Source organism: Salarias fasciatus, chromosome 2 (genome assembly GCF_902148845.1).
Source record: "Salarias fasciatus chromosome 2, fSalaFa1.1, whole genome shotgun sequence".
In the NCBI taxonomy this organism is placed as follows: Eukaryota; Metazoa; Chordata; class Actinopteri; order Blenniiformes; family Blenniidae; genus Salarias; species Salarias fasciatus.
The window spans coordinates 29,434,348-29,722,705 of record NC_043746.1 but is presented as its reverse complement, the minus strand read 5'-3'; the positions used below and the strand labels follow the sequence as shown (position 1 = coordinate 29,722,705).

The 288,358-nt window shown below is 46.5% G+C and overlaps 5 protein-coding genes across 12 annotated transcripts; 2 read left to right on the top strand and 3 right to left on the bottom strand.

The window, feature by feature from the left end:
* Positions 1 to 117,335: 117,335 nt before the first annotated feature.
* Positions 117,336 to 193,772, bottom strand: rapgef2b (Rap guanine nucleotide exchange factor 2b). 8 transcript variants are annotated; one of them, XM_030117019.1, is made up of 30 exons: positions 193,159 to 193,772; positions 172,292 to 172,362; positions 168,715 to 168,771; positions 160,206 to 160,289; positions 152,560 to 152,635; positions 150,379 to 150,546; positions 145,577 to 145,594; positions 130,995 to 131,126; positions 128,060 to 128,237; positions 126,582 to 126,718; positions 125,923 to 126,081; positions 125,688 to 125,840; positions 125,446 to 125,610; positions 125,213 to 125,320; positions 124,797 to 125,000; positions 123,385 to 123,493; positions 123,028 to 123,304; positions 122,739 to 122,896; positions 122,418 to 122,658; positions 121,955 to 122,338; positions 121,671 to 121,882; positions 121,352 to 121,475; positions 121,028 to 121,051; positions 119,949 to 120,172; positions 119,701 to 119,868; positions 119,457 to 119,606; positions 119,095 to 119,293; positions 118,475 to 119,001; positions 118,106 to 118,381; positions 117,336 to 117,553 (listed from the first exon to the last, which is right to left on the bottom strand). In XM_030117019.1, exons 1-30 carry the CDS (start codon positions 193,225 to 193,227, stop codon positions 117,528 to 117,530), a joined length of 4,878 nt encoding a protein of 1,625 aa, XP_029972879.1. In that variant the 5' UTR covers positions 193,228 to 193,772; the 3' UTR covers positions 117,336 to 117,527. The 8 variants fall into 8 exon arrangements, with proteins under 8 accessions (XP_029972879.1, XP_029972821.1, XP_029972830.1 ...); XM_030116961.1 differs by lacking the exon at positions 117,336 to 117,553 and having other exon boundaries at positions 117,580 to 118,381; positions 125,201 to 125,320; XM_030116970.1 differs by lacking the exon at positions 117,336 to 117,553 and having other exon boundaries at positions 118,029 to 118,381.
* On the top strand, positions 193,769 to 197,420 carry spmip2 (sperm microtubule inner protein 2). The gene is made up of 4 exons (XM_030102967.1): positions 193,769 to 193,832; positions 195,672 to 195,740; positions 196,907 to 197,136; positions 197,358 to 197,420. The coding sequence occupies exons 1-4, from the start codon at positions 193,769 to 193,771 to the stop codon at positions 197,418 to 197,420; spliced, it is 426 nt and encodes a 141-aa protein (XP_029958827.1).
* A 3,459-nt stretch (positions 197,421 to 200,879) lies between these two features.
* Positions 200,880 to 205,268, top strand: ppid (peptidylprolyl isomerase D). The gene is made up of 10 exons (XM_030117050.1): positions 200,880 to 201,012; positions 201,916 to 202,056; positions 202,293 to 202,399; positions 202,602 to 202,790; positions 203,666 to 203,788; positions 203,956 to 204,062; positions 204,135 to 204,279; positions 204,382 to 204,468; positions 204,704 to 204,746; positions 204,927 to 205,268. The coding sequence occupies exons 1-10, from the start codon at positions 200,928 to 200,930 to the stop codon at positions 205,013 to 205,015; spliced, it is 1,116 nt and encodes a 371-aa protein (XP_029972910.1). The 5' UTR covers positions 200,880 to 200,927; the 3' UTR covers positions 205,016 to 205,268.
* On the bottom strand, positions 205,206 to 215,414 carry etfdh (electron transfer flavoprotein dehydrogenase). The gene is made up of 13 exons (XM_030117044.1): positions 215,193 to 215,414; positions 213,523 to 213,681; positions 211,618 to 211,847; positions 211,454 to 211,535; positions 210,812 to 210,930; positions 210,319 to 210,396; positions 210,068 to 210,214; positions 209,670 to 209,810; positions 208,142 to 208,285; positions 207,352 to 207,520; positions 207,082 to 207,264; positions 206,726 to 206,947; positions 205,206 to 205,755 (listed from the first exon to the last, which is right to left on the bottom strand). Exons 1-13 carry the CDS (start codon positions 215,221 to 215,223, stop codon positions 205,592 to 205,594), a joined length of 1,869 nt encoding a protein of 622 aa, XP_029972904.1. The 5' UTR covers positions 215,224 to 215,414; the 3' UTR covers positions 205,206 to 205,591.
* Positions 215,415 to 222,831: 7,417 nt separating this feature from the next.
* On the bottom strand, positions 222,832 to 268,925 carry rxfp1 (relaxin family peptide receptor 1). The gene is made up of 17 exons (XM_030117030.1): positions 268,790 to 268,925; positions 238,568 to 238,651; positions 235,837 to 235,942; positions 233,703 to 233,774; positions 232,720 to 232,791; positions 231,962 to 232,033; positions 231,754 to 231,825; positions 231,569 to 231,637; positions 231,418 to 231,489; positions 231,154 to 231,225; positions 230,662 to 230,733; positions 229,390 to 229,461; positions 229,033 to 229,104; positions 227,852 to 228,081; positions 225,186 to 225,596; positions 224,885 to 225,103; positions 222,832 to 223,232 (listed from the first exon to the last, which is right to left on the bottom strand). Exons 1-17 carry the CDS (start codon positions 268,917 to 268,919, stop codon positions 222,832 to 222,834), a joined length of 2,298 nt encoding a protein of 765 aa, XP_029972890.1. The 5' UTR covers positions 268,920 to 268,925.
* Between the last annotated feature and the right edge of the window lie 19,433 nt (positions 268,926 to 288,358).

Below are 288,358 nucleotides of genomic sequence, written 5' to 3'. Positions count from 1 at the left end.
CACTTCTCCTGGAGTCACATCTTGAGTTTCTCTGAATCTGAACCCTGAATTTTAAATCAAACAGTCAATGAGGCGCTGACTCTGAGCTTTAGGGTAAAATTCATGTCGACACTTTTTACGAATGCTAATAAAATGGTAAGTTAGCACTTTGAATTCATGGCGTTTGAGAGGTTTGAGACGAATAAAAAGCAAATGCTCACTCAGAAAAATTCAATTTTCGGTTGAAATCACTTATGCAAACAAAAAGCCAACGCTGGCCGGCCCCGGGTTTTCAAGGCTGGGAATTTCATGTTGTTCTTAGTTTTGTATCATTAAACCTTTTGTGCCTTGAATAAATACTAACTGCGAAAAGTAGCCTGAAGGTTTTTGGGACGTGTGCAGTACATTCTTCACTGCTTCTATCACTTAAAAAGATCCAAGGATAAAATTAAGCAATTTCTAGTTCAGGATGTCTCCTAATCATTCAAATCATGTTAAAAGTATTGAGTATTATGCAGAATCTCTTGCCGTTTCTCATGCTGTAGGTGGGTGAAAAGGCAAGAATCAGATAAAATATGTGTAACCATATAGTAAAAAAAAAAAAAAAAAAGGAGAAATGGGGAAAGAACATTTAACTGATGGGTTGGCTGGTCTCGTCTCAGTGGGAGTTACCTGCCATCAGATCAGCTGCTGCTGGCCCTTCAGCTCACTCTGCGTCCAGACAGTCATGGCGGGTTTTACTCTGATCACTCAGATGATCAGGATCAGCCTGGGTAAAACTCCAGGCTGCGTCAGCATCACTCATAAACCCTGGACGTGTTTATAACAGAGAAGAAACTTCCATTTGGAATGTTCTCCAGAGAGAACATAAAACCGTGGCACTCCATTTCTCCACGCATTCGATCGTATAAAATAAAAACATATGCTTCTTATAGTTTTATACATTCTTCAATCATGTCTTTACAGCCATTTATCGCGTCGCTGAATTGTACATCAGAGAAAAGGCAAACAGTAAAAGGCTGGGCTTGTAAATAGACTGACTGTGGTGTGCACACACATTTTAATGAAGCTCTCAGTTTGACGTTTAGCTTTTTTCATGCTATACGACAGAGTTGGAGTGTTTGTGTCGTACATGAGAGGCTCTTGTGTATTTCATAGTCGGTATTTTGCTGCCCGTGGTTTGAGTTATTTGAGCTTTATGTCACAGAATATTGACTTCACCCGGCTGTATCACGTTCAAAAGTAATTCTCTGCAACACAGAACAAAAGCATCGCCTGAGCCGAAGGTTTCACTGCAGGACCTGGTGCAGCACAGCACACCTTCGACGGGTCGAAGCGGTCTGACAGAAAGCATCACCAAAGTTTATCGAACATTTGAGTTTGTGAAGGAGTTTGTGCATATTACAGACGTGACAAAGAGAAAAAGCAACAAGGAGAATTTTGCTCTCAAACTCTTTGTTATGAGGCCTTTCAGCCTTGAAATGAACTGAAGCGGAATACTGTGAACAAAAACAACTTCGAACAATGAGTTTCCACGGCGCCGTCAGGGTCGAAGCAGCCGAGATCTCAGCGCTTTGCATTACCAACCTTCAGCTTTCTCAGTTCTGGCCGTGGCGTCTCTCAGGCTGCCTCTGCTGAAGGAAGTGGTCGTCTGTAGTGCATCGTGCATTTCATGTGCCACAGCGAACACGAGTGGTCCCCACTCTGCCTTTTCCCCATGATCCTTCTCTTCATTAGCCCACTATTTCCAGAGGAGCCAGCAGAGGCTGCTGATCTGTGGCATTTATGTGGGCAAACAGCCAATTAGAGCGTTCATCTCGTCACACATCCAGATGAGGAATAAGGATTCAGCAGCACAGTTAACTTTAACAGTCGACTGAATGAATTTGAATTTCTAATATTCAGTATAAATATATATGCAGTTCGACGTTTCCTGTGCAGGAGCCACGGGAGCTGAAGCAACAGCAGCTGATCAGGTGGAGCTCTGCACCGTGTTCTGATATTCTGAGAGTAAATGTGAGCCACTGCGGCGCCACAAGGGGAAAAGAACATCATGAGTACATCACCGCTTTTTCCTCACGACACAACCTGAAATTTTACACCGATACTGAGTCTGAATGTGAGAAAACTTGTCCTGTCACAGTAACACCAGTGGCTATAAATACCTCCTCTGTTATATACGCTCCACTCGCTGGAAACAGCTCCAGGCTCTGCGTTTGATGTGTTTTAATAAAGGGATCATTACGGCGGCGTGTCATGAACGTGTGTGTGTGTGTGTGTGTGTGTGGCACAACATCAAACTGCTGAACTACAAAGTGGAGCATTATGCTCATGTACAAGTTGAACCTCATCTCACAATTCTTTTTTTTTAAACTCAGTTTGAACAGCTTCACCAGGACGGTGCTGAACATGTCTGTGGCCTCAGGCTCGAAGCTTGTTGTTTGAAATGAAGATGTAAGAAAATGAAGAATAATGAGTTTATTCCACTGCAGTAAAAAACCACATGTGGTTTGAAACAATGAGAGGAAGAGACGTTTCACTCATCCAGCTGCTCACGTTCCAGGTTAGTTCATTAAAAACACAGGATGAGCTAGACGATCAAGTATTAAGGCTTCGATTCAAATCCAAAGGTTGTTTCTACGTCCGTTCATGTTCTTCAAGCAAATGTGTAAAAACTTAATTCACTTCTTCATATTTTTTCAGTTCTAGTATTCTTGAGAAATTTCAGAACGTTTTTATTCTAAACATATCGGAGGAACAAAACCATAAAACCTCAGGTGGTTTATTAAAGGAAAGATCCAGAGAACAAATCGACGAGGCCTTCCCAGAGGAACCGACTCAGCCGTGCCCCAGGTTGGATAACGGAACATTTAACAGCTACATGTTTAACGAGGGACACCAACAAAATGAATTTAAAGTAACCTTCTGGAGCTGAAGACAGTCTCTTCTGCTCTGCAGACATGCAGCTTTTAAAGAGCCAAAGAATCAATCCAGTCATCTGCATAGAGCAGCAGTCAGGTAATTCAGACCAACGTCACAATACCTGCTAATGACAGGCATAACACAATGAAGAACTGAAATAACATCGCATGCATGAAACCGTTCAGTCTAAAGCTGGGGCTGAAAGTGCTCAGTTGTTTGGAGACACATTCTTCAGGAAGCCAGCTTTCAGGTGAACTTTAGTTTATTTGGGATTAAATCGTGCTGGTTGTACATTTTGGATGCCATGGCTCTACAGAAATTTGTTTATAAATCTAATAATTTATTAATTTAACAAAAAGAAACTAGACATTTCACACACTCAAAGTGCAAAAAAAAAAAAAACTGGAAAAAAATCCCAAATGTGCTGAAAGAAAGTACATCTTCAAAAAAAAAAAAAAGAAAAAAAAAACAGAAACAGACATTGGGAAGTAAAGGAGGAAATGACTTCTGTCTCTGGTACTGAATTTTCCATGACTATCTCCTGAGGAAATGTTTCCAGACACCTTTAACTCTCTAAGGCTCCACCTGTAGAGGAGAAACAAGGTGGAGCTAAAACACTGGAATTAACAGAGCAACTCAAGATCAGGGTGACAGAAAATAAACCAGATAAAGAAGATGACGGGACCAAGCAGTGAGCCTTGAAGAACACCATGGAACAGTGGAGCAGTGGATTGACGAGGCAGGATTTGAACCAGGTGAAGGTGGGTGGTGTTGGTGATGCAGATGAAGGGAGGGGAAGTCTGGAGGATGGAGATGTTGAGGTTATTGATCACTTGAACGAGTTGGTTTGTAACCCAGATTAAAGCGTTTGAGGCTGTTGGAGATGTGATGCTTTTCAACACCTTTCACATATGAAGAGGAGGGTGGAGACGGGCGGAGGCGGGCTGGAAGGCACTGAGGGAGTTTCATCTTTGAGCCAATACAAAATGAGTTTTGGAAACAGTTAAATAAGTTAATATATCGCTGACTACTGATGCAGTGTCAACACATCCCTGACGTGTGCGACCTGCAGCTCAGCACCGAGCCTGAATAACTGACGGAAAACACAGCCGGAGCTGCAGATCTGCTGCTGCTCCACACTCCAGAGGGTGGCCAACATCTCCTCACTCCTAATTAGTTGATTTTCCTCTTGTAAATGTTTTTTTTTTTTCTTTTTAGCGGCAGACGCCATGTAATTTCTGGGCATTCCTGCGATAATAAGAGCGACTGGGGAATTCAAGTCATTGGCAAACAGAGGAGCATGTCAACAACAAAAAAAAGGAAAAAAATCCCTCTGTCAACATTATTATGAAGCCTCCATTTCAGCACAAACATGATTTATTTGCTGGTTTAGCATTCATCTCACTGAAGCATGTGAGCTTTCTTGACATCTGTCTCTGGGAGGTTTGCAGCCCGAAGTGGCCACAGGGCCCAAATAAAACGAATCCATCCATCAGTCATCCACAGCCCATCAGACAGTCCTGATCACATTTTAACTAAACTATTTAAACACTAGATTGTGTTTAATTGATCCCTTCTGGCAATATTGAATCTTAAAATCTCGCAAAGCAAAGAGCAATAAAACGGGTTTGTACATAGAGAAGCTCCTATTTGTGTGTTTTTGGATGATTGGCATTTGTGTATCCACATTTGATTTAATATGCAAATATTTAATAATGATGGTTTAGCTGTAAAAAAAATAAATTAAAAAAATCTGTCTTTAATTTTGTTGAACCTCCTTTTCCATGTGACTTTGGTGTGTAATTATGTCAGTTGAGCTGATTAATCATCCAAAAAGCCTCTTGCTTCATCACACATCTTTCCAGCTTGTTAGGATTGAAAACATTAAAAATCTCATTTATAGGAGCAACACTGCATTCGTTTGAGGATTTGTTCTGTCTGTAGGCAGATCGTGAGTTTGATAGTCAGCCACTAATCAGTTATTGGAACAATTAGTCAACTGAACAGATCATAACATAATAATTTCATAAAATACATATAATAGAAAACTGTCCACAACTTCTGAGCCGTTAAGGCCTCCACTCACAAAATATCATGTTATACGCATTAGGTATCAGGCCCAGGCCCAAACTCTACAGAGAACTCAGGAGGGATCCTGTCGGGTCTCACATCAAGTCATCCGTCAGCTACGTCACCTGCAGGTGTGCCGGAGGACGAGTCTCCTCCGCCGTTTGGAGATTCTTTAATATTAATGAGAGTGACAAAAGAAAGAGTGAATTCTGTTCTGACGAAATGTTCAGAGGAGGAGAGAGACAGCTGGCAGAACACCAGCAACGTCACCAGCAAGACTGGGGTTCATTTGTCTCTGTGAGGTGGAGCTACTGCGTCCAGCTCTGCTCTCCTGAGTTTTCGTCCTCCTTCTCCCCTTTGACCTTCTGAGAGCCATCGTTTAAGTCGGGATCCAGTCTCATCATCCGGCCCGGACGCGGGTTCAACACCCAAAACCTTTCAGCACACAGACCAACAAACAGAATCTGAGCTCAGATCTGAGGAGGAAGAGCAGCTGAGTCAGGAGATCACCAGACGGACCGCCCGTCACCGGAGAGACGCCGAGTCCCCGAGTGATCGGCCGGCTCAGTCTCACGTCTGATTACTGGAACATCTGGGGGGATTGGCAGCTGCTGCTGTGCTGCAGGAGAGCTGCCAACACACACACACACACACACACACACACACACACACACAGTCTTGTATTTCTATCCTTGTGGGGACCGTCCATTGACTCCCATTCATGTCTAGCCCCTAACCCTGACCCTTACCCTAACCCTAACCCACACCACAACAAAGCCTAACCCTAAAGAAATGTTTTTGCACTTTTACTTTTTTCAGTAACAACAACATGGTCAAGAAACACTGTTTCTCCTACTTAGGACCGGAAAAAGGTCCCCACAAGGCACGTCGTTCCACGTTTTGCTATCCTTGTGGGGACATTTGGCCCCAACAAGGATAGAAATACAAGAACACACACACACACACACAGTTTGTTTTAAGTGGATTACGAGGGGGGTCAATAGATGGTAATGGATATAAAACACACGTCTGTGTGTTCATACAAACCATTTGTTCGATTTTGATGTGAGCAGATTAAAACAATGAGTCTTGTCGAGATAAATTCCCCCAGAAAAAAATAAAAAGGAGCCAACATGCTGTGAGCTTAATGTTTCGATTATGTAAAGGTCAGTTTTCATTCCTCCCGGTGTGTGTGGACGTCGGAGTGATTATATAAGCCAGATGTGGGGGAGGGGATTTCAACCGGCGCTACATTTGTGGCGCTTTGGTGAATGTTAAGCAAATCTCATGGAAAAACACTTAAAAACAGATAAGAAAATACATCTTGTGTCAACATGTTTACCTCTTTCCGTCTGCCAAACGCTTCCCTGCTGCTGAGAATCAACGGAGCTGAACGGAGCTTTTTAAAGGAAGGTAAAGCAGACGGACTGCTCCGCTGAATGAAATCAGGAATAGATGGCCTCAAAAATCCTTCAATGGACCCGAGACCAGGGGTTGAAGCAACAAATGCTCATTTACATTTTTTTCCTGCTCAAATCACTGCAGATCTTTATTTTAATGCACTGGGGTCGGCTCAGAAACTGTTTATTTGTTAGCCAAATATTTCTATTACACTTTTACGTCTTTTGCTCTTTAGTGCTGAAATCAAAAGCATCAAGCATTCGCTGTAATTTGACACAATTTGCCAGTTGAACTGTTTGAATGTAGGCGACTTATGAAAGGTGCACTTTTTTCATCAATACAAGAAGACAGCATTTTACTTCACTACTGAAACCTAGATCAACTGGTCTTATTTCAGATTTTTTCAGTTGGTCTGCGTGCGATGTAATGATCACAGATTAATTAGATTCAATTCAGCTTTATTTATACAGCGCCAAGTACAACACAGTCATTTCTTGTGACGGTGCAGGTCTGAAGCTCAGGACTCAGATTAAATGTCATTTGAACATTATTCTCTTGCTAATCTAAGTCTTTAAAAACTGCTACATTGGATTCAGTTTTGTTTTCAGTTTATCCTCCAGTGCAGGATCAGCATAACATACACACTACATACGCTTTGGAATGGATTGTTTATTTACTGAAACTGCAAGTTATGAAGTACACTTATTAACGTCAGTCTCTCTGCTGCTCGACTCTTCAGCTGCTTGTTCTTCTTTGTCCTGATCTTCAAGGCTTTTCTTTGTTCCTCCCGACATCAGGACCAGACTCTCACATGTACCTGCTGGACTCTGCTGACAATCAGAACATGAACACATGAACACAAAGAACACAGCGATGAGCTCCGTTCCCGTGCTCCAAGTATTTTGCACATGTTCATAAGATGAAATGTGGACATTTTGTGCAGATCTCAGAAAAATGGAGCCAGTATAAATAAAGAGAGAATCTGAGCGACAAGCTGAAGACAAAAGAATATGAAATTCATCAGGAAATCCATTACTCTTCTCTGAATTTTAACCGCAGTTGTTTCAGCAAGTTGACAAGTCAGATGTATGGGATCAGATTTAGCAGAGAAACTGCTGGAGCACACAGCTCAACATGAATATATTTAAAATTATATAAAGCAATACAAATCCATTTTAATAATATAGCAGGGACACAGGGTGTGACAGAAATAAATATGTCCTATCTCAGCCTGTGTCCCTGCGGCCACATGGGGGCGCTTGGGTCCTGTTTGGTGTTCGTCTGCCCTCATGTTCTCCTGCCTTGTTACCGCCCTAACGTGTGGCACCTGTGTCCTCCCGTATTTAAGTCTGGCTCTCCTGGTGTGTCGTGTTGGTTCCTTGTGGGTCTGTCTGCGTGCTTCCGTGTCCCTGCATGTCTGCTCAGCTCAGCCTTCCTGAGTCCTGCGTTCCCGTTACCCGCAATAAAGAACCGTTTGAACGCCGCCTGGCTGCCTGTGCGTGGGTCCTTCCACCTCGCACTGCGACGATTTCCTACAGTTCTGAAGAGAAGCAAACAGGATCAGGTTTTAAACTTAAGCTGATGGTGTAATAAATGGTAATTAAAGCAAAGTTTCCTTCACTTAACTGTGTCCGAGCAGGCAGACTGTCAGGTCTGCTTACTGGAGCTGACACCTGGACCAAACCCAACTCAATTACTCTGGACTCATTTGGACCGGGCTCCGTTCTCCTCTGACCTGGGCAGCCCGGGCTGAACACTGGCGGAGTGCAGCTAGCGGCGATGAACCGATGTGAAAGAGACGGGCAGGACAAGCAGAACAAACGAGGAGGAATCTTGATTTCATCACGAAGCGTTTCCGGGCGGAGAAACACAGGCCGGCCGAGGATCAGGTCCCTGTTCAGGATCGGGTCCGGTCAGAGGCTCCCCAACGTCTCCAAGCTGCGATCGCTCCAGTTAGACACTGGAATGAGTTCCAGCTTCAGCTGACCAGAAAACACACCGAAAACAACCACAACTTCAACTGGACTGTCTCTTTATGACGACAACCATCCAAAACCTTCCATCAGACACACACACACACACCCCCTCACACACTCTCCTCGCCTCTGGCTGTTCAGGCAGCGGGGCAGCAGGTCCAGAATCTCATTACCTGAGAGGAGGACAGAGCGGCCGCAGCCTCTTGAATTCATGAAATCTCAATATCTGCTGTTTGTTCAGTGCGACTCAGATCAGAACGGACGGCAGTGTCTCAGAACTGGTCCCACACATTCACACAAAGCTTAAACAGAAGGCATTTTTACCTGCAGTTCAATTGTTAACCATCATCATTCAGACTGCACATTAAAAAATATCTATGTTCATTCAGTTCCTTCTTCTCGAGCTGTGAAATGGTGAGAAAATACAACCAACGTGAGATTCAGCTCACAATCACAGGTCTACAAATAACAGTTCAGATTTTTTGCATTATTAAAACTGACACGGAAATGAACATTTAAAGTAAGAGTTTAACTACTGCTCACATTTGAATATTTTCCACCAACACTGAAATCTGCGTCTTGAATGGCTCCAGCCGGCTCTTCGTTTGAATGTGATGGTCGTGAACTCTTTGCCTGGTAAACCAGACCCGCCCACTCCTCATCCTGTTTGGATTTTGGAGCTGGTCTCAGTCTGGGTAGGAGCTCATAGAAGGGGATTTCACGCGGTCCTGAAACGGCCGAGCCAATCAGCGTTGCTGCTTTTTGTTTTCAAATTTTTTTGGCAAATTCCGGTGGCTAAACCGGAAGTGACGCTATCGCTGTGCGTAGAGGAGATGACGGACTTTAACCGTCGTCTGAAAGCTGCAATCAGTAAAGTTAGAGCCAAAATACCAACAATTACAACAGTCAAGCAAGAGCAAGAGTCTGCGCCTGGTGAGTTTCTAATGGGAAAAGGTGTTTTCACGTGTCTTTGCGTGTAGAGAAGCTAGAGCTAATGAGCTAATGCTAACCCTTAGAGAAGCGAACGCATTTTGATGACGTATTTGTTTTGAAGCGCTGATTGGCTGAAGTGCGCTGTCAGTCAAAGGAGTAACCGACGCCCCCTGCAAGAAGTTTCAATGGGCTCCTATCCAGACTGAGCTTAACTCCAACTCCAAATGAGGATGAGGAGTGGGCGGGTCTGGTTTACGAGGCTAGTAAACTCTGGGTCCAGACTGAAAGATGACATCAGGGATAAAAACAGCTGAAAAGGCTTTTCTGAGTCCAGGTCTGGATGAGGAGGTCCAGGAGGCGGAGGTGGAGATCTGGACGGTCTCTGGTCCTCTGCACAGGACGGACGATGGAGGATCTCAATACAAAATGGCTTCCAGAAGCAAACTCTTGTTTTCTGAATGTACCTCTTCAGCTTGTACTCATAGTCAGATATGAGATTAATTAGAGCTTCTGACTCAACTCGCTCAACATAAGCTGTAATAATAACTACAGATGAACTGCATGGCTGTGGACTGCTGGTTGCTCGGCGCTGCTGAACAGGGTCCAGCTCTACGCCGCTTTGGTCGGAAATATCAGGACTGGACTGCGATGAAACATCGGTCCTGGAATGAAGACTTGAAAGAAAAGGCTCCATATTCATAATCTACCTGAACCTTACAACCTGACCTCAGAGACAGCAGAGTGTTTCTGGACGACTGCGGTGAGGTCCGAGTGTCCTTGAGCGAGTCCTGCAGTCACACTGGCTCCAGGGCGGCGAGCGGCGCCGCATCCGAGGGTTTAACATGCAGAACGGCTCCAGTGTGAAGAAAACAGGTCAGGATCACAGCGCCTGCATGAAAACACACGGAGGTTTCTACACACACTCCTGTTTTTCTCTGAATCAAACCGGAGGTGGAATGTGACGAGGATCCGTTCACATGTTTCTTTTGAACAGACACTTTCAACACGACTACAGAAGTTTGAATGCAAAAAATGTACCACAAATCAGAGAAGACATCATATAATACAATGAATCAATGGATTTTTCATTTTGTCTGGAGCCACAACACATTAAGGTTCAATTTGTAAAAGCTGTTTCAGTGTTCGAGGCATGAAGCTTCTTTAATTTGACAAAAATCTAATGTCTGATTTGCAATTCTGGAACCTGGAAGAAAAATCTCAAACATAGCAAAAGAACATGAAAATACAAAGAAGATAATCCGAAGTAGCTTTGATGGAAGCAGCCCTGAAATACGCCGCCGTCCTCAGTGAGCAGGACACGGTGACATGTTCCTCTTCAGCATCTCCGTCTCAGATCTCTGCTGAGGAAACGAGGTTTAAAGGTCAGCGCTCGTCTTTAAACGACGACTCTTCTCCCTCTGGCTCGTCTCCACATGTGAAGAGTTCTGACTTTATCTGGAGTCTGGCGGGTCGTTTTAATAATCCTCCCCAGAGCAGCAAACCCAGTGTCACACTAATAAAGCAGAATCTGTTTCATTTAGATGTTTTCCAGTGATTAACAGACCAGTTAAAATATATTTAACAACCTGTCGTTGCAGATGTTCGACCGGTGGGCATTTAATCAGATCTTCAAACTTATAATAAAAATAACTATTATGAGGCGTCTTGGAATTAACGTCTTTCCATAAATCCCAAACACACGACAGGAAACGTCCAGGAATGAGGCCGACTTCACATTAACATTGTGTTGAAATATGAAAATAAAAGCACGACTGAGGTTGGCACACTGAACCCATGATCAGCCGTCTCTGGTGGTCACTGCCATGTCTGAATCTCAGACGGCCGGTCAGAAGCACTGCAGGAAGGTAGGAAAACACATCAGGAGAGTGTTTTCTTGGAAGCCTCCCTGCCAGTTTAATGGCTCTCTCTACTCTTCCTGCACCGTATCTGGAGCGTCTCCCTGTAAGTGCTTTCAAAGTGAACATTTCCAAAGCTCACATTTTGCACCGACGATGTGAATCAGCATGCAAACTTGTCCCAAGCTGTCAAACTCCATTCTGAAACGATGAACCTGAAATCCAGCAAGTCGGTGCTTGTAGAGGGGAAAGCTTGGTGGAATCAGGACTCAGTAAAAGGACAGTTTAACCGCTTTAAACTGCCCTTACATCTTGATTTGGTACCAAAATGCAGAATCTATCCTCGTGGTGAAGACTGAGAAAGGCATTTATCACCAACATGGATTCATCCCGTTGTGCTTTTCAGCAAGGCACATCCACAGACTGGAAGTTGATATTCAAACTGTAAAGTTTCCTCATCATTTAGAATTATTTTCATAATTAAAACCAGCAACGTGGCTCATTAACTCCAGAAGGAGTTTTGCATCTGGCAGCTTTTCCTTTCTTCCTGCTGAGAGCCGCCACGCCGCCTGGACTTCTACCCGAGTGCAGGACAGGACGGACGCTGAGAAATAATTCACGTGTTAAGTTTGATCGACACCCAGAACATCCGAGGCTGCGCTGGGATAAGGCAGAGATCATTCATGTTACATTTCCCCGGGATGACTGAGTGGGTGATGCTGCCTGCACAGCGATCCAATGAGATCCGATGAAAAGCATCAGAGATCATTACAGCCTGTTGATGTCGTCCTGACTGAAGTCATGAATAATGTCCTGCAGAGACCGTCAGCTCTGCTGAGGTGATTCCAGTCTGTAACTGTAACTAATCATGGTGCCAGACTCTGGAGCTCCGTGCATTTTGAATTTCAGGATTTCAACAGAACATCTCATTTAGTTTACAGCTCTGGACTCACCAATGCCACTTTTAAAGGATGAGGACTAACATTTAGCTACTTGTTGATACGAGTGTTTAAATGCCACAAAGTCTGACTCATACACCAAACTCTAACAATACCCTGTCAGGAACCACCTCCACTGGCTCAAAGTCTCTGGTCTACGATCAGAGATCTGCTCATCAATATCAGACCCGGTACCGGTATCGGTATCGGAGCATTCCTACTTGGTTTAACAACAGACTCAACATCCCATCACATGTTCAGGGATCAGGGCTGGCGACTCATCCCACGCTTTCAGGTTACCTGGAAATAAAATAAAACATAATTATTATTTCAAACTGAATATAAATCATTAAAATTAACATTTTCACTTAAAGACAGAAGGTTCAGTTTTAAACAGATAGACGGTGTCGTTTTCAGCTCAATGTAATCAACACGACTGAAACTGTCTGCAGGTTTTTTGTTGTGTTTTGGAGGAATGCGCGTGTGTGTGTGTGTGTGTGTGTGTGTGTGTGTGTGTGTGTGTGTGTGTGTGCGCGTGTGTGTGTGTCAGCAGGAGCATTAGCACAGTATCTGCTCATGACAGAGAAACTGAACATTAACACCATTCCTCTTGTATTCTTGTATTTGCAGTGAGGAAAGAAAAACCAAACAGGACAAACTCACACGGAGAAGCAGCGGATATTCAGCTCCACCCAGACGTGGCGTCGGCTGATGAGACCTCCACCCTGCTGCCCGCTCTGCTGTGTCCATACAGTACAGTCCACACAAACAGCAGTACTGCCATGTCTGGTGCTCACATGCTGATATGAACAAAAGATAAATGAATCAACCTCCTCAGGGCGCTGGGTCTGAAACCTTTACCATTAGACGTTTGAAAATTTACCTGAAGGCAAAAGACTTTCAAAAAGTTGTTCTCAGTGCTGCTGAGCTTCATTGTCACATCAACAAATCGACAAAGGTCCGATGTGAATTTCTGTCGACTTTTTAACATCTACCAGCAACAACAGACAGCAGGTCGGTCAGCCGTTAGCGTACCTCACATCTCTACAGTGCATGTGAAGACACACACACGCACACCACATCTGTTATCTCCTCGGTGTTCCATTCTTCCACCTTCTTTCGGATTCAGTTCAGGGTAGCGACGCTCCGGTCGGCCTCCAGAACCTACATGAATTAAAGTGTGACGAAGTTTTGCAGCCGTTCACACAATGAGACACAATAACAGCGTCCCTGACCTCAAGCAGCCTGGAGCTGCGCTGGATTCTCTCTGCTGACAAAGACTCCGAATGACACAGAACATGGCAGCATTTAAAGGACACTGCATCAGCACTCCAGACGCACGTCTTCATTTTCCCTCCCAAAGGGATTTTTATCAATTCTTAATCCAGTTAATGACAGGAGCGAAGAGGCTGCATCTTCCACAGAATGAGATTAAATGTAAGCACTACAGGAAGGAGATGCAAAAAGAAAAGAAACTGATGAGAACAAAGACACAAAGGTTTGATGGAGTGGTCTGCAGTGAGGGTTATTGTAAATCCTCAGTGCTTCCCGAGATTAGGACTGAATGGGAAGAGCTAAAGACAGCCTATCTTAATCTGCAAAGACGGCGTGTAACTTCAGCCAGAGAGGAAGAATCGAGTTCTGTCCCGCCGCAAAACCACGATGAAAGGCAGGAAAACTGAATGCAAAAGACACGAGATAAGTCCTTCTGAACTCTGCCTCACTTCTGACTTTGAGACTTTCAGAGGGAATAAATGCTGAGGATCACGTGGAAATAAGACTTTCAGCAGGTGGTTCAAACCAGAATCTTTCACAAACAGCATCGGGGATCACTTCAAACTCAAGCTTTCACTAAACACACCAGTCTGAACTTCTTTAATGAAAATATTTTCCAGCAGAGCCACACAACACGTGGCGTATTGATCAATATCGACATGAGAAACCAGGGATGAAGGGGTGAGACGACCAGCTGGTGTGATTCAGCTGAAATGATAGAATAGGAGTCCATTCTCACGCTTCCTCAGACTGAGCCGAGGTGCCGTGCACGGTGTATTCACACTATGCAAATCGTGCAATCATTCAAAATTAATTCACAAAAGCAGAGCTGCTAGCTCATTAAAACCCTGAGTGACAGACAGATGGCTGCCGTGCGGAAGGAGGAATCTCACGGCGCCAAGACGTTGGCGTCATCTGCTCGAGTGTTTGCGTTTATTACAAGATGTATGATTACAGCGACACTCGACGCTGCTGCCCTGCATCTCTCCGGTGGAAACACTCGGAGGCCAACAGAGCAGAGAAATCACAATTTCATGGTCCTTTCTATGAAGACGTTTAATGCAATTTAAAGTACTGAGAGCATAAAACGTTGAATTTACTTTAAAAGAAATGCATTTTAATATAGTTGATTCATTACAATATTATTCTTCAGCCTCATCAGATGAAATTTCATTAATTGTCAAATATTTTCCTTTTCAGACGGACTTTATTGGTCGGTCCATGACAGCAGAGCAGCAAACCATTCATCCATTCATCGCTCAGCGTGCCGTTCTGCTGTCATCAGGATTCATTCTGCTGTGCATCGAACCGCCTGATCCATCATGTTTGCTGCGTCGAACATCGGACCTCAGACACATGACGAAGTTGACAGTAACTGAGAAAAGGCATTTCTGAGATTACAGGAGTTCAGAATAAAACTTAATGAAAAATGGAAACCGTGCAAAAAATGATTTTCTCTCAGAGCTTTATGGAAATCGCTCTGCTTTTTCTGGAGTTAACATATGTAAATAAATCTGACTGTGTAACAGAAGTAAATGTATTCTGCCCTCAGAGCTGAAAAGCTCCAAAACACACTAAAAAAACTCTTTTCCTCCTGTAACTTTGACTGAATCCTCATGTTGTGTACACGATAGTTTCCAACTCACAAGAACTCGACTTATTTCAACTGGTCTGCCAGCGGAGGGAGAATAAAACCCCAGAGGATCTCATTCATGGAGTCATTCTCACTCTGTCACCGACTCTTCGCTGATACTCAAAGTGGGCGGGGTCTGTGATGTGATCAGACACGTCTCGTATCAGTCATAGGAAAATGTCACGCTGGTGTCGCCGCTGAGCTGCAGACGGGTTCAACAACTCGCTGGTGAATCTGACGTTTGAAGGTCGCCTTCTGTTTGGGTGTTTGTGAAACCTTGATTGGAACAACGGTCACGTGTTCCGACCCTGAAGTGTCTGGAAGAGAAAACAGGGAACATTTACACTGCGGGTGAAAACGCAACACTTTCATGACGCTTTGTTATTTGGAGACACTGGAAAATGCAACTTTTTGAAAATGCTCCGACTCCGTCGTCAAACGGGCAAAAACGACACTTCCTGGAAACACTGGAGCTCGGTCCCAAGGTGAAAAGCTGCTCCTGGTCCTGCTGCCGTTGCCGTTGATGACTCCCAGTCCAGGTCCTCCTGGCCCAGGGTCCCAGTCCATACTCCCCTGGTCCAGGGCCATATTCTCCTGGTCCATGTCCATATTCCCCTGGTCCAGGGCCATATTCTCCTGGTTCAGGGCCATATTCTGGTCCCAGTCCACATTACTCCTGGTCTCAGTCTATATTCTAATAGTCCATATTCTCCTGGTCCCAGTCCATAGAGTCCCGATCCTGATTCTGGTCCCTGTAAAACACTTTGGTTGTTAATTCAGTAGAGAACAGCTGTATAAAGCTGTTGAAGTCAGCTCCACTTCCATCCAGTCTGAAGTAAATATGACTTCTTCTTCTCTTTAAAATGGGGTTCTGGTGCACTGAAGTGATCCGACCGCGGCGGGCCAGCTGAGGTGTGTGGCGTTCATCATGGGAATGTAAACGCAGTAACCCTGAGAGCAGATGGCGACTTAACGACTTGATGATTATATTCTCACGGTGCGCGGCGCTGCCCACACGGGGACGTCTTCCTGGAGATCCTCATGCTCTCCTGTTTAATGCACCGTCGGACGGTCGGGGATTGAAGGCCCAGCCTCAGATCAGAGCGCTGTGGCGCCCATCGCTCTCGCGCTGCCCGGCAGGTGCCGGTTCTGAAAGGCCGTCAGACGAATAAAGCCTGTTACACGACTGTGAGCGCCGCCGCTGAGAGAAAATTGAATTGAACTGAAGTGAGTCTTCAGCGCAGAGTGGCCTCACGCTGCTCCAGAGTTGAAGAGGCGACTCCAGCACTCCAACATGAAAAGCTCGAGTGCCAACGAACACAAACCACATTATATATACGGCAAATGAATGCCGGCGTGTGTGATATTTCCCTTATGAAGCAGCTGTATTTAAAAGCCTTGAGGGTCGTCGGAGGTTAACAGCTTGTTTCCATCTGACTTTGATGTTCGGGTGGTTTTATCCTCAGGAAGAAAAACGCTAGTTGCTTTGTTGGCCCGAAACGTGGGCTGGTCAGACCTTTCTGGTGCCAGGAAATATTCAATCTGTGCAGGAAACGAATCCACGGTACAGTTCTGACCTGCATGAAAGACATGAAGACGCATTTTTCCCACTGATTGTAAATCTGCGGTCTTCTGTACGGTGCACAATCGACAGTCGTGATGGAAAAGACAGCAGCACCAAAGGGAAGCTGAATTATTCACAAACAGGGAAATTTCTTATTTCATGTTCATTCTTGAACTTTGTTCACTGACCCCCTGAAGCACGGATTCGTACTTAAGACCTGATTCCACCAGCTTTCAAATGAAAATGCATTTTTTAAGCATGTGCAGAACATCTACTTTACTTTCGCAGTAGTCGTGTTTCAGAAAAGTTGCATTTTTACATGAAACGTTGCCGTGGAAACAGGGCCTCAGAGCCATCGACGAAACTCAAAATCATGTATTTGGACTTACAGTGAAAACCTCTGAGCAGCTCTTTTACTTAGCATTTTTCTAATTCTGTGAAATTTGCTCTCAGAGCTGCAACAACAGTGCAAAAAAAGAAAAAAAGCAGCAGTGTTTCGATCAAGGGTTCATGCACTAAACCAGAAACACACCTGAATAGTTCATCAATTCTACCGAGATAAAATGTCATAAATTCCACTTTGCGATCACTTTTTATCAATTCATTACGCCACACAGGCTCACAGCAGCACACATTACCGGGCTTTATCTTGTAGCTTGGAGAGGAAAACACTCACAGCGTAAGATAAAAAAGAAGCAAAGCATCCACATTTATCAGATTCTACATCTTTTGTGTCTGCGGCAGCAGGTTTCCTTTAAACCAAGATGTTTCTGTTTCCCACACATCAGATCTGGTGTAATTATCCTCGTGTACTCTGACAAGTTTTCTCTTTTAGAAAGTGAATTCATGAAGCATTTAGCTGAAGTAGTGTGTCTATTCCTTACAGCAGCATGAATACACACATTACCCACGAAGTGTCCAGCGGTCAGTATCGTCCGAGTCGCCCAGACCGAACTGAACACGACTCAGGCTATCCTGCTAAATTACTGAAAACATGGCAGAGAGCACTTATAACGAGCAGTGAAGCCTCATTTCATCCACATGGACTAAGTAGATCCTACTCGGAAGCTACATCAAGCCGTATGGTTGCCCCAGTGTGGGGAAGCTTCCGAGCTTCACACTTACGGTGCGGCGTAAATCAGTCATCTCATCAATCGGATCGCCGATCAGAATGATCCTGCTCAGCGTCGCCGCAGTTCGAGGTGAAGCTGTCTGGAACTCACTTCCTGATTGTGGCAGTGGCATCAATGCAACCAATGATGTGTTAACGCTGACAAAACTAGTGTACACAAATTCATTTTGACATTGCCTGCATGACATTTCTTCAACCACATTCATACATTCAGTCCGTATGATGAGTCTCAGAATAAAGACTGATGAGTGGATCAATGACTTTGCAGCTAAGAAAGCAAGAAGGGAAAATTCTTAATTTATCACAGTCAAACGATTGTGCTGCAGCGACCAGCTTTATGTGCAATATTCTGTAAATTCCTATTTGCTTCTAAATTGTGTCTACGCATACTTCAAAGTACAAATAAACATTTTAGGATGGGGGATTCAGCACACTTGTGCAGGAGATGCAGGCCATCGATGAGAAGCACCACCGGTATTTCCGGATGACGGCGTCGAAGTTCAGCGAACTGGCGCATCGCATCACGCCTCACATCCACCACCAAAGAACGCACAGATCTCCGGCTGGTGTAGCGGAGTGGCTCGCTGTGACTTTACGCTTCCTGGCTTCAGGGTCCTCACAGCAGAGCATCGCTGCTAGCTACAGGCTGGGCTGTAGCACGGTGTCCGCCGTCGTCCTTAAGGTGTGCCAGGCCTTGTGGAATGTGCTGCAGCCGGAGTTTCCAGCTTTCCCGTCGCCCGCACAGACAGCAGAAATTGCATGGGATTTCTGGAGGGTCCTGAACCTCCCAATGGCCCTCATTTATCAAACGGATGTATATCTGAGCGGTGAGCTCATCGTACGACGGGGCTCGCCTGGCATTACAGAAATTTCCGTACCTCGCCGATCTCGGCGCTTCAATGATCTTGTGTTGATAAATGCCGCGGCTGAAATCTATCGTCATTAACATGTCACGTCGTTAAATATTTGTGGATGGGAAGCCTCGCCCACTGAGGTCAAACATGGAGAAGAGACGTTCTGGCAAGGAAAGAAACTTTTCCGAGGTGGAAATAAACACCCTCACCTCTGAGGTGGAAGGAAACAGGCGCGTGCTTTTTAGAAGCTTAAAAACGGGAATAAAAGGAGCCCAGAAAAACGCCGTATGGAAGAAATTTACAGCAGCAGTGAACAGCGTCGCCGCGAAAGAACGGACACCGGCTGAGGTTTGAATAAATTATAGGTCAATAAGTAAATGATTATTTCCTGCATTCATAGCCTCATGGCGTCCTTTACGTGAAGGCAAAGAAAAAATGGTCTGATTTGAAACTGGCCAGGAAGAAGCGTGTTGCTGCCCTTAGGCGCAGCAGCACACTGACTGGAGGAGGTCCACCAGACCCCAGCCTGACCCTGACAGCCACAGAGGAGAAGATCTCCCACTCATCGGTTCAGAGTCGATCACAGGTGTGTGTGGTGGTGGAGGAGGCACCAACGCTCTTGCATCGGAACGGGATCACAATGGTAACCAACAGCACCTCATTTTGCTTGCACTGTAAAGTCTCTGTCAATGTAATCAGTGGTGCTGTCAGTCACGAATAATGACGCTTACATGCAGGTTTTAATTAACGCCGTCTTCAGAGCCAGGCACCAGTGGCACAGCGGCCAGGTCTCCTCCCCACAGAGGCGACGGTCCCACTGAGCCAGACCCGGTACAGAACCAGGACCGAGTCAAGCCCACGGCTGAGCAGGACCCGGGACCGAGTCGGACCACCGAGGGTGAGCATGTGCCACCCGCTCCCCGTGCTGCAGGACCGAGACCAGCCATCATCACGGCGGAGGTCCTGGAAAGGCAGACAGGAATGTGCCGTTTATTGGCCAGAGTGGCGACCTCGCCTGAGGCAATCAATGAAACACTGAATAAAATAAATGACAATTTGAAGAAATCTGAATAAAAACATTTCACTAGACGTGGTCGATTGCCCATTTAATCTGCCTACAGACAATAGGATATCCCTGTGTTACTTGATTACATCGGTGATCGAATAGATAATTGGTTCAACTTTAACATACATCACATTTCAGAAGCGGTAAATCAGGGCCTGTCTCCTCCGCACAGCCCCCAATGAAGGCTTCGCTGGCCACGGGTCTCTGGGCACCGGGTCCTCTGGTGGCGCCGGCACATCAAAAGGCACTCCATTGACCAGTGCAATATAATGCAGGACTACACAGGCCAAAATGACGTTGCACACTTTCTCGGGGGAGTAGAGCAGCGTTCCCCCAGCTGTGTTAAGACAGCCACCTGCCTTTGAGCAATCAATTGCGCCAATTACATTCGGCAGCTCTACAATCTCATAAAACTGCCTTTTAATCACAGATTGCAGTGCGTCATCGTAGGGAAACTGAATGTACTTGCGTGACAGGGATTTAATTGCTGCCAGCACTCCTGGCATCCTCCTGCTCATTGTTGGCTGGGAGACCCCAGCCCTGTCCCCGATCTCCCGCTGGAAGGTCCCGGTGGCCAAAAACCCCAATGTGGCGAGCACCTGCACCGGCACAGGTACGGCGTTGGACCGCCTGGTTTCTCTTTTGAACGGGGTTTCTAAATTGCGGCACAAATCAAGCAGAACGTGCCTCGGTGGCCGAAAGCGACTGATGAGCCACTCATCGCTTTCCATGAGAAGATCCCTGCGGTCCCTGAAGACGCGCTCACGTCTCAAACACGCGTAATGCCGTTCCAACAGCAGCAAATCAGCCATTGTCGAGATTTGGGAAATGACAAAGCTCTCGTTTAAATAGGGGAGTGGACGCACATCTGACCAACCACAGCGCTCATCAGAAATTGATGCATCACATCCATTGAAAACACCCGAAAAGACAAATTATTTTTTTTAATTTTCTGAAATTATTTCTCTCTTTAATCTGTCCTGAACATGTGCTGTTTGTGCTTTATCGCGTGCTTGAGATGTGCTTTGTAATTACTTTCACGCTCTGCCAGGTTTTTCTGTGCTGCACCGGAAATCCACACCGACTCAAACTTGCATACCTGATGTCAGACCTGTCGTGAGATTTCATCTTTACGAACGATCACGATCAAATCGATAAATGCTGAACCCGTCTTTCACATGGACGTACGCCAGACCTGCCAACCTTGGTGAAATTTTTTGAGTACCACTTGCCGGGACAGTTGTCGATCGGGGGGGGGGGGGGGGGGGTTGTTTATTAAAAAAGATTTAACACATGTTTCTGTTAAGCTTCAAAATGAAGCCTCTAAATGCTGCTACGTGTCCTTTAACTGAGCATTTTATGCTGTGTGTGCATGCACACGTGTGTGTGCATGCACACGTGTGTGTGCGCGTGCGTTCCATTACTAAAACCTTTATAAAGCTGTCAATATTGTGTTTCAAATTAACTGGTTTCCTTGTTACCTGGTGACTGACTTCCTTTAGCACTTCCTGCTGCTGCTGCTAGTAGCAGCAGATGTTGAAATCAGGCTCATAAAAGGTCTGACACGGCTTTTTGTCTGGTTTTTAACATCTATCAGCAACAAGGGACGTGAAAGAAACCCAGTCGGCAGTTAATAGGGAATCAGTTCTTCCAAAACACCGGCTTCTCTCTGGTTTCTGGACACTCCTCCTCCGCTAGTTAGCTTCTGCGTTCAGGTGACTGGAGCTGCTGCGGAAAAGTGAAACTCGGTTGTTCACGTGAAGGCAGCTGGACTGAGGAGACACTCAGGAGACACTAAGGAGACATGTGAAGGAAGCGTGGACAGTTTGCACAAAGGAACGGCTCTCAGACAGCTGAGAACCGGCTCTCGTCGTTCACTTGAAAGAGCCGTTCAAACGTACAACTCGTTCAATTGAACGTCGCAGCTCTACGAGGGCAGCACATGTGTTTCCTCTCGGTTCCAGAGCTGCGGCGCACCAGACTAATTTACCGGTATTTTTTTCAGCGTGACAAATACAATGTGTGCCGTGACTGCGTGACAACACACCGAAATGCGTGACACTTCAGAGCCCTGCGGCTGCATCGTGTTGTCAGACATGAGCACGTCCACGGTCCACATTTATAACAGCGCTCACAGACGTCTGCAGCTTTTTGCGTAGTTTAATGAGGCGGAGCGTACCAGCGTATTTTGATGTCAAATTGCGTACCTGCTACGCAAAATGCGTACAGGTTGGCAGGTCTGACGTACGCCCATATACCGCCGTACGAGCGTTTGATAAAAGAGGGCCATTGTGTTATATAGATGGGAAATGTGCAGATCAAAGCAACACGGAATGCCGGCAGCGACTTCTTCAATTACAAGAGGACGCACTTCATTGTGCTGATGGCGGTTTGTGACGCACATTACTCACAATGGTGGACATCGGGATGTGCGGTTGTGAAAGCGACAGCGGCATCCTTCAGGAGAGTGGTTTCGGCTCGGCTCTGCTTGGCGGGAAACAGATCCCACCTCCAACGAACCTGCCAGGCACTAACGTCCCCCACCCATATGCTTCTGTGGGTGATGCAGCATTCCCACTGCATCAAAATCTGATGCAGCCCCAACCAGGTAATCAAAATCCCCCGTCAGTGCGAACAATGTAACTGTACATTGTTGTACACTGTATTGCAGTGTGTTTCCAGAACATTTATCTTACTGTGAACTCCTCTGTCATATATGGAGTAACTGAGCGTGTGAACTGTGCTGCTTCACAGGATCCAACCTCACCACAGAGCAGCAGACCTACAAGTACCGCCACAGCCGGGCTGGGAGGCTCACTGAGAACACCTCTGGCATCCTGGCGTCAAGATGGAGGGTGTTTGGTCGGCCCATTGACTGCAGTCCTGAGAACACCGTCCACATTGTGAAGGCTTCACAATTTCCTGACATGGACAGACACAGCAAATAGTGTGGCGACCCGGTACACCCCTGCCAACTGCACCGACGCCACAACTCCAGAAGGGGACCACCAGCCAGGGGAACGGAGGCGGCATGTGGAGGGAGACAACCTCCGCGATGCTCGGCAGCTTTCCACAGCCAGGGCCCCACGCGCTGCGCTGACGGCCCGAAACAACCTCACGTCATACTTTCAGACACCCGTGGGTCGTGTGCCGTGGCAGGACGCGGTGGTGCGTCGAGGCTTGCTCCACTAGGGGAGGTCATCAGCCTGTAAATAGCTGGGTTCATCTACAAATCACTATAATGAAACCTGAAACTGCTAAAGGTGCATGTGTCTTCCTTGCTGGGCTGTAGCTTTGGGGAGAGTGGAAACTTGGCCTAAAGTAGGACATGGGCTGATGTAACAATTGCAAATTGCACAGTTTAGTGCAGGGGTCTCCAACTCCAGTCCTTGAGGGCTGCAGACCTGTATGTTTTCCACGTCTCCCTGCTTCAACACAGCTGATTGCAATGAGGCTCGTTATCTGGCTTCCTGCTGGACTTGGTGACGAACCTTGATGAGATTCAGGTGTGTTGAAGCAGGGAGACATGGAAAACATGCAGGTCTGCAGCCCTCCAGGACTGGAGTTTGAGACCCCTGGTTTAGTGTCTTTAGAAACACACACCTCGGTTACCGCCCTCCATGGTGCCTGTGGATTTTTTGCTCAAAGTTAAAAGCAGGAAAACACACCTGGTATTTGTGTTCAGGGTATTGTCATTTAAGTAAATATGCATGTATAAAAGTTGTGAAATTGGGGATTTCAGATGCTTTTATTAGGTTTGGGTAGTTATACACACGACACACGAAAAGTCAACATGAAAGAAAAGATGGAACATTTCGATTCTTGCTTTCCGTTATGTCTTAATATCTCTTTAGGGGCTTAGCGTTAAAGACTGAAAAGCACAAACCTGTGCGTGCCATGTGTAACCTATGTTCTTTTCAATTGAAAAATTCCATAAAAGTAAGTGACTCGCCTCTCGTCTTGACATTTCTTAAAATGTTTGTACCCTGTGGTTGGATGCAGGACATTCTGAGCTAATGTTGTGGAGTACTGAGCAGACTGAAACACACCAGGGACTTTTACTGTTTTATCAACACAGCAGTGTTTCAAGCTTCATCCACCTGGTTAAATACTGAACCACCTCAGCAGGGAAACTCGGCAGTACTAGATTACTTAAAAAAATGTTTTGAATGTATATAATTGAACTCTTATTAGAGATGTACGGACTAAGTCCTGGTGTAGTTGGACTATTCATGTTCATCATGAAGCTTAAGCAATACTTGGCTTGTAGTTTGAGGTTAAATTAAAAAGTGTATTTCAAATATGAATCATTCAAAGTAGCATTAAATACAACTTTAAAAAACAGAAGAGTATAACTAAACATGAGATTAAGTTTACTTGTAAAACAGCTTGATTTGCGTTATATACCTTAAACTGATAAAGCAGTTTCTAGCACACTCAAGTTACTTTAATACACCGACAAAATAAAAGTGTTTGTTGAGCCGAGCCTGGCATGTGAGTAAAAGACTGCATTTCCCAGAGTGCACTAGCAGCAGCAGGTCATCACTGACCAAGAGCACCTGGGAAGGACTGGCAGGAGCTCAGTGATGACTGATTCAAAGCACCTGGGGAGGACGGGAAGCTCAGTCAGTCGTTCAGTCTCAGAGGAGAAGAACAGAGAGAGGCCCGCTCATGGTTTCAAGCCAAAGATGCCAATGGTGTGTGGAAATATTTGCTTTCTTGATGGTTTGTGTCGGCTGGTGTGATTGGTTGGTTTCACTGCAGCATTTATTTGGGAATTTTGAATTAAGAAATTTCATTTAAGTTTAAAGTAAAAGGCTCTGCAGCATTTGTTAGACATTGGAGGCTGAATTAAGAAATTTCATTTGAGCTTCTAGTGAAGTAAGATTTCAGGTTAAAGTAAAAAATATAAAATACGCTTGTACTGCTGAACTTTCTTTGACTGGTGACTCATTGTTCAGTTTGACAGCTTAAGAACTTCATTCAGATGTTCACTTATTGTTCAGTTTGAAAGTTTAAATTGTTATTAACGGATCAAATTTTGGTTCTGTGTTTAGTGATGTAAACAAGTGTTTAATTTGTTTTTTTCTGTCTTTAAAGGTTTACAACCTATTGCTAATACTACTACTACTATTCCTACTCCCGTTCTTAATAAAATCTGGAGTTGGAAATTAAATGGAGTTGTCCTCACGTCCTTTGGGCTGAAACGGAGGTGGACTTGACAGTGCTAAACTCGTTTTTCATTTTGGAAACATTTACAATTCATTGATTTGCTTCTTTCTTTATTTATGTGAACACTGATGAAGGTACACGTCTGTGGCTCGTCTGTCTTCTGTACAGTTTAAATGTTCTATATATTCCTGTCATTCTGCTGACATTACACATTTCTTCATGTATAAAGAAGAAATAATCATATATAAATAACTACTTTTGTTCATCACAAACTTCAGCACATAAGCACATATTTATTTTACATCTACAGTAGATAAGAGTTCACGTGAGGTACTTTAATGTGACTTCTAAAACGCTTTTAACAGAGTTCATTTAGTCCCTGTAAATACTGAGATAACACACAAGAATACAACTGCAAGACCCATATCAGTCTCCCTATTTTGTGAAGTATATTTGAATTTTGTGCTTTTTTATTCCTCGCTTGATAAACACATTTGATCTGGAGGTGAATAGAAAACGGAATGGGGCGTTTCAACTTAGATGCAAGTGACAGCAAGCTGAGTTCCACTAACTGTGTGAATCTGCTGTGTCTCCCAGATGATCCAGGCAGTGCTGCAACCTCGCCGCCGCAGGCCCACCAGTGGGGCTTTCAGTCGAAGCAGTGACTGGTGGGAGGTGATTGCGCCTGGCTTCACAGCCACTCAGTGGGTCCTCAATTTCCGGATGTCGGAAGAAACTTTTCATCACTTATGTTAAAAAGTGCGTCCGGTGATGGAGAAGCACAACACCAGCCTCCGTGCATGTGTCCCACTGAGGAAAAGAGTTGCTGTCGTGGTGTGGAAGCTGGCTACCGAAGCATCCGACACCTTTTCGGTGTCGGCAAAACCACCGTGTGTGGCTGGGTGCCGGACTTCTGCGATGCTGATGAACCCGTCCTGGACACCGGGCGGCTGACAGCAGGTCAGCAGCTGTTCAACCGGAAGATCTCCAGGGCTCGGGTGGTGGTGGAGAATGCTTTTGGAAAGCCGAAGGACAGGTGGCGCTGCCTTTTGAAGCGCAGTGACAGCGACATCAGTCTGGTGAAGTCGATGGTGCCGGCATGTTGAGCTCTGCACCACCTGTGTGAGAGCCACGGCGAGGACTGCAGCAACGAGTGGAGCCACACTGTGCAGGCTGGCGCTGCAGCAGAGGTGAGGTGGCGCTGGGCCAGACAGAGATGTGAGAGAGGGACTGATGCCACACCTCAGCCCTTAAAGTGTTTGTAAATAGTGATTTGTGTTTGTGGAGCCTTTCAGCTGTTATTCCAAAGACGTGTTTTGTTTTTACATTGTAATAAATCTGACACACTGATCTTTTTGTCTCCTCGTTGTCCCTCTGAAAGACATAAAATGAACGAGTCGCACTGCTCACAACCCCAGCTCCACCCACCACGCATAAATGGTTATGTGTTGGTAGGGCTGGGCAAAAAATCAATTCATCGAATTTGTAGATAAAGATTTTTATTTTGCAAACTCGAGTTTTCCGGCTTTCCGTCCCTCCATTCCTCGTGGGTTTCCGTAGCGCGGTGTGAGACAGCGCCCTTCCCCGGGAAGCACAAAAACAAACAAGATGGCAGCAGCGGCAGCATGTAGCGGAGAACTCATTCCAAAGAAAGGCACAGTTAATTCAGCCATTTGGAACTGGTTCGGTTTTCATGCTTCAGCCCAACAACAGGCGAAGCCTCGCTGCAAAGTATGTTTAAAGGCCGTTGCTACCGGAAGCAGCAGTACAACAAATCTGTTCCAGCACCTGAAGAATAAACACTCCGCAGAGTGGGAGACGTGTACCAGGCTCCGACACCATGACGGCAGCTCCAGCACCGCTGCTCAAAGGCAAACAACACTCGCCGAGAGCAGTGCCAACTGTGTGCCGTATGATAAGAATGGGGCGCGTTGGAAAGCAATTACAGAGGCTATCACGTCTTACATTGCCACAGACATGCTGCCAATTTACTGTCGAAAAGCGAGGCTTTAATCACCTGTTGAAAGTCTTAGATGCGAGGTACGTTGTACCCAGTCGCAAGTATTTCGCCGATGTGGCGCTGCCTCACCTGTGCAGCACCACTCGGCAAAAGATCCACAACGAGCTGCAGGAGGCGGCGTTTTACGCTGCCGCGACGGACATGTGGTCCAGCCGGACAACGCAGCCGTACACGAGTCTCACAGCCCATTACATCAACGACAGCTGGACCATGTGCAGCATCTGCCTCCAGACAGCGTATTTCTCCGAAGACCACACCGGTGAAATAACCGGCCATGGATTAAAAGACGCTCTCAGTTCCTGGGACAGTGGCACCAACATCATTAAAGCTCTGATGGAGAACAACTGGCCCGGCCTTCAGTGCTTTAGACACAAACTCCCCAACACTATAGGTAAGAGCTGGTGTAAGAATAAATAGGTGCACATATTTACACATTTTAAAGTATCGTTTGCTTATTATTTTAACAGAACATGGTACACAGTACAGGTCAAAAGTTTGGACCCACCTTTTCATTTAGAGAGTGTGTGTGTGTGTGTGTGTGTGTGTGTGTGTGTGTGTGTGTGTGTGTGCGTGCATGTGTTTGTGTGAGTGTGTGATCTTATTTTCTGCAACATAGATTAATATGTAAGACATCCAAACTATGAAGAGGCAAGTTATGAAGTGATGCAGTAAACAGAAAGTGTTTAACAAGCCAGAAAATTATGAACATTTAATCCTTCTTAAAGTTCCACGTTTGTTTTTGATAACAGCTTCATATATTTTCATTTAATTAAATTATTTAATAATTATAAATCTGATTCAAAGAATGGTAAAAGGTGCACAAAGCTGTAATCATGGCTAAATGTCACTATTTTAGGAAATCAAACATAAAACTGGTCACAACACTTGTTTACAACAAAATTCCACGTGTGCTTTTTTAATTCTGATGTTTTCAGTTTGAATCCACAATGCAGAAAGTAGGGCTGAACGATATATCGTTATCATATCGATATCGCGATATGAACATTCAGGACATTAGTTTCTCAAAATCAATGATATCAAGATTTCCCCTGCTTGCCCTGCATGTAAGTTTGCCCATGCACAGGTAAGGTCAGCCAACCACAAACCTCGTTTACTGGTTGACAGCTGATGGCAGAGGGCGGCTGCAGAATCTGCACAAACGAGTTTTGTGGTAGTGGCAGTGAGCTCTCATAAATAAAACTGCATTTTTTTTTTTACATCCTTTTGTATTGTGATGTTTTTATTTTTCTGAAAAACGCTTAACTTTCACTGAATCCATTGTAATACATCGTATCGATATCGAAATATCTGGCATGGATATCGAGATATGAAATTTTGCCCATATCGTTCAGCCCTAGCAGAAAGTAATCAATTAGTTAGACAAAGAACTAAAAAAGACAACAGGTGTGTGCAAACCTTTGACCTGTCGTGTATGTTTCAGCTGATTAACACATACAAGTCAGGCTAATAAAATAGTGATAAAAACAGACATTTTGTCAGAACACATTTACAGAAACACTACTTACACTTTAAGCTTGGAGAGGAAAAAATAATGTACTAAACTACTGTTCACGTTTATTACAGAGAACGGCGTGAAGGACCCAAGGACTGATCGGGCCATCGGGGTTTGCAAAAAAGCTGTATCAGCCTTCTCTTACAGCTGGAAAAAAAAGGCGAGACATGACTGAGGTGCAGGCTGAGCTCGGTCTACCCCAGCATCTTTTCATCTCAGAATCTCCAACACGTTGGTCTCGTCAAAAGATGATTGAGTGCTTTCTTGAGCAAGAGAAGGCAATAACTCGTGTCCTAGGTGCGGACAAGAAAACGCGTCACCTTGTTCCCACAGTATCAGAGGCCACCAACAAAGCCGTGAAACCTCTCCAGGCTTCACAGATGCACCGTCAGCAGAATCATATGTCAGTGTGTCATGCATCAAACCAGTCCTGCATTTGTTCAAAACAAAGCTCCTCCTGCCAGAAGAGGAGGATTTGGAGCCAACAAAAACAATCAAAACCAACATCATGCGTTACATTGAACAAAAATACTGTGACTCGGAGAAAGAGGAACTTTTGGACATGGCCACATTTACTGACCCGAGGTTCCGAACAACCTACACTGATGCAGGCAACCTGGAAGCTGTCAAAAAAAAGAGCCGTCTCTGAGATCTCTACACCTCTACCACAGAGGAAGCTGGCCCCGCTGATGTTCAAGAGAACACCCCACCGACACAGAAAATGACTCTGGGGGCCGTCTTTAAGAACAGTGCACCATCCACCCCACACCCAGAAACAGAGAAAAGAAAAATAGAGACCGAGCTCGCAACATATTTGCTCATTCCAGACATCGAGCCAGACACAGATCCACTTCAATGGCGGAAGCAGCATCAGCCCAACGTTCCGAGGCTGAGCTTACTGGCTAAAAAATATCTGTCTATTCCAGCCACTAGTGCCCCCTCAGAGAGGGTATTTAGTGTGCGGGGGTTGGGTGGGGGGACAGTTACCTGTAACCGGGCCTGCCTCAAGCCAGAGGTTGTGGACAGACTCGTCTTTCTTGCAAAAAATGCTGAGAATGAGCAGACATGGACGGTGTGCTAGACATCTGACAAGTGCATATTTTGTTGATAAACATAAGTTTATTTACACTTGTTCAACAAAGCAGACTACAGTATATGTCTACCAAAGCTTTGTAAACATGTTTCATTTTTTATTTGCACTATGCTGAGATGTATTTAGATATTCATTTTTCTTTAGGTATCTAATTTCATCTGATTGAATCAGAAAATTTAAGCTGCTGTTGCTCTTTAAAGACTTAAACCTGGTTTAAAGCTTGAAATTGTTGAACTGCAGAGCCTCATTAACTTGTGTCATTAACTTGTTCATTAAGTTGTTTACATGCACTTTTACTCTGAGGACAATAAACGACCAAAGAAGCGACCCTTCAGCGAAATCGAAACCCTCCTTGGTGAGGTGGAGAGCCGGTCTTCTGTCCTTTTTGGAGGACACAGCAGTGGAGTCACCAACAAACGGAAACAGGCTGAGTGGGAGCAGGTGACCACAAACGTGAACGTGGTCAGCGCCATCGGGCGCACCACGGCGGAGGTGGAAAAACAGTGGTCCGACTTGAAGGTGGACGCCAAGAAATGGATTTCCCACTTCAAAAAGCGGTTGGAGAAGACTGGAGGAGGGCCAGGGGGGACAGATTCATCAGACACCGACAAAAAAATTGCGGCCATAATTGGGGAAGACAGTGTCTCTGGGATCCCAGGGGATGAAGGAGACACCGACAAGGTAGAAGAAGCATCTAAGGCTGCAGATGGGCTTGCAACAGGGGAGGATGATGCGGGTGCGTTAGTGGACATTCTCGTGGACCAGATAAAAATGGAAAGGCTGGACGGCAGGAAAACCCGCAACAGCGAACTATTCCGACGGGTCCACGATGCGCTGTTGGTGGCTGGAGTGGACCGGACAATTAAACAAGTGAAAACCTGCTGGAAGGCGCTCAAAACCAGCTACTACAAGCCAAAACGCACAACAAGCAGAGCGGTAGCGGCCCGTTCACTTTTCAATTCTTTGAAAAAATGGAGGAGGTGATGAGAGACCGGCCCTCGGCGAACTTGGAGAGCAGTGTTATGGACGTCCTGTTTGCATCTGCTCCTGCATCCTCTTCACATGATGGAACCTTTCGAGGTGGGTCTCATGTGTCACTCATTCTTTCCTGAGGTTAGGACATGTTTCCATATTGCACTCAATGTAGATGACCATGATTGTGCGATTAAACTCTGACCAACCTCCACCAGTAGACAGAGAGAGAGAGACTTCACTCTGTCAGAGAGACTGAAGGCCTGCAAGCATTGGTTAGGATTGTTACAGCGGAGGTAACTCAAGATCAATGAGCTTTTCAAGAATTTTCCTTTTGTCCTTATTTGTTTTGTAAATAGTGTAAATATTTTTGAGCGCCTCATTTTGTTTCTGCACTGTGGGATTACGTTTTTGGGAAAATAAAAGAACTCAACACCATCGACCGTCGGCTGTGCCATCATTACAACAACAAACGAGGACCCACATCACACAGAGGGTTGCAGATTGTCAAACTACAGCAGCACAATGCATTCTTTGTTACTAGTGGTAGATTTCCATGTCCCTCAGGATCAAGGCAACGCCAGTCCTCATCTGCCTATGCGAAGGCGATGCGGACTTGGTCCATGGAGCAAACAGAGACCCTTCAGACTATGCAGGAGTCTCAGCGTGTGTGGAAAGAGGACAAGGACAGTCGGTTTTTAGACCGGTTTATGGGGCTGTCGTCCCGTGCGAATGAGCAGCTCTTGGGCCAGTTCTTTGCTGGTCTGAGCAGCCTCTTCCCTCCACATCCCACCCCGCCTCCACATCAAGCTCCATCACCTCATCCGCCTCCATTTCCACACCCAGTTCCACCTCTTCATGTGCCTCCATCCCAGCATCCAGGCTCATTCCTGCATCCAGCACCACCTCTTCAACAGCCTCCATCTCCACATCCAGATCCATTCCCATACTCACCTTTGCAGTTGCCCAGCCATGTCCAGATGCCCCGCCACCAGTACTCAGGCTGCATGAGTACAACACAGTGCTCACAGGACTGTGATAATGACAGTGATTATAGGCTGCAGGACCTGGGGAAACAGGCCTGTTACAAAGTCAGTGGAGCACTCTGGCACAATTCCTTTTTTTGTGTTTGAACGGGTCACTTATATGGGTTTTGTCATGCCCGCTCCGTGGACTCGGACTCGGCCCTCGGACTGGATCTGTTAATCAACCTGATAAACCCTGACTTCCTGTTCTGATTTGCCTCGGTCCCGCTTAGTCTTCATCATTTCTCACCTGATCAGGAGAGCTGAGAACTGGACCACGGCAGAGTGGGATCGTCGCTCCCCAGTATGTGAGAGTCTGGAGAGTTTCACCTCGGCCTTTTCTCAGGCCTGTCGGGACTTTTTCGCCGGTGGAGAGGACGCCGCTTCAGGGGCGTCGCTGTCGGAATGCCGGGAAGCGCGCCAGCATCTCCGCAGTTCGCAGGAGCCATGCGACACCATCCGTCGTCAGTACTAGTGGAGGGATCACAGTCAAGTCGGCCCAAATCCAAGTCGGCACAGAGCCAAGTTGGCGACACGCAAACTCGTGAAAAAATACCCATGTAACCTGGGCCACTGCCTGTGTTTGTAAGGGGCTCAGGTAAATCACAAAATACAAGCCGAGAGCACCCAAAGCCTGCTTTGCCAGCCTGCTTTACCACAACCCGGGCAGGTTTTTCGGCCCTGCTCCACAGCAGGGTCGAGTCGGGCTGAGTCAGGCTGGAAGCGAGACGTCAAACACATACTGGTCGCTGATTGGTCAAAATCGCTGACCAATAAGCGTCCAGCTCTGGTTCGAGCGAAACCTGAAGCACTGCCATTTTTTGAGAGCGCTGCAGACGCTGGAAGACGTTTACACGACCAGGAAAATACATAAACATGTCTGCAAAGCGGTCCGTCATCCCGTGGTCGGTGAGTGAGGTGCAGACCTTCATTAGCCTGGTCGGAGATGAGAGGATACAGCGTGAGCTGGACGGTGCCACGAGAAACGAAAAAGCTTTTCAAGAGCTGGCTGAGGCCATGTTGGAACACGGCTACCCACGCACCTCAACTCAGTGCCGTGAGAAATTGAAAAAACTGAAAAGCGAATACAGGGAAAACAAGGACCACAACTCCAGAAGCAGGGCAATCAAAACAACATGGAGATGGTTCACACAGAGGGACGCCATCTACGGTCACCGGTCCGCAAACACCAGAGGGGACGGCAGGAGCGGCACGATGGCGCCGTGCGACTCACAGACAGAGGACAATGGTGAGATTTTGGTAAACAGATGTAGTAATATGGTTTTCTGAAGGAGAATGGAAAATATTAAGTTTTTCTGTTATGTTTAAAAGATTTAATAAAGAAACACGTATGTGTTTTCTTTATTTCATTAAAGAACGATAAGAATTATATTATTTCATTAGTTGTGGTTAAAAACCCAGTTTAAATATGAAGAAGTCTCTAATTCTGTTGGAAGCCTATTTAAGGGCGTAATGTTTGACGCTGCGGGGAGATCAGACCGGAAGTGCGACGCTCAGTGAGAAGGAGAAAGTGAGCGCCTCTGCAGTGTTTCAGGCGGCACACGGACGTGTGCAGGACCGCTCAAGGCTAGCGTGAGCCGAGCTCGGTTTCTGTTTGACCTCCTGGCCAGTGACTCCTGTTCTCCCGCGGGCTGCTGAGGAGGATTGACCACAGACCGCGCCACAGGGAGAGACAGTAGAGCCGACAGGACCGAATCAGTGTGGCTAAACTAGCGTGAGGCTAACCCCACCGGACAGCCTTGTTAAGCCAGAGCGGAGATGAGGGACGCGCTGCTCACCGACTGCCTGGACTGCCTGCGTCAGAGATCGCCGAGAGGAGGGATCCCCTGCACATCGTGGCTTCAATCCGGACCGGAGCTGGTTTTCCTGATCCACTGGTAGGATTACACAATTCACAAATTCACTGGATCAGAGCTCCAACGGGCGCCACCGATCATAACATGCAAGCTTGTGTCAATTAACATCCAGAAGCACTCTAAAACTCCAGAACTGAACTTAGTAAACCTGATTAATATTTTGTTTGGAACTTTATATTGTGTGTTTATCTGAATATTGCTTTAATACAAAGAGTAATCTGCACTTAGCATTTATGTTGGGAAGGAAGTAATGCTCACTACCCTATAGCGAGCCGTATGGTAAAAGGGTTTTTTTTGGGGGCTCGTCCGGGAACCTCTCACAAATTCTTCGTGCAGTTTACCTTTTGACCCCCGCCATGACAGAAGCACGAGTCTCTCAGCCCACCAGAGCGTCAACACCGGTGCCATCTTCTCTCCCAGCACAGGGACCATCTTCTGCGCCAGCAACGTAGGTTCCCTTCAAGCAGTTTCCACACCCGGCTTCATCGATACATGGATATGTATATTTGGCGCACATCATAATACATCTATAACTGAATGACCAGCACAGGCGTGTAGGCTTTCTTGGATTTTTTTTAAGGAAAGAGAAAAAAAGGACTCCATCCCAGCCAGACGTCTCTGCTGTCCTGCAGAACATCCACGCCAAAGATCTGGAGCAGCAGAGGCTGAACCAGCTCCAATGCGATGAGCCCCTCCAACTGCTCTTCCGGGACGCCCGTGAAGCCGGGGAGCACGAGGCCTCATCACAGAGAGAGGAGGCTGCTTTAATCAGGCCTTTCTGAGGGCCCTGCTTGGGATTGCTGAAGCCCTGAGGGGTCGCAACAACGGAGGAGGCCCGGCAACATGAACCCCACCAAACACCATTGTTGATGCGTGTGACTACTCAGGCCGTTGTTTTTGTCTTTTAATGTATTTAAACTGAGTGTTGTTTTGAATAAAGTTCTTGTCAAAGCTCAGTTTATTCTTCAATTCACCACAACATTTTGAACCAGAAGATCTTCAAAAACAAAACATTTACTTCAAGCCGGGAATTAAACATACAAAGGGCAATATCTTTTGAATGTCAAACATCTGCCGCCATTAATTTCCTAACACTTTGATGACGACTCTAACAACTCCTTTTACATCAGTTATTAGAGTAGTTATTCATCAGATGGCTCATGAGGCCATCTTGCCCGGACTCATCGCTGATGGAGACGAGTACGTCTACAGGAGGGAGAGGGACCACCTGGTGTCCTGGTGCAGGCTGAACAACCTGGAGCTCAACGCTCGAAAGACAGTGGAGATGATGGTGGACTTTAGGGGGAACACAGCCCCACTCAGCCCCATCAGCCTGAGAGACTCCCCAGTGGACACTGTGGAGTCCTTCTGCTTCCTGGGCACCATCATCACCCAGGACCTCAAGCTGAACATCAGCTGAATGAATGAAGGCGGCCTCAGCCCCCCACTGATAATCTACTACTGGGCTACTGGCTAACCAGTCCTCACTCATCTCAACACAAACGCAACCAGCAACACAAGGAAAAATGGAAGCTCCAGAGGCAACTTTTGACTTATCAAAGGTGAGTCTAGTCATCAGGCCTGACATTAAACAGCTCCCTCGTTCCGTGGTGATGGCAAAGACACACAGTGCAGGAGTGGATGGATGCAGAAGAGAAATATACCAGTTCATGGACAGAAAGATGAGATCTAAGGTAATCTTCCTGGCAATTGTGAAAGCTGGTCTAAAAAACAGTTCCACATCAGAAAGTTGACACTCTTGTAGTTGCTGCATGCATCCTGCACAACTATTTGCTTGCCCCAAAATGAAAACCAGAGGATACTGGATGATTCATGGCACCAGTGCAGAACATGGGAGGAAACCGAGCATCAAGAGAGGCTATTACAGTGAGGGATCATTTCTGCACCTTTTTCAGCTCCCCTGAAGGCAGCGTCTCTCGGCAGGACAGGATTAAAATGAACTAGGGCTGCCACGATTGGTCGATTAATCACGATTACGTCGACTATTAAAATCATCGACGACTAATTTAACAGTCGACGCATCTTTTTTTTTTTTGTTTGTTTTTTGTTTTGTCTCAAAACTTCGTTCCACTGCCGCGTCTGCCTTTCTCTATTTCACAAACATGCGCAGTCGTGTTCAGCCGCGACGCGTCATGGCTACCCGGCGGCAGCGGAGCTCAATAGTGTGGGAACATTACAAGAAAACATCAGATAAGACGGTGCAATGCAGTATCTGCAGGACAGAGCTGGCCTTCCACGGCAGCACAACAGCTATGCGTGAACACCTGAAACGGAAGCACGTCGTGGCTCGTGACAACGATGAAGAGGGACCGTCGTCTCGGTAAGCTAATAATATTAGCATAGAGGGCTAACGTGCTATTTACTCATAGCTGTCAACGTTAACAATAGCGGTGACGATTTGATTCATTAGCTGCCTTTAGCACACATATTTCATGTGTTTCCTGTAACGTTATAACAGTGATGTGTTTTAATAAGAAGTGATGTCACGCTAATGTTTTCTAACGTTATGTTTCAGTGCCAAAAAAGTACGTTCTTCTTCAATGGACGACTTTGTTACAAAGCCAACTACCTGCACCCCTCAGCAAGCAAATGTCCTGACTGAATCCATTCTGAACATGTTGGTGACGGACATGAGACCCCTGTCCATGGTGGATGGTGAAGGGTTTAAACAGATGATCAGACAGTTTAACCCGGATTATCATGACAACTACCTACCAGGCAGATCCCACTTCACCACACTGATGGAGCAGAAATATCATTCAACCTTGGAGAAGGTCAGTCTCTCTTTCACTCTATTTTCAATTTAATTCATTGACATTAATCTGTTAAAAAATGTTGCAAAAGCAACAACACAATAAATATGATTTAATAAGCAAGGAACATTAAAACATAAGAATTAAAAAAGATCACAGCTCTCTCTCTCTCTCACACACACACACACACACACACACACACACACACACACACACACACACACACACACACACACACACACACACACACACACACACACACACACACACACACACACACACACACACACACACACACACACACACACACACACACACACTAGTGACTTAAGAATTCATCATGGTTAAGGCAAGCAATGTAATTTGTTTTTTTTTTATTTAAATGTTGATTGTTTATTATTTAACCCACTTGATGCATAAACTGACAAATGGTTAATAATGAAAAAAATACTGTATCTAATTTTCTTCGTATTGCTTACTATTCTTCCAAATCATGTCTTTCAGGTAAAGGAGACTCTCAGGGGCATCAACAGTTTGCTTGCACTGACTACTGATGTGTGGACCAGTCGTGCAACAGAGGCCTACCTTGGTGTGTCATGCCATTTCCTGAGTAAAGATTGGAAGATGAAGACCTTCAACCTTTCCACCTTGCCTCTTGAGGAGAGGCATACTGGTGCAAATATAATGACATGGATGGAAGAGGTTTTAGCAAAGTTTGACATCTTGCCCACCAAGATAAAAGCAGTCGTTCACGACAGTGGTTCCAATATGGTGGCAGCAATGCGACTGCTTGAAGAAAAACATGGATGGGCCTCTATCCGCTGTGCTGGACACACACTCCAGCTCATAATCAACACTGCTCTCAAAGAAACCAACATCAGCAGAGCATTAGGTGCTGCTAGGCAGCTTGTGGAGCACTTTAAGCGAAGTGAGGTGGCCAGTACAAAGTTAAAGATGAAACAGGAGCAAATGAATGTGAAGCAAAATGCCCTGATCCAGGATGTCAGTACAAGATGGAACAGCACATTCCACTTGATAGAAAGACTCCTTGAACAGCGCTGGCCTGTCACTGCCACTCTGTCAGATCCCGAGGTAACTCCAAGGGGGAAACACTACTTTGACCTGAAGCAAGAGCAGTGGGAGCTGCTTGAAGAATTGAAGCAAGGGTTGGCACCTTTTGAGATTGCTACTGTTTACCTTAGTGGACAACTATTTCAGATCTTCCACAGGTGGTCAAAGGGCTGACACGGGCTGTACACCGAAGCCAATTTGAGACAAGCTCAGGAAAATACTTCATTTCCAGTGCAGGAAAAGGGATAACACAGAGATGGGGGAGTATTTGCACTATCTCAGGAGACAAAGAAAATCTGGTTCTTCTTGTTGCTGCCTTGGACCCGAGATACAGAAAGCTGAAGTTTTTGACTTCCGAAGATGGCATCAGACTGCAGGGGAGTAGTGAACTGCTTGCTGTCAAAGAAGCAAAAACAACTGAGACACAGGATGCAAAGCAGAGGGCCAATGGTTCAGGTACAAAGAGTGCTCTGGAAACCCTTCTTCAGTCGGACACAGACAGTCTGAGTGAAAATGAGGATGGAGAATCTGAGAACGACAGAAACATCCAAGTTGTGATAACTGAAGTTCGGCTGTACTTTGGAGAGGACTCACTTCTGAAAACGGTAGACCCACTGAAATGGTGGAGTGAAAATGAGGGGCGTTTCCCCACACTATCAAAACTCGCCAAGTCGTTTCTGTGCATCCCTGCAACCTCCACCCCATCGGAGCGGATTTTCTCTGCAGCAGGGAACATCTGCTCCCAAAAGCGAGCAAGCTTGTCTCCAGCGCATGTAGAGATGCTGACTTTCCTGGCCATGAACAAGAGCCTTGTATAGATTGGCATGATGTAGAGTCGGAGTATAAAGTTGAAAACAGTTGATGAGCACTGAACACAAAATGCACTTTTGTGTGGTCTGAGTAAGTGAGATGGAAACTTGAATAATTCCTTTGTTACAGGTTACCTCATTGTTGCTGCTGCATTTGATACCAAACACAAATTAAGGAAAAAAATTAACTTGAAGGATTTATTTTTGTATTGTTTGGGAAAATGCCTTTTCTTTATTTTTATGGTACACAGTTAAGTGTTTTTTGCATGTTTCAATAAAGGTTTAATAAACTATCATCTGAATTGTCTACTTTTATATATGTATGTATAAAGAGCAGCTTCATGGTGGTGCGATAAACTATGTTTTACACTTAATTTACATATTATGCGATTAGTCAACTAATCGAAAAAATAATCGGTGATTAGTCGACTACCAAAATAATCGTTTGTGGCAGCCCTAAAATGAACACACTTCTTCGAGGTCTTCTGTCAGTTTGTACTGCTTCTTTGAGAAAGTGTTGCTTTGTACATATATTTTTTTTTTTTTTTCGTGAAGCGAGGTGCTTGCATGTTTTCAAAGATGTCGGATGAACAGCAATTTTAAGTGTATTGCGTGACAGATTAATCCAGTTGTTGTACATATGTTTTATATTCTGCCAAAATCTTGCAGTAGCATGTTCAGTCAGTTCAGAAAGGTTATTTTGAGTGTTTTCTCATGTGCGCCGCCATGTTGTTCACTTCTGCAACTGTGTCCCGCCGTACGTGTCAGACTGAAAGAGGGTCTGCAGGTAGATGTATTAACCAAGATTGATTATTTTATGATGAAATATGTTTTTGAGCCATGATTTTAAATTTATTTGAGATTAACTGATCGGAAATCAGGCCCGATCGCGTGGTTTCAGACTCGATCGGTTACCTCCTGATCAGGACTCCAATATGATTATTCTCATTACTTGTTCTGTCAAAACTGGCTGTGAGCTGGCTCCGCCTCCCATCCCCCATCAGGAAGGAGAAAGACCAGGTGAACTCAGTCACCTGATTGATGCCCCTGGCCAGCTGGGGGGAGGGAGACCTGACTTGCAGCCTTCCTGCATAGAGCAGGACACAGCTCACAGTCTGGTAAAAATCAGAAAAGTGTTCTTGTCTGGATTTAACTTGTGCAAAAGAACTCTTCGACCTGGATGGACAGCCGGTTTTTTACCCGAGAACCTGAGAACCTTCCAACAACTATGAGCTAAACTAACAACCTAAAGAAGAGCCCAAAGAAACTAAGAACCCGCTTAAGGGTTAAGGAGTTAAAAGAAAACTAAAGGAATCTGAAGGAATCAAAAAATTGTTGGCAATCAAAGAATTGAAAGAAAACCGGGCCTGTTTCTTTGAGTGAAATCCTGCACAACATCCATAAAGAACGCTCTGTTCACGTCCGGAGCAGCACAGAAACTCAGACGACTTGACACTACTTTATCAGGTCTGCAGTCATGCGGTCGTACAGAGTGAGACTTCTGAACTCCACGCAGTAACAGCAGCGTGTGCGTCATGACATCGCGTCTTTCATGCTCTGCATCTGGTTGCCAACAGACGTCGGCCGGTGAAGCTGAAGGTCTGCCTGACACGGCGTTTGTCCATCTCCCGGACAGGACATGGATTACCCCGCTCCTTCGTCGTGGCCCAGCACTTCCTGAACCCTGCTTGGTCCCTGTTGCTGGCCTGGATGGCGGACTCCAGCCCCGCCGCCCCTCCTCTCCCCGGCTCCGCCGGCGCGAAGTGAATCTCGGGCACCTGAGGACGCTGCACTGGGCTCCCGCCGGACCACAGGCGCCGTCTCCGGCCAGGATCAGCCTGGTGAACGCCAGATCCCTGAGCAACAAAACCTTCATCCTGAGGGATTTCTTTAGCGCCCATGCTCTGGATTTCCTCTGCCCGACAGAGACCTGGATCGGCGCGGGTGAGCGTGGAGCGTTTAACGAACTCGTACCAGCTGGCTGCTCCTGCTTCAGCTCCCCCAGGACATCGGGCCATGGAGGTGGGACGGCGACTGTAAACTGTAAATCTGCTTCATCATCTACTGCTTCTACATGTATGAGTATGGACAACATAATTTTTGTCTTAATGTCTTTAATCAAGTCAAATTTTACTTAAGCCCTAAATCCTCACTATGTCTCCTTGTTTAAACAGGTGGAGATCCATCCTGGGACTGGAGTCATGGTAGAGAAACTGGCGTGGGCCTTTGCAGTTAATGCAAATTCAGCTACAGGATTTGTGAGGCATCTGCTGACTGCAGTCTTCCCAATGGAGATACTGCTGGTGAGCAGTCTTTGTGTAGAGGAGACGCTCGTCTACCTCTGGACAAAACTAAACTGGATGTCATCTACAGTAAGTAGTCCATGCTTAAATTTAATGATTTAATTCACCATACCAGCATTCTGCAGTGTCAGACATTAGTGTCAGTTGTGTTAAATTCAGAGACACATGGAGAACATACAAAATCTACCCAACATTACATTAATATAATGTAATGATGCTTTTTTTTTTATTGGTCACTTTTAGATTAATAATTATACTGTTATTGTTTTCCATTTCCCCTCTTGTGTTCATAGGTGCAACGCTTGAGAGGTGGCCTGGGACCCGGCCCTCCAGCATTGGCAGCACAATCAATGCCAAGATCACAGAGCTCCGTGCCAAAAATAAGTGTTTGTCACGACAAAACGTTAAAATACAGTTCACAACGTGATCCACCTGGTAGTAACTGTTACTGTTAGAGTGTCACATTTTTAGCCAGGTTTTACCTGTTATAGAGAGAAATTGTGGCAGGTTTTTATTTGATCCCTTACTAGTTTTGCCCATGCTGTTGTTCATTGTAATATCAGTTCACTGCAAATAAAGTCCGTCAAGTTAAAAGTTAGTCTACAGCCATTTTTTTCAGCATGTTCTCCCCGTGTGTGTGTGGGTTCCCTCCGGTTACTCCAGCTTCCTCCCACGGTCCAAAAACATGCATGTCAGGTTAACTGGCGACCCTACATCGCCCCGAGGTGTAAATGTGAGCGTGAATGTTTGTCTGTCCCTCTGTGTTAGCCCTGCGACAGACCATTAAATGGCCACTTTCAGGAATAAATCATATACTATGCATGAAACATACAATACATGGAACATAAACTGAAGGCGATGGATTTTTTTTGAGTTTCTTCTATTTCTTTTCCGTATGGGGATGGACAGAACAGCTGATGTGCTGTCCTGCTCTGAAGAGCTGATGTGAGCAGGGAGGCTGCACCTGCAGCGGATGTAATCCCTGCCATTACAGGTAATGTGTAATTGTGGTGCACCCAATTGTGCAACCACATCATGATAATGTTTTATTGGTAACGTTATGACCAAACGTCATGGTGTCATTATTTATAGTTTAAAAATCCAGTGTTATGGAACACAAGCATTTTATGTTTATAAAAGGTGGTCTTGTGAAATTGGGGTTGAGGAATTGAGAGATTGAATGAGGAACCTTTGCCACTGTGCCCGCCCCAGTGCGCTCTGGGGATGGACTTCCTGTCTCAGCACGAGTGGATCTGTGTTCTTTGTCTCGTGCTCTTCCTCCGTTTCACAGGTCAGTAATGTGATAAACTTTCTTTAAATGGAAGCTCTAGGCTTCGTGTGACTTCTACATGTAATGGAAAGTGGTTTTGTGTTGTTTTATGGAAGTTTAATGCGACTTTTTGTGTGAGTTTATGGAGCCACGCTGCGCCGGTAGTCTCGCAGGAGTTGGTTGTGTTGTCGCGAGAGTTTGTAGGCTTCATGCCAGATGTGTTTTTTTTCTACAGAAATGTATTTTTTTGCACTTTAAAGCTCCAAATTGACACAATGGTACTCTTGACTTGCATTTATTTGTTTGATAGAATCAGAATCATCTTTATTGTCATTGTAACAAGTTACCGAAGTTACAAGTTACAACGAAAACCCTGAATGCTTTGCTTTGTTTAGATATAAAGATTTATAATGTTTATTGATATATTGGGTATGTTTTGTCTTATGTGAATATTCTGTTGCATATAGTCATGTTTATTTAATTTAAATGTTTATATTCCAAGGTGCTAAGTCAAAATGTATGTGTTGATACAGCAACTGAAGCCATAAGAAGAGTTTGTGATAATTGTTATTGTACATTCATTTAAGATTACTTTATGGATATTGTATAAAACAAACTATAATCCCATGCATTTCTTAAATTCATTCATTCATTAGTCCTCAAATGTGTCCTGTCCTGGGAGGGGGATGCTGTTTTTAGCTTCCTCACAAAATCAACCAACCTGTTGCTTGCAAAGGAACACTTCATCAAGGAGGCGGCAAAGACAGAGGGGAGGAGGGCCGCAAGTGCAATGCCAGAGGAAACTGGAGCTGTAGCAGAGCCAGTGAGCAAGACACCACGGCATGAAGCATGCAGCAGCCTGGACAGCGCCTTTGAGGAAATCCTACAAGAGAGGCAGTCACAGGCCGGGGCAGGGCTCGCTCCTTAAGCAGCGCATCATGGAGATGTTGGATTATTTGAGCAGATATTAGCAGACAAAAACACTCTGCTCGGCGCTGAGGACTGCTGCTGCAGAGATAAAGACCTCAAAGTTTGTGAGAGACTTGGTACGCATGTCACAGAATGCTGCATAATCCGCTTCACCCAGGGTCCTTGTAAACGAGGATTCATCGTGGATCACTTGTATGCCATCCATGTATACATGTGTGTTTAACACGATTGTTTTCAATCGGATTGAAGAAACACCCATGTAAACTGGGCCAGTGAGAGATTTCAGTGCCGTTGCAAACATTCTGAATGAAAATAGGAACAGGCTCAAACCTGACAGAGAAAAACACATTTCTTCTGTGAAACTAAAGAAGGACGATTAGCGAGAAACAGGAGTGCAGTTCCTGAAAGCACATTACTGGCACTACTGTATGACGCTGTGGCACTTTAGTTTTCTTATTTGTTTACATTGCTGCCAGGTGTTTTGAGGTGCTGCTCATTTTTATATTAGACATTTTTATTACTTACAGTTGCACCAAAGGTAATATTTTATCTATTACCTGATTGTTACACTTGTTTTGTTAACACAGACGTGCTCAAATTAAGTTGAAACCTGATCGGGACATCCCTAATGACGTTGTTGCACTTTCCGGTCAAATACTTTATTTTGCCTTATTTTACTGGAGAAAGCTGTTATTTCTGTTGTTTAAAGTAATTTGACAATGAATGTGGATGATGGTTGCATATGTTTCTCAAAATAAACGAGCTGTGGCCTGGAAAACACACTAATAGTCGTCTTCTCTCTGTGATCCACAGTCCAGTCCGTACACTGGCTGCACAGTGCTCTCTAGCCTGTGTGCCGCCTGCTATCGGTGTTCTGTTGAAATGTGCCTCCATTACGTAATCCGATGTGAAGGCGCATGGTACGGTGCTTAACACTAGCCTAACGTCACGGTGCAGTACTAAGCTAACACACGAGTCAAAGTTCTTAATAGATTTCTAGCATTTTTTTCAAGAACATTATTGTGATATATGTTTAGTCAATCTTTATTAGCAGTAAAACGGTATAAAATATTGACAATAACCAACAAAAAACACTAAATCCTGCTCTATTTAGTGGGGAAAAGGGCACTCGCATGAGGCAGGGAGGCACAGGCCGATGGCTGGGAGATTTAACTCGGCAGTCCTTCATGTGCACGCGCGCAGTAGCGCAAGGGTTACGTAATGCATGCACGTCTCAACGAGGATTATGTAATGGAGGCACATTTCGACGGGGGGGCACATTACGACAGAACACCGGTCCAGATTCCCCCTCGGTCTGGCGCCGGTAACACGTGCACGGTAGGTGTCGCACAGCACACGCCGGCTGCACAGACATTAAACAAGGAAAGCTGCTCTGCTTGTTTGGTAACCTCAGGAACTCACATGTGATTGGCTCTGGAACGCGGAAGTAGTGACCGCCACCGAAGTTGCCTCAGTTTGAAAGGAAAAAAACTTGACCAAGGACATTGATGAGACTACGGATTGATTAAAGAAAATGTTTCTTCAATTACAGGTGACAAATGGCAATGCTTTTCATTATATTTATCATAAAAATGGTATTATAGCACCTTTACAGGACCATCCCAGTGGTTTATGATATGCTTCATTTTCTTCCATACATTTTACGTTTTGGACTCTGACAGCAGTTAATCAGGCTAATCACTTCCGGGTGTGGCGCTCTCGGTGGTGCCTGAACTCCAGGGCACACCTGTGCAGGATAAGAGCTGCTAGCTGCCAGTTGGCGCTCTGCAGGAACAAACAGGGAAACATCGGCTCCTCTCTGCTGCACTGTTCTGAAGTAGGGCTGAACGATATATCGCATTTGCGATAATCTCGCGATATTACAAAATGTGATTTGCACATCGCAAGTGGCGCGATACTACAGTCACGTGACGCAAATTTACATCGGAGGGCGCCGTGCAGACTGCGCGTTTAACAAAGTGCCGCTGACTGGAGCAGCGTGACCACCGAGCCTCGTTTTGCACAATGGCAGTGGATTTATAAAAGACGTGGAACAGCAACACGTCCTCTGCAAGGAATGCCCTGCTCCGTGCACGCGTGTGAGAGAGAGAGAGAGCGAGGGAGACAGAGAGGAATATCGCGGTCGAAAGGGACATTAAATACTGTTCTGCGCATGTTCTATCTGCAAGGAATCTTGGTCTTTTGAGTACATGAACTACTTGTGATACAGTTTAGCTGCTACTAAGTAAATAAAATGTGCGGAAACGATCGTTCAGTTCTTCTCGTTTATTGAAAAAATGCTGCATCGCATCATTGAACATATTACCACGTCTTGTCGGCTCACACTTTTTTTTTCAAACATGCAGAGAGAGCCTGCACAGCGCCTGCAGCCCTTCTTCTTCTGTGGTGTCTGTAAAATAAGGTTGAACATGCAAACAGCACACCTAGTGGCATGAAGTGCAAATGCAGTCATGGCGTCGTCTGTGGCCGTGGTTTGAATGGGGACATCCTGATCATGTAAACAGGAATAATGGACTATATGCACAGCTCCATTACTTCCTGAAGTTCAGACAGCACCTTTATTTCCTGTGTTTCATGATAGGATGAATTGATTAATCCAGATGTGTCTGACCATTTACTAAGGTCAGACACCTGGATTAATCACTCCATCCAATCATAAAACACAGGAAATAAAGGTGCTGTCTGAACTTCAGGAAGTAATGGAGCTGTGCATATAGCCCGTCGTCTGTTTCAGCAGGTAGATGGGTTATTCCAAATGTTTCAGAAACCGGAATATTGGCCTTGATCCGAATACTGACTGTATGTTAACGTAGTCAGTTGTGTGTTTTATGTTGATGTAGCCTCCTATTACAAAAATGTGATTATTCGTATTTAGATTTTAGAAAATGTACTTAAAGATGAAAGCGTCTCAGCAACAGGATGTGCAGGAAGCTGGTGGGACACTTTGTCAGCTGTGACTGAGGCGCATCCCTGAGCAGAACCTCGTTACAAAGTGCCCAACAAGATGGGGATCAAAAGAGAAAACGGTCTCTAGAGTGCTGGAACAGGCCAAAGCCATTTCGCAGGTGCTTCATTCCACGTGTCTTAAGTTGTTTCTTTAGTGACTTTTAAATTTTGAATCTACAGATTTTGTTCTATTTTTTTAATGAGTGTTCTAATAAAGTTCAGTTTGTTACAAGCCATAAATCTTTTTATTTAATTCTAACAAATAGAACTAACCTATGGGAAAGAAATGCTTAAACTTTGAAATAATAAAAAAAAAAAATAGACTAAATTAAATATCGCATTCTATATCGCAATCGCAATATTGAGGGGAAATATCGCAATTCAATATTTTCCCCATATCGTTCAGCCCTATTCTGAAGTGAGACGTAAATCCTCACATTTCAGACGAAACCCCCAAACTGCTCTCATCTCCTCTCAGGGAGCGCTGCTTTAATTAATAACTTCACCGGTAAAGCAGAACCGTGCTCACTCTCTCGCCTCTCTCCTCTCAGCACTCCACCTCCAGACCGGTTTTGGAGCACAGCTCTGACTGTCTGTCGGACAGCAAAAAATAAATTACACTGAATAGTACTGAAATAGTACTGCATCAATGGGCTGAGGTGCTTTGAGTTAAACTGTTCCTGGGTGAACTATTTTTTTTTTCTCTTCTCACTAGAATTTTTTTTCCCCTATATGTTGACTGAACAAATGAATTGAACTTAAAGCTAGGGTTGGCGATCTGAATGAGATACATATTTTTAAATACTGGTTAAAATGATCTTTATGACCCGATGGGAAGCAATTCATAGTGTGTTTTTAAAGTAGTTTGGAAAATATCCGCTATCTACAGCAGGAGTAAAACGGGAAAAACAGCAGCCAATAGTCTTGAGGGGACACCTTTTTTTAAACCAATCAAATCCCTTCTCCGTTCGACCTGCCCCCTGTGCGTACATGTACGCGTGCACTGACTCTGGTTCAGTGCGCGTAGAAGGACGGAGCGTCGTTGCAGAATGGCAGAGAAGAATGTTTGGGAGTTTACTGACCGTTGAGTGCGCCATAACTTGGCATAGTGCAAATCAAGAAAAACGAAGAAACGAAGCGCTGAGGACAGGTTACACCAGGGACACACTGGACGTGGAAGCGCCGTGCGCGCCGCGAACGTCTCCGCGTCTCCACTCCCAACGGGAGCTCCTCCAATGGGGTGGGAGCTGGGCGGAGCTAGGTGGAGCCTTGGGGAGATGCTACATTCGTGCTACATGCTAGTTTTCCAAGTTTTTGTCTTTGAGACAAAAACTAGTTGCTAGTTTTTGTCTTTAAGACAAAATTGCGTTGGACTCTTACCTTCAAAGAGTAACATTTTCTTGAGCTGAAAACTCCTTCACTGTTTGATGGTTATTTAAGTTTGCTCTCATTTAAGATGTGTGAAAGTTATGTCTTTAGTGGACAAACAGAACAAGTGTTTGGTTGCAGAGCATTTAAACTGAAAAAGAAAAATCCCTGGCTGAAACCAAAAGACTGACATAACACAAAAATTATATGTCAGGAGAGAGACCTGGCTGGGACCCCCAAAAATTAAAATCAAAAGTTCTTCTATCTACTCCACCCAAAAGCGTCACAACTCAAATATGTAAACCCACCAGTGAGCCAATCATTACTGTATGATTTCATTGTTTTATGGGATTGAACCAGTGAAGTGTCCTCAACTCACTCAGTAGCTTTAAGTTCACTGACTCACAGGATGAATATGTAACAAAGGTTTCTGCCCAATAATAAGAATGAAGCTACCAAACGGTGAGGAGAAAATGTATGTCACCATCACAGGTCAAGGAGAACTCTAAAGCTGCTGCTGGATTTGATGAAACAAAGGGCTTCTACAAAACCACTACTCTCGCCCTTAAATTAGGTCACAGCCTGAAGAAACTAGCATTGTCGAATGCAAAGCCATATTATCTGGGGGATGAGGACACTGCTCATGATGCATAGTTGTTTAAAGGGGACATATTATGCTATTTTTCAGTCACGTCATATAGGTCTCAGAAGCCCAAAAGCATCATATTTAAGTTCGTTAGCTAGTAATTCATCCTTTGTTTCGAGTTTCAGCCGTCTAAAAAGTCTCTCGAATGAGCCCTCCTCAGAACAGGCTGTTTCTGAGCCTGCTTCCCGGTATGCACTTGAACGCGTCTGGCCACACACACACATGGTGGGAGCACAGTCAGGGGGAGGGGTTAAATCCTTTTATTTCAGGATAAGCGGACCCAACTCAAACTCGACAGTTTCAGCAGGTATTTTCACAAAATGTGGTGTAGCAAGACAGGGAGGAAACAGACAGTTTTCAAATTTGAACGTCACAATGAGGCTACGGCAACACGTACTACTATAAGAAGCTCTTCACAAATTGAAAAAAAGCATAATATGTCCCCTTTAAGCAAATTTTTGACACAAACTGGAATGAATGCGTATCAGCCCAGGCACTCAGGACTCTTACTAAGGCAAAGTGCAATGCTGAACTTGCTGATGAAGTGAAGAAACATGATGGCAATGGAGCTGCCAAAGATGTCCAAATATGAAAGCAGGGATCAGATCAACACTGATCCAAATGGAAGTGTCAGGAAAATATCTGACAGGAAATGTTTTATTGAATAAAACGTTTCCTGTCAGATATTTGACCATTTAGATCATTTTTGATCTGATCCTTGTCCCTACCTTTACATTCGGACAGCTTTGCTTGCGCCATGACCATCATTGTCCTTTTCAGGGTCACGGAGGGCTGGAGTCAATCCCAGCTTCATAATGGTGAGGACGGGGTACACCCGGGACAGTTCGCCAGACTGTCACAGGGCCAACACATATGGACAGACAACCATTCACTCTTACATTCACACCTAGTGGCAATTTAGGGTCATGAATTAACCTGATGCACGTTTTTGGTTCATGGGAGGAAGCCTGGGTACCTGGAGGGAAACCACACACATGTGGGGAGAACATGTAAACTCTACATAGAAAGGCCCTTGGCCACGGCAGGTGTTTGAACCCAGGACCTTCTTGCTGTGAGTGTATATACACACACATATTTAACTACTGTGTTCTCACCCTTTCTGGGTGGTGTCTCCTTCCAGCTGGGTTCCTCTACCAGAGGCCTGGGAGCTTTAGGGTTCTGCAGGATCTTAGCTGTTCCTAGCACTGTGTTCTTCTGGACAGAGATCTCAGATGTTGTTCCCAGTATTTCCTGGAGCCATACATCCAGTTTAGGAATTACTGTTCGTAGTGCCCCAATCACAACTGGCACCACTGTTGCCTTCACACTCCACATCTTCTTTAGGCTGCTCTTTCAGCCCTTGGTGTTTCTCCAGCTTTTCGTGTTCCTTCTTTCTGATGTTACTGTCACTGGGGATTGCTACATCAATCACTACTGCTCTCTTCTCATGTTTCTCCACCACCACTATGTCAGGCTGATAGGCCATCCCCAGTTTGTTGGTCTGAATCTTGAAGTCCCACAGGATCTTGGCTTGGTTGTTCACCACTTTTGGGGGTGTGCTCCATCTAGACCCTGGGGTGTCCAGCCCATACTCAGCACAGATGTTTCTGTATACTATGCCTCAGCCTGGTTATGGCATTCTGTGTCTGCCTTTCTTGCCAGCATCTTGCACCCTGCTGTGATGTGCTGCACTGTTTCAGGGGCTTCCTTCCACAGTGTGCACCTGGGGTCTTGTCTAGCGTGGTCCACCCCGACCTCTATTGATCTTGTGTTTAGGGCCTGTTCTTGTGCAGCCATGACCAGTGCCTCTGTGTTCTTTCAGTCCTGCCTTTTCCAGCGTCTGGTACCTTCTTTCTATGTCAGTTACTTCAATTTGTCGTTGGTACAATCCGTGTGGGGTTTTGTCTTTCCATGATCCCACCTCTGGCCCCTCTTTCTCACAGGGTTGCTCTTGTCTGAGGCATTCACTTAGTAGTTGTCATTGGGGGGCATATTCTGGATGTATTCTTGGAGGAATGACGTTTCCTCCTGGATGGTGGCTTTGACACTCACTAGTCCTCAGCCTCCCTCACTTCACTTCGTGTGCAGCCTCAAGACGTTGGACTTGATGAAACCCTCCATGTATTGTGAGGAGTTTTGTTGTCTTGATATCAGTAGTTCGCATCTCTTCCAGTGGCCAGGATATTATACCAGCTGGGTATCCTATCACTGGTAGGACATACACGTTAATGGCTTGGATTTTATTCTTGCCATTCAGCAGATTGTTCAGGACCTGTCTCATCCTCTGTAGGCATTTGGCTGTGGCCGAACTTTGGGCTGCTTCATCGTTGTTGCCATTTCCCTGTGGTATCCACAGGTATTTGCAGCTGTCTTCCACATCTCTTATGTTGCCTTCAGGTCGTTCAGCCCCTTCAGTAGTGATCATCTTCCCTTTCCTTGATACCATCTGCCCACACTTATCAAATCCAAATGACAGCCCGATGTCACTGCTGTATATCCTGGTGAGGTGAATCAGGGAGTTGATGTCTGGTTCACTCTTGGCATACAGCTTGATGTCATCCATGTAAAGGAGTGGCTGATAATTCTTCCTGAGTCATAGCTTTCTTGGAATCAATCCAGGCAGTGCACAGGTTGGTGTTTCTGGTCTTAAAGTCTTATGCAATTGCCCTGTCGACCTGGTGCTGGGCTCTTCTGTTGTTATTGCCAATTCCTTTCTGGGCTCTGCTCATCGATTGCTCCATGTGCCCATTCATCTTAGCCACTATGATGCCAGATAGGAGCTTCCATGTAATGCTGAAGCAGGTTATACACTGGCAGTCGGATGGTATTGATTGTTGTTCTGCTTGCAGGTCTGCCAGCCACTGTGCATTAGTGTTGTGTGGTGCCTCTTTCTGACAGATAGTCTTTCATCTCAGTCTCTGCCCTTAGTTGGTCTGCTGTGGTCTTACTGCCCTGCTATTGAGAGTATACCTTTGCTGGGTTGTTGGAGAATGTTGTGTTTATTCTCTTGGCTTCCACTTCTCTTGTATATCTCTTCAGTCGGGTAGCTAGGGCTGTGAGTCTTTGCGTAGCAGTCTCCAGTGCCTCGGCTGTGGACAGCTTGCTGTATTTCTTGGACACTTCCTTCTTTAGCTTCACACCTATGTTCAGTTCTAGTAGGAGGATATCTTCTTTCTGTGTTGTCTTGATTTGTGCCTCCTGCCTTCTTTTCCATGGAGGCTCTGTCTTCATGGTTTCTGGCATTTTAGGATGACTGATGCCATAGTGTGGATCAGCTGGTTGGTCGTGGTGATGTTGTGGGTAATACTTAGTGGGTTTGGTATGTTGTCGGTGGATCCTTAGCAGTGCTTTGTTTAGATCATCTAGTGGATATCGTGCTGGGATTTTGTTCTTTAGCCTTGGTAAGCAGGTTGCCATGTTCACCCAGGACTTCATGATCTTCTCTTTGAGGTCAGCAGCTCTCCTCTTGAGCAGTTCTTCTATTTGGGCTTGGAATCCAATCTGACTGTTCGGGGGAGATGCTGGAATCACCCCCTGGAATCAGCCCCATACTGACCTGGCATCCTGACTCTATAGATATGGGGTTTCTACGCAGTCCATTAGTTCTCTGCATGTCCCCCTTTTCACTGGGTTTGCTCAGGCAGTAACAATCCATCAATGCCATGTTTTCTGATCTGGGCCATACTCGTCTTTTTGTTCCAGTAACCAACCTCTCAACAGGATGCCCTGGTTCCACAACAACTGCCGTCAACCTTGTTAACCTGGGCAACGTTCAAGCCGCGATGACTATCGGTCTGTGTATCACTCATTGTTGAGGCATTCAGTTCAAAGAGCCTTGCCCAAAGACTTTGCACTGAATTGGCCTTCCCTGACCAGGGATTGAAACTAGGGCTGTCATGATTAGGAATTTTTGGAGACAATAAAATTTCGGACAAATAATCACAATTGAAGAATATATTGCTTGTTTTTTTCTTTTTTTTCCTTCTTTATATTCTACTACTATAATATAATTTGCTTTAGCGTGTTAGCATTTTTACGGCAAAGTTTACACATCGCTTCCTCCATGTCACTGGACTCTCCTTTATCTTTTGGCTGAAACACCAAAGTGCATCCACAGCGGTGAAATATGTATGAAAAATACTCGCGATTTGCGAATATTGTAATAATTGTGACTGCCCTAATTGAAACTACAAACTTCTGATACCAAAGTCAATGCTGAGTTAACCCGTCACACACACACACACACACACACACACACACACACACACACACACACAGCAGAGCAGCATCTACCCCGGGCTTTGACCTCCTCGCCAGAGGCTCCTCAGGGAGGATGTTTGGAGGTGCTCCGGGAGCCCCTATCGCCCCAGACTGACGCAGGACCCCCGCCCTGGAGATGAGGCAACAACCAGGGGGGGCTGCTGCCCCGGCAGAGCACTCCCCGGCCCCGAACATCAACGACACTGACCCACCCCCACCTCATTCTGTCTTCAACCCCACATCGCTCCTCATTGGGGATAGTATCATCAGGAACTTGTTTTTTTAACACCATAACAGTGTTGTCCTGGTGCTACTGTCCCCATGATGATCTTGGAAAAACTCCAGTAGCTTCTGCAGATCGTCCCCTCTACTGTTCACCAGGGGATTGTTCATGTCGTTAGAACCGACGTGAACAAGCGATCCTTTACAATCGTTTACAAGCACCCTGGGTGAAGCTGATTATACGGCGTCCTGTGACGTGTGCAGAAAGTCTCTCACGGAACTTCCAGGTCTTTAGCTTTGCAGCCAGCAGTCCTTAGCACCGGGCAATGTGTTTTTATCTGCTGGATATCTGCTCAAATAATGTTCCAACATCTCCATGAGATGCTGCTCCCCCAGCCGGAGTCCCACCCCGCCCGGTGGCACAGGGCATGATTAACAGCCATCTCGCCTCTCTCGTGTTTGTTCGGGGCTTTTATTAAAAAGTGTTTCTAAACCACCGTTGAGGTCTTCTGCTTGTTTTTGACTGTCCTGCTTCCCGTTTACTGCGCACGTCAACACGTCACTACGTACGAGGGAACGCATGCGTGGAGCAAATAATCCCCAGCTTAATCCGCTCAGCTGTCAAACAGCGCATACATGAGACACGGAGTGGATTATCGATCAGCGTACACCACATCGCACAACCGGTTCCGAAATACAATCCGCTCCGAGTGAAGCGGATGCACTCGGGCGCTTATGACACATTTGCAATCCGCTTCGCATTACAATCCGATTATACGGGGCACATGTAAACCTAACTATTCAGCACACACCCCACACACACACACACTCCCACTGTGTGTGTGTGCAATTATGGTGAAGGTGTGGCTTTGTGTTATATTACACTGATTTTGTTTTTAATACTGTAATGCACATTGTGTTTATTAATGTGAAAAGTGTGTTATAAAAAAACACGGTTTGATTTGATATATATATATACACACACACACACGCATATATATATATATATATATATATATATATATATATATATATATATATATATATATATATACACACACATACGCATATATATATTGTAGCGACCGTGGGGGGTCCCTAGGGGGCGGTAGAGGACCGCTGCCCTGTTGACTGAGTTGGAGTCGCAAAGGCTCATGGGAAGTGGGACTATTTGAGCCGTTTGAGCCAGTTTGTGTGTGCGTTTTGGGTTCATTTACGTTTCCTTTTATTATGGGGGTGTTGTGTTCATTGTTGTTATGTGTTTGCCACCATTTTGTGTTGTTTTACTTTCATTTGTGTGCGCACCGTGGGTCAGGGAGACCTCAAACCTGGCCTGCGCGCCTCCAGGGAGGGTGCCAGTGCGCTCAAGGTTGGTTGTTGTAACAATAAATCTTGATGCTTGTGAAAACTAAAGAGCAAACTGAGTTTCCTTCGCTGTCTCCGCCGCTCGTCGAGATCGCCACGATATATATATATATATATACATATATATATGCACACGCACACATACACAGATACACATGTGTATAAACTCTTCACATTGTGATGGTAGAGAAACTACCGACTCATTCTGGAACGCTCTCACCAAACGGCTGTAAGCTGCTGTCCGGTGGCGGCTGCTGCCGTGACCTGGTTTTCAGTCTGATGTTTCTTTGCCTTGTGTCGCTGGTCACGCACCAGTCATTACTGAAGATATTTCAAGTTGTGATTCCATGTAACATTCTTCATCAGGATGGGCTGCTGCTATTCAGCCAGTCCTTCTGTAAGGGATGTTTCTGCATGGTGGCTCAGATTTGTGCTTCATGTGCCCCTTTAGACTTGGAGCACCTGCTCCTCCAGAGGGCTCTGCACGACCCTGTTCTTCTGCTTTCTTTTCCTTTCCCGTGTGTGTAACCTGCTGAACAATACTGAATGAGTCGAAAGACTACAAACATAATCCCAAGTAAAACCAGTCCTGAGCTGCAGGCTGGCTTATCTCTGGCTTCTTCCTCAATAAATTTCATGCTATGCCATTTTGTGCTGAAAGTTCTTTCACTTTCAGAGTGCGACTGCTAATTAGGCCTCTAATTGGATTATTCGCTTACATTTGTTCGGGTGCAGAGAGGCAGAAGAGGTGCATGCAGTGCCTCGTGAAAGGTGGCAGGTGGTGAACAACAGCTGGTTTCCCATGCTGCTCCTCTCTGGTCCGACCTGTCCTGATGTGAAAACTCCCAGAAGCCCCTTCGGTGCGCCTGGCCCCTGGCCTGCCCGCCTGTCCACCATTCACACCAGGAGTTTATTAAATGCTGTAAACACTAAAACTTTGCCATCAGCCCCTCTTACTGGAGTTAAAATATCAGTGCCCGGAGAGGGTGAGGTCGATGGATTCAAGTCCCTGGTCTCAAATCAAACCTCCAACTGGACACGGCTGCCTCCGAGGCAAACCGAGTAGCAGCAGAATTAAAAAGTCTAATAGGATCCAGGAATTGTCGTAAAGCCTCCATACAGCCTGGCTTTTCGGACCTCATTAAACTGCTTTCTGTTGGCTTGCTTCGTTGGTATTCCACACATCGCGGCGCAGCGCAATGAGCCCGGGACAGGATGTGTAGGAGCCTGAGTGCATTGATCAGGCGCTCATTACAGAGATGTAGGTGTGAGTGTTTCCCTCAGCGGCCGTCCCGGAGTTTCCCGCTCCGCAGGCAGCCTCACATGAAGACATCCCTTCAAGCCATCCTGCCAGGCAATTTAAAAGCGCATCTAATTCGCACCTTATTACCGTCACACACACACACAGCATCGCTAAACATCTGACTGGAGGTGCAGCCGCCAGCTGGAAAGCCTCAGCGGTGCGATGGACCTCCTCCACGATGGACATCTGTGAGATTACCCCCCCAACCTCAGGAGTCCCTACTTGATGCCCTGACGTGTCCATCTGTACCGAGGAGCTGAGCTGCAGCCATCTGAGCCTCCAGTCGTCTCTGACTGGAATTAAAATCAAGACATCTTATTTATCCAGCCATTAATTACAGAAGCGTATTGAATTCACATAGCAGAATAAACTTTTCTTCATCTGTCTGATTGAAAAACCTCTTCCTGCCTTTATCTAAACTAAACGTGTGAATGGGTCTCCTCATGAAGTGGCAGTGACTCTGGGCCAAACGGCATCATTTTCACCCAGAAACAATCTTTCAATGATTGCTATCAGCTGCTCGCCACGCCCTCCTCCTGGAGGCAAGGAATCCCGTCTCCATGGCAACCAGTGAGTTTCAGAAAGAGAAGGACGCAGGACGACAGACGACGAGCAGCCCTGCAGCCTCGTAGCGCCACGCCTCACTTTCAGTCGTTACAATACAAACTGCTGTTCATCAAATAAACCGGGAAGCTCCACGTCAGGCAGAGGTTCACTGGAGGTTGAGCAAGAGGAACAGTTTCAAACTCTCTAGAAACACCGGACATTCCTCCTTCAGACATTCAACATGTGATATCGCAGCTACATCAGTGGCTCTCTGTTCAGCCATGTTCTTTCAGTCTGATTTTGTTGGCATTATGTGTCCGTCCACAGGTTTGTCTTTCATACGTCATTGACTGGATGAACACTACCTTGCTTCAGCTCTGTGTCTGAGTGTCTGATTTGTTCCTTCTTAGATGTACATGGTTCTTTTCAGCTAAAAAAATTAATCCCATTCTGCTTTGCTTTTCCACAAAGAGGATTTTTTTTTCCCATGAGAATTTACATTCAGACAGAGACCAGACACTTTTGGACACACTCCACTGGCTCCGAACTGGACCGAGCTGTAAAGATGGATGGAGAAAACCCGCAAACTCACAGGAATTGAAGCAAAATCTTCCCTCTGTGAGGCCAAAGTCCTCTCAGTGCAGCCTAATCTGGATGATGACCAGACCGATGACTCCACTAATACATCGATAGTATCACTAACAGAAGATTTAAACTACTTTCTCTGCCTTAAATGAGGTGGTAATACACTGAGTCATATCACTTTGAAGCTTGTTAAGAAAAATGAGTGTTCTTATTAAGGACAATGAAAAAGCCTCCAAGGTGATTTTCATCATCTGAGAATAAAGATGTAAGATATCTTTGATCAATGCTTAATCTGTGGTCCCAGATGGATGACGTCAAGGTCATGTGTCCTCAAACAACCTGAGATGATCTAAAAGTGTCCGTTTAACAATGTAGTATTACTGGTACAGGCCAAAGCTGTGAAGAACCAGCCGAAAAGAAATCACAGAACCATCAAAATCTCATCAGGTTTCAGGTGAAATGCTGACCGGAGCCACGTCCTCCATCTACCGTCATACTGGGCTTTGTCCACACAAAAACTACAAGAATTTCTTGATTTCTGTATTCGTTCTCAAAGCTGGTGATGAAGGACAGGATGAAGATTTCTTCTGGACTGTCACCTCCGATTCATTGAAGAGCGACATTCTGCAGTTAAACTGAGCGTCTGAGCCAAGCTCATCAGGTCCACATCGCACAGTGGAGAAAGTCAGAAATGAAGCGGACTGCCAAGACGGGACAGTCTGCAGAAGTCCGACATGAGGTCTGAGGAGAGCTGAGGGTAATTACAGCAGATCCGCCGAGCGGGACACTGCACGAAGGGGGAGAGAATACACACTCACACACACACACTCACACAGACACACTGGAAGAATCAACCATCAACCGATTAGTTTTTGGGATTAAAAAGAAACAATGTGTCTTTCAGAAACATCAGAGGACCGCAGCGTGCAGTCATTCCAGAGTGAATAGTTTATCCAGGAAATAGGAAAAAAAAAAATGAGACGAGCACTGAGCCAAGGATTTGTCTGAAGGGCAGTCAGTGCATTCACTGGAGAATTCACTGGACTGCAGCTGGTTTTACAAAGCAGAAAGAAGCCGCCACTGTGTAAACCAGGGATGCCAAATACATTTGAGTTCCAGAGCCACAAACAGCATTTTCATCTCGAGTGGGATGAACCCATAAAATACAGCTTAACAATCAATACACTGGAACTTTGTAGGTTTTTCATGTTGTGGCCCAAAGTATACATGATCAATATGTTGATATTTTCATAAAAGCAAACAATTACTCTAGAAAATTATTCCAACATCAACATAAGCCAATTTTTATGAAACCTGGTGCATAATATAGTAAAACGTCCAAAGATCTTCCGTTGCATTGTGGGTATTTTTACAAACTCACCCTGAAAGCATGGCCGATGACCAATGTCTCAGCTTGGCGCTCAGTGCCTCAGTTCAAAACTCTTAATCAAGGTGTTTCCTTGACTGATGTGCCAGTTTTTGGCCCGCAGGCCAGATGTTGGACACCCCTGATGTGAGGATGAACGACAGGCCCTGGTGTTCGTCCTGAGACGTGCAGCAGCGTTCAGACAGAATGCATGAAACCGACACACCGAGCCCGATTATCTCTCTGGAAATTATTTCCCAGCAGACCGACGGTTTGGATCCGTCCTCTGCCGTTTCTCGACAGACTGCCGTTCGCTTTAAAGCCTCCCTCAATCACACTGCTGAGTCTCACTGCAAAGTCCCGGGCTAGCGGCTGCGTCCTGAAAGGATTCTGATGCTGAACCGTCCTGCAACTCCATTTCATATTTGATCAATTTTAAAATAAAGGAGACATTTTTGATGTAAACTCTTAAACTTTGTCATCTTGTGACATAAATTAATGAAATGCTGACTTCTCCTTATTCTAAAACCTGGAAAAAGTTCCATCTTTTAACATCAAGAAGGTTTGGTGAACGTTTGCTCTTCTGGGCAGATGAAAGTTAAGAAACTCATCACGCTGAACTGGAGCATCAATAAAACCTGTCCAGGCCTCTGTCCATGACTCCGTCCCTTTATTCCCTAAAGCATGCCAGATGAATCGCCAGCGGTGCTCTGTGGTGACGTGAGGAGTCGATCTGGGACTGAATTGATATTCATGCTTTGCTCCATTCAACCCACTAAAACAACATCGTCGCCGTGGCGAACGGCCTGAAGAGGATGTTTAATAATGAATGAGCTGTTTGTCGGTTCTTCAGGGGCCGAGTTAATGTGGGCCAGAGAGTTTCTCTCTCTGTCATCCTGAAATGCGACGTTCAAATGGATGTTGAATTGTTTAAAAATACAAAGTGTAAAACATCCACAATGACACTTTGTGCTTGTCGCATCTCATTAACGGAAGGCGTCCACATGTTTACAAATGAAATGTTAAACATGATGGTAAACTTTCACTTTTCTCTTAAAAGCTTCTTTTGAATCAATGTGATGTGCTGCGGGCACATCGTGTTTTTTTATGGATAGTTTCTTTTGTTTTTTTTCCCTTCAGATATTTAGTGAATATTTATTCTGTCTTTCCAGGATCTTGTGTTTCGTTATTTTTTTTTTAAAGTAATTCTCTTTCTGTTTTTTTGGGTTTTCATTGGATCGAGTCGCGCCGCCACGCTATAAATAGCAGCGTGGAGGCGGCGCTCTTGGTCGGTCTCTCTCTCCGGGTCTGCCTCTCTCACCTCGTTACACCTGCCACGCCAGGTACGCTCGCCGGCGCGCCTTGGATAGGCACCACTTGCCGGCTTCGTGTTTTTTTTTCTTTTTCTTTTCCCCTTTTTGATTGCTGTCGTTTTCTGTCCAGGTGTGACCAGCCGTCCCGTTCTCGTCTTTCTTTTGACCGGGTTTAGTTGGGGTTTTGTCTTTAGTTTGGACGAGGGATCAGCCTCCACGGCTGCATAGCAGCTGGGCTGCGAACTCGTCTTTTTCCGAAGTTTGGCTGGTGCATCTGGGCCTTCCTTTGTTTGATAGTCCGTTTCTTTTGATGTAATCTTCGGGACACGGGCGATGAGGGTTCTCTTTCCTCCAGAGCCTCGTCGATTTCCAGCTCGAAGACGGCGTCTCTGTGGAGAGTGCTGAATAAATGTTTGAACCCTCATCCTGTGTCTGTCCTGTGTCCTTGAACAATATGTGTGACTCTCTGGGTCATAACATATTTTTATTAGAGATTATATTAGAAATTAATGTGATCAAACTCTGATCAGCATCTTGACATATCAAAGTAATTAAAGTATCTTATAATCTTGAAATTGCCAGGTCCTCTGGGTCTGCAGACAGCCGGTCGTAATCCTCGCCGCTGCTAGCTGTTAGCTTAGCGCCTGATTGTGAACTGCTTCGCCTAATGAAGCCACGCTGTGGTTATCTAATTATTCAATAAAGGAGGTAAGAGAGAGGAGGACCAGGGAGTCCTGGACAGAGCAGGACTTCTTGGCACTGATTGTTAATAACTTTATGAAATAAACTCAACAGCAGTTAAACCGTCAGAGTAATTAAACCTTGAGGAAGTCCGGCCCAGAGGCTCCTGGGTGGCCTCAGGGAGAACCGGGCCGGTCAGCCGGGTGTTCTGCACCGCTCATCCACGATGGAAGGCGGCGTCTGAAATGAGCCAAGGTCGGCGCTCCTCTTCATCAATCACTGTCCTCCTCGGCCGTCCCTCCCCGTGTCCGGCGCGCTGCAGCAGAATGTAGCGCCGGAGGAGGGCGGGTCAACGCTATCAGCATGCAGCAGGCGGCGGCTCTGAGGGAGACCGTGACTTTCAGCCCCCCCCCCCCCCCCCCCCCCCGCCGCCTCGTCACCGGGTGGCCCGCTGCTCGCCACGTGGCCAAACAGACCGGCCAGCACATCGGAGTCGACGTCTGCCTCCACTGCAGTTAAGAGACTCTGAGGTTTGGACGAAACTGGAGCCGAGAAGTCGATTAGAAAAGGTTCACAGGGGACCAGCGGAGTCAAACTGCTCTGCTGGTCTGTAAATAAAATGCTTGCTGGAGGTTTCTGCTCCACTGGGCTGGGGAACTTCACTTAAGCAAACTATTTCCTGACAGTGCTCAACTGGCACCAGATCATCTTCATCCAGCCTGTGGAGTGGTTCTAAATCCCGTCTGAAGCCACAAGGTCGTCCATTTGACCCCGTCTGAAAAAAGTCTTTATTCTGAGCTCTTAAAGCTATTTATTCTCAACAAAACTTTCATTAATTAAACTAAATGATTCATACTTGTTCCGCATTTAATTAAATTCTTCAAAAACTGAAAGTAAGCACCTTTTCACTGTTACCTATTAAAACTTTGATTCAGCAAATATAAAGGCGAAAAGCGTTCTGCATATTTTGCTGAGTGCATTCATATATTTGAAGAACTCTGACCGCAGGCTGAAAGAAAAGACAAATTCAGCTCAAAATGTGTTAAAAAATATTACGGCTCAAGGTTGAGCTGCAGTGAAGTTATTAAAAAAATTGTAATTAAAGATTCAGGAATTTAGCAAATCCTGCAGGGATTCAACTGATAAATCCTTTTCCAACATGTAGCGATTCTTTCTATTCCTATCAGTAATTTTTTGCTTGATTAATTTTCAATATCAAGTTTAGTAGTTTTAAGATTTTCAGTGGACACAAAATATGATCGAACTCTGAGAAATGACCTAAAACAGAAAACTGTCAAGAATATTGCCGGACCAGGCATGATTAATGTCAGTAATCTGAATTCACATGCATCAGCCAATGTCACACATTTGTTGTGTGAATGTCTTCACTGTATATTTTATTGTTTTCTGCTTTAACATAAAATACATTCTTCCATTAATTGTTCTATTTTTTTTTTAGATTAGACCAAAAGAGCAGTAAACATTCAAATTTAGGAAACAGAAACCTTGAAAAACTTGAACTAAGCATAAAAAGGCAGAATTAATTGGATTATATTTTGAAAAAGTTAGATTACTGCACCGGGGTACAGATGAATATAATCCTCTGAGAGCTGCTGATCAATACCAATAACTCACTTCACCAGGTGTGATATCCCCCCCCCCCCCCCCCCGCCACATCGATAACCACCCTGACGTCCTGTAATGAGAGCCGCTCACAGGGCCTGGACTCAAACCGGTGAGCAGAGGGACGCTTCGTCAATGTTCTGATGTCTTGTTGGAAAAGAAGTTCATTCTGACCGACGACTCGGCGCTCTTCGGTGTGGCTTCATGAATTCAAGCTCGTGTCCGGAGTTTTGAAAGAATGAGAGTTTTTTTTTTAAACCCAACGTCTCGAGGTCCCGCCCTCCCTCTGCTTCATGAGCGACCAAGCCACGCCCCTTTAATTGTGCACGCGCATTACCCGTGGAGTGAAAACCAGAGCCTCCGAGTCCTACAGCATCCTCCATGTTTAGCTGTTTACGGTGGATGTTCAGCAGACAGTGGATATATCCGAGGTAAGCGGGGCGGCTGCTGCGGAGCTAACTCACCTCTGCCTGGGCGAGCGGCCGTGCTCTCTGGCTGCGTGCACACTTTGACAGCGCTACAAGGCGGAAGCTCGAAGTCTATTGGCTGACGCTGACCGGCACTTTTTCGGATAACACGGGGGTCTATGAGACGAAGGCGGGGCTCATAAATACATTTTTATATTGCTTTATGCTAATGTTATATTGTAGTATCGAACCAGACTGACACATTTAAGCTCTGTTGAAAAATGATACATACGTTGGAAACGAACGGAAACTCCGGACACGAGCTTTAACAGAAAAATTAAACAACTGCTGAAATTCAACTCCAAGGACACTCATTGTGGGGACGAACCCTTCACACTGATCGTCGTATCTGATCCACCGGTTCAGATAGATGTCATCGATTCAGATCCATTCACAGGCCGAAACCCGATCAATCGATTCCCAGACACACACCAACGCCAGCCGGAGCTCCTTACAGATATCGCTGCGGTCATTTGAAGCAGCTGCTTTGTAAAATGGAAGAAAGAGCCTGGATCGATGGTGCTTTAATCAATAGTGTGAGTGACGGCAACTGACCGGCTGCAGAATGAATGCAGCCGGGAAGTTTTGACCTCTTGGTCGGCGCTTCGGGCGACATGCGAATCATTTTGACCTGTGATTAGCAAAAGATTTTCCAGTGAGGCTGACAGAGCGAATAACCACAACCACACAACTGCTTGTTGTCACAAACCAAGCAGTGGTGAAGTGAAAACTGTCTCAAACTAAATTCAGGAAAAGAGACCCTCATCATTGCCCACTATTAAGCAGCACCTCGGTGATCTCAGCCTCTCGGCCAAAGCCGAACAGAGGATCCCTGGGGTGATCTTTGACAGTGCCGTGTCACTAGACCTCCACTCGAGACAGCTTGTTAGCCATGTTGCACAGCTGGAAGAAGCAGTTTCTAAGCTCAGACCCATGGCATCAAAGAACGAGCTTGAAATGATCATTCATGCATTCATCCCTCGCGGCTGGACGACTGCTGCAGCCTGTTCACTGCCTCAACCAGAAAGAGCTGCGAGGCTTCAGTACGTCCAAAACTCAGCTGCGAGGCTGCTGACCAGCACCAACAGGACGTCCCACATGTCCCCTCTGGCTCCCCGGTGTGTTTCGTGTCCAGTTTAAAATCCTGGTGCCGACCTTCCGACCCCTACATTGTCCCTTGCTGGTCTCTGCACGTCTTGGTGGTCTGCGCTGGTTTAAGATGGTCCATGCTGATGTGAGCCTGAACAAACCGATTTATTCTGGTTTGGCGAGACGACGGGAATCCTGATGTTTTGATTATGCTCCACACGGCACTGTGTGCTCGCTCGCTAATTCATTCCTCTGTTCTTTTTTTGTTTTTCCTTTTGTTCAGATGATAACGCAGAAATCAATTCAGGCTCGGTACTTGTAAAAGATAATAAATCCAGTCTGTTGTTCTACTTTGACAAAATATCCTTCAAAAAAAGTGATTCTAATAAAAGGTTGACTTCCATTCCAGCAGTGGCTGCAGCTGAGCTATTCTGAGTGTTTGTAGCTGAAAAAGAGCCGCAAGCAGCAGCTGAATGCACTTTTCATGTCATCTCCTCATTTATATTCGAGGTCTCACTGATTGCACGATTGTGTTTTATCTCTGCTGTGTTCTTCCAGAGCAGCTATGGCCAATACCGAAGACAAAGTCTGCCTGCGATGAGATCAATATGAAGAAAACATAACTTTGAGCACCTTTATTTCTATCATTAGTGCACTGTCAGAGGCAATAGGAAATGTTCTTTTTGAGACTTCACCTTTAAAAACAACCTAAAAAGGGAAACTACATGAGGCAGGAACGAGTGAATGAAGCTCGGTACAAACCAGACACGATGCTCCATGTTTGTATCAACAGCAGCCAGACTAATGGGCAGTTAGGAGAGAAAGAAACGTGGAGCACAAGAGAGGATAGCAAGACGCCTTCATATAGATTCAACTGAATTATGTTGTTCAGCAAGAAAAGAAAGTTCAGACTGATGTGAAACAGACAAATTCCTGAACACACTCCGGCTCCGTCTCCTTGTAAATGGGGGAAAAGGCAACTTCTGTGAGACTCTGCTCCTGGTTCTGTGCTGGGGTAAATAAATCTTATGAAATCATGAAAATTATAAAAGCTGGAGCAAAAGTTCAGCTGGTGCTATCCAGTTATCCAGTTCTTTTGTTGAGAGGTTGAGCAAAACAAAGTTTTAGGAATGAATATTAATGAACATTACACTTCGCCCAGGCTTATAAGAAAGGCGTCAGACCAGCGTTGAGCATCCGGCTGAAAACACAGCATCACACGCTTTTATTCAGCTGCCAGACCCTGAGCTCACACTTCACCGGTGTGTGTGTCCTCACGGGAGGGTTTGTAACGGAGGTCTCTGGCGGTTGAATGCTTCACACTGACACTTTCCATCCACAAGCTTTAAAAATAACGGTGAGATTTCATATTCTTATGCTTTTTCTTTTCCAGAGATTTTGAAGAAAATAACCTGGAAGTCTTCTTAAACCATGTCTTTTAATTTGAAATACAGGTTGATGAGGAATATATAGAAAAATGATTTGCACAGTCCACCTCATTTGAATGTTTTCAATACATCTTTTCAAATTGAATTCTCTTTATAAAACATGTTGGCTTTAAAAATATTTCGTTTTATTTTCACTTCCAGGTGTATCACAAAAAATGGAGAAGACAAAATGCACAACTGCAAGCATTGGTGGAGTCCAGTGACCCAGAAGAGAGTCCAGGTCCCTCTTTTGTTGACAGTCCAGCAGCCACACAGCTGGAGGAGCAGTCTGATACCGGAGAACACCAGTGTGGAGACCATCACCACGCCGCGATAATGAAAGTGATCCAGAAACTGGACCTCTGTCCGAAAAGGAATCAAGTGAGTACTTTGTGGCACTGCAAAGCCAAACCGATTAATTACATGTCCAGTTCTCTTTTGAAGGGACTGAGTTCTAATATGGAACATTAAATGTTAAAGTGAATGTTTTCATTTGTGCAACAAAGCAGCGGGGAGTGACTGATGAGAAGGCTGCACAGCTCTGCAGTACACTGCTGTGGCTGATGAGTGACAGGCTAAGTCATTATCAACTGACCAGTCACAACTCTCCGGCCACTCGTCTGCATCCCAGATTCTAAACAGTGGAGTTTTGCAGTTCCACAAATGCACAGAATGCTGTGAAGAGATTAACTGCAGAATGTGCCTCAGCAGTGAGAGGAAACACCACCTGAACCAGCAGCGCCACAGTCTGCTGAACCTGCAGCTCCAGAATCGTCAAGTCTGACTTTAGATCTGTTTGGTACTGTTGTACTGTATTGCACCTATTTAATGTATTTTATTTTGTGTGATTCAGGGACTGGCCTGTGGGAACTTTTGGACCACCAAGTGTCAGACTCCAGAAAAGTGAAGAGGTTCAACGGTACCTCAGCAAACCAAATGTTCCACCAACAGAGGATCGCCTGCAGTTTTGGGCACAGCAAAAATACATGTACCTGAATTTGTATGAGCTATAATACCCATAAATACCTCTGCATCCCTGCTTCCTCAGTGCCCTGTGACTAGGCATGTGCCGATATGAAAATTTCATATCACGATATTGGTGGTCCAAAATATCACGATTCACGATATTATCACGGTATTGGCGCGTTGATTTTAATACTACTGAAAATGCCCAAAAACACTGTGAAATCTATCAACAACATCTGTCAACAACACTGCATTTTAACATGCCTGAGCAAATGTTGATAAAGTGAAGGGAAAAAATGAAACTTTTACTCTTGCCTATTTTTTTTTTTCCAGATTCCATATTGAAAAACACCATAACAATGAAGCAGCCATAAAGCTGCCACTCAGCAACTCCTGGACTACAACTGGACCAGGTTTTATGAGAACAGCATAAAGCACACAGATTTTATAGTGTTTAGTTTGGATAGAACCAGGACAACCCCTTCATTTGGCCATTTGGAGACCATATACTTTTAATTTCCACTACAGGAATCTGTATATATGCAATGCAGCCTTTGGCTCTGATATTTAGCCACTATATTATACATTTCTGCACAGTTTTCGCGCAGACACTTATAATTGTGACAGTATTGTGCACAGTATAAAATACTTTTGAATAAATGATTGAGCCATAACATTTAGTTTCCAACTGAAATATATTTATAATAAAATCAATACAAAAATAGCCAATTATATGACAGGGAAAAAAAAAAAAAAAAATCCCCTTCGCAATCTGTAAACACATCAAGAAAAAAACAAAGACAATGTGCAGTGAGCTGTAGAAACGCACAATGAAGATAAATGTGCACGTTTCAGAATAAAAAATTGCCAAATATCACAGAAACGATCACTGATTGCCATTCGCGTGTGTCTCGCTCTGCAGTGCGCACTGCTGCGTCTTTTAGAACCAAGATGGCAGCAGCGCTCGCGCTGTTACGCTCAAAGACTTCTCCCAGCTGGATGATGCCTCAGTCACGAGTAACGTTCGAAGGCTCGCCAGACGGAGAACGTCAACAAACTTTATTTTAACTCCCAAGATTAACGACAAGCCCACAAGATGGCGACAATAACATTCAAGCGCATGACACTCTTTCACTACTGCAGACGATTATGTTTGTGATTAAGTTAATTTTGGTCAGAGGAGAGCGTGGATAGATGGAAAATGACCACAAAACGGTAAGGAAATAAAATATGTTGTGTTTGGTGTGAACAGCTTTGAGATTTGGTGAAGAAGTGTGTGAGAAACGTGCGATCTCAGGTGCTGGCTGTGAAATGTAAAGATTGGTTTTGGGTTTGTTTTGCTGCTGACGGGAGGCGGTCGGCTCAGAGAAGATTCTGCCTGGTGTCATCTTAAAGTGCAGCTTTTCTAGTTTCTTACAAGGCCCAATATGTTGGGCTGCAGCAGACAGATCTCTGGTTCTGTTGCGTTTTGTGTCGGGAGGTGCGCTGAGGGGGTCGGTGCAGTGTCCGTCGGGCCGAACGCGTTAATGCCTCGTTTTTATCATCCTGGCATAAAATTACTTACTTTAGGGGTTTTCTATGCATGTGGGACTGTTGTGGTGGTTTGTAGAACATTTTGCTGCAGAGGCTTTGACACCTTAGGTAAGACCAATAGCTGTTTGTTTCAGTAGGGCTTGTCTCCAAATGAAACAGACGATATGTTGTAAATGACGTGATATGATAATCTCGGCTGTGCAATATCGTAAATCGCGATTATATCGTAAATTGGCACATCCCTACCTGTGACAGAGTGTTCTCTGAAGCTGGAGAAGTTGTGAACAAAAAAAGAAACAGGCTCAAGCATAGCGCTGAGGAAAAAATCTGTTCTTGAATAGAAATCTAATGTAAACACACCAAGCACTCACATCACCATGCACAGTATTCACAATGATCAGTCCACAAGCACCACCACTGTCCACAAGCCCTTACAGTACATTGTCCCAGAGTTGCCGCTGTCAATACACTTCCACCATCTCTCATGATACCTAAATATTTGCTGTGTCTCAAATGATAAGTCAGCGGCTCGTTTGTCTTTTACTGATATGGATGAAGAGTCACTAGAAACTAAGTGACAGAGACTACCACAGACATCAAAAATCTCAAAATCTCTCAATCTTGCATGTCGTCTGCCTCGGGGATTGTGAGACGATTACTGAACTCTCTAGAAAGGGGACCCAGAGAGAGGAGGCTGGTCCCAGGGCAAGTTGAAGAGCGTTCAGGAAAACCGTTGTTGCTCGGTAGAAGCTGCCAAGAGATTTAATCGACAGCCACCAAGTCTAACAGATAAGCACATATAAAAAGCAACAGAACTAAAGCCATTTCACTCTATATGGCCCTGATGTTCTCTGAGGCATTCTGCAGGACAGTGTTTGAAACTGCCTGTGAGCTGGCTCCGCCTCCCATCCCCCATCAATGAGGAGAAAGACCAGGTGGAATCAATCACCTGAAATATTGAAATGGGGAAGAGGTGGAGAACATCTGATTAGCTTCCTAAAAGAAACGGCTTTGATGGGGAAATATAATATTATAAGATGCAGGTGTAACGACCAGCAGACGGCGGTAATGGAACCGATGGGATGTAAGCTGCCGTAAAACATCACGGAAGAAGAAGAACCAACCACCTGGTTAAATGTCCCTGGCTGAACAGCGTAAAGCCTTCAGCCCGGCCACTGTGGGACAGTCGTGAGCTGTGCTACCGAGACCCGGCAGCAACAGACCTGGTCTGCAGAACCATTGATGTGGGAGGAACATGGCTGCAAGAGAAGAGCTAGCTTTCATTGGGGGAGGGGGGGGGGGGGGGGGGGGGGGGGGGGGGGGGGGTCTCCAGCCTGCAGAGCAACCCAGAGGCCAATTGCTCATGAGCTCTGGAGCTCTGCAGATACAGAGGCTCGGAAAATGGCACAGGTTTTGTGATTTTGGCTAAAAAAACTTCACAATCATAATTTAAACACTCCTGAGAACGTTTTGAAATATATACAGAGGGGATTGGAGTGGGACTTTAAGCCCGACGGACCCGGTTCTGCAACTGTTCAACGTGTGTAAAAAGCTTCTGAAGTGCTGTGGGGATGTTTTCTTTCAACTGTCTCAAACAGGACGACTTGATCCATTAACTAAAAACTCCAAGTGCACTTTGCAAGTTCTCCAAGTTAATAAGATGAGAGAGGCCTGTCATTGTCATCATAGGTATACCTATGAGAGACAGAATGAGAAAAAAATATATAGAAAATCACATTGTCTGATTTTTAAAGAATTTATTTGCAAATTATGGTGGAAATAAGTATTTGGTCGCCTACAAACAAGCAACATTTCTGGCTCTCACAGAGCTGTAACTTCTTTCAGAGGCTCCTCTGTCCTCCACTCGTTAGCTGTTTTAACGGCACCTGTTTGAACTCATTATCAGTATAAAGACTCCTGTCCACAGCCTCAAACACTCACACTCCAAACTCCACTCTGGCCAAGACCAAAGAGCTGTCAAAGGACACCAGAAACTAAACTGTAGCCCTGCAGCAGGCTGGGAAGGCTGGATCTGCAACACTTAAGCAGCTTGGTGTGAAGAAATCAACTGTGGGAGCAATTATTAGAAAATGGAAAACATACAAGACCACTGAATGTTTGAACGAGAGAATTCTTTCATTTCCATACCAGCACACAGACAAGCTTGACAAACCTCATAAAATACCACAGACCTTCGCCGTAAAGAAAAGCATTGGTGGTGACGGCCATGAAAACGCCACATTGCTTAGACTGTTCCTTTTGATTGATTACTGGGAACGCAGTTCTGAAGAGGATGGAGCATGGACTGTGCTAAAGGACTTAAGAGATGGAGTTATCGCTGTGCTCAGAATTCACAGAGGAGTCCATCCAGTATTTACAGTCCAAGACACAGGATCATAGAGATACTGAGAGAAACCTTTCCAGATTTAAAACTTCGTCCTAATCATCATTACATTGAACACTATCCTGACCTTGTACACCGTTTTGGGGCCCTTGTACACTTGTGGAGAATGAGGTTTGAGGGGAAACACTGTCACTGTCTATTAAAATTTGTGTATTTTTGTCTTTTGGAACCAAAACATGGCTGCTGCCTGGCAGCATATGCTGCGGGTGTATGTTACAAGAGACACCGCCGTTAAACTTGTTTTATATGAGCAGCCAAACTCGGTGGAAGACCTAAGACAAATAATGCGGGAGAGGTTCCATCCGAGACTAGCCGGGGACTTCAGCCTGCACTATGAGGATCCAGACTTCGATGGTGAACTCTGTCTTCTTGTCGGTATCCAGGAGTTACCAGAGAAGGACACATTGAGAGTCGTCAGACCAGAGGGTGACGCCTCTTACTGCATCTTCTGTCACAGACATACTCGATACAGCCCCAGAGGGGTTGGCCTGATCACTTTGTTGTTCCTAGTTTTGCTTTTCAAATGGAGCGTACACTAGAAGAAGGAAATGGTGTTTATGAAGAATCAGGAAAGTTGCTGAAGTTGGAGAGGTTACAGGAGTGAAATCCTTAAAAAAATGTCAGAAACTATCTATGGTTTCAAACCATACCCTCATGACAAGGAAGTGGCTGCTCAAGCTTTGATCACAGCTCATCCATGTCTCAGAGTGACATTTTTTTTTCCCTCTTTACAAAATGCTACCATTTGACTCTTTTACCTCAAATTGAAGATGTGCCGACTGATCAATTCATGCACTATGCATGTTATGTTCTGTTGGCTAATGCCTCCGTGATGCATTACATGATGCTGCCAGTTGAAGTACAGCTCAGTAGATATCAGCACATTATTTGAATGTCTTTTTGTTTGCTTTTTTTTTTTAAGTGAGTTGCAGCCTTCAAGGCACAGTACGACGAATGTTTTTATTTTCATTGAGTGAATCACTCAGAGTGGACTGTTTGTTAAACTGAGTATTGAAGTGTTTTTTCCCCTTTTTACTGGGAGTGGGTCACTTTCCCCGAGCCCATAGTGCTGCTAATATTGCTACTGTAAAGGCTTCCCTCATGGAGGAATGGGGCATTAAAACAAAAATGACATGTCTTGTTACTGATGGTGCACAAAACATGACAGCATGTGGGAATGCACTGCAAGTGAGACACAGTGTGTGTATTGCTCATGCACTGAATTTAGTAGCAAAAAATGCTATTGAGCAAACACCAGGGCTGGATGACATCAGGGGAAAGGCAAGGAAGATTGTGGCATATTTCAGGAGTAGCACTTTGGCCAAGGAGCGATTAGTTGCCTTTCAGTAGCAAATGGCAAAACCAGTTCTGAAGGCGGTACAAGAAGTTGAGACGCGCTGGAATAACACATTCAACATGATGTCCAGGCTCCACGAGCAGCGGGAACCAGTTGGCGCCTCACTGGTGTCTCTGCACACCGATGTGCCTCCACTGTCATCTTCAGACTACCACACCATGGCAGAATGTCTGTCAGTGCTGTCACCACGCAAAGATGCAACAGAGGAGCTCGCTTCAGAAAAACATGTATCTGGATACAAAGTCATTCCTCTCACACGCATGCTGAGGCGGGGAGTGACTGATGAGAAGGCTGCACAGCTCTGCAGCACACTGCTGCGGCGGATGAGTGACAGGCTGAGTCATTATCAACTGACCAGTCAGAACTCTCCGGCCACTCGTCTGCATCCCCGATTCTAAACAGTGGAGTTTTGCAGTTCCACAAATGCACAGAATGCTGTGAAGAGATTACCTGCAGAATGTGCCTCAGCAGTGAGAGGAAACACCACCTGAACCAGCAGCGCCACAGTCTGCTGAACCTGCAGCTCCAGAATCGTCAGGTCTAACTTTATGGTACTGTTGTACCATATTGCACCTATTTAATGTATTTTATTTTGAGTGATTCAGGGACCGGCCTGTGGGAACTTTTGGACCACCAAGTGTCAGAGTCCAGAAAAGTGAAGAGTGTCAGTGCAACAGTAGAGGTTCAACGGTACCTCAGCAAACCAAATGTTCCGCCAACAGAGGATCCCCTGCAGTTTTGGGCACAGCAAAAATACATGTACCCGAATTTGTATGAGCTATAATACCCATAAATACCTCTGCATCCCTGCTTCCTCAGTGCCCTGTGAGAGAGTGTTCTCCAAACAGCAACAGATCTGGTCCGCAGAACCACTGACTGATGTGGGAGGAACATGGCTGCAAGACAAGAGCTAGAACATTTGGTTCATTGAGAGCGGGGGGGGGGGGGGGGTCTCCAGCCTGCAGACCAACCCAGAGGCCAATTGCTCATGAGCTCTGGAGCTCTGCAGATACACAGTTTAATTTCTTTATACTCGTTTGCAATGCACACTGTTATATTCCGCCCCCCCCGCTTCAAACAACCACAATTTTCTGCAGCGTCACTGCCCTCTTCTTCTTCAGCACCGTTTTATCATCAGCCCTGATTTAGTAAGTAACGTTTATTTTCTTTAATTGAATTGCGATAAACAATCTTAAATTTGTAATGGAGAGCACGTTTTCACAACATGCACAGTGACTATTTGTAATTGGTTTCCAAACCCAAGTGATTGTAACTTTAGAAGTTGTTGAGTGTCACGTTACTTCATTTTGCAACCATGTAAGGTTATCAACGGGTCACATCGTCAGATTTTTAAAGAATTTATTTGCAAATTATGGTGGAAAGTAAGTATTTGGTCAACTACAAACAAGCAACATTTCTGGCTCTCACAGAGCTGTAACTTTTTTAAGATACTCCTCTGTCCTCCACTCGTTAGCTGTATTAACGGCACCCGTTTGAACTCATCAGTATAAAAGACTCCTGTCCACAGCCTCAAACACTCACACTCCAAACTCCACTCTGGCCAAGACCAAAGAGCTGTCGAGCTGTGGTGTTGGAAGTACACACATGCCAGGTAAGCATTTCTACTGAGCAATTTGTTGAAGCAATGGAGACATAATTTACGGATTGGTAAAATATGCTCTTTTTATAAACTCCACCATTACAGGAGAAAGAGCCATGCAACTCAAAGAGCGGCTGAGGAACGATGCAAAGCCTCTCAACCAGGGGGAGGAAGTCATGCTCCACACAGCAGTGTCCAGGTCAGGAGAACACTGAGGACACTGGCTGCACCAATCATCCCATGTCATTTGCATGTGCCTAATGTACTACTGTTATCAGCAGAGTCAGTAAAATCTGAACGACACACCTCTCAAAACAACCGACTAAACCTTTGGTCATTATGCTACGATTATTGCAACTTATTTGCCCCTTTATATACAATTATCCAAACAGGAGATCTGTGCCGAGTTGCCCCATCTCACCACTCCAGGTATGGTTTGTTGGGTAGGAGTATACATTAACAAAAGAGAATGCATTGTTTATAACAGTCTTTATCAGTATGTCAACTGCTGCCACACTGAATTTTTCTTTCCTTTATTTTCTTAGATTACACAAGACTTCATGGTTTTTACATGAGGAGGCTGCGCCGAAGCTTTTCGGGACCCGGCTGCCTGTTTTCACAGAATAGACACCGTACCTGGCAAGACGGGAAGGGAAACTGAGCTCTTCGGTGGATGGATCATCACCCGGTGATACATTTCAGTTGTTGTCCAGCAGACTCTGCAAATGGTGTTTTATTTTGTTATTAATTGACCAAGTCACATGGGACTATTTTTTTCCAGATGTTCTGCTCTGGTGGCCAGGGTTATATACCTAAACCTAACTCTAACCCCTGACCTGACCCTTGGTAAAGCTAGGCCTATTTCGAGCTCTGACAGAAATTTCCAATGTCTGCGCTTCAGTGTGGCAGTTCTTTCAGAACGCAGTGTACCCGATGGGCGGAGATGAGTCAAAGCCTGAAAGGTTTCTGCGTGGAGCAACACTTGCTTGTAAGTAAACTGACATGTGTAGACTTTATTAAATTCTAAAATATTCCCATTTTTACAGTTCTATATTGTTTATGTATAGTTGTTATGCTGCTGTCATTCTTGAGACTGTTGGACCAGTTCTCGATAACATCTTCACTGTAAATTATTGTTGAAGGTTTTGTACTGTACAATTTTAGAAATTCAAAATAAAAACTTTAAACATTGTTTACAAGTGTGTCATTGCATAGTATATTATTTGAATAACCAAGTATAGATTGAATTTTAAAAGGGTTTGAAAATTAGCCGTTTACAAGATGTGCATATTGTATTAATTCAATTTATCTATGAATCAACATTTTTTGGAAGATTAAACCAATGTGTGTATTTGAATCAACACAGAATTGTAGTTATTGACAAAATTTGGACACATTCAACCAGTGTATATGGTTGAATCGACCCAGGGCTGAAATTAACTTGATGCAACATTTGGTTTAAAATGAGTTTAAAGGTGCCTTAAGGAGTTTGCACATTTTATGCAAAACAGCGCCCCCTGCAGGCCTTGGGCGTAATGCAGCTTAGTGAGAAACTCGTGCCTGTGGCTTGCGTGCACGGAAGAGGGGAACTCCTTCTTCGCTCTTTTAGTAGCACTCGAGTAAAATGTAAGTTTCTTTTACCTGGTGGAGTCTGTGCCAGAGTCCTGCACTGGGTCGGGTACCCGCGGGTACCCGCAAAAACAGCTGATTTGCAGGTGGTTTTTAAAAGCTTTTTTTTCTCGGGTTCGGATCTGGGTGGGAAAAATAGCTTGCGGGTCGGGTCGCGGGTTGCAGATTGACTCATGAGAATCAATATAAAATAATAATAAATAAAATAAAAACGTTGTGACGTGATCCATCTGCTGCGACTGTCTGCAGCTGCACCGCGTCTCTTCTGCATCCATTTCCGGGCTTTTCAGTTAGTTGAGCAAACTACAGAAAACCATCTTGGTCATTATTTACTCTCTGAGGGTCGCTTCCGCTATTTTGTGACAGTCACTGGCTCAGCTGTTTAATCGCGTTTCGCCATCTAATAACAATTTGTGATTGGACGAGAGCATCAAACGGTCTGCCGCCGTCTGACAAGCGCCACTTCCATAACTATTTAGACATTTGAGAAATAAATGGATAAAACGTACAACTATCACTTTGTAATGTTCCTGAAGTGTCCAAACATTACAGTGTTTCCCTGATGGATTACTTTTCTCCTCGATGGATTCTAAAACATCACGGCTCGTAACTGCTGAACGCCGCTCAAGTCTGGACAGAAAGTAAGTCTATTACACACGTAAAGTTACCTTTAAGAGATTGAAAGTTTAAAAGCATTAAACGTAACAAACGAGTGTTTTTACAGTTGTATGGGAGAAGAACACGCAGGGCTGATGATTCATGACTGAAGTCAGGCTTTTATTGGAAGAGCTGCTTCATTCAGGTGCGTTATTTAGTCACTGGCACCTGAACTGTGGCGATATGCTGCATGCATGCAGACACTGTGACCCAAAATGATTACTTTAAATACGGGTTACGGGTCGGGCTGCGGGTCGTGTTCCAACGGGTCGGATCGGGTCGCGGTACTCATCGGGCTGATGCGCGGGTTTGCGGTTCGGTTGCGGGTTTGTACGTCCCCGGGTCGGGCTGGGGCGGGTCTTGAAAATTGGACCCGTGCAGGACTCTGGTCTGTGCTGGAGCTGTGGCAGTGCTAGAAGCCAGTCTTTTCTTACTTTCTGGAAGATCCTGCTCAGTTGTTGCTCGCTGAGCATCTGGCGGAGTAATGGCGGACAAAACGAAACTCAACTCAATCAGGCCAGCCGGAGCACGCATTACATCATTTCTTTCAAATTCTCCCCCCAAAAACTCTGGTGCCGGACCGGCACTGCAACTTTCAAGTGACAATTTAGCGCTGATAGCGGTACTTGTAATGAATATGTCAGGGCACATTGTACACATCATTGAATATTTGTAACATATTTATGGTGGAAAATAAGTATTTTTAAAGTTGAAAAACTCCTTAATGCACCTTTAATATTCAACCCAATTATATGGCAGAATCAACCCGGGACTGAAACTGGTTTGACCCAATGATTGGATTAAATTTGTGAACCCATCTGTTGTGTTAAAATACCTACTGTTGGGCTGGTCCAATATTGATTAACTGTTGGGCCAAAAAAATAAACCAATATGGATTTGTTTGTTTTGTTTAACCATTCATTAGTTATTAGGGTGTATTTTTGGCAATAATGACTTTTTCTGGTATGAACTGTGGCACAGACAGCGGCCAATGGCCATGCAACTTTGTCTTTCCTCGCAGCAATATGACCAGGGACAGGTTTGAGGCTATTGTTTGATCTCTTCATCTGTGTCGCATCGAAGAAGATGAAGACGATTAAAAGAAGAAAAGGAACGCAAACTCCTGACCGGCTTGTCCCCCCCAAAAAAAAAAAGCCATTGTACAATCAAATCATTCCTGCGAGCAATTCACTGCACCAACCAGGAGGGAAATCAGGACTGATGACAGGATGGTGGCGAGTAAAGCCAGAAGTGGTTTCAGGCAGGACATGAAGGACAAGCAGACCAGGTCTGGGTACAAACTTCACACACTGGGTATACTCTGAACTTTTTCATTTATCAAGGCAAAACAGCAAATCCTCAGGGTGAGAGTCTCTGGCTGTGTTCGAAACCGCATACTGTCTACTACATCCTTCCACTATACTATCCATCCTGCATCCTGCTTACTCAGTCCATCAAACAGTATGCAAAGCGTTTACACTACAGCATACTACATAATAACCCACAATGCATTGCACTCCTCCTTGTGCAGAAATCGATCTGCTACAGCTGATTTCACTTTAGCTCTAAACTCTTCAAATGCAGAACTTCGAGATTTTTTTTGAAAATTAGGCGACCAAGTGGTGGTTTAGAGCCGAGTGTGTCGTTTATTTGTCCGAATATCAGCCGTTTATGATTTTGTTCGGACGAATTCGGCGAAATTCAAGCCAACCGCAGTGAGCAATGCACTTCCGGTTATTTTCACCAAAATAAACCCCCCTTTTTCATGCAAAAAACCCTGAGTGATAAATCTGTGCTTTTACTTTGAAAACAAGAAGGCAATCTTTCAGCAATATATCTCGCTTAACATCGCCGTTTGGACCGGTGTCCCATTAACGGACCAGTTATGATGCCAATTATGATGCTTTACCGACGGAGAGTTTTTTCGGCTCTTCAACAAACATCGGCTCGCCGTCTTCGGTACATCATGGTCGCTTTCAACATGGACTTGTTGTCAGATGTGTTTTTTTTTTATAATCAATGTAAATCCAATCATAAATCTCGTAACATAACATACCTACGAGCACAAAAATTGGAGGGAAAATGATATCTAGAACCATACTCAGCTTGCTAAATGTACATCATTAAGAAACAGTCATTTTTGTGAACTGAATAAAGTTTATTCAAATGTCCGTCGTGTTGCATCTTGGGTAATTTCAGTATGAGTAGTGAACTCACGATGTCTACTCAACATTTCTGGCGAATGCAGTATGCATCCGGGAACTTCTCGCCTACTCAAAATCGCATACTGCCAGTGTAAACACACTGCATCCTCAATAAGTTAGTATGAGTAGTAGGTAAGTACGCGGTTTCGAACACAGCCTCTGTCTCTTGTTGTTGTTGCTCATTACCGATTCCTTACGCTAATTATGCTCATTTTTATACGAATGCATTTTGACTAAGAAATATTCCACACTTTATATTTTCTTTAAAACTTTTTTTTTTTTTTTTATAATTTTATTTGAGTAACATGATAAAACAAAAACAAATCAGAGTCACATCAACAAACAGAAATACAATGGTGGTACTCAAAGGGAGCAGGTAGAAGTTATAACTTTTAACAGTCCCACCCCCCCGTCCTGCACAATCAACAATCCAAAGTAGAAGAAAACAAAAACAATGTGCACAAATAGCGTGCTCATTCAATTTAAGGATAGCGACAAAAAAATGCAAGCCACAGAGGCGTATCTGGGGGTAACTTGCCACTACTTGGATGACTGGAAGGTGAAGCCTCTCTCCCTAACTACAATGCCTCTTGAGGAGAGGCATACAACTGCAGATATTGCAGATTGGCTGGAGGAAGTCACGACTAAATTTAACATTTCTTTTGATGAGGTGAAGGCACTTGTGCATGACAATGTAGTGGCAGCTGCCAGAATTCTGAAAGAGAGACATGGATGGGCCTCGGTTCGATGTGCAGGACACACCTTGAATTTAGTTGTGCAAAATACACTAAAAGAGGAAAAAAACCATTTCAAGCTGTGTGGCCTCTGCAAGATGTTTGGTGGAACGCTTTATGAAAAGTGAATTGGCCTGCACAAAACTTAAAGAAAAGCAACAGCAAATGGGCCTGCAACAGCACATGTTGACACAAGACATCAGTACTCGGAACAGTCCTCTTCTATCCAGGCCCCGTGAGCAGAGATGGCCGGTGTCTGCAGCCCTTTCCGATCCTGCAGTCAATCCACGTGGAAAGCACCACTACTTGGATCTGAAGCCGGAGCAGTGGCTCATGACTGAAGAGCCGACTCAGATTCTTGAACCATTTGATAGAGCAACAGTGTTCCTGCGCGGGGAACAATATGTGACCCTGTCTGCGCTTCCTCAGCTGGTTCAGACGCTCCAGAAATCCACTCTGAGTTCGGCTTGTGAAATTGCACCAGTAAAGGCGTTTCAAAATCGTGCAGCTGAGCAGATCACTGGCAGGTGGGAAGACTTGTTTGTTTTCCTGGCTGAGGACCCCAACCCCGTCCTCCTCGCTGCGGCCTTGGACCCCCGTCCCTCTGACAATTTTTTGGAGAGCATCCTCTCTCCAAAAAAAGAGCATCCCCTGGTGTGGTCTATTGTTATCTATTGATTATGTCTGTCTGTACACTGTTATGTATGATTGCATGCAGCTGCCACTATGGGCCCAAGACAAATTTCCCCTCGTGGGACAATAAAGTTTATCTTATCTTATCTTAAACCAATGCAGCAGGATATCCAAGCTTGAAAAAGCTGACAAAATCTTTTTTCTGTATTCCAGCCACGTCAACTCCTTCAGAGCGCCTGTTCTCTGCTGCTGGGAACATTGTCTCAAAGCGTAGAGCAAGCCTTACTTCTGAGCATGTCAACATGCTGACCTCTTTGCATACTAACCACCATTTGTTATTGTAAAGGCTGTTTTTGTAAAAAGTATAACTTAGGGCTGGTCCCGAATATCCGGTCGCTATGATGACATTCGGCGAGTAATTTTGCGATCCGAACATTTGCTGCAGCCCCCCGCCCCCCCCAACACACACACACCGAAACTTCAGTGTTTAAAGGTGCAGTACGTCACATTTTCAGTCAAAAAAAAAAACAACTTTAAAACAATCATGTTAATCATTAATCTACAGGAATAGACCAGCAGAGGCCCAGTGTTGTAATACCACCTTCTGCCACAAGATGGTGCAGCAACTCACTTGCTGGGTTAATTTTTAGGAAAATTGATTAAGTTTTTGGGATCTGTTAACAGAACACTACTGAAACTGTACATGGGTTTATCTCAGCGTCCTCCACAGATGGAGACTTTACATCTTCATTACAAATTATTTACAGCAAATGCGGCACATACACTGTTAGTCTGTTATCATTTAGTATCAGAGTTTATTTAGCCTTTTTTTTTTCTGTTTCTGAATCGCGGGTTGCGGCACCCGAGCGATTAGTTACTTTGACTTCTGTCGGCAGACTCTAGACAGAGTGTGCTCTCTCCGTCCTCCAGTTTTTCACTGTCTTTGTAGACGGAGTTTCAGCGTGATGGCTCCACACAGTCACTTTTCAAAGTAGCGTCCGACGTGTTTCGTTTGCTTTGGCGCTCTGGCGCATGCGTATACCGGTGGCTCGCATTATTGCCACCCGTGGGATAACTTCAGATGCTCAACAGGAACTAGCTGCAGATGCTACATCTTTCATTTCCAGTGACTATAAACACAATTTAATACAATTTTAATGGATTATGTTTAGTTGGCTCGCCCACGTCCACATCGTGACGCATCCTGGAAACGATTATATTCAACACTCCTACAAAATAGGGAACAGGAAGGAGGAAAAAAAAAAGCTCATTTCACCCCAACACTGCCTCACAAAATCATTTAAAAGAAAGAAAATGATATTCAACAGCCTCAGTTTATTGTTGAGTGTTTCAACTGAGCAGTCAACGTCCATAGACGTCCAGAACAAGTTGATATCAGGTCCGTCCATCCTGGACGTCCATATGACATCCAGAAGTAGTTGATAAGTGACATAAATGAATGACGTTAAGCTTTCCCCAATACTGGAGGCGTACAGACAGCCAGAACTAGTTCATAAATGATGTTAAGAATTTTACATCAAGAAAGAAAAAAAAAAAAAAAAAAGACCTCTGGACCAATTCTTGTTGCCTACAGACAACCAGAACTACTCAAAAATATAAAGTTCAAGGAATCTGGATGTCAATTACAAAGTCAGTGTGAGTTGACAAAAAAAAATTAAAAATGGACGGATCAGTTCAGTGTCGGCATTCGGACCGGTCACATGCTGGATGTAAAGACATGAAGTCTGCTGTGCTATTTGCGCAGATTACAGACACGCTCCAGTGAGCATTGTGCGACATGCAGAGGCATCGAGAAGGGAGGAAAGTACGTTACTTTCTGCAGATACACAAAATGTGCTGGATAGCCAACAACAAGACAGGTGTTGTTCACTCCTGAGGACTTGAAAAACAATTTTGCTTTTGCAGCACTAGGCTAATCGAGATTGTTATTTTAACATATAAACGGTATCATGAAATGCAATGCAACATGCCAAACTTGCAAAGAATAACTATATGTCTGGTTTAGGTTTGATAAAGTTTGAGGAGACATATTTGTGTCCACGTTACATGTTACCATTTAGTATCAGTTTCGATTGTACATTGAGAGCACAGCATTTCCCTAAATGTTTTGCGCTCCGCGTCATATTGTTACTTTTCTGTGTTCAGGACTTTTTTTGGTGATTTTAGATATATTTTTGAAGAATCTTCATCGGTTTTGCTTGTCAGCAGCTGGAAAGGTATGCGTGACCCACGACAGAATCACAAGCACATTTACAGAGAACAGGCCGACAGTCGCGTCAACGAATGTTACTGCAGAAAATGTATTAATCTTGGAGTCCTTCACTTTTCCATCACCCCAAGCTCATTTAACAACTGACCAAAACCGAATTATGTAAAGGTTTCTTTAGTAAATCATATCAAAGTTACAGTATTAGTTCAAATAGCAATTCATATTTTTTTCAAAATCATGTGGCTCATATTGACAATGTTCTTGCTCACCCCATTTTTAGTATCTTATGTGAATTGAGGCATTGTACTGAATATTAGTTTCCAACTTTAAATTGGTTTTCGGTTACAGATGGCTTACTCTAGAACATGGAGAAAGAGGAATGCTGATACCAATGAGCTTCTCCAATCAGACACTGAAGACAACACGAAGATGATGCGCAGTGACCTTCTGTTTCAGCCAGCGCTGCCAACGCTGAATGCAGTGCTGCTAACAGTATCAGTAGCAGTGTTGACTTTGACAGAGACACTGGAATGTCAGACTTGGACGTGGAAATTTTAAACCTCGAAGCAGATCAACAAGTTGATAGTCTGGGAGATGACATGAGAGAGTGGGCCACCAGACATCACATCACTCAGGTTGCTGAGTTGCAGCATATTCTTTGGGAACATGGAAATGTACTCCCCGAAGATGCATGCACATTACTAGCCACTCCATAAACCACTGACAGTCAGTCCAAGTATAACGGAATTATGTCTTCTATGGCTTGGAAAGAGGAATTTCCAGTGTACTCAGGCAAGATGCTGCATTCAGACATCAACATACTAATGTCAGTCTGGATGTAAACATGGATGGACTACCCATCTTTAAGAGCAGTAAGCTCCAGTTCTGGCCAATACTGGTCAAATTCCGCAATTTCAGCCATCATTGTGGCACCGTACTGAGGACTTTTTGGATGAGTTAAAGGCTCTGCAACAGAATGCATTGGTGTGTTGCGGTAAAAAGTTTGCTGTAAAACTCCACACCTTTGTATGTAATGCTCCTGCAAGAGCATATCTGAAATGCATTAAAGGTCACACTGCATGTGACAGTTGTGAGAGGTGCCTATTGACTGGCCAGTATGTTGACAGAAAGGTTGCTTTCAATGAATTGGCATCCACATTGCACACAGATGAAGCCTTTAGCCCAGCAGCGTACTCCTCCCATCAAACTGCTGGCTTTCCCTGTATGAGCGCCTTTGTTCTGGACGACAGGCATACGGTTCGCTTTGGGTGTTGTGAGGCGCATGTTGGCTTGTCTGACAAGAGGCCCAGAATTGGGTTGACTGAGACAGAAACCTGAAATATCACAAAAACTGCAAAGCCTGACCGGCAAAATGCCCAGTGAGTTTGTGCGATTGCCCCGTGGTCTTGATGAGTTGGACAAGTGGAAGGCCACAGAATTTCACCAATTACTTCTGTACACGAGACCCATAATACTTAAAAACACTTTGTCCCCACAGTCGTACGCTCATTTTCTGACACTGACTGTGGCAGTATCAATCATGTTGGTCTCTGATGATAGAAGATGAGCCGCTTATCTAGATTATTCCAAAGAGTTGAGGCACTTTGTGTCTAGCTGCCCTACACTCGATGGCAAGACGTTCAGTGTCTACAATGTTCATGTTCCGCCACATCTCCAAGAGGATGACACTCGCTTCCAGTGCTTTCTAAATTACATGTCTTGCTCTCCATTCGAGAACCACTTGCAGTAGATAAAAAGACTTGTCAAGATGTGCCAAAACGCCCTGGCACAAGCGTCCAGGTGTGTTTGAACTTGAACATTCTCAGAGGAACCCTGTTCACAGCCTGATGCACGGCCAAAAATGTGCATCTCTACAAAACGGAGGGACGGCTGCTTCCTGATGGAAGATGAAACATTTGCCTTTGTTCGAGAGAGAAGAGGAGATGGAACGATCCTCTGCAATGTGGTAAAACTGAGCCACACTGCTGACTTGTTCTATACGCCATGTCAGTTAAAGCTCTTGAACACTGTATACCTAAGTGGAGGACGAGTGCTCAAACAAAAGGAAATCCAAGAAAAACACTTCATTCAAAAAGTGGCCTGCGTACCCTTCTGGTAATGGATCGGTCCGGAATTCGCTTCAACATGGCATAGAACATCGAAACTGAGCGTTACCACTGTGTCCTCAGTGACATGTTTTTATTTAATCAATTTGAGATTTATTTAAAATTATTGTGTCAGTGAATGAACTTTGACATTTCATGTTTCTACAGAAACATGACTGATCCAGACATAAGCATTTCAGGTCATGCTTTAAGCCAGGGCCATTTGGAAGGAAGGGAATAAAGAAATGGAGGGAACCGTCCCCGATATATGGATTGACCGAACAGCCAAAATTGTAAGGTGGCCCAAGACCCGAGCAAAGTATTGCCATGAAAATCAGGTGCACCCACAAAAGGGAGAAGATCAGGGCTAAAATCGGCGTGACTATCCTGAAATCTGTACCTGCCTTAAGTTTTTGGGTTTTTTTTTTTTTTTTTTAAAAAAGGAGGGCTCACACTCCTTTTTTTTTTTAAATAACTTTATTTAAACAGGTTTTCAGTTATATAAACAAGTAAGCAAACAGACATACAAAATGGCAAAGAAGAACATAATCCCATAACCCTCCCCATATACCCTCCCGTGGGACCAAAAGTACACTAAAGGAAGAGAGAGAGAAGAGAAAAAAAAAAAAAAAAAAAAAAAAGAAGAGACCCATTGATATCTGGTGAAATTTCAGACGTGCAAGGCCATAATGATCTTGGAAGAGTGATAATGACGATCAATAAGGCATGGGCAGAGCATGGCATAATTTAAGAGAAGGGGTGACTAGCATCACTGTTAAAGCTGTCAGTGTCGAACTATAATCTCGGTGGACCATTCAAACAGGTCAGCTAAGCCTGTCGTTCGGATGACATAATCTAGGAAAAATGTGACTTCTTCACAAACTCAATAAATGGAGACCACACTCTCACAAATTTGTCATCTGACCCATTTAATGTATGCCTGATTTTTTCTAGTTGGAGTAAAGACAGCACCTCCTGAATCCATCTCCTAAAGGGTGGACATTTGTCGGATTTCCAGTTAATTAAGATCAACCTGCGTGCTATAAGGCTACCAAACGCTATTGCTCTCTTTTGAGAGTTTGTAGTATGTGTTACCGTAGGTACGACTCCAAAGATAGCCGTTAATGGATTAGGATTGAGAGATGTATTGCATAGAGCTGATAGACAATGGAATACAGAGCACCAGAAATTTGTGAGGCGGGGGCAGGACCAAAACATATGACCTAGTGATACTAAGTTGGCACACCTGGGACAGATGGGCTGAATGGATGGATATATTTTTGCTAGTCTGTCGTTAGAGTAATGAATTCTATTAAGGACCTTAAATTGTAGTAACCCATGCCTAACACATATAGAAGAGGAGTGTATGTTAGTAATGCATTGAGCCCAAACATTATCTGTAACTGCGGTACCGAGATCCCGTTCCCAAGCTTCTCGTGTTTTAGTTTGCAATGGAGGGGGGCTCACACTCCTCTTAAAAAAAAAATAAACAGCCATGTAAACTGGGCAAATGTGTCTCCTGTGTCTCCCAATCAGAATGTTAACTAGAGTTGGGCGGTATCCAAATTTTGATACCGTCATACTGTCTCCACATTTTGCCCCGGTATACAGTATTACCGTGACTAATTAAAAAAAAAAAAACTCAAGGCTCAGACTGCATCACCAAACTGTTGGCTTGTCCCTACACCGTTCAGAAACTGAAAACCAACCACGGATAATGAAAGAACAACAACATAATGTGCAAAATATTAGCAACTTTTATTAGCAACAGCTTAAAAATTGCAAATACAACAAACAATTAACATAACCATTCAGAACAGTTTTTGCGCAGAATGCGCCGCGCTCACATCAATTAAATTAAAATCACAACCTGAACAACTTTTAATAACAAAAAAGAGCAGCTTTTAAAAAGCTTTAAATACAACAGTCAAACAATTAAACTAACCTGACATCCAGAACAGTTTCTGCGCAGGATGCACTGCGCACACACATCAATTAAATTCAATCAGCTTCGTATTGCACAATTTACAAACTGCCTCGTCAGTATACCGGCCCTCCCTTCTCGTTAGCTCGGAACCAGAAATACTACCAGTCCGCTGCAGTCCTGGTCTTCTTTGGGACCAGGTCACTCGGTGCTTGACACGCCATCTTTCTCCCGCTCTCTCTCTCTCTCTCTGTCTCTCGCTCTCGCACTGTCACGTGATGACGTCATGTTCATAAACTTAATCAAAAGTCTCCAAAATTAAACTACTGTGAAAGTAAAACTGAAAATTCAACCACATAAGTGCTGCTGGACAAAGAATCCTTTTTAGGCATTGAATAAATTATTTTATATTTAATCCTTATCTTCTGTATAAGTGCATTGCCATTTTTATCAATGACGGTATTGAAACTGATACCGTTGCTTTTGAAAGACACCGCCGGTATACCTTATTACCGCCCAACCCTAACGTTAACTGACTTCAATTTATAATGACTTTAACTCTTCGCCAACCAACTGATGACCAGCTTCAATATGAAGGGAAAAGGGAAAAAAGAAAATGCTGTGTTTTGAGTGTTTTCTGTTATAAAAGGTCAGTTTGGGAGATCCTTTTGCCATTGAGTGTTTTGCATGAAACGGACTACTAGTTTGACTTTCCTGGATTTATATCTTAAAGGTCCCATATTATGCTAAGTTTCAGCAAGTTCCAATGGGTCTCAGAGGTCCAATACCGGTCTACTTGATGTTTGTTGCCTAAAAATCTAGTTTTTTCCTGGACTTCAGCCAGCCTGAAGTCCCCTCTCCTGAGCTCTGCTGAGAACAGGCTGTTTCTGGTCTGTAGCTTTACATTCTAATGAGCTTCTCTGACCACGCCTCCTCCACACCATATATGGGAGAGGGCGTGGCTCTCGCTCTGGTATCACGCTGTAATGTTGACACACGCAGAACCGGCATGTCTGCTCCGAACTCTGTGGTTCAGCCGTACCAATTTGAGCCAGAGTCTGACCCAGAAGGAGAGGTCCCTGAAGAAATTCAAACTCTGCGGCTGCAGCAGGACGTTTCTGACTGGTAAGTTCTCGATAGTATGTGTCCCTGATATTTTTCTTTTTACTTTGTGTGTGTTGTTGCACAGTAACTTATGCAGCTAGGTTATGTTAGCTCCTGCTAACGGTTACATCTCCGCTGTCGTCTCGTTACTTGGAGCTCTTTTGTCGAATGCGCACAATTGTGAAAAGCTGATAGTTGTCTCTCATGACTGTATTCTTGCAGTCTACGGAGAAAAGGTATGTCGTCAGGGGACTGTTACAAGCCTCCGCTGTCTGTTGACAAAGTGGGCCAGAAAAAAATCTTGTTTTGTGATGTTTTGAGCAGAGTCGTTTGTCGTAACAGCTCCCTGCCATTTCTTTTTCACATTATGCACTAATTTAGCGTAAATATGCCTGTATCAATAATCTTTGTCAGTTTTCATAATTGGAGTCAGTGCAGTGTTGTGTAAGCTACACTGTTCTCCATGTCCACATTAGTCACATGCTATAAATTAGATATTTCTTGCACCTGAAGTGGCTATTAGGCTCAGGTTACTTCTGATCCACCTTTGCTTGTCCACTCATTTTTTGTTGAAATGTTCACTTTTCTCATTGGATAGGTGCACCTGTGGAAACTGTGCTACCATGCCCACAGAAGCTGAGAATATCTGCCGTTTGGAGATACCACAGGTAGCTTCATCTATACCCAAACTGAAATAATTTGTCTCGATTAGGCTACACGTTACATTTACAGTACAAAATACAGTACATGCATTTACCTTCTGTAATTCCCTGTAGGTTACCAGGCGGCTGCGGGAGGTGGAGGAGCAGCCGTCCTGTATGGTGGACCATCCTGGGTTGGAGCCTGTTTGCCTCCAATGTGTACTCTCTGCAGAAAGCCTGCCAAATATATCGTGCCGACTATGGTCCTTTACAGCTGAGAGGAATACACCAGTATGTTATGCTGTGTATCTAAATCAAAAATGTAGTCTTACTTTGCTTCAGTGAGCATAATCTTACATTTGTAACAAAACGTGATGAATGTGAATTAATTTAGCTTTTTTTAAAACTACATATTTCTTCCAAAAGCCGTTGGTCTGTACATCATTCATGTAATCAGAGTCACTTCTGTAGACAAGCATTTATTGACATCACACAGTTTACATCCAACCCGTTACACGGGGCCAGCCGAGCAGGCAGTGCATGAAAGAAAAAAAAAAAAAGTAATACACACCATACAAAAGTATTTCGAAGACTAAATACCCTCTCCAATTGTTTGTAGTCGTTTCAGGTATTTGGCATGTCGCAGCTTTGTGAGCTGGTGCTGGGGTTTCCTGGGACGCAGAATCCGGGTCGTCATTCCAGCCTGTGTAGTCCTTCGCATCCGCTCACAGTTTCCTGATGCTGAAGGTCACGACGTGGGATTTAAACTTGGCCTTGACTGAACCGGGACACATGACTGGCAACAACCTCCTCTGTGTCAGGCCGCTCGAACTGTGCAGTCAGGTCCGCTGGAATGGGGATGGCCAGGTGGAGTCAGGGATTTTCGTGAGGCTTACTTGTTGACGCGTTCTGCCTCCTCTCATCGTGGATCCTTAGCATTGGGATCGTTTTTACTGTCTGAATAAATAAAATCTGTTTCTTCACAACCGTGCCTTTGGAAATAGGGAATAAATAAAGTTGCTCAGATTGAGTTACAAAACACTATTAAACCCAGGATTTAGGCTTGAGTTGGAATATTAGCAGTATTTCTCCAGAATTACTGTCTTTAAAACAAAGCTGAGTTCCCAAAGCACAGCAAGAGATTCAATTAGATAAACTGTTAAAAGCAACAGAATCAATCCAATTTGAACATAATAGATTAAAAAACTCAATAATGGATATTACTGCAAGGTGGCGAATGAGTGTAGCAACCAACGCTCTCTGTAAAGTGACCTGGCAAAACACTCGTCAACGCTCTTCAAACAGGTGTTTCTTTGCTACAGGGGTTATTAGTTTGATCACTCTGTATGATACACTCATAAACCTGCTTTGAACTCTTGATTTCGTTTGAGCAGGACACATTGGAATTACTCCTCGTCAGGTTTGACTGGCCTCTATTCCTAAAACCAAGAACTTGGGATGTAACGATTACCGGTAAAAATGAAACTGTGGTAAAATGACGGTTAGTAAAACTGTTTCAAACTGTAATTATCATTAAACCGTGTTTGATTGCCACAATCCTTAAAATCTCACTACTGTTGTGAGAAGTGCAGCAGCAGGCAGCCGATCGGACACAGGCGCACTGCACAGTAAACAACCCTTAAATATGGGGGAGGGCAGTGCAGACATTTTTTCGCCCTCCAAACTGACCAAGCCCGAAGTCTGGGCGTACTTCAGCTTTTATAAATTCGTGAAAGGGAGGCTGGTCGAAGACAGCAGCCCAGTCTGCCAAAACAGCCACAAGAAAATATCGGCAAAGGGTGGAAACACGTCCAACATGTGGCTCACCGACGAGACCACCGCCCGCAACTGTGCAGCGAGTTAAAGGGAAGTTAGCTTGAAATGAATGCGTGCGGGGCTTAGGGAACCGTGAGCACTGTGCGTGTTCGTCTCGTTTCTGCTCCGGCACAATGCTAGCTCCGTGGCTAAAGCTAAATGCACCGTTGTTGCCGACAGAAAGTCTGACATAGGATCACACATCTGAAAACATCAAAGTTTTTCGAGAACATGCTGGAGGAGTGGGGGGTCAAGAAGGACGACAACACAACCAACATGGTGAAGGCTTTTGAAGAGTTCACAGATCTGTGGCTTGGGTGCTTTTGTTGGGCACAACCTAAACCTGACCATCTCCGGGGCTCTGACAGTCCAGAGGGTAGAACACAGCAGTCAGGGCCTGCCGTCATCTCGCCCAAGGCTTTTCACAGAGCTGGAAGAGAAAAGAGCTCTGAAAGAAAAGCAAAACACCCTTAACGCTCCACAGAAAGGCCTGGCTGGATCGTTGAAAGAGTTCCTCAGCAAAGAAGCAGAGAAGAGAGGAGCATCAGTTTCAGACCACTGCAGAGAGAGTGAAGGAAGAGATAAAGCTCTACTCGTCTACTCGAGGAGGATCCACCTGTGTGGCGGAGGGGCCATGCATCAGAGCCGCCTCATCTTGCCAGGGCTTCCAGGAAGCTTTTGTGCATCCCAGCGTGCCATCTGAGAAGGTATTCAGTGCCAGCAGGCACGTCGTCTCCCCTCCAAGATCACTTCTCAAGCCAGACAAAGTACATATGATGACGTTTTTACATTTCAGTCTCAACTAGTGATTAAAGTCAGCAGCAAGCGACACCTTATGGTGGGACTACAGACAGTGTGGCTCATTTGATTTGTTTACATATTTTTTTGTTATTTTAACCACATGCTGCACTACACATTGGTTTACATGGGCTTGTATTGTTCTTAGATCCACTTTACTTTGTTTCATATAGTAGTGTTATTGTATTCTATTATATTTGTAAGACTAGATGTTTCCGAACACAGAACACTGAAAGTGAAGTTTCTTACAATTTGCACGATATAAAGAATGTCATTTTATTTAAATTTTATTTGTTAATGTTTATGAGGCAGTGGCACTGTTATTTACTGAACGCACTTTATTTCTCAATGTTTATTTGTTGTTTTACAGTGAATGCAATGTACGTTAGGATTCTAGCACTTACGCTGCTCAGACAGGATTTTATTTTCGCTTATAATTTTCCTAAAAGGTAAAGGAATAAAGTTACTTTAGTTAAATAAACTATTGACTGTCTTTATTACTGTTTTGGAATCAAAATAAGGAATCGTTAGGAACCGGAATCGATAAGCAGAATCAGAATTTGATTCAGTAAAATCCTAACGATACCCATCCCTACGTTCAGGTCGCGCCGGTATACGCATGTGCCAGAGCGCCACAGCAGATAAAACACAACAGACTGACTGTGTGAAGCCATCAGGCTGCAGCTTCGTCTACAAAGACATCTGGAGAGTGAGAAACTCCAGAACGGAGAGAGCAGACTGAGTCTGGAGGGATGAAAAGGTCTGCTGACAGAAGTGAAAGTATGTAATCGCTCGGGCGCCGCCCCCGCGATTCAGAAACAGACAAAAAAAAAAGGAGAAATAAACTAATAAATGAAAAAGTGACAATGTATGTGCTTCATTTTCTATAATGAAGCTGTAATAAAAGAGCAGATGAACACCCTGGAGTGCCAGAAAAGCTCAGAGGATGCATGGATCACTGCGCCTGCATGACCGCGCACAGGGTGAGCCCGAAATGTAGCAGGAGAGAAAGCGCATGTGCATCGGCGGTGCGCGGATCGTCCAAAGCGGACGCAGAAACGCAGACATGTGAAGCATGGACGAGCCTTCACTGTGTTAAACTGAAGCGGCCGAATCAGCATCGTTATTGTATCAGGTACAAAGCAGTCGGACTTCCTGTCGGATTGTTGTTGAAGTTCTACCAGATGAAACTTGGACGACTGGTTCATCCATTTTCCTCTGTGCCTGCTTCATTTGTTCTGTTCACTGGAGGGTTTCTGCTGCCGCCACAGGGGCAAAAAGCAGTGCACGAGCACACACACACAAACACACAAACACACACAAATTGAGATGAGATCTATCCTGAATGAACATTTCATTTATTTCTATTTTCATTGACAACATGTGTGAAGTCTCCCTGACATCTGAACCGCTCTCTGATCAGCTGATCGTAATACGACTCAAAGTGATTCCGGCGTGTCGAGGATTCGGCGGACGTTGACGGACGACCTCCGCTCTCCACCCGCCCCCCCTCCTCCTGCAGCATTCCTTTGATTGGGCTGAGAAATACGGAAGGAAAGAAACCTGCCGGGCTTTTTTTCTCTGCCTCCTGCTAATGAAGCACAATCCTTCATCCGGAAAACCAAACAGGAGGAGGAGGAAACGTCCCCGCTGCAGCGGCGGGCGCCGTCAGCCGGTCAACCGCAGGTAAACCCACACAAAACAATAAGAACTAACGGGCTCCGTCACACACTGTTTAATTTACTTCTGTTCTAACGGCCTCAGCCGACGGCGGCGGTGAGGATCAGGTGTGTTTTCTTCACCCTCGCTGGCAGGATGAGCGTTTCTGAACATCTTTAGTCTCAGTGAGACCGACGGCGTCACGCTGCCGCCGCTGGACAGGAACCCAGTCACATTACGGAAGGTCTGTCTGGAGGCAGGATTACATGCCGGCTCCCGCTCTCTGCTGCCGCGGTCCAACAGGACCGGCCCCCTGCTGCTGCCGCCAAACCCACCACAGGCTCGGCTGCAGCCGCATTTCTGGAACGAGCGCGGGTCCAGGCCACGTTCACACTGACAGCTTCCAGCACAGCTCAGAAACAGACACACACACACACACACACACACAAAACGGGCACTTTATGAACCTCTAGTGAACTGTGGTGCAGTGGCTCGCTCTCACACCTCACGGCAGGGAAATCCTCAGTTTGAGTCCAACATTTCAGGCTTCTCTGTGTGGATTTAGCATGTTTTTTCCACAAATTTCATCCAAAAACATGAATTTGAGGTTATTTTGGTGAAACTGCCCACAGGCGTGAATGTCAGTGTCTGTGTGAGACTCTGAGTCCGTCTGTCCTGTGAGGGACTGGTGACCTGACCAGTCTGTGCCCTGCTCACATCCAGGAGCCCTCAGACCCCCCTATACCCGCCCTCAGACCCCCTCAGCTGCTGCTGGAGTTCAAAACTCACTGACGCACTGAGGAAGTTGGAAATCTTGAATCAAACAGGAATACTGCGCCAGTGTGAAACAGTAAATACGCCGTCACCGACTTCCTGATTGAAGCAACAGGAAACACTATTTAAAACTGTTCTTTTCAGAATTCAATCTGCTGCTCTAAAGTGAAACAAAATTAGCAAGAAAAAGTTTTTGAAAGGAAAATTAAGAAAAGACAAGCGTGAGAAAAATAGTTCTTTCAGATGAATTAATCAGGGTTTTGCAACTCAGCAGTTAATCTTTCATTTAACACCAAAGCATTTTTGATTTTTTAAATATCTGAGTTGATCTTTGAAAGAATCCATTGATTTACAGTTTAATTTCTCGTGACACTGTCAGTGTGTCCTCACACAATCAAACTCACAGCAGAACTTTTCACACGAAAAACACTGAACAATTTCACAGACATTTCCTCAGATATGCTTGATTTGATTCCAGCGTTTGAAGAAAAGATCATGACTGCTGCTGCAGCCTGAGTTAAGAGCTGCGTCCGTCTGACCGCTGAGGAGGAAAAGCCTTCCTCCAATAGATTTATTGATCCAATAAAGAGGCATCTGACAACATTGTGAGGAGCCATTTGCTTTCCTTTTAGCTGCATCTGAAGTAATTACCGGCTGCTCGGCTGTTAGAGCTCCACAGGTTGTCGGCGGTGTCTCTGCTAGCCTTTCCAAAATGTCAGCCCAGCAATTAGCTTTGGCCTTCACACATTCAGAGGATCTTCATCATGTGAAATTTAAGTTCAGCGCACCTGGAGGCCACACGTGTCGTCCCTCATTTGGAGATGAAACAGTAAGAAAATGTGTCAAACGAGACGTGGAGGGCTTTAATCCAGCAGCCAGAGGAAGCAGGGCTCCGCTAATGAGCCAGTCACGCTGGAGTCACGTCAAAGCCGATAATTCAGTATCAGAGCCTCCGACAGCAGACTCACAGGCACCCAAACACAATCTGCTTCCCACTCAACACCCAAGCACCAGCCTGATTTTATCTGCATGGAAAAGCTCTTTCAGTGATTTGTCCTTTTTCACTAAACGATTCTGACTGAAAGCAAAAATTCTGACAACTTCCACCTCCTCCTCGAAAATGAGTTATTCTTATGCTGCATAAATTAATTTGGGATTTTACAGTCTGAGTCGAAAGCTTTTGCAATGCATGTTGGTATTTTCTAGACAAAACATTTCATAAATTACAAGCAACAAGCATATTTGGCTCTTTTAATCCAGTCGATTGTAGCTGCCGACAGTTATCTGAAGTATTATCTTCTTTAGCATCTTTGTCCCAGTTAGAGAAAATAATTAGAGCTGCGAACCTTCAACCAGCCAGCAGAAACCGTGTGGCAGTGTCCAGCCACTTTATTTGTAATTCACGCTTTGCATTTCAAAGTTCTGATGCCTACATCCCCCTTCTTTCTGGAAAACGAGGCTGTAGTGATGTGGATTCAACAAAGAAACCACGTGAAAACCAGAAACAAAAACAATCGGGGCCTCGCTGCATGCAGGCCTCCATTACGCCAGGAACGCACTGGACGCGGACACGTAGCGGAAGCGCCGCGCGCGCCGTGAACGTCTCCGCGCCGGCGCTTGGCTGTTCATATTGGAGGCGTATCCGCTGCCTGCGCTCTCCACGCTGGTCACACATCGACTGTACTCAGCTGGATCCGTCTGCTCTCGGTTTTCACATTTAAAGAGCATTTTAAACATGGATAAGTCAATATTTAGAATCGTTTTTATAACGTCCTAACATAATGACCCTTTTTGAAGCATGTACATGCATTGCGCGTGTTTTTAATGATTTTATAGGGGTGAATGAATTGGGGGGACTGTTTACACCACTGTTTTTGTGTAACTTTAGCTCGAGGCTATTGGCTCTATCCTAAATAAGATTATAAATGGACTAATTTGTCCGGTTTTGTAAGCTACAACTGTGTAAAAATAGGTAAAAACGTGGTATTTTCTCCTCATGTTCCCTCGTGCGTGCTGTTGTGGAGAGAAGGACAGTTCTGGCTCTCTACTTGTTGCTGCACAGGCTCCGACGACAAAGAAGGAGATTGTGGGTTCATCCTATAAATCCAAAAAGGAAGCAGCATGGTTTTTCATCATCTTGTTGCTGAACTGCGCCTGGACAGTGCCCGCCATCTCCAGTATTTAAGGATGAACGCTGCAAAGCTGGAAGAACTGCTGTCAATTATTGGAGCTGATATTACAACAATGACCACAAACTACCGAGAGGCCATCAATCCACCGACCATCCTCCTGTCCTCTTTATTTCTGCATAATGTAAATCTCTGTCTCCGAGTGTGTGTGTGTGTGTGTGTGTTTTTTTTGTCTGTTTAATTGGGTGCGTACGAGAGTATGTCTGGGTGTGTGTCCATCTCTCTTGTGATTACACCCAAGTGACAAATTACAGATGAACGAGAAACACTGTAACTAATCGTCATTTAATTCATTTTATTTTGAAAATTGACCGGATTCTCTTGCCTTTTCTGTTTCCGACTTCCTGTCTGGTCCGATCTGCTTGACCCAGCTTGACAAATGGCGTTCGCGGCTCACGTGGAAAATAGAACGAAGCGGAGCGAGCGCGCTGCAGAGCGCGAGCCGCGGCGCCCCCCTGCGCGTTGTGTGTGGGCAGTCAGGTTAACATGGGAGGCGATCAGAAACTCCGTGAACGGCACTTCCGCGTCCAGTGCGTTCCCACCGTTGGAGGCATTCACTTGGTCCCCAAGAAGGTTAGGATCAGAGGAAAAGGACATTTATTTCTTTTATTATTTCACGACATGTGGAATTGGTGCAGCGATGCTTGTGTTAATGATTTCTTCATGAAGCAGTTTGCAAATCATTTTCACACACAAAACCGTTCTTCCCAGATTTTATGATTAAAGGTGCATTAAGGAGTTTGCATGTTTAATGCGAAACAACGGCCCCTGCCGGCCTTGGGCGTAAGTGAAACACTCGCACCTGTGGCTTGCGTCCATGTACGTGCACGGAAGAGGGGATCTCCTTCCTCGCTCTTTTAGTAGCGCTCGAGTAAAATGTAAGTTTCTTCTGCCTGGTGGGGTCTGTGCTGGAGCTGTGGCAGTGCTAGAAGCCGGTCTTTTCTAATACTGCTTAGTTGTTGCTTGGTAAGCATCTGGCGGAGTAATGGCGGACAAAATGAAACTCAAGGAAATCAAATGCTGGCAATTGGAAGACCATTCGAACCAAAGAAGAAGATTGGACGACCGTTCTGACTGACACACGACACACTCACCACAGACCGATCCACATCAAGCCACGGTGTGACGGAGCTTATGTGCGCCGCTGCTGAGAAGCAGTAGACATCGTTTCCTGACAAAAAGGCTTGAAGTGATGTTCTCTGCTCCTCTTTAAAATAAGAAATTGAGTCGCTTTCTTATAAAACTACAGATATTGCCGTGTCCACGGAGATCGCTTCACATGCCGCCGTTGTTTTCGAACTTTCATGCGCTTCCCGCCGTTGTCACGTCTTTTCGTCACTTCCGCTCCTCCCGCAGCTCCCGCCTCTTTCCCCTGATTGGGCCGGTAAAATTTTAACCGAGTGAAACCATTGGTCAACGGAGCGCTACAAGATGGGATCTGCAGGATGTCAGGAACTGAATCAGGCCGGCCCATCTGCTATGCAAGGTTATCATTTGGTGACTGCAGAAAATAAATGACTGAAGCAGATCCAACAGCAAAAACAGAAAGACAGCAGTGAATCATCGTTACCGTCTGGATTTTCCAACATTTTATACCAAAGGAGTCAATTTGTTAAAATAAATAACTATTTTCTATTCTTCATTGTCAATAAGTGCTGGTTGCAGCAGTGAGATCATTCTAAACGGCGACTGCAGCAGGCAATAGAGTGGCGTGACGAACGTGACTCACTGGTTAGTGTTAATAAACGTCATGTTGGGCATTAGCGACGGCGTGCTGCGAACAGACTTCCTGAAAGACGTCCAACACGAGGCGCAGCGCAGAAACTGCTCAAGTAAACTCCAGGCAATTACACCCGCATGAATTATGTGTGCAGTATTTAACTGTGTTATTTGTGTGGTTACTGTGTGTGCGCAGTGTGTTAAAATGTGGTTTCAGCTGTGTCCATGTTTAATACTGTTTTTCTCATTATGCTGAGAGCTGCAGGCCGTTTTAATCCAGTCCTACCAGGACGTGGGAAGCTCTTCAAACTGCCTGTTATAATTCACACTGAAAGAATTAAAGTGGCTGTCTGCTTAAAAAAAGAAAGTTAAATCAACTACGCATCAATGCAACAACTTCCTGAAACATGTTGGTTTTAGTCGTTTCATTTTAGATTCAAGTCTCATCCCGACTTTCGTCTTACTGAATGATTCAACGTCAGTCTCTACTAGAAAAAAAATCCTGTTACAATATTAGTTTATGTAAAGCAAAATACTTTTTGTATCAAGAAAGTTGAAATTAAATGTTGAGTAGATTTCAGAACCTGTGCTTTATGTTCACCTCTAACTTTTACTTAGGTAAATACACTGCATTAGGACTTTGATACTCGAGTATCAGAATCAGATTAAACGGGTGTTGGCTGTGCTAAAAGCTGAAGGTAGAACTGAATAGTTGAATAATTGACTAGTTTTTATATGTTTTGAAATCTGAGTGAAAAAGTCTTGAATCGTTCAGCTTCTCTCCCTACAGAGGTAAAAACTACAAGACCAGTCGGCGTCGAAGCCTTTGAGTGTCCCGTCACAGCTGGACTGATCATAACAGCTGGAAACGGACGGATGGAAGGACGACCACACGATCAATGCTGCAGGAGGAAGGAAGCTCATCATGAAAAAGACAGAAGGTGGGTGGAAAACTGCATAAATGTGGAGAAGTGGACTCTCTGGAGGAACGTCCAGACTGTGTCCTGTCCTAGCGGGGATCGGCTCCTGCACTCCGTGACCCTGGATGGATGGATGGATGGATGGATGGACGGATGGATGGATGGACGGATGCTCATGACTGCAGGAGGCCAACGCTTTCACTCTTCTATGAGGATAAACTGAGGTTCTCTCTGCCTGTGTGTGTGTGTGTGTGTGTGTGTGTGTGTGTGTGTATATAAATACTCAGCACCGCCTGATCATGTTTTCCTTCATCACTAAATTAGTTCCAGCAGATGCTGAGAGCAGAAAACAAAGCTGTGCTCCATGCCGATTAGCGCTACAGACTGGAGTCTCTCAGCTCCAGTAGAATTCTTTACTTCAGATCCATTCGTCAGACTCTCAGCCACCCCGGGCTTTTATTACACTCCGATATAGAGATAAATGATAAGTGAATGTATGTGCATACTGTACTTATTTCATTTCTGCTGGAGGACACAGAATGTATTGTAGATGATACTTCCTGCTTCCTGCTCTGCTTTATTTAATGACGTATAACAGAGCTAATGAGATTCTCCACATCGCAAGTTAAACTTTCAGCATTTAGCACACTGGCGTCAGAAAATCAGGTGTAATCAGTTCTGACGATCAGCATTTGAGCGTGCTGGTTTCTCCTGCGGCTTAATGTTGTGGAAAAGCAGCCGTCTAGATGCTAATGGCTGAAGATAACTCAAGCGGACACCGTTTAAATGCACACGTCCTCTCAGACTGGGAGGGCAGCTGGCCAAAGCAGCACCAGGCGGGTTACAGGAATACCAATATCAGCCTACAGATTTCCTTTTAACGGAGACTACAAGCTGCAGGTGCAGCCCCAGCTTCACCAGAGGTCACATGACGTCAGCCATCGACGTACGACACCAACGGTCAGGCCTCATCCTGTCATCCTGTCACACACACCACAACCAGCAGAGCCGGTAATGGAAAAATTGTGAAAATTATTATACAAGCATGAAATTTTGCCTGATTGTTCTTTGTGGCTTAGAAATCAGATCTGCCCGACTGGCCATCTAAAACTCCAAGATGGCAGCCATCTTGAAATTTCCCCTGCCTAAGTAAACTGTTCAGAAATGTAAGTATTTAGACAATTTGAGTGATCTTGGTGTCCATTGTTCAAAAATAAAACATGCTAAAAACATTTATTAATAGTTTAAACAATGATTTCATGATCATATGCATGAGATATGCTCAATTTGATGGAAAATGAACCAAGAACACCACTGATACTGTCAGTCTATCAATTTTTTCACTTTCAACAATGTCTAAACATCACTACAAGGCGAGTCATTGGTTCAAAAACCCAACTTAGTACAGCATTAGAATTCAAACTTCATATACAATAGCAATAATAATATTGCAATAATGAAGATAAAGTAGAAAAAAAATGCCATACAAGTGTCAAAAGGAATACAAATTCTATCTATAAACTGCAGTCTTTGTAAAAACATCCACAACATTAATTCTCAAGGTAACACTTCAAAAATGACTGAACCACTGGCATTCACAAATTGGATGTCTATGAAAGCAACAATTAGACTTTGGCTGGAACCAAAGCTGGAGTCAGCATGAAAGTGTACATTCGGGACAAACTGTCACGGCCGCTCCTCAGCCACTATGGACCGGGTCTGCTTTGCTGTTTTCCTCTCCCCTTCCGTCTGCAGGTGAGCAGGCTGTGGTGTGGGCGGTTCAATCAGCTAATTGCAGTCACCTGTTGGGCGAGTGGCCTCGTCTGTTCCACCTGCTCCTCTGTCTGTTGAAGCTGGCTGCAGTCCAGTCTCCGATGCCGGACCGCTGAACTCCCGGACCTGGACCACCTCTGTCTATTCTCTCACCTGGCTGCTCTGGAGCTCGGTAGCCCCCGGACTCGTTTCCCGGACCGCATCTCCGCCTCTCGGCTGCTGAGGAAGCAGCACCTGCACCCGTGAAACAAACCACCGAAGTGGGGATACAAACTGTTTCTGCTAGCTGTTTCAACAACAGGCTACACCTGGATTTTTCTTTTTGATATACAGGTAAAAGCGAGTCCCTCACATCTCACGGTCTGTCCTGCTCAGCAGTAATGGAGCTTTTGCCTTTTCCTCTCCTTGGTAGTAGCTACCCTGTTCTCTTCACCGATCTGTCCACTAAGAACATTGGCTGTTGTGGCACCATGAGAAAAAACCGAACTGGCTTCCCTCAAACACACTAATGACCTACCCACAACGGCTGAAAGCGGGGACATTCGTTGGATCAGGAATGGAAAATTATTTGTGAAATGGATGGACACAAGAGAGGTGACAATGGTCTCCACAGTCCATCAGGCCTACAGTGGACAGGAGGTGAAAGAGGCTGGGGTGTGGACAAACAAGGTCTTTTCAGTTCCCGACAGCATCAAGGACTACAACAGCTACATGGGTGGTGTGGATTTATCTGATGCACTAATAACATTTTATAGTGTCCACCACAAAACCATGGAGTGGTATAAAACTTCGTGTTTCCACTTTGTGGACACTGCAGCAGCGAACAGTTCCCTGCTGTATAAGGAGCTGTTCAAGCTGAGACAGGACCGCCAGGAAGCAGGACCAGGAGGCATTGCAAGAGGTGCCTTGGTGCTGGAAGGCCCAGAGTAAAAACAGCTGTGGTGTGCAGGAAACATCCGGTTCCTCTCTGCCTCGCCTCAAAGAGGAACTGCTTCCAGCTGTGGCACCATGGACAGTAAGGTACATACGCGTTACTGTCCAGGACAATGTATAATAGTGTAAATAGCTGTTGGGTTTTGTGTGTATAATTTAATTTTTTTTTGATAGAAATATTTAGTTTGCACTGAACATCAGTAGTGATATACAAGTGAAATATTATTTGGTACATTAGAAAATTCAGATGGCCCTATAGTGTGCCAAAGCGCGCCGTCGCCTGACCTGTCCGTACTAAAACCTACCAAATTTTGCTCTGCTTCACCTTCACAGAGTCAACCTTGGCAGAGAGTGTCCACGTATTTGGCTCTGATCTGGTGGAGGTTTAGAGCTGCAGCTGGATTCCTCGACAGTTAACGGGTACTGAGCAAGACTCAATGTATACCAATATAGCTGCCAAGCTGAGCCAACGAGGCACTGTCAACACGCCGAGGCAAGGCATTAAACTGAAGGCGCTGAAGAAAAGAATCAATAACAGACCAGAGAAACAGAAGCGGGACGGGTAGACTATTCTACAACCTCTGCCAGAACATATGTGGAAATTCAGCTGTGTGTGTGTGTGTGTGTGTGTTCTTGTATTTCTATCCCTGTCGGGGCCAAATGTCCCCACAAGGATAGCAAAACGTGGAACGACGTGCCTTGTGGGGACCTTTTTCCGGTCCTACGTAGGAGAAACAGTGTTTTCTTGACCATGTTGTTGTTACTGAAAAAAGTAAAAGTGCAAAAACATTTCTTTAGGGTTAGGCTTTGTTGTGGTGTGGGTTAGGGTCAGGGTCAGAGTTAGGGTTAGGGGCTAGACATGAATGGGAGTCAATGGACGGTCCCCACAAGGATAGAAATACAAGACACTGTGTGTGTGTGTGTGTGTGTGTGTGTGTGTGTGTGTGTGTGTGTGTGTGTGTGTGTGTGCATATATGTGTTGTTTGTGCCTTGTGATTTGTGCCATCCTATACATGTCTTTTACAGTTTTTATTTTCAGGCTTGTGTGTCCCATTTGAGGACCAGAATGGATCAAACGTCCACCATCCCACGTTGAGGGCATGATCAGCGCAGGAAACCGAAACCACACAGCTGGCCTGCAGACGATGAGACCCGGGTCTGCAGGCTGTGGGAAAGGAGTCAATTGCCGATTCTTAGCGGGTCACGACCCGCTAGTTTCAGTGGGAAAGAGGTACTACATGCATAACAATGAATGAAATCAGTTTCACAAGGCTTAGTTGGCAGCCATCTTGAAAAATGGCCACCATCTTGAATTTTCAAACGGCCAATCGGGCAGATTTGATCAGTAACCTCTTTAGAACCACCATGCCCAATTTCATGCTTGAGTCATAATTTACACGAATCCTCACAAATATTGCTCTCATCTGCTCTACTGAGCACGGCACGGTGGAGCAGTGGTCAGCACTCACGCCACACCCAGAGATGTGTCAATGTGTGTGTGATCTATCAGACCGACGATGCTCAGCAGTCGCTCCACGACACAAAACATCAGAAAACTTCAGCAATCATCACGGGAGACAGAAAATAGAAGTCTGCTGAGATCAGAGTTTCTCTACGACCGTCTCAAACAGCAGGACTCCTCTTCTACACCACAGCGTCAAACATTCCAGTTTATTACCACGGAAAAAAAAGCAAAATCTGTGTTCTTTCAAATTTACTTTGGGCCAGATTGGAGCTGTCTGCGGCCGATTATGTGCAGCAGGCCTTATGTTTGACAGCCCTGGTCTGGAGTCGGAGGAACAGGTTCAATCCAGAATCCTCTTTCAGTTTGTGTGAATGGTCACAGAAAATCCCCACTATGGTTTCTGAGTTCATTCCGTCTTTGCTCATTGTAGTTTGATGATATGAACATAAATAAAGTAAAAACTATATTTGGAGAGTCCGCGGAAGCTGCAGCCTTCAGAGAAAATCAATGCATGTTCTCCCTGAGCCTGCAAGCAGAATACATCTTTCTTTAAAAAGATCAAGTTCAGCGTCTTCAGAAAAGGACTGCAAATGTTAATATCATAATTAAATTTAACACAGCAATTAAACGAAAAACCAGTGATAGCTTATTGACACTAAAAACTTCTATTGTCAAAATGACAAAGTACGATACAAACTCAAGTTTTATCTCAAACAAGTCTGGGTTAAAGTCATTAAAACAGACACTCAGGCACTTTAATTAACCAACAGCTGCACAAAATGAAGGTGATTTGAAAAAGATTTATCACAATGAGGCTTTACCTGCTTTAATAACTTTCTCCAGCAAAATAATGGAAAAAGCAGCAAGCAAAAAAGCACGTGTGCAGAGTTTTAGCAGCTGTGTCAAACTCCTTCACACACTCTCAAACCTTCAAACACACACCTGTCACCTTCTACGATCACTACAAGCCCCACAGATCGGTCCAAACGGTCAGAGAACAGACTCCTTCAGAGCCTTCAGGGTTCTGTGTCTGACATGCTTCCACACTGTGACCATGTGCTGTGTGGGGAGACTAACTTTAACAGTTTAACCAGCAGTTAGCTCCAACCCGACCAGTCTGAAAGTCATATTTAGCCCCCACAGGAGCATCATGGTCCAGCCCGGTAACCTGCCCGTTCGGTCATGTTCACACCGACTTGGGTCGAGCCAGGACCCCTTTTTGGAAGTGTGAATTTGTAAATCAGCCTCCTCATTAATAATTGAATCGTTTTCTCACCGTCGCGGGATGCGCTATGACTTAAACGACGCGGTGGGGTGCGTCACGGCGTCTCGCTGACGTAATGGTCATGTGCTCACTCACCGGAAAAGGAAACAGATCAGCTAGTTCAGCCCGAGACAGAGACAAGATGGACGCTTACATTCGTGCTGCAGTTGTTCTGTTGAACATGATTTTCCTGCAGGCCGTACAAATCGCTGACTTTCAGAAGGAAGCACAGGCTCGACTGGAACTCGCAGTGATGCACTACAGACGGAAACGGCAATTTACGGAGACGGTTCAGGAAGAGGCGCCAAGTGCTGATTCTTTATCGGCGTCTTGCACTCCTCAGACACATCAGAGCCCGACAAAAATCAAGGCAAATCATGCGAGTGGCCAACAATATTCAATTGCCAGTTAAATATTGTGATGTCTGAGGTTGTAGTCTTTGTTATTATTATTGTTCTTTTTCAATCATTACTTTAACTAGGTAGTGCCAATCGATCGCCACAGATCATGACCGCTGATTATTGTGAAAAAGAGCACGATCGGCGGTTTAAACCTTGACAAAAATACCACTAAGGAGCAGATGGAAATATTAATTTTCTATTTGAATTTATATCCATCCATCCTCTCAGAACATTATGATTCTACCTTAGCGACTTTGATCTATGAGATTGGTGATTTCCAAGCAGAGGCCTTTGATAAAGCCGTCCATTGAGGAAGGAAAAGGTACAAACACACACTAAAAGACAGTACAATCACATACTTGAGATCTATGCTGTCTAGAGGTGATACCTCTCCGGTTCTCCCCTCAAGCAGCGCAACGGAGACTAATCCAGCATTAGCGATGACCACTGAAAACTTTCCTCCTCTGCGAGCCCCCGATTCCAGTAGCAACGGTACAAGCTTAACACAGATGTCCAAACTTTCACGTCCCCAGCGAAGAGGTGCGCGGAGAGGAAAAACAATCATGAACGGGAGGAAGTTGGACGATGGTGACAACAAAAACTCGGCTTTCCCCACTGGGCCTAGTACCATTACTGTAACAGCCCAGACTCATGACCACAATAACGAATCTTTCTCATCTTACACACAGAGAGCTCCGACACTAACTACAATTATGGAATCTTGTTCTCCTTCACCAGCTCCCTCTCCAGAGGAATTGCAGGGGCCTAACAGCCAAGTACCTGTCAAAAGACCCCCTCCTCCTCCGGGAACTTTCGACTCCCCTCCCGGGAATGCCGAGCCCCCGACTGAGGTCGTCCCACTGGACGATGAGGGTAACCAGACTTCCTTGTCCCCATTCTTTCTCACTATGTTGGAGGATATAATAGCATCTCCCTCCTCCACCCTGACGGAGAAAGGAAAAGAGCCACAGATTCAAGGGCGAGTCACTGCAGCCAACCCCAAAGTGATGCCTAGCCCATCCCCTTGTGACCTTCGATCCCAACTTAGGACTCCTGTAGGTCAACAGGTGGAACCGAACCAATGTGGTGGTATCAGAATCACTTATACAGATTACCAATGCAGAAAACTTGGTTACTAATCCTGATGCTGCCTCTTGGCCCTCAGGTCCCTCAGAATCATCAAAACAGAGACCGGTGATGGAGAGCTGTGGGGAGCCAGGCACAGCAAACCCTGCATTAAACAATCAGGGTCAGGGGGGTATGATATATAAATATTGGAGAAAGCGGGAGAGTTGGGTACCCAGCGGGAACAAGCCGGGGTGAGACCCGCCGCCCGCGCATTTAGTGTTCCGGTTCCAAAGCCAGGGGTACCGGACAGAAATGATCTGCTTGTTAACAGGCTTCAACAGAGCCTGGTAACGAGCAGATCATTTCTGTCAGGTTTGGCTGGACAGGGGCCGTAGTGTTCATAACAAAGTGGAGCACTTAAAGCCAATCCATGTGATCGGTATCGGTGATTGGCAGCATAAAATCTGATCGAAGCATCCATAATATTAACACTAACATCTGTGGAGGGCCTCATTGGTGTTCTCTTAAACAGTGATGGATATATGTAGATGGTCTGTGGAGCTCCTTTAAAGTTATTTTCTACAAAGATATCAGTACAGTTATACACTGCCATATGTCTGTTGTCTGATTACAGAGGAGACTACGGACCTTCCCACGCAGCAGTGACTGGTGGCAGCTCATCAACTCTACCTGGACGGATGTGGAGTGGTACAAACACTTCCGCATGAAGAGAACGTCCTTCAATGCGTTGTGTGGAGGTTGGCGACTAGCCTCGAGTACAGGTCTCTTGGACAGCTGTTTGGTGTGGGGGTTTCCACCTGTTGCCGGGTTACCCAAGAGGTTGTAACTGCAATTAACGTTGTCCTAAAGCCTCAATACGTTAAGCATCCCTGTGCAGCAGAGTTTCAAGAGACATGCAGGGTTTCCGGGGTAAATGGGGTTTCCCGCAAGTTGTGGGATGTATTGATGTGAAGAGCTCCATTCCAAAACTCTTTAGATTATTTCAATCGAAAAGCAGACCACTCAATCATTTTACAGGCTGTTGTCGACCACAAAATGAAATTCTGGGACATAAATGTTGGACAGCCGGGGAAAGCGCACGATGCTCCTGTTTTTGCCCCGTTGTCATTACATCAACTAGCCAGCGAAGGAAAACTATTTCCCAACTGCACAGAGGATACTCAAAGGGTTCACAGCGTACCCTCTGTCCAGCTGGCTCATGAAGCCGCATCCTGAAGGGCCTGGAGCAACACCGGCACAGCTCAACTTCAACCACAGACTCAGTCAAACACGAATGACAGTGGAGCGCAGTTTTGGCTGTTTGAAGGGACGCTGGCGTTGCAACTAAATGAAAGCCACATAACTTATGAGTCGAATTGTCTCCGCTTGTTGTGTACTGCACAACTGTTGTGGGGTACACATCGATGTTCTGGTGGACCCAACTCTGTGTGTGTGTGTGTGATGGTGTGTGTGAGGGGCCACCGTAAGAGCCGCAGCATCCCAGACCACAACCACCACATGAAATCAGGGATGCAGTGTGCCGTTACTTTGTGACAGTGTCAGCATTTCTTTTGTGTTTGCATCCAGTGAGCTGTCCTTGTTGGTAAATAATGTGCTCATGTTGTTAGTTTGGTTGTTTGCAATAAAATGTCTGAAACACTAAAAGTTTGTGGTCAAACTGAGCACTTTCATTGACTGACAAGACATTCCTTACATCAGGTCCATTTACCTGTAAAGTAATGCAATCACAAAGCTTTTCACCTGCGGGTACAACTAAGTTTACCTAAGGAGTTAATAATACAGCCTACATTTTTTTTTTTTTAATAATATAGAGCATGGGGATAAAATGGTAATATTTAGCGTTTACTGCAGCATCCTTAACTTTTTGGCCTTCGCCCGGCACTGCTCGACCATCCTGTGGAAGCCTCACTCTGCTAAGCCCTTCCTGAAACCCCCGTAAACGTCCTTGTTTTTGTGTTTCGTTGACAGTTGTGCTCCGATAAAATTTTCGGCCCAGATGTCCAGAAAAACGCTTGTGCCGCTGGAACTCCAGGTCTGCCCACGGTTGCTCTCCGCCACGCTCGATGTGCGCGCTCAGAATAACAGGAAACGACGTCCCCACGGACGTGTCGTAACGGAAGCCTCACACGGACAAAAGTGCGGCAAACGAGGAAAGTTGGCTCAAGCCAGGGAGCGACCGGGTTCTCACCGCATCTAGATGGAGCCGGGCTCGACCTCGGACTCCTCCTCGAAGCGGCGCCGGCTCAACCAAGAGGAGGTCGACCCAACGTGAAAAACATGCTCACACTGTTCACACTCCCGGCTCGACCACAGATGTGCTTGGTCATAATTTGACTCCTTTGGCGAGGAGTATAGTTCTGTGTTGGTATGTAGACATGCCAGAAACTCTCAAAATCAAACACTGTCAGACGCGTCAGCACAGTAAAGAGTCCAAAGATATCACGATGGCTGAATCCAAGAAATGGAAGATCACAGAAACATCAGCAGCGACCAGGAATCCCGATCCAACAGGAGAACTAGACCACGATCAAGCAAATAAAGACGGTTCCATTCCTGACTCACATTGATATTCCTCCAACACAGCCTCTCAATTATTACAACCACTGCAGCCTGATCACTGCTGTTTAACAAGTCTAATGACAAAACCCAAAGAAAGAGATCCGCAGTTAATCAGAGGAAATGAGGAGCAGCGAGTGGGACGAAGCCCAAAACACACTCACAAACTGTTTGCCTCCAACGCCAGTGTGTGCACACTGTTCTACCGGACGCACAAACAACAGTACACAAACACTGAAAGTACCAGCTGCAGCTCCAGGCGGGGAGCAGGAACACAACCCAGCAGGAGAACAACACAGGAACAAGGAGATCATTAATAATCAGTACTACTGCTTACACCCATACAGCTGACTGATCCAGTACTTTAATATTCATCTTTAATATTTTCAAAGATCCATAATGCAATATTTTTAACAAATCACCTCGACTGATTACACTGAACATCCAGCACTGGGCCACAGAGATTAAAAAAAAAATACATCTTTTATTTTGAAAGTTCATTTACATTTTCGTTAACCTGCTTCGAGTTTTATTTTGAAAAACTCTTCTTAACTCTGTCAGTTTAATTTGAACGGTCCTAGGCCCACTTGTTGAAGTTATGCAGCGACTCTGATTTAGTCCACCTGGTCCAACACCACACGTGCACACTCAAGCACGTGCACAAAGAAGCAATAGTGTGCAAACAGTGAAGCACCTCAAGGCTGGGCGCGTTAACAGCAGCAAGCATGAGAAGAGAAAATAACCAAGTCCTCACTTCAGTAGATTTCATCCAGCGCTGCATTGCCTTCCTGCGGCTCTTCATCCAGTCGGCCCTTGAACACACCACGAGAGACTAATTAATCTTCCAAATTTGCACAAAAAAAAATCCAACATATGGAACAATAATACAGAGAGTTTATCATTTGGTGTCCTTGTGTTTTCCCGTCAGCTCACCTACTGGTTGAAGAAACTCTTGTTTCCGCCTCAGTCTGAAATAAGAAGCTTCCATTCTGTCCTCGTGTCTTCAGACAGCGGAGCTTTCCTCTTCCTCTGTTTGTTTGCATTGCTGGACTCCAGTGAGGATTGATCCAGAGGAACTAGTTCTCAATAGTTCCCAGGTTTGATGTTACAGGATCCATTCTAAAGATTAAATCAAATTTTACAGGCAAGAAGAGGAAACAAACTCCAGGAGTTCCCACGCTGCTCTGTGGTGGAACTACTTCTCCCTCCGCCGGTGCGCTCAGGTGTTCTTCTCCCTCCGCCGGTGCGCTCAGGTGTTCTTCTCCCTCCGCCGGTGCGCTCAGGTGTTCTCAGGTGTTCTCAGGCTGATCAGCCACCGGTGCCTCGTTAAGGCCGTGGTGCATTCAGGGACAGCTGGGGAAAAGGAAAACTTTACATTTCTGAGGATTGGAGAGAAAAAAAAATCTGACATCTGTCAACAAAACGGATTTTTTCAAAGATTTCACTCTGATTTAAACTTGAAAATGAAACAGAAGAGCTGAGTTTGTTTTGTCTGAATCTCCGAAAGACCCGGTGGTTTACACTGTTCAGTCACTGTTATAAAAATGTTTTTTATTGTATTTTATTGTATTCTATTTCACCACAGTGCTGTTTGTTTTTAATGCATTGTAATAAAAAAAAAAAACAGTTTTTCATTTGCTTTTTCATAATTTTCTTTTAAAATTAGGGTTGACTTTGTTACCAAAGACAAACTATGTGGATATTCTCGATAAATGGCAGATATTTGTTCATTGTGTTAACAGGTGACACTCATGAAGCGCAGCTTGTTTCTCAGTAACCAGCCACAGCGAGTTGATTTTAATGAACATCAGATCTGCGTGGCAGCGGTCCTGATCGACCCTGACAGCGTGTGTGTCTGAGTGGAGACGCTGAGTTTCCCACAAGCCACCTCTCATTTGAGTACAGCTTCATCTCTCCCCGCTAACAGCTGAGTTTCCCTCTCAGATCGTGGAGCAGACGTGACGTCCAGCATCCCCACGATGCTCGGGATAAATTATGAATTAAGATGAACTGATGTGAGGGCGCCTCTGAACATGCATCAGATGTGCAGGACATAATTAATCACCTGTGGATTCAACACATGTGAAAATATACATGAGACGTGCAGAGCTGGAAGGGAATGCAACAGAACTGAGAGGCTGGCTGCATCAGCGGTGGGAAAGCAGCGGCTCCTCTGTATTTTAGATGTAATTATGATATGCAGAGCAGCGCGGCGAGCTGTCACACTGCTTTCAGCTGCTTTTCTCTGTCATGTCAGGCCAAATATTAACTTATGTGGTGAAACGGCGAACCTGGAAACATGACAGATGGCGGTTTGAGGGCTGCTGGAGGCAACATACGACATGGAAATGAATATCTACAACATCCTGGAGCGAGCGCACAGTGCAGCAGGCTCTCACCAGAGAGTCTGCAGCCAAGAACAACGGCAGTAACCTGAGGGGGGGGCGGCAAAGGCTGCGGCCATTCATATTTCTATCGAGTAAACACACTGCCATAATGCACCTGCCAATGAAACAGAAGCTCAGCCCCACCGAACCAGGCCCATTTCTAATTAATACCAATGCAAACAAACAGCGGAGGCAGAAATTAGCAGCTGGAAGACGAGTGCAGGAGGAAAGTAAATTCTGACAGAAGTGAGAGGAAAAGCTCCTGCTTGTGTTCAGCTGTGATCTGAAAAGAAAACGCAACGCCGAGGGACTCTGGAGGAGCTTCAGGGTTGGAAAATACACGTTAGTTAGTAGAGAAGAAGAAGGAAGTCCAAACACAATGTATTTTCACACCGTGGTCATGTAGACAGGGTTTAAAATCATTCAAAGTGATCAGAATGAAATCAGAGAAACTATAAACAGCACATATTTCAGAGTCCTGTCATGGTTCAGGGATGAATCATCTTTTTTAATGGATTCAACAAACATGATTCCAGTGTTTTATTTACTCCGCTGCATGTTGTGGGTTCATATTGAGCAGAATGCTGGGATTTAGCTGCTTGACCTGTTAAAGCACAGAGTGTAAAATGATCACAGGTCCTGGACTCTGATCCTCTGGGATACCACCAGCCGCTGACTCATCAGAGCTCGGCTCCACTGCCTTTCCTGCTCGTCCTGTCCAGCACGTTGAAACATTTCTCTTGACGTTACGACGCTGCAGGTAAACTTTCTGCCTCAGGGTGATGCTGAAGGATATTTCAAGACCTAAATTCACACATTTTTCACAATTTATAGCTTGGAAGCCGTGTGAGAGAGTGTATTTCTAGTGAAAGGCCACAGTATTGTCACAGCGCTCCTGAGTGCTGACGTCTCAGTGTCAGGAAGTGACTTACTCTCCTCTGAAGACACACATAACTTTATTAAGCTGCAGAGAATAAACAACAATTGAGAGTTGAGTTGAGAGTGAAAAGCAGAAACACTGAATCCAGCAGACGCGGCTGGTTCAGCATTGAGTGTGCTTCTCGTTCAAAGTGGGTCATAGAAGTTTAAATATTGAACAATCGGCGTAATGAACAGATTCTCGGCGGTTCCTAATTTGACTAATTTGCCCGGACGTGAATTTGTCCCCGGCCCGCCGCTCCGCCCCTCCCAGGAGCGCTCACACAATCAGCCTGTAATTCCAGCTGGCTGCTCGGGCCGCCGCCGTCCGCCCAGAGCCACGCAGATAGCAGCGGAACGAACGGCGGCTCGATGCCGCGATGTTCCGACCTGCATTTCCCACCAAGGCTTTTAGCGGACCGGAGCATGAAGCGCTGTACCTGCGTCAGCGTGTCAGGCTTCTCATGCTCCCATCTGTGACTGTGACCTTTGCCCTCTGTGAAAACATCTCTGAAATGGATGTGGAATGACAGGGAGGCCTTGAGAACGCCACGTGTTCTCAGCGCCAGGACAGATCGAAGCAGAGGCGAGGGAACAGAATCTGCTTCAATCAGACCGCATGATGCTGCGGAACAGACGACGCGTCGTTCAGACAGTAAAGGAAGGTCGTCGTTACCGCCTCACAAAAGCAGAACAGCCTCTTTGTGTAGCTTGTTTTGTTCAGTCGGTGCTCTCCGTGCCTCCAGTTAAATATTGGATGAAACCGAGCAGATCTCCGCAGCTCGTCAATCTGACATGCAGAGACGCAAGTGAAGCCGTCTCAACGTGCTCCAGGTCAGAGGTCACGCATGACGACCTTGTAAAGAGATGGGAAAAGAAGTGAGTGCTTCTGCTTCTCACAGCAAAACGAAGCAGAGTGAGGAGAAAGTTTGCAGTGAAAGTAGATCAGACATTTCAGAGCAATTCAAACATGCTAAACTGGAAGTGATCAGTGCTTTAGAATAATTCTAGAGGCAGAAAATCTTTCATTATCATTGATGGAGGAAATATTTCTCACAGATAGGTTCTTTTAAAGAATAAAAAGTAAAAGTGATTCATTTCTGAACAACTCTGAAAAGAACAGATTAAAGGTGAACATATCCCGGATGTAGCTCTGGACTACAGAAAGAGCCCCGTGCCTGGACCTGAACCGTGAGGCAGCGGTGCTAACCACCACTCCACCGTGCCGCCACACATCGAGAGGGTCCTCTGGTCGGCCCGGCGCCGAGCTGGCACGCAGGTAAGCTGACCTCCCAGAGCTCGACGTGGCAGGAGAGGGAATCAGACCCTGGAGTTCCCAACACGGACAGAAAACCAGCTGAACCTGCTCATAAAGACGGGATGTTCGTTTCATTTGCATGTGAAAAGGGATTTGGAGCGGCGGCGTGTGGAGACGATGCTGTTTGCCAGAACGCAGAACGGCCTTTTGTGCTTCGCAGGAGCAGAAACAGCCATGATTCAAACTGGAATGACTCAGCCGGCAGCTTCTGGCAGGAGGTGGAGCACAGCGAGACGGAGAGAAGCGGCGTTATCCTGCTTCCAGCGGCTGCTTTCAGCCGGGATCCGGTCTGAAGCAGCGCTAAATCCGTCCTGAATGCTGCTCTGACCCGCTCACGATGGCGGATCTGTCACTTTCTGCTTCCTGCTCCTTAAACACGACGCAGACGCTTCACTCTCAGCACTCCGCTTCCTGTGGGAATCATCCGGGTTCGGTGTCTTGCTCGAGGACACTCTGACAGATGGACGGGGTGGGAGGGGGAATCAAACCCGCAGCAGTGTGAAGAGAGGACGACCTGCTGGATCGACCTCGAGAACACACCCCACGTGTTGAGGCTCCGAACCGGACCTGAGGGAGTGTGTGAGGTATCATTACTGAAACAACCAACAGCGGCAACCCGTAGCCCCGCATGCTCACGACAAGCCGTTTCCAAGGAAACAGACACCGTTTTCAAAACATTACTGTGTGAATGCGAAACTTTCTAAAACACAAGTGCAAAACTGTTGTGTTTTCACTTGAACTGTGGTCGAAATTCAGCCCAGATTGAAAACACACACACACACACATACAGACAGAGGAAGGCGCTAACATTTCGGTGAACCAGTCGTCTTCCGGCTCCAGATCGTCTGATTTCTGTTTTTTAATTCGTTCTCTGAACAGCTTGAAACTGCAACAACAATAAACTGTGACTTTCTCATTCAAACTGTAAAAGATAAAGAAATAAAAGAAATAAAACCTGCCAGCGGTAATATATCACCCTGTCAGACGGCAAAATGAACACAAAAATCCATCAAATGTTGTTTTTTTTTTTTTTTTCCGTCAGTAAATTGCCGCTGCTGTAAATGTCACTGTGGATTATCGTCAATGTTATTAATCAATTAAAGATCTTTGCTGTAATATTCAATGAGAAGATTAATGGAACTTTAATGATCCCCATGGAGAGGACGGATATTATGACATTAACAGTTTTACTCTTGACATTTTCGGCGGGGATCCCCGGGTATCGCTGGATTATTCATGGCTTCGGCGCCGCAACACATCAAACTGTAGCTGAGTGTGGAGGGAGCTCTCAGCTCGTGACCGAATAACAGACTCCTCTTGTTAAAAGATCGCCTTCTAATCACACTCAGCCAGTGAAACGGATGGGCCAGTTCTCGGCCGGTTCTCCCCTTGAAGCAGCGGTTTGAATCCGGAGCCTCTCGGAGCGAGGCCCTCGGCGATATTTACAGCCTGGACGGCGATCAATCGGGCTCCTGCGGGGTCGACGGGAAGCAGAACCACGCAGCGTGAGAAAACACATGAGTCACTTATTGAGTTTCACGCTTCCTACACGCTTTCCATTACTCAGATGTATGTCCTCCGCTGCACTGCTTCTCCTGAACACACTTCACTGCAAGAGAGGCTCTGGAAAATGGCTTCTTATTCCTTCTGAAGATCCGTACAGTACAAATATACACAGAAATATACATAAATGTCTGTACTGTAAATGGTTATGATATGATGAGATAGATTTTCTCACTATCAGTAAGCAGTGATTTGGGATCGGTGTTAATATTACAAAATATGTGTAATTTTGGGGTTTATATGAACAAATATTAGGTCTTTAAATTGCTTAAAAACAGAAATAGCAGGTGACGTGTTCAAGAAAATATAATCAATGATTGCTGATTGGTACAGTTCAATATTTATTGAATGATAGATAGATGGATGGATAGGGAGATAGATAAAATACAGTTGTCCATGGGTTAGGGAGGTTGAGTAGCAATAATCTGTCTGTGACTCAACACACCACCTGGTGGTAAAAGTTAGTACTGCAGGACGACTGTGGTGACTTTACCTCACAACGTTATCCTTGAGATAGTTTGTCATTTGTTTCTTTAGGTTCTAATGAGCTACACTGAACTAAATGATTACATATTGAACTTAATGTGATCAGTACCTGTGATACATGAACAGTTATACTTCAGAAGGGTTTTTTTTGTCCTGCTTTGGTCAAAAACAAGACAGAAAACATTTATTGTGTGAACATTTTAGCTTTTAGTACAAATCAAACCAAAAGAGAGAAGGGTTTTGTTTCTGTTTATTAAAGCCAGGTAAATGTTCAGACTGTTTTGTTCTTTGTCTTTCTTGTTTGTTAAGCTGACCGTCTGTTTGCTATCGAAAGATTTTTATCTGAAAATCTTAAGACAGCAAACATGTTTTTGGCTCAGACCGTCTTCTTGTTTGCTGCGCTTCATATTTATTGAGCAGAATTGAAAACTGCTCCCGTTTTCTCATCAAACTGGGGAAAAAAAACAGAAAGAGAAGCTGGAATTATTACTTCCATTCTCCTGGTTTAATTCCCCTCTTGGACTGAGGCGGTCGTATATATTGAACAGCGGGGTCTGATCTTTCCCCGTCATAATTCCAGATCTTTATTCTGCTCCGCAGCAGACGCTGAGAGGATGTTTTCCCGCTCGCTGATTCCTTCTGCCAACGCCATGAATGACAAGAGAGTCATTACTGCCCGACGCCACAGGTCGCAGCGATTCACCACTCCGGGGGGCGGGGAGCTTCCAGTCACACATTTATTAAGGAACAGATAGATAGACAGATAGATAGATAGATAGACTCCCTCCTCTTACCTCAGCAGCTGCCGTCAGACTCAGACCTCCATATCGGCTCATCTCCCTCGCTGTGGACCGGAGAGACGGAGCGGCGGAGTCCGGGCAGCAGCGGCACAACACAAGAAAGAAATCAGATCCTCTCAAATCTCAAAACACCAAACCGCTGCTGCAAGATAGTAGCCGACCCGGGCCGCTGATCTGAACGCAGCGCCGAGTACAGGAGCTGAAGAAGGTTCTCTATACGATGTTATGTAAGCATGAGGTCTGAGGATTTAATCCACACCGAGCTCAGGATTATAATTCTGAATTGTTTAGTTCAAAATAAACCCATTCAGAATTAAAAACACCCTGTAGCCACACTCACTGAGAGACGACAGTGCAAACCACTTCACCACAGCTGCTGTTCTGTTTCCAGTTGCAGTGAAGTGAACGCTGCGTGTGTGAAAACGACCAGCAGCGGCCACTAGTGGCCTGTCTGGTTCACTACAGCGCTTTCAGCTTCTCTGTCGTTTCCATGGAAACAAATGTCATTTCCAAAATGGTGCTGTGTGAACAAAAACCTGAGAAACAAAAACAAAAGAATGTGTGTGTGTGTGTGTGTGTGTGTGTGTGTGTGTGTGTGTGTGTGTGTGTGTGTGTGTGTGTGTGTGTGTGTGTGTGCGTGTGTGTGTGTGCGTGTTGTAACAGCCCGGTGCTGAATGTGACCGTCCAATATGCTCTTCCTTCCTCCAGCCGCCCTGGATTTCCCCGCAGCAAAGCGCCGGGCCAGAGGAGTGTGTGCGGCTGGCCAGAGGAGTGTGTGTGGCTGGTTAGAGGAGTGTGTGCGGCTTTTATTAATCTTTCTTCTCCTCGATTCTCTGAGTCGACAGCTCTGAAGTGAATTGTCTGGCGGGGCCGTGCAGCCCCACAGCCGGCTGAGCGCCGTGACATCTCCACTCCGCCGCCGCCGCCGCCGTCCAATTTACCATGAAAGGAGTCCAGACGGTCCAGATGTGTGTGAGGTGGCAGCCCTGGCTCACACACACACACACACACACACACACACACACACACACACCAGCCGCTGGGTATCTCCAGAGGAGCAGGCTGCCTGCTGCCCCTCGATAAGGCCCGGCGCCCGGGAGGACCGCTGGCAGGCCGTCTGCAGGGATGCAGTGGTGGAGAGCGCCACCTGGTGGTCAGGACGGAGCGGCACGCCTCCACATCCATCCTGGTGTCTCTCACTTAACCTCCTCCTGCAGAGTCAGGAGCTTCTCCTTCCTTCTGATTCTACATCGCTTTAAAAACAGGATTTCTCAGCATCAGAGCTGCTCCTCTGTTTATTTGGAGGAGGGAAATAATATGTGCAGGAATTCTAACTTCTGTGATGCCATTTAATGCAAATATTTCACCAAAGTGAAGATTTAAAATAGTTCCAGAGAAACATTTCTGTCAGTCACGAGAGAGGAGACACGATTCTGCTCCGCCGGTGGATGGATTTCTTGTATTTTGCCGTCCCGGGAGTTAAACGCAGCCCCGGAGGGTTTCCAGCCTTCAAAGATAAGCGAAGACGCTGCAGCGCCAGAGGCAACATCAGCAGGCCCGGAGCCGCTGAGGATTATTTCACCTGGGCACGTTTTAAAAAAGATTTTTCTTCACTTTCAAATCCAGAAATATGATGCACCTCCTGAGTTCTCCATTTCTCCATCAAGATACACAAAACTGCAGCTTTCAAATATATATTTTAGCCTGGGCTGAACCTGTGTGTGTGTGTGCATGTCCCCATAGTGAGGATGTGTGTGTGTCTTCCAGCAGGGTGACAAATTGGGACGTCCAGCCTGCATTATTCATGAGGGGAGGAAACGCCGAGCTGAGATTTGGTGTTGAGGAGCGTAACAAAGCTGAAGTGTGAAAATAAAACTGCATCCAGGACGGCGGCGGCCAGGCAGGGAACAACACCGCGCTGGGGAAGACTACCAGGAAACATACTTTGTATTCTAAGAATAATATCTATTCTATATCTAGTTTCCTCTTGCTGTGACGGGACTGGAATCACATCACTTCCTGTTTCACCTGGTAGCCTGACAGTCGAGCTGCTCGTAGCTCCGGTTTCACCAAACCCTGTTTTTCACACACATTGTCTGAATTTGATCGTTAGCTTAGCTTCACATTAGCATCAGTGATTCTCTGTCCTCTCCTCCTCCTCCTCGGCGTGTTTGATGTTTTCTTCCTCCTCCAGCAGGCGGTTCTAATCCTGCTCCTCCTGCACTTCAGTGGACTGGGTTTGTTCCGGGGGCCGCATTTTTAACACCCCTGCATTTTAAATGATTTTTTTTCTAATATCTTTGAAATAAATAAATAAATAAATAAATACATACATACATAACCATGGACTTGCCTTGAGATGTCAAAATAAATCGTTGGTTGTTGGGACTGAGAGCGAAGGTGAAATCCTCCTCTGGTTCCACTGCTCGGATGTTTCAGCTCGAAAAGACCAATGTTTTAATACTGTTAGTAAATTAATCATAAGAAAAGAAAAAGCTTTCAGCAACAAGTTCAAAGGCTGAAGCACGAGCTGCTCCGATTGGCTGAATCACACCTGAACCAGGTTTTAGTAAGGAAATTAATATTTGATTTATTAACCGGACAACAAACATCCAGCCCCGTCTCTTCTGACACCGCAGGAACGAGGTGAATGATTTTCTACACCTGTTATTTTATGATGTGAAGAAACATTTGTTTTGATCAATGCAGTTCAAGCCAGTCTCAGGAACCGTTTCCTCTGAAGGTGAAGACACAGCGCCCTCCTGTGGTCTAACAGCGCAAGCAGCACATCTTTAAACAAATGTCATGTGCTTGAGTATATATTATCTTTTTCTTTTTTCAGAGACTTCAGTGTAATTAGAACCTGTAAACAGATTTTTACTGAAAAGGAATCAGTGAAATGCTTTTGGAAATGCAGAATTGAAACAAAACAAGACACTGGGAGTGATTTCAGACGTAATCACAGGAGGACCGTTCGACTGCAAACACGTGCACAGAAAATACTAGAAACGTGAAAAAGAGGTGGAATCCCACATCTTGAATGCATCTGGCAGGAGAGGAGGGTGTGTAGTGGAATCAGTTTTATTAAAACATGCAGTGACGGCTGAGAGAGCAGTTGATTAGAGCCGAGAAATGAAAATGAGAGCTGGGACTTGTGTTGTTCTCCCGGCTCAGAAAAGCCGGAAGACGTGAATAAAAGCAGAGCGAGGCTTCAATATCTCTTTTTTTTATTAACTCTGACACACCGCGGTCAGATAGAAAAAAGTATGAGCGTTACACTTTTCAAGTTGCTTCCATGACTTGTGCAAACACTAAACGGTATCTGAGAGGAAAAAAAAAAAGAAAAAAAAGAAAAAGAAAAGACATTGAAATGAATAAGTGCATTTAAACCTAGGTGTTGATTCTTTATGCAGGATTTATTGATTCCCAGCTTCATATAAACTGGATGTTGAGGCATAAACATAGTACATTTGAACAAAAATATAACCAATATTTACAATTATTGTATTAAAAATACAAAAAAAACAACCGAGACGTACTCCACCAATTGTCTTTTTAAAAGACATACAGGTCAAAGTCGTACGAGAAAGAATGGAGGAAAAAAAAAAAAAAAAAAAAAAAGGTCATCACCAGCTAAATGTACATTTCTCACTGACACCACACACCAAACGGAGTAGCAGTTCTACCTACTACACTTATCGTTACGCTTGTACATCGGTTGTGCAACTTCCACGGTTTCCAGACGAGGACTCGGCCCGCTAATACGCACACTGATCTGAATGAGTGAAGGACGCTCGTCACCACTGGGTCACAAACAAACTATTAACAATCTATCTGCAGCCGTTACAAAAAACTTACAAGAACAAAAAAAAAAAAAAAAAAGGGAAAAAAAAAGAAAACAAAAAGGAGAAGTTTATTAGTGTGTAGTCACAGAACACAGTGGGAAACACTGCACTCATTCTTCTTTTCTGTCGTTTCCTTGACTGATCAATGTGATCAGTGCCACTCAGTGATAGAGGGAACAAAAAATGACAAAAGAAAAGGTCTTTTCACAACTGGGTTTGAAATCGTTCTGATTGGCAGCCTTTTTAAATAAAACTGGGACTTCTCCACCGGAGTCTGGCCGAGGGGCCGTCAGTCACGTCCGGATGTTTGAGATTCACAGACGGGAAGAGCGCCGCCCCGCGCCGCCCCGCCCGGCGCCCGCCTCCACCTCCACACCGCTTTAAAAAAACAACAAGGTCTCCAGTAAGGCATTTCACTCCGCTATTGCTTGTTCCAGACCGCTCTCAGAACAAGGAGATCCTCATCGGGGAACAACGTTAAGAAGACGTCAGCAACACGGCATCGTAAGGCGCTTGGACATTCACCGGGATGATGAGGCGGAAAGGAGCCCAGGCTCAATGTGGAGGAGGAGGAGGAGGAGGAGGAGGAGGAGGAGGGGGGATCTGTACAAGAACCACGGGGGTCTGGAGGTCCGCTCGCCGCCCCCCCGGCGCCGCTGTGCTTTGACCTGCCGGCTGCAGCTCTTCCCCTGCGCTCGGGACAAACGTCTCACATTGTGCTGAAAGTGCTTGTTTTTAGCTAGTAAAACTCTGTGTGTGTGTGTGTGTGTGTGTGTGTGTGTGTGTGTGTGTGTGTGTGTGTATATGTTGGGATAATACTGGGTTCAGAGTTCAGACAGGGTTTGTCTTCAGTCCAGGCGGAGGGACGAGCGGCTGCGACTCGCTGCTCCTTTTCGGGCCCCCAGAGTGCAATCAGTCAAAAAAACAAAAAAAAACAACAAAAAAAAAACCAAAAAGAAGAGAGAATCTCGAGGGAAGGTGAGATCAGAGTCAGGTCGCCGTTGTTTCTCTCCGTCTTTAACATTTTGTCCGTTTTGTTCTTTAAAAAGTAGAAAAGTGCAGATGGACATGTTGATGGTGATGGTGGGGGGGGGGCAGGTCCTGCTTCTGGATGTGTGGTTGTTGATGGATGCAGCCGGGTGGCGCCCCCCCTCCCCTCCCCTCCCCTCCCCGCCCCCGCCCCCCGGGTCGGAGGCTCGTCCCCGTCGTCCCGGGTCTCCTGGGCTCCAGAGCGCCAGACGTTTGTCTCCGCAGCTTCTCCAGCTCGTCTTCACAGTATTCTGTCAGCATGCAGGGTCTTCAACCCCCCATGATGCTTTAAGGCAGGGGAGGGAGGAGGAGGAGGAGGGGGAGGAGGGGGAGGAGCCAGGCACGTTCGTTCGCTAACGGATGCTGAGTCTACTGCTCTGTCTCTTTAGCCCCGCCCACCCCGAAGTGACGGGCGGCTCCAAGCTGCTGCAGACTGACGGAGCGACGCCTCAGACCGCCGACACCTGCTCGTCCTCTGTGGAGAGAGAAGAGACGGAGGTCACACACACTCCACACCACACACACACACACACACACACACACACACACACACACTACAGTACACAGTGAGGATGCTGGTGTGGAGGAACATGCGTCTGTGGGACGATCTGACTGAAAAACGCTGCTTCTGATTGAAACGGGATGAATGATTTGAACAGTGAGGCTGATCAACACTCCAACCTCTGATCTGTAAACCAGCCAGAGTGGAGCAGCATGATGGGAGCGAGTGCAGGCGGGTCGGGGGTCAGAGGTCAGAGGTCAGGGTGCGTGCCGGTGCAGGAGGGTGGAGGTGTGTGTGTGTGTGTTCAGGCATCGGAGGGTTCTGGCACTGTGTGTGTGTGTGTGTGTGTGTGTGTGTTCCCGTTCACATGCAGGTCCAGGTGCAGTTGGGGGGGTTTGACCTGATAGAAGCGTAGTTTTACCTGCCGGTGAACCCTGACCCCTCGCCCTCAGGGCCTGGGCGTGTCGGCTGTGGGCGGAGCCAGCGGCTTCCTCAGAGCGACTAGAGCGGAAGACAAGGACTCACCCTCCTCCTCCTCCTCGGCCTCCGGGTGGAGGCCGGCCGCCCGCTGCTTGGCCTGCTGGGAGTCGGGGGACTGGGTGACCATGCGGGAGCGCTGCAGCGCCGTGGTGTAGTCCGGCGGCCGCCGCCCCGTGTGCGAGCCGGCGGCGGCGGACGTGACAGCGGCGGGGGCGGGGCCTGCCGGGGCCGCGTGCTGGCCGTCCGCCAGGTCGGAGATGGTCAGGGCGGTGTAGCCGGGCGGGGTCGGCGGCGGCTCGCGGTAACGGCCCTCTTTCCGAGCTGCAGACGGGAAGAGGAGAGGTGAAAGGTCACGGGATGAGAGACGCTTTTCTTTCCTGGAGGTGATCAGAGGTGTGGAGTCCGGGCGCTCACAGAGGATCCCCTTCCCCCCGGCGGTGATGGGCGACGGCGTGGGCCGGCCCGGCTGCTTGGCGTCCTCCGACCCGGTGGAGGTGATGCTGCTGGTCTCGGGGTCGGCGGTCACGTCCTTCCCGCCCCTCCTCTTGATGGTGCCGGTGTCTCCCTCCGAGTCCTCGCCCCAGTACGCCGCCGAGGAGGACGAGGAGCTGGCGGAGGCCCAGCTGCCCCGGGCCTGCGCCGCCCACAGCGCCGCCGGCCCCCCCAGCAGGGCCTCGGGCCCCCCCGGGGGGAGGCTCCCCGCGCCGCCGCCGCCGCCGCCGCCGAAGGCCAGCGTCTCCCAGCTGCGGCCCTGCTGCATGGTCTGGATGTTGTCGTGCGAGCCGGACGAGCAGGACGTCCAGGAGCCGCGGCCGCTGTCGGCGGCGTCCAGCGACACGCGGTCGCCCTGGTCCTGGGTCAGCTCCTCCGAGCTGGGCGACGACAGGACGGTGGGGCAGCCGGCGTAGATCCCCCGGCAGTCCTGCATGGAGGAGTACGACCTGGGGGGGGAGGGAGGTGGGGGGGCGGCCCGGGTCAGAGGCAGAACCCACTCGCTCTGTGAATCTGTGTTTGCTGTCGGGGTGGGACCGTACCCCAGGCTGTACTGGTCCGGGTCGGTGGTGGCTCGCCGCTCCAGCCGCGGCCCGCCGGCGTGGGCGTCGCCGGCTCCGGAGTGACGGAGCCGCCGCTCCTCATGCGCCATGTCGAAGGACGAGTTGCTGACCAGGCTGGAGCGAGAGGAGATCTCGCTGTGGCCCGAGTCCGAGTAGGCGTCGCCCATCCGGCTGTAGCCTGAAGAGGAGAGAGAGACGAGCATCAACGCCTGCATCACAGAGGCATGCTGGGAACTGAGAGGAAGGACGCAGCGCAGTGCAGGCTGGAGGCCACCAGGTGGCGCCTGTGTCACGTGAAGACAGAGAGGAAGGCCAGAGGAGGAGGGGGGTGACTGGCTCACCCTTCTTGGGCGAGCTCTGGGGGGAGGTGGGAGGGGAGGACAGCTGCGAGGAGGCGTTGGACATGGCGTCCTCCGGCTGCCGGCGCTGCCGCTCGCCCGACTCCTCGGACAGGGACAGGATCTTCTTGAGGGACTGCGGCGAGCTGGTGCCTGAGGACAGAAGACCGGCAGAATTAGAGGAGGCGGTTCCCCTCCTGGGGGAGAGGTGGCGCTGTGGGGACGCCGTGCGGCGCCGCGCTCTCACCGAAAGGCGGCAGGTCCTTGACGGGGACCTTCTTGCGGGAGGGGTAGAGCGCCACGGCGGGGACCTGCAGCGCCTGGCTTCCTTTGGCCAGCTGGCCGCGCTGCTGGCTGGCGGCCCGGGACACCACCGGGGACGTGTCCGGCCGCTTCCCGCCGGCGTTCTTGGGTACTGAGGGGAGGGGGCGACAGAGCGGCCGTCAGACCCGGCTCTCTCTCGGCGGATTCTGGCGTTCCCCCGGCTGAACTCACGTGTGCTGATGGAGGGCTCGCACTGCAGCGACAGCGTCTGCAGGCTCTCCTCGTTGGTCTCCAGGCTGAGGTTGGACAGGTACTGCTTGACCTTCCGGGCCATCTGCGCGTCCTCGTAAAGCTTTTTGGCGTTCAGGAAGGAGCTGCGGCGCACTCGCTTCTTGTGCCCGCCCGACTGCGTGACGTCCAGCACGGCCGCGTTGGCACTACCCTGACTTAAAGACCTGCGAGGGGGGGTCACACACACACACCACACACAAGATAAAGAAAGCAGGGAGGCTGCGTTAACGGGCTGCTCTGCAGAACAGATGAGGTGAAGCTGTGAACTTCAAGCTTCTGATCTACGCGCCGAGCATGATGGGAGTCGCACTGGGACATGCAGAAAAAGCAGCTTCAGATGTTTCTCTCGGCTCCGGAACATTCCCGGCATTCCTGAGCGCGGAGCTGCGAGGTGACGGCTGCAGCCAGACGACCGGAGAGCGCAGCGGCGCTGGAGGACGCTCATAGTTTACATTTCTGTGGCCTGACTCAGAGCTGGAGCCCATTCTACGACGACTCCTTTCAGATTTCTGCCACACAAGATCAAGTCTTGCGGATGCGACACATTTGGAATACTGTTCTGGTTTTTAGGGCCTCATGTTGGACAGTCCAGGTCTCTGAACTGGTTTAAAAGGCTGTTTCACCTCGAGGATCACAGGACTGGACTGCTGGCTCCCTGTGATCCTCCTCAGATGTTTGCTCTGCACAGACGCCTCGTTCCACCACAAGAATGTAAAGCATGATAAGAGCGAGCCGTCGGGCCGTTCGGAGGTTTATTCAGCAGGAAGTCCAGGTCAGACTGGAGCGGCATGCAGCTGGTTGTCACTGAAGGTCGCCCCGGCTAAAGGGAGGCTGCAGGTTCTGTGCAATGTCTCTGTTTATTCGCAGTCCTCCCATCAGCAGGGTGACCTCAGCTTGGTTCAGTTTTTTTGGGGGGGTTAGTAGGAGGATTGGACTCAAACCGGTTAACGGGAACAAGAAGAGGAAGCGGCACACGCAAAACGAGCATAGAGAGGGGAACACGGTGTCACCAGACTTACCCTAAACTCCTCCACTTCTTCTTCCTAGAGGGCGGAGGCCGTGAACAGAGAAGCACGGAGAGGCAAAGGGCGGATGAGAAAGAGAGGAGACAAAGCTTAGGACAGGAAAGACCACCGAGAAACACCAGAGAGAAGCTCCTGGACCAGACACCGTCACACACAAACACCCAGCGCCTCGCACGAAAAAACAGCGCGGACGCACAAACACTGTCTGCAGAGAGAACAGCAGCGTGATGCAGGAACCTGACCCGTCTGATGACCCCACGGGGGAGGGAGGGGGAGGGGTCAGAGGTCACGGGAGGGACGGGCCGAGAGGCTGCTCACCTGGTCCGGAACATGAGGGCCGGGTCCATGTTGACCGACGCCATGCGGCCGACGTGGCGGATTTCTTTGGCAATCATCCTCAGCTTTTCAAAGTTCACCAGGCCGTCCACTTTGGAGTCGTTTCCTGAAACGAGGAAGGAAGGAAGGAAGGAAGGAAGGAAGGAAGGAAGGAAGGAAGGAAGGAAGGAAGGAAGGAAGGAAGGAAGGAAGGAAGGAGGGAAGGAAGTCATCGTCAGCAGGGAAACAAACACTGGCCTCAAACTGAAGAGTGACAGTCTAAACTGAACGTTCTCTCCTGATGTGATTTGACGCGACGGACCTTCGTGGAGGAAGGTGAGGTCCTTCTTGATGACGGGGAAGAGGGGGATGATGGGAGGCTGCAGGTTCTGATTGTTCAGGACGTTCCTGTACTTGGCCATGTTCCTGGAGGGGTCGAAGAGGTCCTGCAGGTCCCCGAACAGCTTCTCGTACTTGCTGGGCAGCTTCTCCCACGTCCCCCTCAGCCGGGACACCGGGGCCAGGTTCAGGCCGCTGCGAGGGGGAACCACAAGTTGAACGCCTGCGGGGAGGAACCGGGCGGACGGACGCTCCGCCGAGTCTCACCTGATGATGGCGAACATGGAGTTGAAGTTCTTGCACTCGCGGCAGTGCAGCGCGATCTTGATGAAGTGCTTGACCGTCTTCATGCGCTTGAGCTGGTTGGGCTCGCGCGTCACCTCGGTGGCCACCCAGAAGGTCTCGTGGTTGATGGCCTCCTCGAAGCGCTTCAGGCTGGCCGAGCCGCTCTTGGAGCGCAGCTTGAACAGGTCGTCGATGTACTCGGTGGGCTCGATGGCGCAGAAGAGCTCGAAGGCCCGCATGGAGAGCTGCGTGGCCACCTCCACCGTGCTGAGCTGCAGGAGCGAGATCTGGCCCTCCCGCAGCAGGTCCTGGGCGTCCTCGTCCGAGCACAGCGTCTCCGTCTCCATGTTGCTCTTCAGGTAGTACCTGGAGGCGGAGGAGGACGCGGCGCTTTAACCGGTAAACTGTGAGACGAACCGCGACGTGTCACGCGGCGTCACGTTACCTGCCGCTCAGCTGAATCCTGTCGGCCAGCTTGGACAGCTGGTCCGGCAGGCGCCGCTGCTTGATGACGCCCTCCGGCGTGACGGACACCTCGCACAGCGAGTACGCCTCCGCGGCGGCGGTCAGGGCGAACTCCCGGATGGCCTGCACCACCACCTCCTTGGCCGTGGTGTCCTTCCCGATCATGATGTAGCGGGACTGCTGGTCCGCCTTGAAGACTCGCAGCACCTGGTCCGACATGTCTGCGGCGGAGAGACGAGCACAGGCGGGGTTCAGAGACGGAGCTGAGGCTGCCAGGCGGGCGTGTGGCGCGGAGACGCACCGGGCTGGTTGTTGAAGTCCAGGATGCGGTGGTGCGACTGCAGCAGGTCGGGGTTGGACGAGGACAGGTTCCCGCTGACCGGCAGGGCCGGGGGGATCTGTTTGGACTGCTTCATCCCCACGATGCTGTCATCCTGCGATTGGCCCACGCACACGTCACTATGGAAACAGGAGGCAGAGGAGGAGAGGAGGGGAGAGGGGCTGAGCGAGCAGTTCTGAAGACGGCAGCCAGGGGGCGTCGTTCGCTTTGGCAACAGCTGCACTGGTTCAGGAAGCGAAACGGGTCTTACTTGTACGGTTTGGGCGGCAGGATGCTGGTGAGCGTCTTGTCGAAGATCTTCTTCAGCTTGTTGCGGCCGCCCACCGAGTTGGCCTTGGCCTTCTTGCTGACCTTCTCCAGGCCCATCACCTGCTCCACGTCCACCGCCAGGTCCGGGATGGAGTAGCGGCTGGCCTTCTTGATGTCGCCGATCTTGGGCAGGTGCGGCGCCCCGTTCTTGCGGTCGTGCTCGTCCTCGCCGTCCAGGTCGTGCTCGTGCTCCGGCCTCGTTAGCAGCTCTTTAAACACTGTGCGGAGGAACCAGGCGGGGAAACGTCAGCTCTCTTCAGGGACCACGGACGAATGTTTGTAACAGATTTCATCTCACCTAAAAGGTTTGTCTTCACAGTTATGGACAGGTGGGTGTTGTTCTTCAGAATCTCATTGGCTTTGCTGAGCTGGACATTCTCAAAATTTTGTCCGTTGACCTCCAAGATCTGTGGAAAAGACAAATCCATCAGCAAATGTGCGGGTCTGACACACGGCTCAGTCCAGTCTGCTCAAACAGAAGAAAAAAGCCTTTTCTCTCAGCAGAGCAAAAAATAATGATGTGAAGCGCCTGCCAAGTCTTCCCTCCAACAAATGAATCGTGTCTAAATAGCAGCCGATGCAGAAATATCCACCAGATTAAGAGTCCAACTGCTGAGCTGGTTAGTGAGCGGTGGGCCACACGGACTCTCTACACACTGATCACTTTATCCAGCACTAGAACTCCCCGAGTGGCTCCTTAAGTAAAGTATCTTTTATTAGAATTTGCATTCTAGCGCTCTCTCTTCATCTATGTCTTCTTTTAAAGCAGTGATATGGAGGGCAGCTTTATCCGGGAACAATCTGTCCACAAGATTTGCTCATTTCACATCATTGTGTCGTAATACATGCCACAGCCCGCCCTCCTGGCGCTGCAGGTAAACACACATTAGCCAATCAACTCAGCGAACGCAGCGAGTACGAGCCAATCAGAGGCAGAGGAGGGCGGGTCATGGCTTCATCATCCTATCAGGGGGGAAAAACAGGCAATGTGGCTTATAGATACTGCTGAGTGGTGCATTATGGGGGATTTGGAAGAAGGTGTACGCAGCGCTGACTGGAAAATGAGGTATATGTTGTACACCATGCTGAAGGTCACGATATGAAGGCTAAAGGTCGTGACCTGGATCCTGGCTGAACAGAGACAGACTCTGAAGTGGTGAAAACACAGCAGAGGTGTGAATCCTGAGAGTCTCTGCCTCGGAGGAGAGAGACGGCTGCAGCGGATGTTTGGAGCTGAGAGGGTTTGACTCCCAGCCAGACTCTCAGGATGGCTTCATGGATTAAGAGACTTTGCTTAAAGCTGGGAAGACGGCCGGGTGTGAAAACATCTGCCAGGAGGAAGCCGATGCGGCGCTCCTTCAGCCGTTAGCAAGTTCAATATGAAACCGTTCAAAAGAGGCCTCCTAATGCCTCTCAGAGCAAAAGGTAAAAACCTATTTCAGCACAAAAGAAGAGGATGAGAGCTTTCTGGAGTGCGGTTAAAGACGTGTTGAGCACGTCGCCATGTTTCTCAGTGTTTTCCTAAAGGTGATGCTGGCATGACAGTTTAACCAGACGCTGTGGACGCCCCGGGAATTTCACACGTGTGCAGAAACCACACCATGAATGTCCACATGTGGACGGTTCCACTCGTTCCAAACATCTGCTGAGCGCTTCATGCCTTTACCTCCTTCTAACCTTCTTCTCCAGCATCGGCCAACGCCCCCCTACCTGATCTCCCCGCTTAAGGCCCACTTCTGCTGCCTTGCTCCCCGGCTCCACGGCGTCGATGAAGATGCGGAAGCCTTTCTCCTGCCCGCCGAGGAGGCTGAACGCCAGCGGGGAGTCTCTGGACGGCTTGGTCAGCGTCACCAGCCGCGGCTTGGCCTTAGCAGCGCACGCAATGTTTAACAGTCTGAGGTGCCCACACATTTTCTGCAGGAGGAGGAGGAGAAGTGTGAAACCGGAGCTCTTAGGGGACAGCGGTGAGTCACTTCCTGCAGCTTCAGAGTTCTCAGGAGGTGAAACTTGTGGTGGAAGCTTGTACTGCAAGACTAAACTGGCTGAGGTACGCAGGAAAACAGGAACGTTCGGGCTGAAAAAGTTGAGAAAAGAAAAAAAAAAAAATGCTGCACCTTTGAACTTACTTCTTTCTCCAGATTGTTTTCGAACTCCTCCAGGAAGTGAGTCATGGCGGGGTCGCCCTCAAAGTCATTGAAGTGATTGTTTACCCACAGCAAGACTACCCGTGTGACCTGGCGGAGACAGACAGCCGGTTAGCGCTCTGCGTTACAGACGGACATGCTGGATGACATTAGCGTTCAGCGGGACGGACGTGGACGTCCCTGGACACCGTGTGGCGGTCTGGACGAGGACCCACCTTGTCCCTGAGACTGGGGTCGTGGAACCACTCCAGCAGCTTCTTGCCCACGACCATGGGGCTGGAGAGGAAGGTCCTGTAGGTCAGCAGGAAGTCCTCGATGTAGGTGGGGTCCACCACGGAGTGCTCCTCCACCAGGTGCATGGTGAGGCGCTCCGGCGTGCCCTGGGGCCCAGCGGGGTGGGGTTAGTGGCGTGGAGGGACTGAACGAGCAGGAGACGGGAGCGGGGGGAGCGCCTCACCTTGATGACGATGTGTCCCTTCCTGGTGCCGGTGCGGTCCAGCTCCCGGTGCTCCTTCACCATCACGATCTCGCCTTCCTCCTCCACCTTCTGCATGTTCTTCTCCACCTGGTTGAGGATGCAGCAGTAGTCCTGCTGAGCTATGCAAACAAACTGGAGAGGACAGAGACAGACGGGCTGGGTGAGGACGGCGTCCATCGGGGCGTCGCGGGGCCGGACCTGCGGCGCCGCCCACCTGGCAGTCGTCCACCTTGGTCTTCATCACGCCCTTCATGTACTCCTTCTCCATGGTGGGCGACACGCCGAAGCTGTTCCCCATGCACAGGATCTCCGTGCGGCTGTCGGGGTAGGTCACCTCCACCGAGCCGTTCAGGATCACCGACCACGAGTCCAGCTGCAGCCACCACACGGGGGTCAGAGGTCGGAGGTCAGGTCACAGACACGCGGGAGGAGGAGGAAGAGACGCACGTGACTCTGAACCTCAGAGCTTTCCCAACAGCTGGTGCACTTTAATGAATCAAAGTTTTCTCCTCGGCGTGTGGAGTAAACAGAGAGAAGAGCGGCGCTAGCAGATGGTTTCTGATTCTCCTCTGAGCGATTTAGCAAAAGCAAGAGGAGAAAAACATCGCTGAGAAATGATACGACTACAGTCTGAAAAGACCCAAGCGTCCACCGGTTCAGAACTGATATGAATCATTTCTCAAAAGATGAAATTTAAAGAATCGGCTCAAAGGAAACTCCTGCTCTCTATTGTCTGAACGTAATACTGCAATGAAAATAAGCAAAACATCTACAGTAATAGATGTAACAGGTTAATAGAGCAGAAAACAACATCAGATGGAAGAGGAAGAAGACCAGAGACGGTCACGATACCGGCAGCGACACGACACACACCTCCTCGCCGTCGTTCAGGACGATGGTGCCGGCGCGCTCCACCACGGCGAACACCATGACGGCGCACAGCTCCCGCCTCACCGACATGGTCATGTTGGCGAACGCCGGCAGCTGATGCATGAACTCCAGGAGCTGCTCTGTGAGGGAGGAAGAGAGACGGCGGAGGGGCTTCAGAACCAGGACGAGGGCCCACACACACACACACACACTCCCATCATCACAGCAATGAACACAGAACGATCACAACCTTCTGCCAGCAGAACACAGTTTGAAATAGACGACGATTAAAACAAACGAAGCGGAGGAGAAAATGAATAATTATGAAGTATAAAAAGATTCAACTAGCAAAAGAAGAGTTTGGCTTCTTAATCGTATAGAAATCAAACATCCATAAAACGTCATGTCCCATTATGTGAAAGAAATTCAAACATCAACACTAAAACCTGCAGGATGACAGTCAGAGAGACGAGAGGATGTTTAAGCTCCTTTAGGCTCGGAATGACTTCAATCTGATCACCATTTACAGAAAACAGACACATCAGCTGATTAAGAGACTGATTAAACTATTAATTATGAGACTGAGGTATGGAACTAAAAAATTTAAAAAAATAACAGTGATCAAGCTCTCCTCAAACAAATGAAAAAACTTCTAATTCCTTCTATTTCATGCTTGCACTTGATCGCACTGAACTGTAAACTGGGTATTCAAAATGATTCTAAGTAAACTATAAAACAAATCAAACGGATTCACAATTAAAATATGGAAAAACAAACTAGAGGAGATCCTGATGCTGAATGCAGTTGGAGCGGCAGGTCGTAGTAAACCGCCGCTCTGAAATAAGAACAATGGTTTCCTCCAGAGACGACCATGAAAACGCTGCATTTTCTGCTGTGTTGTCGTACAAACGGGGGTTTAAATCGTGGGCTAGGGCAGGTTTTACGCTGCATGTCCCAACTGCACTGAGCGGGAATCGAACCCGGGACCTGGTGCTCCTTTAGCAGACATTATGAGATGAAACTAGAACATCCTGCAGCCTCCTACATCAATGCGTGAAGCAGGAAGACCCCCCGCCAGGCCCCCGCCCACCCACCCCACCCTCCACCAGCGGCTCGCTGTCTGGCGCACCGGCTGACCCGGGCCTGGCACGGCAGCAGCATGGTGTGTGTGGAGCGGCAGGAACACTGAAAGTTTAATGTGCTGGGAGAGGTGAGGCGGGAGGATGTGCCGGAGTGACCTAGAAAAGCCTGCCGGCAGAGGGGGGGGGTGGGGGTGGGGGTGCAGCGGGAGGGGGAGGGGGAGGGGGCGTCCTCGCCTTCATCCTCCCAGAGTCCACATCTGCAGCTCAGCTCTGACCGACCGGACCGATTTCACTCAACTAATGACCGACTGGAGCGGCGCGCCGCCGCCGCGTGTGGAAGGAGAACCGGAGGACGACGTCGTCCAGCAGCGACGGGAGACAGACGGACGCACGGCTCACCGATGTCGTCGTCCGTCCTGTCCATGGGGTCCTTCTCCAGGCAGTCCCGCACGATGTCCCGGCTCATGAGGGGGTCGGACGCCCGCTCGATGTCCTCCTCGTCGTCGTCCTCCTCCGAGTCCACGGCGGTCTCCGGCAGGCCACTCAGGTCCATGTCGCCCGGTTCGTTCTCCGTGGCCTGGAGAGGAAGCGGAGACGGAGCGTGAGCGGCGGCGAGGACGGAGTCGGCGTCGTCAAGCAGCTCCTGCTTCAGACCAGCGGCTCAAACCAGCGGCACAGCGTGCGCACACGCACACACACACTCACTCACTCCAGTCATTTACAGTACAAACAGCAGCTGCAGCACACAAAGGGAAACGCTGTCTCCAGCACCGCTGTGCAGATTTGACCCATTTTATGAAATGGATAAGAGCCTCAGAACGACAGGCGTCAACAGCGCATACCAAACAGTCTGCTGTGCATAGTAACAAGCTCATTAACTCCCAACTTTCCTCTCTTCTCCCCTTCAGCAAACTCCACAGCGCGCCTTGAAGCCAGATCCTGTTCTTTGAAAGCACAAGATGAAAAATGTGTGGAGAGCAGCAAAATGAGCCGAGATGAGAAGCCAGTGTAATGCAATTACTCGTGCATGAGCGATAGTAACGCACTGCTCCCGCTATCATCAAAGAAAATACTCCCAGAAATGACAGAGGGGCCTGATTGGCTGCTTCAGAACCTCAGAGAAAGAAACCAGAGCGCAGAGAGAGGCGGCGTGACGGCGAACCTCCACAGGAGAAGACGCCGCCTTGGCGAACGGTCCGCAGAGTCCCAGCGCCAGACGCATCCTCGCCTCCGGGATGCTTCACCATTTCATTTTTTAATGCTCCACAGTCTCACCACGCGCAGGAGGCCCCATCAATGATTCAGAGTCAGACTGGACGTTTGGTCACCGCCGGTGCCCCGCCCACACTCGGCCCCGCCCACCAGGGCCCGATCCTGACACACGACAACCCAGCACGCCGCGCAGGAAGAGGCTGAAACTTCTCAGAAGCTCGTCTTGCATAAATCTGCATCTCATTTCCTGAACAGGGTTTGTTAAAACGCACTTTAAAACCCGTCCGCCACGTTTCGCAGGAGACCTGAGGAAGCATGTCGTCCCGTCATTTCTTCTCAACAGCGAGCGAAGCCCTCAGCACAGGACATGAGAAGAGCGATTAAGAGCCCAGAGCTTCCGCTGCGTATTCAAACGCCGTCATCTCTGGAGCCGGGCCGCTTGTTTTCGTGTCATGCGTGTATCAAAAATCCATAAATGTGCAGCGAGCATTAAGAGTCAGGTGCTGTTAATATTTCATCAGGGCTATTCTTGGATCAATGCTTTCAGCGTCCTTCTGCTAGACCAATTTCATGATTTATTCAGACGCAAACACAGCCGCCATGTTGGCCGTGACGCGGGGAGGACGCCGGCTCCCGGACCGAAACCTGCACAAACCCACCGAAGCCAATGATCCACAAACACTGTGGACCACTGACTGCTTCATGGAGGAAATGAATAAAGAGTAAAGTTAAAAAAGACCTTTCTCGGGATTGTTCTGTTATGATTTCCTGTAAACGGCACACAGAGATTCTCCTCAAGGTTCTCAATAATCCACAGCGGCTCACATTCAAATAAAATAAAGAAGAAAACATCCAACAGTCCAACATAAAGGGATTGTTAGAAGATGTCAGAGAGAACTTCTTTGCTTCATACGCAGAAGTGAGAAACACCCAGATCAGTTAAAGACAGAGCAGAATCCACAACGGAGCCACTTTCAGCTGTAAGATCAGGGAAAAGCACAAAGAGTTAATCAGGGAGACGACGGCACAGACGAGGACACGGAGAACAAGTCAAGGCAAGAAAATACAGTGAGAGGAGGAAGAGGATGGAGAGGTGACAGGGAGGAGGGGGAGGAGGAGGAAGAGGGGGGAGGGGGGGAGGAGGGGGAGGGGGGAGGAAGAGGAGGGGGAGGAGGAAGAGGCAGTGTGATTCAGGGAGGGATGAAGGTGCCGCTAGCAGATGGTGAGAAGACCAGGAGGCTGCAACACACACACACACACACACACACACACACACACACACACACACACACACACACACACACACACACACACACACACACACACACACACACACACACACACACACACACACACAAACACACACACACACACACACACACACACACACACACACACACACACACACACACACACACACACACACACACACACACACACACACACACACAAAGAGGGAAAGAGACAGACAGACAAGGCAGGTGACAGAATTACGAGCCAATGAGCGTGTGTGTGTGTGTGTGTGTGTTAAGAGGATTAGTCTCAGGGTTTGGTGGCACGGCCACAGTCGTCACGAGATTCTGTGTGTGTGTGTGTGTGTGTGTGTGTGTGAGTGTGTGTGGTTGTTTACGCTCAGTCCCCTCAGCAGTGTGTAGCTCCGCCTCTGCTGTAGCTCCGCCCCACATGGGGTCTCTCTGGGAGTCTGGAGGACCTGGTGTGGGTCCGGATGGAGGCGGGACCACCTGCTGGCCGCCTCCCCCTCCCCCCTCCCCCCTCCGCCCCCCCCACTGAGCAGCCGCAGCCTCCTTTAAACATCCAAGACTCCACATTCCTCAGCAGGGAGGAGCGGCTGAGCAGCGTGGATTATATTGATCATTTAGTTGAGGGAAGGTTTTCCGTCGTCAGCCGTCTATAATCTAATGGTCTGGGGAGTCGTCGGCTCACATGAACCACTCTGCTCGTCGTGTTTAAGAGGAAATTGCTCATTGATGTGAGATTTAATGAAAAAGGTTTATAGATGCACAACTAGTGCTTCTGAATTTATTGCAGGTGAATCACTTCCTGTATAATAACTCTGAGGATGGGGGGATGTAGGGGGGATGGGGGGGGGGGAGACACTTACCTGGTAAATGTCTGACAGGCTGCTGCTCCCAGAGTCGCTGGTGATGCTACATCCTGAGTGGCTGGACGACACGTGGGTCACCTGTGGGTGTAAGCCGTCGGCCAGGTGAAGTCTGCTGAAGTCTGCAGGGAGCTGGACACACACACACACATACACACACACGACATGCACACACACGCAGATGGTCAGTATGAGCCGGGCCGGCGGCCGCCGCGGGTCACCCACACTAACACTCCTGCCAGGCTGCAGAGGAACGCTGTCCACTTCACGATGTCTGGAAATCAAAGACTTAAGGTCTAAAAATAGAGCGGCCTCTCAGCCTTCGTCGCTCTGCTTCTGTTCTCTTTACGCCGTCAGAGCGAAAACAACAGGTGAGGAGTCTCGCTGGCTGTTTCCTTACACTGTGTTCTAAATTCTTTCCCCACAAAGCAGCTCTTTTCCCTCTAATCTGAACTGGAAAGCTGTTTTTTTTCCTTTGCACCTCTGAATTAAAAGGGGATTTGTCTCCGTCTTCATTCCACAGAGGCGCTTACACAACGTGAGCAGAGCAAAAAATATTAATTAGTCACACCGCAAGAGCTCAAATTTACACCTAGTTTATTCTTAAAGAACAGCAACGGCAGAAGTGTTAATTAAATCATCCGACTTTCACAGAATCTGTCAGGTTTCCTTTAGCAGCACGGGGACGGAAAAAAGAAAAAAAAAAGTACTTTTTCCTCAGTCTTTCACTGCATGTGTGAGTTTTACAGAGCTGTGAGGTAAAAATCTGCATCAAAACCTCTGTTTTCATATGAAACGAAGAGTAAAGCTGCTCCGGTCTGTACGTTCATACATGAAGGACAACCGCCGAGCCGAAGGAGACGGCCGGCAGGAGCGGAGGGGAACTCCTCCTGTAATCAGCCGTACTGTAAACGAGCCGGCCCGCTTCTCCGCGGAGTTGACCCCGAAATGTAAAACACACCCCGACCCCCATCCCCCCCTCCTTTTCAGAGGCAGAATGAATAAAATAATAGCAGATGGAGCTGAGGAAGCCTTTGAAGTCTGGATGAGCGGAGACGATTCTCCGTGCTGCGTTCAGGTGCAAAAGGCGAGAGTCGGACAATCTGCGGCGCGTAGCGATCAGCGCCGCTGGCTTCAGGAAAGCTTCTCGTTCACACGCTTTGAAAACGGCGTCCGTTGGAATGTGCAGCAGCGGCGAGCCAGAGAAGGTGTATTTTCCACCGTTTCCATGGAGATGGAGACGGAGCCCAAGTGTTTTCAAAAAGCTCTATTTTTACTCGACAATACAGTCGGAGTTTGCTCAAAAAGCTCCGCCTTGGCAGCCGTTCTCATAAAACCGGGTCTCAGTGACTCCTTTGAACTGACTCCAGAGATGAAACAACCAAAGATTTTAGAAATTTTAAGGACGAAAACAACAAAGTTGAAAGTAGTAGTTTTATTTTTTTTTTAATAAGACCCCAAAACTGGGTTAAAAAAATGTAATATCAGTTCAGTAAAGCTGTTTATCAGCCTCACCACAAGTTTTTACATTAGCTAGTTACATATAAACAGTTCTGTCAACAGGAATCATTATTACAGTATGAACGTGCCTGAAGAGGATTTCTGACCTTTAAGAAGCCAGCAGGGTGAATTCTAAGTTTAATCAAACAGCTCAAACTGGTTCATGGTGTCTACCAGTGTGAATATTTCATGGCCGAATGTTTTATTTACCATCATATATTTGATCCTCGATGGGAATGTTGTTCGCTCTGGGCCACTTTCGGCTCCGCCTCATCAATATTACATTTCTGAACCTAAAAGTCAAGCGGGGCTGATTCCACCCGCCTGCTGCGTTTGTGTGTCGTGCAGCTGGAAACGCGAGACGCTCAAGGATCTAAACTTAACCGCACGCCGCAGCTCCCAGTGTTGACAGTAAACACGGCGGAGAACCTTTAACGGGTGATCGGCCGGCTAATTACCATCAATCCGTGACCTGGGCTTCACAGGTGACGGGGAGGTCATGTGACCCTGATATCGACACTCTCCTCATCCGGAGGCTGCAGTGTTTGAGTTCGGCCCTTCGGCAGAGAGGAAGACCTTTATTAAAGGTGTCATTCCTGACCCGGAGGGGGACGAGTTTACGCCCCGTTCCAGTAGATGATCCTCAGGCAGAAGTCATAAATCTTACAGACGAAATAAAAAAAAAACCTTGATTGTGCCACGAAGGCTTTCCAGCTCTTGGAAGTGGAGGTTCAGAACCGAGCATCCAGCTGCTGCAGTGAACACCAGGACCTCAGACGGTTCCGGGGATCAGTTCAAGTAGAGAGAAACACTTGGAAAAAAAAATGAAATAAGTGGAAATACATTTTCAAAGGTTCATTTGCAACTAAATGAGTTGGTGGTGTGGCATGGCGGGCGTCATCTGAGCTGCAGCCTCATTAAAGAGCTCCTGAAAGGTAAAAGGGATCATTCCGGATGATAGGAACAGGTCTGTAATCTGGGCGAAGAGGCTGGTGGCGGCGGGGGCGGCGCTCTCTGGACTCCTCCAAGGATCAGAAAGTGGGATGCGAGCTGCAGACAGCGCCGCGCCCGTGGCACCGAGGTGTGATGTGATTACACCGTGTCAAAGACTGCCATCGCCTTTAATTATCTGGCTGGCTGCACCAAGCAGAACGGTGCGCGGGGGGCCCGGTCGGCGTGCGGACCCCCGCCTCGGGCGGTCATTCCCCCATCCACCTCCAGCTGACTTATTATTACCGGCTGGACAGCGGCGTGTGGCGAGTCCGGTCTGTTTGGAGCTGCTGCCATGAAAGCTCATCACAAGCCACAGACGCTCCGCTCGCACTATTTATACTTCATTAGACGTTTGCTGCGCGGCTTCGAGACACAGCATCAGGTTTATTGTTATCTCAGAGGAAATTTGGTCGAAACCCAGGGATTTACACGCACGGCTGGCAGAAGCTAATGGAGGCCCGGTATCAGAAACACATCGGCGAGCTGCAGGCTCGCACACACGCCTTCGTTCGTCACAAACGACGAATCGCAGTTTGTTCTGAGTCGCCTCCAAATACGCTGGAGAAGGAAGTGTGTGTGAATCCACCAGCCGAAGGCGGCTCCGAGCAAACGGATCATCCGGAGCGGCGCTCCGTTCACACAGCCGTTTCAGGGCTAAACAGAAAACTTCAGGAGCGGAGGGGCGGAGGGCGCAGAGGTTAAACGAATTGAATCTGCTCATTATCGGGAGAACAGGGCTGGTCCTGTGGAGGCTGTCGATACGGCCGTCCAGCTGGGCGCTTGACTCGCCTATACGTCGATAATAACGTCCCCCTCCCCAAACAAACCCCACCACCCACACATAAACAAGCCCCTCCCCCCCCGGAGAGCCGGAGATAAAGGGAGGGCAGGAAAGCGGGATAAAGGGAGCGGATAATAAACACTTAATCCTTTCTCTTCGCTCATTTAGGTCATCCGTCTGTCGGTCAATAAGCCAGAGTCCATTCAGCCCGTGAGCATGTGCTCCATTGACCTCTTCGGCCCGGTGGCATGCAAGGGACTGGGCCAAGATGGCTGCCAGCGCCGGAGTAATGACACGCAGTCATTAGGCTTCTCCGATCGGCGGCTGGACAGCGCGGCGTTATTCACCGCGACGCTGAACCGGACGAACTCGCTGAAATCTACGGGCGACACGCGAAACGTGGCGGTGAAGCTGCGGTGGGAGTCCTACCTGATCGCAGCCGCTTCCTCCTGAACTCCTGAGATCAGAACTCAGAGTCTCCTCTCACACCGGCGGGGCGAGCCGTGCAGAACTGCCGGCCCGAACGCGTCCAATCAGCTGTCGCCGGAGGATTAAGAGCCGCTCTAATGCTCGGGCCACAACACTCCGCTCTGCCTACATGTGAGCAGATGTGGCGCTCCTTAAATTACACTGCAGACCTAATGACCTAGATTGCTGTGTGGAAGCCCTGTGTGCGAGCGCTGGCTGGCTGCCTCTCAATCTCTTTACCGCCTTTATGTGTCGGGAGTGAATCTGTGCTGCTGCACCGCGTGTCCCGGGCGCCGGGCGATCCAGAACGCTGCACTGTGCACCAAGCATCCACGAAATCCCCAAAAGACTCCGATTCAACACTGCTAATTTCATTTTGGAGCCCGCAAACCGATTCTTCTTTGTGATTGCAAGCGGCGCAGCTCCTTCACACTCTCCACATGTGGCCTGGGCTCCAGCTCCTCCTGAAGGAATGCTGGGAGTGGTGGCATCTCGGCGCCTTCCCGGCTTCTCCCTCTCCTGGGCCCGAGGGATCAAAAGATTAAACCCCTTTCTGCAGGGGGTCTGATTAAACGGGTCTCTGGAGGAAGCCGTGAGGAGACCATCACCTCCAACAGCGCCGTCCACTGCAGACCACTGAAGGTTTCTGTGTGGGTCTGCATGTTCTCTCTGTCACTCCGACCTGCTGATGCGGAGTAAAAGCGTGACAAACTGATCCCTGTGCTTCTTCCCATTATCAGCTGGTTTCTTCTCCAGTGGATAAAGGGGGATTAACGGAGCGGCGTTTGTTTGCCATCTTCGTTCACCTTCTATGTAAATGAAAGGAGCGCTGATGGCACCGAGCAGCAGGCTTTCAGCATCGAATTACTTCCCTCTTATTTATGATGGAAGTCAGTAAACATTCGGGCGCATGGCGTCGGTGTGTGGCCACCCCAGCCGTAAAACGTCCGCAGATAAGGAGTCAGTGTTCATGAGCGAAAGATGAAGTCATAAAGGGCCATAAAGGCCTGATAAATCACCGCACAACAGAGCGGTGATGGTGGAAGTCTGCCTGCGCCGTGTTGCAGTAAAGATAAAACTCAGCCATACTAGTTTTCAGAGGAGGGATAATGAAGGAAAGGCTGAGCGTGGCGTGGTCGTGTCCCGGCCGTAACGAGACCTGATCGCTGTTATTGACTCTGCCCACCAAGGCTCTCCTGCTGGGATCAATGGATATTTACACAGGCCTCCATTTGTATGCTAAAAACACAAGAAAACAAAAGCTAAACGGGGGGAGAGAGAAGAGTGATAGTGATGCTGCATGTGTTGACCTGCAGACATCCATCAGGGCTCATGACGAAGAAAACTTCATTTAAAAGATCATCTGGGGCCCAAAAACACAAAAACTATCCAAAATTATTCACTTCTAGCACAACAACGCTCATTTTCTGAGAATTATGTGCAACTTGACAGCTTTTTTGGCCTTCATTCATTGAATTATTACAATGTAATAATAATATATAACCCCATAATAAAGGCTTTAATATTATTTTATATATGTAGACTGACAACTACATTTTCTTCTGGAATTAAATGAAGAACATCAATCCCAGGCTTAAGCTACACAAGTCTTATAGTATCTATCAAAATGTATCAACAGATCCGAGTGCAATAATAAGTTCAAATGATGGGGAATTGTTACTATTTACTATGATACTAAGTATTTTATATGTGAACAAGCAGTAGTAAACCCAAACGGTTGAAGAAAGAAATGCTGATAATGCTTCAAAAAGATTATTAAACACTGCAAATCTGGACAAATCCATTAAAATGTCTCTATGTTGGGAGTGTTTGCTGCTCAAAGGCTGATCTGTGTGTCCAAACACAACAGCTTCAGCCTGAGTCTGAAATCAGTGATTAAAAATGTTTCGATATTGGGAGTCCTCATTATAAAAAGGCCAGAAAGTCAAATTAAAAAGTGCTAAAAATGCTCATAATCCTGTTAGGAGCTGTGGGGAATTGAATGTGTCTAATAACAAGGGCTCAATATGAGGATTGGGTCTTGCAAGAAAAAATAAATAAATAAAAATATCTCAATATATGAGGGGGAAAAATCACTTAAAATTAAATCATTAAATCAAAAGTAGCATGTCTGAAGTGAATCTAAATCCATGTATTGAAAACAGATTCAGTATAGGATTGATAACTTAAAGCAGACCTGATGGAGGAAAGATGTTAATACTGTAAAAAGATGTTCAAACACACTTAAGTTTTTTTGGGGGGGAATTAAGTAAATGTGAACGTATTAATATTAAAAAAGCAGCCCTGACAGCAGAGCAAGAGGCTGTAAAATGCATTAAATGACCATTTGAAGGCATCAATCTCCAAAGTAGGATTATTAGTTGGGAGATGGCCAAACACCAGAGTAATAATGGATTAACGACGAGTCCAAAGGGTGATCAAACACAATCAATTCCAGTCATTTAAGAAAATGTGAGTGGATCTAATAAATGTGGCTCCTTATCGGGGCTGCTGGAGGCCTTTTCTGCTGATCTGTGTCACCAGCACTGACACATCTGTGACTATTAAAGGAATATGAGGCTGATTTACAGCGGGCTGGTGGATGTGTGAGGAGACCAGCTGACAGCAGATCAATCCGGCGGTGAAGAGCGGATCAGCTGAGCTGCTGCTGCTGCTGCTGCTGCTGCTGCCCCTCCAGCACCACGGACAGCGCCAAACCCTTCACGTGCAGCTCGGCCTTCTCCTCACTGCGACGTGCACGGAGCCGCTCGGGTCGGACCAGTGAATTTAAGGAGCCCGTGCACGTGACGTGGCCTCCCCCCGAAAACGGCCGTGATTTACGGCGTTCATGGCACGCGCCGGACTGTTCTCCGGGACGCAAACGGCATCTGGCCTGATCCACTTAACGGCCGAGTCTTCTGGAGCTGTAATCAAGTGCTGTCATCTAGGTGCGTCGTAAAACATAATGAGTGTATGCACGCACGCGCGCACACGCAGTCTGCATCTGCACTGCTCTGTGCGCGTGTTACCCAAATGAAAACGGCTATTAACCCACTGGAGTTTGACATCTTTTGCAATGCTTCTCTGGATGATCTGTGATTCTAATATGATTATTTTCTTTTCTTTTTTTTAATTATTGAAAACGCGCGAGGCCTGCAGGGTCCTGGATATTCACGCGAGCGTGCGCGCGCGTCGGTGACAGTACGCACATGGCGGCCGCTTCTCCAACACACTGACACACATCGGAGGCTGGAGCGGCAGCCGTCAGCCCTCCATCAGCCTCATTCCCCTCCCGCAGGCTCGATGGAAATCTGATGCGCGTCCATTATAAGGCCGGTAATCATATCTGGGGGGCCATAACTGGAGGAGGGAAGGAGGGAGGGGGGGTGGAGGGAAGAACGATGGGAGAAAGCGCCGCGCGTCGATAGGCTACTTACCGGGGATTTATCTGGCTGGCTCGGGACTCCATTGCTGTCTGATGCTGCTAATGGTTTCATAATGAAAAAATGTTCGCCGGGCTGAGATCTCGCATCCCGGAGCCGCTCTACGCCGCGGCGTCGCCCCCCATCTCCGCCCGCGCCGCCTCCGTGTCCGCGTCCGTGTCCGCTGCGCACTGACAGTTTGGGGAGGATCCGCTGCCGCTCGGCCTGATCTGACTCCCCGAACCAGCCGCTGCCGCCTGCCTCTATTCCACACAAATATCTCTGCAGGAGAAGGTAAAAAAAAAAAAAAAAAAAAAAAGCTCCTCAAAAAGCCTTTAAAAAAATAAAAAATCCGGTCTCCGTCTCCTCTGCGCGCACTTGACGCTCACATCTCCAGGCGGAGCGCGGCGGCGCGCCGACAAGAAAGCAGCAAACAGCGGATAAAAAAAGAGGAGGAAAAATGGCTGACAACACTTTCACTCACGTTCGCTCCCTCCGCCTTCCCTCTCTCCCTCCCTCTCCCGAAAGTAAAGCTACACACTCGTTCAAAAAGGAAAAAAAAAAAAAAAAGAGAGAGAGAGAGAGCACGCACGCACGCACGCCTTTCTGCACCATTAGATTATTTGGAGACCGAGACGCCTGCAGCCTCCGCCGGGTACTGAACGGCAAAGCCAGGGGTTTGTTTGTAACGGGAGCAGGGGGAGGTGTATGTGTGTCAGGGGAGGGGGGGGGGGGGGGGGGGGGGGGGGGCTCCTCCCTCCCTGACAGCAGCCAGTACATGGCTGTGCCCCTCCGGAGGGGCTCACAGCACATCCAGCAGACAGGGCGAAGAGGAGGGTGGAGGAGAGATGAAGAGACGACACTGGACTGACAGGAGGAGAGAGAGAGAGAGAGAGAGAGAGAGAGAGAGAGAGCTGACACACAGCTGAGAGTGGGAGGAAGAAAGAAAACGGAGGGGAAGAAAAGGTAGACGTGAGAGGCATGATGGGAGGATGAAGGAGGAGAGGAGCACAGCGCGAGTAATGCCATTATCACGCTCACTTCGGCACAAGATCACGGCTGGAGCCGGTTGGCATGGCAACGGAGCAAAGGAAAGCCATTTCCTGGGCGGAGAGACGGCAGCACTTCCTCTTGAGAGGGAGCGAGAGATGCGGAGACGGAGGGAGAGAGGGCGTAGAGTGGCGGCGGGTTCATACACTGATCCGCCGTGCCGTTATCAGCACTGACAGGTGGAGCCGGCACTTCTGATTATCGCCGTCGCTGCACCTGCTGGTGGGCGGGAGACCACTCCAGCCCCGCGGCTCCCGGCCCAGCCTGCGGGTCCCGCAGCGGTCAGGACGGAGGGGACGTCTGACCGATGCATCAGGACAGTGGAGACCGAGAGAACGGGTCCCGGTCTCAGCACGGCCGCAGGAAACTGGACCAAGGAGCAGGAAAAACACCCAGTCCTGGTCTGAGGACTCCTGCCTCCTACTCGTCACATGGATGGCAGCTCAGTTCACACGCAGACATTTCCACAGAAAACCACTTAGAACGGCAATTTTTTTTAAACAGCTCTCAAGGTGGAACTTTTTGGAAACAGCTGTCAGTGTAGATGGCGGAAATGCTCCACGGCTGTAGTAAACAGTTCTGCACATGCTCAGTTGATCAACAATAACAACAATGGCAGCCTTCACAGTGCGTGGTTCTATTATAAAAAGCACCACCAGCACCGGCTTGCATGCTCACTGCACCGGTTCCAGCGTTTAGCGCTGTCGCTGTGTGAACAGATATCATTTTCAAACGCTGTCATGTAAAGGGGGGCCTTCGGCTGGAGTAAGGCTGTATCCGCAGCTGAAATGTAGAGAACGTGCTCATCGCACAGCCAGACGAGCTCCGCTCGTCAGCAGCCAGCTGGTCATAATGTTGTGGCTGACAGGGAGATGATGTCACACGGTCACTGTCATTCAGCTGGAATCACCATGGCAACTGTGTGAGCACGAGACCCCCTCCTCCTCCTCCTCCCCCTCCCCTCCCCTCCCCGCTCACCCTCTGGGGCTTTCTGTCGCCGTGGCAACGGAGGCAGCGAGAAATGCCGAAATGGAGGCGGGAGGAGACGGAGAGATGGAGGGATGGAGGAGAGGAGAGGTAAAGAGGTGGAGGGATGGGGGGATGGAGCACAAAAGAGAAAAAGTGACGGGAGACGCAGCCACTTCACTTTCTTTCTCCCAGCTGTACTACAACGAGAAGCCACGCCAGCGACACATAAAAAAACACACCAGCACACTTCTTACTGCTGTGTGTGTGTGTGTGTGTGTGTGTGTGTGTGTGTGTGTGTGTGTGTGTGTGTGTGTGTGTGTTGGTCCCCTGACACGCAGTGATATGAGGAGGTAAAAACACACAATGCAGCCAAGAACGGAGGTTTAAAGGGCAACTGAGACAATAAAAACCGAGCGGCTGCAGTTCATGTCCACACAAAGCGACTTCACCAACACAACCCGTCCATTTACACCTTCACCACCCTGCAGACAGCAGCAACCAGGAGGAGAGGTCTGACTGGGAGCCTTCTCTTCTCATCATTATCACTGTGTTGACAGGATTCATTTCCCAATACTCATATTTTTTTGTCATTTCTGTTTAAAAAAAGCTTTCGATAACTGATTTTAATAAAACAAAAGCAGAAGTAGCATTAGCTGACAGTAGCTGTAAACCTGTTAGCCTGATGGAAATTTAAGCTTTCTCAGATTATGTAGCTCCTGCGTGTTTACAGATACGTGTTGGAAATCATTCCTGCAGAAAACGACACCGATCTGAACATGAAGCCAGTTTTAGCTGGAAACACATGAGACGTCCTGCTCCTGCAGCAGAGCTCAGTGTCAGATCCTGAGCCAGCAGTGGGGAAAGCATGTAAACAATGTAAACAGCATGATGTTTGCTAGTTTTACAGTGCGACCAACACTGACAATCTCAACAAGCTTATTGACATCAAGACTCACACAAGGTGCATCAGTGAAATAAAAAAAAAACAAAACAGATTCAACATCCCAGCTGCAGTAGGACGAGAACGTAAACAAAGAAGAGTGACAGAAAGCATCAGAACAGGAAGAGGAGAACATGAGCGGGTCTGTAGAGTGAGGTTCAAATGCAAACAGGCCGGAGGAGGAGAAACCAGGACCAGAGTCACAGATCTGAGAACAAAGACTGAAAACAGGAACGTCTCCGGCGTCTGCAGACAGCTGAGCCGGGCTGCTCAGAGACAATGCCTGGAGAGCAGCGGAACACCAGCTGCTGGGACACACACACACACACACCACACACACACACACACACGATGACATCATCTCTAATGCCCCGAGCCGGGGCAACAACACAACAAGACGAAGCTCAGGTGCTCCGCCGTGCAGCTCAGTCATTAATGCCTCCGACAATTACCAGGAGGGGGGGTGGAGGAGGGGGAGGAGCAGGCCGGGGGCGTCATTACATCACCGCTGTGTCGAGGGAATCTCACCCCCCACCGCCCCCACCACCACCACCCCCGTCTTTTAAGCTTTCCAGGAACAAACAAGCCAATTAATCATTTTTTCACTGAGTAATGGGGAGGCGGGCGAGCGGCCGTGACGTGGGAAGCGCCACTGGAGGGCGGGGGGTTAACACGCCGCCGTTTGACAGCAGGAGGCGAGCGGGGCCGCATCTGCCTTCGGTAAACAGTCTGAACCCGCTCCACGCTGCCATGGAGGGAGAGGGGGGCATGTGATGCTGCTGCCCTGTCTGCTGAAGCAGAGCATCAAGGCAATAAAAACCTCATTACACACACACGCACACGCACAGACAGAAACATGTGTTTGAGGGGTGATAACAGACAGGTCAATCATTTCACAGCATCTTGGTCCGTGACGCTCCTCGGATGATGCACTCAGGTTTCCAGGTTTAAAGTGGAACAACACAACCCAGTGAACTCCGACCTCCCGTCTGTCCCGGGTCTGTTATCTGAACCACCTTCACACGAGGCACATATTAGATTTTTTCACATTGTTTCAGAGTCTGAAGCTCATGATCAGGCGTTGCAGCTGTCAACAGGACACACTCTGTGTTTCTACCAATATAATAAAACATTAAGAGCCAGCTCAGAGGCTATGGCCATATCTGCTCGATGTGTTTTCAGTGAAAGCTGCGGCTCTCCAGCCTTTCCATGGTCCAGAGGCGGACCGTCCCGGTCCTGATGGGCCTCATGAAGACCCTGCAGGTCCTGGACCGTCCACTGTGGCGCTGATATCACCTCACGGACCTCAGCGCTCAATAAACCGACAGTGAATACATTCAAAAGTCTCTCAGGAGCAAAATTAATCTAATTCAAAGTGAAATGACACCGTCGCAGTTTATCTTCACTTTCAAGGTAGAATATGTTTTATTGCTCCAGAGTATCATGATGGGAAGAAGAGGAATCAACGATTATTAAGGTTACAGATTGAAGACAGGAACAGTTTGAAGGTTTGGTGATATTAAAACTAAAGGTGCACTGTTCTCTCTGTGTGCCGTCTTTACAGAGACCAGCGGAAGTGAAAGGGATCTGGACCTTCTTTCGGGATGCGCCGCGGCCTTCCTGGACTCTGATTTATCGACCGGTCTCACCTCGCTCCCTGAGCCTGAGCCAGTCTGCGGGCCAGCAGCAGACAGAACGCAGCATCAGTCCTTCGCCTCGGCTCTAAATAGCTCGGTTACAGCCAGAGGGATGATCTAATGAAGAGACTCCATTTTCATAGCCACTGCAGCCCGCGGGGATTATTTCATCTCTCAAGCTGTCGTCACCTGAAAGTCGTCTGGCGGATCCGGAGGCGGCCGGGTTAAAAGATGACACATGTAGGGTCGCGGGGGGCAAAACATCTGCAGTGTGCCTGCATCTGCTCCGAGAAAGAAAACCGGCGAGCTGATCAGTAACGAAGGGCTTCCGATCGGGGTTAAAGACTAACTGGAAGGTCATGAGCTGGAAGTCTTTAGCAGGTCGGAGACGCTCCGCCTGAACTAAAGTCCAGCTCCACCGTCACCGCAGCCAGGCTCAACTCACACGGGTTTTTTCCACCCTGTGTCCGGACTTGCAGGTTTGAATCCGGTTAAGCCTGCCAGCCAAAATTCAGGAACCAATCAAGCCTGAATTATATATATAAAAAAAAAATCTGTCGGAGCAAGACACAAAACCCAATCAACTGACCGACCACTTGAAGACTCTCAAACTGATCTCTCGACAGGCTCACAGTCCTTCACGTGCACGCACGGAGCGACTGCAGGAGCTTTTTAAACACGCCGTGCAGCGTGAAGAAAGCAGGCGAACGCCCGGCCTTGAACTGCATTCGCCGAGTCCATAAAGCACAGCGCGACGTTAAAGCATGATTTGTAGAGCCAATTTCTGCGCAGGATTAAAGGAGAGATTAGCGAGCGGAGCGAGCACATCCTTCAGGCTGCGGCGGCGTCACTCGGCCTCTCTCCTCCGGCAGCGGGCGGGGCTCCGGGGTCGGCCTCTCTGCATTTAAAACTGCGTTTAAGCTTTTCACCCTCTGCAAGGTGAGTCAAGCCACTGACAAAAGGATCTGTGGCCGAGCAGTAATCACCTCCGTGGAATCTAATGTGCTAATTGATATCATCTTTTACGCCGTAACGGGCAATTACGGCGGGCGACTTTACGTATGGAGATAGAACCTTGAGGGCCAGAGTTGGTGTGAGTGCTAGCAGCGTTTAAATGGAACGGTTTGACATAAAAACCACCTCGTTCTAAAGCTATAAAATGCTCTGTCTTCCTGCGTGTGGACAAATCTCATTTTTATTTCCAGGCAGAGAAGCCGAGCAGACGCTGACATTAACGTCTCATTCAGCAGCCGTACTTCGCCACCGCCGTGCGGAGGGATTTCCATCCAAACACAAACGGCTACGATAATAAGCGGCGCCGCGTTAGCCTTCATCATTATCAGAAGAAATAAATGTCACCTGTCAAGCTTCTCCGCACTTCAAAAAAGGTCTCTGGATTTCAGCACCGACACCAAACACACCCGAAATGTCAGAAAACCTGTTGTTGGAAACGAGCCGCCATCTTCCTCCTCATCAGGGATGAACTCTGCCCAAAAATATCTCTTCTATTTCCAAACCGAACCTTTGATTTGTGGCTAATAATAACTCCAGACCGTGCTGAGTGTTGTGCTGAGAGCTCACTCACTCTGTTCCAGGAAATAAAGACATGACTTAAAGCAAGACATGACTTCATGACCATTTAAAAAAAACAAAAATATAGTGCATAAATGTTTCCACGATTCAGAGAAGCCTGCTGAGAAAACACAATATGACTGGTGTCAGATATTAACCATGAGAGGCGATAACTTAAAAAATAAAACAACCAAGAAATAATCAAAAATTCCAGGTTATTTGACCACATCTAATAAGACAGCAACCGGAAAAGATTGGCGTTCACACGGCAACGTTTTGCAAAACGATGTCAATTTCCACCAGGACCAGGAGAATCTGGACTGGGTGTCATGACGTGCACGTGCAGAGACAGTGCTTCAGAAAAGCTGCATTTCCACTCTTTCCATGACGATGGAATCGGAGCGGTTTCCAAAAGTTGCACTCTGGGAGCCGTTTTTCTAATAGCTGTGCTTTCAGTGTCTCTGAAAACACAAAATGCTACAAAAGTTTGACGTTTTCCCTGGAAACCGTGGTGTGAACGGACCCCGAGTCGAGTGTGACGGATCAGAAAAAGGCAGCCGAGGTGACGCGGCGGCGATCAACAGGAGCGCGCACGGTGAAGCCGGTGTGTGCGCACACAGAGCCGGGGTTCTGAGCAGCCGCTGCGCTGCACGGCGTCGGTTCAGAACCCCGGCTCTGTGTCTGAGGCGGAGCGGGTCGTCACAGAGGACAGCTCTAAAAATAGAAGCCGGGCTTGACTGCTCTCTCGGATCTCTCCGGCTCTCCGTGTCAGCCCGGCCTTTGGTCGGCCGTCGCCGCGGAGGCGGAGCCCGGCGGAGCCACGCCCCCGCGCAGGAGGGATCATAATAATCCCCGGAGTCGATGCCATTATCGGGCGCATCAACAGAGAGGCACCTCAATCAGCTAAATTGTTCCCATTATCTGGGTTTACGGGCCTGGAGTGATGTTTATCGTCCCTCTGTCGTCGGCGGCGGCGGCGTGACGAGCGCCGTCCTCACTCCAGCATGCTCATTTCTCAGATCACAAACAGGATAAAGCGAACGGGAGAGTTTTTATCAGCAGAATTCAATTCATGTTGCTCTTATACAATCAGGCTTCCCCGCTCGTCTCCATCTGCCCCGGTGCCAGCAAATGGAGGGTATTTATTAAGGGATGTCTACAGATAAAACACACTGCTAACACACAGAGCAGGAGACACACACACATACACACGCACGGTAAACAGACGACAGTGTTAGTGGGTACAGTACCTGGGGTTTAGTGCATTCCTGGAAGGAGAGCCGTGGAGAGAAGAAGCAGAAGAAACCAGCGTTATTAAACATGAGAGGAAAATTCAAGGGGAAACGAAGCAAAAGGAGGAAAAGTTCTGCTCAAACTTCAACAGAAACAGAAAAAGAAAAACCTTCTTTTAACAGAGACGAAGCATCTTCCTTCAGAGTTCATCCTGACTGAAAGCAAAGATTAGATCAAGCTGGAATCTCTGCAGATTAATTCCTCTTCAAGGTGAAAGACTCAACTTTCTCTGAGCTCTTCGTCAAGGACAGGTGGAAAACACACACACTCACACACACACACACACACACACACACACACACTTTACCACCTGAACCTCCTCGGATCTCCCTGCAGGTTGGAGTCGGCCTCTGAGTATCACGGTCCAATTAAAAGACGCCACGCAGACTCCATTTTCTGAATTAACTGCAGAACCTTTACCTTAAACACCTCCAGGCCTCCAGCTCCCGTCTCGCTCCGGAGCTCAGACGCTTGAGGAGAACGTCGTGTAAATATTCATCGCGGTCAAACTGCTGTCTGCAGTCGTTTTGAGACGGGCACGTCTCAGGACGGCTGAGGTCAACCTTCAGAGGGCTTTTCTCTGGGTGTGAGGTCAGTTCAGAGTTCTGCTCCAGTCACGTCTGATGGAAGACGATGGTTTAAACTCCTAAAACACAAAACCATCGCAGCGCCCCTGTTCAACTCCCGCACGCTTCTTATCAGACCCTCCAAATATGTCTTGAGGAAATTAAAAGGTGGCCTGCAGACGGACGGGCAATGTCAGAGTGAAGGACGCTGGGAGGCTGCCTGGGATTAAACCTGCGACCTTCTGATTGCGGCGCGGCCTCAATAACCAGCAGGCCGGCCGTATTGATCCCGGGCCTCCTGCAGCCCGTATAATTACACAACATCTGTTTGGGGCCCGGAATGCCCTGCTGGGCACCCAGTGAACCCGGGGGGCGGGGGGGCGGGGTTAAGACCAGCCCACGATTCATTCCAGAGCGAGTGACGGGATGAAGTGCAAAATGGAGAAAACTGAGAAACGGAGATGATGAGGGAGAGCGTGGAAAGACACATACACAGTGTGTGTGTGTGTGCGTGTGTGTGTGTTCTGAACAAGGCACACAAGTGTGGAGCCAGTGCTCGGAGCACACAGCAGGCGTGTGTGGAATCCTGAACACCGGCCTCTTTCACATCGCTCCTTCTCTTCACATCCAGCAGTCCAACAACTTTGTTTCCAATCGGAGCAAACTGCAGACATCCGTACGTGAAAAACCGCCGTCCGGTGAATTATGAATGACCCCCACCACGGCGGAGGATGAATCGGTGGGGTGAAGAGTGAGAAGTGAAGCCATGACGGCCGTGGTTCGCCTCAGAGATGCAGCAGAGGTCAGCTGGTTTCCCTGCATTGACGCTGCAGGCCGGCCGTCCCGTCTGTCAGATGGCTTTCCCTTCACTTTTCATCATTATTTTCATGTTTTTCTTTTCACAGAACTTCACTGTCCTTGTGCACGTTTCTCTACTATTTAAAACCTGCTGCAGTGCAGCGTTTCTCAGCTGATTAAAATCAAACTTCTCTCTGGATTTTACATCACATTCAGGCACTTCTCCACCTGATTTTCTATTCTTCTTGTTTCATTTAGGTAGCAGTTCACATTTCTTCTGAACACCTCGGCCAAAGAACTGTCAAAATCCGGATTTTTTTTTTTTTTTTTGGAGGATTTTTACACTCACAAACACCTCAACGCTGTGAGTGTTCTAGAAGATCCTCCCCGTGTGCCATCAAAGACTAACCGAGTCAATGGAAGCGACAGCTTCGACTCCATTTTCAATTGAACATCTTTTATGCTGAGATCACGCCTGCTAAATGTTTAATAGTTTGAACTAAAAGCTTTAGTTTAGTCAATAAAGAACTCCAATAAGTCTGCTTTACAGGCTGCTCGGGTTATAAATTCAAACAAGACACTTGTTTTAGGAGAAGCTATTGTCTACAAGAACATGCATGGAAGGAAAACAAATAACTCCACATTCTACTGAAATGAATTAATAATGTATATAAAGCCTCTTCCCACAGTCCACAAAGCACACTTCATTAGATTGATTGGCCTATTTACACTGGGTATATGTGTGTTTGTGTGTGTGTGTGTGTGTGTGTGTATTTAATTATGAAGATAATAAATTGAGTGAAACAGAAATTGAATAATTGGTTGATTGCGCCGTCTGATGACTGTCATCCATCATTAACATGTAGAAAAGAAAACAATGAAGCAAACAGTCTGCTGCTGCTGTGCTCTTGATCAACACGTCTTTGGGAAAGACGTGGACAGAGTTGAAAGGTCATCGGCTGATGGAAGGACATTGGATTTGTATGCATTTTCCAATTGTTTTGTTATTAAACCCTCAGGGCTGACTCTCAGGCTCTGTCAAAGAAAAGCTGTCTGTTCTGTAAGGCTTTGCTGGGAATCAGTGATTACTGCTGCAGCTCCACTCCACCTGGAGTGGAGACCCAGCACAGAGGGAGAGGTGCCGATGTGAGCCTGCCAGTCCGAATTGAGGGCAGAGAAACCTCACCGACAGCACAAAGAGAGAAAACCAACTGACTGAGAGACGACCTGCAGTGGAGGTGATTATGCAAATGCTGTTATGCACATCCAAATCTATGTAGAAATCATCCACAAGTGCACAAACATCTAATGACACACACACACACACACACACACACACACACACACACACACACACACAAATACCCATCCAGCACACAAACATCTCTCCACAGTTCATCCTGCTACAAACCAGCTTCATTAAGTCTTAAACAGTTCAAATCCTACAAACAAGCCAGAAATAAACAGACCCTTCTACTAATTTGTGTCTGCGGTTTGTTTTGCCTCACAGCAACAGAAGCGAGCAGAAACCATTTTCGGATCACTGAAATGAAGCGCATTCAGTTAAAAATACAGAAGTCCAGGAGCAGCGAGAGGAACACGAAGGCATGAACCTGCTTGGACTTTCAGGTGGGAGACGAACTGAAACGAGTCGGAGACGAGACCGTTTGTGACAAATGAGTCAGAAACAAGGTAAACAAGTTCTAACACAGAGCCTGCAGCGTCTGGAGGTTCACCTGCTTTAGATCTGAGACATTTCAGCTCTGGACCAGGCCGAGGAAGAAGCCTGAGGATGGAACTTCAGGATGGGTGAGTCTGCATGTTCTTCCATGCAAGCATGGATGGAGGGATGGAGAGATGAAGGTATGGGGCCCTTTAATGAGCGAGCCGTCTTCTGTTTTCATACCTGGCTTCACAGTGAGCTGAATAAAAGCCTCTCCTGCTGCACGGACTCCCTCTTCCTCGATGAGTTTCTCACCGCGGGAGGAAAATCTGAGCACTGCCTTTCTTTTCTTTCTATCGGCTGCAGATTAGCTTGCTATGTCAGCTTAGCCCCCCCCCCCCCCCCCCACCCCCACCACCAGCAGCACTCTCCTGCTAACTTCACTCCTTCTACTGTACTCCTGAAGGCAGCGGAGCGCGGCGCTGCCGGGGCTGCTGCCTCCCAGAGGAGCGGCGCCGGAGCGCGGCGAGCCGAGTGTGTGACAGGAGATGTCAGGCCATGAGAAAGTTCAGCGCGGCCCTTTGAATCCAAAACACGGCGCGGCTATATTTAGGCGCGAGGGGCGGGGCTGAGCGGAGGCGGCCCGGGGACGACGCACGACGTTCCCCCTGCCGTTTAACCGTTCCAGGAAAAAACCGGGCGCACCGACGCAGCGCCCCGGGGGACGCCAGGAACGAGGGGAATGCAGAGGAACAGTGTGTGTGAATGCAGCATGCTGGGTATTTTCTTCCACACTGTGAAAAGACTTTACTTCCTCTTCCCAGGGACGGCCGGGTGCAGCTCCTGCGTTGCGTTCAGGAACCTCCAGCACAGACATTCCAGGAAACCACCACAGTGAGCAGTGTGAAGGGTTACACCAGCGCTACTGTTGAATGTGCAAATGAGGCCAGGAGAATGGAACAGCTGTAAGACCCGTGAAAGAAGAGGCCATCTGACCAAACAGCAGCAGTTTCTCTTCCATGCTTTCCTGTCTGCACAGCTCCAAAACTAACAAACCGAAACACAGCCGCAGCCTCTGAACCGCTGAGCCTTACTGTCGATGAAACTCGGCTGCTGGTCAGTCGGGCGCTAGCAGCAGCTAACGTAGCCTCCGGCTGAGGTTCGGGTCGTCTCACGTCTCTCTGACCACACAAACCAGAACTGATCCTTTTCAAACCAAACCGGTTCAACAGTGAGCAAAGCTCCATTTCACAGCGATGCTCAGCAATCAAACAGCGATGAGTCTTCAGAGACGAGCTCCGGACCGGCAGCGTCAGAAAACCTGGCACACTCCAGAGCATTTCAGGTTACATAAGGATGTCCTGACACTCTCTGCACACCGTGTGTGTGGAGACAGACAGAAAGGGCTGCAGGCAGCAGGTGAACCATTTCTCCACACAGACATGTATTCATCTCTCAAGCAAGGCTGCAGAAAACAGCTGAACAGAAGAAGAAGGAGGCGAGGGGGAAGAGTGAGGCGGCCCCCGAGGGACGAGGACGCTCCGTCCACAGCAGACAGGACCAGACACAACAGCCAGCAGGGGTCAGGTGAGGCCGCTGCACACGGCACAAACACCAAGTTCATCCAGAAAAACAGGCAGGTTTTCAGCAGCGATCTGAAGCAGGAGCAGGTAAACAAAGCAACAAAGCCGCACGGCGAGCGGCGAGCCGGAGCCCGGCAGCAGCAGCTCACCGTGTGGTATCCGCGGGCGATGGGCGGCTTCCCGGTGGGGTACGGATCCACCGTGTCGATGATGGTCTGCCTCTCCCCCTTCTGGTTGATCTTCCGGAAGCGCCGGCGGGACTGTCTGTGCGAGGCTTGCCGCTGAAAGTACTCCTCATTTTCATCCATATAGTCCACCTGCAAGCGTGAGGAGAGGAGGAGGGAGACGGAGCGCAGAGAGGAGGGGAGTGACCGACTTCATCTTCATTCACGCCTCCCTCCCTCCCTCCCTCCTCCCATTGCGTAAAAATAGATGTGTGTGTGTGTGTGTGTGTGTGTGTGGGCTGCGCGGTGCACACCTACGTCAAGGAGCGCTCGCAGCCCGATAGGCGACGGAGGGGGGGAGAGGAAGAGGAAGAGGAAGAGGAGGAGACGGAGGGATGGAGGCAGAGCGCTCCACAGCGACCAGTGACTGACAGGCAGAGAGAAACTCCAGCTCCACACTGTTCAGAGCTGCGTCTTCTGAACGGTAAACAGCTTTCTGCCACAGCGGGCCGAGGACAGTCTGAAGGGTCACTAATTTAACGTAAAGAATTCACTGAAATCATCATTTCTTCCCCCACATTTACACATTTCTGGCAGAAAAGCCTCTATTCAACATGTGAAGGTATGTTAGTGCGTCTGTGAGAATATTTCCATTCCAGGTCATTTAGCTGATTGAGCTCTACATGCAGGAGAAATCTGACAATTTCAGTCCTCACGTGTTTATGCTCAGAGTTGTGCAGCTAGTCTGAAGAAAAGTTTCCCCTGTCGGTTTCATGCCGTCCAGTCAGCTGGTGAAGACCTTCAGGTAACGGATCAAGTTCCGTTTCTCTCGCAACCTGAACCCACGTCTGGATTCCGCTCTGCCCCTGCGTCTCCGGCGCCTGCTGCAATGTTCTGAACCGCCGTCATTCTGAGGATTTGTGGAGCGGCGGCGCTCTGAGGCAGCTTTGCGGTGACATGTTGGAGTTTCTGCTCTACGTTGTCGGGCCGCTCCTCCTCTCCTCCTCTGCTGCTTCACATTTCACAGCCTCTGGGATTACACCACCAAAATCTCTCTCCGCCTTACCAGCTGCTGCCATGACAACGGCAGCGCAGCCGAGCGCGAGTGTGACCGAACGTGTGATTGTGTGTCTAATTGCACGTCGACTCACATGAGAGTGTGTGTGTGTGTGTGTGTGTGTGTGTGTGTGTTTCTGAACACTACGGAGATGCTCGCAGCTTATTTTTGACTCGTATTTGTAACAGAAACGTGTTCTCCACTTGCATTCGAACCCCGGGCTGTAATTACAGGGTCTCTGGCGCCGGTGCCGGCGGACGGGGAGAGGCCGGGGAGTGTGTGCTGCAGAAACCGGCGGGTGTGATATTATTGGGGGGATTTGTGTGCGTCTGACAGCAGTTCAGCGAGCAGAAGCCCCCAATCTGCAGCATGAAAGCAGCACGAGCGAGAAGGAGATGTGCTCCGACAGCGGCACAGCCAGCCGTTTGCCACTGTATCCTGTCAAATATGTAGGTTAGGTTTGATGTTTTCCCCATTAAAAAAAAAAAACAGCTGACAATAGGCTGGTGTGTTCCTGAGAGAAACGCTGGTTTACGCTTTGGCTTGATGCACAAACATCGTGGAGAAAGTCAGCCGTTGTTAGTTGGGGATTAAAACCTGTAGCCTGACGCTGACGGTGAGCGCAGCTACACGTCACTGATCCCTCCTGTTATCATTAATAACACAGTAATTACACTTCGGCGGCGCACGAGCCCACTTTAAGTTTCTGCTTTTAAAGCAGTTTTCCTCTGTGAATGTAAAAATATTGCAGCAATAGAGGAAATATTACATTTTTTATTGTTCCTGCAGAGCTGGCATCAGCAGCAAACACCTATTGAAAGAGTATCAATAGCAGTAGCAGTGCGACAGCAGCAACATCGGCATTATTATTAGAGCTGCTTCACGTGGAAACATTTCAAGTGAGATGGAGTTCAGTGGCTCTGATTAAACAGACACACAAAACGCTGAGAAAGTTTCCTGTTTTCAGTCGAAGTGTTGTCGTGTAAACGGGGCCTTGATGCTTAAAACCTACTCGTAAATTTACTACAATCACCATTACCAAGTGTGTGTTTGTGTGTTTGAGGTGATGTTTCTGATCTTAGCCTGCTGAGAAAATCCGCCGGACTTACCACGATCATCTCTGAGGGTTCGAGGACGATGCACTCACATCCGCGTCGCAGGCTGCCGGCTGATCGCTTCCCGAAACTGCAGGAGGAGAGAGAAGCAGGAGAGGACCGGTGAGCTTCCTGATGGACCTGTTGACGTCTGGACTCTCGGTGAACTGACGGACTCTGCCTCGTCTGAAACAAGCAGCGTGGAACGCTGAACGGACAGTTCCTCCTTTGAGCCCGGCTCCTCCCACCTGGAGGGAAACACCGCCTCTGGAAAAGTCCACCTCGGCACGTCACAGTTTGGACAGTTTGGACAGTATGGACGGGGGAACCGGGGATATTAAAAGGCCTGAATGTGGCCGTGGAGCTGGCAGGGGTGGAAAGTCTGAGCGGGAGGAGCTCCGGCTCGAGGGTCTGCTGAAGAATGACGCTTCTGTCCGGCCGGCGGCCGACCTCAGCCAGCAGACCCAACAAGGACGGCCTTGTTCGGTACATTTAACATGTTTCTGAGCAGAATGTGATCCACATCGGTGCTGGAAGATAAACCCCGGCGTCTCCAGACTGCCGTCAGGTTGATGTTCGGTATTCTACAGGATTCAGATCACAGTCCAGGTTTAACGACAGAACATTACAGTTTTGTTCAAAAGTGGCTCTGAAGCTTGTGAATCTCACATTTGCTTTTAGAAACCATTCTGCCAACCTGTATTGTTTCTTATTGAATACCATCGTCTTCCCATAATGCTTTGCACCGACACTGGCTGTGACCCATGATCAAACTTTACCAGGAACTAGAGAAGAGCTGAAGGCAGGACTAATAAAGTTTTCTTTCTATCAAATCTGGAAAACTGGAGAACTTCCCACTGAAGGCGGGCGTACCAAACATAAGGCCCATGGAACAAAACTGGCCTGGAAGAGGCTCCAATCCGGCCAGAAAAGACAACACTGAGAGCCGAGCGGAGATATCGACAAAACGCTGAAGCCTTCATGAACGCAGCGACCGGCGGAGTTAGAGCGAAGCGCGGCGACCTGCAGCGAGGCCACAGAGGTGACGGCTCCCATCAGTCGGCCCGGCGCTGCGGACGTGACTCGCAGCGCGGCCTGAGCGCCGTGCAGCCCGGGGCCCGAGGCGCCGGCTTCAGCTCAGTCAGGTCCGGGAGAAAGAAAACAGCGGCAGGCTGTAAAAAGACTCCGATTGTCTACCTGCCACTTGGCCGCAGAGCAGATAATGGTTTCTTTGTCGTGTCTTTTTTTTATTTTCTAGTCAATTTCGCTGGCTTTGCTTTTCCCTTTATGCCTCCGTCCCAAAGCTTTTGTTAACTTCTCTCTCTCTCTCTCTTTTTTTTTTTCATCTTTTGTCGGCCTTTCACCTGCTCCTGGCTAGAACGGCAATTCCACCTGAACAACTTTATTATTCTGATACCTCCGAGTCTGTTTTCCTGCAGAGTGGAGTCGGCGGCGGCTGAGCGGCGGTGACGGGGTTAATGCTGATTGTTGCTGTTTGCTCTGCCTGAGCTTCTGTTTAATGCCGTCTAACTCTGCTCGTATCCCCGACGCACACGGGCCTGGATTCCACCGCAGGGCCAAACACGGACAGCTTGCTCAGTGTTTTCACCCTCGTTCCTCCAGCCGAGACGAACGCCGCCGTTCTCTCACAACCTGAAGATGATTCCGGGGAGCCGGTGAGAGCTCCCGTCCCGCCCAGCCTCTTCTTCGTGGGGAGCGATTCCAGACGTCACGCGTCGGGAAAGGCCACCGAACGCCAACCGGCACGGCGACTCGCTCAATCACGTTCCCCCGCTGCATTCCTGACATCAGTAATCCAACCCTCCATTTTACAGGAGGCCAACGCCACCGGCAACGTGAGACATTAACGCAGGGATTATAGAAGTGGAGAGTAAGAGGGGGGTGGGAGGGCGAGGGTTTTTTTCCCCCCTTCACACAAAAGTGTCTTGTTTGGAGATTAAAGCCTCCACTGCACCATGACTAGTCTCACAGCAAATATCAAGAACAAGAGCTGCAGAGTGACTAACGTGCAGCGGGAATGGCACGTAAAGCCTTCAATAAACACCCGACTGTCCCCGCCAGAGCGCAGACCATCGGGGAGGAAGGCGTCTCTGCAGCAACCGGCGCCGTCACACAAGTCTGACCCATCCAAATATTTAAAGTCTATTACCTCCACTAATGATGCGCCGGCCCGCGCTCGGACAGATCCGCATGAATTATTCAGCGCTGACGAATTCAGGTCCGACAGTTGATGCAAGATCGGTGTTTTTTCTTCCCTGAGAACTGCAGTGTGTGCTGGCTGACACACTTACAGAGCAGATAAGAGGACAGGAAGGAGATAAGAGAGGTGCCAGATTCTGCAGCAGGTATGGAACTCTTGCAACCGAGCATCAAGCAGACATTATCACCGTCACACGTTCCACATATAGCTGCTGCTGCTGGCGCTCTGCCCATCTGCAAATCTATAAATCTGTAAACTGCTGCTCAGTAATCATTATCTTCACCTGGCCTCTTTATAATCTGCTGTCAACAGGAAATCACTCGGCAGGAATTTACACAACTCGAGACAAAAGTAGGGAACTCAGAAAGAGGAATCCTGCTGGGAAACGGACGAGCCGTTTGGGTTTGACTCCTGTTTGAAGACCTTGCTGAAACCAAACAACTCCTGTCTAGACTCAACCCCACGAAAGCCTCCACACCCTGGTTTCTTACCTGGGAAGAGCTCCGACACTCAGCTCTCACCTGCTTCAAACTGCTAGCTGAACGCTGGAAAATCAACGGTCTGACCGAAACGCCTCCATTTCTGACTGAAGGGACTAAATGACAGAGCCGGGGACGAACCCCGAGTCTGCTCAGTCCGGCTCTGTTACACCACATCGGTGGTTTATCTAAAACAAACAGGATCGTTTCGTGGACATTTCACTGTCATCTTGATAACAGGACACACCACCAGAGTTTAAATCGTGAAAATCCTCCCCTTTGTTCATTTAGTGCAGCTGATGGTTTGATGATACAAGACTCCGTTACCTGACAGAGACACATATTCCTTCCTTCCAATCCAACAAGGCTCGTTTCCATGCAGACGGAGCTTCTCAAAAAGTTCCACCTTGGGAGCCGTTTTCATAAAGTGGCACCGGGCTACAGATACTCAAAACTCATTGAAAGTCTGGGGTTTTCATGGTGGAAACAGGGCCTAGCACTGCAAGGAGATTTAACTCATTCGGTCTCTTTTCACCATTTTGCTCTGCAGGACAGGCCAGACTAACACACACACCAAAAACACACCGGATGCCAGAGGTCAAGATGGAAGGAGCTCGTCCACTGAAGGTTGACCAAGGACACAGTACTACAGATGGACAGACATGAGGAGGAGGAAGCTGCAGCAGCTTCCTCCTCCTCATGTCTGCCCATCTGTATTACTGTGTCCAGTGCTCAAACAGTCAAAAGTCAAACCAGACTCAGAAATGAAGTGAAAGTTGCCATTTTGTCATTTTGGAGCCGTTATAGAAACACTGCTTGCTGCGTCCGATCAGCATTAATGCAGGGCGTAACGTCAGGTCAGGAAAACAGCTCCGTCCTGTCATCAGACGCTCCGGCCAGAATCTCATTTTCAAATTAAGCCCCTGAAGCTGCCGGAGCGCCGGCTGACCCGTGGCTCCCCTGCATTCCTCCCCGTTACACAACCGGCCGGGTGTCTGGAATGTCATTCCACATGCATCAGCGGGCTGCCGGCCGGGCGGCCCCCCGCCACCGCCACGGCCTCGGTCCGGCCCGGTCCGGAGCGGGCTCGGTCTGCAGCCCTGCTCTGGTCAGCCGAGAGAGCACGCCTGCTTTCCCCCAACAAGGAGGGCAAAGATTAAACTCCCCGGTTATGCAAGACTGTCAGGGCCAGTAGAGAGACGGGGAGGAGGGGAGGGGGGGGGTCAGCGAGCGGAAGCGTCCGGACCGATTCAGAAGTCAATGAAAACAGCATGGGGGGCTGGTGGCGCCTGCCGTCCACCCGGCTCTCGCCGTGCAAACACAAACGGCGGAGCGGCGGCGTGGCCCAGGGGCTCGCACCGCCGGAACCTTTGACCCACCGCGGCTGAAATAGAAGCGGACGGGGCGGCCGAGAATGTGCCAGCGACTCGTGACTTCTGCTTCCAGAAATACAGCAGGGCTGACATTGTGAGAGCGGGGAGAAAAGGGCAGAGAGACAGACAGAGAGAGAGAGAGAGAGAGAGGGAGAGAGGGAGGGAGAGAGAGAGAGAGAGAGAGAGAGAGGGAGAGAGGGAGAGAGAGAGAGAGAGAGAGAGAAAGAGAGTCACTTCACTCGTCACGCCGTCGAGCGTTCATCTCCCGCATTCTCTCCCCGCAGCTGGAGCGCCGTCTCTGTTTTGCTTTCAAAGTTGCCAGAAGTTGTGTGTAACCCCTCCTGAACATGAAGCACACACCCCTTCCACTGGCAGCGCGCTACACACACACACACACACACGCACACACTCACTGACAAATCCAAAATAACATCAGAGCCATGCCTCGCATTCCAGACTTCAACCAGCAGCTCCCGGCTGAGGGACCGGGCTCCAGCAGCGGCAGGGGCGTCCAGGCAGAGCGTGAAGTGAAGCTGGAGTGTGTGTGTGTGTGTGTGTGTGTGTGTGTGTGTGTGTGTGTGTGTGTGTGTGTGTGTGTGTGTGTGTGTGTGTGTGTGTGTGTTGACTGGACACTCACCAGACACTCCCAGAGAGTGACACACAGTGACCGATGATCAGACCCACAGACCCTCCCAGTCACAGTCCTGAGTCCGGCTCCGCTAGTCCACAGAAAGTCCCACAAACAAAACCCGGGTCCGGACACCGCGCAGCATACCGTCCGACACACCCCGCCACGCCGGCTAAGAGTCCAGCAGAGTGTGAGTGTGTGTGTGTGTGTGTGTGTGTGTGTGTGTGTGGATCAGGCTCTGTCCGCTGGCTCTGCCCCCTTCCCTCCCGCTCTCTGTGTAATGAGTGGCTCCGCCGGCAGTCAGCATTCCAGCGTACACTCACTTCCTGCTGCCGAGTTACGAGTGTGTGAGGGGCTGGACTCTGTGCTCCTGTGTGTGTGTGTGTGTGTGTGTGTGTGTTTGTGTTGTGGAGGAGTGGGTAGGTGTGGACGGCGCCCCCCTTCTGTTGAAACTTTCTGACCGTCACACACATTTCTCATGCTTTCTGATGAAGTGGAAGCTGAATGTGTTTTGTGGTTTCTGGGCCAAATTGCTGGTTTTTTCAAGCTTTCTTTAAAATAGCTTCACAAACAGGGTTTTGGTTTTTACACCAGTCACATGATCTGCTGTCCCAAAGTCTGAATAAACAAACCCAGAATGAAATAAACTGAAAATGTTCAGTTGTGTTTAAAGCCGTAAAGGCTCTCCCTTCAGTACATGTGAATTAAGTGAACATGTTATCTCAATATGTCGGTGAATCAACCGTCCGTCACTGCTCTGAGATTCTCTCTGGGTTTGTTTTCTGGATGCCTTCATACAAAATTGCAACTGCTGATCTGTAAGAAGTTAAAAAAGTGTCTTCATCAGCCTTTTTTTCTGCTCGGTGGCCGATTGTTCTGCCTTCTAAGCTCTCCGCTGTGAATTTCACCATAAAAATCTGCCTGAAATACGATTGACTCATAAATTTGAAAGATTTAGGGAAAACACTCCTTCCATCAAGACAAACCGGATCAGATGTGAGAAGCTGACATGGGGGAAAAGATGCGGAGAGGACGGTAATGACACAGCCTCCGCACAGCTGGGAGCCGAGCGGCGACCAAATGAACACGCTCGGCAATAATTGCCAGTTTTAGCGCGTTCAGAGCGGCAGCGGCTGACAACTGACTCAACCGATGACGAAGCCAGTAACATCCTGTCCTCTCACACAGCCTGACACTTGGACAACATGTTTCCATGACCAGAAGACAGGACCACGGTTTGATTCCAGAGAAGCTTCTACAATGTTCATCCATGGTCTTCATGCTAATGCTAACGCCGTCCAGCTGCTAGCTTCCCCTGCTGTATTCTGACCTCCAGCCGGTCTCCGAAGCGTCAGTCTCCTCCATCAGAGGACGGACGCGTCAAGACGCCGAGCTTATCGGAACCTGACCCTGCAGATTATCGTCTCACTGAAAACCCAAATGAGGCTGGTGTCAAATTACAAGCACATAGAGAAGATCCTCAACCTGCAGAAGCAGAAACAAACCAGACAACTTCAGAAAAATAAAAACATTCAACCATCAAAATGGGCTTCTTTCCTTTCTGTAGATTGAAGCTACCGGTGATTCACGTCCAAGAATTTAAAGCAAAGAGCTGCAACATGCAGCATTATGGGTAGAGACAGGAGGGAATAATGCAGTGTGTTTCAGACACACTTCCAGGGCTGCAGCTGCTCTGACTGCGGCTGGACATTAGCTTTAATCTGCCAATACCTGCAAATCCCCCTCCGGCGTCACACACACACTCACACACACACTCACACACACACTTTCACCTTGGCAAAACTGAAAAGGTTAGGTTTAAGAGAGGAGCAGCTTTTTGGCACATTTCCGATGGAGCCTTTGGTTTGTGAGGCCTCCCACGTCCACACGATGACCGCTGCCCCCCCACCCCCCCGGCCCCCCAGCGACGGCCTCCAGCGCCCGGCGGCTGTAGGTGTGTTACACAAGCCCGGCGGATGAAGAGATCATTGTTTTGCAGACGCCCACAGAGGAGGTTCATGTAACAGAGCCCCTGTGAAACAGCAGCTTCGCAGCATTGGGGTCCTGCTGAAGCTGGGAGCTGGACACAGGCTCCCCCTCCTCCCACTGACACACCAGCCCGGTCTCTCCCTCTGGTTTCTCAGCGTCAATATCAAAACCCCCAAACGCGACACGCCCACTTCCTGTCCCATATTCAGATCAATGCAAAATATAGAAGCCGAGACACTGAAGGTTCCAAACCGAGGTCTGAGATGCTGCACAGACGTGCTCACCGTGGACTGTAGATGCACTAATTCATGACTTTTAAATCTACTCACTACTACACAGCTTCTATTAGTAATTCTAACTCCCTGCGTTCTGTCACGCTGGAGACATTTCCATGAGACGAAATGTTTTGAAGGGAATTTGTGTTTTTCCTGGTTGTTATTGACGGTTTAGAGAGAATGTCAGACTAGCTTTATGCCTGCTGTCACTTATGTGGAATACGACTTTATATAAATAAGGTTAAAGAGAAAAAGCAGCATTTTTATATTTCAATGCTACTTTTTTTTGATGAAGAAATACAGAAAGTCCATCTTCCTGTTTGCTGCTGGAATTATGTGACGGGAGTCACATGGATCTGCTTAAAACTGTCAACGCAATCTCACGGAAACTAGAATGCCTTTTATTTCTTAATAACCGACACTATAACAGTTGAATAACGTTTGATGGCTTTAAAGTATTTGGAAGAGAAATAAGTGAGGAGTTTTGAGATAAATCAGATAAAAAAAATTTAAAAAAAGATCTGTTTAAGTTTCTACAGAGTCAGAAAGCTCAGCTGTGAACAGAAACTGAATCTGCGCCCGCCGTCTCCGTCCTGCCTGCAGACGGCGACTCTGCTGCTGGACGGACGGGAGGACGGCGCTCCCTCTCTCTCTCCCTCGTTCGCTCGCTGGTGCCGCGACGGGTGACGATCTTACCTGCTGCGGGGCAGAAACATGGACTCCTTGATGAAAACGGAGCCGGACAACAGGATGTACCAGCAGCTTCCTATGTCGTCAGGGCTGCAAGATAGAGGGGGGAAAAAAAAGACACGAATTAACACCGTCTGCTGGAGATGTGGACGGAAAACAGGGTTTATGTTTGAGAGAAGCTGGGTGAGAAGGAAACGTTACACAACGATCAACTGAGCAGCTTTAAAACATCTGCTCCCTTAAAACCCTTTTAAGAGCTGTGTGTGTGTGTGTGTGTGTGTGAGAGAGAGAGCGAGAGAGAGACACTGTGATCCTCACCAGCCTCAGAACATATCGTGAACCTGACCCGTTTTTGAATCAACAGAACTTCTGAAGCTGATTATTTTCTTTTTATCGCTTCTCAAACTTCTCGTAGTGATCGTAAGAAAAACACAATCCCCCACATTAGAGAACCGATTCCACAGAGGAAACCGTCTGATGTGGTTGATATTAGGACGACGGAGAAGACATGAGAAAGATGAGAGTGGAGAGTGCAGAGAGAGAGAGAGAGAGAAATCTGAATGAAGAGCAGACTCATCCTCTTCCTCCCACACCCGAACACACACACACACCAGGAAACTGGGCATGGCAGACTGAGTGACCCCAGGCTGACCCCGGCGTGACGCATCCGGCAGTCACATCTTCACTGCATCCAACTGAACACTGACTTTTTTTTTTCTGCAGTTCTGATTTGAGAAGGTGACTTTCTAAGATTCAAGCGGCTTCGCTTGTTCACTTATGAAGAAATATCAAAGTTGAAGGGAGAAGCGTCTCGTCCGTGAAGATATGAAACCAGGACTGCCGCCGCCGCTGCTGATGTTGGAGGGATAACACAGATTCTGAAAAGCCTCCGTTTGGTTTTCTTCCTCATCCCGCTCATCCTCGGGCCTTCAGAGCGAGCGCGGGGATTGAAGGGAGATAATCTGGATCCTCGATGGCCGCCACGAGCCGGATTACCAGAGCGGGATGTTGAACTACTGAGAATGTAAACAAATGCTAAAGAGAGATGGATAAAAGACGTTAATGCTTGTTTTTAATCTGCGCGATCGCTCCGAGGGGTTCGAAGAGTCAGCGGAGCATAAGAAACCGCTCTGCTCCGGGTCACTTTCAGTCTCGGTACAGTCGACTCCTGCTCATTAACCCCCGCCTCCACCAGCTCCTCCTCCACCAGCTCCTCCTCCACCAGCTCCTCCTCCACCAGCTCCACCTCCACCAGCTCCTCTCATCTGGATTCAGTCCAACTGTCCACCGGAACACATGCTCCTTCAAGCACGGGCTAAATTTAGCTGCTATGTTCACTACTGATCAGAGCAATCAATACAAAATGTCATTTTTGAGCGTTTGAACGTCTTCGTCAATCAAATATGTCGGCGAACGTCTCCGACAGGGAGGAAGAAGAAGAAACCCACAGACGGAGGTATTAACGTGACATGTAACACTGATACCGTCTGGCTCCGGCGCTGGAACTTGACTTGTCTGTCGGTGGTGGATGGACAAAAATAGGCACGGCAGTATCAAAAAAACCGGCTTTCACTTCTGATTTTGAGCCTCGTGACAAGAAAAAACATCCAGCGACAACAACAATGAGCTTTTTTCCCTGAAAGGACGAAACACAGATCAAGTCTGATGTTATTAAAATCTGCGTCACCTCAACAAACCGAATAATTTAACGTATGCTTTTATTCAAGTTTGGACACAATTTCATTATTATTAATAAGTGAGTGATGTGTGTAAAGTAGTCAAACACACCATTAACTGTGGTAATATTACAATACCAACCGGACGCAGATACATGCTTTCAAACTGAGGCAGGAAGTCAGAGTGCACAGAGAAACACGAGAAAGAACATGCAAACTAAACGTGAGAATTCTCATCATTTTAATAGTGAGTGCAGTCTGTGTTGTGTTAGCAGCTCACTGGGAGACTTTAACACGCCTTACATTACATTAGCTGGACTGCAGAGTGAAGGATAATTAATAGGATTGATGAGAAGGATCAATGATGAGGGCTTATTGACGACTTTCTTAACATTGGTTGGTGTCTAAACCTGGAAATATGTACGACGTGCGGTGCTTGCATAACAATTGAGAAGATTCTCCTGAAATATGCGGTCATGGCGTGGATTACTGTGAAGAAAAGACTCATTTCCTGTTGTGTTCTGCTTTAGCATGAGCAGAGTCTTTAATGCTGTGGCTGCCCTGAAGGCAGACGGGGGAGCTGGAGCCTGGCGTGACTGCACGGCTCTCCGAGCGCGTCCTCCAGCTGCGTGTTCCCGTCCGACCGTCTCCGGGCTGCTCGCCGGTGATTATCGCCCCGTCCAAGTGAGACTTTCTAATTGAAACCAGAGGTGGAGAGAAATCAATGCTCGCTCTCACGTCGGCTGATTTTCCGCTTACGGAGAGGTAAAAGATGGCTGCTCCCGCCGTACACCTGCCGCAGCAGCGCTGCTAACGAGGCTGCAGGCGGCCCGCCCCGGCCCGCTCCTCCACCCATCTCCAGCCGACTCCTCCGCTCCCTGCGTGCCTCTTCTTTGCATTCGGGAACAAGTTGAATCAAAGGATGAATTATTAATTGCTGGGGCGCAGATGTGTGGAGAGGAGGAGGCACCTCACGTGAGGAGGAGGAGGAGAAAGGAGACCAAAAAGTAGGAGAGAGAAGGCTCTTATGTACCACGACAGCTTGACTGAACTGGGTCAGGCGTGCTGGAAGCGATCGTCGAACGCTCAGCACCATCCAGCAAAACCCCCACAGGGAGGCCTGCACCGGGGGGAGCGGGGTTACTCCAGAGGAGGGGGGGCAGGTGAACACTTTCACCACATGAAGGAGAATTTTACAAGAAAAGAAGAGTTTGGTTTTTTTTTTTTCACTCAGCCATTCAGCTTCACCTTGTTGTCATTTGTTCAAAGTTCATGTCGAGCGTCTCCTCGCCGGGCTGCGTCACAAATCTTTAGAAATGACTGAAACGCAGAGGCGTGTCCGTCCTGAGAAACACACTGGGGAAAAAAACAGGAGAAAGTCCAAACAATGAGCGTTTCAAGCTGCTGCTTTCTCGGTGGGATCCTCCGGAGAGGCCGAGCAGCACGGCGATGGGAGGACATTATGTAAGCCGGCCTCCGGGCTTCAGGAGTCCGGCGAGCAGACTAAAAAAGGAACCGCAGAGTGACATGGAGACTGCAGACGGACCAACGCCACAAAAAAATACCCCTCAGTCCCATCTTCAAGTCGGCGTTATGTCTCAGAAACACTCCACTGGCTCACTGGACTTCTCATTTTTGTCGTCTCATCTGATTTTGTGGAATCATGCTGTCGTATTACATTGCATTTCTATTTTTGGGGCGTCCGTTTTCCACCTGCATCCTTTACAGGACTCCGTCCACCCAGACCCGTCCTTCCTTTGCGATGGCTTTTGTCCCGGGTCGAGCGGGACAGTTCTGAGACGACGGCTGTCAGGGGGACACGGTGTTCTGGAGTTACATAACCAGGCCGGCCACCGGGACCTGATCGCAGCTCCGGTCCGTCCCCCGCCGTGTTTCGGCCCTGACCGGCCCGCCGCTGAACGCCAGCAGATTCTGCTCGTCACTTCCAGCGCCAGTCGCAGGACAGGGGCGACTTTCCGACAGCTGCTGCCTCTGAACCCCGGCCAGAGGTCAAAACAACACCGTCTGCTCGCGGTTCCTCGGCTCCATTGTCCTCTCACTGTCCTCATGAAGACCTGCTCTTCTGTTATTTGATTCTCCGGCAGTTCGGTAGACGAGGAGCCTGTGACACCGCTCTGTCACCTGTTGATCGCTCCGTCCAGTTCCAACACCGAGCCTGTCCTCATTTCCACATTTCAGGAGCTGCCGGTTGTGAAGCGCGAGCTCCAAACCTCCCGGCGCAGCTGGTGCCAAGCTGTGGGAGCGCGCCTGCCAGAGAGGTCAGGGGTGAAGGGTTGCACTGAGAGAGCAGATATGGAGGAAGAGAAAGCCTCTTGACACTGCGCCGTGTGCCAGGTCAGCCTCTGACTCAGGACGCTTTAGCTCCGTAATCCCGGGATTGGAAATCCTGAGAGGGTCCCACTTTCGCAGGATGGGATGTTTTCATGAGATACAGAGCGCCTGTGTGTGTGTGTGTGTGTGTGTGTGTGTGTGTGTGTGTGTGTTAGAGCAATCTGGAGCCACAGGCTGTAAAGATGAGCACTTTCCTAACTATTAGCCCTTATCCTGCTGTCGCTGCTGCCGCCGGCTGCAGGGAGCGCTCCGCTCTCTAACTGGGTCACTGCCATACATTTCACGCAACATTATGGATTTCTGCACAACAAGAAAAAAAAAAAAATGCAAACATGTAGGAAAAAAAAAAACAAACGCTGAAGCAAATTAAAGCTCGGGAGTACATTATTTACTACACAAGTTTAATGTGAATATAGTAAAAACCTGCAGGCTTGTTGCGCTATCTAATAAGAAACGTATCTGTGTTAACCATCATAAAACGGTTCAAAGGGCGTTTCTCTACATTCTAGTTGGAGAGTACTGCAGTATTAGCTGTTGTTAGACACATCTCACTGCAAAACACACACCAGACAACTTAATAAGAGATGCCATCACAATTAAATCCCGCCATTGACTTTTAGAGCGGCACGTTACTGCCATTGTTGGAACCAGATGAGAACATGAAGACAGGCTGTTAAAAGCTTGTATTTTTAGAGGAGCAGGCTGATTAAGATCCTGCAGAGGAGGAAACTCAATCTGATCCGCTGCTGTTTAATGCCCGGCTCTTATCTGGGAGAGCCGTGCCTGACTTTTATAGGTTAATACATGCAAGCTTACACACACACACGCATGCAAACACACAACTGTGCCAAGACGCGACTGGAATCGATGACACCATGTACACACTCGAGCAAATGAAACGAGCCAATAAAGCAGAAAGAAAATAACCCGCTGCGTTTCCGTGGCTCAGCCCGGGGGGGAGAGCGCCAACGCTCCCCTTCGGAGGGCAACAACGCTCCGCCAGCTGACTTCAAGAGCGCTTTCAGGCTCGTCCCAGAGCGAGTCTTTATCCTCAAACGACCCAGCTCACACTAGATGAAACAACGTGAGCAGGATATAGGAGCAGAGAGGGTTACTGGGATTCCGTGGCTTCAGAAACATCCTGGATAAGGAGGATCTCACCTGAACACACTCACTCATTCACACCCAGCGGTCACATGACGACCGTCTAACCGCTATGAACAAAACTGTCACTTTCAGCATCTCTGAAATCGGCTTTTCCACTTATCAGACCAACGACCTCGTAAAGGCGTGAATCAGGTCAGGTACGCAGCTGGAGACGTTACGAGCGGCGGTGTTCCTGACTGAGCCTCACGAAGCTTTATTCTTTGTGACCTGGAGAGCGATTTGACGTGCAGCAGTTACTGATATTTCTGGTGCCGGGTGGTCGGGGGATGGGCGGATCGACCGTTTAGCTAGCTAAACATGCATCTTCAATAGCTTCTAGTTGGAAAATCCCATTCCAGAGATTGAGAGTGTTATAAGAAGTCCGCACTCATGTGAAATCACAGACGCTGCCGTAGAATATCGAAGCCAAACTATTCCTGGAAAGCCTATATTATTGACGGGCGTACGTATCTGAAGCATCTGCAGCCCGCTCAGGCCGAAGGCACGTCAGTCCACAACAACAACAACAACACTGTGCTGGACGTCAGCTACATACCACGGCGGCGCCTTCAGGGAGTCGGCCGCTGATCCCAGGAACAAGACGTTTATCCACGGGGGGAAAACTCAATGACGGAGTAAAGAGTCAACACTCGACCTTTCTGGGATTCTGCTCACTGGAAGGAGGAAAGTTTCCAGCCTGACTTTTCCACGTTTCATTAGCTCGCTATATATAATGAAAACGTTCATCACCGATAAATTAAAAGTTGTTCTTCTAGAGCAGGATGTGGTCTAAACTCGGCCTCCCACCTTCCCTGTTCTACACATCAGAAACGAAACGCACAAAATAAAGACCTGACACCAGCCGACCTGTGCGAGCTGCTCATCATCAACAGCTTCTGCTTCTCCGACACATTAATCATCCTGCAGTCGTCCGCTGAAGTGCAGATGAGTCCGTCTTAATGACAGCGGTGAGCAGTGATGGATTTCAGGGGGTCAGAGGAGACGGAGTGGGCTCCCTACACCCACTGCATGGCTGGCTTTCAGCTGCTTCACATCGCGGCGCCTCCGTCCTGCTCCGACCGCGCCGAAGATCCACAGCCTCAGATTAAAACAGCCTCAGCTCACGTTGACAGGCCCGTGTTTGGCGGCTCCATTGTCACCATTACGTACACTAATCTTCGCATCTCTACAGAAATGAGTTTTCAGTTCAAAATCAGCTGATTTGAGTCAGTTTGTTCAAGTTGGAGTAGTTTGACCCGGAGTTCAGTACGTGTGCCACAACTACAATGAGACAGCATCAATAGAGTCCCGAGATGACCAGTCACCATGGCAACGGGGAAGCGGAGGGAGGGGCTTTAAACCCCACTAGAATCTGATGTCTTAATGCGCTCAAACGGCGAGTTTAAACTTGTTTTTAAAAAAGTGTAACGCTACTTAAAAAAAAAAAAAAACAAACACTAAAATACTCTCAAAGAAGGGAGGATGAACATTTTATCTTCAATCTGCATTCATCCAGCAAAAAGATGAAATCTCACACTGCATGTTTGGCACAGACAGAAATGTCAAGCCTTGTAATCAGTTTGAGGTTTTAATCAGTTTAGCTGTGACCTGCTAATCCTCCATGCACATATTTACATTCGCAGCATCCCTGAACACACTCGACGTGATTAAAAGTGTGTGGGCCGGTGTGTGTGAGTGTGTGAGTGTGTGTGTGTGTGGTGCGCCGTGGAGAGCCTGAGGGAATCTGTGGACCCGGACTCCATTATGTGGCCGACGCTTCATCTGCAGTCCTATTGTTTAATCAGCTCCCACTCCAGCGAGGGGGCTTCTAATGAGGTGCTGACTTTTCCACGTCACCCCCAACATGAGCGCACACACACACACACACACACACACACACACACACACACACACACACACACACACACACACACACACACACACACACACACACACAGAGGGATCAGGAGACGGGGAAAGGGACGGTGCGCCCCCCTCCAGCCTCCTGAGACGCTGACAGAGTTAATTAAGTGTCTTAATTCTCTCGGCGGGTGCTCGGAGGACGTCAGCGTGTGACAGCCTCTGCTTTTGTTTCAGCATTTCAGGCAGAATCCAGATGATTTCAGAGGCCGTCCCTGGAGCTTCCTGATCATATTAACCCTGGAGAACTCTGGAAGAACAGATCTGCTTCCTGCTGTTTTCATGTCGGGCCACTAGTTGGCGCCGTTTGTTGTTTTTGTAGTGAAACTACTCACACATACAGACACACACTGCAGAGAACAACAGACATCACCAGGAGTAAACAGAGCCTTTCTATTACATTTATTATTTTAGAATCCCACTGTGATCACTTAACATTTCACATATTTTATGTGAAATGTATTTTATGTTTATATTTTAAACTTTCTCACATGAAGTTTCCATTAATTCACCTTTCATTTCCCTAAAACTTCAATCTTTCTTCATCTTTACTAAGGAATAATACTTATCTTTATCTGCAGCGTGTTTACATGGGACTTTTTTATTCCTGTTTAAATCTGAATAAAGCTCCAAAATGATGTGTAACCGCCTGAAAACTTTGTTCAGAAGTAAGTTCAAATCCGAACAGACCAGCCGGTTATTCTCCTTTGGGAGCGGAATTCTTTGAAAATGAGGCGGGACTTCCTTCAGGTTGTTCTGCGCGCGCTCATCTGTCGCCATGATGCAGTATTCCAAGGTGGCGGCCAGCAGTTCGACTCGTATGGAGACGATTTATTTAACGGGAGCCTCAGAAGAAATGGATATAATGAAAAGAGTGGATGGACGGGAGCAGAAGAATGAGGACATTTTCAAAGCTGTAGCATCAAAGTTAATCGAGAAAGAAAGAGAAAAATCGCTGCCAAAACGCTTTGTTTACTTCTGGTAGACGTTACGACCTGTCTGCCTGAAAAAAACCTTGATTCTCAGTCTTGAAGACAACCATGCTAGCATTACTGAGTGTATGTAAGCTCGCAGATCGTCCTGAAACGACACGCAGGGCTGATTTCCACCCATCCACAGCCCCCCTCCAGACCCCAGCAGCTCGCTCCAGGACCGGCGGTGTGGATTCATCCCCCGCTGAGTCACTGAGCGGAGCTGCGAGTGGAGCGGAGGGCCCGGTTCCTCAGCCGCGCTGCAGGGTGATTCACTGTGACACTGACCCACATCCACACAAACACACTCTCGCCAGTGAGTGATGGAGCCGCCTCGGCCGGGCTCATCAATAACCCCAGCCCACACTTCGCATTACACCCAGTCGCTCATCCTTTGTTGAGTTTAAGTGAAACAGCAGCAGCATCCACCGCTCACGTCCAGATACTTACTAGTACAGCACTTCGTTGGCCTCGTGTCGCTCGTAGCGCACCGTCTCACACATTATCCTGCGGGGACGAGAGCAGAGGAGAGGAGGAGCAAGGTCGTTACAAATCAGCACGCACAATTAACGGGCTCATAATCACATCAATCAGACATTTGTTAGCAATGTCACGCAATCCGAGGGCTGAAGAGCGAAGCTGCGAGGTGAGCGAGCTGATTAAATGCTCTGCAGAGGGTTTTAACACAGCCACGGTGAGTTCTGATGCAAGGGTCTGATGAAAACACAGGTGTGTGTGATGAATAACGTGTCACATGTCATGTCAAAGGAGCACTTCAGATCCATCCTGCTGAAAAACACAACTGCTGATCGATGCAGTCTGATTGTTTCACATGATAACCTGATTCACATCCTTCTTAAACATCTGAATCACAGCTGAGTCTACTTGACATCTGGATTAATCCACATGTGTAAACATTTAAACTGTGCGGCTGCATTGCATCATGGTCCGGCGGGACGGCTGGCGAAGGACGAGTGGGCCGCTCTCCCCTCGACACTGGAGCTCCTCTTCTCCTGTTAGTTATGTAACTTTTGGTATGTGGAAATAAAAGCTGATTTTAAAGACACAAAGCTCAGGAGAGGACAGCTGGTTGTTCAGATTATTCTCTCTTTGGGTGTAGAGACCATTTATCTCACTCTCCAGTGAAAACCTGCTGATCCGAGCCTTGATTACATAATTGACGGACTGCATCAGTTTGTCCTACAATAATAAGCAGAGATTCAGATGAGGTTTGTTTCATAGCAAAGGTAAACAAAAAGTGTTTTTTTTTTTTTTTCCCCTGGTCGTCAACTACAAACTGTGAAAAAGTCATCGCTCCAAATCCGACTTCCCCCTGAAGCCTGAGCCTCCGCTTCACAGGCAGCAGCAGCAGCCATAGTAAACAGCAAGTGATCAGAAGGCAGGAGTGTTCAGAGAGCGCCGTGGGCGGACGCCTCGCTCCAGGAGCACAAAACAATGCCGGCTTTAAAAAAAAACACGTTAGTGTGAGAAAAACAACACATTCCTCCCAGCTCGGAGCGAGCAGGACAGAAAAAGAACGGGAGCCGCTGGGATTGTTTCCTGGGATGACGGAGCAGCGCCAGGCTGTGGGACCGCGGAGCGGCGACATTCCTCCGGGTGCAACACGGGGCGGGGGGCCTCGGAGGGGTCACACGCTGGAATGTTCCAGCTCGGAGGCGGTGGTGGGGGGGGGGGGGGGGGGGTCACGCACTGCTACATTGTTCCCTCGCCAGCGTAATCCACATGTATGCACACAAGGCATGCTGGGAACAGACTTCTGACATGCAGTGTTTGGAGAGGAAACGCCGGACAGAAGCCACCGGCTCGGTGATGAACGGACACCAGAGCGAGGCTGACAGGGCGCTGCGTGATCGTCTCAGATTACACCCACTTTACCTCAGCGCTCCAAAAACCTCCAGATATCACACACTCACAGGAGGAAACAGAAATCCTGTTTACACGATGATGTTTTACAGTGGCCCAGTTTACATGGCTGCTTTTTCAATCCGATTGTAAACAATCGTATTAAACGGAGTGTATTCATGAAGTGATCCACGATGAATCCTCGTTTACAAGGACCCTGGGTGAAGCGGATTATACAGCGTCCTGTGACATGCGCACAAAGTCTCACAAGGAACTTGCAGGTCTTTAGCTCTGCAGCAGCAGTCCTCAGCGCCGAGCAGAGAGTTTTTATCTGCTGATATCTGCTCAAATAAGGTCCCAACATCTCCATGATGCGCTGCTGAAGAAGCAGCTGCTCCCCTGGCTGCAGCACCGCTGCGCCGAGTGCCACGTCTCGGTGTGAGCTCTGCTCCATGCCGATGTTTCGAACTAACTGGTGCCCGTGTTAACTTGTGACCAATAGATGACTGAAACATGTAGACGTTCTGGCGAACGTCGGTTTTCAACAGTTGCAGGGAGTGTATACATCTAACGTCTTTTGTGAGTCTTAATTTAACAACTTTTGTTATCAGCATGTGTTTACACAGACCTCCGTCGTCATTCGTTAACACGGGAACCAGTTAATCCATAACACCGGCCGGACGATCGCTTGTATTATACAACTCGCTGTTGCGCGATTTGGTTCCATCTTGCCTCTCCAGTGTTTGTTCTGTAGGGATTTTTTATTAAAAAAGTGTTTTTCAACCAGTGTTTTTCTTCTGCTGGTTTTTTGACTGTGCTGCTTCCTGTTTACTGCACACGTCGCTACGTATGAGGGAACGCATGCGCGGAACAAATATTCCCCTGTTTAATCCGCTCCGCTGTCAGTCGGCGTTTATAAGGGACACGGAGCGGATTGTCGATCGGTGTAGACCACCTCATTCAATCGGCTCCAAAATACAATCTGCTCCGAGTGAAGCGGATCCGTTTACATGACACATCTTACAATCCGCTCCATGTATAATCCGCTTATACGTGGTCCATGTAAACGCGCCCAGTGAAAACTCCACCGGTCCTCTCGCACCGCTACGGTCCATGGTGAGCACGTAGATTACATGAAGAGCTGCTGTGTTCATGTCTTGCTGGACAGAAGTGGGCCTGAGGAGGCAGAACGCGCTGCGTGAAGTGAGGGACCAGGCTTCAACGTGCACGGCGTTCGTCTCCCGGCTCCAATGCCTGAAGCCGCGGAGGTCAAAAGGTCTGGATGAATCTGACAGGATCATCTCAATTTCAGCTACATTTCAATGTAAATTGAAAAGTCACTGCTTTAATTTGGCTTTCCTGTAGCTCTTTTCCCATGTTGTACTTCTGTTTCACCATTTTATTTATTGAAGATTTATTTTACCAGTCAGGCTAATTGTTTTGATTTGATTTGATTTGAAAGCTTTATCTCGAACATGGAAAAACAAACAAGTTAAGTATTGATTCTCATTTTCAGAGAGGACCTGCTAGTATTTACCAAAATAAAACTTAAATTAATCTTACAATTGAAGCCATTTACACATATGTGGCTTAAAAATACTCCCATATAATACGACACGGTTCCGTGTGTGTCTCTTTCTCCATTTAGTTTCCCCGAGTCCCTCTGGATATTTGCATGTGTGAAAATTATTTTCTTATTAAAGTTCCATCCAATCGTTTTTCTTGTAGAGGAATCAGCCATGCACACCTCCAATAATTGATCTTAATACATTGCGTGTGTGTGTGTGTTGAGGCGAAGTCTATTTACCATTTAAATTGTGCCTTATTGACTCAGCAGCTGCAGTAAAGGCTGTTTGTTCAGTAGAACAGTGAGAGGTGATTAAAGGACGCAGCAGGGCTGCGTCGCCGCCGCCTCGTTCACGCCACGGCGTTCTTATTGAAAACCTGGTTTTTCTGTTTTCGGTTTGTGCAAAAGAACTATTTGTCATTCTTTGTTCATGTGCAGGAGCAGCGTTTCAGAAAGGTTCACAGGGAGTCGGAGTGTTTTCAACGGTGGCGTTTGCAGCGTTGCCATGGAAACCAGTATCAGTGTCAGTCCTGAGTGAAGTGTTGTGAAGTGGAAACACGGTCGGTGTGAAATCAGGTCGTCCGGCAGGACGCTCACCTCAGCTGGTGCTCTCGCAGGTTGGATAAGGCCTCCATCCCGTGAAGGTAGGAGTAGACGATCTCCAGGTCCTGAGGAAGAGGAGGAGGAGGAGAGGCCCGTCAGTCACAGAGAACAGCATTCTGCACGGTTCGATCCCCCATCTCACCCGGACCAAACAAGACCCCAGGCCACGGAGAGAGGGGGGACCCATTCGAGAAGCTCTTTAAGTTTCATTTCATGAGTTTTTAACACGTTCGGACTGACAGGACTGACTGAGAGACCCTTCAGGCTGTGAACTGGAAGCCTGTACAGCGAGGACGACTGATTTGTGTGACTGAACATTGGAATAAGAAGCAGTGAAGATCCCTCAGTGAGAGGAGAAATAAAGAAATAAAGGAGCGAGCGATGAACTCCCCATTCAGTCACTTCATCAAGCGACCCAGTGAGCCGCTCCCACCGCCTGGCCCCCGGCCAAGGCCGAGGTGAAACACAGGGGGGCCTCTCTGAGGGCTGGCAGGCCGCACAGCCACTCCACTGTCCATCACACACACACGCGCGCACGGGCTCCCGGACCACGCGCCTGTGTGTGTGTGTATGGAAGCCACTTTGTGGCGGGGTGACTGGAGGTAGATGTGGCGACACAACATAGAGCTTGTCTGAAGATGAAAACACAAAAGAACAGTGTGTGTGTGAGTGTATGTGTGTGTGTGTGTGTGTGTGTGTGTATTTTACTGAGAGGAACAATCACTGAGGTTTAATGGCACAACCTCTCTGGGTTAGTGGAAGAGGAGGAGGGGGCGTCGGAAGACCCCCTGAAGTGTGGCTGACCTTTATATGGCTGAAAATACTCTCAATGATATGATGGCCAGGGGGAAGGGGGGGGGGGGTCATCCATCCATCCTCCATACATTCTTTAAGAATCTCCACCAGGTGTTGAATCTATTCATCAGAATGAGACAAGCAGCTGAACTTCAGGGTATAAACCCCGTCGAGGGCAGGCGGGTGTCGGGTCCTTCCCTCCATCGGTTTGGGCTGAAACAGCGTCTCAGTCTGACCCTGTCACATCCTCACTAACCAAGACCTCCTGTTCAAACCGTCTGTGGTCACAAACACAACAGACAGGAGGCAAACGGGCCATGTTCAGACGCCTGCTGCCACCTACTGGCTGAGAGGGGAACTACAGAGGAAAGTCTGTAGATCTCGCTGTGAGTGAACCCTGGAGAAAAGGCTTCACTGGATCTGCTTCACACTCAAATAACTCAGATAAACTGTAACAGCAATCACATGTAAACTTCCTCCAAATCTGGGAAGAGCAGAAAACTAAAAGCAAAAGGATCAATCAACAGAATATGTATGATTCCCCTGACAGACCATCTTATAGGGATGATGGGAAAAAATATTGAGAAATGTTAATTTAAACAGTGACGGTCGTTGATTCTTCCTGTGCTTCTGTATTTCAAACAGAGGAACCAGAACACGAAACAATACTGCACTGAATGAGTAAAACGGAAGAGTCAAAAAGTAGTGGAAAGAAATACATTAAAAAAAATGTAATACATCTTAACTAAGTGAAATAACCAAGAAGCCACAGAGTAACCTGGATCAGCGCTGACAACAAACTAACAAAATGTAACACTGCTACTTGTGTAGCTAGCTATTAATCTAATGTATAAGTTGATTCAGCTTTGCTCAAAATGAATTACCTCTTGATAAAAAATAGCTTTTAAAATGTATTTTATGAGCCTATATTACTTTTTTTCTCAAGTCTTTTGTCTGGAAGTCATATTTACATTCTTCTAAATTTTGACTTCAGGGAATAAAAACTATATTCCTGCTGTGAAACAACAATTTTTGGAGAATAATGTGGAAAAATGTTCCCATTTTAAATGCAATAAAACCAATAGCAAGCTTCATTTGGTTGGTCTGTGGCCCCCGGGCCTGATGGAGCTGGGGTGATATTTAGACGGTGATCATGGATGGAAGTGGAAAAAAAAATCCTGGTCTTTAAGAAGCTGAACAGGTTGATTGAGACAGTCTATTGTCAGTCGAGCTCATATTCAACAAACAGAAACTATGGGAGCACATCAGATTCCAGCATGTTCTGGAATCTATGACCAGGATGGCCACTGGATGGCGGTGTTGCCGGGTTCTTTCTCCTCCTCTCACTGTGAGGAGGATCAACACAGCTCCACTCACTCCAGCCTCACAGGGAGAAATATGCAGAACCATCAATTGTGGCTTCAGTCTCAAATATTTCTCATTGACTGTATGGAAAGAATGTAAAGGACCCCGTGTTTTCCACTCCTTTTACACCGAGCGCAAACACCGCCACCGCAGAGCGTGCAGAAAAAAAAAAGGATGATGCACGGCGGCTGGAGGACGCAGGGTTATAATTTCAACGCTGCTTTTCCGTTACACTTGATTTGACAAATAAAATCTCGCTTCTATGAAGCCGATTTTAAAGACGGCAATGATTTCAAGAGACCCTGCATGTGAGCGCCTGAAGGCGGCCATGAGCCTCACTGAGGTGATGCTCATTCAGGATCAACAGCCTGAGAACAGAGGCAGGAAGGAAACAGCAGCGGGAAGTAGGACACTGATGAAGGCTGCATGCGGCTGAAGCCCGGCTCATTGTGAACGCCCAACACGCTCAAAGGCGGTTTATTTTAAAGTTTCTCCCGTCCCACCCTGCTCCCTCTGCACTCTAATCCTTCCAGGAACTCCGGTGGCGCCCCCCCTGACAGGAGCCGTTCTGGAGAGAAACCTCGGGGACTCTTCTCAAACGCTCCTCCAGCAGAGCGGAGCTCACGCTCAACTCCTCTCCATCGCCACTCCACTCGTCCGTTCGGGAGACAGATGGCCGCGGCGCAATGCAGCAGGACGGCGGTGACGGCACTTCCTCTCAGAGAGAGAGCCCCCCCCCCCCAAAACCCATCCATACCCATCCCCACCTCCCCCCCGGCGTGGGCCCGCTGCCAGCCTGTGGAGTGGCGAAGCATTCGGCGAGGTCAAGGAAGTGGAGATGTTTTCCCCGCATTGTGTTCTCAGAGACTTGGCAAGATGCTAAAACAAGAAAAACAGTGCAGCAGTAAGAACAATGTCAGGAGGAGAGATGTGAAAGAGCTGCTGGCTCTGGAAAAAATAAAGAAACTCTTCTGATTCAGATTTCACTCTCTGAAATATGTGCTGGATACAAGAGACTGTAATGCTCAGGAAAACGATGCTACAAGTTCATCTGCAGACTGAAGCCCGGTTTATCACAATGTTTCAAGTGAGGACGCATCGTTTCGGGGTTTGTTCCATGTTTCAATCTGATTCAGCTCATCTGAATAAAACGTCAGATTTCCTGAAGAAAGAGTAATCTGTTTGCTTCATACAGAAAAAGTGAATTTCTCCTAACTGGCCAGTACTGGGAAGCTAATCCCCTGCCCGGCTGCAGTCAGTGCTGTAATTTGTCTGTGATTAATGCAGCAGCTCGCCCTGAGCGCCGCTGTGAGGACCTTATCTCCTGGCAGCACAGCGCCTGCCGCCCGATACCAGGCTCCTCTGCGGTCCGGCCGGGCCGCCGAGGGTCGATCTGTTTATTCATCCCGGCTCTGGCTGGGTGCAGATAGCGCCCTCCTGCATTCATCTATCAGCTGCTGCGCAGGACGAACGCTCCGCCAACAACGAGACGGACAAAGGGCCCGAGGTCTGGAGGTGAAGGGCGGCTCCGCTCCGGGGTCTGAGCGCCTCGTGGAAATTCACCGGAGAACTGAAGACCCGTCCGAGCTGGATGAGGCAGCATCAGTGAAGGGTTAGTTCCTGGAAAATTCCAGTTCCGTCTGTCCTTTTCCTGCCCCATTAAATGTTTTCTCAGTGCGGACAGAAGGATATCTGGTAACGAGCGCCGGGGGACCGGGGCGGCGAGCTGCAGGTAGTGATGTTATGTTTTTATATCGCGGAGGATTGACCGATTAGCTGCTGCAAAGCCATAAAGGCCAGACACACACAGTGTGTGTGGCTCAGCAGCACTCTGGCCTCAGAGTCACCCGGCAGAATCGATCAATGGTGGAGTCTCCTCTGTTGACAACATTAACACACATCAGGCTGTCTGCATTAGCGCCCAGAAGCAGCTTCTGTCTGGGAGGGGTCGTTCCTTCACTCCACTGAACACAATTACACATTTTATTTCTGTCTGGCTGAGCTGCAGACCGTCTTACTCTCACCTAGAAAATCTAATATCCACTAATGTTGCCCGAGCAGCGAGGAGAGCCACTGTCTGGGCCGTCTCTTTCTTCTTTAATATCCACATCCGAACATCAAGCACTATATTTGTTTCTTTCATGTTTTATGTGTGAGATTCTTCTGTTTAGATAAATGGTTACTACTATTTAAAATAAAGACAGAAATGACTCCCAACGCCAAATACATTTTTGTCATGTGTTACATGTAAATCTTCAGAAGTTGGCATTTCATTCAATCTTGCAATACAAGTTCGCACCACCAGAGGGTGTATTGAGCCTCATACTAAAGCGGCAGGAGGAAGGCTAAAAGAATAAAACAGCTTAATGTGCAGACTGCTGCACACCAAAACATCAGGAGAGAGTAACTACACTGCAGATGTTTATTCTCTCTCAGTCTAATAGGTTTTAAATCAATAACAAAGCAGCATCTTGAAATACGACCTATGATTACTTTTTTCAGCCACTGCAGGAAACAGATCTCTAAATCTAAACTGTGCTTGATGAAGTCGTTACGTATCGACTAATATTCCAAGTGTGTTGGAGATGTTTTGTGTGTTGTTATCTTGTAGTTTAGAGCTGCTGTAGCCTGTTGGAGTGTGAGACGGCGATGTGGGAAGCAGCAGCTTCAGTCAGTCAGAGGTGACGTGTCTGTAAAAGAGCCAGGACTCCCGAAAAAATGTCAGAGGAAGGAAGGATATCAAAACAGACAGCAAGGCTCTGCCAGCTCCTCCTATTCTTATCAAGCCAAGTGTGTGTGTGAGTGTGTGTGTGTGTGTGGCTGCCTCCTGTGAGGCATATGTACTGCTGTCAGCACTGCCAGGCCACTTTGTAAAGAGCTTGTCTGAATGAGTTTTCACACTGAGCAAAAATCTCACTGACAAACTGTGAAATCTGGCAAATTGTGGTTCCTTCTGTCCGGGGCAGCAGTGGGGGGGCGGGGGGGGGGGGGGGGGGGGGGGGGGGGGGGGGGCTAAGAGCAGCCACAGCTCCAGAGTTCGGATCTGACCCAGTGAGGAAGGACCCACCTGATCCTGAACTTTTCCCAACCTGATGAGTCTTTCTCACAGTAACCAGGCCGATCACAACAGGCTAACAAGACACAATGAGAGAAGTTACAGTCACCAGATCCCCGGCTGGCCGCAAAATTCGTCAAATGTCGGGCAACAAGGCATTTCAACCATCTCTTTAACAAGACGGCAGCGGCGTGAAAACAGTTAAAACAGTTAGAGGCTGCAGCTGCAGAGAGAAGCACTTTAAAAGCAGCAGACTATCTCCACGTCTGCTGCAGACTCTCTTCATGCTCAGGCCGTTCTCATCACAGGAACTTTGGGGAGGGGGTTTGTTGTTCTGTTTCAGGAGAAAAGCTGCGAAAAGCACAAATTAATCCCCCACGACTTGGGAGCGAGCGCGACCTAGTTCTGCAACAATTGCTCATTTGTCACCGCGGGGCGAGCTTTTCGCCGGGCGCCGTCGCCCTCTGAACTCTGCTGAGGCCGCTTCAAGGTTGGAATCACACACAACTGGAGTGCTTGTGCAAAAAAAAAAAAAAAAAAAAAATACAGCTCATTAGTGCTGAGAACAGTGATGAAGGAGATTTAATGGCAATAGCTGAGCTGTGATGAGACGGGAGGATTCTTCATATCACTTGTTCTCATGACTTCAGCTCTTCGTTCAGCATTTCTCTGCAGGCACGTCGAATGCCACGATCCCCGGTCTTCACTTTGAAGCCGTGGCCCCTCCGGTGCGGAGAGGCGTCGGTATTCTGGGTCCTGTTACGGTGACGGTGCAGAGGCCCGTCTTGTGTGTCGGGCCGGGCGGAGGCCTGCATTCCTCAGATGACGCCGGCTGGATGTCTCGGTGTCCACACCACTGACACGCAGAACCGAGTGGGTCGACTGTTCAGACCACGTGAGGCTCCACAGAGACAACTGACCAGTCGCTGCTGGTTAATCTGCTACACCGGTGGATTATCATCATCATCCATGCTCCTGATTTCCGAGGCGTTTTTGTGTCTCAGAAGTCTCACTTGGCTTCATTAACTCAATGCTAAATGTCATTTCCATTAAAAAAACAAGCACAAAGGCTGCGGATTCCTTCAGCGCAGTTTCAAATCCTCCACGCCGGACTTTCATGGGGCTTCGCATAAAATGAAATATCAGTCTAATCAATGCCCGGCTGTCAGATCGAGCGCGTACGTCCGCATTAGAGGCTGGATTGTAAATGCTGGAGAATAACGAGGCGGGCGGCGTGGAGGGAAACGGGCTGCGGCAGCGTAACAAGGTAAACAGCCTACCGGGAGCCAGACGGCCGTGTTGAAGGTTGGAAGGTCATGTTGCCGACGCTGCAGGGTCTGCTAATGGCAATATATTGCATTAAACTGCCGTCTCAGCACAAACGCTGCGGCGTGTCTGTGTCAGTGTGCCAAGTGGGACCGAGGAGCAGCTCCGCTCCGCCAAACAGCAGCGACGGCAGTTTGTTCCAAAATGTGCGGGACGTCCGTGGAGCGCCTCGGGGCGGCGGCGGCGTGCACGGCGTGCATGTGTGTGTGTTCCTGTGCCTCTGTTTGTGCATTCCTCATGTTAACAGGGCGGCCGGCAGCTGTCCTTGAATCTCTATTGACAGAGAGTGTGGGATCTGCCGGGTATTTTTATCCATTAGCCCGTGTGAGAGAGCAGGTGGAGGCTTTGTGGGCTACAGCAAGGTCACACGGCGACGGGCGACGCCAGCGCCGCCGTGCGCCGCTATTCTGGCCCAACGCGGAGGTCTGACTGTCCCTCTTACAAAGACACAGCATGTGATGAGCACAAGAGGCGGCGGCGGAGAGGAGCGGCCCTTTTTAAACATGACATTAAATCCTTGTGAGAGAAAGCTGAAGTTAATCCTCTGGAAGAACTCAGAAATGGCAAGAATGCAGAGGAGAAGCCTTGAATTAGTTATTTTATGAATACAGAGAAGTGACATGGTTGAGATTTTCAATCAAATGAGACGCGGCTCTTGGACCGTCCTTCATGTTTTGCCACAAGGACCAAATTACCAAGCTGCCCCGCTTGAATGGAGCTGGCACATACTACCCAAAGCTAATTAGCAGTCTTATTAGCACTAAGCACACGGCGTTAGCTCAGCTAGTTAAGCTCACGGAGCACGCGGTCTTCACCTTCCCTGTTTTCGTGGATGCGGGCGCCCATCGCCACCTGTTCGGACGTGTTGAAGACAATCAGACACATCGAGACGTCCCCCACTCCCACTTCACGTGAAATGATGGTTCAAGTGGCCGCAGAGGGAGCGAGAACTGAAGAGCCGCGGCTGATTTGGCGCCGCGGCGGGGCAGCTGGTGGACACGGTGACTGGCTTGGAGCGGGAATCAGGCAGACATGTGAATGAGCTTAGCAGCACCTACTTGAGCCTCCAGCCAGTGAAAACATGGACTCTTGAGGCATGCAAATGAGAGGCGCAGATGGAGCCGGGGAAGGGGAGACGACTAAAAGTCACAATCAAATCTTCAAAAACATCCAGTTTAAAGAGATGTGTGTTAATGAAGAAGAGAATCTGCAGAGACTGGAATCACAGGAGTAGAAACTATCGATACTTCGCTTTATGACTGAAACATGCTAAAAACACTGCAGCTTTACAGACAAAATGCATCCAGAGTTTCAATGCCAAAGGTGCAGGAGAGGAGCAGAGGGAAGATAAACCACCTGCGTGTCAGAAATAAATGGTTATTTCCCAGAAGACCTCATCGGTTTTGCCGTGGGTGTGTGAGGAGTTTGCATGTTCTCCCTGAATTTTTGTGCAAAGATGAGGTGATTATGGTATCCGGTGACATTTAAACATCTGGAGGTGTGTTAACGTCTGACCTTTCAGCCACAATCGTCTGGCCTCAGCGCCATCAGCTGTAACTCCAGTACAGCTTTAATAGAAGATGAATAGATGGAAATAAAAACAGGTTCACGGTTCTTAAAAGTCCTAAATCAAAGGTATATGTTGTCCAGGTTTCAAGGTAATAATATGAATTATTCATGCAGAAAATGGAGAAAGGGCTCCTGGATTGCATCGGGTGGAGAACCTGTCCTGTTTGTGAATAAATGAAATAATTACCAGCATGATTTATAAAGGTAAGAATACATTTCTCAATGCATGTAACAAGTTCCAGTGAGATCAAAGCAGAGTTTCATCTCAAGAAAAAACTTGGCGTTCGAGTGAGGATCCACTTCCCTGAGTCACTGGTGTCCCTGTGAAGCTCGTCACACCCGTACAGGATCTCACGCTGCCTCATTAACGCCGCCTCAGTCGAGAGCCGCCGCGCGGGGAACAACGTCAAAGCCATCAGCTAAACTAATAAGAGAGTCGGCCTGATGAAGAAAACATGAGTACAACACAGGCTCAGACGTAGCTGGGTTCAACTGCTTTTGGAGTTTTCCATTCAGTAACGCAGCTCGGCAGCTGGGACTCGGTGTGTGTCGAACCGGAGGATCCACCTCGAGGGTTTCCTGAGGTAAAAAGTTCAACTATCGAGTTCCTTGTTTCGATTCATCTATTACAACACCCACAAACAGGAAGTAATCGGGTCGGGACCTGTTCCTCCTGCAGCTGTTCTCTGACACTTCAGATGAAGAAAAACACTTGAACTTGACAGCGAAGAGATCCGAGTCGCTGAATATCACGAATATCATACAACTAGTCAGCAAAATGTTTTAAAGTGTTCAACTCATACCAGAAGAACCAGAAATAATATAATATATATGTGTATCCGAGGAATGCTGGTCTGTTTAAATGTGCTACTAAAAAAAATCAAAACATTTTTCATCTTGTAAAGCATAGATTTTAACAATTACTCTGCGTATTGTTCAATGTTTTCAGCCAGCGCTGCAGTACTGAATCGTGATAGAAAAAAACAACCCACTATCCTGTATTGAGGATAAACAGAGGAGCTCTAGATTACATGCAGTAAAGTGTGTTTGCACTGGAGATTAGAGCTCCTGATGCCTCGGGTAAAAAGGTCACCCTGATATTTGCCTGCTCCAACCACAACAACAGCTTAATGTGGCTTCAGCGGCGGACTCGGGGCGATCCTGGACACAAAGGGGTCTGTGAGCTCCGTCACTGAACCCCGCCGTAGCAGGTCCGCGGCTGGGAACAAAGCCAACTGTCCGGCCGAATGAGGCCCGCCCCATCTCGCTCAGACAAAGGCCTCAAAGAGGCGCGGCGCAATCATCACAAAGTTACGCAACGCCGCATAAAGATCGATTCATGAGCGCCTCAAAGGGAAGCGCGGGAGCGGGGCGGACGGAGATGTGCTTTAATCTTCCCGGGGCAAACGGCTCGCTTGGTGGCCTAAATGATCCCAAAACGCCCCCGCCCCCGACTCTCTTTCTTACGTCCAATTAACTTGACATAAATAGCAGCCAAAGTGGAGGAGAGTTCCTAATGAAATCCCCCAGAGATCCACAATGGGAGAAAAATAACACCGGTTCGATACAGTCAGAAACGGCATCGTTTGCTAAACTGTGGAGCCATTAATCCAAAAAAACTCCCTGCGGTGCATCTGGAATATTTATGAAATTCAATAATCAATCTTTTACATCTCGGCTGCTCGGCGCGGCGGCCTTCTGCTCGGCGTAACTCCGGCATTATCATGCTGCTGCGGCTGTGGTTGCTAGGGAACAGTCAGGAGCTCCCTTTCTACGGGGGACGGCTTTCACCCGAGCCAGCGCTCTCCTCTCGGGCCCCTGAGACCAAAAACACTCTCTGGTCACCAGAGGGACACAAGAGTTGATTCATCTGTAAAAAAAAAAAAAAAAAAAGACTCTCCCCTGGCGCTGTGTGGGAGCACGGCCCGTCCTCCCCGCTGGTGGCCGAGTAAAAGGATGTTTTTGTGAGTATCTTCCTCCGTCGCTGCTGAGGGCATTTCGGCTTGCAGGGAATCAGATGATTTTCTGCTTTGTGGATCTTTTTAGCACGACGGCGGCTCCCATTCTGTCCTGTTAACGATGTCCAATTTTTGCAATAAATAAACTAAAAGCACTTCTAAAAATACAATGGCTGGACTAATAACGCACATGACAAGTAGGCCAGGCAGCTAAACGCGGGCCAGAAGCACGGCGCTGGTCCCGGCAGAGCTTCAGCACTCAGCACTTTTCAAACAAGAGGAGGGGAAACGAGGAGACGGCGCCGCACAAAGGCTGCAAAGTTTTTTTTTTGGCATTTTCAATTAAAGTTTGACAAGATGAAGAAAGGCCAGCTGATACTGGCTTCACTGGAGCGACGCCCAACACCGACTCAAACGGTGGATTCACTTCCACCGGAGAGACATGCAACACTCCGACGTCGTTTCAACAGACACTGGAATATCGTACAATCTGATTCAACTGAACCAAGGGCGGAGTTGTGATTCACTAGTTTTAAAAAATGTCACTGACTGACAGCACTAGCGTAAACGCATCACTCTTTTTGCATTTTTGCTTTGGAAAAACCAAGATTATACAGCAGCGTTATGAAAACGCGTGTTTATACGAAACGGCAGAAATGCTGAAACTGATTGGTCATGACTGGAACCGAATTCTTCACAAAGCTTTCAATACGCACAAAATATTTGGCTACAATGTCTAAAATATTACACAGAAATGTAGCTAAATTTCTCCCATCACGACATAGAAACAGAACCGGTGTATTCCCATGGCATCTTAAGAAAATGAAAACCACCGGGTGAATGAAAGCGACTTGGCAGCGAGGCGCGCAGCGTCTCTGGATGGATTTGAAGGCAGCCTTGGCAGCGGTCTGGTGTTTGGAGGCTTTCCAGAGGGTCTCTGAGCTGCAGAATTATCAGCACATGAACGGCATGTTCCTCCCAGCTGGCCGCGGGCCAGCAGCGCTGCCTTTGTCAGGAGCGACATTACATTGTCATGTGAGCTCCTTCATGGCGGAGGGGGTCAAACGCATCTTCGCCAGGTTTATCTCGGGAGCTCCAACTGCAACGGCTCAAACTGTCGGCCACGTTCTTCTGACGGTGTATCTGGGACGGTTCCAGCTACAGAACGATCCCGTGAAGCCAGCGACGGAAACCGTGTCGGGTCAGTCAGCTTTGAGCATTCAGGTCCAGGTCCTGAAGACCTGACCGGCGCTCGCCTCCTCAGCTGATCTGCCGTCTTGGGTTTTTGCATTATGTTCCACACTGAACCGGTGGGCCCGGCGAATCCTGCGTCGAGGCTTCCTGTTTACAGAGTTTCCTTCTGATCCCACCCAAGGCCTCCCGCTCCACTCAGACTAAAAACGGCCCCGCGCTCCAGACAGACGGGGATTTCAGGCGATATCCTGAGGATGTTTTACAAAAGAAACATGGCGGGCCATTGTGACGCTCCGGAGCTTCAGTCACAAGCTCGGGTTTTCCCTTTCCTCGGCCTGATTTCAGCTAATCAAAGCTCCCGTGGAGAACTGCTGTTTCTCAGGATATCACTCAGGCTGCTGAAACGAGACGTTTACTGCTCTGTTTTCAGCACCGACTGCACTTCCACATCCTTAATTAGTGATCTTTATTACCGTTAGGCCTTCGGTTGCGTTAAACTCGGTCTTTTTCTCACTCGAGTAAAACCAATTAATGGGAGAGAAGCCGGCAGGCCGACCTCATAATTCAGTCCTGAATGCGGGGCGCAGATTAACCAAATGGCTCCCCTGACCTCCTGCATTCAGGAAGCCAGTCCAGAGGAATTTATGACGCGTTTTCACATCACGGCGACAATGGAAATACCATTCATGATCACTGGATGAAACCGTCAGCGGTGTGTTGGAATCAACATCACGCTCCAACATCATGAAGCAAAGAAACAAAACAAAAAATCACATCTGAAAACTGTAAAGTGCTTCTTACAGTTACAGGCTGACTTGGTTTAAAAGTGTCAAACTGACCAAAATCCTGCATATTTCCTAACTTTAAAGTGAGTGTGTTGTGGCGTCAGTAGGTATAGGTGTTCCTGGAGTGGCGGTAACGGTTTGTGACGGGCTCAGGCAGGGACAGGCGGGCGTCGTGCCGTCCGGGCTCAGGGGATACATGGCTGAAAGGTCTGTATCTTTCCCCCAATTATAACCAAACAGTCATTATTTGGCCGCGGAGCAACACAAAACCATCAGGTCCGGGGTTTTAATTATGGCCCCATTAGTGTCTTCCTCCTGTTTCTAGAGTCTGAAACCACGACTCCACTATTTTTAGATGGAGCCTCCTTTCTTTTTTTCTCCTTCTGTACACACATTTAAGCACATGCTGAGCCGACTCCAAAAACAGATTACTGACGCTCAGAAGTGTCCAATAGCCCCTCTTCAAAACTCACAGATGTCCAGCACTCTGAACTGTCTTTGAACGCCTCTCCACAATCAGCTCAGATGTCTGGCAGTCTGAGCGGTCCTTGAATGCGTCCTGGACGGTGCAGTGTGCTGCTAGAGCTAAACGACACTGAGGCATGGAAGAAAGCATCGATAGACTGCGTTTGTCCTTGTTTTGAGGGACAATACAAACAGCAAATGACAATGAGAGTCACTGGAACGGACGGACATCACTAACAGTGATTTGTTTTATTTATATCAATAATGACTGATTTAAAAAAAAAAAACAATAATGACAACTTTTCCCCATAACATCCAGCCCAAACCATGAGTCTGCCTTTTTGCTTCAAAATGTCGAATTCGAATTCCAAACCTTGCAAAGTACCAGCAGCTGATACTGAGTTTCTGATGCTTTGCTCCTTTCTGCTGCACTCAGGACTTGGCTGCTTCTCACATCAGATGACCTTCTTTTCCCCAGCCTGAAGGTCAAAACGTCCCCCACAGTTATCTCCCCCTTTCATCACTGTGTGAGGCGGATCGTTATTTAACACACCAAATCAGCCTGCTTCTGACAAAACAGAAGAAATCAGACTTTTGAAAGGAAGAAATCTGGCTCTTTAGGAACAATCCCGTTTCGTTTCTCGCTCTCACACCAGTTGAACTGATCAGTTATGATGAACATTACAACTTTGACGTGTTGACGCGGAATCACATTTGCAGCATGTATGAAGCAGCTGGGAGGGAGGATGGAGGGCCAAACATTACGACTCGGTTATGTATCGTACAGTTTCCAGTTTGGACAAACAGCCTTTTTTCCTCAACCGTCTCTGGTCTGAAGTGTTTGCTTTTAGCGAAGGTGATTGAATTGCTCAACGCATAAGAAGATTGCATAAGCATGATCTGGTGAAAAGGCGCGTGGAAGCGGCATTGTGCGAGCCTGTTTCTGATTCCCTGTTGCTACGTAACACATAAGGAGATCTGCATACTGGCCGTGTGAAGGATGATTAATGAAAAGGGTCTGAACTCAGCGGGAGCGGTTCAAGTGTGAAGGAAAACATCGAGCCATATGGGAAAACGTCCGGCGGCGGAGGAGAGACGGGGGTCGGCCGAGTCAAGCGTCAATTAGCCCGGTCAAGGTCTCCTCGTGCCGCTCGGTGAAAACGCTTGGAGCTGAAATGGCGCGAGAAACGAACAGCACAGTGTCATCGGCGTATCGGCGGACGAACGCTGTAACCGTTTCCACAGGAAACGCCGAGTCTGTGGCTTGACTCAGATAATCTCACGCTGGCACCCAGAGAATCTGCTCCGCAGCCGTTGGAGAGAAAATATAAAAGGAGGTTAAGATAATTATGCCCCTTCTTTCCCCCAGCAGGCAGGAAGCGGAGAAACCGTCAAACATTCCAGTGAGAATCAGATTACGTGGAGGCCTCGGGAATGGACGCACATTTTCCCCTGACGGCCGCCGGACGGACGGACGGAAACGTGACCAGCCACAGGTTGGACAAACCCCGGGGGAGCAATTACCCAGATAACGTTTCAAGAGGACAGATAGGGAACGGCGGCCTGCTCCACTGCACACGGGCAGTGGAACAACAGTGTTCCCTTCCCGATCGCCGCGTCATGAATGAGGAAAAAGCTTCGTGAGCTCAGACTCTCCTCGGTCCTCACTTCCACCGTTCTGTAATCAGTCGCCTGCTGAACACCCAGCACCCAAACTCCACACCTCGACTGGTGTTTGGTACACTGAGGCGTGGAGTTTGTCCAGAAAGTCCACTCCTGGCTGGTGTAAACAAACGCACCTTGTGGTGCGTTTGTTTACACAAGCCAGGAGTGGACTTTCTTTTCATTCTGTCTGGAAAAGCAGATTCAGGTTCCAGAAAGGTTTGGCGTGTTCACGCTCGACGCAGTGAGCACTCCCGGCCACGGGTGGCGCTGTCGCCGTTCAGATTTTCCTGACCGACGTGACAGGAGCTGCAAACCGTCTGAACGATTCAGTGAGCTTCATGGATGAGACTGAGACTTCTTTACAAAAATAATGAAAATAAGAAATGAAAGACGTTTCATGGGAAATAAAGAGATGAATTCACAGCAGCGGTGCCAAGAAGGAGAAAACATTCCACTTATTGTTTTTCTCATTGTCGGCATGGAGACTGAGATAGAAAATACTGTAAACACTTAATTGAGATCACTGTATTAAAGTGGATGAAATGAAAAGAGAGAAGGCTCAGTGTGTCTGTGCAGACTGGCAGCGTCTCGCTGATAAATATTTGAGGGTTTTATCTTTAGCAGGTGAAGTATCTGCTCCAGGCGTCGTGTTAACGCTGCCGGCAGCGAGTACGAGCAGCTGAGAATCTAATGAACCCCAGGACAGTTTTTTGGAGCCGTTCATTACCACAGAAAATTAATTATCTCCCAAATATTAAGGATATAAGAACTAATCAGTGTGTTGCTGGACTCAGACAGAGCCTCTGGGGTTAAAACGGGGTTCTCATGGAGTTTTGGAAACAGCCCTGAGATCCAGACCGGGGCGTCTTTAACTAGCACTCTGTAAACAAGCATTAGCTGCAGGGTGACCCCCGATTCTGGGACTTAAACCGTCTCTAATCGGGCAAATTAATCAGCTCGGCATCTGATCCACGTCATGTCTGAGCAGCGCACCAAGAGGATGCTTTAAACTGCTGATTATTTACCGAGTGCTGCCGAGGATCAGCAGCAGATTCGCTCAAAGCGCCAGATTTAAAGTACATATTTAGTAAATAATAATGCTCACTTGCATAAAGCCAGAGTTAATTTAATGTAAAACACTCCAAATCTGTGTAATTTTGTTGAGTGTGAGGATTTCTAACATCTTTTATCACGTGTGAATTGCACATGATTGCGTGTTTTACACAGACTGTAAAGTCTTGAAGCGTCCTCAGATCTCAGTGTGGAACTGTAAGAGTTAAACTTGGTTTCATCTGCTGTGTGATGCAGTCTGAATTCCCACACCACTTAACGACAGTAATAGTAAGAGAAGTAATTCAGTCGCGCTGAAGCAAACACTGCGCGTCAGGAACAGTTTATTCTTGAAGCGGCGGGGTTACGTAAAGCCGGGGGCCGCTCGGTGGCGTGAGGTCGGCTCCTCTCGGCCGTGAAGACGCCGGAATCTGAGCCGGCCTCCACTCCAGGCTGCTTTGCTTCCGAGATATCTAGAGGAATGTGAAGAGAAAAGGCTGAAACATGTGTGATTCAGCAGGTTCAGATGTACGGAGTGACCCTGAAGGCAGCGAGGCCTTTCCTTATCTGACCCGACAGCGACGGAGGACGACGTGGGAGCGAGCCGAGGCCCGAAGACGCTGGGAAGGAATGGTGCACCCAGCTGATCGGCGCCGCAGGCCAGAAAAACACCGGCCGCCACGGGCTCTCGCCACACACACTCCACGTTCTCTCAGCAAAAGAAACAATTGGGCTGAAGCAAGGCGAGGATACTTGTGCAACGTCTGCAAGATCAACACTTCTTCGCGCCTCAGGAAGCGTCTCTACCTCAAAGTGGGTCGAGCTGCTGAATCTCAGTACAGAAATCTCACATTAGCGTTGATATTTACTGCTTCAGACCAGAGGGGGACAAAATGTTCCACCGACTCCACGCACCGGGCCGACGCCGTGGTGGGGGCGAGAGGCGACTCCTGCTCTCATCGTGTCTCCCATTTACACCGATTTAGTGGACAAAAGAATATAAAGACACCACAATCAGAATAAACTTCAACAGCCTTGCACAAATGTTGGATTGTTCTGGAAAAATCAGCGAGTAAAATAGCAGAAAACCGACCTTATAACTCCGCCCAGCTGCCGTCATTCTACGTTTCTGGAATAAATATTTATCAAGATTACTTGAAGAGTTGAATGGGATTAAGTCTAACAGCTGCTCAACTGGAATCCATGGAAACACAGTCAGCACCCAGAATCTCTCCAGCTAGCTGCTATTTCCCCTTCCTCAGATACTGGAGGGTTTTTCACCCTACAGACCAACTTCTGGTTTACTTTACACAAGTTACATCGAAGGAACCACACAAAAAGGTAAATTAAAATAATTAGACAGACGTGTTGAGAGAAACCCCTGCATTTCGCATAAAGTGTGTGTGTAAGATAAGCTAAACGAGCATAAAAATATCCTCCACTCTACACAAATTCAGCAGAGAGCTGTTATCGTACCATCTAGACTTGATGAATTGTGTCACAGCAGGTTAAATAAAGCTGAAAAACACCTTGTGATGAACTGGCTTCAGTCTTAATGGTGCGTTTGAACACACACACACCACACTGGATGGGTCTGCTGGTTATTAGATTGGAAGGAGCTGCACAGGAGAGGAAACGGTTCCTGGAATGTGAAGGCTTGCTGGCCGCCGGCCCGTCGCATTATCAAACATTATCTCCACAGTAAACCGTAAAACAGCCATAAAAGTCATCGCCCTGCCATAAAGGGCTGATATGTTTGATTTAGCGGGGGAATCTGTTCGTGGGCAGAGCCGTAAACCTGAAGCCGCTATTCTTATGATCTGACGATCAATAGCTTTTACCAGAAACAGCGCTGCGTGGTTTAAAGTCATCACCCATTCATGAGCACCGGCTGCAATTAAAAGGAGGATTGAAATGATATGGTGCTGTGGTGACAGTGTGTGTGTGTGTGTGTGTGTGTGTGTGTGTGTGTGTGTGTGTGTGTGTGTGTGTTTCCTTTTCCCTCCAGTATTTACACAGACTCACGTCAGCGGTGTGTGTGAGACCGCTCCGGCCTCCGCTGCTCGACGCAAGAACAACATGTGAGATCACTTAACCGCTGCAGCGCGCCGGCAGACGGCTACCGGCGCACAGCAACACAGAAACAAGGCGGCGGCGAGCAGAAATCCTCCCGACTGCACCAGCCAGCGGCTCACTGCTAAACAACAAGCAGCCTCAGCTCCACTAGACACACAGAAAGGATGAGATCCGCTCTTCCTGACGCTTTTCCTCTTCCTGATCACTGGGAGCAGGATGCTGAACAACACATCCATCACTGCAAACCGCTTCCTGAGCCAGTGCCTTTCCAAAATTACATAAGAGCCACGTTTCAGGTGAAAACGTGTTTTCGTGCGCCGATTGCTCCTCTTCTTTAAATAAAGCAGGAAACAAACCGTCCTGTTATGCAACTCCAGAGATTTGCTCCCATCATGCCTCTGTGCTCTCACACTCAGGGTTTCATGTTGCTCTGGAACCAGCCTCCGTGCCCCGTCTCGCCGTTCCTGGCAGGACTGAGCGGCTGCACTGGCAGTTCGGACACTGCAGCCATCGGGAGTGTGTCTCTGGTCTCCAGAAGCCGGCAGCTCGTCCTTGCAGATACGAGGCGAGCGGCAGGGTCGGCGCAGCGCCGCGCTCTTGTTTGTGGCCTTTAGCTTTGCCACCTGGCTAAACAAGAGGGCGGACGGGTCGCGCAGCAGCAGCAGAGTCGCTCCCACGGAGACAAATATCTGCAGATTCCTTCTTCCTGCAACGTTACATAAAGTGCAGATTTTATCCACACTGTTCTCACGTTTCAGCACGTGTTCGCTTGACACACACACACACCTCGCCATGGGAGGCGTTTTCTAATCACAGCCATCTAATTCTGGGAAAAATCTCCGACACGGACGTCTTCCTGTATGTTTACATGTTGGTCTGGACCAGGAGCAGGACCAGCGTCACAGAAAAGTTGCATTTCCCTGTTTCCATGAAGCAGGAGACCCAAAAACACTAATCGTTTTCACTTGAACATGTCGTGTAAACGGAGTCTCGGTGTACCTGGAAAACCTCCTTCGTCAGTGAAACAATGAAACAGAGTAAACATCAAATATAGACACACGCCGGAGTACCTGTCCCGAGGCAGACTGACAGTCATTAAACCGTCCAGGAACCCCAGTCATTTGTAAAACAAAGAAAAAAGAAAAAGCTCCCCTCAGGACAGACGGCAGAGAGAAAACCTGCATGACTGGGAGCACATGATGAAACCCATCAACCGAGCAGCTCCACTCCGCATTCATTCTCAAAAAACCTGCTCTGCTGAATAATGAGTGTGTGTGTGTGTGTGTTTCTCAGGGAAGTGTTGGTGCTTTTACAGCATCAATAAAGCTTTATTCCATCCTCTGTGATCTAAAGCTGCCTGTATTTAAATGTCTTTATCATCAGACATGTTAAAAGCCCCGTTTTCTGAATCCAGTGTCAAAGTTCAGTGAAAAGCTAAAGGACCAATGTCGTCGTCGTCCATCTGCCAACCTGCTCACTTCCTCAGAGCCAAACTCCAGCGGACAGGCTGCAGGAACCCGTCAGGCGCTGAGTTATTTAACCTGCCATGTGACAATGAGGTGACCCAGAGGGTCAAATCCCACCGCGGCGAGTCTGTACAGATAAAGAAAGATCCCTTTAACCGTTAGCTAATCCAGAGCGAGCGGTGCTGCCAGCGCCATTAGGATAAACTGTGTGAGCCGGCGCAGTGGCTGGACGTCTGAAAGGAGCTGCTGGACACAATCAAAACAAAAAAACAAGAAGCGGGGACGCAGACTCGTGATTTCACATCGACCAGGCTTGGTTTTCCGCTGCACGCTTCCTCGTGGACAGGATATCGCATCTCTCCTCATCCTGAAACACGCTGAGCTGATGGGCGTTTCACGCCGCCTGCAGCGCTCGTTTTTCTTCATTTCAAAGAGCCGTGGTCTGAAATGTTTGCACACTGACACAGCGTGGCTTCAGACCGTGGCTCCGCAGACACACCAGCCACTGATTACCAAACCAAGGGTTCGTCTCACGCAGGACATACAAACTCACAAAAATGATTTTCAGCTGCTCACGTCTTCATATTTAGAATCACATATAAAGCTCCAGATCTTTATCTCTGTTTCATCTGTCAGCCTCACACCTCCCAGCTGGGATGGAGCTGTGCAGACCGCAGGCCTGGGGCCAGTTAACAAGCCACCAATGACACCATAATTGTTTCCTCAATGTCAGATAGGCGGGCAGCGGCCACGCCACTTACTGTAGCGCCCTGCTGTAAGCGGTGGCCGATTGATCGTCCCGTGTGTGTGTGTGTGTGTGTGTGTGTGTGTGTGTGGGGCACACATGAAGCGATCTAATCTATAGTGCAAAACTAGATTTATATTTGGTCCAGTGACACAAACGGCAGGATAACTGAGGATACGTGATGCCCGGCGAGGGTCTGCTGTGTGGAGCCATGTCAGGCAAACATGCAACTCTGTGAGGAGCATGGCGAGGAGCTGCAGCTCTGCTCAGAGAGGAGGCCGGACGGATGTGACAACAGATCCAGGAACAGTTCAGGATCGTGATAGGTGTGACTGTTAATATGACTGTTCAGCCCAAATCAGAAATCCAGACACCACATTTAATTTTCTGCAAATGTAAAATCAGGTTTTAGTCATAATATTTGCAAAGTGCACAAACGACCATCTCAGGTGTGTGTGTGCACATGGCAGTAGGGTGAAGACCACACACACACCACAGGGTCTGAGATTCAGATCCAAACATATGGGAACAGGTGAAGCCTGAATTCTCACCACAGCTCAGATCGCCTGCCTGTTTGGACTCATTACTCCATCTATACAGTACTTTATTTTTTTTCTGAGAAATGCACGAGTCACTGTCTTCTGTCTTGACGTCTGCAAAATGCATACATGCACAGAGCCAGAGGCAGGGAGACGCTTTAAGTGGGGACATGTGATGACATGCATTCCTGTGAGGGCGACTGTGGCTGCAGGGAGAAGAACACACTGCTGTGGCTGTGCATGCTCCAGACCTGCACCATGGACCTGGGGGAGAGGAGAACACCTCCACAGCTGCAGGGTTCTCCTCGTCTTCCAGATCTGCACCATGGAGATGGTGGAGAGGAGGCCACCTCCAGAGTTCTCCTAATGCCTCCACCTCATTCTCAACAATGGAGGACTCCGTGGGAGGAGATTACTGGAGTCACGGTCCACCACAAACTGTTGAAGCATGTTTGGATTGGCTAATCCGGGCTACTCACGTAGCATTACGCCTTGATTTATGCAGCCAATTCTGCTTTTGTGTCTGATTAATCTCTAGAATGCAGAAGAGGCTCCGTCCCGGGACGGTTCTGCTGTGTTCCGGACGCTTCTTCTGCAGCTCCTGTCACGATAAGCAGCCTCGATTATCTGCTGATAGACGGCTTAACGGGCTGTGGCTGAGCCCCCCCCCACACACACACACACACACACACACACACACACACACACACACACACACTCCAAACTGTTGCGCTTCACTGTCTCAAAGCTCGCGGAGAGCAGAAAAAGCCCGTTCCGCCCGCGGTGGAGTGTGGAGCGGCTGTCTGACCTGTTGCGTCCTCTCCGCCGGATTCATCATGACCGCCTGCCGAAAGCTGTTATCCACATAGGACGCCATTGTTCAGGGAGACGCCGTCCGGAGCGCAGACACTTCTGGAATAAAGATCCGGGCGAGCGGGTCCGGGCCGGGCCGGGCCGGAGGAGTCCTCCTATTGTCTCTCCCAGCCGCTGAGCTCCGATGCTAGCGGATAAAGCTGGGAGTGCCCGAAGCCAGGCCACGGCCGGAGCCAGACGGCGAGCGGCTCCTCGGGCTGTCCGAGCCCTGGATCCCGGGCCAGCCGCGCGGCTGCGGCGGCGGCGGCGGCGGCTTCCACCGGGAGCGAACGTCCGCCTCGCCCGGAGCTGTCGGACGGCTTTATTTCCTCGGGAGGGGGGGTTGTGTCCCTTTCTTCACCACAGCCGTCCCTGGTCTCTTCAGCATTGTCGCGGCGGCGGGCAGGAATCCGGTGTCGGTCGCGGTGGTCGGTCAGCAGCGGGCCGCCGGGCCCCCCCGGGGGCTCACCGCGCCGCGGCCGCTGGGGAAACACATTCTGGCTGCGTTCGGATGCGCCTAAAAGTGCAGACAGGAGCGCCGCCGCTGTGCTCTGTTGTGTGCCACCATGGTGACTGACAACCGGGAGGAAACCAGCGGACAGCAGCGGAACGGCCGCGGCGGCACTTCCGGTACGGCTTCACAATAAAAGCTGCGGAGCGCGCGCACGAGGAGAGGCGAGGAGAGATCCAGTGCACGCACACTGGAAACACAATGGAATTACCCTCTTACAAATGAAAAATTAAAGACCTTAAAACATCAAATTATTTAACCTTTTCAACTTAATGTATAGTAGACCAACTGTTTGTTGTTTATTTCTTTATTTTATTTTTTACATTTCAGCGATTCTTTTTTTTCTTGAGATCCAATAAGTGAATTTGTGTTTTGATCCAATCATTATGTCAGAATTGTTAATTGTATTAAGAAAAAACAAGTATTAAGAAAAACACACACACACACACACTGGAATTGCTGGAAAAACACCACACACATTGCACACACACCGGAAAGAACCCTGCACACACCCTTGAAGCAATAAAGTTTTGAGCTAAACAAAGCACTGCAGAAGATGGAAAAATAACAGCAGTTAAAACAGTGAGTCTAATGAAGCTAATTTTATCAATTAGAGAGTTAAAGTGGAACTGAAAACTCTGGATTACTGAAACAGCGCCTGAAGTCTGGTAAAATGTTGTAATTAAAAATATAAAGGCAAATTCACATAATTGTGCTAAAAGTAGTTTTTCCTGTTCAATTTTTTAATCCAGTTAGCATACACTAATTTAGAATACAATAAAAATGTATTTGTATGAAAAACTACACCAGACAATAGCGTTAGAGGGTGTAATGAGTTTACATGTTATGTGAAAAAAAACTCACAGTTTAAAGGGTTTGTGAAGAAATAATTGTGCTTTAAATGCACAGAGGCACATCGAAGGATGTGATCAGACTTCAGGAGCTTCTGTTCAATTTTACTGCTGCTTAAAAACACCATAGATAAGCTGATGGGCAGAAAATGACTTTGTCATATCTCTTCTGGCAGGTTCTCTGAGAGGTCATAGGTCACCTTCAGAAGCACAGAACAGATGCTTGTTAATCTGTTTCCTTTGATCCCTTCCTCCTTTATCTCCATTACCAGGGGAGCCTGGACAGGATGGATGGATGGATGGATGGATGGATGGACGGCTTTGCGTCTTGTTTTGAAGGGGACACACTGCGTTTCCTGTCTGTGCTGCAGCAGAAGGAGGTTTAGTGAAAAGAAAGCAGCTCGCCATGGGCGAGTCCAGCCAGCACAAAAGGAACAAGGCGTGCGTGAAGACGCAGAAGCGGTGCTTTGGCGCCATCAAGTGGCCTGACGGGGAATTACAGATCCGAAGAAATAAAGAATGAGCTCCACTTTAATGAAACATGACACTAACATATGAAGAGCAGAGTGAGGAAAGTTATGTAATTTAACCCTGTATAGACTCATCCTCTGTCTTCTGTACAGCTTTAACCAGCTCGGGGAGACAGATTTAACTCTCTATGAGCAAAGGAAGTGGGACACAACCTGAACAAGTTGATATTATGCCTTTTTTGGTGAGTTACACAATGTGTAGATGTGAAAACAGTAAACCGTGCACCCTGGAGTGATAAACCTGAAGAAGCTGTTCACTTTCCCAGAAATTTATTTCTCTCTGACCTTAAAGTAGAACCTGGCTCATCCCTACAGTGAAGTTCTGTCTTTTCTGCAATGCAATAAACAAAATAAACAAAATAAACAGAGATGTGTGCTGCCCTGCAGCTCAGAGACATTTGATGCTTCTTGTCCTGCTGTAGAGTGAATTCAGCTGAAACGCAGAGGACACGGTTCAGCTGAAGCATCTCCTGTTTTCAGACTGTAACTAGGCCACGAGCCGCGGCGCCATGGCGACCGGCCTGGACCCCACGGACAGGGCGGGCCGCCGGGTGCCCGGGACTCAGTCCCCATCCAGACGAGGCCCAGGGGAGGGAGATGATGCAAAGCCGGGAGCGGCCCTGTGGAGGCAGGGTGATCTTCACAGGTAGGAGTGAAGGGAGTCGCTGGAGTCAGGCTGGATCGATAATCTGATCAGGATAGGAATTATGGGATGTTTGGTGTTGTGAATGATGACGCTTTTCACCCTAAAACTTATTGATCTTGTCCAAACTTGTGATTAAATGCAGCTATCAGTAGAACCATTTCAGCTCACAGAAAGCTTCATGCGTCTCAAGAGGATTGGCTCAGCTCCATATTCAGCTGTTCCGATCACTTCCAACCCACAGCTTGATAGAATCAATCACCTCCACCTGCAGACTGGTTTATAAACATCAGTGAAAGAAAGTGATCAGTTGATCAAAAAGTCCAGCTGGGAATTTTCCTCACTATAAACTGTCAGTAGGATATTCACAGATATTCATGTGTAAGTATTTTATCACTAATTGACCAACTAAATAACAAAGTGCAGAAAGTCAGATTGAAAGTTATCAGAATCAAGACAGATGACATCGACTCACTGCTGCCACCTAACGTTCAGAGGAGGCATTAACGCCGTTTAAAGAACTGTCCCTTTAATGTGCATCGCAAAGCATTCATGAAATATGGAAAGGAAAGATGTTCCTGAATGTTCAAACAAAGTAATGTGTGTAAAAACACATATGCAATGAAAACTTCTGGAGAGGGTGAATTATGTCAGGTTTGATAAAGACGCACAAAACACTTTGAATAAATGATCGTAAAGTGGTAAAATGGTGTTTCAGAACTAAATTGGAATCAATGAAAGAGTTCAGTATATTTTTTAAGGCCTGCGTTTATAAAACTGTCAAAAAGAACAAAGTTTAGAAAACATTATATTGACTAATTTTGCAGAATTTGATGATGGCAAAGTGAGATTAGAATCCATTTTTGGGAATAAAATGGAATTAAAATTTAAATGGAGCTGAAACATGTCAGAAGACGTGTGTTACTCTCTATCTTAATCAAACAGTTTCCTATTTTATTCTTTCATGTCTCACATTTCTATCAGTTATGATCCAAATAAAAAAAGACTAAAACAGGAACGGTTTCCTCTAAAACCCCCCAGATTGTCACCTCTTCAGGCTCTTCAGGGGGCTTCCTCAGACCTGACCCCCCCCCCCCCCCCCCCCGGGGTTGTTTCACTGAGCCTAATGACCTCTGGTTGTTTTCCTCCTGTCCTCCGGTTCGGACCAGGCCCGGATGGAACCGGAGACTACAGGCCCAGATCGGGTTATTCCCCCCGCTACGTCGGAGTGGGCAGCCCCTCCCCCGAGGCCACGGGTGACCTGGGCTACCTGAGCCGGGCCGCCCCCGGCGCGCCCCCGCCCGGCCCCAGGGGGGGCTGCGTGGGGGAGGTGGGCTGGGGCTGGCAGTACAACCAGCTGCTGAACAGCAGGACGCTGCTCAGCAATATGCAAATCAAGGTGCGGCTGCAGACGACCTTCAGCGCGTCCTTCTCAAGGTCACGCTCAGCTTGACTTTCAAACACGATGCAGTTGATTCAGTGTGGAGGATTTGCTGCATTCAGTTCAGGATTTAATGCACTCTAATGCATGAACATGCTGTAAATCATGCTTTCGGTGATGCTGCTGTCTTTCTGGTTTACACGACGCAGACGTTCAGGATGAGTTTCTTCTTCCCACAGAGAAGCGAGTTCAGAGCAGCGCTGGAGGACAGGGTCACTCAGAGGGTCCAGGACTCACAGTGAGCCCACATCTCTCTGATCTTACTGAACGTCTCCTCTTGTCTTCAGTCTGAATCCTTCTGTTTGTGAGAGAACATCTCGGGTTTTCTGTGTCGATGGTTACCTGATTCCTCCATGCATAATGCAGCACTTCCACCTGTGCAGGAAGGAGAGACGGAATCCTCCAGAACCAGAGAGAGGAGACGGAATCCTCCAGAACCAGAGAGAGGAGACGGAATCCTCCAGAACCAGAGAGAGGAGACGGAATCCTCCAGGATCAGACACTCAGTGAACACAAATCCTGATGTAACCATGAATGAAACACCTTCTCCAGGCGTGGTTCACAACACTTATCATTACAACGCTGAATAAAAACATGTCTAATGGGATAAAACATAAAGAGTTTCCTCATGATGGCTCTATGTTTCACTTTATTCAAAATATGAGGCTTCATTTTTCAATTTCTCTCAAAAATCAACTTTAGATATTTTAATAAAAACTCTGAAAACACTAAATTGACTCACCTACTCTTATAGGGGAGGAGGAAGAGGAGGAGGAAACAGAAAGCAACCATCTGACCTAAAAGTCAGTCACAGCATCACAAACATCTCTGACACATTGATGAACTGAGTTTAAGTATCTCTGGGTTTTGTTCACGAGTTCTCCCCTCTGTGATCGAAATCAAACACACGTCATATAAATGTTCCTATCTTGATGCTGCATGAAGAGCACGTTTTATCGGGTATCTGACTTTTCCGGATCGATAAATACGACTCGCTGGGAGAATCAAACAAGCTGAAAGCAGCAGACGAGGGAAGATGGAAGCACATGATTCAAGCTCCGGCAGCTGGAGTGGATTAGTACCTATTGATTGACAGATCCACAGAGCAGGGAGCGCTGCTCCACGATAAGGATTATAAATAGTGTCAGGTGTTTGCTCTGGCCTTCAGGCTCGCCTCGTCTCAGCCTTGATCTGCATCAGCGAGAGAGAAAACAACTTTATTATCTCAGCGGTGTTCACATGTCTCTGAATTTGAACTCTGAGCCCATAAATAAACATTTTAATTCCCCACAGCAGCAGAATTCCATTTTCCTTTTTAGATATTTCTCTGAAAATGTCTTCTTCTGTGGTACCGAGCCTCTGAGAATAAAAGATAAAGAACATGAACTCAGTTCTGAGGCTGTTTCTCCAGTTTTCATGATTCCTGCCTCTGGAGGACGCCGCAGGCCGCAGGCTGCAGGCTGCAGGCTGGCTGTTGCTGCTGCACGTTCATCTGTGCCACTGGTTATTTTTAGTAAGTAAGTTAGTTTAGTTTTAGTGACAGCGGCCGCAGACGGTTCAGCATGTGGTGTGTGTTCCTGTGTTTAATGAATCAGACTCCAGCAGATGGCTCCCCATCACCTCCAGTCAAACCTGACATGTCTGTCTGATCTCTCCAGAGCCTCACCATGAACTCTCTGTCCTGTGAAGACGAGGATCAGACTCCCGTGTCTCTGAATGGAGTCCAGGCCTGTCTCCTCAGTGGACTTCATACACTGGCCTTGTGTGTGTGTTTGGGGTTAATTGGAGACTTTAGGAATCCTCTGGCGTGAACATTCTGAAGGACTCGGAACTAAAAACATCATCAATAAATCTGCTTCTCTTGTATGAAACAACACAACCACGATATTTGGTTGCTGGTGGAATTGTTGATTTTATTCTCTCCATTCTTGTGTTCATCAGAATCTGAACTTTAAAGTGAGAAAAGCCGAGATAATCCGTCTTTCTGCTCCATAAATCAACCTGTCAGATAAAGCAAGACTCATTCAAACCAAACATCTCCCACCAAAAAGTGAGTGTTTGCCAAGTTCCGGTTGTTCCTCAGCCAGATTTTTAATCCGTATTTGAGAGACAGCAGGTAATCCCTCCCCGGGGGCGAATCAATCACACGTCCCTGAACCTGGTGTAGATAACAGAATAGCTCGTTTCCTGGACAAACTGTCAACTTTCACATAGCGAGACATCAGTTTTCAGGGTCCGATGCAATTTGTCTGTAACCTGAAGGCTTGAAGCAGATGATTGGATGGATGCGTGAGGACCACAGGTCACATCAGCTGGTCACCTCACTGTGGGAAGTCAGATAATTCTGTCTGTTTGTTATGATCACACAAGTCCATGTCCCGAATCCTGACAGTAAAATGTCCAGATGTCTGACTGGGAATTTCTTATGTGTGCTTCGAGAAATTCTAGATATGTATTAAAGATGTTCATGATTGTTTTTAATATAGATGACACTAAAATGACTCTTTGTGCAGTGTTCATGTTAGGAGGTGCAGCAGTGACTCACTTTAATGCACACAAGCATTGTTTTTAAGTCAGAAATTAACTTCAAACTGCATGTTTTCTAAGCCGGGGAGCAAACTGGAATATTCAGAGGAAGCCAACACACCTGGATGGAAAACACACCAAGCATGCAAACCACTTCTCCACTGTGCCAGTCAGGTCATCCTGGACGTGTGTAGGCTACACATGATTTCATCTTCAATATTCTTCATTGGTTTCTTGAGCAGTTCTTCCTTCTCAGGGTCTGGAGCAAATCCCAGTTACTTACAGGCGAGGACGGGGTCCATCCTGGACAGTTCGCCAGTCTATCGCAGGATCAACACATTCAGAAAGACAACCACTCACAGTCACACCGAGGGGGAATTTAGCGTCACATGCATATCTTTTGTCTGTGGGAGGAAGCCGGATTACCCAGACAGTACCCATGCACAGGGAAAACATGCAAACTCCACTCAGAAAGAACCTGGCCGCTGGTAGATGGTATTTGAACCCCGGACCTTATTGCTGTGAGACATGAGCGCTAATCACTGCTCCATTATGATGATGATGATGATGATGATGATTGTTATCGTTGTTCTTTTTGTTATAATAATAATAATAATAATAATAATAATAATAATAATAATAATAATAATAATAATAATAATAATAATAAATTATTATTATTATTATTATTATTATTATTATTATTATTGTTGTTGTTGTTGTTGTTGTTGTTAGAAGTTCTGTGCGATATTTGGAGGAATAAAGCTTTGAATTTGTGCACAGGCTTTGATTAATATTTAATAAGGCCAGTTAGAGCAAATATTTAAACAGGCGATATTTATTTCTTGGAATAATATATAATATAATAAGAAAAAAATGTCTTCCATTATTTTATTTTATTTATTTTTAATGGTTAAACTATTTCGGTGGATTATATTTATAATTTTTTTTCACGGAAAATGAGTAGAATCAGTCACGTTTTAATTCAGGATTTTGGTTCCAAATGTTCACTTATCGCGATTTTTATTCATTCATTCATTCATTCATTCATTCATTCATTCATTCATTCATTTATTCATTCATTCATTCATTTTTGCTCCATTTTAAACTGTCTCAACACTGCCCGTCGTCATTTTCTTCTGAAAATCCGGTCCTGACGCCGGATATCCGGTTGGGTCCTGCTAGCTTAGCTTAGCCAGCTGTAGCGTGGATTTGTCGTCAAAATGTCTCACCAAACACCGTCCGACAAGCCGTCTAACGCCTCCAACCCGCGCGTCTTCTTCGACGTGGCCGTGGCCGGACAGCCAGGTGTGGACCCGTATTGTCCTCTGCCCATCAAAACGGGCTTTTCGGGGGCTACTTTAAACGTTAGCCGCGTTAGCTTGTAGCATTAGCCGGGAACAGTCGAGTGACTTCTACAAACTTTGATTCACGGTGTGAGTTATAAATGAGCGATGAGACAGAATACTGCTAACATGTTTGTAGCGATTGTTTCATAACGTGTGTGGAGCCACAGATGGATGGCTGGAGGGGTTGGCTTCTCAATGAATGAATGAATGAATGAAAGCAGCACGTGTGTCTGAGCTTTGTTGTGTCGTTTGTGTATCAAATGATTCTAATATTAGCTATGATCACTTAATGTAGTGCACAGAACTAGTTTACTATCTGTGTTTAACTGATTACCTGGTTTTAGTATTGTCTAGGCAGCAGTGAGCTCTCTTTACAGGACTTCTGCATACATTAATTTGACGTGGTGAACAACCGGTCAGGATAGATCACTGAAACTAGTAGTAATCTGTCTGGTTAACACGTGATGTTTGCATGACCCCAATGAAACGCTTGTGTCTGATCTTTTAATGAATATTAAGCATTAGTTATGGTCACTTAAACAGTGCAGTAACTTGGCGTTAACAGTGTATTATCTGAATACAGTATTGACTTGTAGTCAGCTGATTTATCTAGGCCGATCAAGCTTTTCATTCTACAATTTTATGCTTGTTTCAAAGATTAAATATTGTGGCTGTTAAAAAATTTTAGTTGGTAGAAAGAGGGCCAGAGAGCTCTTATGGTCACTGAGGGTGGAGAGACGTGATTAAGCGAGTGAATTATGTGTTAATCTGCCGTGACAGGCTACCTGTGTAATGTCAGAACGCCGTCCAGACTCCAGTCATCATCAATGGACCCTGATATAAGTGTGTCTTCTGTCCACAGCTGGGCGCATCGTTCTGGAGCTGTTTGCAGATGTTACTCCCAAGACTGCTGAAAACTTCCGGGCGCTGTGCACCGGAGAGAAGGGCCTCGGCAAATCCACCGGGAAACCTCTGCACTTCAAGGGATGCCCCTTCCACCGGAGTAAATGACACACACTCACTCATGTACAGAGCCGTAGCTGTTATTATAAAACAGACACGGAAAGCTGTTATGTACAGCCGATGTGTCTGCTGTAAAAATGACAGTTGACACAGAAATAACAACCAAAAGTTTCATTTCCTTGGTTTCATTGATTCTCCCGTTCAGTCCCGAGCCGTTAGCGCTCGGCCGGTCCGTCTGAGGGAAGTTAAAAAAGGTCGTGAATGTGTTTTCTGCAGTCATCAAGAAGTTCATGATCCAAGGAGGCGACTTCTCCAACCAAAACGGAACCGGAGGGGAGAGCATCTACGGGGAGAAGTTCGAGGATGAAAACTTCCACTACAAGGTGATTTATCTCACTGCGCACATGAACGCTCACACTGACCTTTGCCAGTCTTATTATCAGCTCTGACCTTTCTCTCAGACTCTCACCTGCCGTGAAAAGATTCACTTTCTTTACATTTAATTGACAAACGACTTGTTCCTTGTTGAACCCAGAGAGATCAGAGTTAAACCTGACCGTCACACTGTCTGCCTCCTGCCTGCAGCACGATAAAGCGGGGCTGCTGAGCATGGCCAACGCCGGGCCCAACACCAACGGCTCGCAGTTCTTCGTCACCACCGTCCCCACGCCGCACCTGGACGGGAAGCACGTGGTGTTCGGGCAGGTGCTGCGGGGGATGGGGGTGGTGAAGATGCTGGAGGCCGTGGACACGCAGGACGACGCTCCGGTGAAGGTAACGCTCTTCAGATCACACAGGAAGACGGCTCTGTCACCGCACCGACGTTCAGGGGTGTGGAAGTCTAGTCCTGGGTCAGCTGACAGCACAAGTTAATCTAAATCTAGATTTCTTCATTCATAAACAAATCAATTATCGGAACCAAATCACATTTCCTCCTTCAGTCTCAAATCAGTGTTAGAAAAAAAACTCATTAAAGCGTCATAACAGCAGCAGGAGGAGATCGAAGTTAAGATTATAGGAGGAAATGTTCAAAAAGAGGAGATTTGTAGATTTCAGAGCAGAAAATCATCTGAGCTTCATATATTGGCAAATTATGTGAACCTCTATATTCCAACATCAACATTTTCCCATTCAGAAAATAGAGATATTTACATTCAGTGCAATTCTATTCTTTAACAAAATCTAAACAGCTTTGAATTACCCATTTAGTGTTGACTGAAATCTTTCCTGCCACAGTTCAGAGTAACGAAGTTCATTTAAAATCCACTCAGGCGAGTCCATCAGACCAGATCTGAACCACATGCAGCACCACTGGCTGAACTGGAAGATCAGTGTCTGAACATAGAAACGCTCAGCAGAACGAGGCTGAACAGAAACTCCTAGAAGACCAATGGAAGCGTCTGTGATTGAATCAGTGTTAACAGCGGTCTGTCCTTGTTGCTAAGCCTTTGAAAGACAAGAGAAACGTGGATCGACTGCAGTGCACGATGGGAAAAAAACCCAAACCGATTTCTGATCAGTCAAAGTCGACTCCAGGCTCGACACCCTGTCCACCGACAAAAGATTTATTGATGGAAAATCATTGCCTTGGTCCTGCGAGAGCCGCCCGGGCTATAAATAACACCTGTGTGTGCGTGTGTGTGTTCCAGCCGTGTGTCATCGCTGACTGTGGCGAGCATAAGGACGGGGACAGCTGGGGGTCGGCCCCGAGCGATGGAACCGGAGACGCCCACCCAGACTTCCCAGAGGACTCGGATATCGACTTCAAGGATGTGAGTTTGAGGCTTTTGGTGCCGCTGTGCCACAGAAATGACTCATTAAAACAGCGTTTCAGAAGTTAATTCAACAGTTTTGACGTCCTTTTTTTTCCAGCAGCCTTTGCTGTTGGTCTCCAGTCTGGTTCTGATCCGGTAATCTGCTGCTCCTGGTTTGGTTTCAGGTGGACAAAGTTCTGTCAGTGGCCGAAGACGTGAAGAACATCGGAAACACGCTTTTTAAGAACCAGAACTGGAACGCCGCGGTCAACAAATACAGCAAAGCCCTCAGGTGAGTGTGGAGTGTTTCCGAGCGCCGCCTGCCTCCGGACCCGGCCTCCATGGTCCTGGTTTCTCCTGGCAGGTATCTGGAGGCGAGCGGTGAGCTGCTGGCGGAGGAGGCGGCCCACCAGAAGCTGGAGCCCACCGCTCTGAGCTGCTTCCTCAACACGGCGGCCTGCAAGCTGAAGCTGCAGCTGTGGCAGGAGGCGGTGGAGAGCTGCAACCAGGTGACCCCCCCCCCCCCCTCCACCCCCCATGCCCCATGATGCTTCAGAGCTGCTGTCTAAAGTCATGAACGAACTAAAGAGCTTGTTTCACTCGTCCTCCAGGCTCTGGATCTGAACCAGGCCAACACTAAAGCACTTTTCCGGAGGGCCCAGGCCTGGCAGGGGCTAAAGGAATACAGCCAAGCCATGGTAACGTCCTCACGCCGCTCTGTCTCTGGCCCTGAACTGATTTCTTAATTAGTCGCCTGAGCGGGAGCGGGCTCAGCCAGGCAGGTTCCTGCTGCGATGCAGAGCCGCTCGTAACACCGGGGGCTGAGCAGCAGGTCCAGGGGAAGAAGCCGGTCGGCGTAACCTGTGTTATTGTAGAAGAAGATGGAATGTTCTACTGAAGACTCGCCTAATGATTCCATTTCCCTTCTTCCAGACGGACCTGAAGAAAGCTCAGGAAATCACTCCAGAAGATAAAGGTGAGAGCGTCTTCAGGTTTCCAGTCTTTAATGTAATGTTGAAGGACTTGATGCACAGAGAGCAGTTTCATTGAAATGAACCGTTCACTGATCTGACGGAGGTTTATTTCACATTGCCGTTCAAGTCAAATGATCAGGAAACGGAACGAACTGAGCTCTGCTGAATTTCTCTCTTGACAGCCGTCAACAACGAGATGAAGAGAGTCCAGCTGAAAATCCAAGAAGAGAAGGAGAAAGAGAAGAAGATCTACGCCAAAATGTTTGCGTGAATGAAGCGGTTGTGGCTGGATCGGAGCGTCCAGAGGAAGCTGCACTGACTGCACAGTAGCGAGGAGCGACGGTTCCTCTCAGCGAGGCAAAACCCGCCAACACCGGCCTTCGACCTTCAGTTGTGTGTGTGTTCGCGTGTGTGTCGTATCGGTGAACGTGGGGTTTTCGACACAAAGCCCTCGGCCCACATACAGTTAATCCGTTTGGTTTTATTTATGTTTTTTACAGAGGCCAATAAAACAGTTGCTAACAGTCGAGCGTTTTTCTGCGATCATTGACCGTCTCTGTGAAATATGTACAATACTGTGTGGAAATAAAGCTTCTTTAAAAGCTGATTGAATTAATTTAAACGATGAAACAAACAGCAGATAAGGACCTTTTCACATGGTCCAGGATACTAAAAGTCATTAATAACTGATAGACTCTACATTCGGTCTTTCCACCGTTTGTCCCTCAAGCAGCTCCACAATCAGGCACTTTTATATTCAGACACAGGCAAAAACTGGAGCCCTGAATTATTACTGTAAAGATAAAAGGTAAAAAAAACAAAACAAATGAAAGCAGAGTGTGGAGGTTCACATCCCATTGTAGGCCGGCCCGCCGCCGCCCTCGGGCACCACCCAGTTGATGTTCTGGCTGGGGTCCTTGATGTCGCAGGTCTTACAGTGGACACAGTTCTGAGCGTTGATCTGCAGCCTCATCCCGTCGCCCGTTTCCAAGGGAACGTACTCGTACACCCCTGAGAGGAAGGACAGAACCACAAGACACATGAGAGGACTGGAGAGTGGAGTCTGCTGCCGCTGCTACGTTCCTTCATCTTTCTCTTTAGTCTGATGCAACTTTTTTTTGCTTTTTCTCCTGCTGTTTAACCTTTGACCTCACCTTCACATAAACTTCCAGTGGAAACACCTCAACATACTCGTTTTGGAACATAGATTAAAGGCAGACTCCTTGATTTTTAAAATAGTTACACCCTTGAAACACTCCTCCCATGAACCTGTAGCGCCCCCCTGTGGGGGGTCCAAAATCCACCGACTGCGTGTGAAAGGTCCGTTAAATCCAAACTCTTTAAGAAGGTACTAAACCAGAGGGAGGTTCAGACTCCCGGCGTGTTCAAGCCATGAAGACAGATCACTTAAGACTGAACACAAACGAAATCTAAAGAACAAAGAAGCCGAGAGTGAAAAACAGACTCACCCTCTGGAGGTTTTTCATGTTTCTAATAAGGTTGAGGATTTAAAACGCTCTGCTGCTTCACGTCACCGTCAAATTAAAGAAATCCTCCGGTGAGTGTTGAATTAGGCCCATCCACCGCCGCGGAGCCGGAGTGTTTACACAGACGGCGGCAGCGGCGGCACGCTTCCTCTAATCTCCTCCGCTGGTATCGGCGCGGCGCTAAGTGCTCGGATGTGGCGAGTCGGCGTCAGAATAACGAGTTGCGCTGCGTCCAAAGCGAGATAAGCAAAGCAGATAGCAGGAGGCGCATTCTGAGACGGGCTGTGTACCGGCAGAGAGCGGGACGAACGTCCTGAGAAAGGCTGTTCGAGCGTTGCTACGCATCAGGAGACAGATAACCGCTTCCTGTTTTTATCTCCGTAATTCCAAAGCAGGAGATCAAACGTGGAAATGAAAAACGCAGATGATAAAAAAACAAAATCGCGTTAAAGCAGGAGACTGGATAACCTCCAGAGGCGGCTCGGCGTCGGTACCTGCGGGGCAGAAGCGCTGCTCGGGCCCGTCGTAGACGGCCAGGTTCCTGCCGACGGGCACGGCGTCGTCCCGCAGCGTCAGGTGGGGCGGCTGGTCCCCCTCGTGGTTGGTGCCGCTCAGCGCCACGGAGGACAGCAGGTCGAAGCTCAGCTTGCCGTCGGGCTTGGGGTACTCGATGGGCGTGCAGTCCTTGGCCGGCTTCAGCTGGCTGGCGTCGGTGCCTGGGGGCGGATCGAACACGGCCGCTTGTGAAATGGATTTTTTTTTTCCCGCCGAGATAACCCCGGACCTCGACGGATTGCAAGCAAAACAAACACCGAGTTAAATCTGCAGCGGACCCGTTACGTAATCTCACCGCAGTGCTTGAGCGTCCAGGGCTCCTTCCCCCGGAGGATCCAGTAGAAGATGCCGGTGTACACCATCCCGCCGTACAGGCCGAAGTAGTTGTGGAAGGACGGCCGGATGTTCCTCACCGCGTACAGCTCCTTCCACACCCACGACTCCTTCAGGGCGTCCGAGTACTCCGGCACGTGGAGGCCTGCGGTTCAGAGGCGAGGACAGAGTCTCTTCCTGCCGTACTTCATGGTTCTGAAAGTCCTGCTGAGCCGCTGAGGGGAGAGTGTACCTGCCGTCTCCGACTCCGGGCTCTCCGCCGTGATCCTGGCGAAGACGGCCTCGGCGGCCAGCATGCCGCTCTTCATGGCCGTGTGGGTGCCTTTGATCTTGGGGACGTTCATGAAGCCGGGGCTGCAGCCGATCAGCAGCCCGCCGGGGAAGGTCAGCTTGGGGATGGACTGCAGGGGAAGAGCAGACGGGTCAAGGCCTCGGCTGCTACACGCAGAGAAAGTTTTCAGTTTTCAGTTCTGCAGGTTGAGGTGAAGAAGCGGCGTCCTGCGAATCGACCCTCAGCCTCACTGGACATAAAGCAAAGCTCCCTGCAAAGAACAACCACCACCTCCAGCTCCTCCTCTATGGGAATGGCGAAGGCTGAACACGTACATCGGCACAAACAAACCGTTATTAATGTGTGTTTTGAACTGTGGGAGCAGAGTTATAGTTCTATCTTTGATCTCCCCCCCGAACTAAACCATGTGCGTTAAAAAGCCAGAATAATAACGTCTGATGATAATGGCTTTGAAACGGCAGCATAAACAGAGTAGAAAAACTGAACGCACCATTTTCCAGCATGACAAACACATTAGAGTCCATAAATAAACCAAACACACAGCAGGGTGTCAGCAAAACCCGCAGCGCTTCGGTAAACACTTCTAATTGTTCGTCTGGTTTATTACAGCTTTAATTTATCACTTCAGTGGCTTCAAAGATGACGGAAAACGGGCGAAGCCAAGTGAACAGCCCCCCTGTGAGGAGTGAAGGGGGGGTTGCCCCCGGCTCTCCTCCCTGGAGGCGCGTACCTGCAGGCCCCCCTCGTTCAGGGCCCGGGCTCCATAGGCGATCCTGCTGCCTCCCTCCAGCGTCGGAGCCACAAACGGGTGGTGCTTCCAGCGCTGGAACTCCCTGAACGGGCTCAGGTAGGGGTTGGAGTAGTCCAGACCCACCTGAGGACGGGAGGGAAAACGTGACAGATTAAACACTCATCACACGTTTGGTTTTTACTTTCAGACAAACAGGCAGTTTGTTCAGCTGCTTAGCTGGTTATGTGACGTGTGAATACATAAAATACCAACACAGAATGCTGCCAGACGTCAACAACACTGACAGAAAATAAAGAAAACAAATAATAATTTAACAAGCGATGAAACTGTCTGTTACAGCAAACACAACAGATCAGCGATTTCTGTTCTCTCCAGTCTCAGACGTCTGGGTTGAAATGAACAGAATAAGATTGAAATATTTTATTCTTCCCAGCAATACATGAAAAGACATCAAAGCAGGGAAGAACGAGGACTGTTGACCGAGTGAAAGAGCGTCACGTCGGTGGATTTATAGTTCAGAATGTGAGTTTCTACTGAATGAACAGGTGGAGCTTTAACAATGCATCCTGGGTGTTTAATCTCTTCTTGCTGAGGTGTTTTCAGTCTTTAAGCGCAAAACCACCTGAAGAACAGAGTTAGGACTGATTACTTTCTATCCGCTGTATCCGAGGACTGAATCTACAGCGGGAGTTTCTGCAGGACGACGCTCACGAAGCCAGAAATCTATTTTCACACATTAACTGTGTCAGCTCGTCGCTCAGCGACGAAAACCGAGCGGGAGGAGTCAGACGTGTCCTGTTTCTACTGAGAATTTGATGATGGAAACTTCACTTAGCATCATTAGCATCGCAGACACTTTCTGTCATTCGGTCGTTGTGCCAAGACCTGCAGTTTGACATGTTCACATGCTGCGAAGACTCTGGTGATTTGCAGGGAGTGATCCGCTCAATGGATCCTTTCATGTTTAGGAAACTCACTCGATTAAAGCGATTCATTCAATCAATTCATTTCTGTTGAGGAGATATTTTGAGTCAGACCAGCTGAATAAATTTTACTGCTGAATGATATATTCTTGAAAGAACTCCTCTCCCAGTCTAAAGTTTTTATCTATACTCAGACAGAATGACTTTCCTGAAGACGTCTGTATTGTTTTAGTATGAAGAATGAGTGCAATGCGACAGTCCAGCTCTGTCAATCAGAGGAGTTCAGTTCGGTTCATCGTGCCTTTAGTTGCTTTAGAAATATTCTCTTTTCTTCTGTTCAGGCAGGCTGGCAGCCTCCTGAATGGCCCCAGCTGAACGGTTATGAGGAAGACAAGGAGTTTCGCCAACAAGAAGAGAGACGACACCAAAAATCTGATCCCGACTGAGAGGGAGGAGGGCGGAAACCTGCTCGCCTCAACAGTAGAAAATGGTTTAAATGATCCATGGCTGCAGTATCCCAACAACACATGAAACCCTGCAGGATCCGCCGTCACACACCGACTGTCCACACTGGAGCCACTCACCACGAAGCCCAGCGCCACCAGAGGCTCCCCTTCGTTCAGGTGGTAGAGGAAGGATCCTCCGTAGGTGTTCCTGTTCAGCGGCCATCCCACCGAATGCTCCACCCGGCCCGGCCTCCACTTCTTCTCGTCGATCGTCCACACCTCCACGAGAGAGGAGCATTATTTTCCCGCACTAACAGCAGCGCGGTTCTGTATTATTCAGGCCCGCGCGGCGCCTTCGGGGAGCCGTTTGCTAATTAGATCGCCTCAGCGCGGATACAAACAGGAAGTGAGACGCAGATGACAGCAAACACTTTCATCTGGCCCCCCGGGACGGGCTTAACTCATTAAGAACCATCAGACCGGATTAGGCAGGAGCAGAAAGCAGGCCACAGCCCGAGTGTGTATGCGTTCCTCACCTCTTTCAGGCCGATGGCGTAGGTCTGCGGCTCGCAGTTCTCTCGCAGGTTGAACTGCTTGTAGAGCTGCTTGGCCAGGTGTCCGTGGCAGCCCTCTCCGAACAGCGTGACCTTGGCGTGCAGCTCCATGCCCCGCTCGAACACATCCTGACCAAGAGCAGGGGTGACAGGGTGAGAGGGTGAGAGGGTGACCGCCACGGGACGGGCGGCATATCGGAGTCAGAACATATTCTAACATTCCTGCAGCGTACCTTCGGCGAGCCGTCCTTGGCGATGCCGACGTCGTTGGTGGCGATTCCTTTCACGCTTCCGTCTTCATGAAACAAAACCTTGGAGATGAGAAGGAAAACATGGAAACACAGATCAAACATCCAGAATCAATGAGGCGCACTGAGAATCAGCATGACTGTCGTCACACTGACGGGTATTCAGGCCTCAACGTTCTGTAAAAGGATATAAAAAAGAAATGGTGTGTCCACTATTCTTAAGAAGTTTTTACAATGTGTTCTTTGACATTTTTACATTTTTCTTGCTGCTTTGGCCGGATTGGAGGCTCTTGTAGGCCGGATTTGGCCCGCAGGCCTTATGTTTGACACCCCTACTTTAGGTGATTTAGACTATAAAACAAGACAAAAGCGAAACCAAAGTAGTAGAGTTCCTGATTCAGATTTTCAGGAAATGTTGAGAATGCTGTGTTTAATGGAGGAAGTGAAGAGAAGACGATTTCCCGGCGTTTCAGCTCACCTCAGACGCGGCGTAGCCGGGGTACAGCTCGACGCCCAGCTCCTCCGCCTGCTCCCCGAGCCAGCGCACGAAGTTCCCCAGCCTCACGATGTAGTTGCCGTGGTTATTCATGGGCAGGCCTGCAAGAGGAGCAACACTTATCCAGGTATCCTTTCAAGTTTCATGACCCGAATTCAGTTACAGACAAGAACAACTTCAGGAGAAAAATATCACGATGACTCAGTGAACGTTTGAAGGTGGTGTGCTCACGGCTCGACATGTACGAGGTGACGGCTTCGTCACGTTTCAGGTACACAGTGTCTCTGTGAACTCGACAACGCACATCTTCAAAATCACCTCTCTTATTCAATCAATCGTATTCTTTTCACAAAATTCACACTGATGGTCACTAAAGTGTCCGTCTGCACCAGACACTTATAGATAAATGCAGCCTGTGTTCATCCTGCCACTGCGTCAGATCCACACCTTCAGGTCGATAATGGAAGAAAAAGACCCATAAGAGCTTTAAGTGTCTGAAGAAGTGCTATCATCTCACATTTAACCGCCGGTGTTACGTAGAGTTTTGCGCCACAGCAGCTTGGAGACCTGTCGTCGTGTATTTGGAAAAATCCAGAACGTCAGCAGGAGCAGAGGGACTTTTACCTGGCAGCATGGGGACCGGGATTCTGTGCTTCTCTGTTAAAATGCTGAAGATATCTTCAGTCACTGGAGTGTTCAGAGGCGCCTGGGGAAAGAACAGATAATATCTTATAAACACACCATAATCTGCTGAATGCATCCATGTAATGCTGATGAGCGACACTCACTCCTCGCTCCTTCCAGTCCGGGAAGAGCTCGCTGAGGGCGCTGGGCTCCAGACAGGCTCCTGACAGAGTGTGAGCGCCGATCTGAGAGGCCTTCTCCACCAGGCACACCCGCAGCTCCTTCTCCTGCTCGTTGGCCAGCTGCTTCAGGCGGATGGCGGCCGACAAGCCGGCCGGGCCGCCGCCCACGATCACCACGTCGGCCTCGTCGGCAAACCTCTCCATCTCCACGCCTGGGAGCAGAGGACGGACGCGGTGAGGGGAGCTGGGTAATAAAACCGTCGAGGAAACGGCTTTCCTGTCTTCCTCAGTAACATAAAGCTCTGGCAGCGTCTCTCCGGGGAAAACAATTAGGCAGCTTCACGCCGCGCGAGTTCGACCGTCTCACACTAAAGACGAGACAAGGTGAACTTTAAATTTCCCCGAGGAGCAGAAAAACAATACGGACAAAAAAACCATCTACAGCTGTTCAACAGAACAACCAGGTGAGTTTCCCAGGGATGGACTGCTGTGTCTTCTGACCAGCAGCTGATTAATAAAGAACAAGAAAGAAAGACAAAAATATGAAGAGAGCGGCATTAAATCTCCCAGAGAGCAGAAGAGTTTTCTTTCCTGAAACCACATCGCTCTTGTTTTGATCACACTGATGCTGAGGAAGGACTCGAGGCTTCTAGTGCAGACTGATCAAGTCCAGTCCAGGAAGCTTCTCCAGGGCTCTCAACTGAAGATTCTCCCTCGCTGGTTTTCCTTAAATGACTTATTGATCTGGTCTCCAGCGATGAAGCAGCTTTGGAGTTTAGTTTGGCATAATCACAGTAACGTCTTTGATCCTGACTTAAAATGTAGTCAGTGAGAATCATGGGACAGCTTGAGATCATCTTGCTTCACCTGCAGAGCACCGGCCTGAACTCCCGGATCCAACAGTGACGCAGCTGATAAACCGTTCACACGGCAACGATTTCAGAGTGAAAAAGCAAAACCTTCCTTGTGTTTTGGGCATCTGTTTACAAGGTAACAGTCCTTGAAGCCACAACAGAGGAAAAAATACAACTTTTCTGAAACTCTGCTCCTGGTCCTGAACTCCACAGTCTACCACAAAAACAAGTTTTCTTTAGAAAAGTCAGGGAATCAGGGCCTCGGCTGCTCAGATGGAGACTTCAGTGGAAAGGACAACAAATGTCATTCATTGTTTGTGGATTCAAATAACAAATATCGTCAATAACACCTGCATAGTGCATCCCTCTCCAGGTATGGGTCAGCTGCGATATGAATGTGTAAATTTTTCACAAGTTTGTCTACATGAAAGATTTGAAGATGAGTTTTGACCAAAAGATTCTGCTTCCTGATCTTCAACTGTGAGGAGAAAATAAAGAAACCAGTAAAAGATGAGAAGAACCCTCTATAAATGTGAACATCTCCATCTGCATTGCATCCTCACAACTTTTGCAAACAACACTGTTAATATTAATACATCTTCGGTATGAATTTATTGTTGACTTTCTCAATACCCCCCAACAGTTCTCCTGTTATTGTTTTGCTATTTCATTGTTACTTTCTATATTTATATCTGTGCCTTTCATATTTTCTAGATTATCGTCACACAAAGCAGCAAAACAAATTCCTGGAACTGTGAGAAGTGTTTGAGTCTGACTGAAAAGTGCTGATCAGTCTAAACATGTGATCAGTACTTTCTCTTTCAGCATAGTATCGATCCAATCTGTACAAAGCGTAAATACCGACGCTCGGGTGAAGCCAGGTCATGTAAGCTCAGCGGAAAAAAACACGTCAGATAAAGACTAAAGAGGGAGTGGATCCTCCTGGAGAGACGAGCGTCCATAAACTCATTATCCACACAGTGAGTGAAGGGTCAAAGGTGCTCACAGGGTACAGATGATATCCTGGACTCACCTTCCCATCGCGGGTCCTTCTCTCGAGGGTGGATGGTGTAGTGTGTGGTGATCTGCGGCGTGGCGGCGGACGAGCGAGCCCTCCTGTGGAGTGTCGTGTAGAGCTGGGGGGCGGCGTGCTCGGTGGTGATGCCTTTCAAGGCCCGGATACACCTGTGGGCTGCAGGTAGAGGAACACAGTCAGAGCCGGTTTCAACAGGTGGAAAGACGAGCAAACAAACCGCTGATTGTACGCACACAAGGAATGGAATATCTCCACATGGCAAATAAACTGTACAAGGTCAGCCAGGTTCACGATGAACCTTTGCTCACACCTTACGGTGGTATATTGCTGAAATGATTGTGTGCGTGTTTGAAAATCTGCACTAGTTCTACACAAAACAATGCTTCAGTCTGCAGTTCAATGCTTCAATCAGGGAAACAAACTGGAAGGAAAAGATGCAGAACAAGGAGGCAAAACACACAACAGCATCAGCATGTTTCCACTGACACTACAGGGAGACACAATAATAAAGTATTTAGATTCATACAAAGAGGCCTCAGAGCATCGTTTCAGGGTATTTTTCCTGTAAATTACTGCAGGGATTTGATGTTTTCCCTATTCATTTATTTCTTAAAGTCACTGAAAATATCAATTACTCCATTTTTGATTCTGACTTATTGACATTATAACTTCTATTTATTCTGTATGGAGCTTTATTACAATAAAGATCTCCCTCTGAGATCAATGAAGGATTTCTACTAAGAAGTGATCACTGGTTTAAATCAAAGCTTCTAATTATTTATCTGAAACATATTGAACAGAATTGTGTTCATACAAAAATCAAGTGTAAGCTGAGGCCACAACTGCATCATTTCACATCATTCACAAAAGTTTTTATTCAATAGAAATCTGAGAGAGAAAATCTACATAAAATCTACTTTGAATAACTGATTTCAATATTGTTACTGAGAGGAATCAGCCAAATTTAAAAAAAAAAAAAAAAAGCGTCTTACGTGCAAAATATTGTCATTGGTAAACAGAAACATGTTTGGATTGCAGCCAAATGTAGGTTTTAAAATGTTTTCCTGTCACTTTTAATTGTAGCTTAAAATGCATTTTTAAAAAGCTAAACAGTTTTTTTAAATGGTGAAAAATGTGTTTAGGCTCCATCTGATTTTCAACATCAGGCCTCTGACAGCCTGAAGATTTAACATAATTAATTTTCTATTAATGAACAATTACAAGTTTGAAATAAAATGGGAAAGAAGTACTTTTGTCTGATAAAAGTTTAATTCAACAACAAGAACTTGAAGTAAAGGAGACGCTAAACAGCTGCTGTGACTGAGAAGGGGGTTAATATGGGACTAAAACTGAGTTAATAAGGTTCTCAGAATACTGGCTAAGCCATCAGGAGAAGGAAAACTTTATCCCTGATGAGTCAAATATGCCTGAAATGTTTTAAATGCAGTTTTAGGCCAAACCAAGGGCACCGGTTCACCTTTAACCTACTTATTAGCTTCAGGCTAACTCTGTGAGCTGCAGCTAATAATAGCATTTACACAACACCTGGGATCAAACAATGACCAATGACTCCTGGTTTGTTTTTAATCCATTCGCAGGAGCTGTTAATGGCAAGTGTGATGTTAAATGGTCTACTTTAAGGCGAGCGAGCATGCTAACGGACGTACCTTGACATGAGTATCTGCTAGCTGGAAACATCGTGTGACAGCTAGTGCACACTCACGAGCCGAAAGCGGAGTGCCTTTTTCCAGAAAACCCAAAACCCAAAACCCTTTTCTTACTTTAGAGGTAGCTTGTGTAACCCGCCAGCCTGGCACGCAAATACTAAAACACCCCCGAAAAAACACGTCTCATAACACTGACATTAAGGAGGGTCGAAAACTGCGCTGCGCGGCGTCATTCACGAGCTGGAACTGCGCCGGTGTAGATCTGTAAACAGTATGCTCTGCCATAGAGGCAGTGAAGTGACGGGTAGAGTGGTTTATGAATCTGGTAATACGGCGAAGCCGCTGCATGTAGGGCACAGTGCGAAAGTTGACTGGGAGGTTTCTAAACAAATCATTTCAAGAAGTAAACAGTGTTTATGAACCATTTCCTGCTTTACTTTAAATAAAACGTCCCTATGCACTATAAAAAAAAGGCTGTGGCATTATGCAAAACAATACAACAATGTTTAAATTATGAGATGTTTGTATTGTTGAGATTTCTTAACAAGAAAATGTATTACAATGTTTTTTTTTTCTGTGTGTTGAATTATGACCAGAAATAAATCATTCATCCATTTTAAAATGTGTGATTTCAAACAGATAATAGATCATTCTTGAGATAAATCTTTGGATTGGAAAGTTTTAATAATCCACTATGCAATGGACAAGAGCATAGCAAATACCTAGTGTTCAATAGAGTTTAATTTCTGAAGACTTGGAGAAATTATTTGCTCTTTGTTTCTTCTTTTGTGAATTAATTTTTCATTTCCAATGAAGTGCTATTAGAGTGATCTGCTAGTGAATAATTTTCTGGAGAGCGTTTCTGCCCCTACTTGAAAATAAATTGAGACAACCACTGTCAGCCATTCTCTCCAAGTCCTTTAATCTGCTTTGAAGAATGTGTCCAAGTTACAGGAGGTTGTCTGGATAGTCTGTCACTTTAAAATAGTGTTTTCTTCCCTAGAAATTCCATTTGGAACAGAAAAAATATCAATGGAGGAAACCTAAATTCGAGCTTTTGTTCTTAAATGTACTGAACTAACATGATTACTGGATATTTGATGAACAAACTGAATTCTTATCAAGGTATTATATGAATTTTTCCTCAATCAAGAAACCATTTTAACATAAAGAAAGAAATATTTCAATGCAATTTAGCATTCAATTCAAACGTAAATCAGTAACCCACCAAGTGAAGCTCTTCTTTCTGCAGATTACAGTTTAGCACACGCATGCAGCTCCTCTCTCATTCAAAATGCAAAGACCCAGAAAATACTAAAAAATTCAAATATAAAAATGCAAATTGGTAATTATGATTTTATTTGAAGAAATTAAAAAAAACGAATCATATTTTTCACTATCACTTAATTACAGGACATAGTACAATAGTTCAGTGACTCTTATTTCTGCCTTACAAATATTACATGTGAATCTAATATATCAAATGAAAGCTGTTGGTTCCTTTCAACATGCACAAACTTACAAAGGAGACACAAAAAAGCACATGCAAAGTTTTCACGTGTCATTTTTTAAAAATGTCTTCCTGAATTAAAGGAAAGGACAGTATTTTCACTGAAATGTCTGAACTGACCAGTGAAGCTGCTGGAGGACAGGGGTGATGTGGAGAGAGGAGGGGGTTCTGGAGATGATGCGGATGTTAAATTACAACATTTGTCATTTACAAAAAAAGTTCAGAGATTTGTATACATGCTAAAGAACAAATGTAAGACATTGTTTTTGTCTCTCCTGTAGTGCTGTCAGTTTTAATCGCAATTAATCCATTGAGGTCTGCCAATTGGGTTAAAGAAAAGAACTAGAGGATAATAGCATTTTTCCTGACATTGGGACTGATTTATGAGGATTAGATTCTTCATTGCGATTAACCTCAACTTTAAAAAAGTTAACTGTTGACAGCTCTCCATGAATTAATCATGATTAATTGCAATCAATGCGAATAAAGCTGACAGCACTACTCTCCTGACATTTTTTTTAATTCAATGTATCAATTTCTGAACGAATCCGACCTATAAATGTCCTATAAACGAAGCAATGTTATTACAGATTACAGATAATAAATGTACATCTGCTGAATTTTGTTTCTTTGCAGTAAATCTTAAACCACTGGAAAGATTCTGTCCTCTTTAAATGATCCCAGATGTGCGAGGATGCATTTGTAGGATGAGCAGCAGGGCGCAGCATGTGGGCTTAAACTATTTGACATCGAGAGTTTCAGGAATGTCAGGAGAGCTCTGTGGGTCAGGGCGGTGATGTTTCCCAGAATGCTTTGAGTCTTTTTCATTTTTAATGAAAAAGAAAAAAAAATATTTGAAAATTAAGATTTCTTCCACCTTAAGAAAATTTCATCGTTGAATTTATTGTCAGTTTAAGACAAAAAATAAAATTATGACATGAAAAATTTTCATGCAACTTTCACAGCAGCTGCAGACCCAAACCACAGTGAGACGAGCCTCATCCTAGCACCATGACACAGTCTAGAACTCTGTCTCATCCTACAACCCGATGCATTCTAGAACATGGGACATTCGAGAACTCTCACAAATCCCAGCATCAACAGACTCCAGTTCCTGTTGCTGTCACGAGTCACCAGAGACTTTAAAAGGAATGTGGGACTTTCTGAATGTGGCCACCTGTTCTATAGAGATTTCAGAGGTAAATACGTGTTATTACCTCCGCCAAGCAGGTTATGTAATCACTTCGGTTTGTTGGTTTGTTGGTTGGTTGGTTGGATTGTTGGCCACATTACGGAAAAAGTAATGGACGGATTGCAATGAAACTTTGTGGAAAGGTGGGTCTTGGGCTAACTTAGAATCCATTACATTTTGGTGACGATCCGGATCACTGTCTGGATCCAGGATTTTTTTAAAGGATTCTTTATCATTGAGAGATAGGGAGTCTTTCACATAGTTGGGCATAACTCAACAATAAATGACAAAGGGGCTTAGCAAAAAATTACAGTGTCAGTTCTTCAATGACTCTAAGAGAGATCAGCTGCTGATCCAGATCAGGAAGTATTCTGGATACCAGGATCCAGAACAGACAAAAATAGTGGGATTCCAGAGTGTCAGTCGCTGTGAGGAAACACATTGAGATATGAACATGCATCAAACAGCTTTCTCCCAGACATTGTTTGTGTTGGGGAGAAATAAAATGTTTTTTAGTATATATGGTGTTCTTATTGTTGTTGGTGACTGATTTGAGCTGTAGTGGAGGTCTGCGCTCTCTGAGTGACACATTCTAGTTTCCTGAATGTTATCAGCTGCGATCCAGCCTCACAGTGATCTGTTCTGTAATAACTGGCTGTGATTCATGTTGGTGCTGCTGCATATTACTATGCATAACAGCTGTGTTCGGCTTCACTTGTCCATCATTTATGAATTTATAGTCATTTATCGTCAACGCTGCCCACGGTGAGTCACCGTTAAAGCTTTTTTTCCTTTTAGTAAATTACTCACTTTCAGAAATGGACAAGAACAGTTTTCACAGTTAAAACATGAATGACACAGCCACAGACAGATCACCTTCAGCTTCTTTTTCTGTTCATAATAATAACATGAAACTGTTCATATTTAATGGTATTCCAGTATATATTACGATTTGCTCCCTTACAAGCTTAACATACAGCTATATTTTGAATTATTGACCATTACCAGCTGAGAAAACCGTGCGAAACCATAAAATATTTCGTTTTTCTCTTTTTTTCTTGATTCCAATGAATATTTTACCAACTCCATGCTGTTTTTAATGAACTGAAAACAATATAAAAACCATGAATCTCTTTTTAAAAGCGAAGGTCTGTCAGTGTGACTCCGCAACACGACGATACTGGCTGCATCTTCGGTCTCCATAACTCCTCTTCTGGAGACCAAGGATGTCATGGAGAGCCTGGTGGCAGTGATCATACTAATGAATGCATTAAGACATTGTTCTGGGATTAATCTTCGCATGAATTAAGTGCCTCTTAATCTGTGAGAGACACGCCGAGCGTCACATGCGCGAGGTGATGAGGAGAAAATGAGCGGATGCAAAATGGATGGATTATCCTTTCCGATCCCCGGAGCCTCTGGCGGACACACAGGGCCCTCTCTGCGGCTCCTGTGAATCTCTTGAGGATCGGAGAGCGTGCCACGGGAATAATCATCACGCGGCCTCCAAGCAGACCGAAGGCATGCGTTCTCATGCCTGTCACATTCGCTGCATGGAATCCCCTGAGAGCCGTCAGCAGGTCAAGACGTCTCAACAAACTATCCCTCTAACATCGCTGCAGATGTTGTGCATGTTCTCAAAGCTGGCAACAGTACTCGGACTACTCCAACCACTTGATTTGCTGGATCTTTACACTGGCAGTGTGCAGTTTGGAGGGAAAGGCGTGGCACCTCGTTGGTTACATCGTCTGTATGGAGAGAAGTCAGCTGCAGCGAAACTGCAGAAGAAACCCATCAGCAGCCCCACGTCGGCCATGGGCTGTCCATGTGACCCTACAGCAGGAGACACAGGGGAGAATCTGACCCGACGGAGCGTCGGTCGGTTCTCATGGTGCCGTTACCTTCTCGTTCACTCTTCTGGAAGGCGGCTGGAAGAACCTCCCTCCATCCTGGAACCTGATGAGGACGGCTCGTGGTTTACAGTCTCCGGTCCGAGTTCACTTCCTTACACTGTATTCACACACACTTGCAATCAAAAGCACGTTTTTCGGAGGAAATGCATGAAGGTACAGAGAGAGCAGGCAAACGTCACATCAACCCCGAGAGCGACTGAACACACCAAACCTCAAGCTCCTCAAATGAATCAAGCTGTGGTGTTTCTCACTGGATGATGGCGTTTCAAGCATGAGGTGTCAAACACGTCGTATTTCAGGGGCCATCGGCTCATTTTCATCTCGACGGGGCTGGATTGGTAAAACAGAACCATAGTAACTGTTTCATTTGAATGTTAGTTTCTCTTTGTTGAGGCACAGTGTGTAAGTGATGAAAATGTCTATATATTCCAAAAAAAAAAATTTACAACCAAAAATGGCTCCAATCTGAACACAAAGCCAATTCTCAAATCTTCTGGTGCGAAATCCAGTGAAATGTCCAGAAAACCTCGTCCAGCTGCTACGTTCTGCATGTTTTTCTAAACCCGCCCTGCCAGCGTGGCTTTGAGGCTAATGCTAGTCTGCTAGCTTTAGCTACCTTTCACTCAGCTCGACTCTCAGCATGTTTGTTACTCTTAAGAAACTTGTTGAAAAAAAAAATCAATGTTCTCTGTATTTTTTTTCCATTTGCTCTTTGGTTTGACCAGACTGGAGTCTCCCGCTGGTCAGTTTGGGGCCAGGGCCTCAACAAAAATCTTTTCAGTGAGTTTCGACTTGCTTTAGTGAGCGTTTCTACTGAAAAATAACTTCCAGGTGCATAATGGAGCATACATGCTCTGCAAGAGCAAAGAAACACAGTGACCAGCTGTTCTGTCCACAGCAGTAGTAACTTCCTGACAGGCTGAGAGCAGACTCCTGGGAAGGGCTTGACGCTTTTCTGATTGGGATTTGAATCACGACACGAGAAAAAGCTACAAGAATGACATTTAAAAAAGAAGCAGGAGTGCTTTAGAAACAGGTCAATCATTAATTCTTCCTGTTGGTATTCAAAACATGCCTATCGATTCGTCCATCTTTTCCACAACAGCTGCCGGAGAAATATCAAGAAGGTTTCACTGGACGCCGCAGCTCCAGGCGTCAGTAAAGTTGGCTTCATGTTGAGACTGGAGTCATTTTGGTAAGCATTGTTTGATTTTGCAAAAATACCCACTGCTTCATCAGGTATGCTCTGCATCACAACTGAGAGAAGCGATTCCGTTTAAATTTAAAGCTTACGGGTATTTTGGGACTCATAACTGCATTTTCTTATTTTTACAGTGTTCGAATAAAACAATTATGCTGAGAATGTTCCCTTGATTTCTCTGATGATCAGTGTGAATTGTACTAACATGCATAAAAGGAACCATAAGAATACAGTTTGATTGATGGATAACATGAAAAAATCAGTAATGATTCCACATGGAGCAACTTTTAAGAGCCCAGTAAATCAACAAGGACATTTAAAGAAAACTCTAAATGTGTTTTAGCATCTTCTGTTTCTGTTTTTAACTGATGTACTGGCTTCATCTTCTTTGGTTTGTATTCTGGAACTCAATGAAAACTTGTTGGCAGACGACTTTAACTTCAGCATGTTTTAATCACCGTTTATTAAAATATATTATATCACATGAAAACACCATACTGTGGTTGCTGATGATTCCACGTCCACCACATAATCGTCATAACAATGATAGAAAAACCACGTTTTACCAGTAAACGATGACAGAGCAGACATCACCTACTTACACCAACCTGAAATCAGTTCAGTCAGAAAAATGTAAAGACTTTTTCACATCTTTTTTTCTCTGTTCTCTCAGCATTCAACGTGTGAAAGACTTGAGACTTTAATGTTAAGCCTCTGTTGTACGTTAGGTGGTCGTGTTGAGTCAGTTTAGTGTCAGGTTTGCCTTGCTGTCTGAGTTTTGGTTCTGGTTTTGGAAGCTGTATCGGTTCAGAGTGAGTTCTTTAAAGGAAGAATACTAACCGCTGGTGAGCTGCCGACACCCAGTACCGATACGGGTGCTTATTAAATGCCGTAAAGCCTCATTTATAGTCCACATACAAACTATATGCAGAGGCTATATGTGCTGTGCACTACCTCCTTCCAGACTCTGCACATTATCAAATCTTAATACTAAAGAATGTCCAGACCACGGACATCGCTCCTGCTGTCTTGTGTACCTGCAGGCGGCGCTGCTGATGAATGACGCCATGCGGTTCTCGAACCGGGGATCTGGAATGAGAGGAGTGCTTCTGTGCAGTATCAGACCTGGTACAGGTATGGGTGCATCCCTGAAATGTTTGAGTTTAATTTCAGTGTCTCACCTCACAAGTCCAGTGACTGAACATGATTATCTGAGTCTGGAAAAAACCCAACAACAACAAAAAATACAAAATGTTCTATTTTTATTTATTTTTTTTTTTTTTTTTGCACATGCAAATTAAGACACATCATGTAGGAATCACACTTCATTGTACATTTAGAGTTTAAAAACTCATCACTGAGATGAATGAACCTGAATAACAGTTAATTAGTCGCAGTGCCTCTTCCAGCATGACAATCAGTTCATTGAGTTAAATCAATGTTTACACATCCTGCCGACCCTGGATCCATCAGGGCTGGTTTGAAAAAGGACGGAAACCATCCAAACAGTTGTTTTTAGTCCTGCTGCGGAGCCCAGCACATGATACAAACATCGAAACGGACCAAGCATGAGGAGATCAGCTGAAATCCCTCCAGCAGATCTCATTCCTGGGTGTTGATTCAGGGGTTTCTGCAACCATTTTGCACATTTAACAATCTCCTGGTGCGTTCCCAGCTTTAGTCTCCATGAATCGGACATGCACTGAGCTCAATGCACCGCTGAAGAAGTGATGAAAGTCCATGAACACGGCCGCGGCTGTCCAGTGTGCCTCTCTTTTCTGCACACATGCATCATTTCGACCATCACACACACGCACGCCGCCTCATAGCAGCTCGTCGGTGTGTGTGCATGTGTGTGCGAGTGTGAGAGACACCGCTGGTTTCTGGGAGCCCACTGACAGCACCGTGCGCTGCTTCTGTTTCGTGCTCGCGGCCACGTCGTTGTACCCGTCGTTGGGGCTTTCCACGGGCGTGAGTTTGGGCGCGGCGCTCTTGGCCTCCGCCGTGTTCCCGTGGCTGTTCTCCTGCAGGGGCCACATCTCCTGCCAGGTGAGGGACGGGCAGTGAGCCGGGTGGCCGCTGAGCAGCGGCCTCTTCTGCCTGTAGTTGGCCCACACCTGCAGGATGGTCTCTTTGAAGGGCCTGGTGGTCAGCGTGTACAGGATGGGGTTGAGAGCGCTGTTGATGGGGAGGATGAAAATGACGACCCAGGAGCTGATGGTGCCTGGAGGGAAGCCAGAGGGACAAACACCATGAGCTCCGAGGCCGTGGAAACTCATTACCACACAGAGCGTCTCCGTGAAAGCCTTCTGGGAACGCTACCTGAGGGCTGAGGTGGATTTCAGTCAAAAGAATTAACATGGATGAGGCTAAAAGTAATATTTAAAATGAAAACACAATGAAAAATAATGTAAACCACTAAAACACTCATCATAGAAACACTGTTTGAATTGATTCTAAAAAGCTTGTTGAACTGCAGATGGCTGGGAGCACAATGCCACAGTACAGCGAATAATATTACTAATAATAAAAATGATGATACAAAAAAGATGCAATTCTTTGGTCCAGCAATGATACCATAATAGCTGTAAAGATTTTCCAGGAAGCTAATGTGTCAACTGATTGTCAAAGAAAAATGATTTGAAACACCAAACTACGACAATGTGATCTGCACCAAATCGGTACTAACTGGAGTGAAATCAGCCTTGGTGTAATAATGTGATACAAACATGAAGTTTGGTACATACACTCTTCAAACCCCACTCTTTACAAAAATCACGCTGGCTATGCGAAATTCCAAGATGGAGGCTGCAAAATCCAAGATCTCAACCAATAACTCAAAATGCATTGATGTTAAGCCCAAGCAGCCATCTGGGACACCATCTTGGTTTTAGAATTTTATGTCATAACCCGACTGGAAGTAACAGATTATTAAAATAGCATTTTCACATAATCATATTCAGCTAACAACCATGAACGTTTCAAATTTCTCACTCTATGAGTCTCTACAAGTAACTATATACTGTATCTCAGGAACTGTAATAGATACAGAAATGTAAAAAACATCCACAAGACCCAACTTTATATTCAAATTCAGTACATTTATGAGGCTTAAAATCAATACATTTCGATTTATTAAAGGTGCTGTAGGCAGGATTCGGCATCTCCACCCGGTAAACCTAAGCAAGATGGCGATTTGACCCATCTAAGATGGCGATTTGAAACCCAGCACAGCCAATCCTGTCCTGTTTTCTCTGACATCACGCCCTTACGCAAGTTAAGCCCCTCCCACAAGAACGTGCGATGAACGCCCCTCGACCAATCACGGTTAGAGCCTCAGGGGCTCTTCTGATTGGTCAAAGATAACTGGAGCTGTCGAGATTCCTTTTCAGCTCCGAACAGAGACAGATGGAAACGCTGCGCCCTCGCGGTAGTGCAATAATGCTACACTCCTAAAGGATTATCAATGGATACTCTAACATTTAATCCAAAGAAAACACAGAAAAATTAGCATTTACTAGCAAAATCCTGCCTACAGCACCTTTAAGCAAAACCACTTTTAGGGCAGACATCTTGAATTTGAGCATGGTTTGTAGAGTATGAGTTCCAGATTTCATGCTTGTATCACAAAGTGAACAATTCTGGGTAAATATGCAATTATTTGCTCCACTAGAAAATCAACAGGTGCAGCCTGCCTCAATTAAAACCACTTGAAAGTTTTTGGATTGAAACTCATTAAGCAGATCGAAGCCCAAGCTGGCAACAAATCCTTTAGACTCTTTGCTGAAAGCCTACAGAGGGTTTTTACAGTCAGTGCTCAAAATGAAGCGTTTCAGTGGAGTGTTCCTTTAAACGGTCATAGCTCTTCTACTATACCGGGAATCTCCACCTGCAGCAGTGACAGAATCTTGAGGATGAAGATGGGGATCCAGCAGAGGGAGTCGGTGATGACGATGGAGAAGAACCTCTTGGCGATGGTCACCTCCTTCTTGATGTGGTTGCTGTACTTTGGGGTCTGGGTGCCCGTTCTCTGAATGTTGTAGAACATGCTTGCGTAGGAGAGGACGATGATGAGGAAAGCCACCAGGTTGAGACCTACAGAAACATATTTGTTTAGTTTCAGGTTTCCTCGTTGATCGCCAAAAAAAGTGGAAAAAACCGATAAACGAATCCGTACCCAGGAAAATGACAATGGAGTAAACATGAGCCCAGAGTGTCTCTGGCTGCTCAGAGTGCAAAGGGAAGCAGACTCCATTGGTCCCATAGAAGTTTCGAAATAAACCCTTACAGACCAGGGGCAGGAAGGCAACAATGAAGCCAAACACCCATATTCCAAGAAGGATGGTGACAGTTCGTCGCCAGCCAGGAGTCAGGTACTTGAAAGGGTAGACGATGCAGATGTATTTCTCCAGAGTGAGGTAAGTGAGGAGCAGCACGGACACTTCAGTGGACAGCATGGCCAAAGAGCCGATGACCTGACACTGACTGCTGTCCATCCAGGCCTGAGCATGTCGGTTGTACTCGCCTCGAAACTTCAGGTCGTACGCACCAATCATGAAGAGGTAGATACCCATCAGCCCATCCGCACCTATAAAAAGAAAAACAAAGTGAAAAACTTTGAATATGTCTCGAGTAGTTAATGAAATAACTCCCTATAGGTGTGTTCAAGTTGTTTTTACAATCAGTCAAATGTCATAATAGCTGAGGTGAAGTCAGTCTGCTCGCCTCACAGCAAGTTCAGTTTGACTGGTGAGCCTTTCTGTGTTAAGTTTGGATGTTTTTCCTCTGTGGATGTGGATTTTCCTCCAAATAACCAACCAACCGATCAGCCATCCAACCAACCCAACAACCCCTATGAAACAATCTACCCTACTATCCACCCAAACCTACCATCAACATACAAACTAACCAATCCACTCTAATACCCAATAAAACCCAATAAACAACTTGCCCAATCAAACACCCACAAACGATCTAACCATCTATTCAAAAACCAACCAACCAGCCACTAACCTACCACTAAACCAACCAACCAACCAACCAACCATTAAACCAACCAACCAACCCAAATGCTACTAAGAAACAACATACCCTATCATCCACCCAACCCTACCGTCAACATACAAACTAACCAATCCCCTCTGCTACCCAATAAAACCCAATAACCAACTCGCCCCATCAAAAACCCGCAAAGCACCTAACCAACCAACCACTCAGCCACCCCAACGGTTCCTAAGAACCAAGCAGTCCACCCTACTGCCCACTCAACCGTATCATCAACATAGAAACCAACCAATCCCCTCTGCTACCAAAAGACCAACTCGTCATCCACAGACTATCCAACCAACCAACCAACGTTGTCTCTGTTCACGCTTCATTTATTTTTCTCTTGACAAACTCTTCGTCTGACTGTTACAGTATTAATTCAGTTCACATCTTAAATTCTCCGAGGCTCTCACCACACTCCCTGTTTAATATGTGACTGACAATAAAGTGACTCACTGATCAAAACCCTCCAATAAATAATCACCAAATACTGGTCCACTCAGTTTGGATGAAGGTCCTCACAGGGACGTTGGGACTCATTTATAATAATGTTACATTGCTTGCTACAAATTAGCTAATTGAGAAAAAGCTGCAAAAGAAGCAATCATAGATACAAAAATAAACCCCAATATTCCAGGAAAACTGTATTTCTACATCCTGTAAGCTACATCATAAATATCCGTTTCTCCTTCTTTAATTATATCACCTCTTCATTAACTGGATTAAAGTCTAAATCCAAACTTACTGCTTATGAAAAGACACACACGAAGTTGTATTGTGGTTTAAAAAAATGCAGAATGAATTAGTTTCATTTCAGGTTATTATATTACGTCAGACTCTTTGTCCAGTGATCATCATGCTGCAGAAACAACAGCAGTGAAATTCCACTAATAGCTTTTTCAATATTGCTTCATTAGATACATTCAAAACTATTCCATAATGAATACTTGATAATAAATATCATTCTTTCTGTAGCTGTACTTGTGGATATGGCAGAAATGAGAGCTGACATCAAATGTCACGCTGCTTTACATATTCAAAGGTCTTTGATCTCAAAAGCTTCTGGACTAATAGAAAGCCCATATAGGACTGGAGATGAGATACAGCAGCTCCATATTCTGCCATTCAGCTTTCAGACATCCGCTGCTTTCATGTTTTTTTCCTATGCTTGTCTGTTCAGTTGGTGGCCGAATTGAAACGCTCCCTTGAAACAACAAAACAAACAGTGAGGCACATTTGACCTTATTTTGTCTCTTCACTGCGTACCAGAATGAATCTGAAGTTTGGGGTAAATGCAATGACGTTGTAACCCTAACAAGGTCAGCAAAACTAAACTCATGGTGCTTTTAAATTATTCCTATATATCTATTCCTATTCGTATTCATTTCATGATAAACTCCCACAGTACCACACTTCTAAGCTTTCATGCTGCCTGTGTGTGAAGTCAAGCGTCTTCCATAGTTTGGAGTCGGAGTGGGGCATCTCATTCCCCGCCTTTACCTTTGGCTATGTCTGTTCAGCCTCTCATATATAATTGCCGTTGTTCTGTGACGTATATATCACAAACATCAATGCGGAGAGCAGAATGGAGATTCTATAAGCTCCTCTTTAAACCTGCAGTGGCACTCAGAGGGTCGACCGAAACGTCATCATAAATCAAAGGATGACATGAAGTTGCTCATGTTTCCAGTTCAGGCCTTCAGGGGAGGGAGACTGGGGAGGTCCGCCCGCCCACATCCACCTCCTCAGCCTCGACCTGGAGCCCGCCGGCGGCGTGCGCGGCGAGCCGCCACTCACAGCAGAGGGAGATGATGCACATGGCGTGCAGCTTGTTCTCCGAGCGGATGTAGGAGCGCATGCAGATGACGAAGATGTTCCCGAAGCAGGTGGTGGCCGAGACGACCCAGACGAAGACCCGGAGCACGATGTTGGCCAGCAGGTCCTCGAAGGACGAGATGCCGTCCGTGTTGGGCTTGCAGCTGCGCACATGGGGAGCATAGCCACAGTACTGGAATTTCTTGAAGTAGCTGTGATGGTGATTTAAAAAAAAATACAGGTTAAACTAGGCAGATATGGTTACGTTTGTGAAGCAGGTGAGAGTCCTTTTATTTAGTGAAAATGGGGAAGCAATGGCAGAAATGACATTTCTGAGGGATTTTGATGAGCAATTTGAGTTTTTCGATTCCTTTTTTCAAACTACTATCCTTGAAAATTCATCAGAGGCCAAATTAAGCTTTTGGTTCAGAGTTTAGTGAGAATAAAAGACACTCTTGACCCGGTTTCTATGGAGGACTAAAAGTGCTGAAATCAAACATTAATCTAATTAATTACAGGATTTGTAATCAATTAATCTAATTAGGCACATTTTCATCTCATATCTGCTTTAGGTCGCCAAATAAAGGATTGAAACTCCAGGACGTTACAGAATTGTAACACATGACTCATCAAGCGGTGAAGATTTGAAATCCACATTTTTATTGAGCTCAATCAGGCAACTGCAATAACACCGTCCGTGTGTTTCATTAATGAAATTCAAAAGAAAGAAAATGTCAAGGCACATCCCAGCAAACCAATCAGACCGTGTGCATCATTAAAAAAGCAGTACAAATAAGGATAAAAAATTCTGAAATGAAACGAGGCTGAATCTCAAAGAGGCACTTAAGCAAACTCTGAACTCAAAAGGAATACTACAAGCATAACAAGCCACTAAATAAGGTGACTTACAATTCAATTTGCATCGAACTGCCACTCAAGTGTGCTATAATTAATCTAATGCTAATTTTTATAAAGATTATTTTACGGTGTAACTAATTAATCTAATTAATGAAGGCCTTCATGTGGTCTCTGGCGTGCCCTCTGGGGGGGGCCAGACCACAGTTTGGATCACGCCACAGCTAATTAACCTCCTGTCAGTGAGGTGAGCTCTATAAAACCAGGAGCGCTGACAGACGGGACTCTGGAATCAGTGAGGAACTCACATGTGGGTCAGGTACTTGAGCGGCTCGAACATCCGCCGCTGGATGTTTCCGATCTCGACGCCCTCGATGCTCCTGAAGCACGGAGAGACAATCCTCAATCCTCCAAACATGCAAAGCGCAGCACAGAAACGTGGATTTCTTTGCAGATTCAATCAAACAGCTCTTGATGTGGAAACACTCTTTAAAATTCAGAGCGTTTGCTCCGGCCGAGGCCCGACTCTGACCAGTGAGCGCGTTTTTACTTCTGCTTTTCATTCAGACTGACTCTCTCATCACAGCACAGCTCTTCAAACATCTCTTCACACGTCCAGTCCTTTCAGTCCAAAAACATTCAGCTTTTCAAAAATATGAACTTACAGCGATTTTAATTTGTGCAGCTTGTCGAAGTGGTCAACCTGCAGCTCCACGATGGGGTTGTAGGAAATGTTTCTGTGAGGGAAAAAGCATGAAAAACACAGAAACGTCCTGTCATTTTCCACTCCTCAAAGGGAAAATTCACTCTTTTTTACAGTGCATCTGGAAAACGTTCATTTTAATTCCTCATTTCAAATTCAGTTTTTCCCCTCAAAATTCTGAACACAAAGTTTTATAAAGACAATGTGAAAAAAAAAAGCATTTGCTCTGATCCTCCCTGAGATGTTTCTCCAGCTTCATGGGAATCCATCTGTGCTAAATTGTGCAAATGAAACATGCTACATGTTTCAGCTACGATTACAACCCACACAATCTGGATATCGTGAGCGAAGAAGATATATGTTACAGAACAACTTTCAAGACAAACTGGGATAAAAAGAAAAAACGTTTTTCCTTCAACCTCAATATCATCCTTCTTATTATTATCATCATTAGTGTATGAGTGGGTGTAAAATGCGCCAGTTGACCTTTCTGACCTCAGATCACACATCCCTCCTGCAGTAAGTGTGTTTCCCATGTTGTGATCTGTCGATACCACGACACCAGAGCTGGAGGGTTCTGCTCCGTTCTGCCCCTCGGGGAATCTGTCTTCCCATCGCAGGGATCAGCAGAGGTGAGATTAAATGTGTGTGAACAGCCGGAGGATTGCACACAGTCACGAATCAAGCTGGTAACAATCTCCCAGCAGGCCGTCTGAGCTCCGCTCTGGAGGAGTGAGGCTTTATACACTGCTGCTGCTGAAAGAGGCCGAGGCCACATTTATCTGCAAACTATGTTTAATGCATGTGTATTCCAACACCAGGTTTCACCTCACTCATACATGATCTTTATTACCCTCGCAGTGTAAAGTAAGTCTGAGCCTGAAGAATCAACACACTGACGTTCCCCAAATTCTCTGAGCATCTTCAAGGTTCTTACAATAAAGTCCAATTCATACATGGTGCTGCAGAAAGTTTCCTCTGAGTCTGGTTCTGCACAAAGTAAGAAAGAGAACATGCAAACTCCACACAGAAAGATCTTCTCCAAGTGAACTACGACACGGACCAACATGAAAAAGCAGATTTCCACGAGTCATCCGGTTCACTCAGGAAGAACCATTCCTCTGATCTGTCCTCACAGTTAACAGCGATTTGCGATTTGGGACGCTTCCAGCTGTGAAGTGTGCGAGCAAACACACATGTATTCAGAGCCGCGTCTGTAAAAATAGGAACTCACAGTTGGAGTAAATCCTGCAGCAGGACGAAGAGATTAGGCGGGATCACCTCCAGTCGGTTGCTTGACAGATCTCTGAACGCACACACACACACACACACACACACACACACACACACACACACACACACACACACACACACACACACACACACACACACACACACACACACACACACACACACACACACACACACACACACACACACACACACAGAAATCCACCTCAGTTCCCACGAAGCAAACAACAACAAACAGCTTGACAGACGCAAACACACCTTCTGTGACACACACACACATCTGTGTGTTTATCAAACGTTTTAGATTAGACAGGGTAGAGTCTTTAGAGGCATACACACACCAAACACACTCCACTGCACCACTCATTAGGCACAATAATCAGTAAATCCAGGTAAGCATGCGCACACACACACACACACCTGTTTATTCTCAGAGCTCATGCTAACAGACTGCGATTAAAACAGCTTCACTCACAACTCTCCAAGTTTCCTGAGGACGGAGAACGCCTGCTCGTGGATTCGACTGATCCTGTTACGCTGCAGAACCCTGAAAAACCAAACCCAGCTTATCTAGGACTGCTGTAATCTTCCTAATTAAACATATAAGCTGTCTGGATTGACACCAAACACAGCTGGAATCCTTCTGGTTTTTTTTTGTTTTTTTTTTTTTAATTTTCAAGCCACAGAGACTTTAATTAAAAGATAATATCGATGGAGGAATGGAGGAGTTCGTACTCACAGGACTGTTAGCATGCTGCAGGAGTGGAAGGAGACGTTTCCAATTTGCTGGATGAGGTTTCCCTCCAGATCCCTGCAGGAGTGAGTCAAGCGGAGAGGAAAACACTGAAACTCCTGAGAAGACTGGTCACTGTGAGGCCGTGGAGACTTACAGCCAGTTGAGTCTGGGCATCTCGCCGCAGATGTCGTCCAGGTGGCTCAGAGAGTTGTTCAATAAAACTCTGTCAATCAGAGAGACGCTTCAACAAAAGGCCTGTGAAGGCTGCACTTAGAGGGCGATCAAACAAAGAGGGTCCAAATTGATTTAAAAAGAAAAGACAAAAAAAAAACCGCTCACAGCAGAACAAGAGAATTGAGTCCTGAGAAGGTCATGGAGGACATCTGATGGATGTTGTTATTCTCCAGGATCCTGCAACAAGAGGAAATGGAGCGTCAGCCCGGCCGGCTGGACGTGGCCTCGGCATCAGGACTGGACCAAATGAGTGAATGATCAGAAGCAGGAGGCGGCTGATGAGACGAGGAAGAGTGAGGAAGAGCAGACATACAACCACTCCAGCCTGTGCAGATCTTTGAAGACGCCCGGCATCAGGACCGAGATCTGGTTGAAGCTCAGATATCTGGAACAGGACAGACGGATTCAGTCCTGGAAACTAAAGTACAACTTCGAGACTGAAACTGAACAGCTGAGCCATTCGCTGCCGTTTGTACTTCCTGTTGGCAGGTTATTTAGCTTCTTTAGATCTTTTTTGCAGCGTTATCTGGTCACTTGGTGGTAATTAGACACAGGTTGAGTGCGTCGAGTGTTTTTTAACTCTGTGATAATAGAAAGTAGAACGTTTGTCTCAGTGTCCAAACACTCCTGGTCCTCACTGCTGACAACAACAGTCTCCGTCCAGACAGGAGAGAGGCTGGCAGATTCCAGAGGACACCTCATTTATTTCCAGCGTTTAGCAGCAGGAAGGTGTCAAACCAGGGAAACACAGCCCTGAATTATTCAGTCTGGAAGCCGAACTTCAGCCCAAACTGCCAGAGAAAAACTTCATGATGACTCTGAACAGTTGGACTGTTGGACACGGCGATGACAGGATTATTTTCTCCATTTCCTGTCCTGGAGACTGGCTCAATGTAACAAATATTTCTCAGTTGACAAATACACAAATAGCCTTTAACCAAATGTCGGAGTTCTACTTCACATTCAGTGTCAGTTTCTCCTCAAAGCTGCTACTAAACAGAGTGAATAAATCTGAATTCATGCTCCGCTTCTTCCCCACACACACACACACACACACAGGAAGCCACTCACAGCCTGGTGAGGTTATACAGCCCTCTGAACGCATCGGGATTCACGTCTCGGATTTTGTTGTACTGGAGATATCTGCAGGGAGGAACAGAGGAGAAAGCACAAAGCGTTCTGGTAATCTGGAGCACCGACGACGCTTAATGCTGTTTGCATTACAAACATAACGGAACGGGCCTGAAATGAGGGGCGTCTGACAGGATTTGAGCTCAAATATTTATGATGTGTTTGTGTTGAATATCAATACGTCGTTAAAAAACTTCCCGGAGCTCGGCGTGGCTCTCCACCTCCAGCCGAGCTGCTCTGGAAACACAGCTGAGCTCGCTTCACCTTCACAGGAAACCCTCCAGACTTCAGAGCGTCGTTACTCCTTCAGCTCTGCTCGGTGCGGCCAGAGACGTTCAGACTTGAGGAAAAGCTTTCCTGGGAAGGTGGAGAAAATGGATAGATCCCAGAAGCCTCTGATCTGAGAGGACGAGGAGAAAGACGAGGAGCGTCCTGCCGCTCGAGGAGGCGCGACAGCAACACTCTGGAAACTAGAGATAAAGTCCACACAGGTGGAGTCTGGGCGTTTTCAGCGTCTCTGAGCTCTGCTGTGGCGTGAGCGGACATCCAGAACACACAGAAACATTTTCCTCATTCTCACACTTGAGCAAGAGCCAGAGGAAGCAGCGAGAAGCTGTTTTCTGCTGCTGCTACCTCCAGAAAAGCTGCGAACAGCAGCGTCCCTGAGCAGGGGTACGTTTGTTTTTCCCCCCTCCTGAGGGTGGACGGTCTTATGTCGACTCTGTACTGCTGCAGAATGATGAACAGTGGAGGGATCCCAACGCCCGACGGAACAAAAGCTGCCGAGTCTCCTTTGTGTTTTCTATTTTGAGACGCCATGAAGACGTTCTGCTGAATGAACAGAACTCGTGCTCCTGCCTGTCGGTGGATTTCTCCAGAAGTGCGTCAGGAGAGTGAATGGATTAACGTGAAGGAGGACTCACAGTTTCCGGAGGCTCTGGTACTTCAGGAAGGTGTTTGCTTTCAGTCGGTAGAGCCGGTTTCTCTGGAGAGACCTGAAGAAACATGGATCCACATATTTAAAGTTACGTATAAGAGTTCAACGCTCTGGCATTTAGCTACAGAGAAAGATTCGAGGATTTACAACCTGTTTCCAAAAGAGCTGGGAAGCTGTTTAGCTCTTTAGAATTGATCATATCAGTTAAATTCCATGTATTTCTCCCAAACTACCAATGTTAGGTTAAACAAAACCTGAATACCTAATAAAATGAGCTCTACATTAAAATATGTTGTATCAGAAATGTATTGTTGTCATTCTGCATTAAACGCCGCACAACCTCTAAACAGTGTTGCTGTGTTAATTTAATTTGACCAATAATCTCTTCCCATGATTAAAATATGTCAAGAAAAAAAAAAAAAAAATCACATAGACCCATCTCTAATGAAGAAGGTGAGATTTGAAATGTCTATTTCAGTCTCCACTTCATGAAACAGGCCGTAACGCTCATCTCCGCACTGCAAGCAGGAACAAATCAACACGCGTTCCCATTTTCAAATCCCTCATTATCTTCTGAAAATCATGCAGTAGTTTCTATTCTTTTTCATCTTCATTTGCAATTCAGATGTGGACAGACTGTGTGAGTTTGAACAACAAAACACTCTCAACAAACACGACGTCTTAATTAACAGAGCTGTGTTTCCACACAAACCGGGCAGAAAAACACCTGTGAACATGCGTGATGGAGACACTGAGTGGACGGTTAGACAAACTAAACTAATCAGAACTTATTCATCCCTTTGAGGAAATTTCAAACCAGCAGCTTTTTTACTGAGAGATGAGTGCTCCCCCCTCCACATGTTTCAGTAAGTCAAATCAGTGTTAAAAAGTGTCATCAACATTCAGGGAAGTGTGAAAATGTGTGTGTTAAAGTGTGTGTGTGTGTGTGTGTGTGTGTGTGTGTGTGTAGGTGGTGGGATCACAGCTGGTTTAATAGCTGGAGGAAGTGTGAAGCTGCTTTCAGCTGTTTCAGTACGTTTGACTGGCTGGAGGTGTGTGTGTGTGTGTGTGTGGGGGGTGCTTCACATCCAGTCATCACATCCCCATCTCTATTTTATTTTACTTCTCCTCTCGAGATAACAGAGGAAACCGGTTTGCCTCCCACGGAGTGGAGCTGAATGTCTCTACTGAAGGACCAGCCGCTGGATCCCAGGATGCTGCTTCACTCGTCTTTACGAGGCCTCCTCTCATCGTCACGTCGTTTAGGAACCACGCTGTGCTGCAGCGCGTCATCTCAATCCACGGTGCACCTACTGAGGATTACCCTTCAGCTCTGGAGAGAGAGAGATCCCACTCTCTTGATAGCGTCGGCCTGTCTCAGCTCAAGTGTTTTAATCCAAACACTTGCTTTGTGGCTGAAACTCACCATAACTTAATCAATTCCTGGTCAAAAACAGGTTAGTTCTGCTGAGGGCAGCATAAAGACAGAAGATGAAATGAGAGTTGGTTTTGTATCCTCGTTCAGACACGTTTTTAACATTAAACCCACAGAATTGATTTTGGGAGCGACTGCGACGTTCATTATGCAACTAAACTTGCATAACTTCTGCAGTAATCCTGTCTGTTATGCTAAATGCCCTCGTGCAGCCACCGTGGGGGTATTTTAAGCAGCCGAGAGCTCATAAATGCTCGTGAAATGTATTTTTTAAGGAGTTAAACCAACTGCAGGATCGCAGGAAGACCGAGGTCTGCTGGAGGAAGATAACAGCGTCAGGCAGCTGTCACATCTCGTGCTCGGTCCGTTCAGAGTCGACGAGGCGACGCCATCGGAGCGTATCTGGAAACTGCCTCCTCAAGAGGTTCACCTCTGAGAAACAAGCTTCCGAGCTCAGTTCAGTCTGGAACTGCTGAAACACCAGGAGACACGCTGAGAAGGAGTGCTCACTGTTTCCTTCCCAGTAAATCCTGGTGACAGTGACGGACAGTCGGAAGCAGATAAGGCCTGGAGAGGCGGGTATGGACGGCGACGCGTCTCCCAAACCGTGACAGTCAGTGTCATTAATGACCGGCTTTCACGGGACGGCTCGAGGTTTAGAGAGACAAGAGGAAGGCAGACTCACATCATGGTGACGTTCACGGCCACCACCGGGACGTCTTGAAGCTGAGCGCCGTCGCAGTCCAGCTCCAAGTCCCTGCACTGGCAGAGGTCCGGAACAGCACCCAGCACTGGAGACAGGGGGAGGGAGGGGCCGTCAACCAAACCAGCACACTCCAATTTAAAGAAAGAAAAACAGCAAGACAGAATACCCAAGCTGATATGTGAAACAAATACTGGTTAGCGAGGACACAGCCCGACTGGGAAAGGCCGACCCTGATCCGCTCTGACGACATCCAAGGCTGGACTGAACGAAGAACATGGCCGCCCGTGGACAGGCAAACACATTTTCTATTTCGCTTTTCAATCAAGAACGTATCCAGCCGCGCTCCCTGCCCACGCATGCAGGAGGACGGAGCTGCTGTCTACACAGGAAGAACACGCCGACTGGCCGCCGCGGGAGACATTCCTGCCGGTAGCAAAATATTGATGTCAGTTTCATTTCTGTAGAGGGTCTTTAACAATGGAAGACAAGCCTTCAGATTTGTGTTTGTGAGCATGAAGCAGAGTCTGGTTCTGCAGAAAATCAGCCAGGTGTGAGTTTGTCCTGTGGTGGAGGAGCTGTGTAAAAGACCATCATGCAACAGGACAGCTGGAACAATTAACACTGGACGTTCTGGAAATAACATAATCTCCTCCCACAAACGAGCCTGTGTTGTCAATTTAAAACACAAAACACACACACACACACACACACAAATGGGTCATTTCTAAAACCAGCAGCTGGAAAAGAAAGAGTAGAAAAATGAGAACAAATAGTTTCACATTTACCAGATTTATGACCAGCGAACACACGAAACCTCGCGAGGCTTAAGGGATGTGATCATTCACCCCGATACTGAATAAAAGCATAAGACATGAGCATTTCTGTCACGTCACAGGATTTAAATTTTTCGAGAAGGAATTACTCAAACTGATATGTATGCTGCGTTGGACTCCTATGATCCCAAATCTCAGAGGAGCAGATATTTGCATCAAGCAAATAGCTTTACTGAGGCAGTAGATTTAATCATTATTCCACATTCATGGGGACCAGATCAGAATTTACATTTAAAATGAAGTCTAATCCCACAGAAAGTGCTCAGCTGCCTTCTTGGTTCAAAGAGAAATTGGCCCACTGACAATGCTAAGACATAAACACAGAGCTATTTTTATCACTTGAATGTAGACAAAACTCCCAAATGATCCCCTCTAAATATGACATGCGCTTAAAATGCATGAAACAAATGTGCAAATCACAATTTTAATGCTGTTTTCCTCTACCCTGTCAAAAGCAATAACAGGAGAAGAGATGCTTCATGAAAGCCAGGATTGCTGCCAGGCTGCTCTGAGAGTCGTGAGGCTGTCAGATGTTGAGGGTTTAATTATCAGAAACAAAAGAAAGTGGTCGCTGAGACATCAGGTGTCACGCTGAACCGTGGCGTGACGACCGCGGTGGCGAGCAGGAGGCTGCAGGAGTCAACAAGCTGCTCTTTACAACCCCAGGTGGGAGGAGCAGGCAGAACCGGAGCAAACCGGACTACAGCTGGAGCTAAACCAGCCAGGTGAGGATCCGTGGGTGACTGGATAGAGAACTGTATGGAAGCAGTGAAACAGTATCCCAGTTTTCACCTGCTTAAAGCCGGGTAGATTCTCCTCCCAGGACAGACTCCACTTTATCAGACATTCACTGGAGCCTGTGTGACTCTAAGACACCAGCAGTCCATCTGTGAAGAAGTGGAAGCTGCTCCACAGGATGACCTGCTTCAGTGACCCCCGTGACCCCGACGCTGGTTCACCACCTTCCCTTCTGATAGGTCGGCTCCAACGGCCTTCCAGCGAGGCAATGCGGGGTCGGTAAAGTGCCATCACTGAGAATTTCACATTCCCGCCTAAATAAAAGCAAATGTCCTTGGTTTTCTGTCCGTTCAGTTGAAGAAGCATCACAATCTGTGTGAATCAAAATCTATATAAATCCTTTTTTTATTTAAAAATAAGTCCAGGTTCTCGTATCTATTATGTTCTTTTCCACAGTATTTCCCTCACACTCAATTCAAGAGGCCATTTAAAGACAGGCTTTTGAAGACTCTACTGCAACATGGAGAAAAGCATCTTTTCCATGGTGAGTAACTCAGCCATGTCTCTCCCAGCGGTCAATCCTTTTCTGTCACAGGAGAGAAAACAGGCTCAGATGAAGCAGAGATTCAGTCTCAATGTTTCAATAAACACTCTCAGAGTGGAGAACGGACGAAAAAACACACACAGCTTCCTGCTGATCAGCAGCACAAAGCAGACATGAGGCCGGACAAGGTCAAGCTCAGGGACCAGACCTGGCTGAACTGTGAATCCAGTGAGTGGAAGTGATTATTCTGGAGGATTACAGAGGAGGAGGATGTAATCTGGCGAAAGATTATGATCGGATTTGAACAAAAGTACGATGATATCAAGCCAACCTGGTCGTCTGTCCATGCTCATGTTCGTGCACTCATATTGTTGAAGTGTGTTGTTCTCTGCAGCATGTGTGTGTGGTTTCATGACAAAAACAACCAGCAGCACCAACTAGTGGCCCAACATGAGAACTACATGCACAAGGGAAGCGTTTTCACTTGAAATGGTGTAAATAGAGCTTGGTGCACTGACCGCCGATCAGTCTGGATCCAGAACGAGCAAAGGGGGTCAAAGTGAAGCAGAGTCAGCAGCAGAGTTCAGGTACTCACAGCAAACGTTGGACTTGGCTCCAGCGTTGTAGCTCGGCATCCCGAAGTACTTGTCGAAGAGATGAGGCCATCCGTTGTTATCTCCTGGAAAAATAAACAAATGAGAGAAGAAAAGTGTGACCGTGACGATTGTCTTGTCATTTTGACCAAATATCTGACAGCAGGGTGACGAGGAGGCAGTTTAGATGTTTCATCCCGACACTTTTCTGTGTGGACTGCATGTTCTTCCCGTGCTCAGATGTTCTTTCTCTGACTTCAGTCCACATTTCAAAGACGTGCATGTGAGGCTGGCCGGGGGGGGGGGGGGGGGGGGTGGGGGGTTCCAAACCGGTCCACATGTCCGGGGAGGAAGCTGCTTCTTCGCATTCGAACAATGACGAGAGGCGACCAGAGGAAGAGAATATTGGATTTTTTCCACAAAAACTGCTTATTCAGGTCCGGCTGAGAGGGGACGCCGTTCAGAGGGCTCATCGTCACCATGGCAGCCGATGCTGGAGAGAACACACTCACCGAGAGCCAGAGAACGGCTTCCACGCAGAGGTAGCTGGATGTTGGACATGATTCACACTGAAATCCTTGAAATGTTTGCTCACACTTCAGCGAGAAACCACCTCTGAGACCCCCCGCTGTTTGGACTCAGCAGACGGGGCTAGACATCATTGCATCAGAGCAATTCTCCTGCTGTTTGCAATTAGTGGGTTCAGATTTAATTAAATTTGAATCCGCTGATTACAAACAGCAGGAGAACAACGCAGAATGATTTTACACCCGACTCGTCAGCAGGAACGCGGTTTTCATGTATTCATTCTTCTGCATTTGATCTTAACCAGGTGGCCGGTTTTTGCTCTGCAGCCTTCAAAACCTCCACCGGACCGAGTGAAGTCGGTCATTCTCCGCCCTCAGATGACTGAAAACCTGGCAGTGAAGGACGACGAGCCAGGACAGGTTGACACATCTGGCTGTGATGAAGACACACAGCAACACTGAGGACAGACTGGATGAAACATCTCTAGTTAGGAGCCTCATTAGCAACGCAAGGCCACGTTTAGTGGTTAAAAAAAAAAAGATCTTATTCATAATTACTCTCACTGTGGGCCTATACTGCTGCTTTATTAATTCCAGTCATGTTTCATGTGTGCGAGATAATGCATGCATGTGTATGAGTGTGACGCTCTGAGTACAGTTTCATGGTGAAGTACAGATGGTGAAAATGTTATATTTTGCCAGATGGTATTTCTCTGAGCCCCTCCTTAAGAGGAAAGAATTTCTTTTATCTGTTTTTTGATCTGTCTTCACAGCCGGTCATGTCGGAGGTCGTGAGTTTTGGAACATCGACCCATCTGCTGGTTTCTGAGTCTTCAGCACCACGGACAGCGACGCTTCAATCCTGTTGAAGTGGTTTTGTTCTCGACATGTGGTGAACTACTGTCGGCCTCCTTAAAGAGAAAAAAACCTCATAATATTTAAACTTGTTAGAAGTTCTGATTGTTTAGTTTGTGTGTAGCTTTCGGCAGCCGGTCTAATGAGCGGTGATACAGCAGCAAAAAAATAAAATATGACTTCAACGTGAAACACTTGAGCAGGATTATTACTGCAACAATCCAAGTAAAATACAGAATACATCAAAAAACTATATGACTCCGTTTATTTCATGGAAAAAATATATGAAATGATTATAGTAGATTGATTCTGCTCACACTTTATCCCTCTGAGAGTGGCTCATCCCTGGTATAAACCACGTTTTTACTGCTCCAGAAATATATTTATATATTTAGATTTACAAAACTCCTAAGGCTATCAAATCCACATAAGCCATCCTCAAATTCTGCCAGAAATGCTGCTTAACCTCCACAGTGCCGATCTGACCTTCTGAACCCACAACAGTACCCACCAGGTGGAAATGTCAAAAAAAAAAAAAAACCTTGCTGTAAGTGTGTGATGCTGTGTGAGCGCTTCTGTCTGCAGGGACGTGACATTTCGGCCACGTCCGGAGCAGCGCGGCGCACTGCGCTCTCATTACTCTGACTGATGGCCTGGACGGTCTGATTTAGATGCGAGTTGAACCCTGAGAGGAAGACGCCCGCTCATCCTTCAGCGTTTCTCCCGCAGCTGCCAAATAACCCGAACTTTAAAAACAGGAAAACAGAGAAACAGGCGCAAACAAACACACCCACACACCAGGCTGAAGTTTGACAGCTACATATATACATATTTGAGGAAAAAAACATGGCGTGCTGTGATTTTAGAAGATATTTGAGTGTAGATCTTTTGTGCTTAGTTTACATAAATGAATAAAATTGTTTTCCAGACAACAGTTTGTCTGGAAAATTATTCGCCAAATGTCATCATAATATATCATATATATCATCATAATATTCAGATATTCAGGACCAGCTACCGGCCAAAACATTCCCCGAGGGACCGGACGCCACTAAAGAGGGTTCCAGGGTGGACCAAGAGTGGGAACAGGCGGGGAGGTGGCTTCACAGATTTTAGATATGGTTTAGGATTTCATTTAACTATTTGAGTGACTGGTTCAGTTTATTCTTAAATATGGGTTTTGTTTTTCTTTAGATTATTATAAAAGGTTTGTCGTGGAGGATTTTAACATAGGTTTAGTGACCTTTTAGTGAACATGTTTTACGCCTGAGGAGTTTTTATGGTTTTACCCACTTAAGGTGAATAAATTTAAGGCAAGACATTCATTCACTCAGTAGTTGTAGCTGGTCATTGCTGGTGTTCTTCTGGGTTCTGCTCTGCTGCCGGGGAAGCCATGTGCCTGTCAAATCCTCCGATGCATTTCTTTGGCACTTGTTGCACTGCATATTTTTTTTTCACAAGAAAATAAAAAAGAATTGGACCACTCAACCTTGACCCATCTCCTCTTGTTGCTCACCGTTTTCTGCGGCTCGCGCTGTACTGCTTGAAGTTAAATATTCGAGGGTCGACTAACTACTCAGACATGGTGGTTTCGTTGAGAGTGACGATTTTCACTGATCAATCCTCAGACGGCGGTGTTGTCAATCAATACATCAATCTCTTTATTTGAGCAACAACAATAGCAGCAGTTGTCCATATCTATGTTGTCGCTCCTACTTATGAAATCCATACCGATGAAACAACAGTTGGGTACCGTGTGACTGTTTGGGGCGATTGACAACTTTAGTCAGCGGAAAGACATGAAAACCGACACCGTGCTGTACCGTACCGGCACATACTGCACAGTCAGTTACAATCTGTTTAATCTGATGACGTATAGGAAGAAAACGAGAAAATACCGCATTTGATTTAACATTTAAAAATATTTCAGTCACAATTTGTCTGGAAAATGATTTTGTTGTGTTGACGACCAACTTTTAAACTGACTGAAACGACCAGGAGGCATGTTTGAGTTCAAGCAGTTCAGGAGGAAAGCTGGTGAGGCGTTTTCGGTCTTTTCCCCGCCCCGTCAGGAGCAACAAGTTTCCACAAAGACCGTCTGATCCTCAGCGGGGCGGGTCACACTTTGAAGCCTTTGAGCCGTTGAGCAGCCTCTCAGAGGTGATATCATTACGCTCTTGAAGTCATGTTGCCTCGGCTCACAGCCAGACGCCCCAAAAAGATGATCGGAAAGCAGCAGGAGGTCAAAATGCAAAAGCAAACTTCAAGGAGTAGAGAAGAGCTTCACATCCTGGAACCAGGAGAGGAGAGCCCGGAGGAGGAGGTCAGGTCAGGGGGGCGAAGACGAGAATGTGTGGATGCTGGTAAAACTAATCCTCTGCCAGAAGATGAAAAACAAAAGAAGAGTTTCCAAGATAACGTAAAGGACAAAAGACAGGCAGTTCTTTTGATTCAATCTATCTCTGTGAATCAGAGCTTTCTGATAAGAACTTCATGAAAAATCTCTTAAGCAAAGAGAACAACTGATCACTTTTTCAAACGCAGTGCAGCAAAGTTCACGATTGGTTAAAAGGGTTTGTCGGAACCTCATGAAAATAAGGTATTTTTCCTGTTAGATGCTGAAGTGATCATCTGAAAATGTAAATGAACCTGAGGGAGGGCAGCAGGCTGCAGCTGCTCCAGACTGCCGCTTCCTCCACTGGCAGACAAGAAATGACCTCACAGCGGTAAAGGGCTGTTAATAATTTACAAGAAAAGATTTTTAATGTATGGTTTTCTTGTGTGTGTCCACCGTCAGTAAAGTAACATAAATATCCATGCCAATAACACCGTGTTGATACCAACAGGGACTATAAAGCACAGAGAATCCACTTTATTCAGAGCATCACGCAAAGTTCCATTTCATAAGTCTCACTATTTAAACAGTTTGTAGAGCCAGCTAGAATCGTCCATGCAGCAGCTCACACACTGCAATGACACAGAAAACATGTTCATGGAGGTTTTAGATACTTCTGGCCCGCATATGATGCTGTGACAGATCAAAACAGTGCAGCTTTAATTAGTTGTGGTTAAATGCAAGATATTTCAAGTGCAGAAGGAATTTTAGTCCAGTAGTCATTGGTAAAACCCCGAAAAGAGTAATATAGTAGTAATATTACTGAATAAAGACTGACTTTATTTCTATATATTTTGCTTAAAACTGCAGTATTTTACATGAGTATCTCGTTTTTACCCATTTTCTCGTCTGTCAGGTTTAAATATTGGACATTAACTGGGAATAGATTCTATTCACAGTGTAACCCTCCTGCTTCAGTAAAGGAGTAGCTGGCTATATGTCATCTGAAGGAATATGGAATTATGGTCCAGCATTTTTTGAAACAGTTTGCGGGTCGGCAGAAATGTACTCTTCAGTTGTTTAACCTGTCCTGTCCAGCATGGAAGCAGCAGAATGGTCTGGCTGCAGGAATGTGTTCGATTTGCTGTTTCAAGAGGCGCTAATAGGCGTAAAGCTCCTCTTGGTGCATAATGATCAAAACGCAGTACGAGGAGAGCTGCACGGCCGCCGCCTCCACCGCCGCAGTGATTCATGGAGTGAAGCACTCTGGGACTGCTCCAGCAGGTGAAAAGTGCTAGAAAGGTGAAATCCATTTGCAATAATACCTTTTCTATCTTTAGCCAATGGAGAAAAGCCTCCACTGTATCACTGTCCTCTTCACTTACAGTTCAAACCAACTAGTTCATCCAGAATTAATCAGAACCTGGAGGCCCAACTGGAAAATGTTATTACATTTAAAGATAAGGACAACTTTCACTTCTCAGGTTTGTATTCACTTGCCTCTCTACTGCTACATCACTGATTTGAATCTTGCAGTTCAGCATTAACAGTGAGGGGGAGGATTCAGGTTCATCCTCTGAAGTCACAGGCATATTGACCTTCTGGGAGGAAATCGTCAAAAAACAGAAATATATTAATATTGTGTGAATGTTGCACATTTGTTTTGAGCCTTTTTCTGTTCCCTCTTTTGCTTTATTTCTTTATGGACCACTTCATATTCCACTTCAATTGCTCCATGGACATCTCAGTGCAGAGTTAATATATTCCTTCACCCCAGCTGTAAAATTGTGTTCCAGTTAGAACGAGCAAAGAAATAGCATGTATAATTACAACTGAATTTTACATGAATAATGACTATGAATTTACGTATAAGGCAACAGAAAAGATAGAAAGCAGAGAAAAATGCATTAAAAGCAATACTACAATACAGCTTAAAGGACCTATATCATGCAAAATCCACTTTATAAAGGTTTTTAGCATGCCCCAAAGTTGATTTCCCTTTCAAACCACCCCCAAAATGTTATTTGCCTTCATCCACGCATGTCTTAGTAATCTTTTTCAGTCTGCTGCTCTTTACAGCAGCCCCTCTCTTCGGGTAGAAATCAATGGGATTAGAAAATGTACACTTTTTTAATTCATTTTTGGACATTCAGTGAGATTTTATAGTTCTGCTGTTTATTCACATATTGTTTGGTGGGATATATTTTGGGTGACTGTGATGAACGTTTTATTTCATTTTACTAATGTTCTAAATAAAAAAAAAGTTTTCACATTGAATTAAACTTGACAATGAAGGAGTATACACCTATTATTCTTCAGATTTTCTAAAGTATTTTTTTTTTATACTTTATTTTTATCCAAAAAAGCAATAACAAAAAATCAGAAGTTTAAACAATAATACAAATACTCATGATAATCAAGATGTAGAACAGTAGTGAAAACAATAACAAGTGAGAATAAGAGCATAACTTTGTACAAGCAGTGGAATAAAACAGAAATTAAGAACAAAGCAGGTTATCATCTCTAGTTGTGAGGTATCGGTCCCATTTTCACCACATGGCATCATATTTATCCTTTTGGAGTCGTAAACTGTAGGTCAAACATTCCATGCACTGGATATTTGTTACAATAGCTATCCATTGGCTGATGTTGGGGGGCTCTGCACTGAGCCACCTCCTTGTTACAGCCTTTTTACCTGCAACCATAAAGATTTTTAGCAGATATCGGTCATCTCTGGTTAGATTTAGGTCCATATCCCCCAAGTAAAATGACAAAGAAGTGAATTCAATATCAAAACATAGGACTGATTTAATAATAGCATGTACACTCTCCCAGAAGGTTTGAAGCATAGGACATTCCCAAAATATGTGTGAGTGATTAGCTTTTTCATTACCACATCCCCTCCAACATTTGGGTTGTGTCCCTGTTTGCTTAGACTTTTGTTGTGGAGTTATGAAAAACCTCATACAGTTTTTCCATTAAAAAATCCCTCCATGTATGTGAACCTGTAGTTGTAATTTGGGTATTAATTATATTTGTCCATTGTTCAGGAGTAATTACAATTCCTAGTTCCTCTTCCCACTTGGCTTTTACATAAAATGTTGAGTGGCCTCGCAATTCTACTATATACCTGCCATTATATGCTTTGATGAACATTTGTGTTATACCTGTCATTTTTTCTGGAAGGAGTTCTTTTACATTTTTGTTAAAATAGTGGCGGAGTTGAAGGTACCTATAAAAATCCTGTTGGCTTAAGCTATATCTCTTTGACATGGCTATAAAGTCCATAAGTTCCCCCTTCTCCACCAACAGACACAGAGCTGTGAGGCCTTGTCTTTCCCACTGAACGAACCCTCCACCCTCCACAGCCGGGTTAAACTCTGGATCATACACTGGCCATGCTAAGATTCGCATTTCTTTTTGAATGTTAAGTTGTTTTACTATGCTACACCAAATATCTATAGCGAGCCTGACCCACTGACTTTGGATGTGGTACAGTTTAGTGGTCTGAGGTAATCCTAGCAGGCTCTGCAGGGGTCGATCTAACAGTGACAACTCCATAGCTTTCCATTTTGAGATATATTCCTGGTTACACCAGAGCAAGAGTGGTTTTACCTGTGCTGCCAAATAATAGTCTTTAAGGTTTGGTAAGCCCATCCCTCCACTAGCTTTTGGCAACTGCAATGTTTTATATCTCACTCTAGGAGCTTTGCTGCTCCAGATAAACCGAGAAATCAGCTTGTCCCATTCTCTAAATTGATTGTCTGGGATATGTATGGGTAGGGACTGAAATAGGTAAATTTTCTAAAGTATTGATATTTTTCCCAATTAAAAATCAATTCTTCGTGGAAGATAAATATTTAAACAATGCCAATATGGATTAAAAAAGCAATAGCAATAATTAAAGCAATAGAAACAGTCACTAATGCATTGGACCCCCCCAAAAAATCATTAATTGACATTTTTAATGACCTAAAAGAAACTTTTGTTTCAACCAATCACACAGTGCTGCTCAAAACACTTTAACAACACAGCACTGGGGGGCTTCCTAAGAGTGGTTAAGAACGGAAAGAGTACAATATGTTAAAATAAGACGGTACTCATCAAAAGTTCTGGGCACTTGGCAGGGCCTGTGGCGTCCCCCAGGGGTCTGTCTGGGACCAAAAACGTTCAATACTTAAATCAATGACAGATTCAGTGTTTCTAAATGGCTAAAAGTTGTACTCTTTACAGACGACACAACACTGAGTCAACATTTCATGACACATTGTTAATGGCAGCTGATTGTTTTGACCCACTGGGACCACCTGGTTATGCAGCAGCTTCAGTCGTTGGAGGTCTGGGGTTTCTGGGTGATATCCAGCCTGTTCAAAAGTTTCAGACACGCTAAAAGCTTTTGGTGGTTCTAAATATAGGTATTGTAAAATTCCGGTATCTCCTCAATAAATGACTTGTCACCTGTATGGTGACATATTTCTGTATATTATTTGGTACTAATTTGTTAAATGCTTTGAAAAGAACTATAGATGCATTTTATCATTTTACAAGATCCTGGATTTTTAATCGTTTTAACTGAATGAATAGATTTGGAGTGTGTTCCAGGAATCCAACACTGTGTTTATAACTGATAAGCTTTTAGAGATTGTTGTTCTGGGCTGATAATTTACTGCTGATTGCAATTCTTTTTCTAAAAGCTCTTGGAGTTTAAACCCAGCTGTAATCTCATCTGGATGAGTTCTGGTTGCCTCTGCATAGCGCAGAACCAGCCTTACTCAGGGTATTCATGTCTTTGCACTGCAGTATTTTAGTACTGCGTTTTCATCCCCTAGTGGCCATTTGTGGTAGTGAAAAAGAACCTGTGCTGAGTGTTTTGGACATGGCGTTCCACAGGGCTCTATCCCTGTGCTGTTCCTTTATGGCCAATGCTTCCTTTCTTTGAAATTTTTTGACTGTGGTTCTCTTTCCACTGATCTACAGAAGACATTCAGGCGTCCTCGCCCTCTTGCTGTCCGTCTGATACATCTGATCCATCCCTACACTTCAGGCCAGCGGCTCCTCTTCACATCACACAGGCTTCCTCACTGCCCCTTTTTAAAACTGCATTTTGAGACCCGGCATGTTGATGCTGCTCCTGAAATAAAGTTGGGCTGAGTTTGAAAAGTCTCTGCCTCAGTTTCATAACAGCATCTTGAGAAGCAGCCACATTTCAAACCTGTCAGAAATGTTGATGAGTTGTCTAAAAGTTGTGGACAGTAGATTTCACTAATGAGCCCTGACTCTCTGCACAGCTTCGCTCAAAGAACCGGAACCTTGAGTCGAAATGCATGTGAGCTTAATTGGAAAATAACTTTTTTAACTTTTGCCTCCCTGCTATGATGGCCTAGAATTTAACGCCAGGCCTGCAGGTCAAGGGAAACTCCACCACAGGTTGAACATGGAGGGACTGATAATCCATCATTTAGGGCTCCGACAGCAAATCGATTTTTAACAGCACTGGCAACAAATTTCATCACTCATTCATCGTGTTGCGTGATTTATGAGTCACACACTGTCGCAGAGCCACCTGCTGTGTTTTGTCAATGCTGGCGGATTGAAATAAAGTTAAAGAAACAGACAGACACACACACACACACACACCTGCAGAGTGCGGTGGAGGCAGAGTGAATGTGGTGTTTTCAAAGGAAACGTAAATTCAACCAATGAAGCTCCCATCCAGCCAGAGGTTCTGAAAACCTCAAGTACTGCATGTTTTAAAAAGCCTCTATGCAACATTCAAAAGCTGCGTTTCAAAGTGGGTTAGGCATGTTAATTATAGCATGCTTTGAGAAGAATCTTCTTTGTCTTTCCAGCTCCAAGATTAATTTCATCCTCCATGTATAGAACAGAAAAGCATCTCTTTGTCTCTTCTTCAGATCATCTCATGATTGTCCGACTGGAAAAAGATAAAAGCCTTCACAGGAGCCGCAGAGAGTGCAGAGGGACAGAGAAGGAGTGAATCTGAATTCTTCACACAGGCACCGATGCTTCACATTACTGATCAAGGAAAACACCTCAAAATCCTTCAAGCAGCCACTTTTCCTTCTGCTGCAGGTCTGTTTTGGTTCAGGCTCATCCGGCTTCACACGGCGTCAGATATAATTAATAACCCTCAATAATTCAGTGACACACACCCGTCAGTCATGGTCATGGATGACAGACACCGGGATTTTAAAAGGAAAGTCCCTCAACCAACAGCAGGAAGTGAGACTTTAGAGGCCTGATTAACCTTTGGTCCAGAAGGGGGGGTGGCGCTGCCCCAGGAGACAGTGATGATGAGCACCAGTGGAATCAGCCTCCACAAGCTGTTTCTGCTGCAGATTTAAAGTTACAGTATTTCTATTCTCAACAGTTCACACATAATCAGGGCTTAAAAAAACACTGAACACTGTTCCATTTGCACAGGCCTGTGACCTTTGGCTCTTTTTCCTCTTTCTAATGGTTTTGACCAACCTGTTGTCTTTCATTACACACGGATCTGCACAAGCACAGTGCTCCGTGGAAGGATATACCGGCGCACAGCGGCTGAGTCTATGGCTTCTACTGCTGTGCTCCGGGATATCCTTCCGTGGAGCACTGCGCATGCGCAGGTTTGTGTGTATCAAAACGTTATTTTAACGGATTGAAAAGAAAACACGTCTTTTAAAATGTTTCATAACCATTTGGATTTACTTCACGTGCTAATACGCCGTCCCCTGGACCACTGGAAGGAGTATTTTGTCCACTTTCGCCAATCCGGCTCTGTTTCCTATTGATTTCCACCAATTGAGCTAAGCTAACTACGATGCTAACAGCTGGGATCCAGCCACTGGATGGACAGACACAAAAAAGGTATTGATGAGCTTGTCTAACTTTGTCAATGACAGGGATAGGGTGTGGATCCAAAATCTTCAGCGTACTCCTTTAAATGCTCGTGGATGTGAAGCGAGCTCTTCTTATCAATCTTTCTCAGACCAGCTGAATGTGTTCTGTGCCGTTTCCATCCAGAAACGGGAGCCGCTCCCTTATATTCTCCCTGAAAAGAAGAAAATACATGCTGATAACATCCTCAACGTTTCGCCGTAAAACAATCCACGTCCTTGGTAATATGCAGGAGCGTCCTCGAGGACGGTATTCGTGAAACGCGTGCTGCCTGACAAAGACAACCCACACCCCATTGTGTCTCTGTCTGCTTTCAGCATGACTCTTCAACTCTTACTGATTCAAGGACTTCAGCACACGAGTGGACAGCCTCATCATTCACTGCTGCACCCAGTCGGTTGGTTCCACGGTATCTGTGGTGTGTGTGTGTGTGTGTGTGTGTGTGTGTGTGTGTGTGTGTGTGTGTGTGTGCGTGCGTGCGTGTGTGTGTGTGTTCCTCAGTGACCTGCCTGCAGACTGATGGGCCCTGGCCACACGTCTCCAGGTTATCCCCACGCCCACGCTTCAATCAATCAGAACGGCGGTGACGCTGTTTGAGGCTACTTCACTCCAATCTGCCAATGGCCTGCAGCTCACCATCATGCACTGCAGTTCACCGTGGACTTGATCAAAGCAGAGTCCTACTCTGAGGGATGAAATCAGACGCCGGGGTTTCCAAAGGCTTTGTCGCTCACTGTTTTCTACTCAGCTGCATTTGAAACCGAAGTCGCTGTTTAAGTCACTTTAAAGTAAATGGTTTGTTGCCCTACATGTCCCCAGCGCTGCGCTGGGCGGCTCAGTGTCTTTTCGTCTGGAGTTTGTGGTAAATGTGGCACCGGCAGTGATTCATGGCCGTCCTCATGTTTCCATCGGAAACAATGAAACGGAGAAGCCTCCCAGAGGCACCGCTCTGCAGACAATACGTGGTGAGCCTGCTTCTTTCAGCCAAATCAAGCAGCACAGAGGAAATCCAAGCAGACAGGAAGTTTCCACATGAAAGATTCAGTACATCCCATCATTTTTCAAGTTAAAAAAAATAAATAAATAAAAAAAAACCTGCATGCTGATGTCTGATTTTCTTTCACTTCATTAATTCGACATCATGTCAGACCTGATCACATCAGGAAAGAAGTCAGACGCACAATTAGGGGGGAAAACCAAAACTGAGAGCAAGTCGACAGCGGCTCCACTTGAAGAAGAAAGAAAGGAGAACGATGATACCTGGAGGAATTTGTCTGCCTCGGAGTCCTGCTCTTCACGTTCAACCTTAACGGAACACACCGGGAGCAGACCGCCGACACACAGCAATACAGCTACAACCGCAACACCTCAACTTAGGCCCGTTGTATTTTCTGTTTCAGAAAAGTGGCAACGTTGTGACAGTGACGTCCATGCTCACTGAAAACAAAGTGGTTTTAGCTGTTCATGTCAGGGGAAACACCCTGAGAGACGGACGGTCACTCTGGCTGGAGAAATCCAGAACGGGACGCAGAGCCGGGACCTGAAAGTCACTTTGAAGCGTCGCCTGAAAGGCCGGTTAATTTGAAATTCATTAAATGAAGAGACGATAAACCGACCAGATGGCTACTGTTCAAAGAAGCGACTGAACATGAAAAGAGGGGCAGCAGCTGAGAGATTCAACGGCAGCGGAAAGACAAACGAGGACCGAGCAGAGACAGTCTGTGCACTACTCCGTCTCAGGGGTGGACACGTCATGCCTGTCAACACATTTACCACTTTCTTTCACAACTCCAGCCCCATTTTTTTAATCATCTGAGAGATCCTTAAGGTAGACGCTTTCAGACTCCACTGCAGGAAAGCACGTATCAACTAACAGCTCTGACAGCAGGTCAGTGGTTGACCCTGCGTCGTTATCACTCGGCCCGCTGACGGCTCCAGCTCTCCTCGTTTCATTTAACAAGAGGTCTTTTCATGGTGGTCATCTGCTGGGTCTGCGACGACGAGAGGCATTCAGAGTGAACAGGTAAATGAAGCTATTGTCACGGAATAATCCCCGCACTTCTATTTACACCTCACTGACAATGAGAGGAGACGGAATGAACATCGGAGTCTGTGCGGCTCCAGCACCTTAATGCCGCTTATCGTCTACGGGAGGATTAACCTGCTCAGTCCGATGTCACACCAGCAAGCTGAGCTACCCGCATTCAGCTTTAGTGCACAAAACGAAGAGAAATTCAATTTGGATTTAGCAAAAATGAGAAGGATATTGCAACAAAGATTACTGCATAGAAGCTGAGATCTCATACTTGACTTCCATTTCTGCAATTATCCACATCAGGGGAGTGTTTACCGGACCGATCTGAGGCAAAATGCTCCAGCAGCAGAGTGCTTATGTCTTCTCTCTGTCATAATGCTCCACAATTATCCAGGCAGGAAGGAAACACTGAGAAAGATGATGAAAATGGGAGTGTGCACTGATGGGCTGCTACAAAACAATTCATTATTCCTTCATCCATTACTCTATCACTTATCCACCGCAGGGTTTTGGTCTGACCAAGGGCGTCAGTTTGTTTTGAAAAGTGGGGGGGACAACTACTGGCAAAAAGTGACTTTACAGCTGTGTGTGCGTGTGTGTGAGCGTGCATGCATGTGCACGCGCATCTAAAAAGACTGACAATATATGCTTTCACTCACCAAAGCTGAGGACTCACTTTAAAAGAAAGGCGCACCGTGGTTCTTCTTTTCGATAAACTTTTCAATGACTTTCATTCATTTTGATTTCCGACTGCTAGCTTTAGCTTTAGCGGTGCCGAACTGCCACGGTCCCTGTCAGTCACTAATCAGGACCCGCCTACATCGGCGGCAGCCAATCAGCTCTCAGTTTGGAGATGACGCTGCAGTCTGAGCCCCACTTGTCAAAAAAATTGCTCGGTCTCACTGAATGCAGCAGATATTTCAGATAATCTTAAAGAATGTTTCACAGCTTGCGTGCAGTCCTTTATGTTGACTCCTGGTGGCGCTGTGCTCCACCTGCCCCTAATGACCAGTCACCACTGCTTTAGAGAAGTGCTTGAGATGATGACTATAACTGATTTTACTTTTGGTATGGCTGCCTTAAGATGCTGGGAATTATTTTATATTGTAGGCAATTGTCATGTTTTGAATAAAATCCTCTGGCCTGAAACTTTGATATGAATTACAAACCCAACAATGTTGAACTTCATGTTGAAATCAGCTCCATGTCAGATACATCAGCTACATGTCAGCTGGATTTACAGCTCAGAAACAACCACTGAACTCTATTCATCACAAATAGGAATAAGGTTAAAGCATTTCCAGAATAAAAGAATAAACCTCAGGTCACTGGAGGACAGTTGGAGTTACATTAGAACACAGGCTGTTACCAGAACATAAAATACCTGACTAAAAGAATCTTGACTTCAAGCCTAACCAGCCATTCCCTCAAGGAGTAAATGGAAAAATGACAAAAAACACAGTTAGGCAGCCCACAACAGAAACACCACAATGATCAGTTTGATGACTCTTTGTCAACGTTGCCACAAAAACCTGGTGAATCAGCAGAGGAAGAACATGAAGCCTTATTGTCTTACCTTTGCTGTTGGGAGGCTGGAAACATTTATTATCATTATTAGCTTTAATTATTGGAGCAAAACTCTGATGTGACCTCTTCCTCTCCTGCTCTCTGCTGTTTCATGGAAGTTTTAATTCTGCTGTGCTGCGTTTACTGCCTCCTGTACAACCTGCGTACGGCCAGTCATTCTGTTTCCTTTTCTCATTAATAAAATCTGAGGAAAGACCTAATCACAAATCAACATGTCAAAAAGAAAAGCAACGGACATCAGAGGAGACAGTCTGTTAAAGAATCACCATCAGACTCCCTCAAATAACTAGACTGATCAAGCTAATGTACCTAATCTACACATACTGACATGTCTCTGCTCTGGTAAAGATGTTCTGCCACCATTAAAGAAATGTATTAAAATACTAACTGCACCATTGACACAAGAACAAACATTACTGAACATCCAAGGTGTGTTAGACACAGAGAACCATCAGTCTCAGGAGTGTTTCCATTATTTTATTTGTCCAGGAGCAGAGATCAACAGAAATAATCCGGAGACCCTGGTGCTAGTGGTCCCAGTGGAGACTCTGGTGCTGGCTCTAGCTGGTGGTCCAGTGTCCTCTAGAGAAGCAGAGAGAAGCCTCAGGCTCTGCGGTGTCTGAAAACGAGGCTCTGCTCCACGAAGTCCCAGGAGAGGCTCAGCAGTGTGACTGTCTGCCATGTCCACAGAGACCAGCTGGGAGGAGGACAAGGAGGACAGATGTCATGTCTTCATTAGTGCTTCAGAACGGCAGGACAATGTTTTTGGGCACTTTTAGAAATGAAGATGTTACCTTGTAGCCTACAAATCTGGACCTGTAGGACACAAAAGACAGTGTCTGAGTATGTTTAGCACAGTTTTTTATGTTCAGTGTTAAATGACCAGTGATCTGTGAACCAAGGGGCAGCCATCTCTAAATATATATATATATATATATATATATATATATATAAAAAGTCTGCACTAAAGTGTGACATTTAAACCTAATCTTAAAATAAATTGTGTCTACTTAGTTAATGAATTAAAGCATCTTTGATGCATTCTTCTTCGTTACAGTTCAAATATAAAAATTTTAAATTCATCCCTATTTACATCTTTCAATAAAAATTGCATTTCCTCTTAATCAAAACAACATGTGGTATTCCCCAGGGATGATAAGTATATTGATGATGAGGTTAAGCTGAGGTTCTACTAGAATGAGGTCAAACAGCCTCAAAATGTTGCTGTTAGCATGTTGACAGTAAAGTTCTTCAGGGCATATTCACATTTCAAAACAGACTACCGCCTCTTGCACATGTTTATAACATGGGATAATCACAGGGTTAAACGAAAAACCAAGTTTTCAAACTCACCACAGGAGCTGCAGAAGAAAGAGCTTGCTTGGAACAAGACCTGGCGCTCCGCTGCGCGGCGCTTTGAATTTGGGGGAGCAGCCGCACGTTGTTTTGCATGAATGTCTGTGTGCTTCTCTGCATCAGCAGATGGTGCGTTCAGGAGCATCGGAATGTTAATTACTACTGAAAATAACTGGGGTTGCAAAGGCTACACGTGAAGGATTTGTGTGAGGTGGAGAAAAAATACCCCTGGAAAAAAGTGGGGGGGACACGCCCCCCCCCCTAAACTGACGCTTATGGGTCTGACCCCAGCCACCTGGGTGAAAGCAGGTGAGCGACTCAAAGTGTTGCGTTTCTAATCTATCTGGATGGCGGGACTCAGTGTATCAAGTATGATGGACTTTGTTCTGACCTTGAGAATGTCCACAAGGAGGTGCCTCAGGGGTTAATTTTGGGACCCCTGTTGTTTATTATGTACATCAATGATCTGGGAAAAAATGTGTGTGATGCCAATATTCATCTATATGCCGATGACACTATTATTTACTGTTGTGAATCAACAGCTGCCAAAGCCATTGGGTCCCTGCAGAAAGCTTCTGATGTGGTTGAGCATACACTTCTGCCACTAACACTCATCCTAAATGCTGACAAGATCAAATTAATGTTGTTCTCAAAAGCTAAAATGAAGGAGACCTCTTGCACTATTCCACCATTGTTTACTCAGTGGAAGTGTTATTGAGGTGGTTCACACGTACAAATATCTTGGTGTCTGGCTTGATGACTCTCTCACTTTTAAACCCCACATAGATACTATGGCAAAGAAACTCAAACTGAAAACTGGGCTTTTTCTTCAGGGATAAGTTCTGCTTTTCTTTTAACAAGAAAAAAAGGCTCGTCACAGCAACTTTTTTTTTTTATCGGTTTTAGATTATGGAGATTTGCTTTATATGGATGCTTCTGCTCAATGTCTTCACAGGATAGACAGTCTTTATCAAGCCTCTCGAAGATTTATTACAAACTGTAAAGCCGAGACCCATCATTATGATTTGTACTCTCGTGTGGGATGGCCTTCGTTGTCCACTAGGAGACTTGGACATTGGTATACTTTCATCTACAAGGCCATGCTTGGTCTGTTGCCCTCCTACATCTGCGACTTAATCACTCAGAGAAGTGTTCACTGTCATTGTCTGTGCTCAAATGATTATTTGTTGCTTTCTGTTCCGTTTGCCCGCACAGAACTTGGAAAAAGAGCCTTTGCATATTCAGCTCCATATATGTGGAACAAGCTGAGAAAGGACTACAGACTGACTGAACTCATTCCCTTAAACCTACACTAAGGAACTTTTTAACCTTAATAAAACATTTTAATATCTTTTGTGATGATACTTCGACTTACAACTAGTTGAATGACCCCTCTGTCACGGGCTGAGGGCGTCAGTATTGCTTTCACTTGGACTGAGCAGCTGTGAGGAGGGTGGTAGGAACCCTGCTCACTAAAAACCTCCAAATGTGCGGACTGCTTTACGGCATGCGTCACATCATGATATAACATTGTTTAGCCACCATTAGATTCATGACCTCGTCGCTATCCATCCTTCACACAGCCACTGGAAACAAATGTAGGCGAGTTCAGTCTGACAGCACGCCACCGGGAGCAGCAATTTACGACGCCACGCGCTAGTCCTCATGGGAACTGTAGTATTCGTTCAGGCAAAACACTACCGCTGGCGCCGCCAAAATCAATGAAAACTGAAAGTTACTTAGTGTCGCTTTAAGCTCTTTTAAAACAAGATTGAGAGATCTTGAGACAACATCTTTTATGTGCAACTGTTTTTTTCTTCATTTTATTTGTAATTTATAACACTGTATTTGAAATTGTAACTTCGTAACCCCGAGGACTCCTTTGAATAAAAGGTTTTCAATCTCAATGGGACTTTCCTGCTTAAATAAAGGTTAAATAAAAAATTAAATATTGTTTTGTGCAGTGTACTTTAAAAGGGTGGTATTGTCCATCCCTGTTACACTAGATACACACATTATATACATTTCAAGATAAATACTGTACTTGTGGAGTGTAATTGTTAATTACAGTGCACTGTGATGACTGAAAGCAAAGCCCTGATTATCCAATGTGCACTCTAGACAACAGAAGCAGCAACAAGCAGCATGGCCACAATCATAAATGTAATCAAATAGAAACGCATGTGTATTCATTATAATAATGAGCTTTTTTTTTTTTTTTCTTTTTATTGAGGTCAGAGCACTTGCAGGCGAAGTGCATCTAATTAGGCAACAATAGAAGCATCTTTAATTCAAGTGTTATTGCAGCCGTTGTGACGTTAGTATCAGTGGGGGACATCGTCTCCAGGGTCCTGCTGAGATTTACAGTTTCCATTACTGTTGAATACTTGTGTATTCATTCGCTCTCCTTATGAGTGTACCAGTTCACCGCTTTCTCCCAGTCCCCTGCTTTTATCTTTCACAACGTACAACCAAACAGTGCTGCTGTGACAGCAGGAAGCTTTCAGATGAGATGGAGGACACGCTGCACATGGAGGGTATGCTATATAGTGTCTGACATTGTTACTGAATAAAACAAAATCAGAGGCTACAACATCTGATTCATACAGAACAATGAAATCTGCCCATCAGACAGAACTGAAAGGACGGCCTCTGGATGAAAAGCAGGTTCAGCCCTGACAGACATCTAGTCCACTATAGACCAAACACAGTGAGACCGTCAAACAATGACCCATCAGTGAGTTTCTACCGCCGCGTTACGGCTGACGAATATCTTCTGGGATCACAGAGAGAATGAATACTCCCTTATGAAAAGGAGGACGTGGGCAACAGGTGTTGTGAAACGTACCCGGCTGGCGTCAAACTAGCCTCAAAGCCAGGCTGTCAGGGAAAGGAAAAGCCTTCAGTGTCATTAGTGGTCAGAACAAAGCAGAAATGATGAGTTAAACACAACAAAGACAAGCCGACCTTTCCATCCATCCTCTGGAGAGCCAGTCCCTACTGTCTCCAAGCGAAGGCCGGCTTCGCCTGGACAGGCGTCACATGGTGGCCTCAGGTTCGCTTCCACAGGAGAGGAACTGACTGGCTGCTCGGTGGGTGATAATACTGTTCAGTATTGATCGAAGTCAGCTGAAATAATCCTCAGTGCAGTCGATCAATTCCACTCTAAATTTGAAGTGTTTGAAGATCGGGCTGAAAACACGGGGGAGGAAGAGAAAGATCCGAGACGAGGAAACGATCCAACCTCCTCCTTGAAGAGCTGGAGCAGAATGAACTAATGAAGGTTTTCAGGAAGCTGCACTTCGTCTTTCTTTCTTGGCATCTGAGGATGATGAGGACTTTCTATTACGACTGAGAGGGATGTATTGTTGGGGATCCTTCTCCTGTTCCTGCCTTTATTGACATTAAGTTGAAAAAACACTCTGACTAAACCCTTCGGGTCTCCACGGAGCGTGTCCTCCTCCACGGTTTGTGAATATAATTTGTTTGGAGAAACTGCATGGCTGTAAAGTGTTCCTTGCAACACAGGATGCAAAAACCTGCACTTTTTCATAATCCATTTGTCAAGAAATGACATTTCTATCAGCCGTGTGCTCATTATTCCTCAAAGGATACTGCATTAGGAAGCACAAACACACAAGCATGGATTAATCATATTCAGCAGTCACAGAAAGGCATGAGGGGCAAAGAGAACAAAAGCCACAGGACCCTCAAAACACGGCACATTAATCAAAATGTCTTTCATTCGCCGCGGAAATATGAACGCAAAGCAAATGGGAAAGCATGAGGTGGATAAATTACACACTGCATCTCCAAGACACGGGCTACATGTACTGAACAAAATCTCATCATATAGGAGGAAGCCTGGAACACATTTTGAAAAAAGGTTTGTAAGATTATGACTGTCAGCCGATTCAGAGCAAGCAGCTAAAAACAGGCTGGATGAGACGTTCTCACAGGCTTTCTTCTTTCTTTTCGACATCAGTCTTTGGGCAGCTTGCAGCATTTTGGGCAGCTTATAGATCCCAGTTGGAGATTATTTCTTTTTCCAGCAGCATCAAAGCAGAGATGAGTGAAAAACATGGGTTTTACTGGAGACCAGGCTGGAGTCTTGGTGAGCAGGAGGGATTTGTTTTCCTTCACAGCTTAATAACACGTCTGCAGTACAATCAGATGTTTAATGTGCTTCTAACTAAATGTTAACAGACTCTCCAACTCTTGCTCAGCTCAGTTAATTTTTTCCTTTCTTGCTGATTCATTTAAACTGATATCTGGCAGGCGGCTTCTTATCATCCAGAACAAACTGTGCCGTGAGGAGGAAGAGGAACGGCGGAGGCCGAGAGCTTCCTCACATTAATCATTAGTCATCAACCGATCAGTGTTTTCAGTGAGCGCGTTATGAATAAGCATATCGTAGGACCAGGGCTACGGACTTCGGTTTCAGTTATTGTTCATCCTGATGAGAACTCAGGAGCTGTGAGGTGAGGATGATCCTGAGATTATGTCAACAAAAAAATAGTCAAAGCTAACTAAATGGTTGAGAAATTCCTTTTTATCGCACTGCAGGAATTGAACCTGTGACCTCTGACCCCAAGTCTGGAGGTCACGCGGCCCAACCGGTCTGTGTGGCTGCCATGCCAGGTGCTCAGTCCAGCCAAAGGAAGCAGTTTGGGATTCGGAGTCTTGCTCAAGGACACGTCAGCGTGTGGTCAGGGAGAGACGGCGACTCGAACCTGCAACTGTCCGACTGAGAGACGACGGAGACAGCGGTCAGGAAGAGCCGGTTTGAACAGGGAGGTCAGGAAATGGGACCTTTCCCGGGCTCACTGCAAACTGCACTGCTGCACCAGCCTGGAAACGAGATTAGGGATTAAAAAATAAAAGCAGGGATGAACTTTTTAATCCCAGAAATATTCCGACCACATTCAAAATGGGAGAATGAAAAGGATTATTATGGATTCTCAGACAGTTTGTCACAGTGTTTCAGGACGGCAGGAAACACACATTCAACACATTCACCATTTACGTCTCTATTTAGGTTTGACTGAATTCGTGTTTGTTTTTTTTGGTTTAAAACTTGTTCTTTAACAGTTTTGTAAAGATAATTTCTGCCCAGAGGTGGAGTTGCTGGCACTGTGGGTCACTGCATGTTCTCCCTGTGGTCCTTCTCTCATCTCACCCCTCAGGTTACATCAGGCCATCTGCCCCTCAACAAGGTCTGGAGTCTCACAAAAAAAACAACAATATCATTTGCAATTTTCTGAAGGGAAGCGAGCGCGCCTCTGCCGCCGTCGAAATCACGGCGCCGCTTCATCAGGAAGGATATTCTAGATGATGGAAGACACAGACAGAGCAATCCCCTGGAAAATGGCAGAAAGTCATTACCACACACTACCAACTCAGCCAGGATCTCATACGTGCAATCAAAACCACACCATCAGAACACGGAGATCAGCCAGACGGAGCAGGACACAAGTGGAGGTGATCACATAACGCATACAGAAGAGCAGTGTTGATCCCACGCCTCAGCGACTCCGCTCTGCTCCTCATGTTAGTCACCTCTGCTTCCACAGTTTTAATCACACAGTTCGACTGTCAGGACTCCAGACTGGATTTAAGATAAAGCCCAGCGGGACGGGAACGCCGTTCAAATCTCCTCTCCTTTCAGCGTTTTTCCAGCTGTCACGGTATTCCGTCTTATCGCCTCTTTCCCCGCTGTGTTTCATCTCATTCTGGCTGTCCGTGTCTCTGAGCCCGTTATATTAATGTTCTCTTTTCTGTTATCCCTAATATCATCTCATGTCAGGTGTGTGTTTTGTTTGTTCTTGTTTCATGCTGTGGCCTCTGCTCTGCAGTAGTTTCAGATATTTTTCATATCTGAGTCTGCTTGTGAGTCTTCATCCCAGCCATTCACTTTGCATTGGAGCTATTTAATGTTAGTTGTATGTTGTGAGCCAGCAGTCTGCAACCTACGGCCCTCTGTAGAGGCTCCGTGAACCTTTCACAGCATGAAGCATGAATAAGCATTTCACTTTTCATTATAGTGACACACCACAGTGCTATTCAAAATTATCTGTCACTCTTAGTTCAAAAGTACGGAGCCCCGGACATGACATGGTAAAAAAAAAAATTAAACTGTGGCCACGAATTACTAATTCGTTCCCTCAAATTAATAAATCGTGCGCACGAATTACTAATTCGTTCCCTCGAAATAATTAAATCGTGCGCACGAATTACTAATTCGTTCCCACGAATTAGTTATATCATTCATATACTGAACAGTTCAGTAAAGTTGGCAGCATATTGACAGATACGGACTTTCAGTCTCAATAACTCTTTAACAAAATGTCAGTAGCATACAAAGGGCGCTGCATCCCATCGTTGTGAGGTGGACGATATGCTATAAGCTCATTTTTATTAAAAATATCTGTCTATCAAGCAGCAGAAACAATATTGATTTCAATCAGCACCCGGTAGTGCTGCGGGCTTCAGGGACCGTCTACAATTTACAAGACGCTGCAACAGTGAAGACAAAGACCATATCCAATAAATTTGATAGGAGACAAATGAAGGTTGTAGCGATTATGGTGACACTGTAGTAAATCCCAGTGGTGGTATTACGTTTTTTTGTTGTTGTTGTTGTTGTTGTTTTAGTTGGTTTTTTTTTTGTTTGTTTTTTTGTTGAGCTATTTGTCTTCACTGTTGCTGCGTCTTGTAAATTGTAGACGGTCCCTGAAGCCCGCAGCACTACCGGGTGCTGATTGAAATCAATATTGTTTCTGCTGCTTGATAGACAGATATTTTTAATAAAAAATGAACTTGTAGCATATCGTCCACCTCACAACGATGGGATGCAGGCGCCCTTTGTATGTTACTGACATTTTGTTAAAGAGTTATTGAGACTGAAAGTCCGTATCTGTCAATATGCTGCCAACTTTACTGAACTGTTCAGTATATGAATGATATAACTAATTCGTGGGAACGAATTAGTAACTCGTGCGCACGATTTAATTATTTCGAGGGAACGAATTAGTAATTCGTGCGCACGATTTATTAATTCGAGGGAACGAATTAGTAATTCGTGGGAACGAATTAGTAATTCGTGCGCACGATTTATTAATTCGTGGGAACGAATTAGTAATTCGTGGCCACAATTAAATTTTTTTTTTTTTTTTTTACCATGTCATGTCCGGGGCTCCGTACAAAAGAGAATCAAAAAAGGTTCAAGGATATTTGAGGAAAATAGATTAAACCGCAAGAAATGACAGAATGAACAGAATGGCTTAAGAAAACCTGAACTGTCAAGAATTTCTAAAAGAAGAAAATGAAATACGTTTGGAAAAAAGCATGCAAAACTGGTTCAAAAGAGATAGAATGGTTAAAACAGCCAACATTTTAAAATGTGTCACCCAAAAAAGCTTGAAAAGAGGAGTCAAACTTGAAATCAGGTACAAAACACATTAAATGTAGAAAAAACTTCATTATTCCGAACTGCAGTTCAAACTTCATGAAAACATCATAACATAGAATTTTAGTATGAGCATGAAACCTAATCTTCCTGAGCTGCGTTGGCCTCATTTTAAAGGTTAAATGTGCTTCATGCTGAGGTCTCCTGCACCTCGCCGTTAGAGCCAGAAGATGTTTTTTTATTGGTCATTTGTCAGTGAAATGTGATGAAGACCTGGACGTCTCCCCGGTCTCCGGCCGGATCCGTCACCCCACCGGAGCCGCACAGCAGGGGAGACTCACTGCAGCACTAACGAGGCTCCTGGCTCCCAGCAAGTCGGCATTAAACCATCACGAGGATTAGAAAGTGCTCAGAGTGAAGTGAGTCATGGCGACCGCCTTCACGAGTCCATCGGTCAGAATTGATAGATAAAAGATAGATTCAACCATAAAATGAACTTTTGAAAATGATAAGAAAAAACTTTCAAACACACTGAAATATTAACACACTACGCTCTGTCCGCTGGCACTAAAGTTCATTCACTGTCGCTCATCAAAGAGGGTTTTTATTTGACAACTTTCCATCATTTCAGAACAGAGTTCACAGTCAGAATTTCTTCTTGATCGCTGGATCGATCTCACAGATTCAATGTTTTGAAATCAGTCACTTGTTGCTCTTGAAACAGCCTGAGGTTGGAACAACTTCCTGTCTCAGTTACGATCCGTGTTCCACCAGATTGTTTCACATAAACAGCAGACAGCGGCCGATGAGGGGACTGCTTAGGGCTTTATCCATCAGCAGCTTGACGCTGCACACGATGTGCTCCTATTGGATGCTTTATAATAGATGTCTGGAATAGAAATGGCAGCAGAAGAGTGCAATGAAATGTGTTTTCCTCCATGAGTTGGAAAAAGCATATTTAAGAATGGATCGTATCAGCTGACAAACAGCAGCTGATGGTTTGTGGTGTAACAGTAATGATTACTGTGTTCATGAACGACCCTTTGTTCCAGTGTCAGCTGTGGTAAAGAGGTGGAGGAGGAGGAGGAGGAGTCCAGCACCCTGAACGCTCAGTGATCAATCAGCACGCCGGTCTTAAAGCCAAGTGTCACCTGATGGATTGTTATCCTGAGAGCAGCACAGTAATTGTGCTACTTGATCTGAAGACGTAGGTCAAAAGTTCATTGCTGTTGACTTGCCGCATCGTTCTCTGTGGTTTGTGATTTTTTTTCACACTAACTTAAACATTCATGAGCTGAAGCTGTTCGTAGCTTTCAGGGATCATTTTATCAGCGGCTGCAGGAGTTCCACATCTCATCCTGGTAATTATTTCAGACAGATCATGAAAGAGTGTCCTGTTCTTCATCGCAGACGGGTCACTCTATCAGCAGATTTGTTCCAGTCTGGAGTTAAAACGGTTCCCTTTTTAACCACTTTACAAATCCTGACATGTGCTCTATGTAAGCACAGCAAACACAACAAGAACTCACACGATGCAGCTCTCAGGACAGATAAATGACTGATGAACACTATGAAAGCCACCACCTTTCTCCATGTTTTTTCTTGTCACAGTCAATCTGCTGACAAACATAACGCTCGGTCTTCCATCGGCAGAGCAGAATTTGACTTCATTTCCGTTCTTTTAGAAATGTCAGCCGGACGTGCTGAGATTGGCAGCTTGTCTGGCGGACGTGCTGGGCTTCAAGTGTCAAATCACTGCTTTTTTATCCTTTTTTCCATGAATGATACGATGAAGGAGGGATTTAGGGATTAATTGTCAAAGGTCGCAGTAGAATAACCATAATACTGTCTCACGTGTGACAAGATCAACGACCTGAGAGGGTGAAAAAAACTCAAAGGTTGCTTAACACACTGAAGCAAGAGAATTACAGAGAGGACAGTTTGGACTGTCATTTTTATTCTGCATTAATCATAGTTTTTTGTTGTTATTGTTTCACGTTTGAACAGCAGCAGTTTTACCGGTACTGCTGAGTTTAATGTGCCGTCGCCATCATTATTAACAGTTTGTGATGTGATGATCTTCAGAGGCAAGCACAAGCTTCAACTGTCCAGCTTCGATCATTAGTCCAGCTTTACTTTTTCTAATAGTCGGCCTTTCCCTCTGCAGTACAGCTGAAGCCTTTTAAACGTATCAAATACCCAGAAAACCAACTGATTCATGGTCTGTTGAATCGTCTGATGTTCCGGAACTGATTCTCCCATCAGCGGCGTATCAACATGTCACTCCGGGATTCAAACTAGAACGCTTCCCTGATCCTCTGAGGATGTGTGTGAGTGATCTGCCTCCACTTCAGACAGCCACTCTCCAATGTAAAGTCTCTTTGTTGTTGGACAAAGACCGGGCTGCATCAAAGAGCAGTCGCCAAACTCCAGCTTCCTTTACCTGCTAGCCGCGATGCTTTGAGTGCACAGTGTTTATTTTTATGAGTCAAATAGAGGAATACGACAGAGACCAGCTGCTCCTCCTTCTGCCTGACTGGAGCGAGTGGGCGGCTGCTGGACGCTTCTTATAGTGTTGCACCGATACCGATACCAGTATCGGCAGTGGCCCCGATACCGCACCTAAACACTGGTATCAGTATCGGCGAGTATTAAATAACACGTCGATGCCATTTACTGTCTTCGGACAGACGACTCGGCTTCCTTTCATCTGGACTGCTGGATGTTTCAATATTATATTGATATATTTTATTACATAAATGGGGATAAAATCATCTGGCAGGGCAGCAGCCCGAAAAGACCACCTCAACACCACCTGAGGAGGACAGAAAGGGAGGGGGGAGGAGGAAAAATGGCAACACTGCCCCCATGTGGTGGCCGAGGTGAAGGATTTGACAGTTCTTCAGAATTGGAAGAAAAAAAATCATATTTTGTTTTTTCAAACGGGATGGCATCAGTACGGTATCGGCCGATACCACACAGCCGAGTATCTGCATCAGTATCGGGGACCAAATAATGGTTTCGGTACAACACTAGTTTCTTATTTTTGCTCCATCAGCTTCATCAGCAGTGATCGATCGTCCAACATCACGATCGCGTTCTCCAAGAGCGACTGGAATGTTTTGAGCCTGCTTTGCCTCTGTCATGGCGAAACACCAAGGTCATGTCTGAAGCTTGCCTGGCATTTTCAGGAAGACACTTAGGAGTTAGTTTCACTGATCACTGAATATGCTTCAGTTCTTGCACTTCAGTGATTTTTTAGTAAGATCGTCAAATTGTCTCGAGATGTCAATTAGCGAGCGTCGTGCAGGTGGTGTGTAACTGATTGTCAGCATGAATTCAGGCCCTTATTGGAAATTCTCACACGTTTGACGGAAAGCTGTTGTGATCAAACATCGATTTGCTCAAACGCCAAAGATCCTGTATTCAGACGAGACTGTGTGGAGGAGAGCTAACACACCAGCCGGAACCAAACACGGAGGAGGCAGCATCATGCTGAGGGGATGCCTCCCATCAGACGCTCGTTTCATTTGAGCTCAGCCATTATTCTGCGCTCTTCCAGCCACACTGTCTTTAAATGACCTGGACTCCTGCAGAATTTAAAGCACTTTTGACATTTTTTTGGGTTCTGAATGTCCTTTTACGCCCCGGAGAGGTTTGAGCCTCTCGTGTGTTTGAAGCTCTGTAATTTCTGAGTAAAGAAGGCACACAGACAGACAGAACTGTGTTGCACAACATGAAGCGAATGAAGAAAAAGACGATTGAATTTAGAGTAAAACTCTCCGGGGCTTTCAGATCATCAGCGCTGCTGGATTATTGCTAATGGAAATTTTTATTGGACCAGAGTCACCTCAGGTCTTTGCCCTCCGTTTTGTCTCCACTGCTGCAAAATAACAGTGATTTTGTTTCCGTGATGTTTGATGAAGTACAAACGGCCGTCATGACCGAACGGGACCGGAAGTGAGAAAAGTGTCTGAAAACACAGTTCCACTCAGCTGCCAGGGTTCTATGGAGGGACATGCTGGATGAGATCTGTGGACGACTAACAGTGACTGTTTTCCAGAAACAAGTCCACTGTGAAGATCGGTCGATTCCCATTTGAAGTGAAGGCTATAATGATAGTAAAGCGCTTGGTAGTCTTACTTCAGAAGCCATAGCAGTCAGAGCAGAGCGGGAACGCAGCAGTAAAGCCAGACGTTAGTGTAATTAAAGCTGTTAATCACAGCACTGAAGCTTCCAAAGCAGGAATCGTTCCCTAAATGAGCGGTGGCGCACTGGAGAGGCGTCCTGGGTTTAACACCCAGACCTTGAGAGGAATTATTGATTTAATATTCCACAGCTTGATTTCTGTGTCTCTGGCTTCATGTTCGGTTAGAATCAAAACTTCTGGAGACTTTTCTGGTGAATCTTCACTTCAGGGCAGGAACTGGAATCACACTGATTATGTTCATTTTATGTTGTTTCGTCTTTTAGGATCACGTTACTTTCACCTTGCTGCCATGTCTGGACTGCAGTTACTAACATACATAACATGGCATCATTCCAGTTAGCTACTGGGAAGCAAAAAACGGTGCTGTGGCAGGAAGCTTGGCATGGAGAAGCTGTTACATTCCTGAGTTTCTGTTTCTGTTTCCAGCTCGAAACAAATGAACTTCCTCCTCGGAGCTGTTAGAGCAGCTTCCTGGTTACAGGCTGAGTATCGCAGCTTTAGCGTGTGTTTCTGTCTTGGAAATGTGTTGTTTCCTCCTGAATTTTGCACATTTTTTCACATTAAATGCACAACCTTGAATATATTTTAATAGGACACCATGTGAAATGACAACAAAGCAGAGCAGAGCATACAAGATAAAGATACATGGAATGCCCGGGGTTATTTTCATTTAATCCCCCCAAATCAATACTTTGTAGAAACATCCTGTGAGACAAGTACAGCTGTCTGTCTCATGTCTTCAACAACTCCACACATCCAAAGACGGACATTTTCTTACTGTCCTCCTTCACAAAGAGCTCAACTTCAGTCAGATGGAGAGGGAATGTAAAAAGCCACTCTGATAGAGCAGTTCTGACACGTTTAAGCCGTTCCACACAGCTCTGGGTGTCTGGCTGGAAGGTCAACCTCTTCGTTCTCAAGTCCTCTGCAGACTAACAGGTTTTCCTGTATTCAGCTCCGTCCTTCGTCCGATCAGCTGTGATCAGCTTCAGTGTCTGTCTGCAGAAAGTCTCCTCTGGTCTGGTTCTGCAGGTTTCCTCCAGTGAAAAGACTTCCTCCTTTTCATCATGGTGTCAAGAGAAAACTTTCATTTCACTTTGAGGCTCCGTTTAAACTGCGGTGCTCGGAGCGGCTGAAAATTGCTCCCACGGTGGAACTTTTTGGGAAATACTTCAACTTGTCTCCACGGAGACGCTGAATATCAAAGCAGCTGAGACTCCACTCCCATTACCCGACATAACGTCGAGGACCGGAGCTGATCCGGACGATTGCAGGGGAAGATAGAGTCACCAGACAAACACCTTCCAGCCTCAACAAGAGTTGCTCTGCTGTGGGAGAACTGCAGAGTGCAGAGAGGACACGCAGGACAGTGAAGTGAGGACCGAGAGGATTCAATTCCTCTCTCTGAAAAGAGCTAGCAAGAACTACTGAGAAAAAAAAAGCCTCTTCTGGAGCACCTTCTGAATCATCTGTGATGAAGCTCTGTGTGATCAGCTGCTTCTGTTTCAGGTTGATTTGGCAGATTTCCCATGACTGTGAAGATCCGTAAAGTCACAGTGCTTATGAAAAGAAACCTGGGATCATTTACACCAAGGGAATCAAGACCATCTTTGTCGTCTCGATAGCTTCCCCTGCAAAGTCCAAGCTGGCCGCAGACCATATTTCTTCCAGCCGGACGGTGAAATGAAGTCTGTCTTATGAGAAAGAGGGGGGTAAAGCATGTCATCCATTATAATCCGACAGCCGTCTGATAAGCCGCAGCGGTTTCTGCACAACAGCCCTGATTGATGACTGTTTCTTCGAGTCAAAGTACAGAAGTCAGTCACACACAATCATTTTCCTCACGGATCTCAGCCCAGAACCGACAAAAGTGCCGAGGCGCAAATATTTAAAGGCTGTAATTTCACAGAGTGTTTGTCTGCGTCTTTTTTATGTCCACAATAACTCTGTTATCAGTGAAGTAACTTCAGTCAGAAAGCTGCACTGTCCTCAGCATCACCGGTCTCCTGTGCTGTTAAGATGGATTATTTACACACAGATTCTACATGTTTCACTTGATGTACAGGAAAGAGAAGAGTCTGCTGGGAATCAAAGCAGTCACAGCAATCCAACTTTACAGAGATCGTCAAATTATAACAACTTCTGATATTTAAAAATGCTTTAGTGATGTATTTCTCCACAAACGGTCTTCTTTAAAGACACGAATGGCAGGAATTACCTTTATAGTTCAGAGGGAAAGGATCCAAATCAGCCTCTCTCTCTGTTCTGTGAAACAACTGATAAGATGTGAAGCTCATTTTACTCCTGGCCAGTTCACATGCTGCACAGCATAGCGCTGCTAAAATATACAGAGTCACTGGCTGAAATGTAGGAAGTCGACAGGAAGAGTCGGCGGAGAATGCATCGTGGTCACTTTACAGACAGTCAAAGGAGGAGTGATGAATACTGAGCAGGAAACTTTAGGACACAAAGAACATACTCAAAAGCCAAGAAATGGCGAGCGTCAAAAAATACTCTGATTTATAAAACTCCACATTTTCCGTGGAAATATAATCTCTACATGTCTAAATTAGCTTCACAAAGTCAATCAACCTGAAGTTGTATCTTTGATGGGAATCGAATGCTCCATCACCCTCAGTCCCACAGTTACCGCCTAATTATCGCCGCAGCAGACGCCGAGTGCAGCTGCATCGTCCCTCCTCACGAGGATGTTTTCCTGTCGTTGCACCTGCTGTTGGCAGAAACAACCGGAGCCTCACAGTCAGAGGTTCGCCAGCAGCTCAACAACAACACGCTCAGACAGAACTCGCCACACTGACCCGTCACCCACTCCAGCTCCGACAGGCGAGGTTTAATAACCACATATCAACAGTGAAAGCAGTGATTAATCCGATCATTTGGAATGTATTCTTTATGTATGCATTCAGTGTGTGTGGGACGCGCGGGTTGTGTGTGTGGCGGCGAGGCTGCCAGCAGCCAGGCTCATTATTTCAGCTGGAACAGGAGGAGCTCACCACAGTTCTCCTCGTCCGCCTGGTTCCCACAGTCGTCGATGCCGTTGCAGTGCAGAGGCTGAGGCAGGCAGACGGTCAGGTTCCCGCAGGGGAAATACCCCAGGGGGCAGGAGGACGCCTCCTCCGTCATGTTCAGGGCTGCAAGTGAAGAAGACACAACAGAATCAGGCCACCTTCACATTCTCTGCTTTCTAATAGTTTCTTCACTGAAAGTTGTGGAGGTAACTTGCTGGATCCTGAAAGCTCGGATAACGTCTATTAGTGTAATCAGTGCGTGGCTCTGAACTCTGCTGTGTTTTAATTGGAACTTGTGTCATAATCTCGTCTGAATGACGGATGTGAGGAGTGAAATCAGACTTCACACACCGACGCAGACGGAAGTGAAAATTACTGCTCAGTAATCTCACCGCGTCTCGATTCACGACACTCGTCAGTCAGAGCCGAGCTCCCTCACTCGTTTCCCTGCTTTAAATTCAGCCATCAAATCTATATTGGACAGGCAGATTCATGGCTCGTGTTCCTCCTCGGTGTCCAGTTCGCTCTGTAATGAAAACGCGCTGCAGTAATTACAGTTTTCATTCAGCGCAGCTTTATCCGGCCAGAGCCGACCCCGGCCGACACGGCTCCAGGCCACCGGAGGTAGAACACTCAGGCAACAAACCATCCTGCTGGAGGAGGAAGCCAGAGCCACAGATGCACAGGAAGAACATGCAAACCTCATGCAGAAAGGCTCTCAAAGCGTCTCGCTGAGAGCGAAAGGTGCAGACCTCTACAGCATTTCCTCCCGTAGACACAGAGCGCTTTCATCATCAGCGCTTGTGTCTGCTGCTGTCAGGTATGCTGTGACTGATAACTTTAACTTCAGTGCAGTTGGTTTGACACACACACACACACACACACACACACAGCTGAGCTCATTCCCGCTGCAGGTCCACAGCCTCCTGTCAGAAAGAGCAAACTGCCTGTCGACTGTAAAACACTTCATGTAATCTCAAAGTGACGTCAGCCTCACTCGCCCGCCGTCGTTCTGGAAACCGCATCCCGCTCTCAGTTAACACGTCTGAAGTGATGAGCTGCCAGAAGAACAATTTTCCAAAGTGAGAGGGTAAGAGCCTTCTTCTTTTGTTAAACACAATCCTTGGATAAAGGTCTGCCTTTATTCAAAAACTTCCTTTGTAGCTGACCTGTTTTCTGAGGCCTTTCTTTATTATCAATAATAAATCCATCACAGCTGGATTCCACACAAGTTATCACCCATTTAATTCATACTTAATTTAATGCTAACGTTTGGTAGAACTCTGATTAACGGCTTTCATTTCTCACTTCCCGTCTCCTGCACCGGTCGGTAAATATTCCCAGTGATTCCTCGGGTTTGATCGGCTCTCTGAGTCCATTTCAATCACTTCAAGTGATTTTAACCACGTTCCACGAGACACTATCTACAGCCGAAGTCCCGCTGGGACATCAGGTGATGGATGTTGAGCCTCAGCCGATCAGATTACCGGCCTAATGAAGAGGACAGCCGCGCCGCGTTTTATCACCCCGCCTGGCGCTGTTTTTCATTAAGCTGCATTCAAGACGGCGCTCTAATGAATGACTTTATGTCTGCAGTCCCAATGCTTTACCAGCCTGAAGTTCAGAGAGAAGTCTGGAAATACGTGAGAGTAAAATGATGGATTAATTGAAGACTACGACATTAGAAAAGAAAACGATTCTGTTCTCTCCTGCTTTTTCTTTGGCCAAACTTCACACAAAGCAATGATGCAGTTTAAATATTTTCATTATGAAACTCATAACAGGTCTCAAACCTCGCAGATTGAAAGTAAATTAGTTTTTTTAAAAGGCCGCCTGAGAAATGCAGAATATCATGAATTGAAGCACACAATACACAAACATTGATGATTAAACACGTTTAATCATCTTTCAAAAGAAGTTATTGACCGTCTGAGAATCCGAAGTTGCTGAGAGACTTTTTGGGAGGCAGCCGTCCTGCTTCGAAAAGACTACTGAAAAATCCACTAAGTGTTTGTAGCAAGACATAACTCCGCTCCTCTACTGTGAAGATGTCATTTAAAATGCAAACACGAGGAGATAATTTCGTTTCGGGAGAAACAGCGTCCTCTAGTGGCGCCGCATGAAAACTACATGTTCAGCATCTCTGCAGTTGCTGTGGAAACGGATGTCGTTTTCAAAGAGCTGCTGTGTAAACACAAAACTTTGCTGCAGCTGTGTGCGGTGCGTGTGCAGCAGCAGCGAGTCGTCCTGACCCGATCCGGCCCGGCCCGGCCCGGCCCGGCCCCACCCGGCCCAGCTTCAGTGACTCCATAAACGGCAAACGCCCACGGCGACAACTAAATAACACTCTTCAGGATTTTCAGTTTAGATTTAGAGTGAAAAAGGGTTTAAACTCCAGATGAGCTTTAAATCTACAAAGGCGCAATTTTAAAATGCTTTTGAGTGAGAACACTTCAGGCTGACATTTGTTGTCAGGATTTAAAGATTCAGAGGCACATGGAGGAAAAAGCCTCTTAGATAAATCCTCAGGATTCGCTCAGAGCAGAGAAAAAGCATCATAGAGAGAAACAAAATATTCTGTCACTTCGCTGGCTGCCAGAAGAACCTTCAAGGGGATAAAATAACCTGAATTCTAGTTATGAATATTCAAAATTTTACACATGAGGCAGTTCTGTTTTGCAGCAATTACAAAACATGTGTGGTGTGGCTTTAAAGGCAACACTGAGGGGGAGCAGAGGAAAGAGGCAAGACCTGAATCAGCCGCACGGAATGAGCCGGAGCATCGACTCGCTGACCACCAGCCGCTGCATCCGCTCAGCCTGAGAAAGGCTGAGGAGGGCGAGGATGGATGCGTTCAGCCGCAGCACCTCGGGGATCATTGATCAGGAGCAGCAGCGGCCGGTGAAAACATGAAACCCAGACCCAAACAGTCGCACCTGGGGCACTTGTTGCTCTGTAGGACAGACTCCAGGGACTTTAGGGTCTCAACCGGAACCAACCGGCCAGCAGGTGAAACGAAAACAAACCAAATATAAAATAAGCTCCTGGCATTTTTTCTTCTTGATTCTTTGAGCAGCTCATTGATTCACTGGTACATGATGGACCTCTGCAGCATGTCACACAGTTCACGCAAAAACCCCCCAGAGATGATTAATACAGAGTGTACAAAGGTTATAAACACGTGCACAAATCTCCACATTTATATGCTAAATAAATGATGGAGAGAGAGAAAAGGCTCCAGCTGAGGATAAATCACTGTGCAGCAGGAGGGCGAACCACTGCCGCACTGTGCCGCCCTGCATTGATCATTTATCAGCTTCTTCCATTTGTGACAAACTCAGTTATTGAAGTTGAAGTTTTAAACGCAGTTTTCTTTATTTGGATGTGATGATAAAGTACTTGATTGACACAAACCTTATGGAAGGACGATTTATGAGTGAAATAATGCAACTAAAACATGGAAAAGCATTTCTACTGATGCATTTAAATCTCAGGACTTGACATTTCATAAATGAATTTTGGCATCTGCTTATGAAAAGCGTCATTTTCTAACAAAGTGAAAATGCAGTCAGGAGAAAAAAAGTACATTTTTAGTCAGAAATTGCAAAGATGTTTCTGTAAATAAATAGCAGATTTTTGATCCATCCTGGCTTCCATAAGTCACCGAGAAGAAGCGCGTGACAAAGAGCAGTGAGTGAACTCACCTGCCACCGCAGGGACCAGCAGGAGCGCCAGGTAAACCTGCATGCTGCCTCGTGGACAAGTTTCCCCTGGAAATAACGGAGGAAATGACCGGGAAACAGGCGCAAGAGGCGTCGAGTTTGATTTCCCCCAAAAAACAAACGAAAAAAAAAGAAAATAAAAAAAGTGTGCGTAAAAATATCACCAAAAGTTTCTCTTCCGGCACGCGCGGTGCTGTGCGCGCGGGAGAAACAGCGTGTGAGTGGGAGCCTCGGCGTGCAGCCCGCTACACTGAGGAGGGAAAGCTGCGTCTGCTGCGTCCTGTCGTCCTGTGACGCACCAGCGCGCGTCTGAGCAGGTGGGGGTGGGTGGAGAGGATGGGGGGGGGGGGGGGGGGGGGGGGGGGGTCTCTCTCCATCAACGCCTGAACGATCCTCTTTATCTCCTCCTCAGCTAATTCGCAGTTACCAGGCTGCTAAATGGTCCAGCTGCAGACCGAGCAGTAATGAAGGAGAGCCTCCTGAGCTCAGCGGCCAGTCAGTCAGTCAGAACTGTTTGGCTCCAGAGAATTCCCCCACTGGGAGCCACGTTGGACTGTAAATCAGCTGAATTCTCTGTATGAGGGTTGTTGTTTTTTTCTTCTTTTTTCTTTTTAAGACCTTTGTAATCAGAGGTCTGCTGGGTTTGTTCTGACATATTTACTAATCCGTATCCAAATCCGTGTTCACTGGATCTGCTGGAGTTTGTTAGAGGAAGCATTGTGAAAGGATTGTAACCCCAGGTGAGGATGTGAGGTGGAAATGAAGTGAAGTAAGTGCGTGTGAGCGGAATCAAACCACCAACCAGGGGACTGGAAGAAGACCTGCTCCACCACCAGAGCCACAGCCACTCTGGAGCAGGAATGGATAGACGTCATCTGAAAGAAGCTTTTCTCTGCTCTGCCGTCATGTGGCGATACATTCAACTGTTATTGTATAAAACATTAAATAGGAAAATGTCATTCAGAAAGAGTTCTATTGTTTAGACTTGCTTTCACAGTTCATCTAGAAAATAACTTAAAAATAAACAGTGCCTCTACAAATGAGGCGTACAAATCTCTGTCATGATTTGTACGCCGCTAGACCCAGATGACCCAGGTGGTCAAAGATGGCTGCTGCCGTCAACGGTTGGCTCAGTCCCGTCCCGACGGGGGAATCTCCTGAGCCCGCCAGCTCTGAAACGAGCGACAGTAGTTAATGGGTGAGGTGGCTTACATGCTGGAGACCGTCCGGGGATCAGAGGCTTGAGCCTGGACTGCAGGTGGAGCGAGAAGGACGGAGGTCTTGGAGAAACAAGGCAAGACAAGACGAGACGAGGCATTAAAAAAAAATCTCTTTCAGAGCAGAAGAATTCTTCTGCAGCAGCAAAGGTGCCTGGGGAAGATAACGGTACCGCAAGGAACAGGTGGCAGAGAGAGGTTAATACAGGCAGGCAGAGCGGCCGTCCCCAGGTGAATGCTATCAGCAATCAGAAGGACCCAGGCAGCCTGAGACTGCCCCGCTGCCTGCCCGAACGGAATCCTGACAATCTCCACACTCGTGAGTTCATTTGATTTGAACCTTACTTCGAACATGTCAACACACGTAAACAGGGAATGGTAATTTAAAAAAGAAATAGAGAATAAAAGAAATATAAGGAAGAAAAGAACATCCAAATACGTGATAAGTCTTCCTGTTGTACATGTTCAAAAGGGAGTAGGAAGAAGAAGTCAGAAGCTTATTGAATCCTACTCCCATTCCATCTTTGTCAATTCGATCATTTCAGTGCCTCTATGAGCCAAAAGTCTACAGTCAATAGAATAGAATAGACTTTATTAATCTCACAGTGGAGAACACACGGGGGTGCAAAAAGTAATGAAAGGTGCAAATAAAGAATAAGTAATAGTGCAAATCTTTGTCAGGATAATAATAGAAAACTCAATTCGAGGAAGATCTAACTGTATATACAACTTTAATCTTAAAAACATAACAGGAACTATAATATATCCATGTATGTGCAATATGTTTTTTAATGCAGCAGAGTGATTGTATTTTAAAGAGTCATTGAATTTCTTGTGGTTAAATTGAGCATGGTTGTGGGATATTATAATGTCCAGGGTTATTGCTGCTTGAGTCTCTTCCTGTCCCGCTCTGTGCTGCCCAAGACCCAGCAGATGGCGGCGCAGTGGATAGCAGAGGCTACTAAAGAGTCAGAAACGGTCCTGAGCAGAGGTCTGCTCAGAAGGTGGAGGCCACTCTGGCCCTTCTCGTCCAGAGTGTTGGTGTTGTGGTAATTTCCGATAATTTCCACGTTTGCTGCTGTCTGGGACCCTGCTGACCTGATGCTCGTGCCTCCCGAGGTGGCGTAATGACAATATATAGGAAAAAATTACGTCCATGAGGTCGTGCATTGTGTTTTATTTTCAAACTTCCGGTTTTATTTCCTGTCTGGTGTTTTTTGCAACGACAGTGAATTTCCGAGGTTTTGAAGCGGAGGCGCTCAAAATAAAACTGAAGCGAAACTCAGTGTTGCCAGATTGGGCGGTTTTCCACCCAACTGGGCTACTTTTGATTACATCTGGCGGGGAAAAAATGCATCGGGCGGGTATATAATATTAAATGTTTTCGTGTGTAAAACACTATTGGGCGTTTTTTTGCGGAAGTGGGCGGGTTTTGAAACGTTGATTGGGCGGAAACAGCTCAACCAAATCTGGCAACACTGGAAACTCCAAGGGCCGTGGCGCGGCGCTTTCGCTGGGTGAGCCCAGCGTAATTTGGTTTTGAGCTTTCCAACCTGGCGTCGAGGAAGAAGCACTCCATAATTTGGCTGTATTTCACACAAAAAGATGAACCCAGGGCTACTTGTAACGCTTGCAAAGTTTTCATTGTGTCGTGGCATGGATATTTTTTTCTCAAGTTCAGGATGAAGATATTAAAGAGTTAATGCAAACACCCATTTGTATTATTCCATTTCTCACTCAATGAGAATCGATAAGAGAATCGATAAGGAATCATATCGATAAGCAGTATCTAATTTCTTTCTTTCACAACAATTTTTGAATATTATGTGGTGTAGTTATCCACATACACAATAGATACATGCAGCGCAATGTTACGTTGATTTAAAAAAAAAAAAAAACCCACAGCCACAGCATTCAAGTTGACTCGGAGACGCGATGGTAGCTAACAACGAGTTATTTGTCTAATAACTGCTGGAACGGCTTTGATTTAATGTGATTATGAGGGACTGTATTTCATTGGAGACAGAGCCCTCTAGTGGTCATACAGCGCAACTGCCATAGAAAAAGATCACAAATCTCTGACATCACGCGTAACCGGTTACATGTTGGTTACGTGTAAAAAAAACAAACTACAAATGTTGACACCCCGATCCCAACACATGGTTTTGCAAGTTAAACTCAACTCGCAGTCTGACACCCATCACTCAAAGGCCCCGCTCACGCTGCAGGTAAATATGACCCAGTTCTGACGTTTACGCTGACATTACATTTTCAAAACTCTAAGATCACTTGGAGAAACGGTCTTAACGTTCAGCTCAACACCATAGTTCACCTGTCAAAGCTCAGATCGCTTCAAAACTGTCCACTCAGGTGCCAACACTAAATGTCTTTCCCAAACAAATGATCAATGTCCTCAAAATGCTGCGTCTCTTTGCCGTTGTTTGGCTCAGTCAAAAGGTTTAAATGTTTTGTCTTTAAGGCAGAAGAACATTGAAATATCCCTCGTCTACCTTTCAGTCTGAGCCCAGTTCTTCACTCACAAAGGTTACTGTGCTGTTTTTTTTTCCCTGTTGTTTAGCTATTAGCTGACAGAATACACATTGTTTAAGAAAGTGAAGAAAAAGCTTTTCACAGTCAGAAGAACCTTCAAATTTTGATTCACACATTGCTCTCATACTTCCAAGGAAATTGTTATCATTTTTATTCACACACAAAGTAACTTCCTTCCATCAGAGCTCAACATACCGTGAAATAAACACAAAGAAACAAACAAAAAGGAAAACTCTGTAGCCTACAGTGCTGTAAATGAAGCTGGAGTTTCACAGATCACTTCTTCACTGGTCCCCCTCCTCACCCTCCTGACCCTCCTCACCCTCCCGACCCTCCTCACCCTCCCGACCCTCCTCACCCTCACGTAAACAGATCCATGTCTGGTATTCATAGTATTGCAGTGTGTTCTCGACTAGTTTTGACAGATGAACAGATGATTTTACAGGTGATGACTGACACAATGACATAATGCTGATATGTTTTGGAGAGAACAGCCATTAGGCTGAAAATCAATCAATCAGTTTAGATCCACTGGAAATTGTGCAAAATCTCTCTTAATGTGATTAATAATTTGCAAAGACGTTCTGAGACATGTTTTGAGATATTTCTAATTTGGTGAACTGCATGAGAAACATCGTTCTGTTGTGAGCAGCTGCGGGGTAGTTTGGAGATTTGTCCATGTTGTTCTGAGAATATAGTCTCTGTTTCAAGAAATGAGCCAAACCAATGGAGAAAACCTGTAAAAATGAAGCAAATCAATGTCTGTAGTGGTGAAGGAAGTGCTCAGATCATTATCCAATTATGGGTCCATTTTTGGAAAAGGATACAGTAGTCTTAAGAGTACTTTGGACATGAACATCTGGGATTATGGGTAAATATCTGTGTCAGACACAAAGGCTGTCTGACAGTATTGATATCGTCCTTTCAGCCTGGCAGTGATGGTTCATCATCATCATCATCTTCAGTTGTTCTCCTCAGCACATGTTTACAGTCTGCTGACACTGAATAGCAACGAGGATCTGGGAATCCATTTTTGATGACGTGTGTGTTTGCTGGTGTTGCCTCATGGCGTTAAGTCAAAGTCCATCATTCATGAGTCCAGCCTCTCACATGTTTCCGACGAAGATCTGATGCAAACGTCGAGGGCGCTCAGGCTAATCCCTGACGACACAGGACCCGTTTCCAAATCAGAGGACACACTCCAGCCAGACACACCCCGTCAGCCCCGAGCAACTTCTTCACCCTTTCATCCTTTTGTTTCAGCAGCCCTGTGTTGAGTCACTATTCTGAAGTTTTTGCAATTTGCTAGTTTAGTGAACTGGACTGGAGCATTATGTTTGACACCCCTGATCTTACATTCAATACAAACTGTAAACCACAAACTGGCATTAATCAGACCAGAGTTATTAAAAAAGTGATTCCATTCGTCACATTTCGTGTTACCTGTGGATAAGGAGCTTTAAATGTAGTTTTAAGGATTCTTTCAGGAGTTTTCTACTTCACAGGGTCTGCTCAGAGATATAATTTAAAAAATCCAGATGAAAAGTTGTTGGAGAAGGTAGTAGACATGCAGGAATCACGTGGAGCCTTGCTTCAGATGGTAAAAGCCAGCAAAGACGGTGAGATGTGTTATGAGAAGGTCGGTACAGAAACCACCCTATAAGGCGTTTTCTTCTATATACATATATATCTCCTCTGCACTCACCACAAAACACAATTACACAACATGACATTTCTAGGAAGTTGAGAAGTGTTTGCTAATAGACCTTTCAGTTTGCAACCCGCTGCAGATTGTTAGATTAAAGACACCACATTGCAAAGCTGCAGCAGTCAGTGAATCACTCTGGGTAGCGCCGGTGACAATTTCCTCAGAAAACACTCCTTAAATCCCTTGTCTGCTTTGTCACAGAGAGAGAATACACATTTATTTTTAGGTTTTCAATGGAGGCTGAGCACCCTGGAATGCTGCCGTCACCGCCGGTGTGTGAAGTGGTATATGGGTGGATATGGCGACAGAAGAAGGAACTTAATAATGCTGCTTATTTAGGAATCCAAGAGAAGAATCCATGTGTGAGGAGAGAATGGAAACGGTTGAAAACAGAAGATGTTATTCAGGATCGGGGCGAGATTCAAACACTGAAGCCCTGTCCACAGGATTAGAATTACTCAGGAACCTCTAGTGAGTTGCAATAATAAAGGAGGACGTCGGTGTTTTCAGTCCTGTCTGAATAATTCCACCGCAAACGTAATTCACCAAACACATTCTAATCCTGTCTGAATCTGCGTCTCGGTGACTGAGGGGTGTTTTAGCAGGTTTTTTAATTGTGTCTTTTCCTCCCTGTTGCAGACCACACTCCTGTGTGTCACGTTCTGCGCTTTCCATTTTCTGGTCAAATATTTTTTGAGGCAAAGGTTTAGGGGGTAACAGTGAGCCCTCATCCCATCATTTTTGAGTGTGGAATCAGTCCATTGACTTTCCCAACGAGGCAGGCGATGTTGCTGCTTTCACCTCTCTGACTGCTAGGAGAAACAGCCATCTGCACCAGAAACTAGAAAAACAAGATTCACTTTAAAAACAACGACTCAGCAATTTTTAGAGACCTGGAACCCTTTTTTAAACTGTCTGGAGGAATTACAAATATCTCTGGATGAGAGGAATGCTGAACACAACTAACTCCATGTTTGTGTATCTTTTTCTTGTTTTCATTCTATTTTATTTAGTGTTTTTTTTTCCTTTTACGATAATTATTATTCTGATTATTATTATTTTTTAATTTCTATTTTGTAAACACACAGCTGTAAAACGACTGTATGCTCGCTGTAAGTTGCACATCCTTGAAAGTGGTACCTGGGTGGGTCTGGTATTGATGCCATTCGATTATACATACGGTATGTCAAATGTTGACATTCATTCAAAAAAAGAGGAAAAAGAAAAAAAAAAAGAAGCACAAGGTGGAACAGAAGACACACAGGGAGGGAGATGGGGGACCGGGACAGGGGGCGGGACCCACATGGTCCTGACGATTCAGAGCAAGAGTTTCAATATTTGAAAGTGGTTATTGATCCCATTCAGCACAAATCTATTAGGCACAGCATAAACAGAAGAAAAATAACACCAACTGCGCCGTGCACGGCGGCTCTGACAGATTGCCACGTTCATCACGCCGCATTCAGCCGGCGAGCAGCGGTTCACACACTTATCACTGATTAGCTGCTGCTTTCATTTCGTGTCGTAACTAACAGGTGCCCGTCAATTTCCACTTCCTCAGGGCCCCACTGCATGCTGGGATTTCAGTTTCTCCCCCTGCGGGAGCTATCCACGGCTTTATGTAACGTGTAATTACACACAGTGTGCATGAATGTGGAGCAAAACACTCTAAATACAGAGAGTTTTAACACGCGGCTGCCGAGCTACGAAACTAAGAGTCTCTGCTGAGTAGAAAATAAAACCGGAAGACAGGAAGAAGTGGAAGGAGAAAAAACCCCCCCAAAAACAACAAAGAAGAAAGAGATTAAGACAAACATGGTTATATTAAATCAGAAGAAGAACCAGGAGAGCTGAGAGTGCAGGATAACAGTAATGCCCACAGACTGCAGTACAGACGGAACAACAAGCTGGTGAAGGCGGTGCGGTCCTGCCGAAATGAGCCCTGACAGCCTGTCACATGTGATAAGCCCACAAATGGGAGGAACTCTTCCCAGGTGTTCACTGAAACCCGCTGCCGCCTCTTTAGATGATGGCTCTGCGTCAATCGGTCAACGCTGCAGCGGAGGTTTGTGTCCCTGACATCCTCCATCAAGGACGCTGCCAGTGAATTTCTCTCCGATGTGCGTTCTCCTCATGTTTGGCAGCTCAGGAAGAGGGAGAAATGACGCTGCCATTCTGGAGAAATTTGCAGATTCCTCATCTGTTTGAACTTCAGTCCAAAATGTAACTGTCCCATCTCATCGGCCTAAACAGAGATCTTCAAACAAACCAAGTCTTTTAGTGTCCAATGAGTGTTTAAAGGCTGTTATTAATGAACATCACAGTAAAAACTGATGATTCTGGTTATATTTGTGATTTCACATTGTAGATTTGCAGTGAGACATAATATTACCAAATAAAATCTCTCACGTCCCATTGGAGCCAAAAGCAGAAGCACTGAGTTCATACTGATGTAGCAATGGGACACAGTTAAATCAGCAAACTGACGGACCTGAACACGACGGCACTGAGTAGCAACGAACCCTCGCAATCAGGGACTGTTTCTACAAGAGGTGGAGGAGAGCAGGTGAAACCAATCAGGGTGGAGGAGCCCGTCACAGCAGGGGGGAGGGGGAAGACCTGAAATGAGAGAAAATCTGAGCACAGAGAGTTCATGAAACAGACCCCAACACACTGAAAAGAGGGAAGTCTCAGGTCAGAAATGTCTCTGAAGCTGGTTCCACGTCCTCGATAATGACTGCACACTTATATTTTCACAGAATTTAATGTTCTTTTTAATATTCTGATCTGAGAGATGAATTTTAAACACATGACAACAAATCATCAAGAAAATATACATGTTCAACTTCAAATCTAACTCCGTCTGTTCTGTGGGGTTTGACCTCAAACAGCCGCCTGTGCTTCAAATAGAAATAATAAAAGGCTCAAACTAGAAGTGGAGTGAATGAAGAGGGGAGTATTCTGAACAGAGGCCACGGAAGATAATGAAGCAATTTCACCCAACCGATAGAAGTTTCCCAAAACCAAACTTTTTCAAAATACAGAGAAAGACTGCTGCAATTGGTCCAGTTTAGAGATTATGGAGTCTCCTATAGCACCTCACAAAGTGGCCTCAAGTGAAAGAAGGAGTGTCTGTTTTTCTGAAAAGGTGAGAGTGACACCGGTTCTTTACTTTTTTTAATATTTTTTTTATTGTGGGGTGGGGGGGGGGGATTCCCCAAAATCTTTTTGTTAAGAAGAAACAATAAACATAACATAACACCAATACTGGAAATTAGATTCACACAGTTTCATACTATGTAAACATTACGAGAACCCTGCCCCCCCCAAAAAAGAGAAAAAAAAAGAAAAGAAAAGAAAAAAAAAACAGTCTCACCCCCTTTCCCAAAAGCAGGCTCAGTATAATCACATCTACAACAATAAAACAAAAATGGTTATTTGCATGCTCTCCAGCTCAGTAGTGGGCACACCTTCAATTGGGAAGCACTGACAAACCCCTGAATAAGAAATAAATGGCTGCCATTTGTCAAGAAATTTGTCCATACACCCTCTAACAGTATATTTAATTTTTTCGAGTTTCAGAAAGAACATTGCCGTAGCGATGGCTGATGGATATTTAGGTGATTTCCAGTGCAAACATAAACAACGTCTCGCTAATGAAGACGTGAAGGCAATGATATCTTTCTGTACCTTAGTGAAAGCAACAGAGGCACTGGGAACCCCGAATACAGCAATCAAAGGACACGGTTGTAAAACTACACCGAGTACAGTGGACATAATAGTAAAATCACTAGTCCAAAAATCATGTAGATTGGAGCAAAGGAAAAACATATGACTGAGATGACAGGGGGGATACTGGCATTTGTCATATTTGTTCTCTACCTCTGGATATATTTCAGAAAGTCTTAGTTTTGAAAAGTGGACCCTATGCAAAACTTTGAACTGAATCAGTCCGAGGCGAGCACAAGAGGTTGAAGACCGTATCCTATCAACAGCATCTTCCCGGAGGTTATCATCCAATTGTATTCCAAGTTCATTTTCCCATCCATTCTTAATTTTAGCAATCGGTTCATTTCGGAATGCCAAAATAGAATTGTGTATTTTTGAGATCATGCCTTTTTGATTGGGGGAAATTGACAGCAAGCGTTCCCAAGGGTGCTGGGGCGGAATAGAAGGAAAATTAGGAAACTGCTTGAAAATGAAGTTTCGAATTTGAAAATAGCGAAACAAATGGGATAACGGAAGATTGTAAGTGGAGGACAAATAATGAAAACTTGCAAAAACACCATCTATATATAAATCGTTTAGTTGCTTTATGCCCTTGTCATGCCATACCCAAAATGCAGAGTCTAACAGAGATGGAGGAAATAAGTGGTTGTTGTTTAAGGGACCTGAAAGAGATGCACCTGAGAATTTGAAATGCTGTCTGAATTGGGACCAAATTTTTAGTGTATTGAGAACCACCTGATTATCAGTGTACATTGAGAGCTTTACAGGTCAACATGAATAAACTAAAGCAGGCAAAGAAGATTCCTTAGAAGACAAAAGTTCCAGTACACACCAAGGAGATTTGGGGGATTTCAAGCAGTAACAAATTTTATGGATATGAGCAGCCCAGTAATAAGATTGAAAATCTGGCGGAGCAAGTCCACCACTCAGTCTGCATTTCTGGAGTAATGCCTTACTAACTCTTGGAGATTTTCCACCCCAAATGAAAGATGTGATTATTTTATCCAATGAACCAAAAAAGTATTTTGGCAGGAAAAGAGGGATTGAGTGAAATAAAAAGAGAAAGTTTGGCAGTATATTCATTTTGACAACATTCATTTTTCCAATTAGTGACAGGGGGAGATTTCCCCAACTTTGAATGTCAGGTTTGATCTTTGAGATAAGAGGAGTGAAATCAGCTGATGCATTGATCGAGTTACATTGACACCCAAATATCTGAAACCAGATCGGCTAAGTAAAAATGGTAAATCTGACTGTTGGAGATGACATGCAGCAGTGCTACACTGCAAAAATTCCAAATCTGAGCAAGTTTTTTCAACTTGTTTTGAGTGAAAATGTCTAATTTTACTTGATTTAAGATAAATTTACTTAAATTTTATATTTGATCTAGATAAAAAGGCTTGATTTAAGAGAAATTCTCTGAAATCAAGAAAATGTTTTACTTGTTCTATTGGCAGATTTTTTTACTCATTTCAAGTAAAAATTTCTTAATTTAAGAAACTGCACAGCACTGGACGCGGAAGTGCTGCGCGCAGCGCGCGCGCGGAACGTCTCTGTGTCTCCGCTCCCAACGGAGCTCCTCCAATGGGGTGGGAGCTGGGCGGAGCCTTGGGGAGATGCTACATTCGTGCTACATGCTAGTTTTCCAAGATCGCCAACCCTAGCTTTAAGAAGAGACAGTGGTCTATAAGATGAACAAGAAGGGTCCTTACCCTCCTTAAAGGTTGTATAGAGGATTTTCCTTGGAGAGAGAAATCCAGTGACAGTTAGTCCTTTTTGAAATGCTGCACATGCGTGACCCACACCCCCTCCTCCCTGCTCTCTACGGAGGAACGCCTCCTCCTTACGCAGAAAGTAGCATGTAGCAACTTAGCATCATAGCGCTAACGCATAGCTACCAAGGTGTCCTTTTGAACAACACAAAACACAGCGAATATTAGTAAAATCCTGCACTTGCACCAAATCCTGTCCCTGAGCCGTCCCTGCTCTCGGGTGGATCAGAGGAGGACGGGGAGGTTTGTGTGGAGCTGCAGGACTGGAGCAGACGCTCGGAGCTCACAGCTGATCTGTCTGCGCGCTGCAGCATGCAGGCGTAAACAAACCCCCCCTCCTCCTCTCACTCTCCGGACTTTTTCATACAAGTCTTATTTTAAGATTAAAACATACATTTTCGGCAAATGGCAGCACGTTGCAGCTATGACTAAGAGAAATTGTCTCAAGTCTACAGGTGAAAAGGTGCTGATAGCGGCAGCAGAGCTTGGCAGGGGGGGAGCGCGTGGGGGAGGGGGGACGAAAAGGGCGTAGGAGCATAACAGTTATGCTACAAATGTAGAGAGGTTGATTGACACGTTAGAAAACAAATCGATAATGAGGCTACCTCGTTATTGATTGGCTAAAGTAATGTTGGTTTTACAACCTCCAGAGTTGATTAATGTTTATTTTCTTTTTTTTGATCACGATAAAAACAAAGCTGCTACAGCCTAATAACGCCATTTTTTAGCTTTAATTCATTTTTTTTTTAGCAATACAGATCTTCTATACAACCTTTAAGAAGGAGTGCAATAGTGGCCTGTGTCATAGTGGGTGGTAATGAACCACATTCCAAAGCCTTATGAAAGACAGGCAGAAGTAATGGCGCCAGTTTGTCAACAAATTTTGGCAATATCGTCGGTGCAACCGGACAGCAATTGCTCAATTTCACCCACAGTACCTTTCAGTGATGACATGGCGGTGTCCGTTGTAGCTTTATCGTTAGCCAGCTGTGTCTTCACGGCTTGTAAATCGAGCTTGATTGTTGACAAAACATCCCAGACAGTCTCCTAGAGCTCCTTCTTGAAAATATCAGCAATGTCCTTCCTCAGTGAAGCAAGCACCTCCAACTTGAGCGCGGTGACATCACTCCACTGTTCGAGGCGGAGGTGAAGTTGGGTTTGGATTGTATTCCGGCTTCTCGCATTCTTCCCGGACACTGTAACATGACCAAAAATCAATACTTCAGAAAAAAAAATTAAAGGGGCACAGCGCAGTTTTAAATATTAAATTATCAATTATTCACACTCACACACGTTTGTACCTTTGCCTGATGGGCAGCAAGATCGCAGTCGCTCCTATTTTCCTGTGCAGGGCACTGAAGGCACAGCAATATGAGTGATTCGGGTACGAATCGCTCTGAGCATGACGTAATGCGCGCTCCCGCTGGCCTGGTAATCCTTAAGTTTCGATTTGTCCGCCATTACTCCGCCAGACGCTTAGCAGCAACAACTGAGCAGTACTGAGGATGGAGCTTCCAGAAAGTAAGAAAAGACTGGCTTCTAGCACTGCCACAGCTCCAGCGCAGACCCCACCAGGCAGAAGAAACTTACATTTTACTTGAGCGCTGCTAAAAGAGCGAGGAAGGAGTTCCCCTCTTCTGTGCACATACATGGGCACAAGCCACAGACACAAGCTTTTCACAAAGCTACAGTTACGCCTAAGGCCTGCAGGGGTCGGTGTTTCGCATAAAACGAGCAAACTGCTGTGCTCCTTTAAGGATAATCAAAACAGGATCACATATGTGACTAATAGCGCAAATCTATTGCAAAAAATATATAAATCAGCAGAAGCCGAAACACGCGTCCTACTCCATCAAAAACTCAACAGCGCCCCCCTTCTTTACATTTTCGAAGGGTAAAAGTGGAGGAGTCATTCATTTATTGGCCCGTTGGGGTGATTATCAGGGCTTCATGGAGCCGTCAAATTGAAGCAATGCACATCAGGTGAGGCTGCAGCTGCAGTGTTTATCTGACTGTCCTGATTAGAGGAGCAGAAATACCTGATTACTGGCACTGAGGGAGAATGCGGCCTGATACTGAGTGCCTTCATTAGGAGAGATGAATGGGTCTAGACACCAGGAGAACAACAAAGAGGGGGTGTTTGCATGTGTCTGCATTTTAATTGGTTTCTGACACCTGGTTTCCGCCAGTGTATGAGAATATTAAAGGGAAAAGTACGTCCAAGAAAATATTTCATTCCATTCAGTGCACTGAATGCACACCTTTCTCATGCACGCGGCTTTCAAAAGACTTGCACTCTTTCTGCAAAAGACGGAACATGTTTTTTGTTCATTTGGACACAATTTTCAGAAAGACAAGAGAATTCAGACACTGTTCCAACACAGCTGTCATAATTAAGGATTAATTAAATGCAGACGTGGTGTAAATATTTGAAAGCTATACTGTGTACAATACAGTGCTGTATTTTTGGTATGACATTATTTTGTAATGTACCGTCAGGCACTGCAATGGCCCTTCTGACTCATTTAATTTGTCATTTTTGAAGACTGCATTTTTTTAGACTTCATGTGAAACACTGTGAGAAGAGCGTTTTGTATTTAACAAAACTTTTGCAAGCAACTTTTGCATTTTGAAAACAGTTAAAATTTTAATAATCAAGTGAGCTTAAGCTAACATGCTAACTAATACTAACATGCCAGCAACGGTGAATGCAGGAGCTGTAGCGTAGATCTGAGGCTGGTCTCTCCTCAGCCTTGAGAACACTCTTGTTCTAAACCAGGAGCTTACAGATTAGAATTTTTCCCGCCATAGCGAGCGGAATCTGCATCTCATTTTGAAAAGTGGAGCCGTGATTTGGAGCGGTTTCTAGTCTAGTCTAGTTTGTTGCCATGCCAGCTTCTGATGTCAGTAAAGCTGCTGTGCATGCAATGCTGCGTTCAGGACCGGCATGGAAAATCCCCAACTCTTCCACTCCGCGTTCAGGTACCGAAACATGGTGCCGTCTGATTATACTTCAATCGGTACTCAGTAGTTACAACGGAATTCAGTTGGTACCTATAAAAGTACCAAATTCTGTACCTATCCCTAACCAGGACCAGGACCAGAACCAGGACCAGGGGCAGAGTTTCCACTGTCTTCACTGAGATGGAGCCTGAGTTGTTTTTTTAGAAACTCGCCTTTTTCTTTCATTTCCACAGAGACGGAGTCACTACTGTTCTGAAAAAGTCGCATTTTCAGTATATCTGTTTCCATTTAAACGGACACCAAGAACACAACAAAACTTTGAACTTTAGCCAAGGCTTCCTTATCAGGCTCTGCAGATACTTGACTGGAACCTTACTACACTATTTTACACATTTGGCTCTGACGATCACTTTTGGAAAAAAGGAGAGCTGGGAAGGGTTCAGAAATCTCACCGGCATCCCCATCCAGCCACGACAGATACAGATTAACCATCATGCAGTTCAGCTCAAAAACATGGTTTCCTGGGTGCCAGCATGGATTGAAGGCATTTGTGAGAGATAACGACTGTGAAAGAAAAGCTGATGAGGTCCTGCATGTAAACAATCGGTCCATCAAACCAGCATCAGCCTGGATTGAAGAGGTGGAGGAAAGGCAACACAGCTTGAATACATGTAGAAAACCGCCTGATTGGAGTTTTCACAAGCATGATGACAGCAGGAAACAATGAATATTCAGCATCTTTCGTTTACCGTTCCTAAAAAAACACACAGGCTTCTTGCATCTTCTGACTTTGACAGAACAAAGTGTTCAACATCAACCCAGCCAGGCTTATTATTTCTATTCAGTACTAACGTTACGGTCAGTCATGCCGAGAGACATTTTCAATAATGAGGATTATTCTGAAGCAGTGCAGCCGGAGTGACAGGAACTTTCTGGGGTTTTTCCATGGTGAAGTTATTACTCACATTTACATTTCTTCAAAATCACAGCTTGACGTGTGTTTTATAAACAGTTAAGGTAGAAGCGCTGCACGTGTCCTTCTCTGAGACTTTAGTATTGATCTGTTCAACAACAGCAGAAAGCAAACCAACACAGCGAGTTCAGAGGCTGATTGATGATGTTCTTTAGCTTTAGTCCAGTGGTTCTCAGCTGTTCTAACATCAGGACCCTCCATCGCTGCTAAATGACAAACCAAATGATGATCCAAACCTGTCAACACTTTCAACTTCTAACTTTTAAACACCAAAACTCTTTAGTTCAGTAGCTTCTGCTTTTAACAGACTCAACAGTGTTTTCATGCACCAACATGAAATAAAGCAAGTCATGCAATCCAGAAGGTTTTTATATTTTCTACTATGGAGGTAAAAAGGTTCAGTGTGGGGGGTTGTTTCTCTACCAACATTTTGTGTTGGTCGACTTTCAGACATTAAACGTCGTCTGTAGCCAGATCGTCTGGACGGTGTCCATGTTAAAGCCCAGGAAGACAGATGACGTTTCTTACATCTGTCCAGAAGAGCTGAATGAGTGTCCATGGTCTGCAGCCATTTTCCCACAATCTCACCAGGGACTGCGTTGAACCTGGACGACTGTTTAGGTGTGATGAAAAAACAAATGGGTGTCTTCCTCCAGGTGTTGGGGTTGATGGATGAGAATTATCCTGCTCCACATGTCTTCAGTTACTGTTTACTAATCAGCTGAGTTGGATGCACTAATAACTATTGACAAATCCTGAAGGTTCGTTATTATTTCTGCTCTGTATTCTTTTAGCTATAAAGCCGTGAAGCTGCAGATATCTGAGAAAACTCTACTGAGAAATCTTTTCAAAAAGGCTCACCATACGTAGCGTCAGCTGAGTTTCCTCTCAGCGAATAAACAGCAGAGTCCTGTTCAAG

Coding starts and splice junctions, on each gene's coding strand:
- rapgef2b (XM_030116961.1), bottom strand. CDS start 193,227: ATGGCGTCCTATGTGGATAACAGCTTTCGGCAGGCGGTCATGATGAAT. Junction 125,611..125,687: donor AGGGACACATCGTCATCAAG/GTGAGGCGCTCC, acceptor GCTGGGCCCCAG/GGCACGCCGGAGCGCCTCAC. Junction 119,294..119,456: donor CCAGAGCTCGCCCAAGAAGG/GTGAGCCAGTCA, acceptor TCTCCTCTTCAG/GCTACAGCCGGATGGGCGAC.
- spmip2 (XM_030102967.1), top strand. CDS start 193,769: ATGGTGACTGACAACCGGGAGGAAACCAGCGGACAGCAGCGGAACGGC. Junction 193,833..195,671: donor CGGCCGCGGCGGCACTTCCG/GTACGGCTTCAC, acceptor GTCCCCATCCAG/ACGAGGCCCAGGGGAGGGAG. Junction 195,741..196,906: donor AGGCAGGGTGATCTTCACAG/GTAGGAGTGAAG, acceptor GGTTCGGACCAG/GCCCGGATGGAACCGGAGAC.
- ppid (XM_030117050.1), top strand. CDS start 200,928: ATGTCTCACCAAACACCGTCCGACAAGCCGTCTAACGCCTCCAACCCG. Junction 201,013..201,915: donor GGCCGTGGCCGGACAGCCAG/GTGTGGACCCGT, acceptor TTCTGTCCACAG/CTGGGCGCATCGTTCTGGAG. Junction 204,063..204,134: donor AAATACAGCAAAGCCCTCAG/GTGAGTGTGGAG, acceptor TTCTCCTGGCAG/GTATCTGGAGGCGAGCGGTG.
- etfdh (XM_030117044.1), bottom strand. CDS start 215,223: ATGTTTCCAGCTAGCAGATACTCATGTCAAG. Junction 210,397..210,811: donor CCGGCTACGCCGCGTCTGAG/GTGAGCTGAAAC, acceptor CTCATCTCCAAG/GTTTTGTTTCATGAAGACGG. Junction 210,215..210,318: donor CCAAGGACGGCTCGCCGAAG/GTACGCTGCAGG, acceptor GCTCTTGGTCAG/GATGTGTTCGAGCGGGGCAT.
- rxfp1 (XM_030117030.1), bottom strand. CDS start 268,919: ATGACGGAGGAGGCGTCCTCCTGCCCCCTGGGGTATTTCCCCTGCGGG. Junction 231,826..231,961: donor CTGCACAGGCTGGAGTGGTT/GTATGTCTGCTC, acceptor CTCTTGTTGCAG/GATCCTGGAGAATAACAACA. Junction 229,462..230,661: donor CTGCAGGATTTACTCCAACT/GTGAGTTCCTAT, acceptor TTTCCCTCACAG/AAACATTTCCTACAACCCCA.